General features: G+C 36.6%; 1 protein-coding gene across 1 annotated transcript; it reads left to right on the forward strand.

Moving 5' to 3' along the window:
- Nucleotides 1-16,315: 16,315 nt before the first annotated feature.
- On the forward strand, nucleotides 16,316-165,835 carry CCDC7 (coiled-coil domain containing 7). The gene is made up of 17 exons (XM_032593856.1): nucleotides 16,316-16,643; nucleotides 17,829-17,921; nucleotides 23,019-23,102; nucleotides 59,776-59,796; nucleotides 60,128-60,160; nucleotides 70,252-70,418; nucleotides 72,233-72,294; nucleotides 73,371-73,427; nucleotides 89,684-89,759; nucleotides 98,701-98,731; nucleotides 99,635-99,724; nucleotides 107,518-107,603; nucleotides 111,255-111,309; nucleotides 138,260-138,325; nucleotides 159,730-159,948; nucleotides 163,311-163,348; nucleotides 165,666-165,835. Exons 1-17 carry the CDS (start codon nucleotides 16,365-16,367, stop codon nucleotides 165,670-165,672), a joined length of 1,464 nt encoding a protein of 487 aa, XP_032449747.1. The 5' UTR covers nucleotides 16,316-16,364; the 3' UTR covers nucleotides 165,673-165,835.
- Nucleotides 165,836-288,358: the final 122,523 nt, after the last annotated feature.

The following is a 288,358-nucleotide window of genomic DNA, read 5'->3' on the forward strand; positions in this document are numbered from 1 at the left end:
TAAGGTGACATCTCATTATGTTAGTTTTCATTTTCACAATTACTAGAAAATTTGAACATATTTTCTTTAAAAAATTTTTTTTTAATTTTTTTTTTTTTTTCAACGTTTATTCATTTTTGGGACAGAGAGAGACAGAGCATGAACGGGGGAGGGGCAGAGAGAGAGGGAGACACAGAATCGGAAACAGGCTCCAGGCTCCGAGCCATCAGCCCAGAGCCTGACGCGGGGCTCGAACTCACGGACCGCGAGATCGTGACCTGGCTGAAGTCGGACGCTTAACCGACTGCGCCACCCAGGCGCCCCATCTTTAAAAAATTTTTTAAAAATGTTTATTTATTCTTGAGAAAGACAGCGTGCAAGTAGGGGAGGGGCAGAGAGAGAGGGAGACATAGGATCCAAAGCAGGCTCCAGGTTCTGAACTGTTAGCCACAGAGCCCAACGTGGGGCTCAAAGTCACAAATCGTGAGATTGAGACCTGAGCTGAAGTCAGACACTTAACCAACTGAGCCACCCAGGTGCCCTGAACATATTTTCTTATGCTTTTTTGCCTAAGTGAATTTCAAATTTTTGAATTTAGTTCAAAATGCATGAACTATATATTTAAAGTTCATTTTTCTATTGAGTTGTCTATTTATTTATTATTTTTTAAAATTTTAGGTAGGCTCCACACTCAGCATGGAGCCCAACACGGGGCTTAAACTCAAGTGAGATCAAGACCTGAGCTGAGATCAAGAGTTGGACACTTAGCTGACTGAGCCTCGCAGGTGCTCCTTTTAGAAGTGCCCAGGTGTCTTTTTAGAAGGTCTTTATATATTCTTTGTTAGTTACATATGTTGCAAATATGTCTTTTAAGTTTTGCTCATGATATCATGCAATAAATAGAAAATTTAAAATCATGTAATCAAATCTTTTCATTTTTTCCTTGCTGGGTTTTGAGCTTTGAGTGTAAGGCTATTCCTATCCCAAGCTTATAAAATTTTACATTACTTTTCTTTCTTTCTTTCTTTCTTTCTTTCTTTCTTTCTTTCTTTCTTTCTTTCTTTCTTTCTTTCTTTCTTTCTTTCTTTCTTTTTCTTTCTTCCTAGAAAGGGAAAGGGCTCAAGCATGAGTGGAGGAGGGGCAGAGAGAGAGGGAGACAGAGTCCCAAGCTGACAGCTCAGAGAGTGACACGGGGCTTGAACTCACAAACCATGAGATCATGACCTGACTCAAACCAAGAGTTGGACAGTTAACCAACTCTGCCACCCAGGTGCCCCTACATTTCTTTTCTTTCTAATACTTTGTAGCTACTTAGCATTTAATATTTTAATTGATTTAGAACTTGTTATATGGTATGAAGTTGGAACTTAATGTAAGTTATTTCCCAGACGGTAGATATATATCCAAACCATTTTACTGAATTGCATATTCTTTCACCAGTGATTCAAAATATCGTATTTTTACAACTAGAAATTTTTGTATCTATGGATCTATTTCTGGGCTTTATATTCAGTTTCCCTACTTATTTGTTAATGTTTTTCTTTTCCAAATTTGTCCATTTAAGTCACTATTTATTTTGCATACTTTGCATGATTTGATAAAGCATATCCCCCGTCACTGTTCTTTTTCTCTTCCATATATATATATTGTGGAATTAGTCCTCCAAATTTCATAAAAATGGTGTTGGAGTTTTTGCTTGGTATAACACTGAATTTAAGGATTGCTATCTGCAGAATAGACATATTGACAATATTGACTTAACCTCTGAATTTGTTTCATTGTCTATGAAATAGAAATAACTTCATGTGTTATTTTAAGGTATAATATGATATAATCCATGTGCAGTGCTTGAACCAGAGTCTGCTACATTAAAAGCACTCAACAAATGTTAGTCGTTTTAATTACCTTTATTATTATGAACATGGTCTGTCTCTCTTTTTATTCAGGTCTTTATCCCCCTTGATATTATTCTCCAAGGAGTTAGTCTTTTTTTTTTTTTGTATAGAATTTGCATATTAAAAAATGTTTATTTACTTATTTTGAGAGAGAGGGCAAGGGAGCAAGAAAGTTAATCCCAAGCAGGCTCCATGCTGTCAATGCAGAGCCTGACATAGGGCTCCATTTCAGGAACCAAACCATGAGATCATGACTTGAGCTGAAATCAAGTCAGACACTTAACCCACTGAGCCACCCAGGCGCCCATGAATTTGCACATTTTTAATGTTTGTTTCTAGATATTTTATGGTGTAGTTACTATTATGAATGAACTTTTTCTTTCCTGAATCATGTTTTCTTTATTGTTTGTTTAATTTTTATTCATATATATTAAATGCAATAAAATGCATAGATCATAAGCATTTAGTTCAAAAGTTTGACATATGAATGCATCCATATAAACATCATCAGGATTAAGATATAGAACATTTCTATTACCCCTAAAAGTTATCCTGTGCTTCTTTTCAGTCAATATGCCCCTTCCCACAAATATTGTTTTGATTTTTATCATGTCTTAGGTATCTATTGCTGCATAAATGATTATCCAAAACTTTGTGGCTTAAAATACTAAGCAATACTTATTACATTTTGTAAGTTTTGTGGGTCAGGAATTTGGGACTCCATTGTTTAGATGGTTTCACTAGAGCCTTTCTTGAGATTGTGTCACATGTCAGCAAGGCCCAGGATTGTAGTCATCTGAATGTTTGAATGGTGGCTTATTCACAGGGCCGGCAAGTTCTTCCTCACATGAACCTTATGCAAGTCTGCTTAAGTGTCCTTGTGCTATGGTGGCTGGCTTCCCAGAGTCAGCAATCCAAGTGAGGCTGAGGCAGAAACTGCAATGTATTTTATGACTTAACTCTGGAAGTCATGCACTGTCACTTCTACAATATTGTAGTGGTCATGTGGCCAGACATGATTCAGTGTAGGAAGGGACTACACAAGGATATGAAAACCAGGAGGCAAAGATCATTGACGGCATCTTGGAGGCTGACAAACATATATCACTATATATATTAGTTTTACTTTTTTGAAATTCATATAAATGGAATCATACAGTATATAGACTTTTGTATTTATCTTCTTTTGCTTATAATGTCTGTGAGATTTATTTATGACACTGTGTGTGGCAGTGGTTATTACTCATGTTACTGATTAGTATTCTATTATATGAGTATGACACAGTTTGGTTACTCGTAGTCTTTTTAATGGACATTTATATGGTTTAAATTTTGTACTATTATAATCAAATGTTCCATGTCCATGTATTTTTGTGTACATATGGGATGGAATTGCTTAGTCAGAGGGTAAGGTTATGGTTACCTTATAAGAAATGACCAAAATGTTTTTGAAAATTGAGTACCATTTCACACACTCATGAGAAATGTATGAGAATTCCAGTAGTTCTATATTCTTGGAACAGTTGGTATTCAGTGATATTTAGCCATTCTAGTGGCTATGTAGTGGTATCTCATTGTGCTTTTAATCTGCAGTATCTTAATGAAAAATAATGTCGCTCATCAATGAATAATTGATACTATGTATTCATTTGTGAAATGTCTGTTCAAATCCTTTTATTATTGGTATGTAAGGATAATTTAAAGCATTTTCCTTTTAATCAGCTTTATTGAAGTATATGATACATAAAATAAATTGAAGCCATTTTAAGTGCTCAGTTTGATGAGTTTTGACACAAGTGCATACCCCAATCAAGATATAGAACAAACACCCTGGAAAAAAGCCTGGCATCTTGTGACAAAATTAAACACACACCTACCATATGCCGCAGCAACTTCAGCCCCAAACATTCATTCATTGAATAATTTTAAGCAAAGCATCAGTATGTGGGTGATTATTTTTGTTTTTTTTATTTAAAAAATTACATATAGTAAAATTGACTTCTTTGGTGTACATTGCTGTGAATTTTAACACATGAATGGATGTAACCATTGTGAATATAGATACAGAATAGTTTCATAATGCTAAAACACTCCCTTATGCTACCCTTTTATAATCACACACTCCCCTACCTCTAACCCCTGGAAAATATCACTTAGCATAATGCCTTTCCAGATTCATCCAAATTGTTTTGTGTATCAATAGTTCCCTTCTATTTACTGCTGAACAGTATTACATTGTAATGACACATCATAGTTTGTTTATGTATTCATCTGTTGAAAGATAATTCATTTTAACTGTGAAAGAAGTCCAGTTTATCAATTTCTTTTTTTACAGTTAGTACTTGACTAAGTACTAAGTGCTATAGTTGTGTCTTGTCTAAGACCCATACCAAGGTCATGAATACATTCTCTCATGTTTTCTTTTAGATTTATGGTTTTTGTTTTTACATTTAGTTCTTTGTTGATTTGGGTCCTCCAGGAAGCAAGTGCTAAGATGAAGTTATAAATGAAAGAGATTTATTAGGGGTTACCACTGTAAAAGTTAAAGGGAAGAAGGAGCAGGAGTGGCAGAGGAAGCTTTCAGACAATGATGCTGAGCTGGTACCTGTGAAAGGAGAGGGAGAATGAAAGAGGATCAGAACATGGCATAGGTGAGAAAGTCTCGGAAAGCCCTGTTGGGATCTCAAGTACAGAGAATGCTCATGGAGGAGTCCCACAATGGCCAGAAATAGCAAATCTTTATATCGCTGTGTGCTTAGTCATCAGCTGGGGAATGCCCAAGAGGCAAGTGGACTTATCTCAAAGGCTGAGACAGAGCCTGATGGCATCTATAGCCAGAGGCTTTCAACAACCCATACTCTTTGCTTCAGGTTCTTTCTTGAAGGGAGATGTGATCATCACAGTGAGATCTTCATGGTTGTCACAATTCACGCTCTGCTTTGCATGTATTTCTTCTTACACGTTTCTCCTGTGGACCTCTCTTTCTGAGAATAAACTTAAAATAGGGAGGTCTATGGGCTGAACTACAGTCTCCACTGCTGCAGTTAATTTGGGGGCTGAAACTCACACTTATCATGTCCTTTCTCCACCATCCGTTCTAAATTTCCTTCTCTTCAGCTATTCCCTGTGTTGGTCATGACCCAACTTACTTACCAGCTTACCTGGTGGTGTGACCCAAACTCCTGACTGATCTGATCCCCAGGGCCCACACAGTTCTTAGGCTAGGTTTGCTGCATTTGCTCATTCACAGTTGTAACTGGGAAAGAGAGTATTAAGAGACACTCAGGTGGGTCACCTGAATTACACATGTATTCCTCCCTGCTACCACTGTGTAACATTAGTTCTAGTTTACCCTGTTGATCAGTATCATTTATGCCTGCCAAGTGGTCAGTCCTCTCCCAGCCTCCTGGTTCCTGGAAACAAGGATCCCAGGGTGTCTAGGTGGCAGCTGTGGCAGCTGTGGAAACTGTAGCTTGTAGTTCAATAGGAGACTTGCTGTTCCCTTTGGGGACCTAGATTTTTAAGTTTCCAAAGTCCAGAGTTGCAGGAAGAAAAGCACAGAGTTCTTTAGTGGTTATTGGGAATGATGCTAACTGGGATATCTCCTGCTTCCATCCCTATGCTTCCAGACCCATGTATTTCACTGGTTCTTCCAGGATGGAATGGGCACAAATTAATCAACTTGCCCCCAAATGACCCAGTGGCCTCCTCAAGGAATGGTGTCACACTAGGTTATTGGCCTCTGTTGCTGTCATGGTGAATATTCAGTAGCTTGATTGGCCTCGGTAAGAGGAACTTCATGGTTTTGGACTGATGTGTAGCCTCCATCTCTCCTACTGTGACCACTTTTTCATGTGCCCAATGTGCCAGGTTCAGTATGCCTGAAGACAGAGGTTGGCTAATATCAATTAGCTGAATGATTTTGTCCACTAAGTTGTTCAGTGCTTCTTCTGCAGTGGATGCCTTCTAAGTAGGCAGTTATATGTGATATGGAAAATTTCATGTGTCTGTCCACATGCCTCTACGTAGGATCTTGTCTCTGACCTGTCAGTCTATTTCCTTCTATGCCCTTGATCAGTAGGCCAAGCAGTTTTCCACCATCCATGAGTCCATATATATTCTTATGTTGAGCCACTTCTTCCCTGCAAAGTGGATAAACAGAGGCACTGCTCACAACTTCTCTCATTAGGAAAAATTTGCTTCAACACTGTCATTCAAGATCATCCCAAACAATGGCTATAGTGCAGCCACCATCTATTTTTGTCTTGCAAATCATATTTTTTGAATGTAACTGACTTCTGAATTGCTCTCTGCCGTATGGCTTTGATTACAATTTGATTGCTGTTTTCTTAATCTTGCTTCTCAGTATTGGAAGTAGCAGCAAATGGCCCCAGCTTCTTTACCTCCTATGCAAAACCTTGTCAAAATATTTGTTGTCTTTTTCACATTCTCATACCTGTTATTCAGGCATTTCATGGGATGGACAAATCCCACCCAACTGTTATTATAAACAAACAGGACAGATTGGACTGACTGCCATCGTACAGTCCCTCCAAAAACAAGGACTCTCAATTAGTTGAACAGGAGTAAGAAACCTAAGGTGTATCAGTGGCTGGGAGGCCATATTGGAACCACTGTCAACATGTGCACTTATGAGAGCAATAGGTGCCACTTGGGGGAGGGGAGCGTTGCTCAAAAATGGTCAATAAGACTTTACTCCCGGGGACACCAGGGACTCCTCTAGGACTATACTTTTTGTTTGAAATCCTCCAACTTTATTCTTTTTCAAAGTTGTTTTGCTTATTGCATGTCCTTTGCATTTTGAAAGGAATTTTAGTACCATTTCTTTGAAAAGACCTGTTGGTATTTTGATTGGGATTATATTGAATTTATAGGTCAAGTAGGGGAGAACTGACATCTTAACATTATTAAATCTTCTAATTCATGAGCCCAGTATATCGGCATTTATTTAGATATTTATTTTCTCTCAGCAAGTTTTTATAATTTTCAGTGTAGAGGTTTTGCACATTTTTTTCAGTAGTATGCATAAATATTTCATGTATTTGATGCCATGGTAAGTGGTGTTTATTGTATTTTACTTTCTCATTGTTTATCAAGAGCATACAGAAACACAATTGGTTTTTGTATTTTGGTCTTGTATCCTGCAACCATGTTATGCTTATTAGTTAATTTTTGAAGATTTCATCAGATTTTCTACATAGATCATTTTGTCTCTTTATCAAAATTTCATTTTTCTTCCTTTGCAGTTTGAATGCCTTCATTTCTTTTTCCTGGACTTTCACATTGGTTAGGACTTCCATTAAGTACATTGTTGAAAAGAAGTAATGAGAACAGACATCCTTGTCCTGTTCCTTATCATAGAGAGAAAGCGGTCAATCTTTACCATTAAGTATGATATTAGCTATAGGTTTTCACTGATGTGTTTTATAAGGCTGAGAAAATTTCTAATTCAAGTTTTCAGATTATGAAAAATCTGGAATGGATGTTGGATTTTTTTCAATTATTTTTTTCAGCCCCTCTTTAGATAATCATCTGTGTGCATATGTGTGTGTGTTTAGCCTGTAAATAGGATGAATTACATTGATTATCATGCTTTAAAAATTTTTTTAATATAATTTATTTTCAAATTGGCTTACATACAACATCCAGTGCTCGTCCCAACAAATGCCCTTCTCAATGCTTATTACCCACTTTCTCCTCTCCCCCACCTCTATCAACCCTCAAGTTTGTTCTCTGTATTTAAGAGTTTCCTATGGTTTGCCTCCCCCCCTCTCTGTAACTATGAAATTAAAAAAAATTTTTTTTAATGTTTATTTTTGAGAGAGATGGAGAGACAGAGTGCAAGCAAGGTAGGGGCAGAGAGGGAGACACAGAATCGGAAGCAGGCTCCAGGCTCCTCACTGTCAGCACAGAGTATGATGTGGGGCTTGAACTCATGAACTGTAAGACCATGACCTGAGCCAAAGTTGGACACTCAACCAACTGAACCACCCAGGTGCCCCTTTATAAAAACTTTTTTTAACATTTATTTATCTTTGAGAGAGAGAAAGAGAGAGAGAGAGAGAGAGAGAGAGAGAAAGAGAGGCAGAGAGAGAGGGAGACACAGAATCTGAAACAGGCTCCAGGCTCTGAGCTGTCAGCACAAAGCCTGACAGGGGCCTTGAACTCTGGAACAGCGAGATCATGACCTAGGGCGAAGATGGACGCTTAACCTACTGAGCCACCCAGGCGCCCTGCATTGATTCTCATATGTTATTGCAAACTTGCATCCCTGGAATAAACCCCAGCTGGTCATGACTACTATTTTTTTATATATTGTTTGGTTCAATTTGCTAAAATTTCATTGACAATTATTGCATATATGTTCATGTGGGATATTGACCTGTAGTTTTCTTTTCTTATAATGTTTTTGATGTCAGTGTTAGGGTAATGCTGCCTCACAAAATGAGTTGGGAAGTATTGCTGGATCCTCTGCAATTTTCTGGATCTCATTTGTATAAAATTTTTACTGCTTATTCTTTAATGTTTTATATTATTCACCAATGATGCCATCTGGGCTTAGGGTTCTTTTGGTGGAAAACTTTTCTTGATTTTTTAACTACAAATTCAATTTCTTTAGTATATATAATAGTACTCACGATATCAATTTCTTGAATAAGCTTTGGTCATTTCTTTCAGGAAATTTATCCATTTTGTCCAAGATTTTGAATTTATAGGCATAAAGTTGTTCATAAAGTCCCTTATTATCTTGTTGACATCTGTAGAGTTTATACTGATGAGTTTATATTTATTTTTTATTGATTTATTTCTGTTCTTAACCATTTCCTTTATTCTTCCTTTGTGTTTCATTTGCTCTTCTTTTTTTAGTGCCTTTCCTTTCTAATTTGAAGTCATTTGAGAACTTTCTTCTTTTCTATTACAGGTGTGTAGAAATTTACCTTTATGTGTTACTTTAGCAGCATCCTGCACATTTTGATATGATTTGTTTTTATTTTCATTCAGTTCAAAATAATTTCTATTTTGACTATTTCTTTGACACATGAATTACTATTTGGTTGATAATGTTGTTAGTGTTGAAAGCGGTATTCAAGTTTCTATATCCTAACTGATTTTCTGTCTACATATTTTATGGAGGGAGATATGATGAAATCTCTGACTTTAATTGTAGATTTTAATTGTAGGTTTGTCTATTCTTCTTGGAGTCCTATCAGCTTTTGTTTTGTATATTTTGATCCTCTTGTTAGTTTCATAAATGTTTAGGATTGTTATGTCTTCTTAATGAATGACTTATCATTATGTAATAACCCATTTTATCCCTGGTAATCATCTTTACTCAAAAATCCAGTTTTTCTGTAATTGATATAAAAACTACAGCTTTCTTTTGAGTAATGTTAGCATGGTACCTCTTTTTCCATCTATTGGGATACAATTTTCCATGGATCTCTTACATTTTTGCACTTTTGAAAAAAAGTTGTAACATTTACTTAACAAGCATTTATTGTATGCTGATATCTAGGAAAGGATAAAACACAAATATTTTCTGTCTTTTAAATGTGTATATCTCAATATATAGAAAGTTTATGTTACATATAAGCATATTAGTTTATATATATGAATAAATATATCACTGTATCACATAACTTCTATATAACTCTGAAAATTAGGAAATGAGTCAGTAGGAAATTCCACTTCTTTTTGTAAGAATTTAAATTGTCCCAGATCCTTGAAATGACCACATTATCAATTGAATATAAATTGAAATATTTTTAAGATTAGCAAATGAGTCTCCTTTGCATATGATGTAGGTGCTTTTTAAATTGTTGCTTTGGCTCTGGAGGGTAAGGGTGGTGAATGAGTCTAGGCACAAGCCCTTTAAGAGTGGATGTTCCATTATTAGAGCCACATGGTTCTCCTGGAAGTAAGCCTTGTTTTTCAAGGCCAGACATTCTGTGGCTTGTTTCTCTGGTGCAGATCCCAAGAGTTGGGGAGCCTTTGTCCTCAGGGACAAGCTCTTATGTTATGAGATCTCTCCTAATTGTGGGTCTGCTGGGATTTGGAGAGGTTTCTTGCAAGACTTGGTCTTTACCTCTCCTACCTGTCTCAATGTGGCCCTTTTCTCCTACGTTGCAGAAGTGCTGTTCACTTAGCTTCCAAAGTCCTTTGCAGAGGGAATTTTTCCATATGTAGCTGGAAATTTCTTGTGTTTGGGGGAGGAGGTGAGTTCAGGATCCTTCTATGTCTCAATTTGGAGCCCTCTTCCATTTTTGTACTTCTTGTTTCAGATTTTGTTCTGGGCTATGTTTCTAAAAATGTTTTTATTTATTTTTGAGAGAGAGAGAGAGAGAGAAAGAGTACAAGCAGGGGAGGGTCAGAAAAAGAGGGAGACACAGAATCTGAAGCAGGATCCAGGCTCTGAACTGTCAGCATAGAGCCCAATGTGGGGTTCGAACCCGTGAATTGCAAGATCATGACCTGAGCAGAAGTCAGACGCTTAACCAACTGAGCCACCCAGGTGCCCTAGAACTATTTATTTGAATATTCATATAGCAAACCAAACAAGCCATTATTAAAAAATTAAATTATATCAAGTTAGTATTTTTAAATATTAAAACATTGTACTTTGGGCAACAAAACTTTATTTGGAGAGTGTTTTAAATCAATAGTTTTCATTTTTTAAAAGAAAAAATTCATTTCTTGAAGTCAAACTATCAAAAAAACTCTACCTTGGAAAATTACATCTTTTGAAGTAGTATGCAAACTGATGGCAATGGACTGTTGTGTGGCATGATGCAACTTTCTAGTCCATTTTACTTTTTAATTATTTTTTAAGTTTATTTATTTATTTTGAGAGAGAGAGTACAAGCAGGGGATGGGCAGAGAAGAGGGGAGAAAGAGAGAGAGAGAGAGAGAGAGAGAGAGAGAGAGAGAGAGGACCCCAAGCAGGCTCGGTGCTAAGAGGATGGACCCTGAAGCAGGATTTGGTGTCTGGAGCTGTGAGGGCATGACTTGAGCAGAAATCAAGACTCAAAAGGCTTAAGGGGCTAAGCCACCCAGATGCCTCTCTGGTACATTTTATTTTTAAAATACGAAGCCGCTGCACAATTCCCTGGGAGCTTAAAGTCTGGTAAGGGACTCTACCAAACCCCGGATTGTAAAGAACTTTAGACAACTGCAGACTTTAAGGGCCTGGGGCTCAGGTTTTGCTGGTGATGAAGCCCAAGTTCTCAAAGCACCAAAGAGGCCCCTGTTTTATTTCTTTAGGCCAAATGACTAAAAGAATCTCACTTGTGCAGCGTCCTGGAGGGAAGTACACAGCCCAGGGAGCAAGAAACACAGAAAGCGCAGTCTGGACTGTATTACTTCGTAGGGCTCCACAGTTGCCGAAAATCCTCTAGCCTTCAGTTCCGGGAAAGACTCGGTTCAGGCTTTGGCTCCTAGAACGGCGGCGGATCGCGCGCGACGGGGGCGCGCGGCGCGGGTCTCTCGGGGCGGGGGCGCGCGGCGGGGGCGTCGGTGACGCGGCGTCAACCGCCCATCTCGCGGTTTAGCGCCGGGCCTGTCGTTGCCGCCGCCTCAGGGCGCAGAGGCCCGGCCTTTCCGCCCTAATGTCAGTTTGTAAAATAGCAAGGCTGGAGTCTGAAGGGTTTGCGGGCTTCCGCCTTGAAGGAAGTCTGGGAGGCTCGGCATTTCCAACTCTTTCACCTTAGAGCCCGCTTGGCCAAGGCAAAACCGCCCAGTAACCTGGCTTCCAGCGGCCTCAGCAGGTATTCTAGCCACTGGGAGGGGAGGCGCCTGCGGTCCTTCCCTCCGCGGAGTGTGAGGGTTTCTGTTGTGTTCTCTGGCAAAAGCGGCAGCTGTGCCTCTGTTGATGAGAAATCTAAGACGATAATCGTAGCTTCTCTGCCCTGTGTTGCCCCCTCCCCCCATTTCGTTGTGTACTGTATCATTAAAGCGTTTGAGATGAATCCTTGAAGGGAGACCAGAAAACGTTTTCTTTGTGGTAGAAGGTGACTGATAAACTTGGGCAAATTTGTGGTGATCTACTCCTCCTAGGATAGTTAGGATTAAATGAAGAAAATACGTAAAATCCCTAAATATTTCTTGTAAATACAAGCGTTTAGTCCATGTAACCTTTATTTTATTTTTTTAATGTTTGTTTATTTTTGAGACAGAGAGAGACAGAGCATGAACGGGGGAGGGTCAGAGAGAGAGGGAGACACAGAATCCGAAGCAGGCTTCAGGCTCTGAGCTGTCAGCACGGAGCCCCACGCGGGGCTCGAACTCACGGACTGTGAGATCATGACCTGAGCCGAAGTCGGACACTTAACCGACTGAGCCACCCAGGCGCCCCTTAACCTTTATTTTTATACGCGTGTGAACTTCATGGGTCCATTTATTAGGTTGTTTGGTTGCACCTGGTGCGCGGCCCGTCTTTTTCTCAATTGGTTTCCTGAAGTAGCGGGCGTCTCTGCCTTCCTGTCTGTCACCGCAGAAGTTTCCCTGGTCCTGCCTTAAGTGCACGGGAGCATTTATGCATTAAAACCTATATCCCCTTGTTTACTCAAGGATATCATTCCAGCAGTTTCCCTCCATACCAATCAATACATTTTGCTTTCTACTGGGTCATTTCCATCAGCATATGTATTAATTTCCTAGGGTTGCCTAAACAAGTACCACAAACTGGGTGGCTTAAAACAACAAACATTTATCCTCTATTTCTGGACGCTGAAGTCTGAAGAGTGTGGCAGTGCTGGTTCCTCCTGGAGGCTCTCGGGGAGGATTTGTTCCGTGTTTCCTCCCAGCTTCTGGTGGCCGCTGCCAGTTGGTGTCCCTTAGACTCCTTGCTCTCATCTTTGCCTCTGTCTTCACATGGTGGTCTCCCCATGCGCCTGTAGGTCTGAGTTTCTTCCAGGAAGCACACCATTGGGGTTGGGGCCCACTCCAATCCAGTTTGAATTCGTCTTGGTTCCATCTACAAAGATCTTATTAACAAATAAGGTCACATTCACAGGTTCTGGGGTTAGGACTTGAACATAATTTTTGGGGGGAGAGGGCATAATTCAACCTACAACAGCATACAAACATGTTACTTTTTTCTTAAAAAATCTTCCTTTTGTCCATATTTCAGGCATTCACCTCCGTCACTCTTAAAACTGTTGCTATCCTTTAGGTCACAAATGACCTACCTCCTTGTCGCTAAATCCAGTGGTTAATTCTTAGTCCTCATTTTACCTGCCCAGCATTTAACGCAGTTTATCATTTAGTCGTAAGTTTTTTTTTTTTTTTTTCACTTTATTTTCAATACATCCTCTCCTGGTTTTACCTTCTGGCTCATTGATCAATCATTCTTAAGTCTTTTTTGCTGGTCCTTTTCTCTCAGACCTGATGCTTTTGATGCATTGTCTTTGGCAATATAATTTCTTTGAAATTCTTTTGATGCTTTTCAATTTTGTAAATTAAATTTTAGTTTCTGTATCACTTATTACATTACCTTTATTTAAAATATTATGCCACTATTAATATTAGAAAAATATAAATGGATATATTTTCCAACAGGGGACTTTGGCTTATGTTCTACAATGTATATATTTATTATTGTCAACAGTTTCCAAAACCATTGCATTCTTCAAATGAATTTTGAGTGACATGACATCAAATAATCTTTCCCAATATTTATTTGACTATGATATAAAAATTATGTTTGACAACTGTTTTCAATTAACTATGTAGTGTTTCATTACAACAATAAAGCAGTTGTACAGTTTGAGAATGAAAAATTTTCAGTGTTGTCAGAAGATATTTTTGCTCTATCATTCACTACCAAGTTAAAAAAAAAGTCTTGATGAATTGTGCAAAATATTACGGATTTTTCATTTTTGAGTATTTTCTGTTTGTTTTTTCTCATACGTATTTGAGGCATTGTATTGCTGTTATATATATGTGTATATATATATATAATGTGATATATATATTTTTTAATTTTTTTTTGTAAGTAATCTAAACAGTAGATTCTTCTCCAGCTGTGTCATCTCTTGGTTAAAATCCTAATACATGTTCACATATAGAAATATTTGCATTTTGGAAATCCACAATTATATCAATAATTTTTATGTGCTTTCTGTGGTTTAACCTTAGGGATTGTGTCCGAAATAATTGAGAAATAATTAGCTTGTAAAAATGTTATTGTAACTGATTTCATTTATAATGTATCATATAATATTTATTTTTTGGTTTTTATTTTACTTCCTAAAATAGTCTATTATTTGGTGTTGATATTTTATTTTGCATAAATGTGCTAACAGGATGCCATTGACTTTTTCCATGCCAAATAAAAAAATATCTATTATTAGTCTATTAAAATTTATTAGATGACCCTCTCTATACTAGGTACTACTTCTCCAAAAAATTTAATCATGTTTATATATTGTCAACAAATGCAGGCCTATATTTTCCCAATTTTCATAGGATTAAGAATTTAAATTCTTTAAAATATATTAATTTTTAATACTTACTGATGATGTGTATTTTCCTTCATTCATGTTTGAGAATATGTGATAAATGCTGCTAATCTTTGCATCCATTTTTATTCTTCAGCTAGACTCTGCATCCAAAGAGCTTGCAATTTAGACAAAATATAGATTCCTTTAAGAAGAAATTTTATTTAAAACTTGGTGGCAATTGAATTCTTCCTCTTTTTTAGGTTATATGCTCTTTCCTTCTGAAAACTTTCAAATTTTTCTTTTTGAGGCTTTTATATTTATTTCATTAATTATGTTTTGTTGTTTATCTGTTTCCTTTTTGGTATTTTGTGAACACTTTTGATCTGTCTTTCCACTATCCTTAAGTCTGAGAAGTTTATCTTTATTATTTATTCAAATATTTCCTCCTGTCCATTTCATATTTTTTTTCCTCACTGGATCTTCTTTTATCTGGTTTTTGATATTTGTATAATTCTTCTATGTATCTCTTATTTTCTTTTTCATTTCTATCTCTTTATCATTTTCTGCTGCTTTCTGGCAGAATATCTCACTCTGATCTTCATTTGCCTAATTTATTCTTCAGCAGTATTATTCTGTGATCAGTTATGTTTATTACATTTTTCGTTTGTAGTATTTCTACTTCAGTCTTTAAAAAAATACTCATGTACCTGTTTTGTGTTGCTAATATTCTGTTTGTGTGTATTTGTATATTTTTGGTTTGTCTTTTTTTTTAAACTTTTTTTTAAAAGCATGTATATATGTATGTATATATGCATATATGTATGTATATATGCATATATGTATGTATTTATATAATTTCTACACCCAACACGGGGCCTGATCTTACAACCCCGAGATCAAGAGTCTCATGCTCTTCGGACTGAGCTAGCCAGGTGCCTCTGGACCTTTTCTTTTAGTTTTCTTTGTTTCTTCCTTTCTTTCTTTCTTTCTTTCTTTCTTTCTTTCTTTCTTTCTTTCTTTCTTTCTTTCTTTCTTTCTTTTCCTTTGCAAAGCTTGTATTTTTCAGGTGTCAAGTTATTTTTGCCTGTGAACTCATATGTCTTTGGGAGTGTCAGCTACTCTTGTCTAGGAATCTGTTATTATGAAATGATCAAAAAACAGGCCACAGTTTATGTCCCTCCCATCAAATTTAGGGAAATTTTTTTGTGTGTATTTGTTTCCTAGGGCTGCCATAACAAAATACCACAAACTAGGTTGCTTAAAACAATAGTAATTTATTCTCTTACAGTTCCAGAGTCTAAGAGTCTGAAATTAAAGTGTTTGCGGTGCAATGCTTCTTCTAAAGGTTCGAAAGAAGAATTTCCCTTGCTTTTTCCTAGCAAGGATGCTGGGAAAATTTAACGTTCCTTGGCTTGTAGCTGATTTACTCCAGTCTCTGTCTCTGTCATTACATGACCTTTTTCTCTATACATCTGTGTATCTTTGTCTTCATTTGGCTTTCTTATAATGATACCAGTCATTGGATTTAGGGCCCACTCTAATCTAGTATAACCTCATCTTAACTTGGTTACATCTACAAAAATGGTATTTTCAAATATGGTCATATTCACAGGTGCCAGGGGTTAGAACTTGAATATATTTTTTGGGGGGACCCAGCATGATTTTGGTGCTGCCTTGATATTACTCTGTTGTTACCCTGGGTCTAGGCTATTATTCCTATGCAAGTAATGATAGATATAAAACTCCCCATCCTAAATACTCATACATAAATCAGCCTTCAGTCACCTTTAAGGATTTCTCACAGGCTTTTTTTTCTTTTTCTTTTTTTTTAAATTTTTTTGTTGTTATTTGTTGTGAGGAATGGTTTCCTCTCCATTTTGTGATTTCTGCAGTGCTGGTTTTGGTATTCACCATCTTCACTGCAATTGGTAATCCTGCCCTAATTTTTAATCTGAAATCTTAATGTTTTATTTACAGGGAGGAATACAATTTTTTCACCTATAATTTGGAAGTGAAGTAAAATAACAAAATGAAGTCCGCAAAACATCTGTCAGCCTCTAGTAATAAATTGGCAAATGTTCCAGATTTAACTTACAAAAAAGGAATATTTACTTCACCGTTGTCACCTAAACCAAAGGAAAAACATAGTGCAAAATTAGTACATGATAAACTTGAACCAATGGTCTTAGGATCTCCACCAGCAGGGGAATCCATCGTAAGATATGCTTTGCCCATTGCATCGAGTAAGACAAAGGAGTTAATAGCAGAAGATGAATTGATCAGGAAAATTACCAAACATCTAAAGATGGTAAGACACTCGTTGGTCCCTGTGTTTAGGGTTTCTATGACCATCCCTAGGCTTAGAGATTTGCTAGGAAGGTGCACTAGACTCAAAATATAGACCTACTGATGGCTAAGATCTAGTACAGTGAAAAGATACAAAGCAAAATCAGCAAAAGGAAAAGGCTTATGGAGTGAAGTCTGGAGGAAACTAGGTCCAAGATTCCTCTTACTTTAAAGTCACACAGGATGTGCTTAATTACTCCAACAACAAATTATGGCAGCGCATGTGAAATGTCTTTTGGAGAAGCTCATTAGAGACTCAGTGCCCAGGGTTTTATTGGGGGTTGCTCATCTAGGTATTTTGCTTAGCATGTACCAAAATTCCACACTCCCTGAAGGAAAGCAGATGTTTAGCATAAACCACATTGTTTGTACAAACAGTTTAAGGACAATGAGCCACTGTTATCAGTGAATGATGGGAACACTCATGAAATCCAAGTTCTGAGGCAGCAGTCTAAGGCCAACCTTGAAAGCAGATCTTTCTAATGATAGTCCTTTCTGGCTCATTCCTGCTATGTTAACTCTTCTCAGCACTTTAGAAACTTTAGCTCTTAGTGTTGGGAAAAAAAAAAAATCTCCTTTTTTTCTGAGTTTCTCTTTGCACAGTGATCCAGAATTGAATTATGAATGTACCACATACCAAATGAGACCAATGAGGGAGGTAGCACAAATATAAAAAGAATATAGTTTTGTCAAATTTCCAAAATACAAGTTTGTTCAAAGTTTGAAGGGTTAGCTCAGAGAATTTCCTTAAAAAATTTATTGCTCTCTAGTTTACATTTCTATTTTGTCCGCTTCTTTTCAAAGAAGAAATTTGAGTCCCTCAGATTTTGAGGAAATACTTTGGTGATAAGTGGAGTTGATGCTTCAACTATTCATAGATCGCCTTTTACATGCCTATGAACACAGAAATGGGAGTCATAGGGACTTTCTTACAGAGTAGAGTTGAGGACTGTTTCTTATTATTTCTTCAGGGTGATATGAGATGGGATGTGAGATGGAAAGTTTAAGTTTATGGCACTGGTAGAAAGAAGTCTTATTGCTAAGAAGGTCCTGACATGTTTGATTAAGTGTTTTTTTACACTTAATAAATTTACACATAATTTACATAAAATTATTAAAATAAAAATTTGCTTTGATTTACTCATAGGTTGTTTCTACTTTGGAGGAAGCCTATGGATTTAGCATTGTAGATGGAGAAAAATCAGTTGTGAAGCCTGAACATGAAGAATTAACTTTATCTGTAAGTGTATATAATCCTAATGTAGAAACATTTAACACTGAAAAGGGTTAAGATTTTCTTTTGGAGTCCATTTATGTTCTCAGAATGAATTCCCATCCATGAAAATGACCTGGTTAGGGAACTTGAAAGTAGAGTATTGATTTTTCTATCCTCTGTTAACACTTATCTTAAAGTTTAATTAAGACCTATCTGTATTTTAAACGTATTTTTATTGCTAGTGCCTGTTCTGTTTAATTCTTAAACATTTGGTTACTTGTTGGTTTTAGATATATATTCTTTATCATGTTAAGAAAGTGTCCTTCTATTTGTATTTTGCTAAATAAAAAAAAACCCAAGAATTTATTGAATTTTAACAAATATCTGATATATATAAATTATGTAACTCTTAAGGTGATTAAGTATGTGGTTCTCCTTTAACCTACTGATGAGATGAATTATTTTACATGTTTCATAATATTCAACTGTACTTTAATACACTTGTAGAGTATTATTTTTCTATTTTATAATTATTTTTGTTAGTTAGGGATTGAGTTTGGCTCCATGTAATAAAACACCTATGTTGAGTCTTTCAATTCATGAACATTGTATGACTCTCCATTTGTTTTGGTCTTGTTTGATTTCTTTCATCACCATTTTGTAATTTTCATCATACAGATCCTGTACATGTTTGTTAGATTTTATGCATTAATATTTCATGTTTTTTGGAACACTTTTTAATGGCATTGTATTAAATTTTAGTTTCCACATTTTGTAAGTAGTAGATAGAAATAATGATTGATTTTTGTATGTTGATCTTGTATCTTAAACAACCTTGTTCAATGTATTTTTTCATTCTAGTTTTTCTATAGATTTTTTTGGATTTTCTACATGGACAATTATGTCATCTTCATATAGAGACAATTTTACTTCTTTCTATCCAGTCTGAATGCTTTTTATTTCCTTCTCTTGTGCTGGCTCTGGCTTCAAGTATTATATTTTCAACGTTTATTTATTTTTGGGACAGAGAGAGACAGAGCATGAACGGGGGAGGGGAAGAGAGAGAGGGAGACACAGAATCGGAAACAGGCTCCAGGCTCTGAGCCATCAGCCCAGAGCCTGACGCGGGGCTCGAACTCACGGACCGTGAGATCGTGACCTGGCTGAAGTCGGACGCTTAACCGACTGCGCCACCCAGGCGCCCCTCAAGTATTATATTTAATAATAGTGATGAGAGCAGATATCCTTGACTGATTATGACTGCTAATTTCAGACAAGAGTGGAAGTTCAGTTCCCTGGTTGGTCTCAACATCATCACTCTGGTGGGGGAATTGGATGGCTAATTTTCACTGCCACATTATTTTTTAGTCCTATCGACACATGGATAGTGGGTGCAGCTTATTCTTGGTGTTTGGCTCAAGTAGGATAGGCATTGTCAAAAAGGTTTTGGTTATGCTAGAGACCCCCCCTTTTCACATTCCTTTGGCTTTTCTTAGTTGTTGTGTGTTTTTTTTTTTTTTTTTTTAAGTCTGTGCTTACTGGAAGTTCCATGAGTCAGGCTTTTCCAGTGTCCCATCCATTTTATATGTAGGTAAAAAGAAAACCTAAAGAATTCATGTATTCCTCAAGTTTTGAGATCTCTGCCTTTCTCTTTCTTCCTTTCAGAATTTGCCTGTGTTAGTTTGTTGTATTGTCTATGGATTTTAACTGTAGGAGGGGTGATTAGAGGAATGGGCCTAGTCCATGATGACCAGAAGTGAAAGTTCAAAATTATTTTTTATGTATATTTATTCTATTTGCAGTCCATCAAACTGAGTTTGTGAGTTGATGTTTTTCATCAAATTTGGAAATTTTCATTCATTATTTCTTTACATATTTTACTGCCTCTCTGATCCTTTTTTATGAGACTCTAATTACACATATATTAGAATGCTTGTTACTGTGTAAGAAGTTACTCTCTGTTCATTCATTTCAATTTTTTCTCTTTCTTTGATTCAGTTTGGGAAATATATGTTATTCTATCTTCAAACTCACCGATCCTTTCTGTGGTGTCTGATCTGCTGTTAAACTCTATCCAATGAAATTTTTATTTCAAATATCATAGTTTTCACATTTAAGATTATCTTTTGGTTACTTTTTAGGGAGTTTTATATTTCTCCTGCTATTATCTATCTCTTTACCTGTCTACCAATATTTTTCTGCAAATTCTGTTATCAGTAACAGAGTTTTAAAAATCTTTGCTAATTTTCAGTATCTGGATCATCAGTGTATTTGCTTCTACTATTTTTCCTTTTGATTATGGATTGTATTTTCCTGGTTATTCATATGTTTTATAATTTTTTTTAGTTGGATCCCAAGCATTATATTTAGAAAAATATTGGAAACTGTGGTACAATGTTTTATTTTCTAGAGAATCCTTACTGTTTCCTTTCTGACATTTAGCATGAAAAGCTAATCATTCACATTCTTCTAAGAACTGATTTGAGCAGGAACCGATCCATATTTTAATTAAGTTGAGTTATTGTATGATTTGTCTAACCCATAATCGTACATATTGCTGCTTCCCCTCAGGGGTTGATTTATTTGATCTTGCAAGTATTTTAGCAGGGAAGAGTTTGAACTCTGATTTTAAATAGTTTTGGTTCACATTTTGGTTCATTCCTGGTAGAACTTCAAATACAATTACCACAAGAACATGCAGGATGAGATTCCTCTGGTTTTTAGTTCCTCCTTTTTATAGTTGTGTAATTGCCAAACTATAAAACATTTTGTTATCCCCAAAAGCTTCCTTGTATCCCACTTACAGTCAGTTCTTTCCTCCCACCCTGGCTCTAGACAAACACTGATCTGTCACTATACTTTTACCTTCTCTAGAATGTCATATAAATAAAATCATATAATATGTAGTCTATATATATATATATATATATATATATATATATATATATATATAGCCTTCCCCACTTCATCATGTATTTGAGATTCATCCATGTTGTTCTGTATACCAGTAGTTTGTTTCTTTGGTGTGAAGAGTATTCCATTGTATGACTATCCCACAGTTTGTAATCCATTCACCAGTTAATAAACATTTAGGTGGTTGGATGCAGTAACTATTTTGACTGTTATGAGTGAAGCTTCTGTGGACATTGTGTACAGGTCTTTGTGAGGATATATGTTTTTATTCATCGTGGATAGTTTCTTTGGAATAGGATTGGTGAGTTATAAATACGTGTTTAACTTTATGGGCGATTGCTCATAAACTGTTTCCCAACATGGCGGAATCATTGTATGTTACTACCAGCTCTCTATGAGAGTTCCGGTGGCTGCACATTCTTACCAGAATTGGTATTGTCAGTCTTTTTAATTCTGACCATTCCTAATGGGTACGTAGGCCTCCTTTTCTGCCATCTTTATGGCAAAATTGAGATGGGGAGGAGTTTGGTAGAAGAAAAATGTTTGGGTTCAGTGATTTGCCTTAGGAGCTTTTCTCATTCTAGTCTATCTGCCAGCTTAAATGGCTGTCAAAGGCTCAGCTGGTTTTTCTTCATACTCTGAATTCTGTTTGTCAATGGTAGGCCTGCTTTTTGACGTGGCTGACTTGGCACACTTGGCACAACTAGGCCAAGTGCTCTTCTTTCTCCACCATGCTCCCTTTAGGTATGGATATGGCTTTGGTTCTTTGCTCATCTGCAAAGTGTTCTGTGGAATTCAGTTCATCACGTTTTCCTTATGTCCTCTCCTTTTCAATATCCTCAAGGAAAAACATAATTAGTAGGTGACTAACAGTCTGTATTATACTGGTATTCTACGTGTTTTACAGCACTGTTGTCATAATTTTTGATGATTTTAATATCCATGTAGAAGATCTTTCCAAATAATGTGGCCTCTTAGTTCACTGAATGATCATTCACTCTAATGATCTTATCTTCTATGTCAGCCACTAACCAACAAGATGATATCCTTTAGTCTTTGTCATAACCAATAACTGTTACTTTTCCATAATTTAAGTTTCAATCATCTTAATTTCTGGTCACTACCTCTTATCTTTCCCACTTAGTCTGTCTAATATTCTGACTCCAAAAGTCCTTCGATTCCATTGGGAACTATAATCCATTGGTCCTATTACATTTTACTGTCCCAAATACTTCTTCTATTCTTACTTACCTAGCTTAAATTCCATGTTCCCTTATTATTATTGTTCCCACACATAGGTACTTAACTCTCTTGCCCTGTCATGCTTTATTGATTTTATTTTGTTAAACTGCAACCCTGATCAAATCAATCCCTATATTTGTGGCTTCTAAATCTGAATAGAAGATGGTTCTCAAGCATGTGTATAGTCTCATATTTATGATTAGTAACTCTAGTTCATTCATTTTCCTGCTCTCCTGAATGACTAATTCAGTTTTCCCACTCTTCTATATGGGTATAGATCTTTACCATGACAAAAAAAATATATGAGCGGATGAGTATGTTTTAAAATGTGACATTGAATAAGCATATTCCTCATGGAGAACACTCTATGAGAATCCTAACTGTTTATAAGCATCTAGATTTGTTTGTCATAGGTTGTCTCTGATTTACAAATCACCACTCTACTATAAAAGATTCAGTCATTGTGACTTTTTTTTAAAGTCATTGTAACATTTTAATCTGTCACTATTTTTTCCTCAAAGTCTTCATTTGCTTATTGAGGCTGAAATACTATAGCTCTTGATAAGCTCTTGATACTTATATTCAGAAGTTATAATTAGCGTTAATTTTCTAACACAAAGAGATATTTATAAGGTATATACAGAATTGCTACCTTTTTTTGGCTGCTCATAAATTTCAGGAGTCTAAATCTGGGATGCTTGATTTTCTACAACTATGTAGAGGAGAATGAGAAGAGATGCATAGTTGGGTATGTCATTCATGGGCCACTCCCCAGAATGTACTCTCTTCCACTTTCTGGGAGAATTTGCTAGTATAGCATTTGGAGCACAATTTCTTGTCTTATATGTTTGAAGGGACATAAATTATAGACAAAAATTATTTTTAAAAACAAATGTACTAAAATATAGATGGGTATGCATATGGGTTCTGAAATTAAAAGTAACTTTGTTTTATTCTTTTCAAAAGGTTGGGGATGATCTGAATTCATTCTTGATATGTTGTTCACAATTTGCAGCTCAGTTAGAAGAAGCAGCTAAGGAAGAACGTCATGTATGTATTCTGCGTAAATTATTGAATCTAAAAAATCATTTATTGTTTTAATTTAAATTATTGGTACTGTTAATAAATTTTATACTAATACATTTTATATTTATTAAAAATTGCTATTAAAATAATTATAGTGATAAAATATTTTAAAGCTATGTTGGTTGTTTGAATTTGGATGTAATATCATGTAGCAATATTAGTCTAGATACAATGCCTTAATGAGTTACAAAAGGCATTAGAAAGTATTATTTTTTTTTTATTCTTAACATAGGCATTTAGATCTGTGAATTTTCCTTTAAGTACAGCATTGATAGAGTCATTGGTATTTTCATATATACAGATGAAAATATAGTATTAATAGTATTTTTAGTTTAGTGTTTTTAATAAGGTAAATTATATTACAAAGGCAATATGTCATAATTAATGAAAATTTTAAAAAAGACATGCATGAAGAAAACAAAAATTTGTTGTGGCCTGTTTACATAAGGATTTTTATGCTGAGTTAGTTTTCTTCTATTCTTAGTTTATTGAGGTTTTTTTTTTTTTTTTTAACCATCAAGGAGTTGAATTTTATCAAAACCTTTTCTTGAATCTATTGAGATGATCATGTGGTTCTTGTCCTTCATTTGTTTATGTGGTGTATTACATTGTTTCATGTTATTACAAATAGTGAGCCAGGCTTATGTTCCAGACATAAATCCTACTTGGTTTTACCTTTTAATTTGCTTTTGAATTCTGTTTGCTAGTATTTTGTTTAAGATTTTTGCATCATTATTAATCAGGGATATTGGTCTGTAGTTTTCTTGTGTCTTTGTCTCGTTTTGATATCAGGATAATGCAGGCCTCATGGAATAGGTTTGGAGAATTCCTCCTTTTTGATTCTTTGGGAGAGTTTGAGAAGGGTTGGTGTTTTAAATGATAGAATGCCCCAGTGAAGCCGTCTCGTTCTGGATTTTTCCTTGTTGGGAGGTTTTTGATTACTGCTTCAGTTTCCTCACTAGTTATAGATCTGTTCAGATTTTTTAATTTTTTCATGGTTTGGCCTCAGTAGGTTATATGTTTCTAGGAATTTATCCATTTCTTCTAGGTTATCCAATATTTTGGCATATAATTGTGTATAGTAGTCTTTTATGATCTTTTGTCTTTGAGCAAAGTGGACATCATTGTAATATATCCTCTTTCATTTCTAATTTTAATTATTTGAATATTCTCTTTTTTTCATAATCTAGCTAAAGCTTGTTACTTTTGTTAATCTTTTTTTTTTATTTTTTAAGTTTATTTATTTTGAGAGAGAGGGAGAGAGACAGACAGACAATGTGAGCAGGGGAGGGGCAGAGAGAGAAACCCAAGCAGGCTCCACATTGTCAGGCAGAGGCTGATGTGCTTGAATTCACGAACTATGAGATCATGACCTAAGCTGAAATCAAGAATCAGAGGCTTAATTGACTGAGCCACCCAGGTGTCCCCTTGTTAATCTTTTTAAAAACAACTCTTGGTATCATTTTTGTTTCCTATCTCTATTTCATTTGTCTCTGCTCTAATATTTATTATTTCCTTTCTTTTGCAAACTCTGGCTTTAAACAAATTTTTTTTTGTTCCTTTAGATAAAAGATTATTGTTTGTGATCTTTTTATTTATTTAATTTATTTTTTGAATACTTATTTATTTTTGAGAGAGAGAAAGAGAGAGAGACAGAGAGAAGGGAATAGAGAATCCCAAGCAGTCTCAGCACTGTTAGTGCAAAGTCTGATGTAGGGCTTCACCTCAGGAACCATGAAATCATGACCTGAGTTGAAATAAAAAGTTGGATGCTTAACCAACTGAACAACCCAAGTGTCTCAGTTTGTGATCTTTTTAAATGTAAACACTTACCACCATAAACTTTTAGTACTGATTTTTCCCAAATCTCATAGTTTTGGTATTTTATGTTTTGTTTTCATTTATCTTCAGATATTTTCTAAATTCCATTATGATTTTTTCTTTGATCCATGGATTGTTCAAGAGCATGTTTAATTTTCACATATTTGTGGATTTTTTTGTTTTCTTTCTACTATTGATTTCTAATTTTATACCATTGTGTTTAAAAAGATGCTTTGTGTGATTTTGATCTTAAAATTTGTTAAAACTTGTTTTGTGTCCTTAACATGTAGTCTGTCTTGGAGAATGTTCCATGAGTGCTTGAGAAGAACATGTATTTTGCTGTCGTTAGGTGGAGTGTTCTGTATATGTTTGTTATGTATATCTATTTTACAGTATTGTTTAGTCCTTCATTTCTTAAAATTTTTTTTTATGTTTATTCATTTTTGAAAGACAGAGAGAGAGCACAAGCAGGGGTGGGGCGTAGAGAGAGAGGGACACAGAATCTGAAGCAGGCTTCAGGCTCTGAGGTATCAGCACAGAGCCTAACGCGGAGCTTGAACTCACGAACCACGAGATCATGACCTGAGCTGAAGTCAGATGCTCAACCAACTGAGCCACCCAGGCGCCTCTAGTCCTTCATTTCTTATTGATACTCTGTCTGATTGTTCTTGCCATAACTGAAAGTGGGGATATTGAAATGTCCTAATATTATTGTGTTGCTGTCTGTTTCTCCCTTTAGTTCTGTTAGTGTTTGCTTCACATATTTGGGTGCTTTAATATTAGGTGCATATATATTTATAATTGTTATATATTTCTAGTGAACTGGCCCTTTTATCATTATATATATCTTTATTTTTTCTTTATTTTTTGACAGTTTTGTCTTAATCTCTATTTTGTCTAAGAATGGGCACCCTTGCTCTCTTTAAGTTCCTGTTTCTATGGAATATCTTCTTCTGGCCTTTTACTTTGAGCCTGTGTGAGTTCTAAGATTTAAAGACAGCCTCTTAGGGGCAGCATATAGTACTTGTAGGAGATGCTTACTATTGCCATTTTGTTTATGCTTTCTGTTTGGTAGCTTTTGGTTCCTCTTTTTCTCTCTTGGTATCTTCTTTTGTGTTTTGTTGATTTTTTTGTAGTGATGTATTTTGATTCCCTTCTTGTTTCCCCTTGTTTATATTCTATAGTTATTTACTTTGTGGTTACCATTGCAATTATATAAAACTTATTAAAGTTACAACAATCTATTTTAAACAGATAACAACTTCAATTACATATAAAAACTCTACTATTTACATCCCTGCCTCTCCTACTTTATGTTATTCATGACATAAATTACCTCTTTTTACATTGTATGCCCATTAACTTAAGTTTATAATTAGTTTTCATCTTAAAAAATTCTGTACCAAATTTATAAGTGATTTATTTGCCTGCTTAAGAATACTACAGGATATTTGTTGATACGTTTATATTTGTAAGGGAATTTTATATTTTTGTATGGTTTTGTGTTGATGTTTATTGTTATTTCTCTTCAACTTTTAGGACTCCTTCAGGGTTTCTTATAAGGAAGGTCTAGTGGTAATGAATTCTTTTCAGCAGTTCTTTTTATCTGGGAAAGTCCTGATTTCTCCCTTATATTTGAAGAATAGTTTTGCAAGATATAGTATTTTTGTTTGGCAGTTTTCTTTCAGTGCTCCCTAATAGCCCATAATCTTAATGGTTAAAAATTTGCTGATGATCTGGTATAAACTTTCTTATATGTAATGTGTTCTATTTTTCTTGCTGTTGACAAGATTCTATCTCTGTGACTTTTGACAGTTTAGTATGATGTATCGCAGTGTAGATTTCTTTTGAAATTTTCCTAATTGGAGATCTTTTTTTTTTTTAATTTTTTTTTCAACGTTTTATTTATTTTTGGGACAGAGAGAGACAGAGCATGAACGGGGGAGGGGCAGACAGAGAGGGAGACACAGAATCGGAAACAGGCTCCAGGCTCTGAGCCATCAGCCCAGAGCCCGACGTGGGGCTCGAACTCACGGACCGCGAGATCGTGACCTGGCTGAAGTCGGACGCTTAACCGACTGCGCCACCCAGGCGCCCCTCCTAATTGGAGATCTTTAAGCTATTTGAATTTGTATGTCTATTTTCTTTTCAGATTTGGGAAATTTTTATCATTTCTTCAAGTAAGTTCCATGCCTGTTTCTTTTTTCTTCCTCCTTCAGTTCCCGTGATTCATATTTTGTACCATTCCATGGTATCCCATATGTCCTTTAGGCTGTCTTTATTTTTCTTGATTCTTTTCTTTTTTTTTCCTTTTCTGTCTTGATTATTTTGAAGATCTTGTCTTCTAGTTTTCTGATTCTTTCTTCTAATTGGTCAAGTCAGCTGTTGCATTCCTGTAATGGATTTTTCAATTCAATTATCATATTCTTTAGTTCCAGAATTTCTGTGTGGTTTTTCTTCATAGTTTTTATTTTTTTTCTTGATATTCTCATGTTTATGTATGGTTTTTCTCATTTCCTTTGGTTGTCTTGTGCTCTCTTTTAGCTCATTAAGTATCTTCATGATGACAGTTTTGAATTCTTCGTAATTCATACATTTCTGTTTCTTTAAAGTTAGTTTCTGGAGGGGCACCTAGGTGGCTCAGTTGGTTGAGCATCTCACTTTGGCTTAGGTCATGATCTCATGGTCTGTGGGTTTGGGCCCCATGTAGGGCTCTGTGCTGACAGCTCAGAACCTGGAGCCTGCTTTGGATTCTCTGTCTCCCTCTCTCTTTGCCCCTCCCCCATTTGTGCTCTTTCTGTCTCTCAAAAATAAATAAAATTTAAAAAAAAAGATTAGTTTGTGGAGATTTAATTTGTTTTTTTGAATGTGCCATGGTTCCCTCTTTCTATGTCTTGTTACTTTTTGTTGTTAGAATTTTGGCATCTCTTCCAGACTTTGTGGTCTGATTTCCTATAGGGAAGACTTTCTCCATTCAGCCTGCCTAGATACTTGAGGCTTCTTAGGCCCTTTTTGGGTAGGCATTCCCTCTGGGTTTATGTGTGTAATTTTTTGAGGCAGGTACTCCCAGTGGTGCTGTTATAAATTTCAGTAAGGAACTCCACCTAGTGTCTATTTTTGGTACTGCAATCTCTGGTGCTTCATGTACTCTGGTGAATGGTTGATGGTCTTAGTTCTCAGAGATTCTGGCACCCTATTGCTGTCAATACTTGGATAGAGGCAAGAGGGAAACTGGCCATTTGGGCAACCTCCTGGCTCCCAAATCAGAGTGTTGAATATGTGTTCTACTCCTTTCCATCCCCAAGGGGAAGACAAGAGTTGGGGATTTCTTCCCAATTGTGCTACAGTGTCAGGATAGGGAGAGGCTCTGGCAAGTTAATGTTGAGAGTATAAGTTTTTTTTTTTTTAAGTGGTGTTTGATGTTGATGTGGTTGGTCTTGTCTTTGCCTAAGGTACAGGAAACGTTAAAGTTTAACTGGTTTTTGGATTTCTCAGAGGCATTTGGTTTGTTTGATGTAAAATCCCTGTCTTTGTGGGGGAAGGAGGGTTTCAGGCTTCATATTCACTATCTTGCTGACAAAGTCTTATTTCTTTAATGAGGAATGGTATTAAAAATGCCCAGTGATTCTGGAGTGTCTTTGCTTTTATGCTGTTTCAGCAGACAGAACTAGGAAATGTATACAGGTATGCACACATACCATATACATAGTTCACGTGCTCATATTTCTACATAAAAATAAAGTGCACATGTACATACACACACACACACACACACACACACACACACACACATGAACAGACACATTTAGAAATCTCAAAATCTCAGAGACACCTTTAATTCTAGTCTCTCATCTCAGGGCTTGTTCTTGCCTTCCTCAATTTCATATGTATACTCCTTCTTTCCATAGTGAGAATCCTAACTCTTAACATCAACACATTTATTCTTTTGCTCAACCCTATAATACTTACAAGATTGTTTAAGGATTTCTTGTTATATCACTATAAAAACAAATCTACTAAAGAGATTTCATGATTTCTTTTATACTATCCCCCTACCTCATCCCTTGGCAGTACTCTTTCCCAAGACTGAGTATAAGGTGTATGTTAAATTCTGTATTCATAAGTTACTTGGATTAGTTCTTTTTTCTTTTTCCTTTACTAGTTTTACCTATTTGAAGGCAAAAACTCTAACTCAAAAATATATGTATATACCCTCATGTTCATGGCAGCATTATTTACAACAGCTAAGATATAGAAGCAACCCAATGTATATCAATAGATGAATAGATAAAGAAGATGTGGTATCTATATGCAATGGGAGATTACTCAGCCATAAAAAGAATGAGACCTTGCCATTTGTGACAACATGAATGGACTTTGAGTGTGTTATGCTAAGTGAAATAAGTTAGAGAAAGACAAATGCCATATGATTTCACTTATATGTGGAATCTAGAGAACAAAACAAATCAACAAACAAAGAAAAAACAGAAACAGCCATAAATATGGAGAACAAACAGGTGGCTGCTAGAGATGATGGGAGTAGACAAAAAGGAGTAAAGGGGAGTGGGAGTTTCCAGCTTTAAGTTATGTAATGAATAAGTCAGAGGGATGAAAGTTAAAGCATAGGAAATGGTACTGTAATCATGTTGTATGGTGACAGATGATAGCTACACTTGTGGTGAACATAGCATAATATATAAAGTTGTCAAATCACTATGTTGTATGTCTGAAACTAATGTAACATGTGTCAATTATACTTCAATAAAAACAGAAATACTATGAGATGTTTTTTTGGAGAGAGAAAAATAATCCAGAGGAAAGGTCTGAGTAACAAGTAGAGCAACCTACATGATAAATGTAGTAAATGTTGAATAAGTGTATATATGTATATGCATGTAATATAAATATATATTAATAATCAAATCTTAGATTTGATTAGAAATATGGTAGAATAGAAAATATGATAGAATAAAAATGCATGATAATTAGAAAATATGATAGAATAAAAATGCATGATAATTATCACGTACATCAGGAGAGAACTTAGACTTGGAATTAATTGCAATTGAAATATAATCTAAGGTCCTTGTTTGGGAGAATAGTAATGACTTTAATAAGTTAGGTATTCCTATTAAAATTTCTTTTTAAAAAATATATGTTATGTGTCGAATTTTTATCCTAGTAGAGGAAAATTGAATGACAAAAAAAATCCAAAAGATTCTAAAAAAAGAGAGAAAAAAATAATTAGAAAGTAGATAATGGAAATAAATCTAAATATGTCAGTAAATATACCAATTAAAGGAAAAAAATTTGGTTAAAAATGAATTTAAACTATATGTTTACTAGAAATGTATTAAAGCATAAAAATACAGAAGGGTTGGGGCACCTGGGTGGCTCAGTTGGTTAAGTGTCTGACTTCGGCTCAGGTCACGATCTTACAGTCTGTGAGTTCGAGCCCCATGTTGTGCTCTGTGCTGATAGCTCAGAGCCTGGAGCCTGCTTCAGATGCTGTGTCTCCCTCTCTCTCTGCTCCTTCCCCACTCATGCTCTGTCTCAAGAATAAATAAAAACATTTAAAAAAAATTTAAAAAAAATACAGAAGGGTTGAAAGTGAAGAATTAAAGAACAGAATACTTAGGGAAAGGTTTAACCAAGGATATGAGATATCTGTACACTAAGAACTATAAGATATTGATGAAAAAAATTGAAGAAAGAAATAAATGGGGATATATTTGGTGTTCATGGATTGGAAGAATAATATTGTTAAAATGTCCATGCTACTCCAAACAGCCTGCAGATTCGGTGCAACCCATATTAAGATTCCAATGATATTTTCTCACAGAAATAGAAAAAAAACCTAAAATTTGTAAGAAGTGACAAAAGACCCCAAACAGCCAAAGCAATCTTGAGAATAAGAACAAAGCTGGAGGCATCAGTCTTCTATTTCGAACTATATTACAAAGCTATAGTTATCAAAATGGCATGGCATTGGCATAAAAGCACGTAGATTGATGGGAAAGAATAGAGAGCCCAGAAATAAACCCATACATATATGGTCAATTAATATATGACACAGGAACCAGGAATATACAGTGGAGAAAGGATAGTCTCTTCAATAAATGGTTTTGGGAAAACTGGACCCTTGTCTTACACCATGCACAAAAATCAACTCAATATGGATTAAAGACTTGAATGTAAGACTTAAAACAATAAAGCTCCCAGATGAAAACTTGGGATAAGCTCCTTGAAGTCAGTCAGTCTTGGCAATGATTCTTTTGCATGTGATATCAAAAACAAAGGTAACAAAGCAAAAGTAAACAAATAAGACTGTATCAAACTGAAAATCTTCTGCACAGTGAAGGAAACCATCAACAAAATGAAAAGACAACCTAAAGAATGGGTGAAAATGTTTGTAAAGCACATATCTGATAAAGTGTTAATATCCAAAGTATATATAGAACTCCTATATATATTGGGGGGAAAACCCAAACAGTCCAATTAGAAAATGGGCAGGGGAACATTTTTTCCAAAGAAGACATTCAAATGGTCAATATGTACATGGAAAAGTGCTCAACATCACTAATCATTACGGTGTATGTGTGTATGTATATATATATGTGTATATATATATGTGTGTGTGTGTGTGTGTGTATTTTTTCCTGTTCTTTTTATTTCTCATTTCTTCTCTAGTCTGGTTATTCTGGTTGTTGGTTTGTTTAGGCAGACATATTTATTCTCTTTTGTGTCTCCTCCTTTATTTTCCTCTCTCTCTCTCTGGAGTAAGCCATATAGTTTCTCTGCCTGGTCAGTTTTCTTTTCTTTTTCCCTGCCCCTGTCATTTCTCTCTTTGTAAGGGATAAGGCTTCTTCCACCACCAGCTCCTCCTTTTTTTAGTTTTTTTTTTTTCCCAGGATTACTTCAATGAACAAATCAAAGCACACCTGATGGAAGGTCCAAACCACCACTATGAGTAAGGAGATAAAGCAACCAGAGTCAAAACAACAGAGAGCACATAACACACTCCAAAAACATCTCCTGAAGGGTCAGGGCCTAGACAGCATATGACCCCTTTTTAATATAGTTGCTCACAGGTGCAGGACACAAAACAAGCTATTAAAACACATAAGGGAGAAAAAATTAGCCAAAATGATGAAACAGAAGCATTATTCTCAAAAGAAATTCCAGGAAGAAATGACAGCTAAAGAATTTCTCAAAATAGATATAAACAATATATCTGATCAAGAATTTAGAATAATACTTATAAGATTAATCACTGGGCTTGAGAAAAGCATAGAAGACAGTAGAGAATCTATTGCTGCAGAGATCAAGGAACTAAAAAATAGTCATGACAAATTAAGAAATGTTGTAAATGAGGTGCAAAATAAACTAGATGCAGTGACAGGATAGAAGAGGCGAGGCAGAGGGGAGAATAAGTGAAATAGAAGATAAAATTATGGAAAATGATGAAGTTGAGAAAAAGAGAGATAAAAAAATACTGGACCATGGGGGGAGAATTAGAGAACTAAGTGATTCAATGAAATGTAATAATATCCATATCATAGGAGTTCCAGAAGAAGAAGAAGAAGAAGAGAGAGAGAAAGGGGCAGAAAGTTTACTTGAACAAATTATAGCTGAGAACTTCCCTAATCGGGAAGGAACAGACATCCAAATCCAGGAGGCACAGAGAACTCCCTTCAGATATAACAGGACTAGGTCTTCTCCATGGCATATCATAGTGAAACTGACAAAATACAAAGATAAAGAGAGAATTCTGAAAGCATGTAGGGACAAATGGGCCTTAACCTACAAGGGTAAATACATAAGGATAGTAGCAGACCTATCCACTGAAACTTCGCAGGCCAGAAGGGAGTAGCAGGAAATATTCAATGTGTTGAATAGGAAAAGTATGCACTCAAGAATCCTTTATCCAGCAAGGCTGTCATTCAGAATAGAAGGAGAGATAATGGCTTTCCCAGACAGACAATAATTGAAGGAGTTTATCATCACTAAACCAGCCCTGCAAGAGTTCCTAGGGAGGACTCAGTGAGTGGAATGTTGTAAAGACTACAAAGGACCAGAGACATCACCACAAGCATGCAACCTAGAGATAACACAGTGGCACTAAACCCATATCTTTCAGTAATAACACTGAATGTAAATGGATTAAATGCTCTAATCAAAAGACATAGGGTATCTATGTGGCTCAGTCAGTTAAGTGTTTACTTTGGTTCTGGTCATGATCTCATGGGTTCATGAGTTTGAGCCCCACGTTGGGCTCTGTTCTGACAGCTCAGAGCCTAGAGTCTGCTTCAGATTCTGTCTCCCACTCTCTCTGTCCCTCCCCTGTTCACACATCAACACTCTGTTTCTCAAGAATTAATAAAGATAAAAAAAATTAAAAAAACAGGGTATCAGAATGGATAAAAATCCAAGATCCATCTACATGCTGTCTACAAGAGACCGATTTTAGACCTGAGGACACCTTCAGATTGAAAGCAAGGGGATGGAGAATAATCTATCATGCTACTGGAAGTCAAAAGAAAGCTGGAGTAGCCATATTTATATCAGACAAACTAGATTTTAAACTAAAGGTTGTAACCAGAGATGAAGAAGGGCCTTATATCATAATTACGGGGTCTATCCATCAAAAAGAGTTAACAATTATAAATGTTTATGCACCCAATTTGGAGGAACCCAAGTATATAAATCAATCACAAACAATCTTATTGATAAGAATATGGTAATTGCAGTTGACTTTAATACTCCACTTAAAGCAATGGACAGATCATTTAGGCAGAAAATCAATGAAGAAACAATGGCCCTGAATGATACACTGGACCAGATGGACTTGACAATATATTTAGGACTTTTCACCCAAAAGCAGCAGAATACACATTCTTCTCGAGTGCACATGGAACATTCTCCAAGATAGATCACATACTGGGTCACAAAACAAACCTCAGTAAATACAACAGAATTGAGATCATACCATGCATATTTTCAGATACAGTGCTATGAAATTTGAAAACCAGAAGAAAAGTTTGGAAAACCTCCAAATGCATGGAGGTTAAAGAACATCCTACTAAAGAATGAATGTGTCAAACAGGCAATTAAAGAAGAAATCAAAAAATATATAGAAGCAGATGAAAATGAAAATACAACAGTCCAAACCCTTTGGGATGCAACAAAGGCAGTCCTAAGAGGAAAATACATTGCAATCCAGCCTATCTCAAGAAACAAGAAAAATCCCAAATACAAAATCTGGCAGCACACCTAAAGGAACTAGAAGCAGAGCAGCAAAGAAACCCCAATGCCAGCAGAAGAAGATAAATAATAAAGATCAGAGCAGAAATACACAATATAGAATCTAAAAAAACAGTAGAACAGATTGATGAATCCAAGAGCTGTTTTTTTTTGAAAAAATAAACAAAATTGATAACCCCCTAGCCAGCTTCTCAAAAAGAAAAGAGAGAGATCCCAAACAGATAAAATCATGAATGACAAAGGACAGATGACAACCAACAACACAGAAATACAAATAATTATTAGAATACTATGAAAGATTATATACCTATAAACTGGACAACCTGGAAGAAATGGACAAATTCCTAGACCCACACACACTACCGAAACTCAAACAGGAAGACAAAATTTGAACAGACCCTTAACCAGCAAAGAAATTGAATCAGTTATCAAAAATCTCCCGACAAATAAGAGCCCTGAGCCAGATGGCTTCCCGGAATTCTACCAGACATTTAAAGCAGAGTTAATACCTTTCCTTTTCAAGCTGTTCCAAAAAATAGAAATGGAAGGAAAGCTTCCAGACTCATTCTATGATTACCTTGATTCCCAAACCAGAGACTCCACTAAAAGAATTACAGGCCAATATCCCTGATGAACATGGATGCAAAAATTCTCAACAAGATACTAGCAAATCGTTTTCAACAGTATATTAAAAGAATTATTCACCACAATCAAATGGGATTCATTCCTGGGCTGCAGGGCTGGTTCAATATTTGCAAATCAATCAATGTGATACATCACATTAATAGAAGAAAGGATAAGAACCAAATGATCCTATCAATAGATGCAGAAAAAACATTTGACAAAATAAAACATCCTTTCTTTATAAAAACCCTCAAAAAGTTGGGATAGAAGGAACATACCTTAACATCATAAAATTCATGTATGAAAAGCCCACAGCTAACATCATCCTCAATGGGGAAAAACTGAGAGCTTTCTCCCAGAGATCAGGAACATGACAGGGATGTCCAGTCTCACCACTGTTGTTTAACATAGTGTTGGAAGTCCTAACCTCAGCAATCAGACAACAAATTGAAATAAAAGACATCCAAATTGGCAAAAAGAAGTCAAATTTTCACTTTTGGCAGATGACATGATGCTCTACATGGGGAACGCAAAAAACTCCATGAAAAATCTGCTAGGAGGCCCTCACCACACCAGGGACTATCCAAAATGACCAAGCGGAAGAATTCCCCTCAGAAGAATCTCCAGGAAATAACAACAGCTAATGAGCTGATCAAAAAGGATTTAAATAATATAACAGAAAGTGAATTTAGAATAATAGTCATAAAATTAATCGCTGGGCTGGAAAACAGCATACAGGACAGCAGAGAATCTCTTGCTACAGACATCAGGGGACTAAGGAACAGTCACGAGGAGCTGAAAAACGCTTTAAAGGAAATGGAAAACAAAATGCAAACCACCACGGCTCGGATGGAAGAGGCAGAGGAGAGAATAGGTGAACTAGAAGATAAAGTTATGGAAAAAGAGGAAGCTGAGAAAAAGAGAGATAAAAAAATCCAGGAGTATGAGGGGAAAATTAGAGAACTAAGTGATACACTAAAAAGAAATAATATACGCATAATTGGTATCCCAGAGGAGGAAGAGAGAGGGAAAGGTGCTGAAGGGGTACTTGAAGAAATAATAGCTGAGAACTTCCCTGAACTGGGGAAGGAAAAAGGCATTGAAATCCAAGAGGCACAGAGAACTCCCTTCAGACGTAACTTGAATCGATCTTCTGCACGACATATCATAGTGAAACTGGCAAAATACAAGGATAAAGAGAAAATTCTGAAAGCAGCAAGGGGTAAACGTGCCCTCACATATAAAGGGAGACCTATAAGACTCGTGACTGATCTCTCTTTTGAAACTTGGCAGGCCAGAAAGAATTGGCACGAGATTTTCAGGGTGCTAGACAGCAAAAATATGCAGCCGAGAATCCTTTATCCAGCAAGTCTGTCATTTAGAATAGAAGGAGAGATAAAGGTCTTCCCAAACAAACAAAAACTGAAGGAATTTGTCACCACTAAACCAGCCCTACAAGAGATCCTAAGGGGGACCCTGTGAGACAAAGTACCAGAGACATCACTACAAGCATAAAACATACAGACATCACAATGACTCTAAACCCGTATCTTTCTATAATAACACTGAATGTAAATGGATTAAATGCGCCAACCAAAAGACATAGGGTATCAGAATGGATAAAAAAACAAGACCCATCTATTTGCTGTCTACAAGAGACTCATTTTAGACCTGAGGACACCTTTAGATTCAGAGTGAGGGGATGGAGAACTATTTATCATGCTACTGGAAGCCAGAAGAAAGCTGGAGTAGCCATACTTATATCAGACAAACTAGACTTTAAATTAAAGGCTGTAACAAGAGATGAAGAAGGACATTATATAATAGTTACAGGGTCTATCCATCAGGAAGAGCTAACAATTATAAATGTCTATGCGCCGAATACCGGAGCCCCCAAATATATAAAACAATTACTCATAAACAGAAGCAACCTTATTGATAAGAATGTGGTAATTGCAGGGGACTTTAACACCCCACTTACAGAAATGGATAGATCATCTAGACACACGGTCAATAAAGAAACAAGGGCCCTGAATGAGACACTGGATCAGATGGACTTGACAGATATATTTAGAACTCTGCATCCCAAAGCAACAGAATATACTTTCTTCTCGAGTGCACATGGAACATTCTCCAAGATAGATCATATACTGGGTCACAAAACAGCCCTTCATAAGTTTACAAGAATTGAAATTATACCATGCATACTTTCAGACCACAATGCTATGAAGCTTGAAATCAACCACAGAAAAAAGTCTGGAAAACCTCCAAAAGCATGGAGGTTAAAGAACACCCTACTAACGAATGAGTGGGTCAACCAGGCAATTAGAGAAGAAATCAAAAAATATATGGAAACAAACGAAAATGAAAATACAACAATCCAAACGCTTTGGGACGCAGCGAAGGCAGTCCTGAGAGGAAAATACATTGCAATCCAGGCCTATCTCAAGAAACAAGAAAAATCCCAAATACAAAATCTAACAGCACACCTAAAGGAAATAGAAGCAGAACAGCAAAGGCAGCCTAAACCCAGCAGAAGAAGAGAAATAATAAAGATCAGAGCAGAAATAAACAATATAGAATCTAAAAAAACTGTAGAGCAGATCAACGAAACCAAGAGTTGGTTTTTTGAAAAAATAAACAAAATTGACAAACCTCTAGCCAGGCTTCTCAAAAAGAAAAGGGAGATGACCCAAATAGATAAAATCATGAATGAAAATGGAATGATTACAACCAATCCCTCAGAGATACAAACAATTATCAGGGAATACTATGAAAAATTATATGCCAACAAATTGGACAACCTGGAAGAAATGGACAAATTCCTAAACACCCACACTCTTCCAAAACTCAATCAGGAGGAAATAGAAAGCTTGAACAGACCCATAACCAGCGAAGAAATTGAATCGGTTATCAAAAATCTCCCAACAAATAAGAGTCCAGGACCAGATGGCTTCCCAGGGGAGTTCTACCAGACGTTTAAAGCAGAGATAATACCTATCCTTCTCAAGCTATTCCAAGAAATAGAAAGGGAAGGAAAACTTCCAGACTCATTCTATGAAGCCAGTATTACTTTGATTCCTAAACCAGACAGAGACCCAGTAAAAAAAGAGAACTACAGGCCAATATCCCTGATGAATATGGATGCAAAAATTCTCAATAAGATACTAGCAAATCGAATTCAACAGCATATAAAAAGAATTATTCACCATGATCAAGTGGGATTCATTCCTGGGATGCAGGGCTGGTTCAACATTCGCAAATCAATCAACGTGATACATCACATTAACAAAAAAAAAGAGAAGAACCATATGATCCTGTCAATCGATGCAGAAAAGGCCTTTGACAAAATCCAGCACCCTTTCTTAATAAAAACCCTTGAGAAAGTCGGGATAGAAGGAACATACTTAAAGATCATAAAAGCCATTTATGAAAAGCCCACAGCTAACATCATCCTCAACGGGGAAAAACTGAGAGCTTTTTCCCTGAGATCAGGAACACAACAGGGATGCCCACTCTCACCGTTGTTGTTTAACATAGTGCTGGAAGTTCTAGCATCAGCAATCAGACAACAAAAGGAAATCAAAGGCATCAAAATTGGCAAAGATGAAGTCAAGCTTTCGCTTTTTGCAGATGACATGATATTATACATGGAAAATCCGATAGACTCCACCAAAAGTCTGCTAGAACTGATACATGAATTCAGCAAAGTTGCAGGATACAAAATCAATGTACAGAAATCAGTTGCATTCTTATACACTAACAATGAAGCAACAGAAAGACAAATAAAGAAACTGATCCCATTTACAATTGCACCAAGAAGCATAAAATACCTAGGAATAAATCTAACCAAAGATGTAAAGGATCTGTATGCTGAAAACTATAGAAAGCTTATGAAGGCAATTGAAGAAGATTTAAAGAAATGGAAAGACATTCCCTGCTCATGGATTGGAAAAATAAATATTGTCAAAATGTCAATACTACCCAAAGCTATCTACACATTCAATGCAATCCCAATCAAAATTGCACCAGCATTCTTCTCGAAACTAGAACAAGCAATCCTAAAATTCATATGGAACCACAAAAGGCCCCGAATAGCCAAAGGAATTTTGAAGAAGAAGACCAAAGCAGGAGGCATCACAATCCCAGACTTCAGCCTCTACTACAAAGCTGTCATCATCAAGACAGCATGGTATTGGCACAAAAACAGACACACAGACCAATGGAATAGAATAGAAACCCCAGAACTAGACCCACAAACATATGGCCAACTCATCTTTGACAAAGCAGGAAAGAACATCCAATGGAAAAAAGACAGCCTCTTTAACAAATGGTGCTGGGAGAACTGGACAGCAACATGCAGAAGGTTGAAACTAGACCACTTTCTCACACCATTTACAAAAATAAACTCAAAATGGATAAAGGACCTAAATGTGAGACAGGAAACCATCAGAACCTTAGAGGAGAAAGCAGGAAAAGACCTCTCTGACCTCAGCCGTAGCAATCTCTTACTCGACACATCCCCAAAGGCAAGGGAATTAAAAGCAAAAGTAAATTACTGGGACCTTATGAAGATAAAAAGCTTCTGCACAGCAAAGGAAACAACCAACAAAACTAAAAGGCAACCAACGGAATGGGAAAAGATATTTGCAAATGACATATCGGACAAAGGGCTAGTATCTAAAATCTATAAAGAGCTCACCAAACCCCACACACGAAAAACAAATAACCCAGTGAAGAAATGGGCAGAAAACATGAATAGACACTTCTCTAAAGAAGACATCCAGATGGCCAACAGGCACATGAAAAGATGTTCAGCGTCGCTCCTTATCAGGGAAATACAAATCAAAACCACACTCAGGTATCACCTCACGCCAGTCAGAGTGGCCAAAATGAACAAATCAGGAGACTATAGATGCTGGAGAGGATGTGGAGAAACGGGAACCCTCTTGCACTGTTGGTGGGAATGCAAATTGGTGCAGCCGCTCTGGAAAGCAGTGTGGAGGTTCCTCAGAAAATTAAAAATAGACCTACCCTATGACCCAGCAATAGCACTGCTAGGAATCTACCCAAGGGATACAGGAGTACTGATGCATAGGGGCACTTGTACCCCAATGTTCATAGCAGCACTCTCAACAATAGCCAAATTATGGAAAGAGCCTAAATGTCCATCAACTGATGAATGGATAAAGAAATTGTGGTTTATATACACAATGGAATACTACGTGGCAATGAGAAAAAATGAAATATGGCCTTTTGTAGCAACGTGGATGGAACTGGAGAGTGTGATGCTAAGTGAAATAAGCCATACAGAGAAAGACAGATACCATATGGTTTCACTCTTATGTGGATCCTGAGAAACTTAACAGGAACCCATGGGGGAGGGGAAGGTAAAAAAAAAAAAAAAAAAGGACGTTAGAGTGGGAGAGAGCCAAAGCATAAGAGACTGTTAAAAACTGAGAACAAACTGAGGGTTGATGGGGGGTGGGAGGGAGGGGCGGGTGGATGATGGGTATTGAGGAGGGCACCTTTTGGGATGAGCACTGGGTGTTGTAGGGAAACCAATTTGTCAATAAACTTCATATAAAAAAAAAAAAAAAAAAAGAAAAATCTGCTAGGACTCATACATGAATTCAGCAAAGTTGCAAGATATAAAATCAATGTACAGAAATAGGTTGTATTTTTATACACCAATAATGAAGCAACTGAAAGAGAAATCAAGAAATCGATCCCATTTACAATTTCACCAAGAACCATAAAATACCTAGAAATAAACCTAACCAAAGAGGTAAAAGATCTGTATGCTGAAAACTGTAGAAAACCTATGAAAGAAATTGAAGAAGACACAAAGAAATGGAAAAACATTCCATGCTCATGGATTGGAAGAACAAATATTGCTAAAATGTCAATACTACCCAAAGCAATCTACACGTTCAATGCAATCCCTATCAAAATTGCACCAGCATTCTTCTCAAAGCCAGAACCAACAATCCTAAAATTTGTATGGAACCAGAAAAGACCCCAAAAAGCCAAAGTAATGTTGAAAAAGAAAAAGCGGGAGGCATCATAATCCCAGACTTTAGTCTGTACTACAAAGCTGTAAGCATCAAGACAGCATGGTATTAGCACAAAAACAGACACATAGACCAAAGGAATAGAATAGAGAATCCAGAAATGGACCCACAAATATATGACCAACTCATCTTTGACAAAGCAGGAAAGGGTATCCAATGGGAAAAAGACAGTTTCTCTAGCAAATGATGCTGGGAGGACTGGACAGCAACATGCAGAAGAATGAAACTAGACCACTTTCTTACACCATACACAAAAATAAACTAAAATGGATGAAAGACCTAAATGTGAGTCAGGAAATCATCCAAACCCTTGAGGAGAAAACAGGCAACAGCCTCTTTGACCTCAGCCACAGGAATTTCTTGCTTGACATGTCTCTAAAGGCAAGGGAAATAAAAGCAAAATGAGCTATTGGGACCTTATGAAGATAAAACCTTCTGCATTGTAAAGGAAACAATCAACAAAACTAAAAGGCAACCAACGGAATGGGAGAAGATATTTGCAAATGACACATCGAATAAAGGGTTAGTATCTATAATCTATAAAGAACTTACCAACCCAACACCTGAAAAACAAATAATCCAGTGAATATATGGGCAGAAGACATGAATAGACACTTTTCCAAAGAAGACATCCAGATGGCCAACAGACACATGAAAAGATGCTCAACATCATTCATCATCAGGGAAATACAAATCAAAATCACATTGAGATACAATCTCACACCGGTCAGAGTGGCTAAAATTAGCAACTCAGGAAACAACACATACTGGTGAGGATGTGGAGAAATGGGAACTCTCTTGCAATGTTGGTGGGAATACAAACTGGTGCAGCCGCTCTGGAAAATAGTGTGGAGGTTCCTCAAAAAAATTAAAAATAGAACTACCCTACAACCCAGCAATCCACTACTAGGAATTTATCCAGAGGATACAGGAGTGCTGATGCATAGGGGCACATGTACCCCAATGTTTAAAGCAGCATTTTCAACAATAGCCAAATTATGGAAACTGATGAATTGATAAAGAAGATGTGGTTTATATGTAAAATGAAATACTACTTTGCAATGAGAAATAATGAAATCCTGACACTTGCAGCAATGTGGATGGAACTGGAGGGTATTATGCTAAGTGAATTAAGCCAGTCAGACAAAGACAGATACCGTATATTTTCACTCATATGTAGAACTTGAGAAACTTAACAGAAGACCATGGGAAAAAGGGAAGGGGAAAAATAGTTTCAAACAGAGAGGAAGGCAAACCGTAAGAGACTCTTAAATACAGAGAACAAACCACATTGATGGAGGGGCAGGGGAGGGGAGAAAATGGGTGTTGGGCATTGAGGAGGGCACTTGTTGGGATGAGCACTGGGTGAATCCAATAATTTATTACGCCCTTTTGATGAATTGACCATTTGGTATTATGAAATAGTAGTTCATATGTCTGTGGTAATATTTCTCATCCTGTAGTCTGCTTTGTCTGATATTGATATAGCTACTCTAGTTTTCTTATGATTAGTGTTGTCATAGTATCTCTTCTACTTAACCTATTTATATCTTTCTATTTGAAATGTGTTTCATATAGACAAACCTTTTTTTTTTTTTTAATTTTCAGTCTGGTGATAACTGCCTTTAGTTGGAGTGTTTTGAATGTATGCATTTAGTATAATAATTAACAAGTTTGGGTATAAGATTGCCATTTTTGGGGGGATCTGTTCCCACATCTTGCCCTGACTTAATTTACTTGAATCATTTCTTAGTATATCATTTTGTCTCCACTACTGGTTTATTATCTATAATCTCATTTTATCAAACAAATTTTTAAATTAATATGTTAGAAATAAACAGTAGAAAGTTTGTCTTTTTTTTTTTTTTTTTTTTTTTTTTTTTTTTGCCAGGTAGTTTTGTGTAACGTGTAACATGAAAATTGCAATTACTATAATGGAATAAAAAATGTGATTTCTTTTTATATACTTAAATCTCACATTCTAAAATGTTAAATTTCTCTTTATGACATTCTAATTTTAAATAGTCCTTAAATACCAAGAATATACAAATATATCTCCCAACTTAAAAGAATAAAAAGGTATGTCTAAATTATTTTTAATTAGTTCAGATTCATTATACTTTAACAACCACAATGGAAAATAGTATGGAGTTTCCTCAAAAAGTTAGAAATACCATTTGATCCAATAATTCTTCTACAGAATATTTATTCTGTGTTTATTCAATATTCTACTAAAGAAAATGAAAATACTAAGTTGAAAATATATCTGCAACCGTATGTTTATTGCAGCATTATTTACAATCACCAAGGTATCAAAGCAGTCCCAAGTGTCCATCAATAGATGAATTGGTAAAGATGATGTAGTATGTACACAGTGGAATATTTCTTAGCCATAAAAAAGAGTGAGATCTTGCCATTTTTTGGCAATACAGATAGACCTAGAAGATACTGTGTTAAGTAAAATAAGTCATACAGAGAAAGACAAATGTCATATGATTTCACTATATGTGGAATCTGAAAAACCAAATAAAGAAACAGCAGAATCGGATCTATAAATACGGAGAACAAACTGATTGCCAGAGGGGAGGAGGTAGAGGATGGGCAAGATGGGTGAAAGGGAGTAGGAGATATAGGCTTCTAATTATGGAATCAATAAAATCATGGGAATTAAAGGTAGAACATAGGGAATATAATCAGTGGTATTGTAATAGTATTGCATGGTGATAGATGGTAGCTACATTTGTGTAGCGTAACTTACAGAGTTGTTGAATCACTATGTATACCTGATACTAATATAACATTGTGTGTCAAATATACTCAAATTAAAAAGAAAGTAACTATGTAATTAAATATAAAATACAAAAAATAACACATTTTTGGTTTTTGAATCCTCTTTTTTCATATAATATAAAAGACAAAAAACACAAATCATTTATAAATCTATGTTAATGAGCACACAATGTGTAAAAGCCTACTTCATGACAATAAAAGGGGAAGGTGAAGCTGTATAGGAACAGAGATGTATAATTTTAAATTTAAGTTAGCACTAATTCACACTATACAAGTTTATGATATTCATTGTAACCCTAAGGTAACTACTAATAAATAATTTTAAAATATACAAAAAAGGCAAATGAGAAAGGAACCAAAACAGTATATTACAAAAAAACTAAACAAAAGGAATTAATAGAGGAACTGAGTTTCTTAAAAAGTTTGATATATAGAAAAATAGCAAACCGACAGAAATAAATCCTTCTGAGTAGGTAGTTACATTAAATATAGATTAAATTCTGCATTCAAAAATCAGATTGGCATTTCTATTTTTAACTTGTTTCAGGAGTCTCTATACTGTTTTCCACAATAGTTTCGCCAACTTACAATACCACCAACAGTGCACAAGAGTTTTCTTTTCTTCATATCCTTTACAACATTAGTTATTTCTTTCTCTTTTTTATACTAGTCATTCTGACATCTGTGAAGTTATTGTTGTGGTTTTGATTTGCATTTCCCTGATGATTAGTGATATTGAGCATCTTTTCATGTGTCTATTGGCTATCTTTATGTCGTCTTTGGAAAAATGTCTATTCAGTCTGCCCATTTTTTAAATTGGATTGTGTTTTTCTCCTCCTCCTCTTCTTCCTCTACTTCCTCCTCCTCCTCCTTTACTTCCTACTCCTCCTTCTTTTTCTCCTCTTTCTCCTCCCCTCCTCCTCCCCCTTCACAGCTTCTCCTCCTCTTCCTTCTTCTTTTTGGTTTTGAGTTGTATAAATTCTTTGTATATTTTGGATATTAACCCCTTATCAGATATATCATTTGCAAATGTATTCTCCCATTCAGTAGATTCTCTGTTTGTTTTTAGATGGTTCATTTGCTGTGAAAAAGCTTTTTATTTGGTTGTGATCTTAATAGTTTATTTTTGCTTTCATTTCCCTTTCCTTAGCAGACCTAGCTAGAAAAATGTTGCTATCATTGGTGTCAAAAAAATAAAAAAAATTACTGTCTGCATTCTCTTCTAGGATTTTTATGGTTTCAGGTCTCACATTTAGGTCTTTAATTCATTTTATCTTATTTGCATGTATTATGTAATAAATTGATCCAGTTTCATTCATCCATTCATTTGTTTTAATTTACATCCAAGTTAGTTAGCATATAGTACAATAGTGACTTCAGGAATGGAATCCATTGATTCATCCCCTACATATAACACCTAGTGCTCATCCCAACAGGTGTCCTCCTTAATGCCCCTTCCCCATTTAGCCCATCCCCCTACACACAACCCATCCGGCAGCTCTCAGTTTGTTCTCTAAATTAAGAGCATCTTATGTTTTGTCTCCCTCCCTGCTTTTATATTATTTTTGCTTCCATTCCCTTATGTTCATCTGTTTTGTATCTTAAAAAAAAATTTTTTTTTTCAACGTTTATTTATTTTTGGGACAGAGAGAGACAGAGCATGAACGGGGGAGGAGCAGAGAGAGAGGGAGACACAGAATCGGAAACAGGCTCCAGGCTCTGAGCCATCAGCCCAGAGCCTGACGCGGGGCTCGAACTCCCAGACCGCGAGATCGTGACCTGGCTGAAGTCGGACGCTTAACCGACTGCGCCACCCAGGCGCCCGTTTTGTATCTTAAATTCCACATATGAGTGAAGTCATATGATATTTGTCTTTCTCTGACTAATTTTGCTTAGCATAATACACTCTAGCTTCATCCACATTGTTGCAAATGGCAAGATTTCATTCTTTTTGATTGCCAATAATACTGCCATTGTGTGTATGTGTGTGTGTGTCTAAATCTCTTTCATACATATATGTATGTATGTATACACACACACACATACACACCACACCTTCTTTATCCTTTATCCCTTCATCCGTCAATTGACATTTGGGCTCTTTCCATATACTTTGGCTATTGTCAATAGCTCTTCTATAAACACTGGGATCCATGTGCCCCTTTGAAACAACATACCTGTATCCTTTGGATAAATACCTAGTAGTGCAATTGCTGTGTTGTAGGGTAGTTCTATTTCTAGTTTTCTGAGGAACCTCCATACTGTTCTCCAGAGTGACTGCACCAGTTTGCATCCCCACCAGCAGTGAAAAAGGGTTCCTCTTTCTCTGCAACCTTGCCAACATCTGTTGTTGCCTGAGTTGTTAATGTTAGCCATTCTGACAGGTATGAGGTGGTATCTCATTGTGGTTTTGATTTGTATTTCCCTGATAATGAGTGACATTGAGAATTTTTTCATATGTCTGTTGGCCATCTGGATGTCTTCTTTGGAAAAGTGTCTATTCATGTCTTTTAGCTTTTTCTTCACTGGATTATTTGTTTTCTGGCTGTTAAGTTTGATAAGTTCTTTATAGATTTTGGATACTAACCCTTTATCTGATAAGTCTTTGCAAATATCTTCTCTCATTTCATCAGTTGCCTTTTAGTTTTTCTGATTGTTTCCTTCTCCATGCAGAAGATTTTTATTTTGATGAGGTCCCAATTATTCATTTTTGCTTTTGTTTCCCTTGCTTCTAGAGACATGTTGAGTAAGAAGTTGCTGTGGCTGAAGTCAAAGAAGTTTTTGCCTGCTTTATCCCCTAGGATTTTGATGGCTTCCTGACTTATGTTTAGGTCTTTCATCCATTTTGAGTTTATTTTTGTGTATGGTGTAAGAAAGTAGTCTAGGTTCAATCTTCTGCATGTAGCTGTCCAGTTTTCCCAACACCATTTGCTGGAGAGACTGTCTTTATTCCATTGGATATTCTTTCCTGCCTTATCACAAATTAGTTGGCCATACATTTGTGCGTCCATTTCTGGGTTCTCTATTCTATTCCTTTGGTCTATGTGTCTGTTTTTGTGCCAATATCATCCTGTCTTGATTCTTACAGCTTTGTAGTACAGACTAAAGTCTGGGATTGTGATGCCTTCCACTTTGGTTTTCTTTTTCAACATTACTTTGGCTTTTTGGGGTCTTTTTTAGTTTCATACAAATTTTAGCATTGTTCATTCTAGCTTTGAGAAGAATGCTGGTGCAATTTTGATAGGGATTGCATTGAACGTGTAGATTGCTTTGGGTAGTATTGACATTTTAGCAATATTTTAATGACAGCCTAGCTGGATACAGAATTCTTGGCTGTATATTTTTCCAGTTCAGCATGTTGAATATATCCTGCCACGCCTTTCTGGCCTGCCAAGTTTCTGTGGATGGGTCTGTTATGAACCTGGTCTGTCTTCCCTTATAGGTTAAGTACCTTTTTTCCATTGCTGCTTTCACAAATCTTTCCTTTTCTATGTATTTTGTGAATTTGATTATGATATGCCTTGTTTATGGTCAGTTTCTGTTGAAGCACAGGAGTTCTCTGTGCTTCTTGGTTTTGATGTCTGTGTCCTTCCCTAGGTTAGTTAGAAATGGTTTCCACTGTGATTTGCTCACATAGACCATGTACCCCTTTTTCTCTCTCTGTATCTTCTGGGACTCCTATGATTTGGATGTTATTCCTTTTTAATGAGTCACTGGGTTCTCTAATTCTTATGCCGTGCTGTTTTGCCTTAGTTTTCCTCTTTTTTTTCTGCTTCATTATTCTCCATAATTTCACCTTCTATATTGGTGATTCATGGCTCTGCTTCATCCATCCTTGCTGCAATGACATCCATTCAAGATTGCATCTCAGTTTTACCATTTTTAATTTCGTCCTGACTAGATTTTACCCCTTTTCCTCTGCAGAAAGGGATTCTATGCTTTTTCAACCCCAGCTAGTATTCTTATTATTGTGATTCTAAATTCTAGTTCAGACATCTTCCTTATATCTGTGTTGATTAAGTCCCTGGCTGTCCTTTCTTCCTGTTCTTTCTTTTGGGATGAATTCCTTCATTTGGTCATTTTTGGAGGAAGAAAAAGAATTAATAAAATAAAAAAATTAAAATTAAAAAATTAAAAACAACATAAAAAGTTAAATAAAGGAAGCTAGATCCTAGTGTGTTTTCATCTGGTTATTGAAAGAAGCTTGATAGAATAGAGGAAAAAGGGAAAGAAAGAAAAGTAAGGATATGCTTAAAAATTTTGAAAAAGTATATAATAAAATAGAATAAAATGAAATGAAGAAAGTAAAATAGAATAAAACATTTCCAAAAATAAAAAAATATAGTAAAAATTAAAAAAATTAAAAAAACAGAAAATAAAAATAAATTTTTTCTTTTTCTGTATCCAAGAATGAGAAAAGAAAAATAAATGAAACGAAAAAAAAAAAAAAAGAAAACAGAATAAAGAAGTAATGAATAGATGGAGCAGCAAACAGAATGAAATCCCAATAAAATTACATCCAGTTTCCCCTAGAAGTCTAACTATGAAGCACTTTATAGTTCGTACACTAAGCAGGCAGACAGACTTGTGCTCTAGGGTCTGAGCTTGGTTGGCACAGTTGGATGAGGCTTGGTGTAATGGCTCTGTTCTCCCACTATGTGGCTCTGCTTAGGTGACTGGGGTGTGGCATGCATGCATGGGAGAGGTTTAATTGATGTCACCCAGCTTCCTAGTCTCTGATGTCAGAACTCTGTGTTCTCAACAACCAGTCATCAAGTACCCCTCCTTTGTCTCCAGTTTCCATCCACTTCCTATTTCTACACTGTACATATCCAAACTGTCAGCCTGCCAGGTGGCACCTTCCTCATGAATTATATCTCATATGGGGCTGTGTTTCCATACCCCTCACTTCTGAGAGCCCTGCAGCATCCAATCTGACCCTCTAGGGGACGCCCTTGCTGGACAATGGCTGGCTGCCGGCTTGCCCCTGGGAACTTTTGTGTGGTCGTGCTTTTGCAGTGGTTCAGAGATTGTGGATGGTGCCTACTTGCCCCAGAAAAAGTTCCTGTGATTGCATGGCAGCAGAGGTTCAGAGATTATGGCAAACACAACACACAGCCAGTGCCAGGTTTCATCTGAAGCACCCTGGTGTCTTTGTTCCAATACCAGCAAACATGGCTGTTCTCTGGGGTCCGCTGGGACCTTTGCCTGTAGGGAGGCTCTGTGGCTTCTACCAAATTCCCTCCTGGCAGGGGAACCACTTCTTCCCATGTGGGCTGTAGACCCCTCGGACCTCACTGTCTGCTCCTGAGGATTCACCCTTCCCACCAGAGCTCCATCAGGTATTGAGCTGTGGAGTTTTTTCCAGACTCTGTGCTCCTCTGTTTATAGAGTGCTAATGGTATTGAAACTGTCTCCTTTTTCCTTTCTCCCTTTCTTGTTCGGTCACTTGTGGGTATTTCCACTCTTTCTCTTTCTCTGCAGCTACTTTTGGGGGAGTGCTTTTCCTGCACTCTCCCCCCTTTTCTGTTTCCTCTATCTGCAAAAACAGCTCCCTATCCTCTGTGGCTCTTCTCTCTCCCAGTTCACCTCTCTGCTGTGTACCTATTGAATTCTGTGGCTCAAGTTATGCAGATTGTTGTGTTAATCCTCAGATCAATTTTCTAGCTGTGCAAAATTTAGTTTCATTCTTTTGCATATAGCTCTCTAGTCTTCCTAGCACCAATTTATTGAAGAGAGTGTCTTTCCCTATTGTATATTCTTGCCTTCTTTGTTGTGGATTATTTGACCATATAAGCAGGGTTTATTTGTGGATTTTTTATTTTGTTCCATTGATCTCTGAGTCTGTTTTTGTGCCAGTATCATACTGTTTTCATTACTACAGCTCTGTAGTGTATCTTTTTTTTTTTCTTTTTTTTAGAGAGACAGAGAGAATGCAAGCAGTGAGAAGGGCATGGTGGGGGGGGGGGGGGGGGGGAAGAGAGAGAGAAAGAGAGAGAGAGAGAGAGAGAGAGAGAGAGAGAGAGAGAGAATCTCAAGCAGGTTCCATGCTCAGCATGGATTCTGATGGGGGACTCGATCCCACAACACTGAGATCATCACTGAGCAGAAATTAAGAGTTTGAGCAGAAATTAAGTTAGATGGTCAACCAACTGAGCTACCCAGCTGCCCCACTTTGTAGTGTATCATGAAATCTGGACTTCTGATACCTCCAGCTTTGTTTTTCTTTTTCAAGATTGCATTGGCTATTTGCACTCTGTGGTTCTATATAAATTTTGGGATTACTTATTCTAGTTTTGTGAAAATGCTAGTATGTTAGTATTTTGATAGGGATTGCATTGACTCTGCAGATTGCTTTGGGTAGTATGGACATTTTAAGAATATTAAATCTTTCAATCCATTAGCATGGAATATCTTTACATTTGTTTGTGTCATCTTCCATTTCTTTCATAAGTGTTTTATAGTTTTCATAGTACATGTCTTTCACCACCTTTGTTAAATTTATTCCTAGGTATTTAGTTTTTGTTTTGGTATAATTATAAGTTCTCTTAACTTCTCCTTCTGCTAATTTCTATAAGTTTATAGAAATGAAACAGATTTCTGAGTATTATTTTTATACACTACAATGTTACTGAATTAATTTCTTATTTCTAATAGTTCTAATAGTTTAGAGTTTTCTGTGTGTATTATTATGCCATATGGAAATAATGACAGTTTAACTTCTTCCTTACCAAAATGGATGCCTTGCATTTTTTTTTCTTGCCTGATTGCTATAGCTAACACTTCTTTCTATGTTGAATAATAGTGGTGAGAGTAGACATCCTGTTTTGTTCCTGACCTTAAGGGAAAAGCTCCAAATTTTTCCTCATTGAGTATGATGTTAGCCATTTAAAAAAATTTTAATATCTATTTATTTTGAGAGTGGGGAGGGACAGAGAGGAGAGAGAGAATCCCAAACAGGCTCCATGCCTGATGCGGGGCTCAATCTCACAAACTGTGAGGTCATGATCTGAGCCAAAATCAAGAGTTGGTTGCTTAACTGACTGAGCCACTCAGGTTCCCCGGCCCTGTTTTTTTTTCCCTTTTCTTTTTCCTTTTTTTTTTTTTTAACTATATGGCCTTTGTTATGTTGATGTATGTTTCTTCTAAACCCACTTTATTGAGAGTTTATTATCAATGGCTGTTGATTTTTGTCAGATGCTTTTCCTGCACCTATTGGGATGATCATATGGATTTTAATACTTCTCTTTTGTTGATATGAAATTTCACATTGATTTGCAAATATTGAACCATTCTTGCACCCCCAGAATAAATTCCTCTTGATCACAGTGAATGATCCTTTTAATGTATTGTTGAATGTGGTTTGCCTGTATTTTGCTGAGGATTTTTCCATCTATGTTCATCAGAGATATTGACCTATAGTTTTTTTATTTGTGGTGTCCTTGTCTGATTTTGATATTAGAATAATGTTGGCCTTATAAAGTGAATTTGGGAACTTTCCTCTTTTTTTCTATTTTTTGAAATAGTATGAGAATAAGTACTATTCTTTAAGTGCTTGGCAGAATTCACCTATGAATCTGTCTAGTCCTAGACTTTTATTTTTTTGGCAAGTTTTTGATTACTGATTCAATTTCATTACTAGTATACTAGTAATTGGCCTTCAGATTTTTCTATCTTCCTGATTCAATTTCTAAGAATTTATTTATTTCTTTTAGGTTGTCCAATTTGCTGATGTATAATTTTTCATCGTTTTCTCTTATATTGCATTGTATTTCTGTGGTGTAAGCTGTTTATTCTCTTTTGTTTCTGATTTTATTTGAGTTTTTCTTTTTTTTTTTTCCTTGATGAGTCTGGCTAAGGGCTTATCAATTTTGTTTATCTTTTTAACAAACCGGCTCTTGGTTTCATTCATTGATCTTTTCCTTTTTAAGAAGTCTTATGTTATTTATTTGTACTCTGATCTTATTATTTTCTTACTTTTAATCTCTTTGGGCTTTGTTTGTTCTTTTCCTAGCTCATTTTAATGTAAGGTTAGATTGCTTTTGAGCTTTTTCTTGTTTCTTGAGGTAGGCCTGTGTTGCTAACTATCTCCCTCTTAATACTGATTTTGCTGTGTCCCAAAGATTTTGGGCTATTGTGTTTTCATTTGTCTCCATATATTTCTACATTTTTCTTTGATTTCTTCATTGACTCATTGGTTGTTTAGTAGCCTGTTGTTTAGCCTTTACATGTTCGTGTTCTTTTCATTGTCTTATGATTGATTTCTAGTTTCATACCACTGTGGTTGAAAAAGATGCATGGTATGATTTCAGTATTTTAAAATTTATTCAGACTTGTTTTGTGTCATATGTTAATATGATGTCTTCTGGAGAATGTTCCATGTGCACTTGAGAAGAATATGTATTTTGTTATTTTGGATGGAATGTTCTTTATATATGTGTTATGTCCAACTAGTCTAATGTGTCATTCAGAGATTCTGTTTCCTTATTGATTTTCTACCTGAATGATCTATCCATTGATGTAAGGAGATGTTAAAGTCTCCTCCTATTAATGTATTATAACCAGTTTCTCCCTTTATGTCTGTCAATATTTGCTTTACATATTTAGGTGCTCTAATTTGGGTGCATTCATATTTATAATTGTTATATTCTCTTGTTTGATTGTTCTCTTTATTTTATTATTATGTAATGCCCTTTTTGTATTTTATTAGTCTTTGTTTAAAACTATTTTACCTGATGTAAATATTACTTCTTTTTTTGCTTCCATTTGTATGGTTAATATTTTTCCATCACTTCACTTTTAGTCTGCATGTGTCTTTGGGTCTGAGTTGAGTCTTTTATAGGCAACATGTAGATGGTTCTTATATATTTTTTAATCCATTATGCCACCCTATGTCTTTGGTTGAAGAATTAGGCCATTTATATTTATTTTATTTTATTTTATTTTATTTTATTTATTTATTTATTTTTCAATATATGAAATTTATTGTCAAATTGGTTTCCATACAACACCCAGTGCTCATCCCAAAAGGTGCCCTCCTCAATACCCATCACCCACCCTCCCCTCCCTCCCACCCCCCATCAACCCTCAGTTTGTTCTCAGTTTTTAAGAGTCTCTTATGCTTTGGCTCTCTCCCACTCTAACCTCTTTTTTTTTTTTTTCTTCCCCTCCCCCATGGGTTTCTGTTAAGTTTCTCAAGATCCACATAAGAGTGAAACCATATGGTATCTGTCTTTCTCTGTATGGCTTATTTCACTTAGCATCACACTCTCCAGTTCCATCCACATTGCTACAAAAGGCCATATTTCATTCTTTGTCATTGCCACGTAGTATTCCATTGTGTATATAAACCACAATTTCTTTATCCATTCATCAGTCGATGGACATTTAGGCTCTTTCCACAATTTGGCTATTGTTGAGAGTGCTGCTATAAACATTGGGGTACAAGTTAGGCCATTTATATTTAAAGTAATTATTGATAGGTATGTACTTATTGTCATTTAATTAATTAATTAATTAATTAATTAAATTTATTTAATTTTTAAAATTTATTTAATTTTTTTGTAGTTCTCTGCTTTGTTCTTTCTTCTCTTTCTTTCTTTGTGATTTATGAGTTTCTCTAGTGTTATATTTGGTTTCTTTCTCTTTTTTTTTCTGTATCTTTTATAGATTTTGGGTTTGTGGTTAGCATGAAGTTCATATATAACATCTTAAGTACATAACAGTCTGTATTAAGTGGCTAGTCATTTAAGTCAAACACATTCTAAAAAACTTCTTTTTGTTCTTTTTTACTCCCTCCTTTGCAGTTTATGTATATGATGTCATATTTTAAATTTTTTATCCATAATTTTCTTACACTTAATTATGGCATTATCTTTTCTTAAGTTCTCCTTCATTTTTGAAGTATAATCTTGCCAGGTATATAACACTTGGCATATAGTCTTCTTTTCTTAATTGCATTTAAAATATGCCATCACGCTACCTTCTGATGTCCATAGTTTCTGAGAAGAAAACAGTTGTTAATCTTATTAAAGATCTCTTGGTCATTTTACTTCATATAAATCCCTACTTACATGTCAAATTTGGGGAGATTTGTTCTTAGGGATTTCTGCTCTGGGAATTTATGATTCTCAGTATCACCTGTCTGTCTCTTCCATTTTTGGTGCTGTGATTTGCTCTGTGATTTGCTCAATTTTGTGATGGACATAAGATGAATTGTTGATTTTCAGTTCATTCAGCTTTTATTGTTAGGACAGAGTGATTGATCTGACTCCTTGCAATCTAGATTGGAAATCAGAAATTTTAACTATTTATTTGAGGGGTGCCTGGGTGGATCAGTTGGTTGAGTGTCCAACTCACCTCAGGTCATGATTGCAGGGTCATGTCAAGCTCCTCTGCCCCTCTCTCCTGCTTGTTCTCTCTCTCTCTCCCTCTAAAATAAACAAAACAATAAAAATAAAGTATCTTGAAGATCTGTATTCTTTGATATATTTCATCTCTCAAGTTTCTGTGCCTTTAGCTTGTGGTCAGGTAGTATATTTGACAAAGATTTTCTTACATGCCTTGAGCCACAAAAAATAAAAGGAGAAAAACATTTTTCCTGTTCCTTTAAGATTAGATCTGTGTTGGGACACTCCTTCAAAACTTAGCTAAGCTGTTTACAAATCTTGAGTTAGCCTTCATTTTTTGTTTGCGTTGAGCTAAAGATAAGCCGGAGGTGAAAGTTTAGTGTCACTCAGATATTTTGTGAGCATGAATCCTGGCCAGTGTAAGTATGTGGCTCACTAGATTCCTCTTATATATGGGATCTTTTCAAAATCCTTATTTTCCAAAGTTACTGTTGCTATAGCTTTTTCTTCTAGGCTTTTGACATGTATATTATTTGCCACAACTGCAATCTTTTTCTAGAGGGAGCAGTGGCTTGTTCATTTTCCTTTCAGTGTTTTTGAGTAATTCCCTCCACTCAGCTGTTTGTTTGTTTTTTGCCATGAGAGAGTTCTGAGCTAGACGAAACAAAGGCAAAAGCTGCAAGTCCTTCAGAGAACCCTCAGAAAGGTCAAAACAGACAAACACAGTTCCTTGGCAATAGATCTTTGTTTCCTCTAGAACCACATACCCAAATCAGAAATGGAGGTTGTCAACTTTATGACTACCATTGTACTAGGGGAGGGCAAGACTGTTGAAATGTCACAAAGTTCTCCTACAGTGTTTAAGTCACATTTTTATTTATTCAGCATTACTTGGTTCCTGTAAAGCCTTGACTATTTCAGAGTTCTGAAAACTTGGTCATGACAGTTTTTGCTCATGTTTTCATGTTTCCATGTAGGATAGGCCCTTTGAGTTCCCTATTCCACCATTTTTGCTGTCATCACTCTCTAAATACCCAAAATAGGTCTTATTTGATGCAAATTTACAACTGATTCTGGATTTTATATAGAAGTTCAATGGATCAAGAATAGACAAATGAGGTCTGAGGAAAAAGAACAAAATGAGACAATTTGCCCTAGCAGATATCAAAACTTGTTATAAAGCTATATTTATTATAATTGTGTACTTTTGGTGCAAGACTAGATAGACCAATGGAATTGAATAAAAACTCAGAAATAGATCCTTTCATATATGGAATATGTTACTAATGACCTCTAGTACAGTACATAATCCCCCCTTATCTGTGGATTTGTGGAGGATATGTTCTCAGATCCCCAGTGGGATGCCTACATGGATAGTACACACACACACACACACACACACATACACATACACATATACATACATCCACACATACATGCTGTGTGTTATGCTATACATGCATACCTATGATAAAGTTAAATTTATAAATTAGGAACAGTAAGAGAGTAACAACAACTATTAATAAATTAGGGCACATAACAATAACAATTATGTGAATGAGGTCTCTAAAAATATCTTATTATACTGTACTTAACCCTTTCTCTTATAATTGAGATAATAAAATATCTACTTAATGAGATGCAGCGAGGTGAATGATATAGGCATTATGACATACTGTAAGACTACTGTTGACTTTCTGATGATATGTCAGAAGCAGGGATATCTGCTTCTGGACAGTGGTTGACCAAAGGTAACTGAAACTGGAAAGTGAAACTTTGGGCAAGGAGAGGATTACTGTATAATAAATGGCTCTGGGATAACGAAAAGACAAAAGTTGATCCCTACTTTATAGTATATATAAAAAAACCATTTTGTGATGAATTAAAGACCTAAATGTAGAAGAAAAAACCAAAAATATTTAGAAACAATATTTAGAGACTGTCTTTATGACCTAGAGAAATGAATAATTACAAGATTAAATATGTCATAAAAGGAAAGTTGGATAAATCCAACTATATTAAAATTAAAACCTCTATTGTATAAAGATTCATAAAGAGATGTACAAGAGAAGGTTCAAATAGGGGAAAGTGCTTAGATAACATATAAGTGACAAGGGATTATCCAGAATATACAAATAACATTTATTTATAATAAGTATAAGATAAATCAATAGAAAATGCTCAAGGGAAATAAAAAGGCATTTCACACAGAGGGATATACAAAGAGCCTATAAATATATCAAAATATATTCTACCCTTTTAGAAAATTTTAGCAACTAGGGAATGTTGTTTTGGTATGTTAATGTCATAGGAAAAAATAAAATGTTTGTTGGCTTTTAAAGTTTTATAAAACCCTTCCATTGAGTGTACATTTTTTTCTAGTGCTTTCCTATATTGCTCTACCTTTTCCCAAATAGTCCTCTTGTTAATACTTATATTAATTTTTCTCCCCTTCATTTATACTTCAGTTTGACTTCTGCCCCCAAAGTCCCTTGAACTAGTCCTGTAATGATAGTAATGACTGCTTCCCTAACTCCATGGTGTTAAATTCATTGTTCATGACTCTTGACAACTCCGCAAATATAACTCTGTTGAACATTTTGTTCTTCTTGAAATGTTCTTCTCTTGGTTTCAGTGACACACTATGCCTATCTGAAAGTTAGTTACAGCTTATTATTTCACTTAAAAATATTGTGCCATCTTTTCATTAGGAAGCTTTTTATTACAGTGGCATTGAGAGCCAGCCCCATTAATAGTTTTTTGAGTAGGGTATTTACTCTGATGGCTAACAGACACATGAAAAGGTACTCACTATCAGTCATCATCAGAGAAATATGAATCAAAACTACGAGATACACCTATCAGAATGGCTAAAATTTAATAACACAGGAAACAACAGACGTTGGCAAAGATGCAGAGAAAGGAAAACCCTCCTACACTGTTGGTGGGAATGCAAACTGATGTAGCCACTCTGGAAACAGTATAGAGGTCCCTCAAAAAGTTAAACATAGAACTACCCCCAAGATCTAGTGATTGAACTACTAGGTATTCACCCAAAGACTATGAAAATACTAATTCAATGGGATACATGCACCCTGATATTTATGTTATAGCAGCAATATATCAATACTAGCCAAATTATGGAAAGAGCCCAAGTGTCCATTAACTGATGAATGGATAAAGAATTTGTGGTACACACACACACACACACACACACACACACACAATGGGATATTAGCCATCAAAAAAATGAAATCTTGCCATTGGCAATGACATGGATGGAGCTAGAGACTATTATGCTAAATGAAATGTCAGAGAAAGGCGAATGCCATATGATTTCAGTCATGTGGAATTTCAGAAACAAAACAGATGAACATAGGGGGGAGAAAGAGGCAAACCATAAAACAGAGTCAATTATAATTTTTTTAAGTTTATTAATTTTAAGAGAAAGAGAGAAAGAGTGAGAGTGAGCATGGGTAGAGAGAGAGGGAGAATGAGAATCCCAGGCAGGATCTATGCTGCCAGTGCAGAGCCTGACACTGGGCTCAGTCTCATGAGCTGTGTGATCATGACCTGAGCCAAAATCAAAGGTTGTTCTCTTTTTTTTTTTTTTTTCAACGTTTTTTTTTATTTATTTTTGGGACAGAGAGAGACAGAGCATGAACAGGGGAGGGGCAGAGAGAGAGGGAGACACAGAATCGGAAACAGGCTCCAGGCTCTGAGCCATCAGCCCAGAGCCTGACGCGGGGCTCGAACTCAGGGACCGCGAGATCGTGACCTGGCTGAAGTCGGACGCTTAACCGACTGCGCCACCCAGGCGCCCCAAAGGTTGTTCTCTTTAACCAACTGAGCCAACCAGGCATCCCAGACTCCTAACTATTGAGAGCAAACTGAGGGTTGCTGGAGAGGACGTGGGTGCGGTGATGATGGGTTAAATGGATGATGGGTATTAAGGAGGACACTTGTGATGAGCACTGAGTGTTACATGTAAGTGATGAATCACTAAATCTACTCCTGAAACTAATATTGCACTATATGTTAACTAACTGGAATTTAAATAAAAACTTGAAACAAACAAAAGAGTAAGGTATATACTGATTACCTTGCCTATAGTTTTTTCTTACATTTACTTTTCTAAGAATAAATTTTGTTGTTTGTTAGGTTAGAATGTGTGGTGAAATCGTTTGGGAGCCTTTGAATTTCTGAAAACAGTTTCATTTTGGCTTCACATTTAAATGATAAATAAAATTAGAATATAAGTTTAATATTTTTCCTGGGAACTTTATATACATTCCTCTACATTTTCATAGAATTTTCATTTTCTGTTTAGTGTTTGTGTAAAATTGATTTTCCTCACTTCTGGTCCGTTTTCATTCTCCACTTTTATCAGTAGTGTTCTAGGTTCAGCATTACTAGAACTGAAGATGTAGGTTTCCTCAGTAGTTGAGAAAGCCTTTGTTCTCTGGGCTTTTAGTGGTTTAAATAATTGTTGAACTCTGGCTATAATGAATGAGTGAATTGATATATGATGGTTTCCTATCATCTTCTGAGATAGGAAAGGAGGTTTTGAGAACCTTGGAATCTCTTGATAGTGGAAAGAATGAGTTTATTCCAAGGTAGTGTGCCTCAGTGAACATTAGTTTCTAAATCCTTATGCAACTAAAAATATTTCTCTTCAGACATGGATATTTATTTACTTTGGTATTTTTTGTTGAGGATCTCAGCCCTTTTTGCTTAGATTTTTGATTTCTTATTATTTAGCACAGTGATTCTCAAACTTTAGCATGCAATGGAATCAATTGGAGGGCCAGTTAAAACACAAATTGCTGGCCCTACTCCCAGAGTTTTTGATTCAGTTGGCTGGGATGCGGCCTAAGAATTTACATTACTAACAAATATGATTGTTTAGGTGATGCTGATGCTCTTGGTTTGGGGACTACACTTTTTGAACTATTGATTTAGTGTTAGTATGGCAAAAAAAATGTTTAGACTAGTCTGATTTTTCACTTAAGTAACTTTTTTTTCCTGTCCTAATGAATGTAGTAATTTTTTTTTAACAATGTAATTCAGAACTTTTATCTGGATGTGATAGAATGGGCTTTTGTGTGTGTTTCAAATATAATCATTTAAACATTATATTTTCTAAGTGGTAAATATTGGTATTTAGGATTGTGTGATTCATTTTGGATATTCAGTTTCTGTCACAGTTTCCCAAACCAGTTGTATGCATTTCCTATTAAAAATATCAAGTAGTAGTATAATATTTTGTATCTCAATTTTTAGGCCCTTCAGCAGAGCAAGTTTTACTGAAGACATAATGTTCTTATGATAATGCTTTTCATTATTATACTCTATGCTTTATGAAAAAAATACTCTATGCTTTATGAAAAAAATCTCTTCCAAGAGGAATCTTAATTTTATTCCTTATTTATATTAACTAATATATGAAATAAAAAATGTACATTATTTTTGGGTATCATACTATATATCTATAATGGTGGACAGTTTTCTAGAACTGAGTTGTCTATGCATGATGTACTAAAAACTATATCTGTAATTATAAAAATGTTATCTTGGATTGTAGATTTATAGTTTTATTTTAATAATTTGTATATTTTTCTTATTGAAAATTATAGAGAATTAAATAATTTATCATATCATAACATAGTGAATAATTTTATATTTAAATGTTTTAATTAAAACTTTATTTTCCAGATTTTGGAATCTCTTTTTAAGGTATGTTCAATATATTACAGTTTAAGCCTACTGAAATTATAATACAGAAATACACACTAATGAAGAAGAGGTTTCTATGAGGAAGTAAAAAGAACTCCCAAACTTGCAACTATATAAATTTTAAAATGTTACATTCCAGTTGTATGTTGCATTAGCCCCATTCTGAACCCTAGGATAAATGATGTTTGGTTCATGACTAATATTTGATAGATGAAGTACACACACACACACACACACACACACACACACACATACACACATACCTGTACCCACCCACATGTTTGAATAACTTGTCAATAAGTATTTCTTTCTTTCTTTCTTTTTTTTTAAGTGGTTTCAGCTACAGGTCAATCAGATGGAGGAGGTAAGTATAACATTTCTTTTTTTTTAAATTTTTTTTTTTTTTCAACGTTTATTTATTTTTGGGACAGAGAGAGACAGAGCATGAACGGGGGAGGGGCAGAGAGAGAGGGAGACACAGAATCGGAAACAGGCTCCAGGCTCTGAGCCATCAGCCCAGAGCCCGACGCGGGGCTCGAACTCACGGACCGCGAGATCGTGACCTGGTTGAAGTCGGACGCTTAACCGACTGCGCCACCCAGGCGCCCCTAACATTTCTTAATTGTGAATTAAATTGATATTTTGTCTCATTTGAAAATCAATTTGAAATTAGTTAAGATTTTTTGAATAACTATTGTTTATAATCTTTTGACTTAGGTAGAGAAGGAACTAAAGGTTAGAATAAAATGTTTCTCCTTGATTACACACTACATTCCTGCATGTATCTGAGATGCTCTGAGTTTGACACATTCTTTCTCTTAAAAATAAATAATGGAAATTTAATTATCATTCTTTCCTAATTTATGTAAAAAAGTAAGTGACAAGGAAAAACTTATATCAGCTTAAACCTTTCTCCTGTATTTAAAAAACATGTATGATATTATAATATGCTTACTTATAAAATTTTATATTGGTTTTATTTAAATTTAATGTTATTGTCATGATTTTTTTTATACTTTAGATTTTCAGATGTTTTATGACCATTTTGAAAACTATCAGTCTCTAACCTTAAGGGTTTTTAATTCCATTTTGGGAAAGACTTTATGCTGTTTTTTTTTTAAGTTTATTTATTTATTTTGAAAGAGAGAGAGGGAGCATGAGTGGAGGAGAGGAAGAGAGAGAGAGAGAGAGGAAGAGAGAGAATCCCAAGCAGGCTCCACACTGTCAGTGCAGAGCCAGACGTGGGGCTTCAACCCACGAACTGTCAGATCATGACTTGAGCTGAAGTTGGATGCTTAACCGATTGAGCCACTCAGGCACCCCCAGGCAACTCATTCTTGAACTAAAAATTTCTGACTTATCAATTATTGCTTTAAATACTATTCTGGCCATTCTTTGACTTCATCAAGACTACTGGTTCATTCATTCCTTTACCTTCCTGCAGTATTTTTTACTTATTTTTCTTTTTAGCTTAGACAGTAGGTACTTAATCACAGTGAATTTCTTAACTTCCTAATATTGTTTACCTCTTTCTCTTTTCATTGCATTTATCTAACAAAACTTAAACTTGAATAAATGCAAATATTTACTTTTTGGGCCTTTAGCTTAGTTGTAAAACAATGATGAAGAAAGTGACATGATTATTCAGACATAATTATTTTGAATATTGCCTGGCAATTCTATTGCATTTCTGAAATGAATTTCAATCCTTTTCAGCCATCATCTCAAACCTATATTCCCTCAGTCCCATTTTCATTTACACTCTCAACGAGTCACTTGAAATGCCTGATATATAAGCCACCGGTTAGAACTCCTAAATTACCAAACAGTTTATTTAAATCCATGCTCATTCACTCCTCCTTTCTTCTTATTAAACAAATATTGTTCCTCTTCTTACATAAGACTCATTCTTTTACTTGTTTTGGATCTTATCTTAAGAAATTGATTAATCATTCTCACGTATTAAACTTTTCCTAACCAATTGTGTTCTTCCTTTCAGGTTTTAAATATACTCATGTCTCTCTAATTTGATGCCACATTCCCTCCAATTACTGGCCTATTTCTTTTTTGCCCTTCATAACCAATCTTTAAAAAAATTGTATGCAAATTTACTCATAAGGGAAATAGTTATTACATTACTGTTGGGTGACTCAGTTGGTTAAGCATCTGACTTTGGCTCGGGTCATGATCTCATGGTTCATGGGTTTGAGCCCCACGTTGGGCTCTGTGCTGACAGCTCAGAGCCTGGAGCCTGCTTTGGGTTCTGTGTCTCCCTCTCTCTGCCCCTTCCCTGCTCACACTCTGTCTCTCTCTCTCTCTCTCTCTCTCAAGAATAAATAAACATTAAAAAAATTATTGTTTTTTTTAAAATAAAGGCAAAATCAAAGATTTATAAAAGAGAGGAGAGAAAAAGCCTTGAAGATAGTTGAGGAACAATAAAACTAGTTGAGTCTTTTATAAAAAAATTATTAGCTGATAAATTGGCATCTAGTGAAGAGGTTAATCTGGATGTTCTCTCCTTGAAAGAGCCAACTAGGGCTATCAAAAATAATTGGAATGGGGCGCCTGGGTGGCGCAGTCGGTTAAGCGTCCGACTTCAGCCAGGTCACGATCTCGCGGTCTGTGAGTTTGAGCCCCACGTCAGGCTCTGGGCTGATGGCTCAGAGCCTGGAGCCTGTTTCCGATTCTGTGTCTCCCTCTCTCTCTGCCCCTCCCCCGTTCATGCTCTGTCTCTCTCTGTCCCAAAAAAAAAAAAAAAAATAAACGTTGAAAAAAAAATTAAAAAACAAAACAAAAATAATTGGAGTTTTTGTGGATTTTCTATAAAAACTTAACAGTTTAGCTGAGGGCCATACTTTGAAACTTCAGAGCTCATTTTTTTGGCATCAATTTATTATATATACTCTTTTCTTCCAAAGCATTTCTCAGCCTACCCTGATTAGATTCTCTCTCCATAATAAAGAAAACATTCTGTTTGGTTCTACGAAACTTTTATATTGTCAAATTCAATAGGAATTTTCTTTACCTTAGCTATACTTGACATTGTCAATCATTTCGTCATTTTTAAAACACTATTTCTTTGACTTTTGTGAATTACGCTTTCTTGGCTACTGTTTTACCTCTTTAGCTGTTTCCTTTTTAGAACCACCTTTATTTTATAATCAATAAATATTTGAGCGCCTTGAGATTTCATTCTATATCCTCCTTTTTTTTTCTTTACTTTAAACTTACCCCGTAGGCAACCACAACCGGTTTTTCAATTTAAGTGTTACATTTATACTGGTAACTTAGAAATGTACACTTCTTGCTCAAAATCATCCTCTGAACTCCAGATGGGTATATAATTACCTACTAGACTATTTCACCTCACACCCAATGGATCAAAACCAAGAATTTTTTTACCCTTAAACTTACACTTCTTCCAGTGTTCCCTGTCTCAGTGAATGGTAGTAATATCTATCCAGTTGGGTAAAACAGAAGTGTGGCGATTAACCTTGACAACTTGATTTCTTAATATTCAATACATTCCTGAGTCCTTTTGATTTTATGTCCTAAATAGCTTTCATATATGTTGATCTTTCTCTGTATCTACTATTTACACTTTAGTGCCAGTTACCATCATTTCCAGTATTTCTGAAATCCTGGTGTATGCATTCATATTCACAAGGAGGAACCTTTAGTATAGAACTAAACTTCTGGTCTATAATTCCAAATTTTTCAGTTTTTAAATCCATAATTAATTATTATGAATAACTACTAAATTTGGTGTGTATTAGATACATTGCCAATGTGTTTGTATTATCTTATGACTTTTGATGAATGGTTTCTTAAATATGTTTGATGGATCATGTTTAAATATTACCAAGGATACCTGTTCCAAATGCCCATTTCAGAACTCCACATAAGAGTTCCTGAATTAAAGTTCTTTTTGTATGTGTATAGGTTAGCAATATGCCTTTTTAATAGGAATTCTTTAAAAAATTTTTTTATTCTTTCTTTATTTTTGAGAGAGAGACAGTGAGACAGAGTGCGAGTGGGGGAGGAACAGAGAGAGGGAGACACAGAATCCAAAGCGGGATCCAGGCTCTGAGCTGTCAGCACAGAGCCTGACATGGGGCTCGAACTCATAAACCACAAGATCATGACCTGAGCCAAAGTTGGATGTTCAACTGACTGAGCAACCCAGGTGCCCCTTAATAGGATTTCTTACAGGATTATTATGTATACTAGCATTTGAGAATCTTGGAATAATCTTGTTTTTATTGCTGACACATTTTATTGATAGTACATGCTGGTGAGGCTAATGCCTGCGGTCATGTTACATCAACAGAGATACATGTTGAAGCCTTCAGAATGTGTGGTGAGCTGCACTAGAGAAATGTAGGATTAGCACATAGGCTATGTGTTTCAGAGCTGTTCTGCTGGAACCTGTGCCAAGTAGGTGTCTTTGATGAAATCTTGTAGCTGATAATCTCATTGTCTATTCCATATTCCTTTAGTTCTGTGATATCATCTCTTCTCCCAGAAAGGACTCATGTTTAAATTGAATTCTTAACAGGAAATGCAATGTATCAGTTAGGGTCTAATCAAAAGATAAAAACTACACTGTAATTTGAATAGGGAAAGTTCAACATAAAGAATTACTAATATAGGAGAATCCCTACCAAGAGGTAAAGGCAACTCTAAAGAATATAGGGATAGAAGATATAAGGAACAGCCTCTATTGATAGGATGGAAGCAAAGTACTTAAAGAAGGAACAAATCTTAATACCCCCATCCTTACCCTGTCCCTAACCCAGGGCTAAGGTCCAGAACTTGTGAAGAAGGAGCAGCTGTCATCACTGAGTTTTCTGGGGTGCCATACTGGTGGAACCAGGACTTACTGGGAAGTTGGTCATAAGGGTGATACATTGGGAAGCCATCCTCTCTGGTACTGGGGAAAGCCATCTTCTGGAGAGGTGCTGTTCCTTTTGCTGTCTCCAAGGGTGGTATGCTGGAAAGATTCCTGAAGGGGTTTCTGCACTGGTAGATTTTGTAAGAAGTTCTAGGAGAAGCTACCTGAGGGAATGAGCCATGCCAGGGACCTTGTGAGGAAGACACCTATGGGGTGGTGCTATTGTAACTTTTTGGAGGTGAGCTCTACTAGGTATACTATGCAGTGCCCTAGGATTAAGCAGAGAGAGATGACAGAACTAGGAAGAAACCTGCTTCTTTTTGTAGTGTCTAGAACTCTCCATTGATAAAGGTTAACATGCTACCTGTCAGAAATGTTCCACTATTGTAAGCACAGCAATGAAGAATGGATTTTTAATTAAAAAATTTTTTTTAACGTTTATTTATTATTGAGAGACAGAGAGAGACAGAGCATGAGCAGGGGAGGGGCAGAGAGAGGAGGAGACACAGAATCCTAAACAGGCTCTAGGCTCTGAGCTGTTAGCACAGAGCCTGACGTGGGCCTCAAACCCACAAACCGCAAGATCATGATGACTTGAGCTGAAGTCAGATGCTTAACCAACTGAGCCACCCAGGTGCCCCGATTTTTAATTTTTTTTAAGTTTATTTATTTTGAGAAAGAGAGAGAGAGGGAGAGAATGAGAGAATGAGCAGGGGAGGGGCAGAGAGAGAGGGAGATAGAGAATCCCAAGCAGGCTCCACACCATCAGTGCAGAACCCGATGTGGGGCTCAAACCCATGAACTGCAAGATCATGACCTGAGCTGAAATCAAGAGCTAGTTATTTAACCGACTGAGCCACCCAGGCATCCCTAATTTTTTTTAATGTTTATTTGTTTTTGAGAGAGACAGAGTGTGAGTGGGGGAGGGGCAGAGAGAGAGGGAGACAGACTCCGAAGCAGGCTCCAGGCTCTAGGCTCTGAGCTGTCAGCACAGAGCTCAACATGGGGCTCAAACCCATGAACTGTGAGATCATGACCTGAGACAAAGTCGGACGCTTAAACTGACTGAGCCACCCAGGTGCCCCAAGAATGGATTTTTATTTTATTTTATTTTTTATTATTTTTTAGTACAATATATTTTATTATATTATTATGAAGCCCTTGTTTTACCAGCCTATTCAGTGGAGACAGCAAAACTGGACAGTCAAGCTTATGAAGATATGTAAGAATCCTCTTTTTAAAAAATGTTTATTTAAATTTTATGAATTCTTTATTTTTTCAATTTATTTTTTTAAAATTTATTTATATAAAGTGTTCTTATCTTATTTGGCCATTCTTTATATATAATTTATTGTCAAGTTAGCTAACACACAGTGTATACAGTGTGCTCCTGACCTCAGGGGGAGATTCCTGTAATTCATCACTTACATACAACACCCAGTGCTCATCCCAACAAGTGCCTTCCTCAATGCTCATCACCCATTTTTCTCACCCACCTGACCCCCCCACCCCCATCAAGCCTCAGTTTGTTTTCTGTATTTAAGAGTCTTATGGTTCCCCCCCCCCCATAACTATTTTTTTTTCTTTCCTTTCTCCCATGGTCTCCTATTAAGTTTCTCAGATTCCACATATGAGTGAAAACATGGCATCCATCTTTCTCCTGACTGACCTATTTCACTTAGCATAATACCCTCCAGTTCCATCCATGTTGTTGTGAATGGCAAGATTTCATTCTTCTTCATTGCTGAGTAGTAGTCCATTGTATATGTACACCACGTCTTCTTTTTCCATTCATCAGTTTATGGACGTTTGGGCTCTTTCCATAATATGCTATTGTTGATAGTCCTGTGGTAAACGTTGGGGTAGATGTGCCCCTGTGAATCAGCACTCCTCTATCCTTTGGATAAATTCCCAGTAGTGCAATTGCTGGGTCATAGGGTAGTTCTATTTTTAATTTTTTGAGTAATCTTCACACTGTTTTCCAGTTTGCATTCCCACCAACAGTGCAAGAGGGTTCCCGTTTCTCCACATTCTTGCCAACATGTGTTGTTTCCTGAGTTGTTAATTTTAGCCACTCTGACTGGTGTAGTTTTGATATATATTTCCCTGATTATTAGTGATGTTGGACATCTTTTCATGTGTCTGCTAGCCATCTGGAAGTCTTCTTCGGAAAGTGTCTATTCACGTCTTCTTCCCTGGAATAAGTTTCATCCTTCTTCACTGGATTATTTGTTTTTGGATGTTGAGTTTGGTAAATTCTTTAAAGGTTTTGGATACTAACCCTTTATCTGATGTGTCATTTGCAAATATCTTCTCCCATTCCACTGGTTGCCTTTTAGTTTTGTTGATTCTTTCCTTTGCTGTACAGAAGCTTTTTTTTTTTTTTTTATTGATGAGATACCAATAGTTCATTTTTGCCTTTATTTCCCTTGCCCTCAGAGACATGTCAAATAAGATGTTGCTGTGGCCGCGGTCAAAGAGGTTGTTGCCTGTTTTCTCCTCTAGGGGTTTTGATGATTACCTGTCTCACGTTTAGGTCTTTCATCCATTTGAATTTATTTTTGTGTATTGTGGAAGAGAATGTTCCAGTTTCATCCTTCTGCATGTTGCTGTCCAGTTCTCTCAGAATCTTGCTAAAGAGACTATCTTTTTTCCATTGGATACCCTTTCCTGCTTTGTCGAAGATTAGTTGGCCATACATTTGTGGGTCCAGTTCTGGGTTTTCTGTTGTATTCTATTGGTCTATGTGTCTGTTTTGTGCCAATACCATACTGTCTTGATGACTACAGCTTTGTAGTACAGGCTAAGGTCTGGGATTGTGATGCCTCCCCCTATGTTTTTTCTTTTTCAACATTACTTTGGCTTTTTAGGGTCTTTTCTGGTTGCATACAAATTTTAGGATTGTTCTAGCTCTGAGAAGAATGCTGGTGCTATTTTGATTGTGTATTGAATGTGTAAATTGCTCTGGGTAGTATGGACACTTTAACAATGTTTGTTCTTGCAATCCATGAGCAGGGAATATTTTTCCATTTCTTTGTGTCTTCAATTTCTTTCACAAGTGTTCCTTAATTTTCAGAGTACAGATCCTTTACTTCTTTGGTTAGGTTTATTCCCAGGTATTTTATGGTTCCTGGTGCAATTGTAAATAGATCAGTTTCTTTATTTCTCTTTCCAATGCTTCATTATTGGCGTATAGAAATGAGACCTATTTCTGTACATTGATTTTATATCCTGCAAGTTTGCTGAATTCACGTACCAGTTCTAGCAGCTTTTTGGTGGAGTCTTTTGGGTTTTCCATGTAAAGTATCATGTCATCTGCAAAAAGTGAAAGGTTGACTTCTTCTTTACCAATTTGGATGCCTTTTATTTCATTTTGTTGTCAGTTGTAGCTAGGACTTTCAACACTATGTTAAACAACATTGGTGAGGGGCGCCTGGGTGGCTCAGTCGGTTAAGTGTCTGACTTCAGCTCAGGTCATGATCTCATGGTTTGTGAGTTCAAGCCCTGAGTCAGGCTCTGTGCTGACAGCTCAGAGCCTGGAGCCTGCTTCAGATTCTGTGTCTCCTTCTCTCTCTGCCCCTCCCCAACTTGTGCTCTCTCTATGTCTCTCAAAAAATAAATAAATGTAAAAAAAAAAAAAAAAAACAACATTGGTGAGAGTGGACATCCCTGTCATTTTCCTGACCTCGGGGAGAAAGCTCTCAATTTTTCCCCATTGAGGATGATATTAGCTGTGGGCTTTTCATTTATGATGTTCAGGTATGTTCCTTCTATCCCAACCTTTTGGGGGTTTTTATAAAGAAAGGATGCTGTATTTTGTCAAATGTTTTTTCTGCATCTATTGACAGGATCATATCGTTCTTATCCTTTCTTCTATTAATGTGATGTATCACATTGATTGATTTGAAAATATTGAACCAGCCCTGTAGCCCTGGAATGAATCCCACTTGATCGTGGTGAATAATTCTTTTTAATATACTGTTGAATGCAATTTGCCAGTGTCTTCTTGAGAATTTTTACATCCATTTTCATCAGACATATTGGCCTGTAATTCTCCTTTTTTGTGGGGTCTCTGTCTGGTTTGGGAATCAAGGTAATGCTGGCTTCATAGAATGAATCCAGAAGCTTTCCTTCCGTTTCAATTTTTTGGAACAGCTTGAAAAGGATAGGTATTAACTCTGCTTTAAATGTCTGGTAGAATTCCCCTGGGAAGCCATCTGGCTCAGGACTCTTATTTATTGGGGATTTTTGATAACCGATTCAATTTCTTTGCTGGTTATGGGTCTGTTCAGATTTTCTTTCTTCCTGTTCGAGTTTTGGCAGTGTGCGGATGTCTAGGAGTTTGTCCATTTTCCGGGTTGTCCAGTTTGTTGGCATATAATTTTTCATAGTAAGAATGAATTTTTAGATGAGAGTTAATAAATTGATAACTGTGGGTGATTGCTACATCACTTTTTAGATCCATTTATGATGGTTTTAGATTCCATTTATGATTTGGCAATGTATCTTATATACCAAATTATGTCCTCTCTTTGGGATCGTGCCTTTCTCCATAGAGTTTCCATACATCTCTTCCAGTTGTCCTGTATCCCCCAGTTTCAGACTTCCAGAACATTGCCCAGTGTTTACTTCTTGCTGTTATATCCTAATTCCATTTCAAGTAGCCATTACTAAAATGTCTCTTTTAAATTCCCATTGCTAGAATTTCTCTTTGCTAGGTTTTAGGACTATGCCTTGACTACTACTACTTTTTTCTTTTTAGCTTTCCCTCACATCATAAGGGTCAGAGGTATATATGTGGGTGGATCTCTGCTATTCTGAATTTTTTTTTTTACCTCCATTGCTACTCTGATTGCTTATGTCTCCACATGTTAGCTGTTTGATATTTCTTTCATTTTTTTTATTTTTTATTTTTGTTTGTTTTGTTTTTTTGGATGGGGGGCATTCATCTTGATGAACTTTCTTTAAATAGACTTATTGTCTAGAATACCAGTTATGGTCTATCATCTTATTCTATGGATCCTACTGATTCTCCTGACTGCTCATTATTCTGTAGCTTGGTCTGTTCAAAAAGTCTTGAGACATCCAAATGGGTCTCGGTTTTCCACATACAGATGGAAGAATGCCAGTTTCATGGACTTATATATTAACTTCTGGGAGTTAGTAGTAGAAAGTATTGCTTTTGAGAGCAAATTACTGTATTTCCATATTTATCACAGGTGAGAGTATTCTTAAAAAGGATTTTGGGAAATCAATTATTTTAGAATTCTCTTGTAAATATTTTGAATTACCGTTAATTATTCTGCTACAATTGTTATTGAACTTGCTTAAAATTCTCCTATATTAAGGATTTGAGTTTTGACATGTAAAAGTCAATACTTAACTATAATTCTGTAGCTAGATAATTACTCTTAAATTATATTTATAAAATATTATTATTTCATTGTAGTTATAGATAAAATATAAAAATTATGTAACTTGTAAATAAAATGATGACATTTCTTTGAGATATAGTTGCAAAATGGGTATTTCCTAAGTAACTGGCTAATTTTATGTTTTAGATAAGTAAAGATCAAAATTTTTTAGAAACAGAGTTTCCAGCACCTGACAAAACAGTCACTTTAAGCCTTGCACAAGTAGTAAAGCAGGTGCAAAAACTAGAAGAACTGAAAAATCGTCTTAAACAAGAGTCTTTATACTCCTTGAAAGCCTTGTTGTCTAAACCCAAGTAAGTAAAATATAAGAGTTAATAGAATTCAAAACAATAAGAGTGGGTATAAAGTAGTAACACATGTAATGGTTCAGATATTGTGCTGTATGTAGTTTCTAAATCTTATCAAATAGTAATACTCAGCTTGCTCCTATTTGAAATTTTTGACAGTTTGAAGTGGCACCGGAAAATCAGTAGTCACTAGTCACATCTAGCTACTAAAATTGAAATTCAGTTCAATTTTATTAAAAAGTCAATTCTGCATTCATACTACCCATATTTCAAATGCTTAGTAGCCACATGTGGCTGTTGCTAGAAAGTTCTGTTGGAATGGCTGGCTTAAATATCTGGCTTTTAAAATATTCTCTCAGTTTGATTATGTAGCTTCTATAGTAAATAGGAAACTAAGATAAAGTTATTTATGAACAGCATCATTAAAAATTTCATAGGGACAGGGATATGTTCTAAAGAAAAATTCTCTACTTTCTAGTTGTGGAAAGCCTTTTTTTTTTGACAGATGGGAGAAAGATTCAAATGATTGATTACAATGATACTCCTATTATCTGACTTTTGATATTTGAGGTTTATCTGTCTTGAATTTAATAGATGACTAAATTATTATCATGAAATACCTTTTAGGACTTTTTTTCCCACCTCACATAGTTACTTTTTTTTGTGTGTGGTGAAAACACTTTAAGATTCACTCTTAGCAAATATGAAGTATACATTAATATTGTTAACTGTAAACAGCATGCTATACATTAGATGTCTGACATATTCAACTTTTGTTATTTTGTTATTTTATTTTTTGTTTTAATTCCAGTATAGTTAACATACATCATTATATTAGTTTCAGGTGTACAAAATAGTGATTTAGCAGTTCCATACTGGTGCTTATCATGACAGATGCACTCCTTAATCCCCATCACCTATTTTACCCATCCCTCCTCTCACTTCCCCTCTTACAACCATCAGTTTGTTCTCTATAATTAAAACTCTGCTTTTTAATTTGTCTTTCTAGCTTCCCCCCCCCTTTTTCCCATTTCTTTGTTTCTTTTTTTTAAAGTTTATTTTGAAAGAGAGTGTGAGTGGGGGAGGGGCAGAGAGGGAGAGAGGATCCCAAGGGGCTCCATGATGTCAGTGGGGAGCCTGATGTGGGGCTCAGTCTTACCAACTGGGAGATCATGAACTGAGCTGAAATCAAAAGTCAGACTCTTAACTGACTGAGTCACCCAGGGGTCCCTGTTTTGTTTCTTACCAACTGGGTGAGTGAAATCAGAGGGCACTGGGGTTGCTCTTGGCAAGAAGGCAGGGCAAACAGCCTGTGGACATACAGCGTGGAAACAGTGATCTGAAGAGCACTACTTTCTGAGATATGTACTCTAATATCCCAATTTTAATAGATGAAGAAACTAAAAGTCAGAGGCATTAAATAACTTACCCAAGGTCATATAATTAGTAAGTGGGAAAGACAAGTTTTGAGCCAAGCAGCTTGTCTCTAGAACTTGTGCTCTTAACAATTTCACCATTAAAAGAAATATCCTATTTTTATTCAATTTACTTTTGCTATTTTTATTAAGATTGTTGTTGATATACCTAATTATATTCATGGAATACATAGAATTTTTAGAATTACATAATGTGACTTTTATACTTATTTGCTTGGTACTAATTAATTTACCTTACTGTCTGTGAATAAAAGTTAAAAAATATGTTAAATTTTATTTTACAAACTGTATAATATCTAGAGCATATATTCTATTTATTAAGTGTAATTTAAACTCTTATTCTTTGATAATAAATACATGTTGTATTTATTGAAATTTAAACAGGCATAGTGAAAATTTACCAGGAGCATTACAAAGTTATGAAACCATACAGCAGATAATTGAAGGTGATAATATTTTATACATGTTTAGCATTATAAGTTTTTCTATATTACATTAACATTTGAGACTTAGTTTAAAAATTTATATCCATAAAATTATATAATAGTAAATTTAAAGATATATTCAATAGTGAGTTTGATATTTTCAATAAAAGTTATTATGTTTCAGATTCTGGGAGTTGTACAAAACGAATAAACCTTGGTTGTTACCACCATAAAATACACAATGCAGTAAGGACACAAGCACATTATGTATCATTTTAATATAGTGTAATACATGAGAATGCATGATAAAGGTTATGCGTAATTTTCAGTGAATCCACAGAGAGCCAGTTTGTTCAACCTGAGGGAGTTGGAAAGATTTTACGCAACTGTAAAGGACAAAGGATACTTTGTCCTTTACATAATAGGATCTAGTCAAATGAAGAAGGGAGATATCTGGTTTTTTACCAAGAAGACCTAGTATGAGCAAAGAGCATGAATAGGGAATTGCAAGTGGAATGGTATTAGAATTTGAAGCTAGAAGGTAGGGATAAGGTAAGAGAGAGCCTAGTCAGAGGGATCAGATGCTGTGCTAGGGAACTTTTTTTTCCTCGTATATACTAGGGAATCACTGAAGACTTTTTGTAAGAAAGTGACATTGTTGGATTTAATTGTAGACAGATTATTCTGGCCACATTGTAGAAGCTATATTTGGGGACTAGGTATAGGGAAGGGAAGTTATTGCTGTGTTTTAGATGTGTGATAAGTTCTTATATGAGAGCATAAATAAACAAGAATAGGGGTAGATTTGAGAAAATTTACTGGTAAAATTGGGAAAACTTGGTGATTAGATATGAAAGGAAGGGAGATTAAATCATGGTAACATTAATTAAAAGAATGTAAGAGGAACAAGTGTTGTTGAGAAAATGATGAGTTTATATTACTCAATTGTTATATACATTCATTCAGATATTACCATTTGGTGCCTGATTGGGAGGCTTTCCACGGTTGGGAGCTCTATTGGTTTTCTTAGAGTTTTCTTTAAACTCAATATGTATAATTGATATATTAAACATATGACAAATTTACTATTATTTCAGAATTCATAAAAACCCACCCAACTAAAGAATTTATAGATGTTTCTGCAACTGATCCACGTAAGTTTCCACTCATTTAAACATTATTGTGTTAACAATTTGTGTCAAGTGCATTAATTTCTATAGTTTTCTATAATTTAAAGTTATTATTAAAGTAATAACATAGAGTCCCTGGAGTTTGGAGCCATACAGTTGAACTGACTATCAAGCAAGTATTGAAATTCCTAATTAAGGCTACATGCTACAAAAAATAGACTCATTTTTGAGGACGGAGGATTTAAAAACAATTTTTTTTATGTTTATTTATTTTTGAGAGAAAGAGCATTAGCAGGGGAAGGGCAGAGAGAGGGAAACACAGAATCCAAAGCAGGTTCCAGGCTCTGAGCTGTCAGCACAGAGTCAGACACAGGGCTCAAACTCATGAACCTTGAGATCATGACCTGAACCGAAGTCAAGCACTTAACCGACTGAGCCACTCAGGCACCCCAAGGGATGGAGGAGTTTTGGTTGTGATTAGAGTATGCTGCTGAAATGTTTCAGGCGTGCCAAGCCTTTGAGATGGAACAGCAATAAACTTAAAAGGTCATTTGTAGATTTTGTTTCTGTGAATTATAGATCAACTCATATGCACTAATTCTTTGATAACAGCTGAGTACCAATTGGTTCATGAATATAAAGAGCTGCTAGAACTGCTCTGTTGAACTTCTGACTACTTATCAACAGAAAGGAGAAATTACCTTGCTTATGTCAAGATACTAGAAAGAATTTTGAAACAATGATGTAATATATGCTGTAGAGTACAATTTATATTATAAGCTAGAAAATAAAACTTGCGTAGAAAAGGTTGACAGGAATCCTGTTCTCTTTCCACTTCGGCTTTAAACCCTAGTGTTGCCATATTAAAACCAAAGGCTTTAATTCAACAGTGATTAATTCTACGGCTTGATTCTACAGTGCTCCCAAATTCTGTAGAGACCTTTGATCCAAAAGTCCTGACTGACTACATGAGTAGAAAGCTATCTAGAGCTTTGGAGTGGGTAGTGAAAGTTTCTTTTTACATCCAGGAAAACTCTCTGCACATCTCTAGGGCTGTCTTTCTGAATCTGTGCAGCTGTCTTCTCTCTAATACTGTGTCCTGTGAATTCTAGCTGCTTTGGGCTCCCAAAAATCTAAACTTTGTCTCTGAACCCCAGGAGAGCAGTAGACTCTGGGTCCCCCTTCCTTATGCTGTGGCCTGGAAACTTCAGGAAGTAAGATGGGGTTATCAAAGGGCTCTGTTCCTTTCTTTTCCTTCTGCTTGTTTTCCAATGTCTGAATATTGCTGTTTTACATATTTTCCCCCAAGATTTTAATTGGCTTAAGGTGAAAGAATAATTCTAGTCCCTGATGCTCCTTCATGGACAAAAACAGAAGTCTCTATGCCCACATATAGGCTGATTGGAACACATCCTCTAACCACAAAACCAAAAGAATTAAATATAATAGAAGTGTTACTGATTACTTAAAAATGTTCTCCTTTTGTCTGTCTCTGTCTCTTCATTCATTTATTTAATTGAGGTATAATTGACATACATTACATTAGCGTCAAGTGTGTGATATTTGTATAATTTGCAAGATGATCATCACAATAAATCTAGTTAGATTACAAGAATTTTTTGTTCTTGTGATGAGAACTTTCAAGATCTACTCTCTTAACAACTTTCAAATATGCAATACAATATTACTAACTATAGACACCATCTGTACATTATATCCCATAACTTACTTATTTCATAACTGGAAGTTTGTACCTTTTGACCTCTTTCACCCATTTTTCCCACCCCACCTCCACCCCCCATTCAACATACATATATGCATGTTCAACACACATATATGTTCTGTGTATCTATGAGCTATCTTTTTCCATGACAGCTGCCTCAGTCCCTGGGCTCCTTTAGTATAAATATGCTTTCTCTCAGTATTATTCAGTTTTACTTGTATATGCTCTCTTTTTCTGCTAAGTGTACCCTTTTCATATTCTCTGGCCAAACTTTATTCTCTTCCCATTCTCTAAATTTGATATCATGCTATGATACCAACAAGGCAAAAGTTATCTTTGTATTCCACTCTGTGTTTATACTATTTAACTTTGATATTGTTTCATTTCATAATTAATGAAATTTATTTCTTTACAGCAGTTTTAGGTTTATGGAAAACTTGAGCAGAAAGTAGAGTTCCCATATACCCATTCTCTGCTGCCTACTCTCTGCACAGTTTTATTAACATTTTTCATTAGTGTGCTACATTTGTTAAAATTGATGAACCAATACAATACAATATTAATACAATATTAATACAATATTATTAATTAAATTCCAAGCTTACGTTGGGTTCAATCTTTGTGCTATAGAGTTCTATAGGTTTTGACAAATGTATAATGTCATGTATCCACCATTACAATATCATACAGACAGGTTTCACTGCCTTGCATCACATGTTCTACCTATTTATTTCTCCTTCCATCTACCTGAGTCCTTGGCAATCATTAATCTTTTTGATGTCTCTGTAGTATTGCCCTTCCAAGTATGTCATATATTTGGACTCATACAGTCTTTCTTTTACTTAGCAGTATGCATTTAAATTTCCTTCTTAATGATTTTTGTGGTTTTATAGTTGATTTATTTTTATTAATGAATAATAATCCATTATATGGATGTACCATAGTTTGTTTAATCCATCTACTGAAGGACAACTTGGTTGCTTCTGAGTTTTTGCAATTAAAGAAAAGCTGCTAAAAGATTATTTTGTGTGTGTGTGTGTGTGTACATGTTTTTCAGCTCATTGGGGTGAATACCAAGGAGTGCAATTCCTGGGTCATATAGTAAATGTATGTTTAGTTTTTTAAGAAACTGCTAAACCATCTTGCAAAGGGACTGTATCATTTTGTATCCCCACCAGCAATGAGAATAAGAATTCCTATTGCCCTATATCTTTGTCAACATTTGGTGTTATCAGAATTTTGGATTTTAGCCATTCTAAAAGTTTTTAGTGGTGTCTCATTGCTCTAATTTGTAATATCTGATGTTGAGATTTTTTCATACTTTTTTTTGCCATCTTTGGTGAGGCATTTGTTCAGATCTTTTACTAATTTTAAAAATTTATTTATTATTTATTTATTAAAGTTTATTTATTTATTTTGAGAGCTACAGAGACAGTGTGACTAGTGGAGGGGCAGAGAGAGAGGGAGAGAGAGAGAATCCCAAGCAGGCTCCACACTATCAGTGCAGAGCCCAAAGCAGGGCTCAAACTCATGAAACTGCAAGATCATGACCAGAGCTCAAGTTGGACGCTGAACTGACTGAGCCACCCAGGCACCCCTAAAATTTATTTATTTAAATTCAAGTTAATTTCACTCTTATGTGGGTCCTGAGAAACTTAATAGAAGACCATGGGGGAGGGGAAGGGAAAAAAAGTTAGGGAGGGAGCCAAACCATAAGACTCTTTTTTAAAAAAAAAAAATTTTTTTAATGTTTATTTTATTATTTTTGAGACAGAGAGAGACAGAGCATGAATGGGGGAGGGGCAGAAAGAGAGGGAGACACAGAATCGGAAGCAGGCTCCAGGCTCCAGGCTCTGAGCCATCAGCCCAGAGCCCCAAGCAGGGCTCGAACTCACAGACCGCGAGATCGTGACCTGAGCCGAAGTCGGACACTTAACCAACTGAGCCACCCAGGCGCCCCAATAAGAGACTCTTAAAAAAAGAATAAACTGAGGGTTGATGGGGGGTGGGAGGGAGGGGAAAGTGGGTGATGGGCATTGAGGAGGGCACCTGCTGGGATGAGCACTGGGTGTTATATGGAAACCAATTTGATAATAAATTTCATATTAAAAAAAATAAATTCAAGTTAACATACAGTGTAGTGTTGGTTTCAGGAGTAGAACCCAGTGATTCATCACTTATGTATAACACCCAGTGCTCATACCAACAAGTGCCCTCCTTTATACCCATTACTTATTTAGCCTGTTCCCCACCCATCTCCTCTCCAAAAACCCTCAGTTTGTTCTCTGTATTTAAGAGTCTCCTATGGTTTGCCTCCCTCTGTTTTTATCTTGTTTTTCCTACCCTTTCCCTGTGTTCATCTGTTGTGTTAAATTCCAAATATGAAATCATAAAAATTGTCTTTCTCTGCCTGACTTATTTCACTTAGCATAATATACTCTAGTTCCGTCCTCACACCAGTCAGAGTGGCTAAAATAAAAAATGCAAGAAACAACAGGTGTTGGCAAGGATGTGGAGAAAGGAGAACCCTCTTGCACTGTTGGTGGGGATGCAAACTGGTGCAGCTGCTCTGGAAAACAGAGTAGAGGTTACTCAAAAAATTAAAAATAGAACTAACTACCTTATGACCCAGCAATTGCAGTACTAGGAATTTATCCAAAGGATACAGGAGTGCTGATTCATAGGGGCACATGCACCCCAATGTTTATAGCAGCTCTATCAACAATAGCCAAAGTATGGAAAGAGCCCAAATGTTTATCAACTGATGAATGGATTAAGAAGATGTGGTATATATACACAATGGAATACTACTCAGTGATGAAAAAGAATGAAATCTTGCCATTTTCAACAATGTGGATGGAACTGGTGGGTATTATGCTAAGGGAAATAAGTCAGAGAAAGATGGATATCATATGATTTCACTTATATGTGGAATTTAAGAAACTTAACAGATGAACATATTTGTATGGAACCACAAAAGAGCTTGAATAGCTAAAATAATCTTGAAAAAGAAAAGCAAAGCTGGAGGCGTCACAATTCTAGGCTTCAAGTTATATTAGAAAGCTATAGTGATCAAGACAGTATGGTACTGGCACAAAACTAGGTCAGTGGAACAGAATAGAAAACCCAGAAATGAGTCCACAACTATATGGTCAACTGATCTTCAACAAAGCAAGAAAGAATATCCAATGGAAAAAAAATTCTCTTCAACAAGTGGTGTTGGGAAAACTGGACAGCAACACACAAAGAATGAAACTGGACCACTTTCTCACAACATAAACAAAACCAAATTCAAAATTGAACGTTTGGTTTTTTAACTCAATATTTACATTACATGAAAATAGTTTATATCTCCATTTTTAGGTCTTGGTTTTTTGCAATGTTTTATAGTTTTTAGAGAAAAGTTCTTGTAGTGTTTCATGAAATTTATCTGTAGGAGCTTCATTTTTTGGATACTAGTGAAAATGAAATTAGAAAAATATTTTTCCAAGTTGGAAGACTTATTATATATCTGTAATAGTTAAGATAGGGAAAGAAAGACAAGTAAGCCAACTGAATAGCATTGAAGCCCCAAATCAGACATAATGCATTTAGGTATGTGATATGTAACAAAGGTGGCATTACAGATAAGTTGAGAAAACATGGGGTTTTCAATAAGTGGTATTATGATAATTGATATGTATATGGGGAAAATAAAGTTGGAGCACTCCCTCATAGCATATTTGAAAATTAACTCCATGTCATTAAACATCTACATATGAAAGGCAAAAGTTTACATATTTTATTGGATTATTTACAAGAATATCCTCATTACTGTGTGGTAAGAGAATGGCTTTTAATACTAGACATAAAAGTACCAATCATAAGGGATAAATTTGATAAAATTGACTATGTTAAAATTAAAAATTTCTGTTTGTCAAGAGATACCATCAGGAAAATTTGAAATAAATTGTAGTGGAAAAAGAGATTTTGATTACCTGAAACTGTTAAATGATTAGTATACAGAAGACATAAGAAATTGTTATAAATCCAGAAAAAATGACAATTATCTTTTGGATAATTAGGAATTTAACCAAATAATAAATCCAGATATCTAAGACCGAATAATCAAGGAATTGCAAACTAACCACAATGGGAAACTGTTTCATACCTCTCAAATTGTCAAAAATTAAAAAGTGTAACAATGTTAAGTGTTAACAAGGGTATATACCAACAGGAACTCTTCATATGCATAACTTTGAAAAATAGCTTTTCTTTAATTAAGTTGCAGATGTGCATACCCTTAGACTCTTTTTTCATAGCCTCATTGATATATAATTGCATATAACATTGTATAAGTTTAAGGTAATCAAAATGATTTGATACACATATATTGCAAAATTCTTACTGCAATATGGGTAGTTTATTTATCCTGTATCTCTTATAATTACCATTTTGTTGTTGGTGTTGTTTTGATGAGAACATTAAAACTCTACTCTCATTGCAGCTTCAAGTATACAATACAGTATTAACTACTGTCAGCATGTTGTATATTTGATTCTCAGAACTTATTCATATTATAACTGAAAGTGTGTACCCTTTGACCAACATCTCCCCATTTCCCCCATGCCACAGCTCCTGGAAACCACCATTCTATTCTGTTTCTTTTTCAATATTTTATATTCTACATGTAAGAGAGATCATATAGTATTTGTTTTTCTCTTTCTGAATTATTTCAGTTAGCATAATGTCCTCAGGGTCCATCTGTGTTGTCACAAAGGGCATAATTTCCTTTTTTATGGCTGAATAATCTTCCATTGAAGATGGAACACACACACACCCCTCACATTTTCTTCATTCATTCATCTGTCTATGGACTTCTAGATTGTTTCCATGTGTTGGCTATTGTAAATAATGCTGCAGTGGGTGTGGGAGAGCAGATGTCTCTTTGAGACAGTGATTTCATTTTATTTGGATATATACCTAGAAGTAGGATGGCTGGATCATACAGTAGTTCTATTTTTAATTTTTTGAGGGACTTCCATACTGTCTTCCATTGTGGCTATGCCAGTTCACATTCCCACCAACAGTACACCAGTGTTCCTTTTTCTGCACACCTCACCAACAACTGTTACCTCTTGTCTTTTAGATAATAGACATTCTGACAGGTGTGAGATGATATCTTACTGTTGTTTTGATTTACATTTCCCTGATGGTTAATGTTGTTGAGCACATTTTCAAGTACCTGTTACCATTTGTATGCCTTTGGAAAAATGTCCATCCAGGTATTCTGTCCATTTTTTATTGGATTAAAAAAACATATTTTGGATATGAACTTCTTGCCAGATACATGGTTTGCAAACATTTTTCCCTTTCTATAGCATGCCTTTTCATTTTGTTGATGTTTTCCTTTGCTGTGCAGGAACTTTTTAGGTTGATGTAGTCCCACTTTTTCTTGTTTATTTATTTCATGATATTTTTCTTTTTTTTTTTTTAAATTTTTTTTTTCAACGTTTATTTATTTTTGGGACAGAGAGAGACAGAGCATGAATGGGGGAGGGGCAGAGAGAGAGGGAGATACAGAATCGGAAACAGGCTCCAGGCTCTGAGCCATCAGCCCAGAGCCCGACGCGGGGCTCGAACTCACGGACCGTGAGATCGTGACCTGGCTGAAGTCGGACGCTTAACCGACTGCGCCACCCAGGCGCCCCAATTTCATGATATTTTTCAACTCCAAAATTTCTATTTTTTAAATGACTTATATGTTTGTTGACTGTCTCATTTTTCTCTTGTATTATTTTATCTATATCATGAAATTGCTTATATGTGTTCTCTTGTAGCTCTATGAGCATCTTCAGAAAAATTATTTTGAGTTCTTTGTTGGGCAAGTCCTATATCTTTATTTCTTTGGGGCCAGTTACTGGGGATTTACTATATTCCTTTGGTGGAGTCATGTTTTCCTGATTCTTTGTGGTTCCTGTATTCTTGCATAGTTGTCTACACATTTGAAGAAGCAGTTAGCTGTTTTAGACTTCATGGACTGAGTTCAGTAAGGAAAGATCTTCAACTGCAGGTGGGGGGATGCTGAAGAGTGTCATGACCCATGTCTAATGGTGTGGGGCAAATGAGGGGGCATGTGGCAGCACCAGGTCTCAAGTATTGTGATTTGCCAGCTCAAGCCATTTCAGCCCATGGCATCAACAATTTCATGGTCTTTGGCAAATATTACAGGGGTCTGCAGAGACTTCAGAGGCTCTTGAGGTCCTTAGCATTGTTTCTAGGGTCAACTTCAAGGGACCAGAGCAATCAGTGATTTGGCCAGAGCTGGTGGTATACACAATCTTGGCCAAGGGCCTCAGCAGGTGTGTGTGTAGCGGCAGTGGCCAGTTGTAAAAACACAGGTAGCGGTGGGGGCCAGGGAAGACATCCAGGGCTAAGCCAGTTGTGGGCACACAGATAGCTTGGGGAACCTGACTGTCTGTGTGCACTACTATGGCTTCTGGGTTTTTTATAGCCATACAGCAGTGGAGGCTGGTAATAGGCTAGGGGTGTGTGGATAAATAGTTGGAGGGTTTAGCTACAGGTGAATGCAGTGGTGCAGGACAGTGACAGAAGACAGAGCCTCCTCTACAGAGGCCTGCAAACAGCTGCGAAGATTTGGCTATTGGCAGTGCTCTTCTATGACTGCATAGTCTCCCTCTGGGCATGTGCATGGCAGTAGAGGCTGGTGATGGGTTGAGTTGGAAGCATGCGTATGTACGACTGGAGGGGCTAGCCCTGAATGAGCGTATGGTGGTGGATGTTGGCCATGGGGATCTAGGCTGGTATTTTGCACTCCCATAGCCACACAGTCTTAGGTTTGCTGCTTGTGTGGTTCTTGGGCTCCAGTGGTGGTGGTAGTAGGTATGTGTAGTGGGGACTGGGGGGAGACATTAGCCATTGCAAATACCTGTGGGACAAAATCCAGTGAAATTTGCAGGGTGTTCTCAGTGGCTGTGCTGGCCATTGGTTTCTTCAGTGATGAAAGCTGCTGTGGTCATCTGTGGAGCAGGTCACAGAACTACAGTCACTCACATCTGTGTGCTTATATTGGTAGGACCTGCTCTTTTTCCTTGTTCCTAGCTGTATTTATATGTCCCAGCTTTATCTGTCTCTGGGTGGGGTGAAACCTAAGCAGATCCTTTATGGAGTGGAGGAAATGCTAACCCAACTCTCTTTTTACATGCCAGGGGAATTCTTTCTATCTGGGAAGTCCCAGTTTGGTGCTAAGTAATGATGGCTTGGGGGATAGGATGATGTAGGCAAAAAAAGAAGCTTTTATTCCTCTCATTTTAAAGCAGTTAATTTTTCTCAAGTTTTTTTATTTCAGTGTGTGGCTAACGTTTTTTAAGTGGACTCTGGAACTCTCCCTGAGTTGTTTTCATTCATGGAAAACTTTTTAATGGTTGATCTTTGTGGAAGCATGGAAGCTGGGTCTCCTACTCTGCCATTTGATACATGTGAAAGAATTTTCATACCAAGATTTTTTTTTTTTTTGTAACAGCCCCCAAATTGAAGATCCTAAATATTTGTAGAGTAGAGTGGATAAACAAATTGTGGTTTATTTGTGGAGTGGAAAATCTTACCATAATGAAAAATTTTAAAATAGCTACTCAGAATACCATTAACTTTTGAAATGTGATATTGATTGAAAGAAGCAAGTCATAAACACAGGGAGTGCTTTCATTTGTTGTAAATTAAAATCTGGGAAAATATGTTGGTTAAGGATATTAAAAAATATAGAAAAGATATAAAGATGAGAAAAAAAACAGGATAGTAAGTTGAAGGAAAGGGTTGTGAATAGGGAGGGACACATAAAGAGCTTCTAGGATATTGGCAATCCCAGGTATCCAGTTGTTGATCTTGAGTGGTGGTTTGGTGGATGCTTGCTTTGTAATTATTCATTAAAATGTAAATATATTTTTATGTATGATTCAGTAAGCATGATTATAAAATATAAAATAATACTAGGGATTAATTTCTTTTTTTTAAATATGAAATTTATTGTCAAATTGATTTCCATACAACACCCAGTGCTCATCCCAACAGGTGCTCTCTTCAATACCCATCACCTACCCTCCCCCCCCCACCCCCCATCAACCCTCAGTTTGTTCTCAGTTTTTAAGAGTCTTTTATGCTTTGGCTCTCTCCCACTCTAACCTCTTTTTTTTTTTTTTTTTCCTTCCCCTCCCCCATGGGTTTCTGTTAAGTTTCTCAGGATCCACATAAGAGTGAAAACATACGGTATCTGTCTTTCTCTGTATGGCTTATTTCACTTAGCATCACACTCTCCAGTTCCATCCACGTTGCTACAAAAGGCCATATTTCATTCTTCTCATGGCCAAGCAGTACTCCATTGTGTATATAAACCACAATTTCTTTATCCATTCATAAGTTGATGGACATTTAGGTTCTTTCCATACTTTGTCTATTGCCAATAGTGCTGCTATAAACATTGGGGTGCATGTGCCCCTTACATCAGAATTTTTGTATCCTTTGGATAAATACATAGTAGTGCAATTGCTAGGTCATAGGGTAGATCTATTTTTAACTTTTTGAGGAAGCTCTATACTGTTTTCCACAGTGGCTGCACCAGTTTGCTTTCCCACCAGCACTATAGCATTCTATTTTATGGTTATGTATTAATTTATAATTCTCCCATAGATGTTAATATAGGTAATTCCTATATTTCTGTTTCTATAGGGAGTAAATCCTGTTAGCATATTTGTATAAACATAAACATGGAAACAACATGCATTTTTAGGACTGGCTAAATGAATTATGGTCCATTCATAGCAATGGCTTTTAAATAGAAAAACTTTTTAAAAAATAAATATTTTTTAAAACTTTAAAAAATAGAATAGCATTTAAAAAGAATAGCTTTACATGGGGCGCCTGGGTGGCGCAGTCGGTTAAGCGTCCGACTTCAGCCAGGTCACGATCTCACGGTCCGTGAGTTCGAGCCCCGCGTCAGGCTCTGGGCTGATGGCTCGGAGCCTGGAGCCTGTTTCCGATTCTGTGTCTCCCTCTCTCTCTGCCCCTCCCCCGTTCATGCTCTGTCTCTCTCTGTCCCAAAAATAAATAAACGTTGAAAAAAAAAATGAATAGCTTTACATAAACTCTTAGAGACATTTTCCTTGAGATTTAAGGGGATACAAGATAAAAGCATTTTAATTTATATTTTACCCCATTTTTATAATCCATCTATGTATATGAATCCTAGATGCTATCTCTTAGAACTCGTCCAAAGAGGAAAAAAACTATCCATTGATAAGTGATATTCATTAAATATTAATAATTTTTATCAATTCATTAATAAGATACAACAGCTTTTATAAAAGAGATAAAAGGAGTCCCCCTTCCTCCACAATATGCAGCTAAATCTCCTGTTACCATTTTAACTACCTTAAGCTTACCTCACAGGCCACCTTGTTAACCAGGGTACTCTTCTCAGGAAGAGGATCTTCACTGGAACATGTCAGTAAGACTTAGAAATGGAGGTGACTGGCTGGCTCAGTCAGTAGAGCATGCAACTCCTGATCTTGGGGTTGTGAGTCTAAGCCCCACATTGGGTGTAGAGATTATTATTAAAAATTAAAAAAAATCTAAAAAATAAAAGAAATGGGTTTCCTGATTTTTTTTTTTTGGTTTTCAAATTATTCATAATAAGAACTTGAAGAATAACAATTGGTTGATTACTCAAGCTATTCCACCTGGTAATGGAAACATACTATTACCATCCGTAGATTCTATGATACTGGGTAGAAATTCCTGGGTAGAAATTAGTAGAGTCACAGATGGGGGCCTGTCTTAGTTTGGACTGCTCTAACAAAATACCACAGATTGAGTGGCATAAACAACAGAAATTTATTTCTCACGATTCTGAAGGCTGAGAAGTCTGAGATCAGTGTTCCAGTATGGTTGAGTTCTGGTGAAAGCCTACTTCCTGGTTTGCAGATGGCTCTTTTCTTGCTGTATCCTCAAATGATGGAAAAGTAGAGAAAGTAAGCAGACTCTGTTGTCTCATATCTCATATGCCTACTGATTTAATTACCTCTCAGAGGCCCCACCTCCAAGTCTCATCATATTGGAGATTAGAGTTTGAACAGATGAATATTGGCCCATAGCAGGGCCTATTCTCCCTCTTGTGAAGTGTGATGGAAATAACAGTTTGTGTTCTTTATAATCCTTTACCATATCCAGGGCATAATTTTACATCACACCCTATGCTATTAGCAAATTAACCTTAAAAAGTCATATGGTAGGGGCACCTGGGTGGCTCAGTCGGTTGAGCTTCCAACTCTTGATTTTGGCTCAGGTCATGATCTCACAGTTCATGGGTTTCAGTCCCGTGTTGAGCTCTGTGCTGACAGTGTGGAGCCTGCTTGGGATTCTCTCTCCCTTTCTCTCTGCTCTTCCCCTGCTTGCACGCTGTCTGTCTCTCTCAAATAAATAAAGTTAAAAAAGGTGATATGGTATAATATTTTATGGAAACATTTTATGTTATTCTCCCTTGCCTATAAAATATTCTAAATTTGATTCTTCAAAAGTTAACTTCTTTCAGTATACCCTTTGAATATTTAAGGAGTATTGATCCTCCTAAAGCAGTTTCTGATTTACTTGTTTTCTTTGTATATTTGACTTAGTTGGTTCCCATGATATATGTTGCACATTTCTACTTTTCCTATCTTTACTTCTGATGTTTGCTTGTCTTCCTACTAATTAAGGTCTGTCCCTTCCTTAAGACTCAGCTGATCTCTATCCTTCTCCTTTCTCAAAAAACCAACTCTTGGTTTCATTGATCTGTTCTACAGTTTTTTTAGATTCTATATTGTTTATTTCTGCTCTGATCTTTATTATTTCTCTTCTTCTGCTGAGTTTAGGCTGCCTTTGCTGTTCTGCTTCTATTTCCTTTAGGTGTGCTGTTAGATTTTGTATTTGGGATTTTTCTTGTTTCTTGAGATAGGCTTGGATTGCAATGTATTTTCCTCTCAGGACTGCCTTCGCTGCGTCCCAAAGCGTTTGGATTGTTGTATTTTCATTTTCGTTTGTTTCCATATATTTTTTAATTTCTTCTCTAATTGCCTGGTTGACCCACTCATTCTTTAGTAGGGTGTTCTTTAACCTCCATGCTTTTGGAGGTTTTCCAGACTTTTTTCTGTGGTTGATTTCAAGCTTCATAGCATTGTGGTCTGAAAGTATGCATGGTATGATTTCAATTCTTGTAAACTTATGAAGGGCTGTTTTGTGACCCAGTATATGATCTGTCTTGGAGAATGTTCCATGTGCACTCGAGAAGAAAGTATATTCTGTTGCTTTGGGATGCAGAGTTCTAAATATATCTGTCAAGTCCATCTGATCCAATGTGTCATTCAGGGCCCTTGTTTCTTTATTGACCGTGTGTCTAGATGATCTATCCATTTCTGTAAGTGGGGTGTTAAAGTCCCCTGCAATTACCACATTCTTATCGATAAGGTTGCTTATGTTTATGAGTAATTGTTTTATATATTTGGCGGCTCCGGTATTCAGCGCATAGACATTTATAATTGTTAGCTCTTCCTGATGGATAGACCCTGTAACTATTATATAATGTCCTTCTTCATCTCTTGTTACAGCCTTTAATTTAAAGTCTAGTTTGTCTGATATAAGTATGGCTACTCCAGCTTTCTTTTGGCTTCCAGTAGCATGATAAATAGTTCTCCATCCCCTCACTCTCAATCTAAAGGTGTCCTCAGGTCTAAAATGAGTCTCTTGTAGACAGCAAATAGATGGGTCTTGTTTTTTTATCCATTCTGATACCCTGTGTCTTTTGGTTGGCGCATTTAATCCATTTACATTCAGTGTTATTATAGAAAGATACGGGTTTAGAGTCATTATGATGTCTGTATGTTTTATGCTTGTAGTGATGTCTCTGGTACTTTGTCTCACAGGGTCCCCCTTAGGATCTCTTGTAGGGCTGGTTTACTGGTGACAAATTCCTTCAGTTTTTGTTTGTTTGGGAAGACCTTTATCTCTCCTTCTATTCTAAATGACAGACTTGCTGGGTAAAGGATTCTCGGCTGCATATTTTTTCTGTCTAGCACACTGAAAATCTTGTGCCAATTCTTTCTGGCCTGCCAAGTTTCAAAAGAGAGATCAGTCACGAGTCTTATAGGTCTCCCTTTATATGTGAGGGCACGTTTACCCCTTGCTGCTCTCAGAATTTTCTCTTTATCCTTGTATTTTGCCAGTTTCACTATGATATGTTGTGCAGAAGATCGATTCAAGTTACGTCTGAAGGGAGTTCTCTGTGCCTCTTCGATTTCAATGCCTTTTTCCTTCCCCAGTTCAGGGAAGTTCTCAGCTATTATTTCTTCAAGTACCCCTTCAGCACCTTTCCCTCTCTCTTCCTCCTCTGGGATACCAATTATGCGTATATTATTTCTTTTTAGTGTATCACTTAGTTCTCTAATTTTCCCCTCATACTCCTGGATTTTTTTATCTCTCTTTTTCTCAGCTTCCTCTTTTTCCATAACTTTATCTTCTAGTTCACCTATTCTCTCCTCTGCCTCTTCAATCCGAGCCATGGTGGTTTCCATTTTGTTTTGCATTTTATTTAAAGCGTTTTTCAGCTCCTCGTGACTGTTCCTTAGTCCCTTGATCTCTGTAGCAAGAGATTCTCTGATGTCCTCTATACTGTTTTCAAGCCCAGCGATTAATTTTATGACTATTATTCTAAATTCACTTTCTGTTATATTATTTAAATCCTTTTTGATCAGCTCATTAGCTGTTATTTCCTGGAGATTCTTTTGAGGGGAATTCTTCCGTTTGGTCATTTTGGATAGTCCCTGGAGTGGTGAGGACCTGCAGGGCACTTCCCCTGTGCTGTGGTGTATAACTGGAGTTGGTGGGCGGGGCCGCAGTCCGACCTGATGTCTGCCCCCAGCCCACCACTGGGGCCACAGTCAGACTGGTGTGTGCCTTCTCTTCCCCTCTCCTAGGGGCGGGATTCACTGTGGGGTGGCGTGGCCCGTCTGGGCTACTTGCACACTGCCAGGCTTGTGATGCTGGGGATCTGGCGTATTAGCTGGGGTGGGTAGGCAAGGTGCACGGGGGCAGGAGGGGCAGGCTTAGCTCGCTTCTCCTTAGGTGATCCACTTCAGGAGGGGCCCTGTGGCCGTGGGAGGGAGTCAGATCCGCTGCCAGAGGTTTGGCTCCGCAGAAGCACAGAGTTGGGTGTTTGTGCAGAGCGAGCAATTTCCCTGGCAGGAACCGGTTCCCTTTGGGATTTTGGCTGGGGGATGGGCGGGGGAGATGGCGCTGGGGAGCGCCTTTGTTCCCCACCAAACTGAGCTCTGTGGTCCGGGGGCTCAGCAGCTCTCCCTCCCTTTGTCCTCCAGCCTTCCCGCTTTCCGAGCAGAGCTGTTAACTTATGACCTCCCAGACGCTAAGTCGCGCTTGCTGTCGGAACACAGTCAGTCCCCTCCGCTTTTGCAAGCCAGACTCAGGGACTCTGCTTGGCTGGCGAGCCGCCCCTCCACCCGGGCTCCCTCCCGCCAGTCCGTGGAGCGTGCACCGCCTCGCCGCCCTTCCTACCCTCTTCCATGAGCCTCTCGTCCGCGCTTGGCTCTGGCAACTCCGTTCTGCTAATCCTCTGGCGGTTTTCTGGGTTATTTAGGCAGGTGTAGGTGGAATCTAAGTGATCAGCAGGACGCGCGGTGAGCCCAGCGTCCTCCTACGCCGCCATCTTCCCTCATCCCTATCCTTCTCCTTTCTCTTCTCAGCTCCTAAACATTTATTATATTTCTCTATACCACTATTTTGATGTGTGGAATAGAAATAAATATAACTGATACTTAGGAACTGTGGAATGCTTCTATATTATTTAACATTATCCGTGTATATTTATGTTTGGTTTATCTAGCAGCAAACTTAATGAAGGGACTGTCCTCTCTCATATGCTTTTTGTCACAAGATTGAAGAATCTTGTATTATTACCCTGAGAGTTCATTGATTATATGGATTCTCATTATGCTGGTTTCTTTTTAAGTAGCATTTTAGTTAAACTTTTCAGTTATTTGATTCAGGTGGAAAACTTAACAGGCTTGTTAGGGTCTTCCCATAGACCTTATTGATTTAGCGGCATCATCCAAAGCAGTTTTTTCTTAGAATCTTAGAGTCCTCTTATATGCAATGTTATAAGGAGTTCACACACACATTGACCTCAATCCAATTTTGTCACTTAATAGATGCATAGTTTTGATCATAGCTTTAACCTCTCTGAGGCTCAATTTATTTATTTGAAAATGGTAAGAATACCTTCTTTTTTGGTTATTTTGAAGATTAAAAGAATGTAAAGTAGCAAAGTGACATATTGGGTATTTAATAAAATGGAACTATTTTTATCATAAGCATTTTGTTCTTTGGATACACTTGTGACTTTGCTGTGTCTTCATGTTTGTCTAGTTCTCACACATATAGCAGTGATTTATATCGGCGTAGAGGTATAAATTCAGCCATTTGTAATACCTTTGAATATTTTCCCTTTTTTTCACAATAGAAACTGCTTGTTCACTGACTAACCGATTGAATGTCATGTTGAAAATGTTTGAAAAACAGTCACATATGTTGGAGAGGTAAGCTTTTAAAATAACTCCTTTTCCTAATTATGAAAATGAGTATACATTTATTTAAAAAAATTGGAAACAAGATTGTTAAAAAAGTTTGGTGTTCTTATATAAACTTTTATGATATGTATAATTTAAAAATTTTTAATTATAATCATGTAGAATTTCAAATTGTATAGCCACAATAGAAAACAGTATGTCAGTTTCTAAAAAAAAAAAATAAAGTACAATTACCCTATGATCCAGTAATTTCATTTCTAGATATATGCCCTGCAAAATTGAAAGCAGGGTCTCAAAGATATTTATACACCCATGTTTACTGTAGCATTATTTACAATAGCAAAGGGTGGAAGCAACCCAAGTGTCCAACAGGTAAATAGATAAATAAAATGTGATATATACATACAATGGGATATTTTTTAGTCTTAAAAAGAAAGAAATTCTGACATATGGTACAACATGAATGAACCTTGAGGACATTATACTTAGTAAAATAACCCAGTCACAACAAGGCAAAGTTACATGATTTCACGTATATGAGGAACCAGAAATAGTCACTGTGGATTACCTATAGTTCTTTCAGGTGGCTAAGATTATATTAGTTACAAAATTGGTATGTTGAAAAAGCATGTCTTGTAGAATGAAATCACAAAGGAATTTTTATTTGGACACTTTGGGTTCATTTATATTTGCTAATTGGGGCTCATTTTCCTCCTGCTCCAGGACAAAAACTGAGGTAGGACCATGACTTTTTTGATCACTTTTAACTAATAATTAATTTAAATTTAATTTAGAAACACTGTACAAATTGGGAAATTAAAATTCTATGTCAAATATTACAGTCAACATTTTAATTTTTATTCAAAGTTAAGACTTTTCTCCCTTTCCCCTCACCCAGTATCCCAGCTGGTGCCTCCTGGGGGTTATGATTAGCTTTTCTTTTTCATTACCTCCTTTCTGACTAACTAATTACAGTTTCTGTTCTCCATGTGTTTGGGAAGGGAGGAAATAAAGGTAATGTATATAGGAAAAGTCTTACTTGACTGTCACTGCCTTATTTTGCCATAATTACAGATAACACACACCAAATTTTCTAAGCATTCTTCTTATAGTGCCTTTCACTAGGCTTGAGATCAGGGCAAGCATATTCTCTCAAGGGTTTGGATATGGCTCAAGACACCCAATAGCTACCTGAAGAGAAATACCCTTTCTAAATCTTCTTTCCTAACCCTTTTATATTGTCTATATCAGTGAAAGGTTTTAGTGTACTTTCTTGGCTGCCAACTTTTTTTAAGTGCAAATGGTCATCTGCCTCACCTATTACTATTACTGGGAGTTTAGGATCTCTGTAAATGCTTCCTTTAACAACTTGTTACAGTCACATCCTTGAAAATTCTGTTAAATATAGGGTGTGGCAAAAGTCTTAGCATAGTTTTAAACTTTAATAACTTCAGAACTATAATGATACAATTGTTCAAAAAACATTTTGAAATTTGATTATATATGTTTCTTTCACACTTATTTAAAAATTCTGAATAATAATTAAACTGTTTTTTCAGTTAAAGTTTTTTGTTTAGGTCAGCATTTTCCATATTCAGAGGGACTGCAACAAATTAATTTATTGTTCAAAGTTCACAAAACTAAGTATATTAAAGAAATGGAAATAATTAAACTTTCAAAGGTTTAAGTTTTTTGTAAGTCTGTAGCATTTATATTTCTGAGGTCATTAAAGCTAAAACTATACTAAAACTTTTAGAACATTCTCTGTTGAACTTCTACCATGTGACTGAGTGCTTGGGACAAAATCCCAACTCAGATTAGTCCGAGCAAAAGACTTACTGAACCTCACAACAGCACTATGGCTCAATCTCAGAAACAGTTATAAACCAGAACTTGAACACTTTGAAGATACTGTTTTTTCCTTTTTACATGAGCTTCATTTTCTTCTAGTGCATATCTCTTGTTTCTTTCTATTTTCTTTTTTGTTTATTTTTTGCCTATAGGTGGGAATCCATGATTGCTGGCAATTCCTAAGGTTTAGTCTTTCAGTCACTCTGAAAGATAGTATTTGGATTTTCCAAATCTAAAAGTCCTAGGTGAGAAAATCATTGGTGCAACTTGAAGACAGGTTCCTATTTCTGAACTGACCAATCAACTGTAGTTAAAGACTTATGGTCCTATGAGCTCTCTCAGAAATTAAATTGATTCAGAGGGGTATATTGATTCTGGTAGTTCCCAGAAAACGGAGGCGGGGGCTACTGAGGTGCTCAGTGATGAGCATGTTAATATAGGATAACATAGGAAAAAGGAGTGTATTTCATTATTGTGTGTGAATTATACACTAGCATGACAGGGCAATTATCCTGGTCTTTTGGGAAGCTAATAGACTTATTCTTCAGGGTCTGGTCACTTCACTATCTAGGTGTTGGTCTGTGGATATTGGGAAGGGGAAAAGCAAGCATAGACCAAGTGGACCTTGAAAAGTTCTTTCTTCAATTATGGGAAAAATTGGGATTCCAATTAGAGATTGGATAATAGGACGGTTTGTGAAGGGCATAATACCTCTTTGGTGAACAGAGTGCTGAGAGCTGGTGTCCAGTGTTGTGGATGTCAGCATTGGTGAGAACATTGCCCATCGCCAGGATCATGTGTGGTCCTGAAGGCAAATAGGCCCATTAAGAAATCCATCATGAGGTTTTCTTTCTAATGAGACATAGGGGTCAGAAGTAAGGGTAGTAGACTGTCTTGCTTTTCAAGCTGTAGCCCCGTACATGTATCACAGGTAATTGTAGTTATATCAAAGGAGGAGGAGTCATAGTGTCCAGGCAGGGCACTGGCAAGGTAAAAGTATCCATTTGGCCAAAACATAATGACAGCTTTTTTCTTCACACCTTCAAAAAACTGAATCTAATGTTGATTACAGCCCTAAATGTAAGAAAACAAAACCGTGCATATAGGGAAGACAGTTTACTCTATCAAAATTAAAAACATCTTATTCAAAAGGAATCAAAGTTAAAAGATAAGCAGTGAACTCTGAGAAAATATTTGTGCATGTACAATAGAGTGGAGTGATAATAGGAATATATAATTCTTAAAAAAGGCCAAAAACCCTAAAAAATAGGCAAAGCAGGGGCACCTGGGGTGGCTCAGTCGGTTAAGCCTTGGACTCTGGTTTCTGCTCATGGTTTCATGGGTTTGAGCCCCACATTGGACTCTGTGTTGATGGTGTGGAACTTGCTTGGGATTTTCTCTCTCTCCCTGTGTCTCTGCCCCTCCCCCACTCATCATGTCTCTCTCTTTCTCTCAAAATAAATAAACTTAAAAAAAATAGGCAAAGCTTATAGATAATTTAAGGAAGAAACAAAAAAAAAAAGTGGCCAATAAATGTTTTAGGGGATACTCAGTCCGACTTGTGATTAATGAAATACAAAGCAAAACAGCAGTGATGTATTTTTTTTGCCATTGGTTTAACAACAAGTGAACATTTTCCTATAACAAATCTTGATGGAGATGTAGTACAATGAATACTTTTAGAAAATCAGTACAATAGGAATTGCCCATTTTCCAGGACAGTTTAGCAAAATTTACTTAAAAAATAGAGTTTTAAATCTATCTTAGATAAAGGAATATGTTCAAGGAGACATATGTAAAAAGGAACTTATCATATGCTTGTGACAATAGCAAAAAAATAGAATTCCAATTTTTGTTAGTAGGAGTATGACCCAATAATCTATGATAAAAGGATTATATGAGAATACTATAAACAACTGTATGACAACAAATTAAATAACTTACATGATATGGGCAAATTTCTAGAAGGACACAAACTAAATTGATTCAAGAAGAACTTGAAAATCTGAATGGAACTTTAACAAGTGAAAAGAATTAATTAGTACTTAATTTAGTTTCCACCAAGAAATGCTCAAGCCAAAGGGCTTCAGTGGTGAATACTAGCAAATATTTAAAGAAGTAATACCATCCCTTCACAAGCTTTTCCAAAAAGTAGAAGAGGAGTTAACACTTAACTTATTTTGTGAGACAAGAATGTTATTATATTCTAATTACTAGAGTATTACTGTAACATCAAAATCAGACAATACTATCACAAGAAAATAAAACTAGACCAATATGTTGTGAATATGAATGCCAAAGTTCTCAGCAAAACACTAGCAAATTGAATCCAGTATTATATAAAATGGATTACACACCACAAGCAAGTAGAATTTATCCCAGGAATGTAAAGTTGGTTTTAAATGCAAATATCAATTAATGTAATACCCAATACTGATTGAATGAAGGAGAAAAAAGATCACATGATCAGCTTACTAGACAAAGTAAAAGCATTTGACAAAATCCAAGCATTTCATGATAGGAATACTTCACAAACTAGGAACAGAAGAGTGCTTCCTTAATCTGATCTAGGCTAACTACTACCAAAACCCATAGCTAACACTATACTTAATGGTGAAGGACTTAATAAATTCTAAGATCAGGAACAAGACAGGACATCTCACCACATCTATTCATTATAGTAGTACAGTTTCTATCCAGGGCAATTAGAGAAGACAAGGAGTGAAAGGTGTTCATATCGGGAAGGAAGAAGTAAAACTACTTTTTGTAGATGTCATGATCTTGTGTATAGAAAATCTTAAGGGATCTGCTAAAAACGATTTGAAAAAACAAATGAATTCATCTTTTGCATTACACCAGATTCATATATAAAAATCAATTGTATTTCTATATACTAACTGTTATGGGTTGAATTGCTCCCCCCGCCAAAATTATGTTGAAGCTCTAACTCCCAGCACCTCATATTGAATTAATTAATTAATTAACTAATTAATTTTTAAAGTTTATTTAGTTTTGAGAGAGAGACAGAGAGAGTTAGCAGGGGAGGGTCAGAGAGAGGGAGAGAGAGAATCCCAAGCAGGCTCCACACTATCAGCACAGAACCTGACGTGGAGCTGAAACTCACCAACTGTGAGATCATGACCTGAGCTGAAACCAAGAGTAGGACGCTCAACTGACTGAGCCACCAGGGTTACCCTGAACTTATTTTTAAATAGGGTCATTGTAGACATAATTAGTTAAGATGAGGTCATACTGGGGTAGGATGGGCCCCTAATCCAATATGACTGGTATCCTTGTAATAATTGGAGAAGACAGTATAGAAAGAGGGAAGAAGTTACGGAGGCAGAGATTGGATTTGTGCTACTACAATCCGGAGAATACCAGGCACTACTAGGAGCTGAAAGAGGCAAACAAGGATTCTCCTCTAGAGATTCTAGAAGGAGCATGGCCCTAAGAACTGAATTTTAGATTTGTAGTCTCCAGAACTGTGAGAGCATAAAATATTTGTAATTTTAAGTTACCCAGATTGTGATACTTTGTTACAGCAGCCCCAGGAATCTAATACACTAATGATGAACATTCCAAAAGTGAAATTAAAAAAAAATCCATTTAAAATACCACCAAAGATGGGGCGCCTGGGTGGCGCAGTCGGTTAAGCGTCCGACTTCAGCCAGGTCACAATCTCGCGGTCCGGGAGTTCGAGCCCCGCGTCAGGCTCTGGGCTGATGGCTCAGAGCCTGGAGCCTGTTTCCGATTCTGTGTCTCCCTCTCTGTCTGCCCCTCCCCCGTTCATGCTCTGTCTCTCTCTGTCCCAAAAATAAATAAACGTTGAAAAAAAAATTAAAAAAAAAATACCACCAAAGACAACAAGAATGAATTTAACAAAAGAAGTGTAAGACTTGTGCACTGAAAACTACAAAACATCATTGAAAGAACTTAAAGAAGACCTAGTTAAATGGATAAACATTCCATTTTCATGGACTGTTAGACTTAATAATCTTAAAATGGCAGTGTTCCCCAAACTGATCTAGAGATTCAATACAATCTCTTTCAAAATGCCAGCTTTCTTATTGCATGAACTGACAAGCTGATCCTAAAATTCATGTGGAAATACAAGGAATCCAGAAGAGCCAAAGAAATCTTAAGAAGAACAAAGTTGAAGGATTCACATTTAACTAATTTTAAAACTTAATACAGGGCTGTAGTAATCAAGACAATGTGGTACTGGCATAAAGTTATACCTACATACATCAATGGCATAAACTTGAATGTCCAGAAATAAACCCTTACATTTATGGTCAATTAATTTTTTAATAGTCTTTTAAAAATATTTTAATTTTAATTTTTTATTCAAGTATAATAAAAATACAGTGTTATATTAGTTTCAGGTGTACAATATAATGATTCAGTAATTCTATACATTACTTGGGGTACTCTTAATCCCCTTTATTTCAGCCATTTACCCACCCACCTCCTCTCTGGTAACCACCAGTTTATTCTCTATATTTAGGGGTTTGTTTCTTGGTTTGTTTCTTTCTCTTTTTTCCCTTTGTTTATTTATTTTGTTTCTTAAATTCCACATGAGTAAAATCATATGGTATCTGTCTTTGGCTTTCACTTAACACTGTACCTTCTAGATCCATGTTGTTGCAAATGGCAGGATTTCATTCTTTATATGGCTGAATAATCCACTGTATGTGTGTATATGTACATATACAAATGTCTTCTCTATCAATTTATCTATTGATAGAGACTTTGCTACTTTCATAGTTTGGCTATTGTAAATAATGCTGCAATAAATATAGGGGTGCATCTACTATTCAAATTAGTATTTGTGTATTCTTTGGTTAAATACCCAGTAGTGTAATTACTCGATTGTAAGATAGCTCTATTTTTAATTTTTTGAGGAATCTCCATACTGTTTTCCACAGTGGCTACATCAGCTTGCATTCCACCAAAAGTACACAAGGGTTTTTTTTTTTTTCTCTACATCCTCATCAGCACTTGTTATTTCTTGTGTTTTTGATTTTAGCCATTCTAACAGATGTGAGGTGATATCTAATCGTGGTTTTGATTTCCATTTCCCTGATGATTAGTGATGTTGAACATCTTTTCATGTGTCAGTTTTCTATGCTTATGTCTTTGGAAAAATGTCATTCATGTACTTTGCCCATTTTAAAATCAGATTATATATTTTTTGGTGTTGACTTGTATAAGTTCTTTATATATTTTGAATATTAATCCTTTATTGGATATATAATTTGTGAAAAGGATAGTCTTTTTAATAATTGGTACTTGGGCAACTGGATATCTATATGCAAAAGAGCCTTTTAGAAGAAACACAGGAATAAATCTTTGTGACGTTGAGTAATGTAATGGTTTTTTAAATAGGACACCAAAAGTACAACCAAAAAAAGAGAAGAAAATAGATAAGTTGACTTTCGTAAAATTAAAAACCTTTGTACTGCAAATGATACATTAAACATATGAAAAGACAACACCTAGAATGTGAAAACTATTCGCAAATCATATATTTGATAAGGAACTTGTATCCAGAGTATATAAAGAATTCTTATACCTGCATAATAAGAAGATAAATAACACAATTTAAAAATGGACAAATAATCTGAAAAGACATTTTCTGAAGCAAGGTATACTAATGGCCAATAAGCACATGAAGTGATGCTGAACATCATTAGCCTTTAGGGAATTTCAAATAAAAATTACAATGATATACCACTTCACATCGATTAGGATGGCTGTAATAAAAAAAGATGACAATAACAATTGTTGGCAAGGATTTAGAGAAATTGGGACCCTTATACGTTGCTGGTGGGAATTGAAGTGGTGTGTCGCTATGGAAACCAGTTTGTCAGTTCCTTAAAATGTTAAATACAATGTCAATATATGACCCAGCAATTCTGTTCCTAGGTTTATACCTGAGAGATGGAAAACATATGTACAAGCAAAAACTTGTACATGGATGTTCATAGTAGCATTATTCATAATAGCCCCAAAGTGGAAATAATCTAAATGCCTATATGGATTATGGATAAATCAAATGTGTACAATGGAATAATATTTGGCAATACCAAGGAACATAGTACTGATATATGCTACAACATGGATGAATCTTGAAAACAGTACAGTAAGTGTAATAAACGAGTTTCAAAGACCACATATAATTTTATTTGTATGAAATATCCAGAATAGGCAAATCTATAGATATAGGAAATTAGATTAGTGCCTGCCAGGTTTGGGGACAGTGTTGGGAAGAATAGGGAGTGACTGCTAATTGATACAGGGTTTCTTTTTGAGGTAATCAAAATGTTCTAAAATTAAATAGTGGTAATAGTTGCTCAACTTGGTGAATATATGAAAAACCATTGAGTTGTATACTTTAAATGAGTGAATTGTATGGTATGTTAATTATATCTTAAAGCTTTAAAAAATTTGGATTATAATAAGTAACTCATTTGTCCAAAATAAAAATCTATAGTTTACCCATACCTTGGAACAGTTTTTGGCAAACTTCAGCCCATGAGTCAAATCTAGCCAAGTCCTTTCATTTACCTATCATTTATGCCTGGTTTTGCAGAGTTGGGCAGTGGTGACAGTTCATCTGGCCTGTAAAGTCTAAAATATTTACTATCTGGCTCTTTATAGAAGAAGTTTGCTAAATCCTGCTATGGAATAAGAAGTGGTACTTAAAAGGAGTGAGATACATCTATGTTTACCAATCTAAATAGATCTCAGACATTGTGTGAAGTGAAAATAATAAGTTTAGGACAATATATACATTGCTGTAATTTACATGAAAAAGAAAAGACAGTCACCCAACCCACTAACAAAAATTATAGAATCAAATAGATATATGTAGTATTATATAAATGTATTGAACAGGTTCTGAAAAGATACACAGGAATCTAATAATATCTCTAGAGAGAGCACTGGATTTTTGGAATAATGGTCAAAGTGTATTCTAACATTATTTATATTATTTTAAATTTTTTCAAAGAAAATATATAAGTATGTTACATAAATAAAAATATGAATATAAATGATAATACATTACAGATATTTTTGGTTTGTTTTTCAGAGCTATGAATGATCAAGGTTTGTTAGAGGATGTAAGTATAGCACTCTCAGTTTGAAATTGCACTCTGCCTGTGAAAATATTAGTAGAGTCTAGAAATTGTCAGGATGCATAATCTTCAATAAAGGTTTAGTGCTTCCTCAGTTTATTCAAGAAATTTCTATGTATATGTGAGCTGGAAAGCTTTGTCTTTTTTTATTTTACTAGACCTTATTGTCACTCAAAAACACTTCACTTCTAAAATATTGAACTATAATACCCCATGTTCTTCTACATTTCCATTTATTGTTACTTCTAGCTCCTTTGCCTCTTTCAAGCCCCAATTGTAGTTCATTATGCAGATTAATATCAATGGTTCATTATTTCATGAGTTCATGGAGACTTTCTTACTTTAAAAATTAAGTGCCCAAATAGCTTCTCTGTGATGAAACATATGATTTTCTTTTTAAAAAATATTTATTTATTTTTGGGGCGCCTGGGTGGCGCAGTCGGTTAAGCGTCCGACTTCAGCCAGGTCACGATCTCGCAGTCTGTGAGTTCGAGCCCCGCGTCGGGCTCTGGGCTGATGGCTCAGAGCCTGGAGCCTGTTTCCGATTCTGTGTCTCCCTCTCTCTCTGCCCCTCCCCCGTTCATGCTCTGTCTCTCTCTGTCCCAAAAATAAATAAACGTTGAAAAAAAAATTAAAAAAAAATAATAAAATAAAAAATATTTATTTATTTTTGAGGGGGGGGGGAGAGAGAGAGAGTCATTGTCATTTGGAGAGAGAGAGACAGTCCAAAGCAGGCTCTGCATTGTCAGCACAGAGTCCAACATGGGGCTCGAACTCAGGAACAGTGAGATCATGACCTGAGCTGAAGTCTGGCACTCAACCTACTGAGCCACCCAGGTGCCCCTGTATGATTTTCATTATTACTAAAATTATATTCTTTATTTTTAGAAATACAAAGAAATGCAAAGTAATTTCCAAGTGTTATTAGAGGAGAAATTGGTGCTGGAAAATGAACTACAAAAGTTGAAGACTACAGAGGTTAGTTCAATTTTAGTGTCTGAAAATGGAAGAATACCTAAAAAGCCTTATTATTGTAGGACAGACATCAAAGATATATTTAAATGTTTTATAACACATTTTTAATATTAATTATAGATAATAGCTATGCTGCGAAAGTAAAATAAAGTAAAATAATGCTATTTTCTAAATTACCATATTAGCTATTAAAACCAGATACTATGAAAAACAGACATAAAATTTAAACATTCCACAAGACATTTCTAGGCCAAATATTTATTTATTAAAATATCAACAAATTAGATTTTTCAAATATATTTTATTTTTTAAGGGTTTTAAAAATTCTAGTTATTTAACATAAAGTATATTAGTTAAGCTGTACAATTTAGTGATTTAACCCTTTCATGCAACACCTGGTGCTGATCACAAGTGCGCTCAGTCCTCATCACCTATTTAACTTATCCTGTACGCACCTCCACTTTGGTAACCATCAATTTGTTCTTTATAGTTAAGAGTCTGTTTCTTAGTTTTCCTCTCTCTGTTTTAACCCATGATCCTTTGTTTTGTTTCTTAAGTTCCACATATGAGTGAAATCCTATGGTATTTTTCTTTCTCTGACTTATTTTGCTTAGCATAATACTGTCTTGTTGCAAATGGCAAGAATTCATTCTTTTTTTTTTTTTTTCAACGTTTATTTATTTTTGGGACAGAGAGAGAAGCATGAACGGGGGAGGGGCAGAGAGAGAGGGAGACACAGAATCGGAAACAGGCTCCAGGCTCTGAGCCATCAGCCCAGAGCCTGACGCGGGGCTCTAACTCACGCACCGCGAGATCGTGACCTGGCTGAAGTCGGACGCTTAACGACTGCATCACCCAGGCGCCCCAATTCATTCTTTTTTAATGGCTGAGTAATATTGCACTGTATATATCTATATCTAGATCTAGATCTAGATCTAGATCTAGATATACATATACATATACATATGCTATATATAGATATGGGGTGTGTGTGTATATATATGTATATATATGTGTATGCATATGTATATGTATATGTATGTATATATATATATGCACACACACACACACACACACACACACACACACCCCATATCTTCCTTATTCATTCATCAGTCAGTGGACATTTGGGCTCTTTCCATAATTTGGCTCTTGGTTGATGATAGAGGTGCATGTATCCCTTTGAATTCCTATTTTCGTATTCTCTGGATAAATATCTAGTAGTGTAAATAGTGGATCATAGGGTAGTTTTATTTTTAACTTTTGAGGAACCTCCATGCTGTTTTCCAGAGTGGCTGCACCAGTTTGCATTCCCACCAACAATGCAAGAGGGTTCTTTCTCTGCATCCTCACCAACACCTGTTGTTTCTTATGTTGTTAATTTTAGCCATTCTGACAGATATGAGGTGGTACCTCATTGTAATTTTGCTTTGTATTTCCCTGATGATAAGGGATGTTGAGCATCTTTTCATGTGTCTGTTGGCCATCTGGATGTCTTCTTTGGAAAATGTCTATGTCTTCTGCCCATTTTTTAACTGGATTATTTATTTTGGCTATTGAGTTTTATAAGTTCTTTATACATTTTGGCTACTAAGCCTTTATCAGGTATGTCATTTGCAAATATTTTGTTCCATTATGTAAATTGCCTTTTAGTTTTGTTGATTGTCTCCATCACTGTGCAGAAGCTTTTTATCTTGATGAAGGCCCAGTAGTTTATTTTTGTTTTTGTTTCTGTTGTCTCAGGTGATGTGTGTACTAAGACCTTGCTACGGGTGAGGTCAAGGAGGTTCCTGCTTGTGTCTCCTCCAAGACTTTGTTTCCTTTCTCATATTTAGATCTTTCATCCGTTTTGAATTTTTGTGTATAGTGTAAGAAAGTGATCCAGTTTCATTCTTCTGCATGTCACTGTCCAGTTTTCCCAACACCATTTGTTTTCTCCTCTAGGATTTTAATGGTTTCCTGTCTCACATTTAGGTCTTTCATCCATTTTCAATTTATTTTTGTGTATGGTGTAAGAAAGTGGTCCATTCTTCCAGCACCATTTGCTGAAGAGACTATCTTTTTTCCCATTGATTATTCTTTTCTGCTTTGTCAAAGATTAGTTGACCATACAGTTGTGGGTCCATTGTGGGTTTTCTATTCTGTTCCATTGATCTATGTGTCTGTTTTTGTGCCAGTACCATAACGTCTTGATGATTACAGCTTTGTAGTACAGCTTTAAGTCTGGAATTGTGATGCCTCCCACTTTGCTTTTTCTTTCTTTTCTTTTCTTTTTTTTTCTCTTTGCAACATTACTTTGGATGGTTGGGGTCTTTTGTGGTTCCATACAAGTTTTAGAATTGTTTGTTTTAGCACTGTGAAAAATGTTGTTGGTACTTTGATAGGGATTGCATTAAATGTGTAGATTGCTTTGGATAGTATGGACATTTTAATAATGTTTGTTCTTCCAGTGCATGAGCATGGAATATTTTTTCATTTCTTTGTGTCTTCAGTTTCTTTCACAAGTGTTCCTTAATTTTCAGAGTACAGATCTTTTGCTTCTTTGCTTAGGTTTATTAATGGGTATCTTATGGGTTTTGGTGCAATTGTAAATGGGATCAATTTCTCGATTTCTGTTTCTGTTGCTTCATTACTGGTGTACAGAAATGCAACCGATTTCTGTACATTGATTTTGTATCCTGCAACTTTGCTGAATTCATGTATTAGTTCTAGCAATTTTTTGGTGGAGTCTTTCAGGTTTTCTGCATAGAGTATCATGTCATCTGCTAAGAGTGGAAGTTTGACTTCTTCCTAGCCAATTCGGATGCCTTTTCTTCTTTATGAAAATGAGGCGAGGACATCCAGTACTATGTTGAACAGTGTTGAGAGTGGACATCCCTGTCATGTTACTGAACTTAGGGGGAAATCTCTCAGTTTTTCCCCATTGAGATGATATTAGTGGTGGGTCTTTCATATATGGCCTTTATGATGTTGAAGTATGTTCCTTCTATCCCTACTTTCTTGAGGGCTTTTATCAAGAATAGATTCTTTATTTTGTCAAATGCTTTTTCTGCATCTATTGAGAAGATTATATGGTTCTTATCCTTTCTCTTATTAATGTGATGTATCATGTTGATTGATTTACAAATATTGAACCAACCCTGCAGCCCTGGAATAAATCCCACTTAATCATGGTGAATGATGCTTTGTATGTGCTGTTGTATTTGATTTACTAGTATCTTTTTGAGAATTTTTGCATCTGTGTTCAGCAGGGATATTGGCCTGTAATTCTCCTTTTCAGTGGGGTCTTTGCATGGTTTTGGAATGAAGGTAGTGCCTGCCTAATATAATGAGTTTGGAAGTTTGCCTTCCGTTTCTATTTTTTGGAACAGTTTGAGAAAAATAGGTATTAACTCTTTAACTGTTTGATAGAATTCCCCTGGGAAGCCATCTGGCCCTGGACTCTTGTTCATTGGGAGATTTTTGATTACTAATTCAATTTCTTTGCTTGTTATGGGTCTTTTCAAATTTTATATTTCTTCCTGTTTCAGTTTTGGTAGTTTATATGTTTCTAGGAATTTTATCCATTTTCTTCCAGATTGCCTAATTTGTTGGCATATAATTTTTCATAATCTCTTTTAATTGTTTGTACTTCTGTGGTGTTTGGTCATGATGTCTCTTTCTTTTGAGGTTTTATTTATTTGGGTCCTTTCTCCACCCCTCCCTCTCTCTCTCTCTTGCTTTTTAATAAGTCTGCCTAGAGATTTATTGATTTTGTTAATTCTTTCAAAGAACTAGCTCCTAGTTTTGTTGATCTGTTCTAATGTTTTTTTTTTAATTTCTATTTCATTTATTTCTGCTCTAATCTTTATTATTTACCTTTTTCTGTTTGTTTTAGGCTTTATTTGCTGCTCTTTTTCCAGCTCCTTTAGGTGTAAGGTTAGATTGTGTATTTGAGACTTTTCTTGCTTTTTGGGTAAGAGCTGTATTGCTATATTCTCCCCTGTTAATGACCACCTTTGCTGCATCCCAGAGGTTTTGGACTGTTGTGTTTTCATTTCCATTGCTTCCATGCATTTTTTAATTTCTTCTTTAATGTTTTATTTTTTTATTTAAGAGAGAGATAGATAGGGAGGTAGTGAGAGAGCTGGAGCAGGGGAGGGGCAGAGAGAGATGGGGCAGAATATCTGAAGTGGGCTCTGTGCTGACTGACAGCAGAGAGCCTGATGTAGGGCTCAAACTCATGAACCATAAGATCATGTCCTGAGCTGAAGTTGGGTGCTTAACTGACTGACCCTCCTGGCACCCCTATTTCTTCTTTAATTTCCTGGTTAGCCCATTCATTCTTTAGTAGAATGTTCTTCAACCTCCATGTGTTTGTGGTCTTTCCAAAATTTTTCCTGTGGTTGATATCAAGTTTCATAGCATTGTGCAGTCTGAAGATACCCATGGTAGGATCTCAATATTTTCTACTGGTTGAGGGCTGATATGTGACCCAGTATGTGATCAATTCTGGAGAATGTTCTGTGTACACTTTAAAAGAATTTGTATTCTTCTGCTTTAGGATGAAATACTCTGAATATATCTTTTAAGTCTATCTTGTCCAGTATGCCATTCAAAGCCATTGTTTCCTTGTTGGTATTCTGCTTACATGATCTGTCTATGGTTGTAAGTGTGTTGTTAAAGTCCCCTACTATTCTTGTATTATTATCAATGAGTTTCTTTAAGTGTTTTTTTACTAATAATTTGGCTGATTTCAAGTTGGGAGCATAAATATTTAAAATTGGTATATCTTTTTGTTGGATAGACTCCTTTATTATATTGTAGTGCCCTTCTTCATCTCTTATTACAGTCTTTGGTTTAAAATTGAGTTTGATATAAGTATGGCTACTCCACCTTTCTTTTGAAATCCATTAGCAAGAAAAATCGTTCTCTGTACCCTCACTTTCAATCTGGAAATGTCTTTGGTTCTAAAATGAGTCTCTTGTAAGCAGCATATTGATAGGTATTATTTTTGTATCCATTCTTATACCTTATGTCTTTGATTGGAGCATTTAGTCCATTTGCATTCAGTCATTATTGGTAGGTATGAATTTAGTGCCATTGTATTACCTGTAAAGTCAGTGTTCCTATAGATTGTCTCTGTTCCTTTCTAGTCTCTGTTGCTTTTGGTCTCTCTTTCCTACTCAAAGAGTCCCTTTTAACATTTCATGTAGAGCTGGTTTAGCGTTCACAAAACTCCTTTAGTTTTTGCTTGTCTTGGAAAATCTTTATCTCTCCTTTTATTCTGAATGACAGCCTTGCTGTATAAAGTATGAATGTTTCAGAGTTTTATGCTATTTTAATTGCTATCTTTTAAAAAATATTTTTAAACTGTCATTAGAGAAGTGTAATAAATTTTGTTTACTTAATTTTGTATCCAAAGTATATGTGACTAATAATAGCCTAAATTTTCTTGCTTTCCAATTGTAATACTATTTCTTGCCTGGCTAAACTGGCAAAGACCTCTAGAATGATATTGAATAGACATGATGAGAGTAGGTATTTTTCATTTGTTCCTGATTTTAAAAGGAAATATTCTTGTTTCTATGGTCATTCAGCTTGCTCTTTCTTTCTCTTTCAATATTGTTTATCAGGTTAAAATACTTTTCTTCTTTTCATAATTTGCTAAATATTTTTTTCATGCTCCATAAAATTCTTTCAGCCTCTGCCTACTTCCCAATTCTGAAACCACTTCTACATTTTTAGTTATATGTTACAATAGCACCACACTTCCAGGTAACAAAATCTTTATTACTTTTTAATTTGCTGCTCAATTGCTTGCTTTATAGTTAAGGGTTTACAGTCTTGTTTTAAAACTTAAGAACCTTTAAGACTGTACTTAAGAACCTTAAGATAATGTGCTTTGTCATTTTCCAGCCTGAGTACCACTATTTTCATACATTTTACTACCTATGGTATAAGCTGCACAACACATTGTTATTAGTTTAGCTGTAAACTATTACCTTTTAAAGAGATTTAAATAATAAGGAAAACAGTCTTTATATTTATTTACTCACTTAATTATCATTTATGTTGGTCTTTAATTTGTATATTTCCTTATTTCTGTCTAGTGTCATTTTTCTTGTGCATAAAGGATTCTTCATAATTTTTGTTATTGTTGTTCAGGTCTGCAGCTGATTCATTCTTTCAACTTTTTGATTTCTGAAAAAACTTTTTTCTTTTGTATTCAGTTTTAAAACATATTTTCTCTGGACAAAGAATTTTAGGTTGGCTGGTTCTTTTCTTCTAGTACTTTAAAGAGTTTCTTTTTTATCTTCTGGCTTGCATTGTTTCTGAAAAGTCTGCTGTCTACTTTATTTTATATATAATCTACTTTCCTCCTCTGCTTTTAAGATTTTATCCTCATCATTGCTTATAATTTTATTATCATAAGTCTTAGAACTAGTTTTCCTTATATTTTTTGTGGGTTTGTGAGCATACAGTTTTGTCAAATTTGAAAGTAAAATTTGTCCATTGTTTCTTCAAATATTTATTTTCTTTGCTCACTTCTTCTCTCCATTATGTACTGAAATTACAAGTATATTTGTCAACTTGAAGTTTTCTCACAACTAACTGATGATCTGTTCATTACTTTTAGTCTTTTTTCCTTTCATTTTTAAAGTATTTTTGATGGCCAATGTATATTAGATTTTTCTGTATAAGAAATACATCCCAAAACTCATATTTAAACTAGAAAGTTACCTGGAGACCTTAAGAATTCCATTGCAATTCATTATTATACTGTTTTTTTCATATTTTATGAGGATTATTACACTTTGTGTTTAACTTGTGAGAACTTTGCCACTATAGTGAAGTTGTATCTTTTGGGAGTTGTTGTATAAAACAGGAAATAAACACCTAATGCCTTAATAGGTCTCTATTATTAAGCTCATCTACAAATTTCAGTAATCTAATTGTTAATTTTTTTCTCAACTTTCTTGTATAAAATAATCTAGTACTATGTAGTCATTCAATAATACTTTAAAATATGTGGTTAGTTCTGCTGTAATATTTGTTTTGAAATGCAAATTTGTTCTAACACAAACAATTTGAACATAATATGAATTTTACATGTGTTTATGCACAAATTCATCTGCTAAAAGTACTAGGTAAAAGGAGAAAGCAGACTCTGCACACTGTATTCGTTCACCATGTTTGTAGTGTACCACACCAGTCCACATCTGTCACTACAACTTTTTATGTGATTTCAGATAATCCTTCTTCCCAAACTACACGATAACAATTTGCAACCTATTCGATGATCACTTCCACAAACACACCTCATGTCTTTCTCAAAATAAAGAACTATATTTCTCATACTATGTGTTTCTCAAATCATCTAACTTTGTAAAATGGAACTGTTTTTACTAGGTTTATATTTTTAAAAAATGTATCATTGACAATGTTTGTTGCATGCTGGGCACCTTACCTCATTTCTCTCATATATCCTGCAGTTTTTAGTGCATGAGTTTTCATAGATGATTTTCAGGAAAATATGTATATATTAGAGAAGACCTGGCTGTAATTTGTCAGGGGAATTTACTTCTTTTGATATGTATTAACTTATATACAACTTACATTCAGTAGAGTACCATAACAAGCATTCTGATTGTATCCTTAATTTTGTTGTGCTTCTTTTTAGATAATTTTTCTTGAAACATAGTATAGTGATTCTCAAAGTAAAATGGAAATCTTAGTAATGCATATTATCTTTTACTTCCCTCTAATTATTGTCTCATTAACTGTTTGTTTCTGGCTTATATAAAATTACACAGAAAGCAAAGTCTACATATGATCGAACAAAGAAAACTATAAAAATGGAGAAGAAAAAAGACAAAAGAAAATCTGAGGATACAGAAGAGTAAGATATAAAGCTACATGTTTATATTTTTTCCTTGTTAATTTACATTTTCATTTTATACAAACAATTTGAGGTCATATAAACATAACTTTTAACAGGTTTCTAAAAAATGTAACACTACATAGTACCATAGTTTTATAAGCAGACCAGGATATGATGGAGGAAGAGGGCTGGGAAAGGAAGGACAAAGAATTAAAGGTAGGTTAGGAGAATGAACCAAATAGTCAGGAATAAGTAAACAGAATTAAATCTGTAAATCATTTTAGGGACAGAGGATTTACATTATTTCCTTGATGGTTTAGCTAGTGATTTGTGATTTGTATATTAACTCCTCAGTCTGGACTATTCTTTTTTTTTTTTTTTTTTTTGATTATACTTATTTTGTGAAAGGAATGATCTATTTTTTATGCATGTGGATTATTGTAAAGTGGCCTTTTTAAGTGAATATCTCTTTAGTAATATAAATTTTTTTTTTGCATTTTGCATTTGCTTTAGTCAAACCCTAATACGGGGTTCCTGGGTGGCTCAGTTGGTTAAGTGTCCCACTTCCGCTCAGGTCATGATCTCGCGGTTCATGAGTTTGAGCCCTGCATCGAATTCTGTGTTGACAACTGAGAGCCTGGAGCCTGCTTCATATTTGGTGTCTCCCTCTCTCTCTGCCCCTCCCTCACTCATGCTCTGTCTCTCTTTCTCTCTCAAAAATAAATAAACATTTAAAAACCCCTAATATAGATACATAATTTTAAAAAGAAACTGTGAATTCAATCTTTATAGAGTTCTATAAATTCTGAAAAGAAATTCATTGGATAAGTAGCCTTGACCTTGGTCTCAGAGAGGAAAAGATGACTACTTTCTTTCTTTTTTTTCTTTTGCTCATTTGTTTTGTTTCTTTAATTCCACATATGAGTAAAATCATATGGTATTTGTCTTTCTCTGAATGGCTTAGTTCACTTAGCATAATACTAAGCTCCACCCACATTGTTGCAAATGGCAAGATTTCATTCCTTTTTTTTTTAATTTATTCAACATAGATTTATTGAGAGCTTGTTTTGTGGAAGCACTGCTGTAGGTGCTGGGATATATTAGTTACCAAAATATCAGTTTTTTCATCTTCTTAAACAATAGAACATTGCCATGATTTTAATGACTAACTTCTGGATAAAGGAGGACCCATATCAAAAAGGAAAAATCCCCTCTTGATGCTCTGAGATCCGGTTTAAATTCCCAAAAGGCAGGGTGCCTGGGTGGCTCAGTCGGTTAGGCAATCAACTTCAGCTCGAGTCATGGTCTCAAACTACTTTGTGAATTTGAGCCCCGCTGTCAGCACAGAGCCTGCTTTGGATCCTTTGTCTCCCTCTCTCTCTCATCCCCTCCCCTGCTCACACTCTCTCTCTCTCTCTCAAAAGTAAATAAACATTAAAAAAAATAATTTCCCAAAGGCAATTGTCAAGTTGCAGTTATGGTCCAGGCTAGCCAGCCCCTAAAGCTAACTTCTCGTGGAAAATCAACATGTTGAGTCTATTTAGAAAAAGTGTGGGAACAAAGATATAGCATTTCCAATCCTCTGACTCATGAATACAAAATTATAACCTCTTTGTTTCTATTTGTAACCTCCAAAAAATCTAATCTAGCTAATTCCATAGAATTAGACATTACAAGATTTGAAATGGATATGTTTCAAGATTTTCCTGGTTGTTTCTAATTTACATCCCATCAATTTAAGATTTCCCCAGCCCTACCTCCATCCTTCCTTGATTGCATCTAAATGTACAGGTACTTGTCTAATATCATGGCATTGAAAACAGGTGTCATGTTATAGATTGAGCTCTCTCCCTGCTGTATTCCTCTGAGATGTTTGATCCTCTAGTTTTCTGGTTATCTCCTGGTGCCACTATCAGTTTTTTTTTGAACCTAATACTTAATATTATTTTTTTAAACTTTACATCCAAATTAGTTAGCATATAGTGCAATAATTATTTCAGGAGTAGATTCTTTAATGCCCCTTACCTTAATGCCCAACGCTCCTCCCACACCCCCTCTAGTATCCTTCTGTTTGTTCTGCATATTTATAAGTCTCTTATGCTTTGCCCCCCTCCCTGTTTTTATATTATTTTTGTTTCCCTTCCCTTATGTTCATCTGTTTTGTCTCTTAAAGTCCTCATATGAGTGAAGTCGTATGATTTTTGTCCTTCTCTGACTAACTTCACTTAGCATAATATCCTCCAGTTCCATCCACATAGTTGCAAATGGCAAGATTTCATTCTTTTTGGTTGCCGAGTAATACTCCATTATATACACACACACACACACACACACACACACACACACACACACACACCACATCTTCTTTATCCATTCATCCATCGATGGACATTTGGCCTCTTTCCATACTTTGGCTATTGTTGATAGTGATGCTATAATCATTGGGGTGCATGTGTCCCTTCTATAACAGCATACCAGTATCCCCTGGATAAATACCTAGTAGTGCAATTGCTGGGTTGTAGGGTAGTTCTATTTTCAATTTTTTGAGGAACCTCCATGTCATTTTCTAGAGTGGCTGCACCAGCTTGTATTCCCAAAGATTTCATTCTTTTTAATGGCTGGGTATTATTCCAGTGTGTGTGTATGTGTGTATGTGGTGGTGGTGGGGTATCACATCATCTTTATCCACTCATCAGTTGATGGACACTCAGGCTGTTTCTATAATTTAGCTATTGTAGATAATCCATGTATCCCTTTGGATTAGTATTTTTGTACTCTCGTTGTAAATACCTAGTAATGCCATCGCTAGATCATAGGGTAGTTCTATTTTTAACTTTTTGAGGGACCATTATACTGTTTTCCAGAATGGCTGTACCAGTTTGCATTCCCATCAACAGTGCAAGAGGGTTCCCCTTTCTCCACATCCTTGCCAACATGTGTTGTTTCTTGTGTTGTTGGCAAAGCAAGAAACAGACTCTTAACTATCGAGAACAAACTGGTGGTTACCAGAGGGGAGGTGGGTGGGGGGATGGGTTAAATAAGCGATGGGATTAAGGAGTACACTTGTGATGAGCACTGGGTGTTATATGGAAGTATTGAATCACTGTATTGTACATCTGAAACTAATATAACTCTATGTTAACTTACTGGACTTTATGTATTAAAAAAATTTTATTGTTAATTTATATGTGAGAGAGAGAGACAGAATGTAAGCAGGGGAGGGGGAGGGAGAGAGGGAAACATAGAACCCAAAGCAAGCTCCAGGGTCTGAGCTGTCAGGAGAGTCCCATGAGGGGCTCGGACCCACTAACCGTGAGATCCTGTTGACCTGAAGTCAGCTGCTTAACCGACTGAGCCACCCAGGTGCCCCAACTAACTGGACTTTAAATAAAAACTTAAGAAAAGATGACCAGAGGGGAAAAAAATGACCAGTGTACTTTGACAATCCTTGCCTCATCTCCCTTGCATATTTTAATCATACCAGTGAGAAGTTAGCTTGAGAAATGTTATTCAATTATTTATCACTTATATGGATTTGATGTCTCTTAAAAATATGATTGTTTTGAGAAATTTTATTTCTTTAAAAATGGTTTAAGTACTAATAAGAAAGCAAAGTAGTCATGCAATTTAAAATATTATGATAAATTTAAAAACCTTTTTTAATAACAGGAAGAAGTTTCTAGTAAAAGAGCTTAAAGTAAAAGAAGATTTGCTTCAAGTTCAGGTAACACACATACTCTATGCATCTAAATTTAATTAATAGTCACTCTGATAATTATATATGTAGATAACATTAGTATGTATGTGAACATGGGGATATATGTGTTTGTGTGTACATTTGTGTGTATGTTTGTATTAACGTTATTTCTAAGATATTTCTTGTTGGTTGACTTTCTAAGTAAGTTTTTTTCAGAAAATAAAATGGTAAATCCAGGCATGTTTACTGTCAAGTCAAGGTTATGAAAATTACCATGGTTTATTCAATTATAGACAATATCATGGAGGAAAGAAGGTCATCTTGAGAGTCATAACAGTGATTTACTAGTTCTGTGACAATGGAAGTTCATTTAACCTACTTGAGCTTTATATTTTTGATTACTAAAATGGGTAAAACGGTATCTATTTATCTTAAAAAGGTATATGAGGTATAAGAATCAAATAAGAAAAAGCTCTTCAGTAATTGTGACTTATAGAGTCCACTCTTTTTTATGTGATCGAATGAAAGGTAAGTAACCTTTATTTCATCTTGGCTTTGGAATACTTTTTTTTTTTGCTACAAGTTCACTTTTTTTTTATTTTTTGTAATAACCATCAGAGGATCACACCAGTCATTTTAGTGAGTGGCTGGAGTTGTGTCCCACAAGTGTATGTGAATAGTTCAAGAATCAAGTAACATAAATTTGGGAAGAAAATGAGAGGGCCACTTGAGATGTTGAATATAAAATGTTCAACTTTATGGTATTTGTTTTCTATTCCTGCATAACAAGTTACCATAAATTTTTCAGTTATTAAAATAACTTGTATTATCTCACAGTTTGAATGGGTTAGGAGGCTGAGCAGGCTTAGCTGTGTCTTATGCTCAAGGTCTCACTAAACTGCAATCAAGGTAATGGCTAGGGTCTATTCTATTCTGTAAGTTGAGTTACTCTTCCAAGCTCAACTGGATGTGGCAAACTTCATTTCCTTCCTAGGACTGAGGCACTCAGCCATGACACCTTTCCATAGGCAGTTTACATCACAGCAGCTTGCTTTTTCCTCAAGGCCGGTTTCTCTATTTTGCTGACAGTCTTATATAATGTAACATGATCATGAGAATGATATCTTGTCATGTTAGCTATATAATGCAGTCTAATAAAAGGAGTGGTATCTCATCACTTTGCTATATTCTATTGGCTAGAAACAAGTCACAGGTCCCACCCATAGTCAAAAGGAGTGGATTATTCAGAGCATAACCACAAGGATGGAGATCATGCTGGCCATATTAGAATTCTGCCTACCATACTTAACATTTTATTTTATACGGAACAGTATATTTAACAGTATATTTATTTGTGTATTTAAAATTATTATAATCCCATTATATAGTTAATATTTGAAGTTTTTAAGTTAGTGTTTTAGTTCATTTGGGTTTAGTTCATTTGGACTGCTTTAACAAAATATCAGGGAATGGGTAGTTTATAAAAAACAGAAATTTGTTTCTCAGTTCTTGGGTCTGGAAGTTCAAGATCAGGGTGTCAACATGGTGGGGTGAGGGCTCTCTTCTGGGTTGCAGACTTCATGTTCTTTCTCATATGACAGGAAAGGCAAAGGCATTCTCTCAGTCCTCCTTTGTATGGACATTAATCTCATTCATGAGGGCCCCCATCCTAATACCAGCACATTGGGCATTAGGATTTCAACATGTGAATTTGCAGGTTGGGGGAGGAGGGAAGCGGGACACAAAAATTCAGACCATACTAGGCTTCTATAACAAAGAATGGGTGACGTAAATAACAAACATTTATTTCACACAGTTCTGGAGGCTGGGAAGTCTAAGATCAAAGCAACAACAGACTTGTCTGGTGAGAGCCCAATTCCTGGTTCATAGAAGGCCATTTTCTTGCTGTGTCTTCACATGGCAGAAAGGGCAAGGGAGGTGTCTGGAGCCTCTTTTATAAGGCCACTAAACCATTCATGAGGGTATTACCTTCATGCCCTAATCACTTCCCAAAGGCCCTACTTCCAAATGCCATCACATTGGAGATTAGGTTATAACACATGAATTTTGCGGGGGGACACAAACATGTAGTCTGTAGCAGCTAATGTCATTTAAAATTATTCTTTTCTGAATTTAAGGTCAAAATTTTCTATGTAAGTGTATTTTTTTTTCTGGATAAGGTCTATGGATTTAATGAGAATTTTAAAGGAATTTATCTTCTTTCTCCAAAATGCCTTTCTGTACTCTCACTGATCTAGGCCATTTTACAGAGATCAACAGAAGCTAAAAAGTGACTACCTTGGGGTTAGAGAATAAATTAGTAGTGAAATCTGAACTGCAAATATGGCTCTCTGAACCCTACTTGGCATTTGCAGTTAGTGAAAATAAATTTGGTTTTGCTTCCTCAGGCAGCATGGATAATAGAATCAGTTGGTATTATTATCCATCTGTTCAAGTAATTATAATGCTTTTAAAGTGTTTTACAAGTCATATAAAACTTTTAGTTTTTAAGTGAGCTAGCTTTTTGTTGTTTGTTGTGTACCTTTTAGAGGATCATTATTCCAATAATTATTCTAACGTATTTCAAGGACATAGATAAAATAATCCATTTGGACCTAAGGTTGCCCTTACTTTGTACAAATTATGCCTTAAACAAGGGAGTGGGTTAAGGTACAAGTGGGTGTTGAAATCTAATCCATGGTTTGCCAAGTGCATACCCTTGAATAGTTGCATTTGCCTGAACAAAGGGTCCTTTTTCATCAAAGACATCATATAGACTAGCAGTCAGTAGCCAGAGTTGTACTTAAAAAAAAATCATGTTTAGATGAAGTGATAAAAATATTTTGTTATTCTGTTAACGTGATTTTCATTTTATTTGTTAGAAAAATAGATTGTATTTACTCTAGGCAACTATCTACTAAGTGGGCAATTGGCAGGTTAATCATATGGATGAGGACAAACATATTTTTTAGAAAATAGAAATATTTTACATATTTGAATGTTTTGTGAGTCAAATCACATACAGCATATTTTGTTATGCTTAGCAGTAATTATTACAGTAGTCCTCCCTTATCCAGAGGGATACATTCCAAGACTGTCAGGGGATGCCTGAAACCATGGATGATACCAAATCCTGTATATCCTATATTTTTTCTTGTACATGCATACATATCTATGATAAAGCTTAATTTATAACTTAGGTGAAGTAAGGGATTAACAACAATTACTAATAATAAAAGAAAACAATTATAACAATTACTGCAGTAAAAGTTATATGAATGTGATTTCTCTCAAAATCTTATTGTACTGTACTCATCCTTTTTGTGATGGGATGATAAAATGCACACATGATGAAATAAAGTGAGGTGAAATTACATAGGCATTGTGACGTAGTAGGCTACTATTGATCTTGTGACTATAGTCAAGAGTATGGTTGACCATAGGTAACTGAGACTGCAGAAAGCAAAACTGTGGATAAGGGGAGACTACTGTATTCAATTTTTAGAAAAGGAAACTCCGAGATATTAAATAACTTGACCAGATTTGCAGAGTTCTAAGATGCACTCTGGTTGGACTGGATAGCCCAGTGATCCTGTCAGTGGGGCTAAAAAGTGTAAATTCAAGTGTGATCTCCCATTTACTGTTTCTTTTCAAGGATCATCAACTCTTAAAATTTATAGAAACTTCACTTAGTTTTTTCTATGTATAGTGTCATGAATTCTTTCTGTTAAAATTACATACTTTTAAGTATTAAGGATATTAAGTCCTTAATATAAATATAAACAGTAATTATAATTACATTCCATCTGTACTTGAATAAATTGAATAAATTTCTTGCACATATCATAATATAATGTAATGTAGGAGGAACAGACTTGACAAAAAATATTGAATTTTTTTTAAATCTAAGGCTTCTAATTTTTTCTTAAAAAATTGACATATAATTGACATATAACATTAATTTCAAAGCTGAAATTTTTAACACATAGTTGAGACATAATGTCCCTATTCCAACATAATGTACTATAAAATGGGAATTATGATATAGTAATTGAGAATATGGGGTTAGAAAACAGGAAGGATCTCTATAGAATGTGTAGAGACAAAGGTTTGAGGGAACAAAGACTATTCAGAGAAATTCCAGTTCTTGAGTATGATAGGATTTTGGGATTGAGGAGAAGAGTAGTAGGATGCCTGATAGAGGCCATTTATAGATGGCATAATAATTAATAATTTGTATTTTGAATAAGAAATGGGGACTTATTGAAGAATATTAAGAATGATCCATTTGGTATTTTTAATTTTTTTTTAATAATTTTTTTAACGTTTATTTACTATTGAGATACAGAGAGACACAGAGCATGAGCAGGGGAGGGGTAGAGAGAAGCAGAGACACAAAATCCGAAGCAGGCTCCAGGTTCTGAGCTGTCAGCACAGAGCCAGACGTGGGGCTTGAACTCACAAACTGCAAGATCATGACCTGAGCCGAAGTCGGTCGCCTAACCAACTGAGCCACCCAGGCGCCCCCCCCTTTAGTATTTTTAATTAAGATTACTCTTCCAGTTTTATGAAAGATGAGTTTTGGGATAGAGATTGGATTTTGCAGTCAGGAAGAATAATTAGAGAATTTGGGAGTAATTTAACTCAGTGATAAACTAGTTAATTATGCTATATGAATTTATTAAGATGGAGTTGTAAATGATATTGTAATGTAAATTTCAGTGTTGCCAAATGGAAAGATTTAAACTTATGAAAATATTGATCCTTTCAAATTAATATAACAAAGGTAACAATGCATTTCTAATCAGAATTTAAAAAGGACTTTTTTTTTTAATAAGGGAGACATAATTGGAAGATTATATAGAACCTAACTACAAAATCATCTAGGAGCCTTTTTAAACAAAAATGGTACTTCTTTGACCACTTTTCCAATTCCTTTTTAGATTATTGGTGTGTGTGTTTGGGTAGTTTATATTTTAATATAGATTCATCCATTTTTAATGGTTTTTAAATTGCTTATAATTTTACATTATGCTTAGTGTTCTTTTTATGTTTTTTTTGCATCTCTGTTTCTACATCTTTTCCCATTTATTTTTCGTTTATAAAAGTATCTCTTTTTGTTTCTTTTCCTTTCAATCAGATTTGCTAGGAGATTGTATATTATAAGTGCTTTCAACTAACTGATTTTGTGTTCCATTTAACTGTTTTACTATTTTATTTCTTGTTGCTGTTAATGTTTTCTATTTAATTACTTTAATCTTCATCTTTGTTAATTTATTTGATCTTTTTTCTTTATTTTTAATTCATTTTCAAATCTGCATTAGTTGTTATATGTAATTTATTTATTTTTGCACTCATTTTATGACAATAAACACTATTCAAGCTATACATTTTTCACTGAATATTGAATTCTATAGGTGTTCTAAGTTTCCTTTGTTTCAAAAAGTGTAGTTTACTTTTTTATTGTTGGTTTGCCTTTTTATAAAATTAACAGCAGACAATAAGACATACAAATTCTCTACTTTCTGGATGTTTTAAAGGTTTTTTTTGTGGTCAAATGCATATTTTTGCTTCATTTTTCTATTATTCTATAGCAAGCTACACCAACATTTAGAGGCTTAATACATCAATAATTATTTCTAATTGATTTTGGGGTTGGCTGGGCCCAGTGGGATGATTCCTATGCTTCATGTTTTATCAGCTGTGTTACTCATGTGGCTTCATTCAGCTGTGCACTGTTCAAGATGGCTTCCTCAGAAGTCTGGTGGTTGGTGCAATGACTAAGGGCTGAATTTTTCTCTCTCATGTCATTACTCATCATTTAGTAGTAAAACCCAAGCATCCTTACATGACAGCTGGAATCTAATAGGTCAAAAGTAGTAGCTGCAAGTCCTCTTATGACCTGGGCTCAGAAACCTGAGAACATAATTCCCATTACATTTTATTGGTTAGGGGCCAGCCAAGACTTAAAGGGAGGGAAATCTTATCATCTGTACCAGGTCTAGATGTGGGTTCTTGGCACAGCTGTTCTTGATCTGGAAATCTGTTATCTAAAAAGTTGAGTTATCCAGGGGCGCCTGGGTGGCGCAGTCGGTTAAGCGTCCGACTTCAGCCAGGTCACGATCTCGCGGTCCGGGAGTTCGAGCCCCGCGTCAGGCTCTGGGCTGATGGCTCAGAGCCTGGAGCCTGTTTCCGATTCTGTGTCTCCCTCTCTCTCTGCCCCTCCCCCGTTCATGCTCTGTCTCTCTCTGTCCCAAAAATAAATAAACTTTGAAAAAAAAAATTAAAAAAAAATAAAAAGTTGAGTTATCTGTACCCCACTCCTCCCAACACATGCTTAACACATACTACTGAGAAAAGGATAGGATAATTGCAATAGAAACTATTATTCAAATAGGGGGGAAACAGAAAGCACATAGTTGAGAAATCTGCTATGAAATCCAAGCAGACACACGTCACCAGTTCTCCTGACTTTCAGGGTAGGGTATGTACTTTGATTGAAGTCTAGTTTTGCTCCCCGGGAATGATTCCCTAATCCAAAAATAAAGTAGTCCTTATTTTGCAGTGTGGCATGTAGATTTTCCTCTCTGAATCATCATTCCTTTTCCATAAGAAATGGCTCATGTTTGTAGCTGAATAGCTCACTCAGCATGCTTCCTTCTCATAGCTTATTGGGGACCTAGAGATCTCTTTTCATTTTGAAATGTCTGTCATTTTAAGTGTAATATGATGATGTTTCTCTTAAAACTTTGTTTTCTTTGTATGTTACTGTGATTCCTTCTTTTACCCCAAAGCTACATCCATAATAAACGTTTTACTTAAAGTATGCCAGCCTTCTGCAGGACAATACCTTTAATTATTAAAGCACTTTTGTCTTACTAGGATCCACAAAGAATATTTAAGTTTTTCTGAGGTCTTAACAGGGAGCCTTATAGTCACACCCTTGATTTGACTTTGATTCTGAAACTACATTTTACTGTCAGTACTATGGCTTTGATCTTTGCCCTAGTGATTTCTTACTTTGAGAATTTCTTTTGTGGGCAGTCCCAGATTCTCTATATGTTTTCTGATTTCTGCTTTAAAATTGAACAGTTCTTCCTTTAGTTTATTTCTCTTGCAATAAATTTATTGCATATCAGCAGTATAAGCCAAATAGTGTTTTAAGTATTCTGGCTGGAAATTTCCTTAGCCAGATCCACAAGTTTATTGGGTATGGTTTTAACCCTGAAAGTTACTCTAAGCCTGAATTTTGTTTATTGTTCTATAACTATATAACAGAGTCTCTCCCCTATTTTTCAGCTTCCAATATCAATTTTCCAGATTGGCAAGAGCAAAACCCATAAGGCTTGTTAGAGACTGGAATTGAAAGCTTTTGTAGTTTTTCCATCACATTCTGTAAGGAATTCATAAGGCTAGCCAATATTCACAAGGCATAGAGTAGGAGAAATTGTTGGTAGCCAATTATGGAAATAATCAAACACAGTATCAAATTTTTGTAAATGTTCTAATGACATAAAATAATGCATATTTTCTATTGCAAAGTATGCTTGTGAACTTTTCTTAAATGACAAAAGTACTCCAAAACTTAGTGATTTAAAACAATAGTTATTCAGGGAGGAGTAAAGATGGTGGGGAAGTAGGGGGACCAGGATTTCCCTCATCCCTCAAATACAGCTGTATGGAGGACAGATCACTTGGAACATCCAGGAAATCAATCTGTAGCGTGGCAGAAGGATCTCCACAGGTGGAGGGAGACAGTTTGGCAGGATTGAGGTATGAGGTACGTGCATATGAATTGGGGGAGATAAAATGGCATAGGCATGGAGGGGAAGGAACCTCTTCTGTGGAGAGACAAAAGGGAGAGAAAATGAGAGGGCTTTACTATCTTGTTAACACAAGAGGAAAACCTCTCTGGACCATGGACTCAGGAATGAGAAAAATGGAGAGTGCCAGTTTCTATTTTGCAAACAGCCTTAGGAGCTAAAACTTGAAGGTACGAAAGTGTGTGACTTTCTCTGGACCAGAGCTGGCTGTGTGGGCGCACCTGAGAGGGAAGGAGCCAGCTCCAGGGTGCTGTAGCGATCTCAGGGGCACACTGGGAGAGAACAGTCCCCTTTCTCAAGTACTGTGGGAAGAGTATTTATTGCCTCCCCAAGGATGAAAGGCCCTTTATCAGCAGGGCTGAGGGGCACATGGTCCCATGTGGTGCAGGGTCCTTTAAGACATCAGAATTCCAGCCAAGCACCTAGAGGGCATCGGAGACTGGAGCAGGGCAAGCCAACTGCCCATGCTATTCTGTGAGGGCTGCCTGAACAGTGTGGTATGAGATACCTGGTCTGGGGAGGAGAAATTGGGTGTTGCCATTTTTCTACCGAATACCACCACAGTGGAGCTTCAGGGAGCAGCACAGCAGTCCCCAGTAAAGGAAGGACCCACTAACACAAACCCCCCCTCCTCTGTGACTGGCAACTGCTTATCAACTGGGGGAAGACTGAGCCAACAGAGCCAGCCTCTCCTCCAGACTAATACACCCACTGGTCTCAGGCACCAACAAACAACTGGCTTTTGTTTCTATCTTCTATTTGTTTGTTCTTCCCTTTTCTTTTTATTTATACCCTCTTCTTTTTTTCTTTTGGAATCAGGCTCATAGTTTCTGATTTTTTTTTTGATCAATTCTTATAACTTCTTTTTATTTTACTTTCTCTCTGGATTAAGTCTTATAGTTCTTTTGACCCTCTGCTTTTTTTTTCTTTTTCTCTTTCATTTTTCTCTTTATATGGGATAAGGCTTCCCCACCTTTTCCTTTTTTTCCATGGTTACTTGAGTGAACAAATCAAAGCACACCTGGTTGAAAGTCCAAACACTCCATCACTACAAGCAAGGATGAGCTTTACAGAGGATTGACTAGTGGAATAGAGCAGTCAAAGCACAACAGAGTGCATGCACCACACTCCAAAAATACTTCCTGAAGTGCCAGTCCTGGGCAGTGTATGACCCCTTTTTAATATAGTAGTACTTGCAGGTGCAGGACACATAACAAGCTACTAAAACATATAAAAGACAGAAACAGCCAAAATGATGAAAGAACTCTCCTCAAAAGAAAATTCAGGAAGAAATGATAGCCAGATAATTTCTCACAACAGATATAAACAATATATCTGAACAAGAACTTAGAATCACAGTCATAAGAGTAATAGCTTGAAAAAGCATAGAAAACAACAGAGAATCTATTGTTGCTGAGGTCAAAAACCTAAGAAATAGTCACAATGAATTAAGAAATGTTGTAAATGAGATGCAAAATAAACTAGATACAGTGAGAGTGAGGATGGAAGAAGCAGAGGGAAGAATAGGTGAAATAGATGATAAAATTATGGAAAACGATGAAGCTAAAAAAAAGGGGGGGTGAAATTTAATTACTAGACCACAAAGGGAGAATTAGCTAAATGATTCCATGAAATGAAACAATATCCATTTCATAGAAGTTCCAGAAGAAGAAGAAGAGAGAGAAAGGGGCAGAAGGTTTATTTGAACAAATTATAGCTGAGAACTTCCCTAATCTGGGGGAGGAAACAGGCACCCAGGGCCAAGAGGCACAGAGAACTCCCTTCAAAATCAACAAAAACAGGTCAACACCATGACATATAGTGAAACTGGCAAAATACAAAGATAAAGAGAGAATGCTGAAAGCAGCTAGGGACAAATGGGCCTTAACCTACAAGGGTAGACACATAAGGGTAGTAGCAGACCTATCCACTGAAACTTGGCAGGCCAAAAGGGAGTGGCAGGAAATATTCAATGTGCTTAATAGGAAAAATAAGCAGCCAAGAATCCTTTATCCAGCAAGCCTGTCATTCAGAATAGAAGGGAGACAGAAAGCTTTCCCAAAGAAAAACTAAAGGAGTTCATGACCACTAAACTAGTCCTGCAGGAGATCTGAAGGGGGATTCTGTGAGTGGAAAGTAGCAGACTGAAAAGGACCAGAGCTATCACAAAACCTACAGATAACACAATGGCACTAAATCCATATCTTTCAGTAATCACTCTGAATGTAAATGGACTAAATGTCCCAATCAAAAGACATAGGGTATCAGAATGGATTGAAAAAATAAGATCCATCTATATGCTGCCTACAAGAGACTCATTTTAGACCTGAGGACCCCTGCAGATTGAAAGTGAGGGGATGGAGAACCATCATGCTACTGGAATTCAAAACAAAGCTGGAATAGCCATACTTCTATCAGACAAATTAGATTTTAAAACAAAGGCTGTAACAAGAGATGAAGAAGGGCATTATATCATAATTAAGGGGTGTATACATCAAGAAGAGCTAACAATTGTGGAAATTGTTCCCCAATGTGGAAATCCCCAAATATATAAATCAATCACAAACATATATAAATGTATAGATAATACTGGGATTGTAGGGGTTTTAATACTCCACTTACAACAATGGACAGATCATATAGGCAGAAAATCAATGCAATCCCAATCAAAATCACACCAACATTCTTCACGGACCTGGAACAAATAATCTTAAATTGTATATGGAACCACAAAAGACCCTGAATATCCAAAGTAATGTTGAAAAAGAAAATCAATCCTGGAGAAATCACAATCCCAGACTTTTACTTGTATTACAAAGCTGTAACCATCAAGACAGTATGCTCCTGGCACAAAAACAGACACACAGATCAAGGGAAGAGAACACAGAACCCAGGAATGAACCCACAGATATATGGCCAACTAATCTTTGACAAATCAGGAAACAGTATCCAATGGAAAAAAGACAGTCTCTTCAGCAAACAGTGCTGGGAGAAATGGACCACTTTCTTACACCATACACAAAAATGATTTCAAAATGGATGAAAGACCTAAATGTGAGACAGGAAACCATCAAAATCCGCGAGGAGAAAATAGGCAGCAATCTCTTTGACCTTGGCCAAGCAGCATCTTACTTGACATGTCTCTGAAAACAAGGGAAATAAAAGCAAAAATGAACTATTGGGACCTCACCAAGATAAAAAGGTTCTTCAGAGCAAAGGAAACAATCAACAAAACTAAAAGGCAACTGATGGAATGGGAGACGATATTTGCAAATGACATATTGAATAAAGTTTTAGTATCAAAAATCTAAAGAATTTACCCAACTCAGCACTTAAAAAACAAATAATCTACTGAAGAAATGGGAAGAAGACATGAATAGACACTTTTCCAAAGAAGACATCCAGATGGCTAACAGACATGTGAAGAGGTGCTCAGCATCACTCATCTTCAGGGAAATACAAATCAAAACCACAATGAGATACCACCTCATAATAGAGTGGCTAAACTTAACAACTCAGGAAACAACAGATGTTGGTGAGGATCTCTTTTGCACTGCTGGTGGGAATGCAAACTACTGCAGCCACTCTGGAAAACAATGTGGAGGTCCCTTAAAAAAATTAGAATTACCCTGTGACCCATCAATTACACTACTAGGAATTTATCCAAGGGATACAGGAATGCTGATTCATAGGGACACATATACCCCAATGTTTATCACAGTGCTAAATCAACAATAGCCAAATTATGGAAAGAGCCTAAATGTCCATCCACTGATGAATGGGTTAAGAAGATGTGGTATATATATTTTTAAATTATTTTATTTTAATTAATTCAGAGAATGGGTATAAGTGAGCAAGGGACAGAGAGACAGAGAGAGAGAGAGAGAGAGAGAGAGAGAGAGAGAGAGAGAGAATCCAGGAGGGGCAGAAGGAATGAGAGAAAGAGAGGCAGGAATCACTGGAAGCGGGGCTTGAGCTCACCCTATGCAGTGCTCAAGCTCACCCGATGTGGGACTCAAACTCATGAACGGTGAGATCATGACCTGAGCCAAAGTCAGATGCTTAATGACTGAGCCACCCAGATGCCCATTTACCTTATGACCCAGGAATAGCACTACTAGGAATTTATCCAAAGGATACAGGAGTGCCAATTCATAGTGGCACATGTACCCCGATGTTTAAAAGCACTATCAACAATAGCCAAATTATGGAAAGAGCCCAAATGTACATCAACTGAAGAATATATGTAATACACACACACACACACACACACACACACACACACACACACACACACACTGGAATACTACTCAGTGATGAAAAAGAATGCAATCTTACCATTTGCACCAACATGGATGGAACTGGAGGGTACTATGGTAAGTGAAATAAGTCCATCAGAGAAACACATATATAACATGATTTCACTCAAATGTGGAATTTGAGAAACTCAACAGATGAACGTAGGGGAAGGGAAGGAAAAATAAGATAAAAGCAGCAAGGGGAGCAAACCATAAGAGACTCTAAACAGAGAACAAACTGAGGGTTGATGGGGGTGGAGAAAACGGGTGATGGGCATTGAGGAGGACACTTGTTGAGATGAACACTGGATTCTACTGTTGAAGCCAAGACTACACTGTATGTTAACTAACTCGAGAATAAAAGAAATACAGTAGATAGTCATTATTTCTCAGAGTGACTGGTTAAGTGTTCTCTGGGAAGGCTTGGCTTGGGTTGGATGGTTTTAGCTTTATCCACATGTATGCAGTTCCAGGTGGGACATCTGTGACAGATGGGACCTCTTCCTAGTCTCATATCCTCTAAAAGGCTAGCCCTGGGTGGTTTACAGAAGTTATTAATTTTAATTCTAATATAGTTATCACACAGTGTTATATTAGTTTTAGGTGTACAATATAGTGACTGAACAATTCTATACATAACTTAATGCTTATCATGGTAAGTGTACTCTTTAAACCCCATCACCTATTTTACACATCACCTCACCCAACTCCACCTATAGTTCTCTGTAGTTGAGTCTGTTTCTTGATTTGCCTCTCTTGTCTTTCTTTTCACATTTATTCATTTGGGTTTTTTTTCTTACACTCTACGCATAAGTGAAATCATATGGTATTTGTCATTCTCTGACTGACTTACTATGCTTAGCATTATACTCTCTAGAACCGTCCATGTTGTTACAAATGGCAAGATTCTGTTCTTTTTTTATGGCTGAATAATATACCATCATATATATATCCACATCTTCTAAATCCATTCACCTATTGATGGACATTTGAGCTGCTTCAATAATGTGGCTATTGTAAATGATGCTGAAATACACATAGAGGTGCATGTATCTCTTTGAATTAGTGTTTTTGTAGTTTTTGGTAAATACCTAGTAGTGGGATTATTGGATCATAAGATAGTTCTAATTTTAACTTTTTGAAGAACCTCCATGCTTTTTTCCACAAGGGCTGCACCAGTTTGCATTCCCACCAAAAGTACACCAGGGTTTCTTTTTCTCCCCATCCTTGACAGCACCTGTTGTTTCTTGTGTTATTGATTTTAGTCATTTTGACAGGTGTGAGGTGATACCTCAATGTAGCTTTAATTTGCATTTCCCTCGTGATGAGTGGTGTTGAGCATCTTTTCATGTATCTGGTGGCCATCTGGATATCTTCTTTGGAGAAATATCTGTTCATATCTTTTCTCCATTTTTAAATTGGATTATTTGGTTTTTGGGTGTTGAGTTGTATCAGGTCTTTATTTATGTTGGATACCAACGCTTTATCAGATATGTTATTTGCAAATGTCTTCTCCCATTCCATAGGTTGCATTTTACTTTTGTTGATTGTTTCCTTCACTGTGAAGAGGATTTTTATTTTGATGAAGTCCCAATAGTTTATTTTTGCTTTTGTTTCCCTTGCCTTGGGAGACACATCTAGAAACACATTGCTATCACCAATGTCAGAGAAATTAAACCCTGTGCTCTCTTCTGGGATTTTTATGGTCTTGTCTCATACTTAGGTGTTTAATCCATTGTGAGTTTATTTTTGTGTATGCTATGAGAAAGTGGTCCAATTTCATTCTTTTTTATGTTGCTGTCTAGTTTTTCACCCTATTTTTTGGAGAAAATGTGTCTTTCTTTGCATATTGTTTCCTCCTTTGTCAAGGTTTAATTGACCGTTATAATTGTGTTTCTGTGTCTTCTGTTCCATTGATCTATTTGTTTTTGTGTCAGTACCATACTGTGTTGATTACTGTGGCTTTGTAATGGAACATGAAGTCTGAAATTGTGATACCTCCAGCTTTGCCTTTTCAATTTCAATATTTCTTTGGCTATTTTAGGTCTTTTGTGGTTCCATACAAATTTTAGGATTGTTATAGTTTTGTGAAAAATACTGTTAGTATTTTGATAGGGATTGCATTAAATGTGTAGGTTGCTTTATGTACTATAGACATTAAACAATATTTGTTCCTCCAAACCTTGAGTGTGCTATGTCTTCCCATTTCTTTGTGTCATTGTCAATTTCTTTCATAAATGTTTTATACTTTTCAGAGTACAGGTCTTTCACCTCTTTGGTTTAGTTTATTCCTAGGTATCTTTTGATTTTGATACAATTATAAATGGGATTATTTTCTGAAATTCTCTTTCTGCTACTGCATTATTAGTGTATAGAAATTAAACAGATTTTTGTATATTTAGTATTCCATGACTTTACTAAATCAATCAGTTCTGGTAGTTTTTTGTGGAGTCTTTCAGATTTTCTATGTATAGCATCATGTCATCTGCAAATAGTGAAAGTTTTACTTCTTCCTTACAAATTTGGATGCCCTTTATTTCTTTTTGTTGTCTGATTGCTGTGGCTAGGACTTCCAGTATTATATTGAATAAAAGTGATGTGAGTGGACATCCTGGTGTTGTTTCTGACTTTAGGGGAAAAGCTCTCAGTTATTCACCATTATGATGTTTGCTGTGGATTTTTCATATAAGGCCTTTATTAACTTGAGGTATGTTCCTGCTAAACTACTTGGTTTAGGGCTTTTATCATGAATGGATGTTATACTTTATCAAATGCTTTTTTTGCATTTATTGAAATGATTATATGGTTTTTATCCTTTCTCTTATTGATGTTATATAGCATGTGAATATTGAACCAACCTTGCATCACAGTAATAAATCCCACTTGATTGTGGTGAGTGATGTTTTTAATGTATTGTTGGATTTGGTTTGCTAGTGTTTTGTTGAGGATTTTTGCATTTGTGTTCATCAGAGATACTAGGATGATAGTTCTCTTTTTTGTGATAATGCTGGCCTTATGAATTTGGAAGTTTTTCTGTGTCTTTTATTTGTTGAGAAAAATATGTATTAACTCTTCTTTAGATGTTTTGTAGAATTCACCTGTGAAGCCCTCTGGTCCTGGACTTCTCTTTGTTGGGATTTTTTTGATTAGTGATTCAATTTCTTTGCTGGTAATCAGTCTGTTCAAATTTTCTCTTTCTTCTTGATTCAGTTTTGGTAGGTTATATGTTTCTAGGAATTTATCCATTTCTTCCATGTTGTCCAATTTGTTGGAATATAATTTTTCATAACATTACCTTATATTTTTTGTATTAATGTGGTACTGATTGTTGTTTCTTCTCTTTCAATTGTGATTTAGAGTTTTATTAGAGTACCCCCTCTTTTTTTATGAGTCTGTCTACAGGTTTACCAATTTTGTCCCTCTCTTCAAAGAGCCAGCTCCTGGTTTCATTGATTTGTTCTCTTATTTTTTAGATTCTATATCATTTATTTCTGCTCTAATCTTTATTATTTTCTTCCTTCTGCTGTTTTGGGGTTTTGTTTGTTCTTCTTTTTTAACTCCTTTAGGCGTAAGGTTAGGTTCTTTGAGATTTTTCTTCCTTTTTGAGGTAGGTATATTTTGCTATAAACTTTTCTGTTAGAACTACCTTTGCTGGATCCCAAAATTTTGTACTATTATATTTTCATTTGTCTCCATGTAATTTTAATGTTTTCTTTGATTTCATGGCTGACCCATTAATTGTTTAGTAGCATGTTATTTAACCTCCATATATTAGTGGTCTTTCCATATTTTTCTTGTGGTTGATTTCTAGTTTCATAGCATTGTGGTCAGAAAAGTTGCATGGTATGACCATGATATCTTGGAATTTCTTGGATTTGTTTGTGGCCTAATACGTGATCAACTATGGAGAATGTTCCATGTTTACTTGAAAAGAATGTGTATTCTACTGTTATATGATGGAGTGTTCTGGATATATCTGTCAGGTCCATCTGGTCCAACATGTCATTCAAAGCCATTGTTTCCCTTGTGGATTTTATGTTTGGATGATCTGTTCATAAATGTAAGTGGGATGTTAAAGCCCTCTTCTATTATTATATTACTACTGATTAGTTCCTTTATTTTTGTTATTAACTTTTGCATATTTCAGTGCTTCCATGTTAAGTGCATAAATATTTACAACATTGGACAATATATACAAAATTGTTGTATCTTCTGTTGGATTGTCCACTTTTATTATTTATATAGTATTATTCTTTATCTCTTGTTAAACTGTTTTTTGAAGTCTATTTTGTCTGACATAAATATTGCTACTTAAGCTTTCTTTTTACATCCATTTGCATGATGTTTCTCCATTCCTTCACTTTCAATCTACTGGTGTCTTTAGGTCTGAAATTACTGTCTTGTAGGAAGCATATGAATGAATCTTGGTTTTTTAGTTCTCTCTGTCTCTGTGTCATTTGATTCAAGCATTTAGTCCATTTACGCTCAACCATTTTGTTACATGTTTTGTGGTTGTTTCTGCAGGTTTTCTCTGATTCTTTTATCCCTTGCTGTTTTTAATCATTTGCTGTCTTTCTTTAGTGATGTACTTGGATTCCATTCTTTTTATTCCTTGCATATTTATTACTCATTTTTGGTTTGTGATTACTATTACGTTTGTGTATAACATCTTCTGCAGGTAACAGTCTGTATTATGTTGATGGTCACTTAAATTGGAACCCATTCTTTACTCTTCCACCCCCATTTAAGGTGTGTAATGTCATATTTTAAATTATTTTGTGAATCCCTTGAACAAATATATCCCTTGAACAGATATATACTTATTTTTACTTCTTTTGTGTTTTTCACTATTCATATTCTTACTTACGGTCTTTCCTTTCCACTCTAAGAGTCCCCTTTAATATTTCTTAGAGCTGTTCTAGTGGGCATGAACTCCTTTAGTTTTTATTTGTCTGAGAAACTCACCTTCTATTCTGAATCATAGCCTTACTGAATAGGGTATTATTGGCTGTGGATTTCTCCCTTTTAGCACTTTTAATATATCACGCTACTCCTTTCTGTCCTGTGAAGTTTCTGCTGAAAAACCTACTGATAGCCTTCCAGGGTTTCCCTTGCATGTAACTGTCTTCTTTTTTCTTGCTGCTTAAAAATTTTTTTTTCTTTGTCACAACAGTTTGATTAGCATGTGTCTTGGTGTGGACCTCCTTGGGTTGATTTTGTTGAGGCATCTCTGTCCCTTCTGGATCTAGATATCTGTTTCCTTCCCCAGATTAGGGAAGTTTTCAGCTATAATTTCTTCAAACAAATTTTCTGCCCCCTTTTGTCTCTCTTTCTTCTGGGATCCCTATACTGCAAATATTATGCTTGATGAAGTCATTGAGTTTCTTTTTTTTTTTTTTTTTTTTTTTTCTTTTTTTATGAAATTTATTGACAAATTGGTTTCCATACAACACCCAGTGCTCATCCCAAAAGGTGCCCTCCTCAATACCCATCACCCACCCTCCCCTCCCTCCCACCGCCCATCAACCCTCAGTTTGTTCTCAGTTTTTAACAGTCTCTTATGCTTTGGCTCTCTCCCACTCTTACCTCTTTTTTTTTTTTCCTTCCCCTCCCCCATGGGTTCCTGTTAAGTTTCTCAGGATCCACATAAGAGTGAAACCATGTGGTATCTGTCTTTCTCTGTATGGCTTATTTCACTTAGCATCACACTCTCCAGTTCCATCCACGTTGCTACAAAAGGCCATATTTCATTTTTTCTCATTGCCACGTAGTATTCCATTGTGTATATAAACCACAATTTCTTTAACCATTCAAGTTGATGGACATTTAGGTTCTTTCCATAATTTGGCTATTGTTGAGAGTGCTGCTATAAACATTGGGGTACAAGTGCCCTATGCATCAGTACTCCTGTATCCCTTGGATAAATTCCTAGCAGTGCTATTGCTGGGTCATAGGGTAGGTCTATTTTTAATTTTCTGAGGAACCTCCACACTGCTTTCCAGAGCGGCTGCACCAATTTGCATTCGCACCAACAGTGCAAGAGGGTTCCCGTTTCTCCACATCCTCTCCAGCATCTATAGTCTCCTGATTTGTTCATTTTGGCCACTCTGACTGGCATGAGGTGTTATCTGAGTGTGGTTTTGATTTGTATTTCCCTGATAAGGAGCGACGTTGAACATCTTTTCATGTGCCTGTTGGCCATCCGGATGTCTTCTTTAGAGAAGGGTCTATTCATGTTTTCTGCCCATTTCTTCACTGGGTTATTTGTTTTTCGGGTGTGGAGTTTGGTGAGCTCTTTATAGATTTTGGATACTAGCCCTTTGTCCGATATGTCATTTGCAAATATCTTTTCCCATTCCGTTAGTTGCCTTTTAGTTTTGTTGGTTGTTTGCTGTGCAGAAGCTTTTTACCTTCATGAGGTCCCAGTAATTCACTTTTGCTTTTAATTCCCTTGCCTTTGGGGATGTGTCGAGTAAGAGATTGCTACGGCTGAGGTCAGAGAGGTCTTTTCCTGCTTTCTCCTCTAGGGTTTTGATGGTTTCCTGTCTCACATTCAGGTCCTTTATCCATTTTGAGTTTGTTTTTGTGAATGGTGTCAGAAAGTGATCTAGTTTCAACCTTCTGCATGTTGCTGTCCAGTTCTCCCAGCACCATTTGTTAAAGAGACTGTGTTTTTTCCATTGGATGTTCTTTCCTGCTTTGTCAAAGATGAGTTGGCCATACGTTTGTGGGTCTAGTTCTGGGGTTTCTATTCTATTCCATTGGTGTATGTGTCTGTTTTTTGTGCCAATACCATGCTGTCTTGATGATGATAGCTTTGTAGTAGAGGCTAAAGTCTGGGATTGTGATGCCTCCTGCTTTGGTCTTCTTCAAAATTACTTTGGCTATTCGGGGCCTTTTGTGGTTCCATATGAATTTTAGGATTGCTTGTTCTAGTTTCGAGAAGAATTATGGTGCAATTTTGATTGGGATTGCACTGAATGTGTAGATAGCTTTGGGTAGTATTGACATTTTGACAATATTTATTCTTCCAATCCATGAGCAGGGAATGTCTTTCCATTTCTTTATATCTTCTTCAATTACCTTCATAAGCTTTCTATAGTTTTCAGCATACAGATCTTTTACATCTTTGGTTAGATTTATTCCTAGGTATTTTATGCTTCTTGGTGCAATTGTGAATGGGATCAGTTTCTTTATTTGTCTTTCTGTTGCTTCATTGTTAGTGTATAAGAATGCAACTGATTTCTGTACATTGATTTTGTATCCTGCAACTTTGCTGAATTCATGTATCAGTTCTAGCAGACTTTTGGTGGAGTCTATCGCATTTTCCATGTATAATATCATGTCATCTGCAAAAAGCGAAAGCTTGACTTCATCTTTGTCAATTTTGCTACCTTGATTTCCTTTTGTTGTCTGATTGCTGATGCTAGCACTTCCAGCACTATGTTAAACAACAGCGGTGAGAGTGGGCATCCCTGTCGTGTTCCTGATCTCAGGGAAAAAGCTCTCAGTTTTTCCCCGTTGAGGATGATGTTAGCTGTGGGCTTTTCATAAATGGCTTTCATGATGTGTAAGTATGTTCCTTCTATCCCGAATTTCTCAAGGGTTTTTTTAAGAAAGGGTGCTGGATTTTTTCAAAGGCCTTTTCTGCATCGATTGACAGGATCATATGGTTCTTCTCTTTTTTTTTTATTAATGTGATGTATCATGTTGATTGATTTGCGAATGTTGAACCAGCCCTGCATCCCAGGAATGAATCCCACTTGATCATGGTGAATAATTCTGTTTATATGCCGTTGAATTCGATTTGCTAGTATCTTATTGAGAATTTTTGCATCCATATTCATCAGGGATATTGGCCTGTCGTTCTCTTTGTTTACTGGGTCTCTGTCTGGTTTAGGAATCAAAGTAATACTGGCTTCATAGAATGAGTCTGGAAGTTTTCCTTCCCTTTCCATTTCTTGGAATAGCTTGAGAAGGATAGGTATTATCTCTGCTTTAAACGTCTGGTAGAACTCCTCTGGGAAGCCATCTGGTCCTGGACTCTTATGTGTTGGGAGATTTTTGATAACCGATTCAATTACTTCGCTGGTTATGGGTCTGTTCAAGCTTTCTCTTTCCTCCTGATTGAGTTTTGGAAGAGTGTGAGTGTTTAGGAATTTGTCCATTTCTTCCAGGTTGTCCAATTTGTTGGCATATAATTTTTCATAGTATTCCCTGATAATTGTATCTCTGAGGGATTGGTTGTAATAATTCCATTTTCATTCATGATTTTATCTATTTGGGTAATCTCCCTTTTCTTTTTGAGAAGCCTGGCTACAGGTTTGTCAATTTTGTTTATTTTTTCAAAAAACCTACTCTTGGTTTTGTTGATCTGCTCTACAGTTTTTTTAGATTCTATATTGTTTATTTCTGCTCTGATCTTAATTATTTCTCTTCTTCTGCTGGGTTTAGGCTGCCTTTGCTGTTCTGCTTCTATTTCCTTTAGGTGTGCTGTTAGATTTTGTATTTGGGATTTTTCTTGATTCTTGAGATAGGCCTGGATTGCAATGTATTTTCCTCTCAGGACTGCCTTCGCTGCGTCCCAAAGCGTTTGGATTGTTGTATTTTCATTTTCGTTTGTTTCCATATATTTTTTAATTTCTTCTCTAATTGCCTGGTTGACCCACTCATTCGTTAGTAGGGTATTCTTTAACCTCCATGCTTTTGGAGGTTTTCCGGACTTTTTCCTGTGGTTGATTTCAAGCTTCATAGCATTGTGGTCTGAAAGTATGCATGGTATGATTTCAATTCTTGTAAACTTATGAAGGGCTGTTTTGTGACCCAGTATATGATCTGTCTTGGAGAATGTTCCATGTGCACTCGAGAAGAAAGTATATTCTGTTGCTTTGGGATGCAGAGTTCTAAATATATCTGTCAAGTCCATCTGATCCAATGTGTCATTCAGGGCCCTTGTTTCTTTATTGACCGTGTGTCTAGATGATCTATCCATTTCTGTAAGTGGAGTGTTAAAGTCCCCTGCAATTACCACATTCTTATCAATAAGGTTGCTTATGTTTATGAGTAATTGTTTTATATATTTGGGGGCCCCGGTATTCGGCGCATAGACATTTATAATTGTTAGCTCTTCCTGATGGATAGACCCTGTAATTATTATATAATGTCCTTCTTTATCTCTTGTTACAGCCTTTAATTTAAAGTCTAGTTTGTCTGATATAAGTATGGCTACTCCAGCTTTCTTTTGGCTTCCAGTAGCATGATAAATAGTTCTCCATCCCCTCACTCTCAATCTAAAGGTGTCCTCAGGTCTAAAATGAGTCTCTTGTAGACAGCAAATAGATGGGTCTTGTTTTTTTATCCATTCTGATACCCTATGTTTTTTGGTTGGCGCATTTAATCCATTACATCCAGTGTTATTATAGAAAGATACGGGTTTAGAGTCATTATGATGTCTGTATGTTTTATGCTTGTAGTGATGTCTCTGGTACTTTGTCTCACAGGGTCCCCCTTAGGATCTCTTGTAGGGCTGGTTTAGTGGTGACAAATTCCTTCAGTTTTTGTTTGTTTGGGAAGACCTTTATCTCTCCTTGTATTCTAAATGACAGACTTGCTGGATAAAGGATTCTCGGCTGCATATTTTTTCTGTCTAGCACACTGAAAATCTCGTGCCAATCCTTTCTGGCCTGCCAAGTTTCAAAAGAGAGATCAGTCACGAGTCTTATAGGTCTCCCTTTATATGTGAGGGCACGTTTACCCCTTGCTGCTTTCAGAATTTTCTCTTTATCCTTGTATTTTGCCAGTTTCACTATGATATGTTGTGCAGAAGATCGATTCAAGTTACGTCTGAAGGGAGTTCTCTGTGCCTCTTCGATTTCAATGCCTTTTTCCTTCCCCAGTTCAGGGAAGTTCTCAGCTATAATTTCTTCAAGTACCCCTTCAGCACCTTTCCCTCTCTCTTCCTCCTCTGGGATACCAATTATGCGTATATTATTTCTTTTTAGTGTATCACTTAGTTCTCTAATTTTCCCCTCATACTCCTGGATTTTTTTAATCTCTGTTTTTCTCAGCTTCCTCTTTTTCCATAACTTTTTCTTCTAGTTCACCTCTTCTCTCCTCTGCCTCTTCAATCCGAGCTGTCGTCGTTTCCATTTTGTTTTGCATTTCGTTTAAAGCGATTTTCAGCTCCTCGTGACTGTTCCTTAGTCCCTTGATCTCTTTAGCAAGAGATTCTCTGCTGTCCTCTATACGGTTTTCAAGCCCAGCGATTAATTTAATGACTATTATTCTAAATTCACTTTCTGTTATATTATTTAAATCCTTTTTGATCAGTTCATTAGCTGTTGTTATTTCCTGGAGATTCTTTTGAGGGGAATTCTTCCGTTTGGTCATTTTGGATAGTCCCTGGAGTGGTGAGGACCTGCAGGGCACTTCCCCTGTGCTGTGGTGTATAACTGGAGTTGGTGGGCGGGGCCGCAGTCCGACCTGATGTCTGCCCCCAGCCCACCACTGGGGCCACAGTCAGACTGGTGTGTGCCTTCTTTTCCCCTCTCCTAGGGGCGGGATTCCCTGTGGGGTGGCGTGGCCCATCTGGGCTACTTGCACACTGCCAGGCTTGTGATGCTGGGGATCTGGCGTATTAGCTGGGGTGGGTAGGCAAGGTGCACGGGGCAGGAGGGGCAGGCTTAGCTCGCTTCTCCTTAGGTGATCCACTTCAGGAGGGGCCCTGTGGCAGCGGGAGGGAGTCAGATCCGCTGCCGGAGGTTTGGCTCTGCAGAAGCACAGAGTTGGGTGTTTGCACGGAGCGAGCAAGTTCTCTGGCAGGAACCGGTTCCCTTTGGGATTTTGGCTGGGGGATGGGCGGGGGAGATGGCGCTGGTGAGCGCCTTTGTTCCCCACCAAACTGAGCTCTGTGGTCCGGGGGCTCAGCAGCTCTCCCTCCCTTTGTCCTCCAGCCTTCCTGCTTTCCGAGCAGAGCTGTTAACTTATGACCTCCCAGATGCTAAGTCGCACTTGCTGTTGGAACACAGTGCTTCAGGCCCCTACGCTTTTGCCAGCCAGACTCGGGGGCTCTGCTTGGCCAGCGAGCCGCCCCTCCACCCCGGCTCCCTCCCGCCAGTCCGTGGAGCGTGCACCGCCTCGCCGCCCTTCCTACCCTCTTCCGTGGGCCTCTCGTATGCTCTTGGCTCCGGAGACTCCATTCTGCTAATCCTCTGGTGGTTTTCTGGGTTATGTAGGTGGAATTTAAGTGATCAGCAGGACGCGCGGTGAGCCCAGCGTCCTCCTACGCCACCATCTTCCCCTCAGGATCCCTATTTTCAATTTTAATTAGTGTGTTCTTGGGTCTCTGCTTGGTTCTTTTTTTATCTCTTTGTTAAGGGTCTTACTGATGTCTTCCACTCTTCTTCTCAAGTCCAGTGGGTATCCTTATAATCATTATTTTTAATTCTCTATCAGGCATAATCGTTACATCTTTTTTACTTAGGTCTCTTGCTGTAATTTTGACCTTTTCTTTCATTTGGGACATATTCTTCTGTCTCCTCATTTTGCCTACCTCTGTGTGTCTGTTTCTGTGTTTTAGGAAACTCAGCTACAACTCTTCCTCTTGAAAGTAGTGGGTGCGACACTGTTTTAACAAGGCTGTCTCTGTCACCTTCCACAAGGGGTTTGCAGCCCCTTCTGAGACTGTGCCAGCCAAGGCTGCTCAGGAGCTACCATTTTAATGAGGTGCATTCATCCTCTGTGCGAGGTTGGGAGATGCAATTGACAAGGTTTGCACCAGTTTTCTGGGGAGGGGACCTGTAGTTTTAGGACTGAGGTAGACTCAGCTGGAGGGGGCAAAGCATGGTATAGGGAGGTTAGGTGGTGAATGCCAGTGCCTGGCTGGTTCCTGCAGGTGGCTGTGTGACTATACTGTGGGAGAGGGAGGGAAATATCACCTGCCAGCTCCTTTTTTTCCTGGAGAAGTCCATCAGTGAACTCTGAGATTACTAACTCTCCCTCCTACATGCTCCAGGTATTTTTGCAACTGCTGCTTCTAAGCTGTATATCTTCCCAGATGTTTCACTGTGTCTTTAAGACTGGGGACTCAGCTTCCTAATGCATGCCCTCCAGACTCTGCCAGAGTGGAACTACTGATTTTTGAAAGTTCTAGGGTTTAAGTCCTGATGGTTGTAAGAACTCATGAAATCCAGCCCCCCTGATTTTCATATTTAAAAAAAAATTATTTATTGATTTTGAGAGAGATAGCACCAGCTGGAGAGGGGCAGAGAGAGAGGGGAACAGAGGATCTGAAGTGGCTCTGTGCTGACAGCAGAGAACCGTATGCAGGGCTTGAACTCATGCACTGTGAGATCATGACCTGAGCTGAAGTCCGACACTCAAACCACTGAGCCATCTGGGTGCCCCAGGCTCGTCTGATTTTCAAGGCCAAATGCTACGGGAATTCAGCTTCCCCATTCAGGCTGTCTGTGTTGACAGTCTGTTTCTCACCACTCTATGCACCCACAGATCCTTCCCTCCCATGGGTGGTCTGCTGTCCATTTAGGTCCTTACAGCATCTCTGCCCTTTCTACCCTCTTTGATGTACTAGCCTTTTGTCTACATTAAGTTGTGGATTTTTGCTTCTAGTCTTTGGGTCTTTGTCTGGGTTATTTGCACTGGTGTGTTATCTAGTTGTATCTGTGGGATGAGGTGAGTTTAGGGTCTTCCTACTCTGTCATCTTCCCAGGAAGCCCAACAGAGTCTTTTCTCTTGACATTTTAAGTTAAAAACATGTTTAAAAAAATAATTGCATCCATCAGAGCTCTCTGAGTTCTAATTTTTTTTTTGTAGTTATTTTCTGTCTGTCCCTTTAGAGCTGCCTTAATGGAGATGCCTCCTTGGATTGTTCAGCTTGGTCTCCCTCTCTGAAGTTGCTTAATCCCATTAGATGGCTTATTATATTTCTATGCCTGTTTATGAATGTGAGTTTTTTCAACACATAAATCATATGTAGAGAGCTCTTGAGCAGTAGCTAGAAGAGTTGTTTTGTCTTCATTATTACTGTTTCTATTTTTATAGATACTGTGTCCTCTCAGATTTCAATGAGAATAAAAATGTAGATTTAAAACATTTTTTAGTTTCTAAAAATAATTTTTTCAGAAGAGAAACATTTGTTCTCTATTTTAAAGATGGTTTTCTGTTTTCATTTGGAGATCATATTTTTCTGATGAGAGACAGTCATTCAAATAATCATTTCTCTGTGTGTAATTTGGCATTGTCTTTGTCTACTTTTAAGATTTTTCTCATTTTACTTGGTTTTCAGCATTTCACTCTGATGAAAATTTGGGAAAATTTCAGGTATTATTTCATTACTTTTTCTATCACTTTCTCTCTTTTCCTTATGGGAATAAAATTACATGTTAGATTTTTTATAGTATCCCTTATGTTCCTCAGTCCCTCTTCATTTTAAAAATCTTTGTTCTCTTTGTCTTTAGATAGGTATTTTCTACTGATGTATCTTCAAATGGCCTGACTTTCCCCACTGTCTTATCCTATTTGCTCCTACCTAGGCTCATCAATTACATTTTTTAAAAATTCAGGTGCTGTATTTTTCTCTACTTTAATTTACATTGGATATTTTTATAGTTTGTATTAACCTACCAAGATTTTTATTATTTCATTCATTATGAACATATTTTCTCTTACTTTGGGTTTTGTAATAATAGTTGATTTAAAATTCTTCTACACTAACTTTAAAGTAGAATCTGTCTTGGGATCACTCTCTGTAGATTATTTTTATCTTTTGAGTAAGTCTCATTTTGCTGTTTCTTCAAATGTCAAGTAATTATAAATTATTGAATATTGGGAATATCATCTTTAAGCTCTGGATTCTACTATATTCTTCTAGTACGGTTAGTCCTACTTTTGTCTTGTTTTAATATATAAATAATGTTTTTGGATGCAAAACGAAAATTCTGTGTTTAGGAGGAGCTCAAATTGCATTCAGTTCTTTTAGCTTTTGATAGGCTTCTTAGAGTCTTCCCTATGCATATGTGGTTTGGGCTTGAGTGAGATTTGGGCAGGGTTTATACAGAGTTTGGGGCTCCTTATCTCAATCAAGCTCTCTCCTTTGTATGACTTGCCCTAAGTTTTGCAGTGATTTCCTTCCTCTGGTTTATAAGGTCTAAAAAATTGTTTTCTATCAGCTATTAGGTGCCCTGTCTGGCTCATGTAGCACTTGACTTCAGATTACAAGCCAGGAAATAAGAATTTTACCTAGGACTCTTTTCTTCTTCCAAGTGTTACCTTCTCTCAAGAATCTACTTATTTTTGGTTTCTCTTCAGTGTTGATATTTGCTTTTTTTTTGAGTTTGTAGTTTTTATGTGTGGCAGGGTCTGTTCACTAGCAACTTTCTCTGCTGTACCAGAAGCAGAACAGGAGATCTTAGATATGGTTCCTCAAACTGTCTCCCATCTCATGGAGAATTCTTGATACATTTCATGTGTAACAGAGTCCATTCATTCACACAAACTCAGAACTGTATTTATTTTCTGTTAAGAGTAGAGTTGCTTTTTTTCATAAAATTTGAATGTTTATATTTAAATATATCAGGTCTAGAGAAGCAGAGATATGAAATATTTAGCTTATTGTAGTTATAATTTACCAGATTCAAGGTCATTTTTCCTATACAAAATCAATAGGAAGCTACAGCTGCAGAAATTATCCACCATTATGCCACAGAAATATGTGAATAAATGTGTATGCTCAAATCATCATCTTGGCTATCTGTGGATTATAGATGATAATTGTAACAATTAATTTATAGAAACAGAGCTACTAAAATGAATATATTTTTCCTTTATATTATATCACAGAAAGTAGCATTTGCTCTGGAAGTTGAGAACAAAGTCCTTCAGGAACAATTGAAACAGGCTTTACAGGTAAATGATATAGGTTCTTTTAAAATTGTTAACAAATGAAGGAAATATCTGTAAACAACTTCTAAATGAATGATTTTGACCTTGAAAATGAATAGGTTTATGTGTTGTACTTTTTTGCCAGATTAAAGTATATTCATTTTATGTACTAGGATATATTAATAAAATTTAATACTCATTCTTATTAAAAATGGTAAACTAGATAGAAAGAAAAGTAAACTTGCTTAATCAAATAAATCTATTTCAAGCTGAGACACTGTTATATGTGAAATCCTGCAGGCATTCCAACTAAACTCAATTAAACTAGGATGCTGGTTTTTTACCACTCTTTGAAATTTGTGTTAAATGATCAAAGAAAGGAAAAAGCTACAAACATTTTCATAAGTGGATAGACAAAAGTATAATTATTTGTATATTAATTTTCCTTTGGAAAAATCAAGATAATACACAAATTTATTAATGATATAATTCAAAAAGCTGGCTGAGGACAAAATAGATATAAAAAAGCAATAGAAGAAGGCTGGGAAAATGGTGGAATAGGAGGACTGTAAGCATACTTCACTCCAGATACAGCTAGATAACACTTATATCAGCATAAATAATCCAGAAAACAGTGTGAAGCCTGGTAGAATAAACTCCATGAGTAAAGGTAGAACAGAGGCCACATCGAAGAGGGTAAGAGTGAGGACATGTCCCCAGAAGGGAGGGATGCAATGGATGAAGAGAAGGAAGAGAAACAGATTGTCACACTGGGGAGCCCACATGGGAAAGATGAATTTTTATAACATTTGGTTTTGAAAACAAGAGGCTCCAAATTTCATGAGTTCTTACAAGTAGCAGGACTTATGGCCTAGAAATTTAAAAATTAGCGGGCTGGCTCTGGGAGAACCCAGAGGGCATTAGGAAGCTGAGTCCTGCCCTTAAAGAGACAGCACAACAAATAACCTGTAGAAAGAAGCACAGTTTGAAAAATGCCTGGAGTATATGGGAAGGAGAGTTATTTACCCTCCAGCATAAACACAGAACCACCTGCTGGAACCAGTATGGTGCCAACATTCACTATCTAACTTGCTTACACCAAGCCTCAACCCCTCACCCTTCACCAGACTCAACCTTCGTCATCACATTTACCTCAGTCCTGGTGCTGTGGGTCCCTTTCCCCAGAAGACCCATGCAACCATCACCAACACCTTGTCTCTTGGCCTGCTCGTTTTGTGGGGCATTGGTCCTGGCAGTGGTGGCAGGTCTGTGGAAGCCCAAGGTGTAACCTTGTTAAAATTGTGCACCCACCCATACAGCAATGGTCCTGGCAATGCTGGCAGGTCTTATTTCACAAGCAGACTGCTGTGCATCTTGTAAAATGTGCTCCTCCATGGCCAGGGACCAAACACTGCCAACAGCAGGCAAAGGGAACCTCTGCAGATAACTGGAGTGAAGGAAAAAGTGGCTAGGACACAACAGGAGGGTATATACAACACACATAGGAGATACCCCCTGAGAACCAGTTTCATGGGACAGGGGACACTACATTGGGGCACTACAGGACCTCTTCTTCATGAGGCCACTTTTCAGAGCAGGAGATGTAGCTGACTTTCCTAAAATACAGAAGCAGACACACAGAGTTAGGTGAAATGAGGAGACAGAGGAATATATCCCAAATGAAAGAATAGGACAAAAATCATAGCAGGAGACCTAAGTGAGACAGATATAAGTGTTATGCCTGATAGAGAACTTAAAGTAATGATTATAATGATACTCATTCGACTTGAGAAAAGAGTAGAAGACATGAGTGAGACTCTTAAGAAAGAGATAAAAAAGAACCAAGCAGAGACCCAAGAGCATGCTAATTGAAATTAAAAATGTACATGGCAGGGTGCCTGAGTGGCTCAGTCAGTTAAGTGGCTGACTTTGGCCCAGGTCATGATCTCACGGTTTGTGGATTTGAGCCTCATGTTGGGCTCTGTGCTGATAGCTCAGAGCCTGGAGCCTGCTTTGGATTCTGTGTCTCCCTTCTCTCTGTCCTTCCCTTGCTCTCTCCCTCCTTCTCTCTCTCTCTCTCTCAAAAATAAATAAACATGACAAAAAAAAAAAAAGAAAAAAAACTCATGATGGACAAAATAGCAGACTAGAGGAAGCAGAGGAACAAATTAATGACCTGGACGAGTCACGGAGTAATGGAAAGCAATCAAGCTGAGCAAGTTAAGAGAAAAAGAAATTATGCAAAATGAAAATAGAGTTAAGGAATTCAGTGACTTGATCAAGCATAATATTTTCAGTATGGGATCCAAGAAGAAGGAGAGACAAAAGGGGGCAGAAAATTTATTTGAAAAAATAATAGCTGAAAACTTCCCTAATCTGAGGAAGGAAATAGATATCTAGATTCTCCTGGATCTGGATTGAACACATGGTAATCAAAATGGCCAAAAGTAGTGATACAGAAAAATTTTTTTAAAGCAGCAAGAGAGGAGACAGGGAGATCGTGGCAGAATAGGAGGACCCTAGACTCACTTTGTCTCAAAAATGTAGCTAGATAACTATGGAATCACTCTTTTTTTTTTTTTTTTTTTTTTTTAAATTTTTTTTCAACGTTTATTTATTTTTGGGACAGAGAGAGACAGAGCATGAATGGGGGAGGGGCAGAGAGAGAGGGAGACACAGAACCGGAAACAGGCTCCAGGCTCTGAGCCATCAGCCCAGAGCCCGACGCGGGGCTCGAACTCGCGGACCGGACCGCGAGATCGTGACCTGGCTGAAGTCGGACGCCCAACCGACTGCGCCACCCAGGCGCCCCTATGGAATCACTCTTAAATGCCCCAGAAATTGACCTGAAGACTGACAGAACAAACTCCACATCTAAAGATAGAAGCTACATCAAAGATAATAGAAAGTACAAAGATGTGGTTTAGGGGAGAAACAGATCCTGACTGTAGTAGAAGGGAAGTAGCTGTGGTCATGAAGAAGGGTGAGGGAGAGAAGGATATGCAAGGAAATGCACAGAAGAATGTCTCCCCAAAGCCCAGTGGCTTGGAAAACAAGAGGGGCTGAATTTAATGAATTCTTACAATGAGCAGAGCTTAAAGCCTGGAGTTTTAAAAGTTAGCAGGCTTAGCTGGGATAGAGCCCAGAGGGCAGTGTACTGTTCCTGGAGAGAAGGCAGACAAACAAATTGGAGACATACAGTGTGGAACCAGTGATCTAAAGAGCACCTGGGGTACACAGTGGAGAGATTATTGCTCTTCTTAGAGCAATAATGAGAGGAAGCATTCATAGAGACACCTCTCTGTGGGACAAAGGAGCTGGCCATCATTTCTCTGACCTACCCCTTAGCATAAACACAGAGCTACCTGTGGGAAGTAGTGCAGTGTGGACACTAGAAATCTAAATTTGCTTACCTTAAGCCCCATTCCCCTGTATTCCAGTGCAACTGCCCTTCCCAGTCACACTTACCTCAGTCCCATTACAGTTGGCCCCTCTCCCAGAAGACCAGCACAAATTCCTGCCCACATCACGTCTCTCAACCAAAGAGGTTTCTCAGTTCCAGTGAGGTGGAGACAGTTCTCATTTCACAAGGAAACCAGAGCACACTTAATTAAAACTCACCACATTCAGGTCAAGGATCAAACACTGCCTGTAGCAAGCAAGGAGAGCCTCTGTAGATGACTTGCCTGAAGGATAGAGCAGCCAGAACAGAAAAGCAGAGTGCGTGCAGCACACACCAGAGACCCTCCCTGAAGCACGAGGCCCTGGACACTACATGACCTCTTCTTCATAAAGCCAATACTTTCAAGAGCTGGAGACATAAGTGGCTTTTCTAGCACACAGAAGAAGGTAGAGACTTAGACCAAATGCAAAGATGGAGGAATTTATCCCAAACAAAAGAAGATAAGTCCATGGTTAGAGATCTAAGTGAAACAGATATAAGTAACATGCCTGATGGAGAATTTAAAGCAACAATGATAAGGATACTCACTGGGCTTGAGAAAAGAATGGAAGACATCAATCAGTGAGATCCTTACCACAGAAATAAGACATTTGAAGTATCAATCAGAGGTGAAAAGTACAATAATTAGAAAGATTAGAAAGATACTTGATGCAATGAACAGCAGGCTGAAAGAAGCAGAAGAATGAATTAATGACCTAGAAGACAAAATAATAGAAAGCTATGAAGCTGAACAAAAGAGTGAAAGAATTATACAAAGTGATAATAGACTTAGGGAACTTACTGACTCCATCAAAGGTAATAATATTCATATTATAGGAGTCCCAGAAGAAGAGAGAGGAAGGGGGGCATTGCTAAATCTTCCCTAATCTAGGGAAGGAAACAGACATCCAGATCCAGGAGGCATAGGGAACTCCCATCAGAATCAACAAAAGCAGGCTTACCCCAAGACATATTGTAATTAAATTTGCAAAATATAGTGATAAAGAAAAATATCTTAAAAGCAATGAGAAAAAAGAAGTCATTAACCAACAAAGGAAAACCAACTAGGCTAATAGATTTTTCAACAGAAACTTGGCAGACCAGAAGGGAGTGGCATGATATATTCAAAGTGCTAAAGGGTAAAATATGCAGCCAAGAATACTCTATCTAGCAAGGCTATAATTCAGAATAGAAGGAGAAATAGAGTTTTCCAGACAAGTAAAAACTAAAGGAGTGTGTGACCACTAAACCAGCTCTGCAAGAAGTATTAAAGGGGAGTTGTTGAGTGGAAAGGAGGGACCACAAGTGATAGTATAAAGACAGAAAACATAAAAAGAGTAAAAATGAATATTTCTATAAGAAATCAGTCAAGTAATTCACAGAAAAAGAATCTAAAATATAACACATATACCTGAAATGTGGGGAGGAAAGGAGAAAAGAATGGGTTCAAAATTAAACATCAACTTAATATAGACTGCTATTTGCAGGAGAGGTTATATACAAACCTAAAGGTTACCACATATCAAAAAACACTAATAAACATGCAAAGAATAAAGAAAAGAAATCCAAATATATCACTAAAGAAAATCAGGAAACCATGAAAGAAAGACAAGAAAGAATCAGAGAAAAGTCTTCAGAATAATAGTAGGGAACTTTAACACCCTACTTACATCAATGAATAGATCATATAAACAGAAAATCAACAAGGAAACAAGTTTTATATGAAAAACCCACACTTTATATCCTAAATAGGGAAAAACTGAGAGCTTTTCCTCTATGGTCAGGACAAGACAAGGATGTCCACTCTCACCACTTTTATTCAACATAGTAGTGGAAGTCCTAGCCACAGCAATCAGAGGACAAAAAGAAATAAAAGGCATCCAAAATTTCAAGGAAAAAGTAAAACTTTCACTGTTTGCAGATGACATAATATTGAAAACCTGGAAGATTCCACCAAAAAAAAAAAAAAAACCCTGCTAGAACTGAAAAATGAATTCAGTAAAGTCACAGTATACAAAATTGATGTACAAAAATCTGTTGCATTTCTATACACCAATAATGAAGCAGCAGAAAAAACTATTAAGAAAATAATCCCATTTAGAATTGTGCCAAAAATAATAAAATACCTAGGAATAAACCTAACCGAAGAAGGGAAACACTTGTACAGTGAAAAGTATAAAACATTGATGAAAGAAATTGATGATGACACAAAGACATGGAAAGACATTCCGTGCTCATGTATTGGAAGAACAAATATTTTTAAAATTTCTGTACTACCCAAAGCAATCTACAGATTTAATGCAATCTCTTTTAAAATACCGATAGCATTTTCACAGGTACAGCAAACATATTTGTAGGGAACCATAATAGACCCTGAATAGCCAAAGAAATCTTGAAGAGCAAAACAAAACTGGAGGTATCACAGTTCCTGACTTCAAGTTATATTTTAGAGTTGTAGTAATCAAAACAGTATGGTATTGGCACAAAAATAGACACCTAGATCAATGGCACAGAATACAAAACCCAGAAGTAAACCCACAATTATATTGTCAATTAAACTTTGAAAAAGGAGGAGAGAATATGCAATGGGGAAAACTTTCTTCAACAAATAGTGCTGAGAAAACTGGACAGCTGCGTGCAAAAAAATGAAACTGAACTATTTTCTCATAGCATACACAAAAGTAAATTCAAAATGAATTAAAGATTTAAATGTGAGACCTGACATCATAAAAATCCTAGAAGAGAGTGCAAAGGCAATAATTTCTCTGACATCTGCCATGGCAACATGTTTCTAGATAGGTCTCCTGTGGCAAGGGAAACATAAGCAAAAATAGTCTATTGGGACTACATCAGAATAAGAAGCATTTACACATTGAAGAAACAACCAACAAAACTAAGAGGCTGCCTATGAATGGGAGAAGATATTTGCAAATGACATATCTGATAAAGGGTTAGTATGAAAGATATATAAAGAACTGACACAACTCAGCACTCAAAAAACACATTATCCAATTAAAAAATGGGCAGAATATATGAACAGACATTTCTCAAAAGAAGACTTCCAGATTGCTAACAGATGCATGAAAATATACTCAACATCACTCATCATCAGGGAAGTGCAAATCAAAACCACAGTGAGATATTACCTCATCCCTGTCAGATTGGTTAAAATCAAATCCTCAAGACACATCAAGTGTCAGTGAAGATGTGTAGAAAAAGGAACCCTAGGACACTGTAGCTGGGAATACAAACTGGTGCAGCCACTGTGGAAGACAGTATGGTGGTTCCTCAAAATATTAAAAATAGAACTACTTTATGATCTAGTACACTGGGTATTTTACCCAAAGAATACAAAACACTAAGTTAAAAGAAAAACAATTCAAAGGGATATATGCACCTCTATGTTTACTGCAGCATTATTTACAATAGCCAAACTATGAAAGCACCTCAAATGTCTATTGATAGATTAATGCATAAAGATGTTAAATATAACACACATATGTGTGTATATATAATGCAATATTACTCAACCATAAAAAAGAATGAAATCTTGTCATTTGCAACAGCATGGATAGAGCTAGAGTATGATGCTAAGTAAAATAAGAGAAAGACAGTTACCATATGATTTCACTTATACGTGGAATTTAAGAGACAAAACAAAGCAAAAAAAAGAGGGAGACAAACCAAAAAACAGGCTCTTAAGTATAGAGAACAAACGGATGGTTACCAGAAGGAGGTAGGTGGAAGGATGGGTGAAATAGTTGGAGGGGATCAAGAGTACACTAATCTGGATGAGCACTGAGTTATGTGTGGAACTGCTGAATCACCATTTTATATGCCTGAAACTATTATAATACTGTACATTAACTACACTGGAATTAAAATCTAAAGAAAGCAAAAGAAAAAAATAGATTTTTATTTTTATCCAAAATAACCATTTAGAAACTATAATGGAGATAATTCTATTTATAATATTATAGTAGCATATTTAACAAAAAATAAAGTTTTATATGAAGAAAAATATACTTTACTGAGAGATATAGATGAACAGTGAAGAAATAGAAATTTATATTTGGTTTCGAAGGTTCAATATTATAAATATTTCAATGTTCCATTTTTTCCAAAGTGATATATATATTTAAAGCAATTTATTTCTAGGTATAAGTGGAATTATTTTTGAGCTTAACAGAATTATTATAGGATATATTGAGAAATGAAACTGGTGATTATACAAAAGAATAATAAGAATTTAGTTATTCAAAACTCAATATGTAATGTAACACTATAATAACTAAGTCAATGTGGTACTGGATTTGGTACTGAATGAAAAATCCAGAAACAGATTCAAATGAATGTAATAATTTATTATTTTATAGTTTTAGTTATTTAAAGTTTTTCTAAGTTAGACAGAGAGGCAGAGGGGCAGAGGGAGAGAGAGAGAGAGAGAGAGAGAGAGAGAGAGAGAGAGAGAGACAGAATCCGAAGCAGGCTACATGCTTAGTGGGGAGTCAGTCCAATGCAGGGCTGGATCCCACGACTCCAGGATCATGACCTGAGTTTAAGTCAAGTCACAGACTCAACTGACTGAGCCACCAGGTGCCCTTGAAAATTTTTTTTTATAGCTCTGACTTGAGACTCAGAGGGGAAGATGGTGGTGTGGGAAGACGCTGGTCTCACCTCGTCCTGCTCATTGCTTAGATTCCACCCACATCTGCCTAAATAACCCAGAAAACTGCCAGAAGACTAGTAGAACGGACTCTCCAGAGCCAAGCATAGACAAGAGGGACATGGAAGAGGGAAGGAAGGGTGGAGAGGCGGTGTGTGCTACACAGACTGGTGGGAGGGAGCCGGGGGTGGAGGGGCAGCCCACCTGGAAAGGCAGAGCCCCCAAAGTCTGGCTTGCAAAGGCAGAAGGGCCTGACTCTGTGAGTTCTGACAGCCAGCGGGACTTAACATCTGGAATATTAAAAGTCAACAGCTCTGCTCTCAGAGAGCGGGGATGGCAAGAGGACACCAGGTAGGTATCCCAGAAGACAGAGCTCAGCTTGGCGGGGAAGCAAAGGTGCTGGAAAGTGCCATTTCCCTCTCCCATTCCCCAGCTGAATTTCCAAAGGGAACCAGTTCCCATCACCGAACTTGCTGGCACCATGCAAATGCCCAACACTGTGCTTCTGGGGATCCATCCCTCCAACATTCTGCCTCCCTCCTGGTGCTGCAGGGCCCCTCCCACAGGGGACCACAGACCACAAAGTGAGCTAAGCCTACCCTTCCCGCCCCTGTGCACCTTATAGATCCACCTTGGTTAATACCACCAGATCCCATCAAAGCAGCACCACAAGCCTGGCAGTGTACAAGTAGCCCAGACAGGGGCTACACCACTCCACAGTGAGTCCTGTTCCTGGGAGAAAGGAAGATAAGGTACACACCAGTCTGACTGGCCCCAGCAGTGGGCTAGGGGCAGACATCGGGTCTGACTGCAGCCCTGCCCACCAACACGAGTTATTCCGGACAGCACAGGGGAAGTGCCCTGCAGTTTGGAGCCACCCCAGGGACTACACAAAATGATGAAATGGAAGAGCTCTCCTCAAAAGAAACTCCAAGAAGTAGTGACAGCTAACGAATTGATCAAAAACAATTTAAGCAATATAATGGAACAAGAATTTAGAATATTCATAACATTCATCGCTGGGTTTGAAAAAAGCATAGAGGTCAGCAGAGAATCTATTGTTACAGAGATCAATGGACTAAGAAATAGTCATGAGGAGCTAAAAAATGCTATAAATGAGGTGCAAAATAAAATGGAGGTGGCCATAGCACGGATTGAACAGGCAGAGGAGAGAATAGGTGAATTAGAAGATAAAATTATGGAAAAAGAGGAAGCTGAGAAAGAAATAAATCCAAGAGTATGAGGGGAGAATTAGAGAACTAAGTGATGCAATCAAACAGGAAAATATCCGTGTCATAGGAATTCCAGAAGAAGAAGAGAGAGAGAAAGGGGCTGAAGGTGTACTTGAATAAATCATAGCTGAGAACTTCCTTGATCTGGGAAAGGAAAAAGGCATTGAAATCCAAGAGGCACAGAGAACTCCCTTCAGACATAACTTGAATCGATCTTCTGCATGACAGATCATAGTGAAACTGGCAAAATACAAGAATAAAGAGAAAATACTGAAAGAAGCTAGGGATAAACAGGCTCTAACTTACAAAGGTAGACACATAAGAGTAGTGGCAGACCGATCTACTGAAACTTGACAGGTCAGAAAGGAATGGCAGATTATCTTCAATGTGATGAACAGAAAAAATATGCAGCTGAGAATCCTTTATCCAGCAAGTCTGTCATTCAGAATAGAAGGAGAGATAAAGGTCTTCAAACAAAAACTGAAGGAATTCATCACCACTAAACCAGCCCTACGAGAGATCCTAAGGGGGACTCTGAGTGGAATGTTGCAAGGACCACAAAGTACCAGAGACATCACTACAAGCATGAAACCTACAGATTACACAGAAACCCAAAACCCATATCGTTCAATAATACCACTGAATGTAAATGGACTAAATGCTCTAATCAAAAGACATAGGGTATCAGAATGGATAAAAAACAAGACTCATCAATTTGCTATCTACAAGAGACTCATTTCAGACCTGAGGACACCTTCAGATTGAAAGTGAGGGGATGGAGAACTATCTATCATGCTACTGGAAGTCAAAAGAAAGCTGGAGTAGCCATACTTATATCAGACAAACTAGACTTTAAATTAAAGGCTGTAACAAGAGATGAAAAAGGTATTATATAATAATTACTGGGACTATCCATTAGGAAGAGCTAACAATTATCAATGTCTATGCGCCGAATACAGAAGCACCCAAATATATAAAACAATCACAAACATACGCAACCTTATTGATAAGAATGTGGTAATTGCAGGGGACTTTAATACAACACTTACAACAATGGATAGATCATCTGGACACAGGATCAATAAAGAAACATGGGTCCTGAATGATACACTGGATCAGATGGACTTGACAGATATATTTAGAACTCTGCATCCCAAAGCAACAGAATATACTTTCTTCTTGAGTGCACATGGAACATTATCCAAGATAGATCACATACTGGGTCACAAAACAGCCCTTGATAAGCATAAAAGAATTGCGATCATACCATGCACACTTCAGACCACAATGCTATGAAGCTTGAAATCAACCACAGGAAAAAGTCTGGAAAACCACCAAAAGTTGGAGGTTAAAGAACACCCTACTAAAGAATGAATGGGTCAACCAGGCAATTAGAGAAGAAATTTAAAAATATATGGAAACAAATGAAAATGAAAATACAACAATCCAAATGCTTTGGGATGCAGCGAAGGCAGTCCTGAGAGGAAAATACATTGCAATCCAGGTCTATCTCAAGAAACAAGAAAAATCCCAAATACAAAATCTAACAGAACACCTAAAGGAAATAGAAGCAGAACAGCAAAGTCACCCCAAACCCAGAAGAAGAAGAGAAATAATAATGATCAGGGCAGAAATAAATAATATAGAATCTAAAAAAACAGTAGAGCAGATCAATGAAACCAAGAGTTGGTTTTTTGAAAAAATAAACAAAGTTGAAGTCTAGCCAGATTTCTCAAAAAGAAAAGGGAGAGGACCCAAATAGATGAAATCACAAATGAAAATGGAATTATTACAACCAATCCCTCAGAAATACAAGCAATTATCAGGGAATACTATGAAAAATTATATGCCAGCAAACTGGACAACCTGGAAGAAATGGAGAAATTCCTATGCACCCATACACTTCCAAAACTCAAACAGGAAGAAATAGAAAACTTGAACAGACCCATAACTAGCGAAGAATTTGAATCAGTCATCAAAAATCTCCCAAAAAATAGGAGTCCAGGACCAGATGGCTTCCCAGGGGAGTTCTACCACACATTTAAAGCAGAGATAATACCTATCCTTCCCAAGATGTTCCAAAAAATAGAAAGGGAAGAAAAACTTCCAGACTCATTGTATGAAGCCAGTATTACTTTGATTCTTAAACCAGACAGAGACCTGGCAAAAAAAAAAGAGAACTACAGGCCAATATCTCTGATGAATATGGACGCAAAAATTCTCAACAAGATACTAGCAAATCGTATTCAACAGCATATAAAAAGAATTATTCACCATGATCAAGTAGGATTTATTCCTGAGCTCCAGGCCTGGTTCAACATTTGCAAATCAATCAATGTGAAACATCACATAGAAAAGAAAGGAGAAAAGAAAAGAAAAGAAAAGAAAAGAAAAGAAAAGAAAAGAAAAGAAAAGAAAAGAAAAGAAAAGAAAGAAAAGAAAAAACCCATATGATCCTGTCAATCGATGCAGAAAAAGCATTTGAGAAAATTCAGGATTCTTTGTTAATAAAAAACCCTTGAAAAGTCGGGATAGAAGGAACATACTTAAACATCATAAAATCTATTTATGAAAATCCCACAGCTAATATCATCCTCAATGGGGAAAAACTGAGAGCTTTCCCCCTGAGATCAGGAACACTACAGGGATATCCACTCTCACCACTGTTGTTTAATATAGTGTTGGAAGTCCTAGCATCAGCAATCAGACAACGAAAGGAAATCAAAGGCATCAAGATTGGCAAAGATGAAGTTAAGCTTTCACTTTTTGCAGATGACATGATATTATACATGGAAAACCTGACAGTCTGGTAGAACTGATACATGAATTCAGCAAAGTTGCAGGATACAAAATCAATGTACAGAAATCAGTTGCATTCTTATACACTAATAACAAAGCAACAGAAAGACAAATAAACCGATCCCATTCATAATTGCACCAAGAAGCATAAAATACCTAGGAATAAACCTAACCAAATGTAAAAGATCTGCATGCTGAAAACTATAGAAAACTTATGAAGGAAATTGAAGAAGATACAAAGAAATGGAAAAACATTCCGTGCTCATGGATTGGAAGAATAAATATTGTTAAAATATCAATACTACCCAAAGCAATCTACACATTCGATGCAATCCCAATCAAAATTGCAACAGCATTCTTCTTGAAGCTAGAACAAGCAATCCTAAAATTTGTATGGAACCACAAAAGACCCCGAATAGCCAACGTAATATTGAAGAAGACCAAAGCGGGAAACATCACAATCCCAGACTTTAGCCTCTAGTACAAAGCTGTAAGCATCTAGACAGCATGGTATAGGCACAAAAACAGACACGTAGACCAATGGAATAGAATAGAGACTCCAGAATTGGACCCACAAAATTATGGCCAATTAATCTTTGACAAAGCAGGAAAGAATATCCAATGGAAAAAAGACAGTCTTTAACAAATGTTGCTGGGAGAACTGGACAACAACATGCAGAAGAATGAAATTAGACCACTTTCTTACACCATTCACAAAAACAAACTCAAAATGGTTAAAGGACCTGAGTGTGAGACAGGAAACCATCAATACCCTAGAGGAGAAAGCAGGAAAGAAAACCTCTCTGACCTCAGCTGCATCAATTCCTTACTTGACACATCCCCAAAGGCAGGGGAATTAAAAGCAAAAATGAACTATTGGGACCTCATGAAGATAAAAAGCTTCTGCACTGCAAAGGAAACAATAAACAAAACTAATAGGCAACCAACGGAATGGGAAAAGATACTTGCAAATGACATATCAGACAAAGGGCTAGTATCCAAAATCTATAAAGAACTCACCAAACTCCACACCTGAAAAACAAATAATCCAGTGAAGAAATGGGCATAAAACATGAATAGACACTTCTCTAAGGAGACATCCGGATGGCCAACAGGCACATGAAAAGATGTTCAACGTCACTCCTCATCAGGGAAATACAAATCAAAACCACACTGAGGTACCACCTCCCACCAGTCAGAGTGGCTAAAGTGAACAAATCAGGAGACTATAGATGCTGCCGAGGATGTGGAGAAACGGGAACCCTCTTGCACTGTTGGTGGGAATGCAAACTGGTGCAGCCGCTCTGGAAAGCAGTGTGGAGGTTCCTCAGAAAATTAAAAATAGACCTACCCTATGACCCAGCAATAGCACTGCTAGGAATTTACCCAAGGGATACAGGACTGCTGATGTATAGGGGCACATATACCCCAATGTTTTTAGCAGCACTTTCAACAATAGCCAAATTATGGAAAGAGCCCAAATGTCCATCAACTGACGAATGGATAAAGAAATTGTGGTTTATATACACAATGGAGTACTACGTGGCAATGAGAAAGAATGAAATCTGGCCTTTTGTAGCAATGTGGATGGAACTGGAGAGTGTTATGCTAAGTGAAATAAGTCATACAGAGAAAGACAGATAGCATATGTTTTCACTCTTACGTGGATCCTAAGAAACTTAACAGAAGACCATGGGGGAGGGGAAGGAAAAAAAATGTTAGGGGGAGAGCCAAAGCATAAGAGACTGTTAAAAACTGAGAACAAACTGAGGGTTGATGGGAGGTGGAAGTGGGGGAGGGTCGGTGATGGGCATTGAGGAGGGCACCTGTTGGGATGAGCATTGGGTGTTTATGGAAACCAATTTGACAATAAATTTCATATTAAAAAAATAAATAAAAAGAAAATTTTTTATAGAAAGATAAAATAGTCACAAAAAGTAAACCACTCTGAAAAAATAATTTTCATGTATTCATGAGATACACCAAAATAAATTGTAGATTGATTTAAGAATCAAAATTAATAAATGATGTATGAAGATCTTAGAAGAAATACTGGGTAGCAGTTATATGGTCTTGGCTAGAGTAAGGTTTTCTAAGCATTATGTTACTAACAAAGGAATATGTTAGTGTATTTGGCTACTATAAATTTAAAACTTTTATATGGTAAAAAATCATGAGATATAAAGAGAAATGCAATTCTTTAGAAAATGTTTTATATGAATATCTTTTACAAATATATGAAAATTATGAGTAGCCCTTCCCCTACATAGACAAAGGACACAATTAGGCAGGTGGTAATTTAGAAACACAGAAGGGTAGTAAATGCATATGAATATATTCAACCTCACTAGTTATCAAATAAATGAAAATTAAAATAATAGTGGGTAGAATTTTTTATCTACCATTTCGGTAAAAATCTTAGGAACAGAAATGTCTAGTATTTGTGGATGTATGTTGAAATGAGTAATCTTTTATGTTACTCTGTTATTAAATTAATACTTTTCTGTAAGAAAATACACAGCAAAAGTTTGAGGATGACATAGGCCTTTCATTGAATCATTGCACTTATAAAAATTGATCATAAAGAAGAAAAGAGTGTAAAGTGATTTTGTTTAAGTAAGTATAATATAAAAAATTTTGAGAGCAAAAATTTACCACTGTGTCCACTCATAAAAAATATTGCTAAATAAAAATATACTATTAAATGTACTTTTATTAGCTATTCTAATTTAGATGTTTATTTATTGTCATTGAAACATATCTATAACATTATTTAATAGAAAACATATTGTATATGTATAGTAGAATCCAGTATAGATAAAAATTTTAAAAATACATATATGTATTAGTTATATTTAGAAACAATGAAAAAGGATATATCAAATGTTGACAGTGAGTTTTCTGTTTATGGTGAGATTATTTGTGAACTTTATTTTTGTTGATCTAAGTAACTAAAAAATTATTAAAAGTGGCTTTTTTTTCAAAATATGAAATTTGTTGTCAAATTGGTTTCCATACAACACCCAGTGCTCATCCCAAAAGGTGCCCTCCTCAATACCCATCACCCACCCTCCTCTCCCTCCCACCCCCATCAACCCTCAGTTTGTTCTCAGTTTTTAAGAGTCTCTGATGCTTTGGCTCTCTCCCACTCTAACCTCTTTTTTTTTTTCCTTCCCCTCCTCCATGGGTTTCTGCTAAGTTTCTCAGGATCCACATAAGAGTGAAACCATATGGTATCTGTCTTTCTCTGTATGGCTTATTTCACTTAGCATCACAGTCTCCAGTTCCATCCACATTGCTACAAAGGGCCATATTTTGCTCTTTCTCATTGCCATATAGTACTCCATTGTGTATATAAACCACAATATCTTTATCCATTCATCAGTTGATGGACATATAGGCTCTTTCCATAATTTGGCTAATGTTGAGAGTGCTGCTATAAACATTGGGGTACAATTGCCCCTATGCATCAGTACTCCTGTATCCCTTGGGTAAATTCCTAGCAGTGCTATTGCTGGGTCATAGGGTAGGTCTATTTTTAATTTGCTGAGGAACCTCCACACTGCTTTCCAGAGTGGCTGCACCAATTTGCATTCCCACCAACAGTGCAAGAGGGTTCCCGTTTCTTCACATCCTCTCCAGCATCTATAGTCTCCTGATTTGTTCATTTTGGCCACTCTGACTGGCGTGACGTGATATCTGAGTGTGGTTATTTATTTGTATTTCCCTGATAAGGAGCGACGTTGAGCATCTTTTCATGTGCCTGTTGGCCATCCGGATGTCTTCTTTAGAGAAGGGTCTATTCATGTTTTCTGCCCATTTCTTCACTGGGTTATTTGTTTTTTGGGTGTGGAGTTTGGTGAGCTCTTTATAGATTTTTGGATACTAGCCCTTTGTCTGATATGTCATTTGCAAATATCTTTTCCCATTCCATTGGTTGCCTTTTAGTTTTGTTGGTTGTTTCCTTTGCTGTGCAGAAGCTTTTTATCTTCATAAGTTCCCAGTAATTCACTTTTGCTTTTAATTCCCTTGCTTTTGGGGATGTGTCGAGTAAGAGATTGCTATGGCTGAGGTCAGAGAGGTCTTTTCCTGCTTTCTCCTCTAGGGTTTTGATGGTTTCCTCTCTCACATTCAGGTCCTTTATCCATTTTGAGTTTATTTCTGTGAATGGTGTGAGAAAGTAGTCTAGTTTCAACCTTCTGCATGTTGTTGTCCAGTTCTCCCAGCACCATTTGTTAAAGAGACTGTGTTTTTTCCATTGGATGTTCTTTCCTGCTTTGTCAAAGATGAGTTGGCCATACGTTTGTGGGTCTAGTTCTGGGGTTTCTATTCTATTCCATTGGTCTATGTGTCTGTTTTTTGTGCCAATACCATGCTGTCTTGATGATGACAGCTTTGTAGTAGAGGCTAAAGTCTGGGATTGTGATGCCTCCTGCTTTGGTCTTCTTCAAAATTACTTTGGCTATTCGGGGCCTTTTGTGGTTCCATATGAATTTTAGAATTGCTTGTTCTAGTTTCGAGAAGAATTATGGTGCAATTTTGATTGGGATTGCACTGAATGTGTAGATAGCTTTGGGTAGTATTGACATTTTGACAATATTTATTCTTCCAATCCATGAGCAGGGAATGTCTTTCCATTTCTTTATATCTTCTTCAATTACCTTCATAAGCTTTCTATAGTTTTCAGCATACAGATCTTTTACATCTTTGGTTAGATTTATTCCTAGGTATTTTATGCTTCTTGGTGCAATTGTGAATGGGATCAGTTTCTTTATTTGTCTTTCTGTTGCTTCATTGTTAGTGTATAAGAATGCAACTGATTTCTGTACATTGATTTTGTATCCTGCAACTTTGCTGAATTCATGTATCAGTTCTAGCAGACTTTTGGTGGAGTCTATCGCATTTTCCATGTATAATATATGTCATCTGCAAAAAGCGAAAGCTTGACTTCATCCTTGTCAATTTGGATGCCTTTGATTTCCTTTTGTTGTCTGATTGCTGATGCTAGCACTTCAAACACTATGTTAAACAACAGCAGTGAGAGTGGGCATCCCTGTCGTGTTCCTGATCTCAGGGAAAAAGCTCTCAGTTTTTCCCCGTTGAGGATGATGTTAGCTGTGGGCTTTTCATAAATGGCTTTCATGATGTGTAAGTATGTTCCTTCTATCCCGACTTTCTCAAGGGTTTTTTTAAGAAAGGGTGCTGGATTTTTTCAAAGGCCTTTTCTGCATCGATTGACAGGATCATATGGTTCTTCTCTTTTTTTTTGTTAATGTGATGTATCACATTGATTGATTTGCGAATGTTGAACCAGCCCTGCATCCCAGGAATGAATCCCACTTGATCATGGTGAATAATTCTTTTTATATGCTGTTGAATTCGATTTGCTAGTATCTTATTGAGAATTTTTGCATCCATATTCATCAGGGATATTGGCCTGTAGTTCTCTTTGTTTACTGGGTCTCTGTCTGGTTTAGGAATCAAAGTAATACTGGCTTCATAGAATGAGTCTGGAAGTTTTCCTTCCCTTTCTATTTCTTGGAATAGCTTGAGAAGGATAGGTATTATCTCTGCTTTAAACATCTGGTAGAACTCCCCTGGGAAGCCATCTGGTCCTGGACTCTTATTTGTTGGGAGATTTTTGATAACCGATTCAATTTCTTCACTGGTTATGGGTCTGTTCAAGTTTTCTATTTCCTCCTGATTGAGTTTTGGAAGCGTGTGAGTGTTTAGGAATTTGTCCATTTCTTCCAGGTTGTCCAATTTGTTGGCATATAATTTTTCATAGTATTCCCTGATAATTGTTTGTATCTCTGAGGGATTGGTTGTAATAATTCCATTTTCATTCATGATTTTATCTATTTGGGTCATCTCCCTTTTCTTTTTGAGAAGCCTGGCTAGAGGTTTGTCATTTTTGTTTATTTTTTCAAAAAACCGACTCTTGGTTTCGTTGATCTGCTCTACAGTTTTTTTAGATTCTATATTGTTTATTTCTGCTCTGATCTTTATTATGTCTCTTCTTCTGCTGGGTTTAGGCTGCCTTTGCTGTTCTGCTTCTATTTCCTTTAGGTGTTCTGTTAGATTTTGTATTTGGGATTTTTCTTGATTCTTGAGATAGGCCTGGATTGCAATGTATTTTCCTCTCAGGACTGCCTTCGCTGCGTCCCAAAGTGTTTGGATTGTTGTATTTTCATTTTCGTTTGTTTCTATATATTTTTTAAATTTCTTCTCTATTTGCCTGGTTGACCCACTCATTCTTTAGTAGGGTGTTCTTTAACCTCCATGCTTTTGGAGGTTTTCCAGACTTTTTCCTGTGGTTGATTTCAAGCTTCATAGCATTGTGGTCTGAAAGTATGCATGGTATGATTTCAATTCTTTTATACTTATGAAGGTCTGTTTTGTGACCCAGTATATGATCTATCTTGGAGAATGTTCCATGTGCACTCGAGAAGAAAGTATATTCTGTTGCTTTGGGATGCAGAGTTCTAAATATATCTGTCAAGTCCATCTGATCCAATGTGTCATTCAGGGCCCTTGTTTCTTTATTGACCATGTATCTAGATGATCTATCCATTTCTGTAAGTGGAGTGTTAAAGTCCCCTGCAATTACCACATTCTTATCAATAAGGTTGCGTATGTTTATGAGTAATTGTTTTATATATTTGGGAGGTCCGGTATTCGGTGCATAGACATTTATAATTGTTAGCTCTTCCTGGTGGATAGACCCTGTAATTATTATATAATGTCCTTCTTCATCTCTTGTTACAGCGTTTAATTTAAAGTCTAGTTTGTCTGATATAGGTATGGCTACTCCAGCTTTCTTTTGGCTTCCAGTAGCATGATAAATAGTTCTCCATCCCCTCACTCTCAATCTAAAGGTGTCCTCAGATCTGAAATGAGTCTCTTGTAGACAGCAAATATATGGGTCTTGTTTTTTTATCCATTCTGATACCCTATGTCTTTTGGTTGGTGCATTTAATCCATTTACATTCAGTGTTATTATAAAAAGATACGGGTTTAGAGTCATTGTGATGTCTGTATGATTTATGCTTGTAGTGATGTCTCTGGTACTTTGTCTCACAGGATCTCTTGTAGGGCTGGTTTAGTGGTGACAAATTCCTTCAGTTTTTGTTTGTTTGGGAAGACCTTTATCTCTCCTTCTATTCTAAATGACAGACTTGCTGGATAAAGGTTTCTCGGCTGCATATTTTTTCTGTTCAGCACATTAAAGATCTCGTGCCAATCCTTTCTGGCCTGCCAAGTTTCAAAAGAGAGATCAGTCACGAGTCTTATAGGTCTCCCTTTATATGTTAGGGCACGTTTATCCCTTGCTGCTTTCAGAATTTTCTCTTTATCCTTGTATTTTGCCAGTTTCAGTATGATATGTTGTGCAGAAGATCGATTCAAGTTACGTCTGAAGGGAGTTCTCTGTGCCTCTTGGATTTCAATGCCTTTTTCCTTCCCCAGTTCAGGGACGTTCTCAGCTATAATTTCTTCAAGTACCCCTTCAGCACCTTTCCCTCTCTCTTCCTCCCCTGGGATACCAATTATGCATATATTATTTCTTTTTAGTGTATCACTTAGTTCTCTAATTTTCCCCTCATACTCCTGGATTTTTTTATCTCTCTTTCTCTCAGCTTCCTCTTTTTCCATAACTTTTTCTTCTAGTTCACCTCTTCTCTCCTCTGCCTCTCCAATCAGAGCTGTCGTCATTTCCATTTTGTTTTGCATTTCGTTTAAAGCGATTTTCAGCTCCTCGTGACTGTTCCTTAGTCCCTTGATCTCTGTAGCAAGAGATTCTCTGCTGTCCTCTATACGGTTTTCAAGCCCAGCGATTAATTTAATGACTATTATTCTAAATTCACTTTCTGTTATATTATTTAAATCCTTTTTGATCAGTTCATTAGCTGTTGTTATTTCCTGGAGATTCTTCTGAGGGGAATTCTTCCGTTTGGTCATTTTGGATAGTCCCTGGAGTGGTGAGGACCTGCAGAGCACTCCCCCTGTGCTGTGGTGTATAACTGGAGTTGGTGGGCGGAGCCGCAGTCCGACCTGATGTCTGCCCCCAGCCCACCGCTGGGGCCACAGTCAGACTGGTGTGTGCCTTCTCTTCCCCTCTCCTAGGGGCGGGATCCACTGTGGGGTGGCGTGGCCCGTCTGGGCTACTTGCACACTGCCAGGCTTGTGATGCTGGGGATCTGGCGTATTAGCTGGGGTGGGTAGGCAAGGTGCACGGGGGCAGGAGGGGCAGGCTTAGCTCGCTTCTCCTTAGGTGATCCACTTCAGGAGGGGTCCTGTGGCAGCCAGAGGGAGTCAGACCCCCTGCCGGAGGGGTGGCTCCGCAGAAGCACAGTGTTGGGTATTTGCAGGGAGCAAGCAAGTTCCCTGGCGGGAACTGGTTCCCTTTGGGATTTTGGCTGGGGGATGGGCGAGGGAGATGGCGCTGGTGAACACCTTTGTTCCCCTCCAAACTGAGCTCTGTCGTCCTGGAACTCAGCAACTCTCCCTCCCTTTGTCCTCCAGCCTTCCCGCTTTTGGAGCAGAGCTGTTAACTTATGACCTCCCAGATGCTAAGTCGCTCTTGCTGTGGGAACACACTCCGTCAGTCCCCTCTGCTTTTGCAAGCCAGTCTGGGGCTCTGCTTGGCTGGCAGGCTGCCCCTCCACCCTGGCCCCTCCCGCCAGTCCATGCAGCACGCACCGCCTCTCTGCCCTCCTACCCTCTTCCGTGAGCCTCTCGTCTGCGCTTGGCTCCGGAGACTGGTTCTGCTAGTCTTCTGGTGGTTTTCTGGGTTAGTTAGGCAGGTGTAGGTGGAATCTAAGTGATCAGCAGGACACACGGTGAGCCCAGCGTCCTCCTACGCCGCCATCTTCCCTGGTCAAAAGTGGCATTTTTAAAGAAAATTATATTCTAGAAAAAAATATTTTCCACATTTTCTTTTATTTGATGTTATAGATATTAATTATCCTGGTTACAGTCTATCACATTTTATAATATATACCTTTTATTCTTTATTATGCCTCTATAATAATTAGAGTTTTAAAAAAATAATAGGTATTTAAAAAAAATAATAGTCCTCAAAGTGGAAGATGTTTTCACAGTTTTTAATTTTAATTATGGATTAAACTGTGGATTATAGCCATGGTTTAATTTAGCTTCCTCCAACTTAGTACAAATAAAGTTGAAAAATAATGTGGACGTGAATATAGTGAGATTATTGAAAATTGTAATATTGTCAGAAAAATGTCACAAATAAATACTTGATAAATGGTTACTTTTTTACAAACAGGAAGCTGAAAGCGCTAAGCATCAACTTGACTGTTTCCTAAATCAAGAGAAAGAATTACTTAATAGTGAAGAGAAGACCAAGACAACAATGGAAATGGGTATTAGCAAAAGAAAAGTTGAAGATTCAAAACATATACCATTGGAAAAAGAGACAAGGGAAGCATTAGTTACAGCTTCAGGTAGACAAAAGACAAATGCAAAAATCCAAGAACATTCACAGGTAAGGAATTTACCAAAATAGAGGAAACAGTACAAGAAAGAAAAATGGTAATATGTGCTGTAAGGAGTTTGTCTTTTATATTTTTGTTTACTCCATTTGTATATGTTTTTTTTTTTTAAAAAAGCTGTGCCCTGTTTTTTTTGTTTGTTTTGGCTTGGACTTTTTGCCTTTTACATTTGGTTATTACAATTCATTATGTCGAATACAAATTTATAAATTAGATATGTATTAGTTTTGGATGATCATTTAATAAACACCTGTGATTTGAGAGCCAGAAAAAAATAGGAGTTCATAGACTAAAGAGAATTTTCTATAAGTTAATAAAACTAAATATAAATGCAAAACTATGGGGAAAAAGCTCTCTTCACATTTATCTTTTTACTGAAGTACAGTTGACACACAATGTATTAGTTTCATGTATACAACATAATGATTTGTTAAGTAGATGTGTTATGCTTTGCTCACTGCAAGTACAGCTATTATCTATGGAGAAAAAACTCTTGAAGAATTTATTTTTGTTTCTGCTGTGTAGTGGATTCATAGTAGATCAATAGATTTATCAATATAATACATTCAGAATAGATTCATGCCTTAGAAGAGTAAAACAGTCTACACAGAAGCAACTTTATTGGTAAATAATGGGAAGAGTTCAAGAAAAGAAAGCAAAGTTGTAGAGAAGACAATTTTGCTTGTCCTTGTTGTGGCAGTATAGCTATTGTCAGGTCTCTCATTTCTTTAATAGTATTTCATATTCTTTAGTGTTCTTCCTTGTTGTTTTCAAAATGAGAGTTTATGTGTATGTGTGCCAGAATCTCCCAGCTTATCACTCTGTGCCACTAGTGACAGAAACTTAAAATCTAAAAGGAGTGAAAGAAAAATATTTAGACCTCCTACTACTGAACATTAGATTACATACATAAAAGGCCTATCATATTTACATCTTAATGACATATATCAGAAGTAGTTCCTCTTTGTTTTCATACCTATTTTTAAAGCTGCTTATTGTAGTAGTAGTCTTTTTTAAAGCAGAGGTTAGGGTAAGACCTATTATCATTTCTATGTTTCAGGATATAAACATATTTTTCTTTTTAAAAAAATTTTTTTGTTGTTTATTTATTTTTGAGACAGAGAGAGACAGCATGAACGGGGGAGGGGCAGAGAGAGAGGGAGACACAGAATCCGAAGCAGGCTCCAGGCTCTGAGCCATCAGTCCAGAGCCCGATGCGGGGCTCGAACTCACGGACCGCGAGATCGTGACCTGAGCTGAAGTCGGATGCTTAACTGACTGAGCCACCCAGGCGCCCCAAAACATATTTTTCTATAAAACTCTTAGTTAATGGAGGATGATAATAATGTATAAGAATGTTAGCATAAAAATGGGATAATGTTTATGAAATGCTTTTGTATATCATGAAGGACTATGTGAATGTTAGCCTTTATTATCATTTATTTCTGTCTAGTTATCTACATAGGCCATATGAAAACCCACGGTGGTCTATTACTTAGTATATAGGCCAACTCTTGTCACATATAGGCAATGACTCACATACAATAGAAACTTATTTCCTCATGTAAATACTTCTGGGAAGTTCAGGTGTGTTTGTGTTAGGGAGTCCTGCTCTATAGGTTGATTCAGGTATCCTGGTATATGGAGGTTTTGACATCTTACATTGGCTTGCTGGGCCATATTGGGCATAGACATCTAGCTACTAGAAAAGAAGATGAAAGACCAGACATGAGTCATTTTCACCGACCAGGCCAGAATGGGGTACACATCATTTTCTCTCATAATTAGTTTACCACATTTAATTGCAGGAGGGACTTAGAAATGTAGACTAGTAATGTGCCTTAAGAAAAGAAAATTAGGGGGCGCCTGGGTGGCGCAGTCGGTTAAGCGTCCGACTTCAGCCAGGTCACGATCTCGCGGTCCGTGAGTTCGAGCCCCGCGTCAGGCTCTGGGCTGATGGCTCAGAGCCTGGAGCCTGTTTCCGATTCTGTGTCTCCCTCTCTCTCTGCCCCTCCCCCGTTCATGCTCTGTCTCTCTCTGTCCCAAAAATAAATAAACGTTAAAAAAAAAAAATAAAAAAAAAAAAAAAAAAAAAAGAAAAGAAAATTAGTTTGTTGAACACCAGAAGTCTTTGCCACAGGTGGGTAAGGATAAAGCTAGCTAATCTCTGTATGAAAGAAACTGAGTTAAGTAAAATTCAGGCCTGGGATAAAATCTAGTATCCCCATTATGCTCCAGGAAAACATGTTCTCTTCCCAAGAGGTAATCTATTAACAAAATCACACTCTTGAGGTCCTAGATTCCTACATTTTTGATCAAACATCTCGATAAGCATATTTTGAGCATGGATTCTCTTTTTTTTTTGTCTTAGACTTCATTTTTTTTTCAATATATGAAATTTATTGTCAAATTGGTTTCCATACAACACCCAGTGCTCATCCCAAAAGGTGCCCTCCTCAATACCCATCACCCACCCACCCCTCCCTCCCACCCCCCATCAACCCTCAGATTGTTCTCAGTTTTTGAGTCTCTTATGCTTTGGCTCTCTCACACTCTAACCTCTTTTTTTTTTTTCTCCTTCCCCTCCCCCATGGGTTTCTGCTAAGTTTCTCAGGATCCACATAAGAGTGAAAACATATGGTATCTGTCTTTCTCTGTATGGCTTATTTCACTTAGCATAATACTCTCCAGTTCCATCCACATTTGAGCATGGATTCTCAATATACTTTTACAAGTTATTTACTTTTTGAAAGTTTATTCGTTTATTTTGGTGGGGGGTGGGGAGTAGGACAGAGAAAGAGAGGAAGAGAGAGCAGGCTCTGTACTGTCATCACAGAGCCCAGTGCAGGGCTCCATCTCAGGAATGAACTGTGAGATCATGACTTGAGCCAAAACTGAGAGTTGGTTGCTTAACCAACTGAGCCATCCTGGTACCCCTACAAATTTTTTAAATTATAAAAGAGCACTATCATATTAGTATACTATGTGTTAGTATCACCATGTTAGTATACTATTGGCATTTGAAGTATAAATATTTCAAAAGAATATTAAAAAGATTGAACAATTATGTGATGGATATATTTAATTATGTAATGGATATGTTTAAATAGTTTTTATTTACTATAAATATAAAGCCCTCTTTGCTTTCATTTAGAAGTGTAATTTTGGTAGTAGTTCATCTTCTAAAATATTTCTTCCAATGCCAACTATGGTAATTTCTTATCTTTTTTGACACCTTAATCTTACAAATTGTCGTATTTTAAAACCTGCTTTGATTGATATTTTTCTGAATAATTTAATGTAAACATTTGATGTGCATATTTAGTGTATTTAAATTTAGTATTCTTTATTACAGATCTCAATTTTCACAAATGGAAGCCCAGCTGACAAAAGGTAAAACATTTAAAAATATTCTTTAATCTTTGTCAGTTTATGTGCCTAAATGACAAAATAGCCATTCTAAATTCAGTATCATAAAACTCATTGATTTATATCTTTGCTTACAATATTTTACTCTTTGAAACTAATGTCTAAACTTTAGATGTTGTCAAAGATTGACAATTTTGGATACTGTGAAAATACAAATTTTTAAGTGAAAAATGTACACTAAGGACCAGATCTGATGTACAAAGCCTTTTTCCCTCGTGCCCCCTGCCCCAACAACAATTAAATTTTCATATAGAAACTGAACATGACCCTTTTTAAAAAAATGATTTTTGTGTAAAAACATTTTTTTTTATCTTGGGAAAAACACTTATGAGTGGGATTACTTACCTCATTCAGAATCGTGACCTCTGTACATGAAACAACTCACTTAAAAATTTGTTTTGCATTTCATTTTTGCTTAATCATTCATTTTTGCATGCACATAAATAATTGAGTTGGTTGATGTATCCAATTAATCTTACAGTTTTCACTAGTGAGTGAGTCTGTTTGATTAATATGTTATGATTCACAGACCTATTCACAAACCAGTCAAGAAACAGAAATCCTGAACCACATAGATTAGGGAAACAGCAAATTCTGTCAATAAGTTAGGTAGCTATTCAATGAGAATAAACTATGTCAATATTTCTTTTCAGTCATTGACTTGAATTATTAATTTTGACCTTGGCTGCCATACAGAAAAGAGGAAAGTATTATCTAGTAGTGTGCGTTTCTCTGCTTCATTACTATTTTTAATGTTTCTAGATTACAGACCCAGATGAATTAGCAAGAATTAGGTAATAAATTTAATGATTAATGGCCAGAAGTTTTTAAAAGGTCCAGTTTAATGTCTGAAGTGACTAAATTTTAAAAGTGTTTTTTTGATATCTCAGGAGAAGATTAGACATTTATTTGTTGCTTTATAAACTTATGGGTAGAGTTCTTGTCATTTATTACTTCACATTATGATTATATATGGTCAGTATTATGACTATGTGATAAGGTATAATAAAAATTATTAATAATTGTCTTCAACTTTAATTGGAACTTAACCAGCTTATGAACTGTAGGAATAGAAACAAATGAAGCATGATACTCTTATATTCATGTTAAGATTATCATAGAGTATGGCATACTACTGTAGTTTTTCTGTGGACACATGGTGAAGTATAGGATTTGAAAATGTTGGAAAGCTAATAATTTGTCACCCTGAAGAACATGAAGTGATAACTTTTCATATAAGTTTTTTTTTAATATTGAATGTTTAGTTGCTGTTGCTGAATTTGATAGACTATACATTTGGTGAATCTCAGAATGTAGAAATATTGGCTTAAATGAAATTATTTTAAATAGAATTTCTACTTTCTATGAAGGCATAGTAAAGGCAGTCTCAGATACTGTGTATGAGCTTTTGGAAAAATCTTGAAGAAGGGTTATGATAGTGTTACTTTGAGTTACTACTCTGGCCAGCCCAGACTTATTGGCCAATAAGTCACAATTAAGAGTAATATGAAGTGGAAGAATGAAAGAAGGGTTGTATGGGGAATAGTGGACTGAGGATGATAGGGAATATAGGACATTAAGAACAGAAAAAGGTCATAGAATGAATATCAAAAAATTCCTCTTAAATGACTTTTTCCCCTATTAATGTTAATTCATACAGTATTCCCTAACTTCAGGAGGAAGATTATTTCCATTAAATTTAGTTCAAACAGGAAAATGTGGACTGAGTGTCCATGCTGTGCAAAGCACTGAGCTAGGTATTATGTATATATATAATACAAAGATGACAACTGTATCATCTTTGCCCTCAATGCATTAATATTCTAGTAAGACAGACAAGACATGTACATAAATAAGTACATTATAATGCAGAAGATGCCTTCAATAAAAAGTTACCAAGAGATGCACCAAAAAGAAGGAAAAGTTGTTTCTGGCTGTATTGAGAGTAACAGCATTTAATTTAAGAAAGTTAGCTGGGTTAGATTTTAACAGGGAAATATGAAGAAAAGGTGTTATGCGTGGACTGAACAGTTGAAGCAAAGACAAGGGTGTTTAGAATCTATACAGTGTGCCAGGGAAAGACCAGTAATTTTTTTTATTAAGTTTAAACTGAGTAGAAAATGGGAGATAGGACATGAAATAGGTTGCTTTAGCTTGATAGGTTTTGTAGTATTTCCCTTAACAGCTGTAGGTTGAATATTGCTAAATATAATAAAAATTCAAACTGTTAAGCCCATGACATAATATTATTCATCAAACTTCATTTTGGGTTACTTCTTAGATCCTAATAGAATTTCTGAAATTCTTTGGAAAAGTCTCCCAAACCTTCAGAGAGTGGATGGGAGCGAAGCAAGGAGATCCCACCTGAACAGACATATGGTATTGATTACAATAAAGTACATTTTTTTTTTTTTTGCGCTTTACAGCATTGAGTGTTTATTTTGGTTTAGGGAATGAGTTAATGGCAAATATTTAATCAACACAATAGATGTTAGTAATTATGTTTCATATCATATGTGGTGTTAGCTTTTTTTTTTTTTTAATTTTTTTTTCAACGTTTATTTATTTTTGGGACAGAGAGAGACAGAGCATGAACGGGGGAGGGGCAGAGAGAGAGGGAGACACAGAATCGGAAACAGACTCCAGGCTCTGAGCCATCAGCCCAGAGCCTGACGCGGGGCTCAAACTCACGGACCGGAGATCGTGACCTGGCTGAAGTCGGACGCTTAACTGACTGCGCCACCCAGGCGCCCAGGTGTTAGCTTTTCTTAAATGTTTAATGGCATTGAAATTTACACTTTTTGGATATGAAAATGTTAACTATTTCTTGGTGTTTTATTTTTAAGAGTTACACATCCAACTTTTTTCTAAATGTTTTTTTTACAACTTTCTTCCCCAATACTAATTAAATTTATTATTAAACACAAAAACACAAGGGGGAGCTGGGTATTAATATGTGTCCATTTTTTCCTTCATAGATTAGATGAGTAGCTATTAAATTTACTCATTTATTTATTCACTAAACTTAATCATTCAACAAATATTTTTGTCACCTTCATATGTCAGGTACTCTTTTGAACATTGGATTTTACTGATAAATAACACAAATAAGCTCTCTTCTCTTGTGATGTTTACATTATAGTGGGAAAGAGAGGCAATAAACAAGTGGAAATACATGAACAAGATAACTTTAAAGAATAACAAATGAAGATAATAAAACTCCCTTTCTGATAGAGTCACAGGGGAGGATAATTTAGATTGGGTGATCAAGGAAGGTATTATGTATCAAGAAAAGAGATTATCTAATTAAGAAATAAATATTTTGCCCCTTTCCAATTTTTACCAGACTAAACTAAAAATAGAGACTTACCTTTTTAAAAACTCTAAAGGAGACTTTATAATTTCCTCAGTTAATGGTTGTGCAAGAAACATATTACTAGTGGCCCCAATTGTAGGTGTAAGGTAGATTTTATAGAGGAAATCTTACAAATGAAGAAATAGTGAGGGGTACAATATCTCCTAAACTATCATTATTCCGTGGAAAAGCACATTGAATTCTCCATAGAAGTGCTCCTCAGAGGGATTTCCTCCTCACATAACACTACAAAACTATAGAGGATTTGGGAGGGGATAGAGAACATCTAGTCAATCATGTTATAGTGCTTAGGGCTGCTTAAGGCAATGGTCTTGTTAGAAAAAGGTAACTCCTGGAGGAGTAAGCATTTGTATATTAACATAACTGCTATCAGTGAGAGTTGTTTTTCCATTCACCAGTCCTGGTGAGCCAGTTCTGCCAAACAACCAAAAGGGAGAATGGAGAGAGCCGCCAGGGCCATCCCCTAACAAAGATTTGTCTTTCCTCTGTCCGCTTTTTGGTCTTAGGGTCTTACTAATACGTCTTTTCATTAGGTCTGGCTGACACTGGGTTCTTACTGGCTGACACATGATTTCCACAGTATTGCTTGGGAGAAAGATGCCAGTAAGGTCCACAGTGGGTTAGGTTTGGGTGCAAAACCAGCATGGATGTATAAACACATACATGCACACATGTGTACACACATACACACACACACAAACACACAGAGTCATTATAAGCTTTACTTCCTGAATGGTCAAAAATGGCCCTTTTGGAATATCTATATAATATCTGCAGTAAGAGAGAAATTATTCCTTATCTCCCTTGATATCCCCTCTCCAACCATTTCCCAAGGTCAGGTATGTTCACACCTGACAAACTGAGATCTGTTATTCCTTCCTAGAGATGAGGTTGTCATTGTTATGCAATGATAAATTCAGCAGGGACCCCAAAGTTACTATTTTCCCTCAGAAGTCACCTGCAGGGTTAAAAGAGGATGCTTGCAGAAGAATATGATGCAAACAAAATGTCCATCTTTTTTTTTTTTCAACGTTTATTTTATTTTTTGGGGGACAGAGAGAGACAGAGCATGAACGGGGGAGGGGCAGAGAGAGAGGGAGACACAGAATCGGAAACAGGCTCCAGGCTCCGAGCCATCAGCCCAGAGCCTGATGCGGGGCTTGAACTCACGGACCGTGAGATCGTGAGCTGGCTGAAGTCGGACGCTTAACCGACTGCGCCACCCAGGCGCCCCAAAATGTCCATCTTTTAAATGAGCAGTGTGCTTTGTCCATTCCACTGAGATCATAGCAGGGAGTGAAAAAAAGAAGGGGAATATATTATTTATCTTGAAACAATATTTTCTTTCACTCTTTATTTCCAAAGTGCAGTGGAGTTCAACCATTGCAGAGAGGCCCTTACAGGGTATAGCAGCCTGTAACTTGTAAACAACAAGGGGAAGCTGGATTGACAAGTGCTACAGAGGTTGTTTTTAAAGAAAGTGACTTAGATGGCAAATAGAATGGGGTTGATGGGCAACAGTGGCTTCTCTGTCTTCTAGATAAATTCCCTGTTAAACATCTTATTCCTTCATGGCAGTATAGATTTGAAGATGGCCCTAAGTCCATAGTACACATGATGGTCATACATTCTTGATTGGCTTTTTCATTTCAGATATTTTCCTTTAGATTTAGTTCCTTCTCGTGGGCAATGTACACATAAAAAATAAGGATTGGGTTTGTTACTTAAGTTGTTCTACCTATTTCCTTGTGTAGGGAATGTCTCAGGGAAAATGTAGGGAAAGTATGTGTATTTAATAGTTTTGTCCTGGGTGGCCTAATGACCTGACCCATGCAACTAGGCCATTAGCAATGAAAGTATAATTCAATCTAAGAGTGTACTCTGTGGCTATGAACGATGCCTGAAATTCACCTAGTTTTGAAGAATGTACAATTCCATGGGATTTTAACAACTTACCATTATTGTGGTGGACAAATGCAGCACTTCATTAGATTTTAGGATCTTTGAGAGAGGCTGTTGGATCAGTGAATCATTTTCTTGTCTGGTGGCAAGTCTTGTAAGCAGAGGTCTAAGTCAGTGATTTGGTTAAAACAGCAGGGGAGTATCTCCGTGTCTAGTGAGTGTGTGGACATATTTTGTTAATTTCGCCAAGGTCTTAAGGACTAGGATTGGCCCTTGATTGAATGTGCTAAGTCAGTTGCCTCTTTAATAGAATTTTCCCAGACTTGTACCACCTTATGAGATTTTAGAGAAGATCCATCATGGAATAGGAATGTTTGGTTGAAAAGTGAGAAAATGTGCCACATTAAGGCCCAGTAATAGGCCAAAGGCACGTGATATTTAGCAGTGGGAAGAAGTAATTGAGTTTAGAGACCCAGGAGCTGGCAAATAATTTGAAGTATTGTTGCCAAAAGCTCCAGTCAGTAAAAGTTAGCTTACATGTCATGTATCTGTAATCCCATGAGTCTGAAGAATATGGCAGATATAAAGTTAAAACTTGTTTTTGTGATGCCTGAAACTCTTCCATAACTTCTTAATGTGGGAGCTTCCATTTAAAATTAGTTACTGTGATACAGATACTTTGAAGAGTTACTATGTGTAGAATGTGATGTAATCAGTACCTAAAGAAGAAAGTCCTTTGTGGCTGGGGGCTTCAGGGCCAATAAATTTGTCTTCTTGGTACTGTCCAAATACTGATCCCCTCCCCAAAATTCATTTGAATGACAGGACCTGGATTGTGTTTTCATTTAAAATTATCTTTAATCAGATATGCCTAGAAAACAAGCAGTACTTCTTTAGTGTTGGGCCACTGTCCTCTATGTAATAGAATGTCTTGAAATTGCTACCAGTTAGCATTGTGCTAGTTTTATTCCACCTATTAAAAATGTATGTCAGGAATTCAAATATTCCCAAGAAGGAATAGTAAAGGTATGTTGCATGTTTTGCTACAACATGTATCTGTAGTGGTGGCAATGTATTCAGTAGCTGGTGTAATGACAAAGACTTGAGTAGGGGGTACAGTTGTTTTTTTCATTGTTGAAGCTTCAATAGTCAACTATAGTGCCCAATGTTTTTTTAACCAGACATACTCGCATTCCATAGCATCCCTGCATGCATCAAATTTTGTTTTGAGAGTAATTTATGCTTACTTTTTTTTATATGGAATATTATTGAATGGTAGGTTTGCACAATTCATCCCAAGTTTAGGTACTTGACCAATAGGGTAGTTATCCAAACAGCATGGCTGTGTATCTATTCTGTGTTTAGTATTTCAGAACTTCCATGTCAGTTATATAATCTAAGAGAAGCAGCAAAATTTTTTGTAATATACAGTACAAAAATAGTAGCCCTGTGTGTCAGGGGTTCCTAAGACCATTCCCATCAGGGGCAGAACTCATAGGACTCAATCTAGAGTCATTATCATGGCTATAATTTGTTATAGCAAAAGGTTGCAAAGCAAAATCAGTAAAGGAAAAAGTTTCATGAGAGAAAATCTGGAATAAACCAGGTGCAAACTTCCAAGAGGCCTCTTCCAGCAGAGTCACACAGGATGCTCCTAATTCTTTTAGCAATGAATTATGACAATACATATGAAATGTCAAGCTCATTAGAGACTCGGTGCCCAGGGTTTTTATTGTAGCACCCTCCACCTGCCAGTTACTAAAATTCCAGGCTATCAGAGGGAAAGCAGGTATTCTCATGAATCACAATATTTGTACAAACAGGTCTGACACAGTGAGCCACTCTTATCAGTTCTTGGAATTGTAGGAACCCTCACCAAATCCAAGTTCCTAAATGCTGGCCAAGACTCAACCTTGAAATCAGGTAATTCTAAGTAGTCTTAATCCTGCTGGGCTCACTCTTTTTTTTGTGCAGTACACCCCTGTGGCCAACACATTTTTACAGTAAAATTGTTATCAGTGAGTTCCCATCCTCTAGGGTGAGACTAACCTGTATTATTAGTCTCAGTTATAACCTTTAGGAGTCCTGGCCTCTGTTAGTAAAACAAATCCCATCTTAGAATGCCAAGTGGCATTTTCTTTTTTTTTTTTTTTACTTTTTTTCTTACGTTTATTTATTTTTGAGACATAGAGAGAGCATGAACGGGGGAGGGTCAGAGAGAGAGGGAGACACAGAATCTGAAACAGGCTCCAGGCTCTAAGCTGTCAGCACAGAGCCCGATGCGGGGCTTGAACTCACGGAGTGTGAGATCATGACCTAAGCCGAAGTCGGTCGCCCAACCGACGGAGCCACCCAGGCACCCCCCAAGTGGCATTTTCTATATTGATCTTTTCTTCACCTTACCTATAGCACTAATTCAGGAACTGTCCAACTCTGGCCAGTAAGTTGAAGCTGACAGAAAGAAAGAAGGCTTTCTAGGACTGAGACTTTATCATGACAGTCAGGGCACTGTCACATACATTCTTGTCACATACATACATTCTTGTCACATACAAGAAATATAAAATCCCAGACACATGGTACCTCTGGAAACAAAGACTTGATAATTGCTAGAGCACCCCAAATGCACTTACATTAGTTTAGGCAGTAGAGGTGAACAGGGCCCCCAGGTGGCCTCCCACCTTAGGATTGATTTAGTTGAGTCCTTCTGTTTTAAAAGGACTGCTCAAAAGCAGTCAGTTCCAAACACTCTTTCTTGTGAATGACACCAGTTAATCTACCTAGAAGGTGTAGATGACACTTGAAGCTGTTCTGCATGGGAAGTGCAGAATTTGGGCCACCCCCTGCTATCTCATAATCAGCACTGTCAAGTGTGATCTTAGGTCTCAGCAGTCAGTTTGAATTCAGAGTGCTCTCAGCACCGTGGAAAGGTAGCACAGGGCATTTTCCTTCAGAAAGAGGGGAAAACTTCTGGAATAGTTCTGAAAAACAAAGGTTATTAGTACCCTCCCCCTCTCTAGTACCTCCTAAGGTGCTGGGGTTTTGTTTTTTGTCAGGTGTTACAAAAATCAGTGTTTTCATTTAGTAATCAAAACTTCACATTTTTTCCCAAATCATGTTCTCCTTTCATCCATATTTTTTGATAAGGAGAGTTGTATTCAAGAAGGACAAAAGCATTTTTTCAGAAAAGCATTTTTATGTGTGCTAACCAGAAAGATACAACATGTTTGGAAATTAGGGCAAATTCTGAATTTTCAAAAATTTCAAAATGGATTTGCCATAACCTCCCATCTCTGATGTTCTGATCACTTATCCAGTGAGCAGCCTAGAAAAAACAATTAATCCCTCGGTGTTAACAACTGTTTTAATAAAGTCAAACCAACTTACTAAGGTGTGTGTACCACAGGTGAGGAGACAGGTGAGAGAAGTGGAGTCAGAGTATCAGTCCATTGTTGCAAACTGCAACTAATCTAGCAAGTCAAACACAATAATCAACATTGATAGAGGGAGGTGACAGTTTGATCTATTAAGAGCATGCAGTGGCCACAGTCCTTTGAGATGTACCTCTCCCAACTTGCAACTTTCAGCAGGGAAAGTGAGGGAGGCAGTTAGTCTCTGTACACAGAGTAGATAAGCAGCTGAATTTAAGATGGTTTCATCAGAGAACAAGCTCTTTTCTGTGGATATTTGTATGTGATCCAGACGGTCCAGTCTACATACATGATGTTTTGAGAGTTTAGGAACTCAAAAGACAGGTGTCCTAAATCTGTAAGTGTCCCAGAGTCTGATTAAGCCCATGTCTGCTTTTCATTCTTTAGAACAACCCATGCTGAGGCTGGAACAGCCTATAGCAGACAGTATCTATCAGGTTTCAGGTCCAGGCAATCAGGATCTTCAAATTAGCTTTTTTTCTTTAATTAATTTTTATTTTTATTAGTAGCAAAGCTGAGATGCTATAGAGACAGAGAGCCCTATTACAAGTCCAAATGGCAATCAAGGCATTACCAAACCTTCCTTGTCAGTCTTACAACCCAAACTGACTCACTCAAAAATATGCACATCAGGTCAGAAAATTATCATGCTTTAAGAGTCAAATGTCTGATTTTACAAGACCCTATTGGCAACCAGAAGCTTCCATTTAAAACTCCAAAAGTGTATTTTCATTTAGGGATTGCCTCTCTTGCCCCTGTTGCCTTTCCTTTTCCAGAGCTTTCAATTGGCAAAAATCATGAATTATGGAATATTAACCTATTTTAAATATCTAAAGAATTTAAATTCCAAGCTACCCTTGGCAACAGAATTTCATTAGTACATTTTCTTTGCAGATTTCGCTTATCAGGATGATTCTTCTAGCATTTATGAAATTAAAAAATATAGCATTTCACATCAATTTTTATCATATACCAATGCAGTAGTTACAAAATACAAAGCCATTAAAATATTCTCCTTTTCGGGGGCATCTGGGTGGCTCATTTGGTTAAGCATCTGACTCTTGATTTCAGCTCAGGTCATGATCTCACATGATCTCAGGTCATGAGTCCGAGTCCCCACCCCCACCCCCACCCCCCCATCAGGCTCTGCCCTGACAGCACGAAGTCTGCTTGGGATTCTCTGTCCCCCTCCATCTCTCTCTCTGCCCTTCCCCCACTCTCTCTCACTCTCTCAAAAATAAATACATAAACATTTAAAAATATTGTCCTTTTTACTCATTTCAAATGTATAGTAGCAATACATTTAGCATTTACAGGGCTAACATTAGAGATCTAAGCTGGAATGCAAGGGGAAGGGCGTAATGCTACAGCACTAACAGGGTTGGGTTGAAGAAAAGACTAGAGACCCCCACCCCCACCCCAACCCTATCCCCCACCTCCACTTTTTTCCCCTTTGGTCTTTTTAAAGCTTTGCTTCAGCACTAGGAGCTGATTTAAACTTTTTCTCTTCCATCTGAAGGAAAAAGTGACTACAAACTGGTTTTTACAGCCCTTGGCATATCCAAAGCCCACCTTTGGGTATGTTTAGGCCCTTTATCCTCCCACTTGGTGGAGACAACAAACACCAAAGACTTCACCCAGGCTGCATCTTTTCCCTTAATTTCACCAGAAAAGTAGCCAGGGGGTCCAGCAAGCCAATTCTCCTGGAGTTGAATGTATTATTTTCAAATTCTACAGGTAAACTTTTACCTCTCAGCTGCTACTTCATACCATAGATGACTTCATAGCCACCTAAAATTAATCATATTCCATCCCAACCTTTCATAATTTCTTTTCCCAAGCAATGCTTTCTTCGTATTTTAGTGCATCTGCAGGCCATTCTAGTGAATACCACTCCTAATACCAACTGTGTTGGGGGTCTACAAGACCATCCCTAGGTACAGTGATTTACTAGGGGGACTTACATGGCTCAGCAGATAGTCATTATCATGATATTATAGCAAAAGGATACAAAGCAAAATCATCAAAGGCGAAAAGTATATGGGGCTTTTAAATGCAGACAACAAACTGAGGATGGAAGGGAATGGGGTTGGGAAGGGGAGTGGGGAAAGTGGGTGATGGGCATTGAGGAGGGTACTTGTTGGGATGAGCAGTGGATGTTTTATGTAAGTGATGAATCACGAAGCCAAGAGCACACTGTATACACTGTATGTTAGCTAACTTGACAATAAATTATCTATATATATTTTAATATATTATTTATATATAACATATAAATATATTTATATATAAAGTATAATATTTGAATATTATATTTAAATATATACAAATATGTATGTATAAAAGGTATATGGGGCAAAGTTTGGAAGATACCAGGTATAAGCATCCAAAAGTCCTTTCTTAGTGGAGTCACATAGGACATGCTTAATTACTCCAGCAACAAATTGTGACACATGAAATGTTGTCTACCAGGTAAGCTCATTAGAGACTCAGTACCCAGGGTTTTTTTACTGGTAGCTTGCCATATAGATACCCTGTGCCTACAATATACTAGAAATACATACTCCCAGAAGGAAAGCAGGTGTTCAGGATAAAGCACATTGTTTTGTACAGTTTTGGCACAGTGAACCACTGTTATCAGTACTGGGAATAGTGGGAACCCCGGCAACTTCCTAGATGCCAGCCATGAGCCAATCTTATAAATAGGCCTATTTAAGGATAAAAGTCTCAGCCCTGCTATGTTAATTCCTTTCTACACAACATGTAAGATTCAGTATATAGCCAGTTTAGGAATGCTTGAGTCTCACTCTCTGGAGAGCCAGAAAGGTCAGGGCACCATCTCAGTTTGTCCTATATATGTTAACTGTTCATTCCAAATTTTGTATCAGCCCGATAGTTTTTCTCCCTTCAGTTTCAAGAGAGGCCAACAACAAAGTAGCTTATCCATCCAATTTTTGTAAGTCCCTTTCAGGCTTTAGTATTGGCCTGTTAACTTTCAGTATTGGCTTTGCTGACCTAGCCTCTTTGATTTTACCTTAGTAAATAAGGTGCTGTAGCCACCTACTTCTAAGTTTATTGCTCCAGATTTTTCTTTTATAGCAAATTGTCTCCAGGATTTCTAAGAAGTCTTCCCCCATTTCTAGGCCTCAGTGGTCTATGGACTATGTGGCTGTCCTACCTACTTCGAGGTTATGGTGTGCCATATCTCTGTGGCTATGTGGGCTCTAGCCATTCTAGTTTGGCAAAGTAATTTTCCTCTCTGAGGCTTTAGTGACTATATATAATATGGCCACTGAGATATTGGCCATTCTAACTCAACAGTTTGATATAAGGCTTCCAGTGAGTTTATTTCCCACCTCAGTGGTGGCCCAATCAAACTATTTCTGTTTTCAAAAGCTATAATATCCAGATAAATCATATACATCTTAGTACACAATGTATGTTTTTACAATATAATAGTATTTATCAGGAAAAAAAAAACTTTACAAGCAGAGTAGAAGCAGAATACATGCAATATTCCAAACTCATTTTTCACAAGGAATGTTTGGGCTAGAGATAACTTGACAGATAAGAGTACTCTAGGGAAAGGATCCTATTCACATTCTAGTTTATATATTTATAGAGAAGTTGGGAGGGGTGCAGAGAAAAATAGATGATTCTGTAACTATGAAACTCCCTGAGGAAGGGAAAGTAGACGTGTCAATAAAAGAGCATCTGGAGGGAGTTCACCGTCCAACATTATAGTTATCAGTGAAAGATTTTGAGAATCTCTGCCAAGTTACCAACTAGGGAAAGGGAAATATCTACCAGGGCCATGCAAAAGAAAATTGTTTATCGTCCTTATTAGCCAACCATTTGTTTTTTCTAGTGTTAGAATAGTTTCCTTTTTTTGTTTCATATAATTTCCTTATTTTATAGTTTAAGTCCTATTTTTAATTATTTCAGTATTAACAATAGTTGTTATTTGTAGCTAGTCAACATTTTCAGTGTAAGGTATATTTACACATTTACAAACTATTTCTAAGTAGTCCACCAGCCTTATTTTCTCCAGGTGAAATAATTCTAGTATTTTAACATTTAATTTTTCCAGGTTTTTAGTTATTTGTTTTTACTGAATCTTTTCTAATTTTTGAGTTCCTTTCTAGTTCCTTCTAGCTGAAACTAATTACAATGAAGAATTTGACCAATGATAATTATAATTTTTTATAAAAATTTGATAATTTTTGAATGTTAATTTTATGTTTGCTATATTGAAATTTTCCTATAAAGTTAATTTTTAGAATCATTTAAGATTGTACTACATACTTTGAATCCTAGATCTTTTGTTTTCCTTGTATGTAGGAATGCATTCCACATCTTCTGTTATTGCAGATAAAAATATCAAATGCATCCTCCTCTATATTTCCATTGATAATTAAAAGTTCAGTGTACATATCAATACTTACAAGAGAATTTTTTTTTCCTAAGGAGGAGGGAAATGCCTTGGGGATTGTGTTGACAGTTTAGAAAATGGATGGAGTCAATAAGGAAAGCTGAAAAAAAGGACTTGGAACAGAAACAGACAAAATATCTTACTTGGGCAGTAATTCAATGGAAATCTTTAATTTTGCCTGGATGACAATGTGTTAAAAGGGTGTCTATGATGATATGCATAACAGATTATGATTTTATACATCTATTTGCTTGGTAAGAAAAGGATGCAATGCTCAGATCTTCAGAATTAACAGATGCTTTAGCAAGCAAGAGGAGATTTGTTCCTTTTTTTTAAATGTTTATTTATTTTGAGAGAGAGAAAGAGAGAGGGAAAGCAGGGAAGGGGCAAAGAGAGAGAGAGACAGAATTTGAAGCAGGCTCCCTGCTGTCAGTGGAGAGCCGGATGTGGGGCTCAATCTCACGAATCGTGAGATCGTGACCTAAGCCAAAATCAAGAGTCAGACGTTCAACTGACTGAGCCACCCAGGTGCCCCAAGAGATTTATTCTTTATATTACTTCAGTAATGTTGAAGACTGTAATGCAGAATACTGTCAACCTGCTTACATCATATCTGTTGAAATACATGCTCATACATATACTATTATATTGTAGTGTTTTATAATGGAGTGATAATAACTAGAAAGAATCTTAATTAAAAGTGGACAACAAATTATGCAAATTTAGCAAGACATAACATATATTTTTTTGATAATTTACCAAAGAACAGGGATAGGGCAAATCATTATTATATTCTGTGTGAATATAGGCTGCCTTCCATAGACTATCCTCTTCCTCCTTCTCCTCTTCTTTTCCCCTCCTCCTCTTTTCCCCCCCTCCTCCTCCTCCTCTTCTTCCCTTTCCTCTTCTTTTCTTTTATAATCCAAACAAACATCAGGGCTTGAAGGTATGCCTGTCTCCATTTCTTTTCTTTTTTTTTTTTTTTTTTTCATGAATCTGTCCAGTTTTATTATTGCTTTTTGTTGAGCTCCTTACTTTGCCATCCCAACAAAACAAGGAATATATGTCTTCCTGCTCATTTTGAAGGATAAAAAGGATGAATTATTATCAAATGGCTATTTCAATTGAGTGGAGGCGATTTAATTGAATCATTTGTCATAATAGTTAAGAGTGCGTATAACAACTGATTTCTATATTCTCTACTTCTACATATGAATCTATAAAATCTTATTGCCACTTCACACATTTCTGACCTTTAACATGTTATACCCAAAGGATATTTTTATCAACAAGAATAATTTGTAGGCTTTTATAAAAATGCACCCTGTTTTCCAGAGTTTCTAAGGTTTTGTTTGTTTTTGATTTTTGCTATGCTGTTACAGATTTGAGAAAGAATATGAAATTATGTAGTTGGCTCTAAAATATGCAAGGTTTTAAAAAAATTTTTGCCAAATTGTCCTACCTTGATCCATAAATAGCTGAAAATATGAAATAATAACACTAATATAAAACTAAAAGAGATCCTACTGTATTCACAGCCTAACAAACAACTTCTAGTAAGCCTGTCCAAGAAAAGCTTATAAGAACTAATTAGGAGGTTTTAGCCTGGAAAATGGTCCATTATTTCTAGAACAATTTGTTCACTGCTCAACAGGAAATAATGAGTGGGCTCTTATGTTAAAAATAATACAACTGTATAGAACTAGGTTATTTCTATGTGGAAATATACTGAAGCAATATCTGAAGGGCCTAAATAAGTCTACTCTTCTAATTCCTACTTCCAGATTGATTTACAAGTTTCCTTCATACCATTCTTATCGGACCATTTTCCTGTCTCCATTTCTTAGAGCTATCTGTTTGGCTGATGTGAGCTTGAACACAGTACTGCTTACATACCTTAATAGTATTTTTCATTCTTGTTTCCCCTCAGTAGAATTATTATGGTGTTATTCAATAGTTCTTTATGGTTTTGGGAGCCAGTATAAGTGGGGAATGCTTGTGTGTGGAAGTATGGTTATAAATAAACTTTGTATTATATTCTTTGTATTGTATTTAAGGCCTTGTTCTCGAGATTGCCACACTTTGTCTCTATTGTTATAATAGGATCATTTATCTGTGTAGAATCAAGTGACTAATGATATCCCCTAATAAACATTTCAAAATCTTTAAAAATATTTTGCTTTCTGCTTATAGCTGTGTGGTAATATTAGTGACAGGAGTTGTGATTTGTGTATAGCTTCAGTATGTCTGTAAAACATCAATTTATATCATGTACTTGAACAATTGTTATGCTTCAGTGGCCTAATGACAACAGTCCTATAGGACATATCTTCAAAAATAGTTTCCAGAAGAGTGTTAGACTATTTTCTTTTTTTTTTTTTTTAAATTTTTTTTTTTCAACGTTTATTTATTTTTGGGACAGAGAGAGACAGAGCATGAACGGGGGAGGGGCAGAGAGAGAGGGAGACACAGAATCGGAAACAGGCTCCAGGCTCTGAGCCATCAGCCCAGAGCCCGACGCGGGGCTCGAACTCACGGACCGCGAGATCGTGACCTGAGCTGAAGTCGGACGCTTAACCGACTGCGCCACCCAGGCGCCCCTTTTTTTTTTTTTTTAATTTTTTTTTTTTTTGTTAGACTATTTTCTAACCAGTCATTTAAAATGCAATACCTAATAAAAGTATTAAATCATGTTTGAGTTTGAGATATCATCCTTAATTTAGGACAGGCAGCTACCTATTCTCTTTACTTCAATATTGGAATTCATTTTATAACACACTCACAAAAAAAAAATTAAAAAAAAAGAACACAAAAATCTGTCAGATTATATTTCTTTAAAAAAAATTTTTTTAATGTTTATTTTTGAGACAGAGAGAGACAGCATGAATGGGGGAGGGTCAGAGAGAGAGAGGGAGACACAGAATCCAAAGCAGGCTCCAGGCTCTGAGCTGTCATCGCAGAGCCCGATGCGGAGCTCGAACTCACGGACCATGAGATCATGACCTGAGCCGAAGTCAGATGCTTAACTGACTGAGCCACCCAGGCGCCCCTATTATATTTCTTTTTAATCATTAATTATCTTACCATTTTGGTCTCAGAACTGTCCTCCATACCTGTCTTTTTTATAATCCAAACTCTGGTGTTTGAAATTCATCCTAAGTGAACAGATTAAGATGGGCAGCAATAGTTAACATTGTAAAGTTTTGCATCTGTGTGACTAAAATTTAAATTATTTTTAGACATTGCAATGCATCTTAGGCAAATCATATTAACTGGAGTAATAGCTGTATAAAATGAAGAGCCATCAAACTCTGTTGTATTTGGTAGGGATAGAAAAGCTATGTTAAATTCTATAGAACACAGGTAGTTTGACCACTGAAATTATCATCTAACCTGGAAAGCTAGGGCAGGCATAAACTGAGACTGTACAGGCAAACGATGGCATATGGTTGCCCTAGTTCTGGAATCTTAATAAGCTGATCCTGCCAAATGGTGAAGAATAAATGATTATTACCTGGAAGAAAACTAACTCAGAGCTTGGAATTGACTCTTGTGGAAGACAGTGATCTTTTAATATTAAAACTGCTATAGAGAAATTTTTATTTTTATTTTCATTCTGAAATGAAATTGTGGAAAAACAACTTTGAAATAAATGTACTTAAGGGCATCCTCCAAAATGTCTTGTGCTCAACTTTGACCAAATATTTTTTGTTCTGTGGCCTGTTATGACCTCGAATAGCTCTTATGTTAAGTATTTTAAGTGTAACTTTTGTTTTAAATCCCAGAAAATATATTACCTTCAACTAGCTATCTAGCAGCAACTTCATATTTGCATTACCATTAATTAATTATTAGGATTGCTTATTTAATATTCATATAGATTATGAAAATGATTCTTCAATTACAAATAAAAAATGTTCTTCACATTATCTAATACCAGATGTTTTGTAATTCTAAAGCTCAGAGAAGAAAAGAGCTAGCTCTGCTATTTCAGATCTTTCACAGATCCTAAATTCTCAAGATGGGTCAGACTTTGTAAGGAGTTCAAATGAAGTTTCAGCTGATAAAGACCTATCCCATATACCTCCATTAAAGACCCATGATAAATCATTAACAAGATTACTATCAAAGAGATAGAAGATTTACTGTCTGTCAGTACATCACTTCAAGGGAAGGAAACAGTGACAGAATCATTCATTTAACCCCCTGTGACTAAAAGGAAGCCGATGGGTAGTGACATCTCAAAGGTAAGATGATTTGAAAGGTACAATGATTTGAAAGCTGTTTACTTTGAATTGCTAGACTCCTTTAATATTTTAAGTAAATGTTAATTAAAACTCATTAATATGTTCTTATTTAAAGGGAATAAAAAGTATGCCTTTTTAACCCAATCTGTTTTATATTTAGGATGTTTAATATTTGAGAATCATAGTAATATTTTAACAAAAAATTCTAAGGTGTGTCGATAAAAAAGTTGTGGCTTAGAGTTAAAATGATAAAAGATATACAATTCCTAACTGAGACAGGGAAATTTTCATTTCAGGTTCATCTAGAAAAAATATTTTAAACAATAAGGTAATTGTGAAAGCATAGTTGTTTTGAAATGATTTTATATACCTTAAACAAGCCCTAGAACATTATTAGACTTGCTTTTGTTAAAACAGTATTTGATTAGGAAAATCTTAGAGCAAAAATCCTGGGTAGAAATGATAAAAAGGGTTATTTATATATATTCAATATGAATTTATTTACAGTATATTTTTATCATAGAAATTATTAGAGTAGCCTTAAAAATAATTTCATAAGCCAGTTGAGTTAGTCTAGAGATTGAATCAGACTAAAATATAAAACTAAACTAGAATGATGATCATTATTAACATGATTTATTTGGAATTATTTATGAGGAGAATCACAATATAGTTTGGGTTCCCTCCACACACATGTTCTCAAATGCCTTTCAGATCCATTAATGTTCTTCTGTTTTTTATGTTTACATTCAGGATATAAAAGTAAAACATTGCTGCAATAACATTGTAGATATGAGTAAAAATTGTTGCTCTGGAAGATGGTAATCAGAATTCCAAGATATATAATTTGAAATCACTTATTATAACTTTTATTATTAAGGTTGCTGTTGTAGAAGAGAAATTATAAAGTAAGACTGAAAAACAAACTTACCAAGAAATGAGAATTTCAAGGTAAAAAGATTTTCTGTTTTGTGAGTTTTTTATTGTGTTTCCCATGACATAATTATAAATAAATGGAGGGACATTTTTAAATATAGAACATTATTAAATATAGAAATAACTCCTTGGAGAGTCATCACATAATACATAAATAAATTGACCAATCTGTAAAAATTAATTTGGTGAGTTAACATTATATTACCCAAAGAGTTTATTTCAACTAAGATCTATGTAAAAGAGAAGTGATAGCTTTGCCTCAACCAAATAACAGTATTTGGCATTATGAATTTTTAACATAAAATATCAGGTCAAAAATTCATCAAGGGATAGCAGAGAAAAAGATGATTTGTGGTATAAATAATTAATATTTTAGCCAGATTCTTTAGGTGTTTTATATAATATATTTTATATATTTTAAAACAATGATAAATTTGTTATTCCTAACCAACATATATAACTTTAATAATTGACCCATATCTTACTGGATTAGCTTGAACTTTCAAAACAAAATTAAATGGTTGTGATGTGGCAGGCAGGAGAGTTACTCTTCTATTGTGCTTTGATATGAGAGTATCTCTACTGTTTCACCTATGTTACAAGGTTATCTGAGATAAATATTCTCATGATCATGATGTTTTCTTTTTTCAATAATAAAATAAAAAAATTTTATTACAAATTTTAACCAGCAGTTGGCCTGAGTTTAATCAATCTGCTAAATTTTTTTATTGTGGTAAAATATACATAACATAAAATTTGCCATTTTAATTATCTTTAAGTGTACAATTCAGTGGCATTAATGACATTTGTGATGTTGTGCAACCATTGCTACATCGATTTCCACAACTTTTCATCACCACAAAAAGAAACTCACTAAGCAATAACTCCCATTCCTGCCTCTGTTGAGCCCCAGGTAGCCTCTAATTTACTTTCTATCTGTATGAACATGCCTATTATATTTCATATAAGTGGAATCATATAATATTTGTCCTTTTGTGTCTGGCCTATTTCACTTAGCATAATGTTTTCAAACTTCATATTGTAGCATGTATCAGAACTTTATTCCTTTTTTATGGCTGAATAATATTTCATTGCATGGATATATCACCTTTTGTTTATCCATGTACCTGCTGATAAACATTGGGTTGCTTCCATCTTTTGGCTATTGTGAATAATGCTTCAATGAACATGGTGTACAGTAGCTGTTTAAGTCTCTGTTTTCAATTATTTTTGGTAGGAGTGTAATATCTGGATCATATGATAATTCTAATTTTAGCTTTTTGAGAAACTGTGTATTGATTTTACATCCTGTAGCTTTTACTAAACCCATTGCTCATATTCCACAGGTTTTAGTCTTGGGGATTTTCAATAGACAGTTGACCCTTGAATAATGCAGAGGTGGGGTGCTAATCCCCTGTGCAGTCAAAAATATGTGTATAACTTTTATCTTCCCCCAAACTTAACTATTAATAGCCTACTGTTGACCAGAACCTTACCAATAATACGTAACAATTAACACATATTTTATATGTCATATGTATTAGGTACTGTATTCTTACAATAAAGTGAGCTAGAGAAAAAATGTTAAAATCATAAAAGATAAACTACATTTACAGTACTGTACTGCATTTCTCAAAAAGAATCTGCATATAAGTGGACCCATGCAGTTCAAACCCATGTTGTTCAAGAATCAACTGTGCAAAATCTTATCATCTGCATATAACAAAATTTTTAATTCTTTTTTTCCTATTTAGATACCTGTTATTTCTTTGTCTTGCCTGATTGTTCCAGCTAGAACTTCTAGTACTGTATTGAATAGGAGTGGTGGCAATGGGTACACTTGTCTTGTGCCTGATCTTAGAGGAAAAGCTTTACATTTTTCTTCACTGAGTATAATATTAGCTATGTGTTTGTCATATATGGCCTTTCTTCTGTTGACTTACATACCTTATACACCTAAGCTGTTGAGGGTTTTTATCATGAAGGTTATATTTTGCCAAATGCTTTTTCTACATCTATTAAAGTGATAATATGATTTTTATTTTTCATTCTATTAAATGAATTGTGATATATCACAATTATTGATTTATGTATGATGAAATATCCCTGTATCCCGAGGTTAAATTGCACTTGGTTATAGTGTATGATCCTGTAGTTTTCTTTTCTTGTATTGTCCATATCTGGCATTTGGAATCAGGTAATACTGGACTCATGCAATGAGTTTGGAAGTGTTCCTTCCTCCTCAAATTTTGGGAAGAGTGTGAGAATGATTGGCGTTAGTTTTTCTTTGAATGTTTTGTAGAATTCACCAGTTAAACAATCCTGTTGTGGAGTTTTCTATGCTGAGAGGGTTTTGATTACATGGTAATATCCTTACTTGTTATTGGTCTTTCAGACTTTCTGTATCTTCCTGCTTCAGTCCTGGTAGGTTGTATAATTCTAGGAACTTATTCATTTTGTCCTGATTATCTAATTTCTTGGCTTATATTTGTTCATAGTAGCCTCTTAGGATCCTATGAATTTCTGTCCTGTCAGTTGTAATTTCTCCTCTTTCATTCTGGTTTTATTTATCACTTTTTTTTCTTAGTCTTGCTAAACCTTTGTCAATTTTGTTTATCTTTTGGAAAAAAAACCTACTCTTGTTGATCTTTTCTATCATTTTTCTGGGCTCCATTTAATCTCTTTTCATTCTTGTCTTTATTATTTCCTTACTTCAGCTATGTTTGGGCTTAATTTGTTCTTCTTTTCTAGTTCTTTGAGGTGTAAAATTAGATCATTTATTTGCTATCTTTCTAATTTATTAAACCGTTGGCCCTTGAACAACACAGGTTTGAACTACATGGGTCCACTTATATTCAGATTTTTCTTTCAAGAAATCCAATACAGTGCCATAAGTGCATTTTCCTTATGATTTTAAAAAAGTTTTTATTTAAATTCCAATTAGTTAACATGCAGTGTAGTATTAGTTTCAGGTGATATATATAGTGATTCAACATTTCCATATAGCATCCAGTGCTTATCACAGCAAGTGCTCTCCTTAATCCCTATTTCACTCACCTGCCCACCCCCCACTTTCTGGTTACTATCAGTTTGTTCTTTATAGTTACAAATCTGTTTCTTGGTTTTCCTCTCGCTCTTTTCCCCCTTGCTTGTTTATTTTCTTTCTTAAATTCCACATGCGAATGAAATCATGATATTTGTCTTTTTCTGACTGACTTATGTTGCTTAGCATAATACTGTCTTGGGGCACCTGGGTGACTCAGTTGGTTAAGTGTCTGACTTCAGGTCAGGTCATGATTTCATGGCTTGTGAGTTTGAGCCCCATGTCAGGCCCTGTGCTGACATTTCAGAGCCTGGAGCCTCCTTCAGATTCTGTGTCTCCCTCTCTCTCTCTGCCCCTCTCCTGCTTGCAGTCTCTTTCTCTCTCTCTCCTCCTCATCTCCCTCTCTCTCTCAAATATAAATATTTTTTTAAAAATACTAGCTCCATCCATGTCATCACAAATAGCAAGATCTCATTCTTTTTTATGGCTAAGTAATATTCCATTGTATGTTGCTTCATTTTCTTTATCTACTCATCAGTTAATGGACGCTTGGGCTGTTTCCATAGTTTGGCTATTGTAGAAAATGCTGCTATCTGTTAAATCCATTGTTTCCTTTTGATTTTATGTTTATATCATCTGTCCATTGATGTAAGTGGAGGCTTAAAATCCCCTACTATTATTGTATTATTATTGATTTGTTCTTTTATATTTGTTATTGTTTTATATATTTTAGTGCCTCCATGTTGGAAACATAAGTATTTACAATTGTTATGTCTTCTTGTCAGATTGTCCCCTTTATGATTACATAGTGTCCTTCTTTCTCTCTTGTTACAGACTTTGTTTTAAATCCTATTTGGTCTGATACAAATATTGCAACTCCAGCTTTCTTTTGACATCCTTTGCATGATAGATTTTTTACCCATCCCTTCACTTTCAATCTGCAAGTATCTTTAGGTCTAAAATGAGTCTCTTGTAGGCAGTGTATAGATGGGTCTTGTTTTCATTTTTATTTTTTATTTATTTTTTATCCATTCTGTCACTGGGGGTCTTTGATTGGGACATTTAGTCCATTTACATTCAACCTCATTATTGATAGATTTGTATTTATTGCCATTTTGTTGCTTATTTTGTGGTTGTTTATATAGTTTTTCTCTGATCCTTTCTTCTCTTTCTCTCTTTCATGGTTTGTTGGTTTACTTTAGTGATATACTTAGATTCCTTTGTCTTTATTCTTTGCATATCTATTAGTGTTTTCTTTTAATTTAAAATATGCAGTATATTAAAGAATCCTGGTTGACCAATTCGTTCTTTAGTAGATGTCCTTTAACCTCCATGCTGTTGGAGGTTTTCCAGACTTTTCCTGTGGTTGATTTCAAGTTTCATAGCATTGTGGTCTAAAAGTGTGCATGGATGATCTCAATTCTTTTATATTTATTCAGGGCTGTTTTGCTACCCAGTGTGTGATCTATCTTGAAGAATGTTCCATGTGCACTCAAGAAGAAAGTATATTCTGCTGCTTTGGGGTGCAGAGTTCTAAATATATCTGTCAGGTCCATCTGGTCCAGTGTATTGTTCAGGGCCATTGTTTCTTTACTGATTCTCTGTCTAGATCATCTATCCATTGTTGTAAGTGGAGTATTAAAGTCCCCTACAATTACCACATTCTTATCAATAAGGTTGCTTATGTTTGCGATTAATTGTTTTATATATTTGGGGGCTTTCATATTCAGTCCATAGACATTGATAATTGTTAGCTCTTCCTGATGAATAGACCCTGTAATTATTATATAATGCCCTTATTCATCTCTTGCTACAGCCTTTAATTTAAAGTCTAGTTTGTCTGATATAAGTATGGCTAGTCCAAGCTCTCTTTTGATTTCTAGTAGCATGATAGATAGTTCTCCATCGCCTCACTTTCAATCTGAAGGTATCCTCAGGTCTGAACTGAAATGAGTCTCTCCTAGACAGCAAATAGACAGATCTTGTTTTTTTTTTTATCCATTCTGATACCTTATGTCTTTTGATTGGAGCATTTAGTCCATTTTCATTCAGTGTTATTGAAAGATATGGGTTTAGCATCATTGTGTTATCTGTAGGTTTCATGCCTGTAGTGATGTCTCTGGTACTTTGTGGTCCTTGCAACATTACACTCAGAATCCCCGTTAGGATCTCTTGTAGGGCTGGTTTAGTGTTGGTGAATTCATTCAGTTTTTTTTTTTTTGAAAAGCCTTTATCTCTCCTTCTATTTTGAATGACAGGCTTGCTGGATAAAGGATTCTTGGCTGCATATTTTTTCTGTTCATCACATTGAAGATTTCCTGCCATTCCTTTCTGACCTGCCAAGTTTCAGTAGATAGGTCTGCTACAACCCTTATGCTTCTACCTTTGTATGTTAAGTCTGGTTTATCCCTAGCTACTTTCAGAATTCTGTCTCTATCCTTGTTTTTTTGATGTTTATTTATTTTTGAGAGAGAGAGAGAGCATGAGTAGGGGAGGAGCAGAGAGAGAGGGAGACACAGAATCTGAAGCAGGATCCAGGCTCTGAGCTCTCAGAACAGAGCTCGATGTAGGGCTTGAACTCACAAACTGCGAGATTGACCTGAGCTGAAGTCGAACACTTAGCCAACTGAGCCACCCAGGCACCCCTCTTTATCCTTGTATTTTGCCAGTTTCACTATGATATGTCGTGCAGAAGATTGATTCAAGTTACGTCTGAAGAGAGTTCTCTGTGCCTCTTGGATTTCAATGCCTGTTTCCTTCCCCATATTGGGGAAGTTCTCAGCTATGGTTTGTTCAAGTACACCTTCAGCCCCTCTTTGTCTTCTTCTGGAATTCCTATGATATGGATATTGTTTCGTTTGATTGCATCACTTAGTTCTCTAATTCTCCCCTCTTGATCCTGGATTTTTTTTTACTCTCTCTTTCTCTTAGCTTCCTCTTTTTCATAATTTTATCTTCTAATTCAACTATTCTCCCTCCACCTCTTCAATCCACAATGTGGCCACCTCCATTTTATTTTGCACCTCATTTATAGCATTTTTTAATTCATCATGACTATTTGTTGGTTCCTTGATCTCTGCAGTAATAGATTCTCTGCTGTCTTCTATGCATTTTTCAAGCCCAGAGATTAATCTTATGTCTAGTATTCTAAATTCTTGTTCAGTTATATTGCTTATATCTGTTTTGATCAATTCTTTAGCTGTCACTTCTTCCTGCAATTTATTTTGAGGAGAATTCTTCCATTTCATGATTTTGGCTAGTTTTCTGTCCCTTATGATTTTTAAAAGCTTGTTCTGTACTCTGCATCTGCGAGCAATGCTATAAAGGGGGAAGGGGGGGTCATACACTGTCCAGGGCCTGGCCCTTCAGGAAGTGATTTTTAGAGAGTGTTACTTGCTCTCTGTTGTTGTGACTTTGGTTATTTTATCTTGTAGTGATGTTTTGGACCCTCCATGAGGTGTGTTTGGTTTGTTCCTTGAAGTAGCCCTGGAAAGAAAAACAAACAGACAAAAAGGAAACAAAGATATGCAAACACACTGAGAAATAAAACAAACAGACAACACACACACACACACACACACACACACACACACTCCAAAAGCAAAAAACCAGAAACACCAGCTACAAGTAAAGAACAAGGTGGAGGCAGTACTGATAGAAAAACACTGTTACTATGCTTGATGTAGTCACTGAGTTTCCTCAGTCTATTTTTACTTTGCATAATTCTTTTTTCTTTCATTTGTTCAGCTTGATTACTTTCCATTACTTTGTCCCCTATTTCATTCATTCCTTCTTCTGCTTCTTCCAGTCTGCTTTTTACTCCATCAAATGTATTCTGAATTTCATTTATTGTATTCTGCATCCCTGATTGGTTCTTTTTCATCTCTGTGTTAGGGGTCTCACTGATATCCTCCACTCTTTTATCAAGTTCAGTGATTATAAGATCATTATTTTAAATTTTCTATGAGGCATGTGACTTATATCTGTTTTGCATAGGTCTCTTGCTGTGGTTTTGTTCTGTTCTTTCATTTGTGATCTATTCCTCTCTCTCTCTCCTCATTTTGCCTCTCTGTGTCTGTTTCTGTGTCTTAGGAAAGTCAGCTATGTCTTGTTATTGAAAGTAGTGAATAGAACATATATTTTTAACTAGATGGTGCAGGTTCCCTTCCACATGTTAGAGACTGGGCCAGCAGGGGCCACTCCACAACATGGGCATGGGTGGGACAGCAGTGCCGTAAGGTGGGCACCCCAGTCCTTCTCCAAAGGGTATATAAGCTGCTGTGGAGACTGGGGCTAACTAGGGCTGCTCTGCAAAGAGTGCACAAATGAGTTACAGTGCTACAAGCTGTGTTCCTGTGTCGTCCTCTATAGGGGATGTGCATAGCTGCAGTGGAGACTGGTCTAGTGAGGGTAGCTCCACTAAGCATGCAGGAGGGGGTGTGTGCAGTTTTAAAAGGGTGTGTGCATCCTCTGTGGGAGGTCAGGAAATGGAGTGTTGGCACGATTTGTGTAGGTCTTCTGGGAGAGGGTATCTGCAGCCCCAGGATTGAGGCAGGCCTGGTTGGAGGGGTGGGGCTTGGTGTAAACTAGTTAGGTACTGAATGCCCATTGTGCTGGTTTCCACAGGTGGCTATGTGTTTATGCTGGGGGTGGGAGATGGGGGAACTGACACCTGCCAGCTCCTTTGTTCCTGGATAGTCCCTCAGCAAACTTTGAGATCAGTAACTAATTCTCCTGTAAGCTCATGCACCTTCCAAACTACTGATGCCAAGCTGTATCTCCATGGGCTATTTGCTGTACTATCTGTTTAAAGATGGGAACTCAGCTTCCTCTTGCATTCCAGGCTCTCCCAGAGCTCAGCCTGATGATTTTTAAAATTCCAGGCTTTTAAGTCTCACTAGTTGTAGTAGTTCATGACATTCAGCCCCTCTGATTTTCAAAGTCAAATGTTATGTGGATTCCTCTTCCCCTTGTAGTCTCCTCAGTGGGATAGTTTCTTTCTCACCCCTTTCCACACCCACAGTTCCCTCACTCCAGCAGTCAGACACCCTGGGTTTAGATTCCCACCTTGTCCTCACCCTTCCTACCCATTTGGTGTGGCTTCTTCTGAACATTTAGTTGTGGAGTTTGGCCAGTCTTTGGGTAGTTTTCTGGGTAGTTTGTACTGATGTGAGTGCTACCTAGTTGTATCCATGGGATAAAGTAAGTTTGGGGTCCTCCTTTTCTGCCACTTCCCTGGAATTTTAATCTCTTATATAAGTCTTAATATGGGTATTTATTGCTATCAACATTCTTTTTAGAACTACTTTAGAATTTGATTTGTTGTGTTTATATTTTCATTTGTTTAAAGATGTTATTTTTCCCTTTTGGTTTCTTCTTTGATGCATGGTTTTTGAGAAGTCTGTGATTGAATTTCCTCTTATACATGAATTTTCCAATTTTCCTTCTCATTGATTTCTAGTATCACACCATTGTTGTTGGAAAAGATACATGGTGTGATTTCAATTTCCTTAAATCTGCTAAGACTATTTGTATGACATATCATATGATCCACCTTGCAGAATGTTCTGTGTGTGCTTGAGAAGAATGTGTATTTTTCTGCTTTTGGATGAAATGTTTTATATATGTCTATTAGATCCATTTGTTTCAAAATACAATTGAATTTCAACATTTCTTAAATGATTTTCTATCTGGATGATTTCTCCATTGTTGAAAGTATTATAGTCCCCTATCATTATGTTGTCAATTTCTTCCCTTTGTACTTAGTATTTGCTTAATATATTAAATGCTCTGATTTTGTGTGTGTATATATTTATGATTGTTTTATATTCTTGCTGAATTGTCCCCTGAATCTTTATATAATGGCCTCTTTGTCTCTTGTTACCATTATGGCATAAAGTCTATTTTTTTTTTTTCTGTTGTGAGTATAGCTACCCATGCTCTCTTATAGTTTCCACCTGATGGAATATTTTTTCCATCTTTTCCCTTAGAGCCTATGTATGTTTTTAAAGATGAAGTGATTCTCTTCTAGGCAGCAGTGTTGGGTCTTGTTTTATTATTTCTCCAGCAACTCCTTGCCTTTTGATTGTATAATTTAATTTATTAACACTTAGAGTAATTATTCATAAGTAAGGACTTAGTAATTTCATTATAATTTTTTCTGGTTGTTTTGTCTTTCCTTTTTTCTTTTCTTTGATTTACTTTGTGAATTTGTTATATCTGTAGAGGCATGCTTTGATTCCCTTCTCTTCAGTTTTTGTGAATATACCATTGGTTTTTGTATTAGAACACCAGGAAGCTTACATAAAATATCTTATAGGTATAACAGTCTATTTTAGGCTGATAACAACTTTAATTGCATACAAAGACTACCCTTTTGCCTCCTTTTATATTTTTATTTATATTTTTTAAATTTTTTTTAACGTTTATTTATTTTTGAGACAGAGAGACAGAGCATGAACAGGGGAGGGTCAGAGAGAGGGAGACAGAATCTGAAACGGGCTCCAGGCTCTGAGCTGTCAGCACAGAACCCGACGCGGGGCTCGAACCCACGGACTGTGAGATCATGACCTGAGCCGAAGTCAGACGCTTAACCGACTAAGCCACCCAGGTGCCCCTCCTTTTATATTTTTAATGTCACAATTTATTCTTTTTGTATTGTGTACTCTTTAGCAACTTATAGTAGCTATAGTTATTTTTCTTTTATCTTTTAACCTTTTTACTATAATTAAATATTACATTACATATTACAGTATTAGAGTATTCTGAATTTGATAATATATATATTTACTTTAGTCACTTATATTTATTTTTTAAGTTTTTATATGAATTCCAGTTAACATACAGTGTAATTTTATTTTATTTATTTTTTTTTTATTTTTTTTTTTTAAGATTTTTTTTTCAACGTTTATTTATTTTTGGGACAGAGAGAGACAGAGCATGAATGGGGGAGGGGCAGAGAGAGAGGGAGACACAGAATCGGAAACAGGCTCCAGGCTCTGAGCCATCAGCCCAGAGCCCGACGCGGGGCTCGAACTCACGGACCGCGAGATCGTGACCTGGCTGAAGTCGGACGCTTAACCGACTGCGCCACCCAGGCGCCCCCATACAGTGTAATTTTAATTGCAGGTGTACAACATAGTCATTCAACTATGTTCCATATGTTCATATGTTTTCATGTTACTGATTAAAATGTTTTTATCAGCTTGAGGAACTCATTTCAGCATTTCCTGAAAGGCAGGTCTAGAGGTAATGAATTCTCTCAGCTATTTTTTGTCTGGGAAAGTATTTATCCTTCATTTCTGAAGGATATTTACCAAATAGAGTATTCTTGGTTTGCTTTTTTCTATTTCTTTTAGCACTTTGAATTTATTTCACTCTCTCCTGGCCTGTTTCCAAGAGAAATTTAACTGATAGCCTCATGGGAGTACCCTTGTAGGTCACAATCTTCTTTTCTCTTGCTGCTTTTAATATTCTTCTTCTTTGATTTTTGACACTTTTATTATAATTTTTGTCAGAGAGAATCTCTTTAAGTTATTTTGTTTGTTGTCCTGTGATTTTCATGAACTTGGATGTCCACATTTCCACTCAGATTAGGGAGGTCCTCCACCATTGTTTCTTTAAATAAACTTTCTGCTTCCTATGCCCTTTTTAATCCTCTGGATCCACAGTTTGCCTATTGGTTCTTTTGATGGAGTCTTCTAGATCATTAGATTTTTTTCACTCCATTTCATTCTTTTTGTTGTTGTTGTTGCTCTCTGACTGGTTAATTTCAAAGTTCCTGTCTTTTAATACATGGATTTTTTTTGTTTGTGTGTTTGGTCTATTCTGATCTTGATGCTCTCTATAGCATGTCTCATTTCATTCATTGAATTTTTCAGCTTCAGAATTTTTTTAAATTTCTATCTCTTGTTACATTTGTCATTTGAGTATTGTTTCATGATTTTGTTAATTGTCTTTTGTGTCTTCTTTTAAGTCATTGATTTTCCTTAAAACAACTATTTTGATTTCTTTATCAGATAGATTATAGATCTTGAAGTCTTTAGGTTCAGTTAAGGGATGATTATTGTGATACTTCGGTACTGTCTTGTTTCCTTGAATTTTCATGTCCCTTGGAGTTTTGCATTGCTGTACTTGCATAAGAAGTAGCTGCCCCTTCATCCAATTTTACTAACTACTTTCAGTGGACAAATAACTTTTGTCAGCCCTGCTAGAGATTTGAGGCTTTCTCAGACCTTGAATGGGTACACATGCTTCATGCTTCTTGCTCCCTCTTGTGGCATAATTCTTAAGCTTGTATGTCTTTCACCCCTACAGCACAGCAGGCCAACAACTTTCTCTTGTTTTTTCAATGGTGGCGTCACCCCCAATTTTGTGTTTTCTTTCTGACCTACAGACCCTAGTCTGCTTTTTGCCATTGTATCCTATACAACCACTAAGCTTGCTTTCATGGCTGCCTTTGGGTTCATACATAGGGAATCCAGCTATAGAGTGGGAGAAGGTATTGGTGAGGTACACAGGTCACCAGCAGTGCTCATGGGCCACAGTTGAGGCTTTCCAGAAGCTCATGTGTGGATTATCAGGTGGAATTTATGATGAACCAGTGGGGATTGAATCTCTTTTATGTGCTCTGAGAATTCTTTCTGCCACTCTTGTGATCTCTTCCTTCTCTTCATGAAGCTCCTTCTTCAGTACTGTGGATGCTGCGAGAGAGAACTTATTCTCTTTGGCAGTGTCCCACACACCTGAGATACCCAAGTGTTTCACCCTCACCCTCTGGTAACTACATTATCTTTTCTTCTATTCCCTTCTCTGTTTCTATGAGTTTGACTTTTTTTTTTTAAATTTTTGAGACAGAGACAGACAGAGCATGGGCAGGGAGGGGCAGAGAGAGAGGGAGACACAGAATCTGATACAGGCTCTAGGCTCTGAGTGGTCAGGACAGAGCCCAAGGTGGGGCTTGAACTCGTCAACTATGAGATCATTACTTGAATCGAAGTCAAACGCTCAACCAACTGAGCCACCCAGGCACCCCTATGAGTTTGATTTTTTTTAAAAGGTCTACATGTAAGTGAAACCATACAGTATTTATCTGTCTGGCTTATTTCACTTATGACTCCAAATAATCCAAGTTGTCACAAGTGACAAGGTATCCTTCTTTCCAATGACTGAATACATCTGCTTTATCCACTGATAGACACTTGAGATTGTTTCCATATCTTGGCTATTGTGACTATGCTGGAGTGAATATGGGTGTGAAAATGTCTTTTTGAGATACTAATTTCTATTCCTTTGGATATATGCCCAGAAGTAGGAATGCTAGGCCATATGGTAGTTCTATTTTTAATTTTTTGAGGAACTTGCATACTATTCTCCATAATGGATATAACAGTTTATATTCCTACCAGTGGTGTAAAAGTGTTCTGTTTTTCCACATTTTTGCCAACACTTATATCCTTATCCTTTTGATAATATGCGTTCTCAAGGTGATATTTCATTGTGATTTGATTTGTATTTCTCTGATGATGTTGAGTACCTTTTCTTGTACCTGTTTGTTATTTGTATGTCTTTTTTTTTTGAAAAATGTTTATTTCTGTTATTTTACCTTTTAAAAATTGTATTATTTATTATTTTGTTGTTGAATTGCATGACTTTTTTTATATTTGGATATTAATATCTTCTGTGATAAGTGGTGTGTGGAAATACTTTCACCCATGCTGTTGCCTTTTCATTTTGTGGACTTTCTTAACTGTGCAGAAGCTTTTTATTTAGGGCAGTCCCACTTGTTTATTTTTTATAATTTTGACTTCTGGTGTAAAATCAAAAACAAAATATAAGTAAATCCAATGTCAAGTAGATAACCTCCTACATTTTCTCCTGAGTTTTGCAGTTTGAGTTATTGATATCCAAACCTTTAATCTATTTTGAATTCAATGTTTATGGTGTAAGATAGGGGCCTGGCTTCATGCTTAAATTTGTGGCTATTTAATATTTATTAAACATCACTTATTGAAGGCTGTCCTTTGTATGTCCATTGTATATTCTTGGCTACTTTGTTAAAAATTAATTGATAATATTGCATGGGTTTATTTCTTGGCTCTCTGTTCTGTTCCATTCATCAGTGTGTCACTTCAATACCAATATAATACTGTTTGGACTAGTGTAGTCTGTAGTTTGATTCAAGAAGTGTGATGTCTCCAGCTCTATTCTTCTTTCTCAAGATTTCTATGGCTAGTCTAGCTCTTTTGTGGTTCCATACAAATACTAGGATTGTTACTTATATTTCTGTGAAAAACACCATTGGAATTTTGATAGGGATGCATTGACTGAGGATCACTTTGGGCACAATAGACATTTTAAAAATATTGATTTTTCTCAATAAACAATCATTGAATATTTTAATAATGTTTTGTGTTCTTCAATTTCTTTCATCAAAGTTTAGTAGTTTCAGTGTACAGATTTTGCCCTCCTTTGTTAAATTTATTCTTAAGTATTTTATTCTTTTTGATGCTACTGGAAATGGCAGTGATATTTATACTTCTTCAGATAGTTCATTTTATTGCATAGAAATGCTGGTATTTTTGTATATTGAGTTTGTATCCTCAAATTTTACTGAATTTTTATATTAGTTCTAACAGTTTGTTGTTGGAGTCTTTAGGATTTTCTTTTATTTAAAAATTTTTTAACATTTATTCAGTTTTGAGAGACAGAGGGAGACAGAGCATGAGCAGGAGAGAGGCAGAGAGAGAGGGAGATACAGAATCTGAAGCAGGATCCACGCTCTAAGCTGTCAGCACAGTGCCTAACATGGAGTTCGAATTCACCACTGGTGAGATCATGACCTGAGCTGAAGTTGGCTGCTTAACCGACTGAGCCACCCAGGTGCCCCTAGGATTTTCTGTACATAAGATCATATCATCTTCAAACAGTAACAATTTTTCTTCTTTTCCAATGTATATGCCTCTTATTTATTTTTTCTTGCCTAATTGCTATGGCAATAATTTCCAATACTAAGTTGAATAAAAGTAGAAAATATGTGCATCCTTTTCTTGTTCTTGATCTTAGAGGAAAATCTTTGAGCTCTCTTTGGCAAATATGCTGTTAGCATTGGACTTGTCATTTATAGTTTTTATTATGTTGGTATATATTCCCTGTATGGTCATTTTGTTGGCAAGTTTTTACCATGAAAGGACATTGAATTTTGTCAGATGTTTTTATGCATCCACTGATAGGATCATATGGTTTTTATCTTTCATTTTGTTAATGTATATCACATTTATTGATTTGCATATGTTAAACATCCTAGGACTAAATCCCCCTTGGTGATGGTGTATGACCTTTTAATGTAATGTTGACTTTGGTGAACATATTTTTGAATATTTCCACACCTAGGTTCATCAGAGATGTTGGCATGTAATGTTCTTTTCTTGTGGTGTCCTTTTCTGGTTTTTGTATCAGAGTAATGTTGGCATTGTAAAAATGAGTTTGGAAGTATTCCTTTCTCTTCATTGTTTTAAAAGAGTTTGAAAAGGATTACTATAAATTCTTTTCAAAATATTTGGTAGAACTTGCCAGTGAAGCCATATGGTATTGGACTTTTCTTTTTTTGGCAGTTTTTTGATTGCTAATTCATCTCCTTACTAGTAATTCATCTCATCATATTTTCTATTTCTTCATGATTCATTCTTGGAAAGTTGTATGTTTATAGGAATTTATCCATTTCTTCTGGGTTTTCCAATTTATTGGTGTATAACTGTTCATAGAAGTCTGTTACTATCTTTTTTATAATTTGTGTTTTGTAATGTGTTCCCTGTTATTTGTCTTACTTGTTCTACTCCTCAATGCATGGCTGAATGGTAAAAACTAACAAACAAAACCCCAGTATATGCTTCCTATGAAAGATTTGTTTCAGCTTTCAGAAAACAGATGGCTTGAAAGAGAAGCAATGGAAAAAGATATTCCATAGAAATATGAACCAAAACAGAGAAGAAGTGGCTATATTTACATTAAACAAAATAGGCCTAAGCCAAAGAATGTGACAAGAGGCAAAGAAGGTCATTATATAATAAAAAGGGGTCATTTCATCAAGATGACATAACATTTTCAAATATTTATGCACCTAACATAAGAGCAACTAAATATATAAACCAAATACCAACTGATCAGAAAGTAGAAATAGAGACACACTACAAATAAGGAACTACCTAGAATGAATCATAAAAAAAAATCTGAATGAATCAACAACGAGTAAGACTGAAGTAATCATAAAGCCTGAAACTAAGAAAAATGTTGGAACAGAGGGCTTCACTATTACACATTTAAAGAAAAATTAACCAAATCCACTTTAAAATCATTTTAAAAATTGAAAAGTAGTTAACACTTCCAAGTTCATTTTAGGAGGCCAGCATTACCTGGACATCAGAGATAGACAAAAACACTGCAAGCAAAGAAATGTACAGACCTGAATCCCTGATAGATATAGATGTAAAGTTTCTCAAGAAAATATTAGCAAAACACATTCAACAGCACAGTAAAAGGATCATTCATTATGATCCAGTGGGTTTTTCTGCCTAAGATGCAAAGATTAATCAACAATGTGATACACCACATTAATAGAATGAAAAAAATCATGTGATCATCTCAGTAGATTTAAAAAAATCACTTGGCAAAATGCAACATTCTTTCATGATAAAAAGCACTCAAGGAGTTGAGTATAGAAGGAATGTTCCTCAGTGTAATAAAAGCTATATATGACAAGCTCACAGCTAATGTCATACCCAATGGGGAAAAGTTAAAAGCTTTCTTCTAAGATCAAGAATAAGATGCAGATGCCCACTCTCACCATTTCTATTGAACATAGTGATGGAAGTTATAACCATACCAATTTGTAAGAAAAAGAAATCAAAGGCATCCGTTTTGGAAAGCAAGAAGTAAAATTATCTGTTTGCAAATTATATGATCTTACATATAGAAAATCCCTAAAGACTCCACCAAGAAACTGTTAGAACTCATAAATGACTTTGGTAATGTTATAGAATACAAAATCAATATATAGAAGAGTGGTATTTTTATACAGCAACAATGAAATGAATTATCTGAAAGAGAAATTAAGAAAGAAATGTCATTTATCATAGCATTAAAAATACTTAGGAATAACATTGACAAGGAGATGAAAGACCTATACACTAAAAACTGTAAGACAGTGGTGAAAGAGAATGAGCAAGACACAAACATGTTGCACGATATCCCATGTTCTTGTACCTGAAGAATTAATATTATGAAAATATTCATACTACCCAAAGTGATCTACAGATTCAAATCAATTCCAATTAATATTCCACTGACATTTTCCATATAAATAGAAACAATTTTTCTAAAATTTATATATAATCACCAAAGACCCCCCCCAAGCTGAGAGCATCACACTACCATATTTCAAGCTTTATTATAAATCTATATTAATAAAACCAGCATGGTACTGGTATGAAATCAGGCACATAGATCAGTTGAATACAATAGAGAGCCCAGACATAAACCCATGTGAAAATGGCCAACTAATTTTTGACAAGGGTGCCAAGAACTCACAATGGGGGAAAGTATAGTCTCTTTAATAAATGATGTTGATACAACTGAATATCCATATTGCAAATGCATGAAACCAGACCCTATCTTACATTATTCACAAAAATTAACTTGAAATGGATCGAAGGCTTAAACATAAGACCTTACCATAGAACTTATAGAAGAAAACTAAGGGAAAAGAACCTTGATATTGGCTTTCGTAATGATTTCTTGGATGAGATATCAAAAGAACAGGCAACAAAAATCTAAAATAAACAAGCAGGACTACATTAAAAGTTTGGTGCACAGTAAAATAATCAATCGATTGAAAAGACAGCTTACAGCATGGGGGAAGATATTCACAAACCATACATCTGATAAAGGGCCAATATTCAAAATTATGAAGAACTCATATAACTCAATAGTTAAAAAAAAATAAATTAAAAACGGGCAATGAATTTGAATAGGTATTTCTCAAAGAGATGTACAAATGTCCAATAAGGGTATGAAAAGGTACTTAACATCACTAATCATCAGGGAAATGCAAATGAAAAACCATGATGAGATGTCACCTCATACCTGTTAGGATGGTTATGGTAAAAAAGAAAAGAGATAGGGGCGCCTGGGTGGCACAGTCAGTTGGGCATCTAACCTCGGCTTAGGTCATGATCTCACAGTTTGTGAGTTTGAGCCCCACATCAGGCTCTGTGCTGACAGCTAGAGCCTGGAGCCTGCTTCAGATTCTCTCTCTCTCTCTCTCTCTCTCTCTTTCTCTGCCCCTCCCCTGCTCACTCACTGGTGTGCACTCTCTTTCTCAGAAATAAATAAACATTAAAAAAATTAAAAAAAATAGAAAAGAGATAACAAATGTTGGCAAGGATGTGAAGACAAGGGAACCCTTATATACCACTGGTGAGAATATCAAATAGTACAGCCATTATGGAAAACAGTATGGAAGCTCCTCAAAAAATTAAAAATTAAATTTTTATGATATGATCCAGCAATCCCCCTCCTGGTTATATATCTGAAGAAATTAAATCAGTACTTCACACCCAAGAAGTTGTACATTCATGTCCATTGCAGCATTAATCAGAATATCCAAGATATGGAAACAACGTAAATATTCTTCCATGGATGAGCGGATAAAGAGAATGTGATAAAGATAAATACAATGAAATATCATTCTTCCACAGAAAAGAAATCCTTCCATTTATGACTACATGGATGAATCTGGAGATCATTGTGCTAAGTGAAGTAAACCAGAAAGAGAAAAAACACTGTATAATATCACTTTTATGTGGAATATAAAAAACAAATACAAAAATCTCAACTTCACAGAAACAGAATTGTGGTTACAATGGGCTTGGGGAAGAGAGAAATAGGTTGATATAGGTCAAAAGGCCCAATATTTCAGTTAGAAGAAGAATATGTTCTGAGGATCTGATGTACAAAATGGGGACTATAGTCAGTAATATGGCATTATATACTTGAAGTTGTTAAGAGTAGATCTTAAGCATTCTCATCAAACCAACAAAAAGCAAAAACCCAGAATTGCCATTAGTATGTATATGATATGATCGAAATATTAATTATCTTGATCTTGGTAATCATTCTTCAATATATATGTATATTGAATGATCACATTGTACATGTTAAGTGCATACAATTAGATTGTTTAAAAATGGTTGAGAAAAAAGAAGTCTTATATTGTATATACCAGGAAGAGAATTTTCCATGTATGATTTAGACTGAGAGGCCTACAGCCACTGTTATTACTACTTTTAGCAGTGCAAATTAAATAAAATATTGTGTAACTTTCAAAATTATAAACATGGTTTGCAGAATATTGGTGTCCTAATATTTGAAGTAATAACAAATCACAGAAAAACTTGAGCTGTGTTGAAGCATGACAATGGGAGTTTTGTGAATTACTGAATCTAATCCCATCTACATCCTATTGTGGACTGTTGCTATGATTAGGAGCCATACTTAATAAGTACATACCTATCAATAATTGCTATAAATGTAAATTAACTGAATTTCTCAAATAAAAGACATAGGGTTAATGAATAGAGGAAAAAAGAGACACATTTGTATACTGCCTACAAGAGACTCTTCTCAGAAGTAAAAACACACACATACAGAAAATGAAGAGATGGAAAAACAAAGATGCTGTAACTGTACCTATAACAGACAAAAAAAGATTTTAAAACAAAGGCTGTAATAAAAGACAAAGAGAGGACATACATAATAATAAAAGGGCCAATCCAGCAAGAAGGCATAACATTTATAAATATATATGCGTTTAATACAGAAACATCAAAATATATAGAGCAAATATAAATAGACCTAAAGGGACAAATTGACAGCAATATAATAGTAGGGAACACCCCACTATGTCAATGAATAGATTATCCAGACAGAAAATCAGTAAGGATCAAGATAAGGATGTCCATTCTCCCTACTTTTATTCAACATAGTATTGGAAGTCTTAGCCATAGCAACTAAGCAAGAAAAATAAATAAAAATCATCCCAATTAGGAAGAAGTAACTGTCACTATTTGTAGGTGACATACTGCATATAGAAAATCCTAAAGACTCCACCAAAAAAACTATTAGAACTAACAAATGAATTCATTAAAGTTGCAAGATACAAAATTAATATACAGGAATCTGTTGTGTTTCTCTGTACTTATAACGAAATATCAGGAAGACTAATCAAGAAATGATATAGGGGTGCCTGGGTGGCTCAGTCTGTTAAATGTCCAACTTTGGCTCAGGTCATGAGCTTGTGGTTCATAAGTTCAAGCCCCACGTCAGACTCTGGTGCTGAAAGCTTAGAGCCTGGAGCCTTCTTCAAATTCTGTGTCTCCCTCTCTCTCTGCCCCTCCCTTGCTCAAGCTCTGTTTCTTTCTCTCTCAGAATTAAAAATAAACATTAAAAAAATGAAAAAGAAAACAATATTATGTACAATTGCATCAGAAAAAATAACATACCTAGGAATAAATTTAACCAATAGATAAAAGATTTCTACACTGAAATCTGTAAGAAGTGGAGGAAAGAAATTGAAGAAACAAATAACTGGGTAGATATTCTGTGCTCATGAATTGTAAGAACCAATATTGTTAAAATGTCCATACTGCCCAAAGAATTCTACAGATTCAGTGCAATACCTATCAAAATTCAATGTCATTTTCCACAGAACTAGAACAAATAATTCTAAATTTTTCAAGGAAACAAAAATGACCCTTAATGGCCAAAACAATCTTGAGCAAGAACAAAGCCAGAGGCATTATGCTTTCTAATTTTAAAATATACTGCAAAGTCTTTCGTTGAGCTGAGACATCCATCTTTCTGACATAGGTGCTCCTAGTTTTCTGGCCTTCTGACTCAGACTGAGATTTATACCACTGGCCTTCTAATTCTCAAGCCTTCAGACTCAAACTGAATTACAACCCTGTATTTCTTGGTTTCCTAGTTTGCAGATGGCAGATGATGGGACTTCCCAGCCTCCATAATTACAAAGATGGCAGAGTAGGAGGACCCTGACCTCACCTTGTACCACATTTACAATTACATATCATCCACATCCAAGTTAGTAAAACCAGGGAGTGATCCAAAGGCTATCAGAACAAACTTCACAACTAAATATAGGGAAGAAACTGCATCTGAAAGGTTAGGAAATTCAAAAAAGCAGGGAGAGGTTGCCTGCAGGAGAGAGGGAGCTGCACATGCAGAGAGGGCAGGGAAATGGGCCCTGACACCAGGGAGCACACATGGGGAAGTCTATTCTTCCAGCCCCAGAGGGGCTGAACTTTTGTTGTAAAACAAGTGGGACTTGGAGTCTGAAGCTTTAAAAGCTGACTCAGCATTGGGAGATGGGAGGGAAAGTGACAGCTGTGTCAGTGTCTTTGAAGAGACAAGCAGCCTGCACACAGAGAGGTTACATAAAAACAGCACTTTACACAACATCAGGGGGCAAACAGGAGACAGATCTGTTCATACAGATTTTGGAGTGTGTTGGGGGACTTCACTGAAAATGAGGGTGCTGTCAGGCACCATTTTTCTTCCCACCCCTCAGCATAAACACAGAGCCACCTGTAGTATTTGGGACTGCACAGATATTTTTTGCCTTCACCCAGGACTCAGGGCAAATCTTGTTAAATCTGTGTGTGCACCCAGACCACTTCCAGGTGCACAGCTGCTGCAATGTGACTGGCCCAGCTGCTACATCAGATGCAGCATGCTCCCAGCCATCATCATATGCTGGCCCAACCCACTTCAAGCCATCATTACACACCACAACCAGCCTTGCATTCCTGGAAGCCCTGGCACACATCCCCCAACCACCATAGCACTTTGGGGGATCTGGCATAGGACTAGTGGCCCAACACAAAATTTGCTAACACTTCTGCCCTGCTCTTAAGTTCCTTGGTGGGCATGCTCCTCAGAGCTGGCTTGCCTGGATTCCCACTAAGAACATAGAGAGCAAGCACAGCCCACAACAGGCAGAGGATCAGTGCAGAGGACTGCATCAAAAACAACAGTGACTCAGAAATAATGACAGGGAAAAATCCACACACATAGGACTGTCTCCTGAAGTGTCAGTTTCTGGTGAACTGGGGACACTGCACTGGAGGGCATTACAGGACCTCCTATTCATAAAGTCATTACTTTCAAGAGAAGAAGACACAGCTGACTTACCACACAGAAACAGACCCATAGATGTAGACAAAATGAAGAGACAGGGAAATTTATCCCAAGTTAAAGAACAGGACAAAGCCACAGTTAGAGTTCTAAGTGAAACAAATATAAGTAACATGGCTAATAGAGAATATAAAACAATGATCACAATGATACTCCCTAGACTTAAGAAAAGAATGGAAGACATGAGTGAGACCCTTAACACAGAGATAAGGAATAACATAGTAGAGATAAAGGCCTCAATACATGAAATGAGGAACACATTTGATGGAATGAACAAGATGATAGAAGAAGAAGAGAAATGAATTAGTGACCAAGAAGATAGAGAAATGGAAAGTATTCAACTTGAACAGAAGAGAGAAAAGACAATTACACAAATGAGAACAAACTTAGGAAACTCAGTGACTCCCTAAAACATAATAACATTTGCAATATAGGAGTCCCAGAAGAAGAGAGAAAAGGGAGCAGAAAATTTATTTGAAGAAATATTAGCTAAAAACTTCCCTAATCTGGGAAAGGAAACAGATATCCAGATCCAAGAGGCACAAAGAACTCATAAACAAAAGCATACATACACCATGACATATTATAATTACGTTTGCAAAATACAGAGATAAAGAAAAAAATCTTAAAAGCAACAAGACAAAAGAAGTCAGTAACTTACAAGGGAAAACACATAAGGATAGCAGGAGATTTTTCAATAGAATCTTGGCAAGTCAGAAGGGAGACAGAAGGCATGATATACTCAAGAAGCCACATGGAAAATATCTGCAGCCACAAATACTATTCCCAGCAAGGCTATCACTCAGAATAGAAGGAAAGACAAAGAGTTTCTCAGACAAGCAAAAGCTAAAGGAGCTCATGACCACTAAACCAGCCCTGCAAGAAATATTAAAGGGGACTCTGGAAAGAAGAGATCAAAAGGGACAGTATAAAGTTGGGAAACAAAAAAGCAGTAAAAATGAATATTTCTATAAAAATAAGTCAAAGAACTCACACCAAAAAGGGTATAAAATATAATAATACATACCTAAAATGTGGGGAGGAGAGGAGAAAATAATGAGTTCAAACTTAAACAGCCATCAATTTAATATAGACTGTTATATGCAAAAAAGGTTATATACAAACCTAATGGTAACCATATATAAAAAAACTAAACATGCAAAGAAAAAAGAAATCTAAATATATCCCTAAAGAAAATCAGCACAACATGAAGGTGAGAAAGACAAGAAAGCATCCGGGAAAATCTTCAGAAAAAAAAATCACAAACAGGTAATAAAATGACAATAAATGCATGTCTATCAATAATTACTCTGAATGTAAACAGACTAAATGCTCCAATAAAAAGACATAGGGTGTCATAATGGATAAAAAAAAGAGACTCGTTTATATGCTACCTAAAGAGACCAATATTAGACCTAAAGACACCTGCAGATTGAAAGTGAGGGGATGGGGAAACATCTACCATGCAAATGAATGTTAAAAGAAAGCTAGAGTAGGAATACTTATATTGGACAAACTAGACTTTATTTTTTTATGAAAAATTTTAAATGTCTATTTATTTTTGAGAGAGAGAGAGAGAGAGAGAGAGAGGAGAGACCGAGCATGAGCAGGGGTAGGGCAAAGAGAGAGTGAGACAGAATCTGAAGGAGGCTCCAGTCTCTCAGCTGCCAGCCCAGAGCCTGATGCAAGGCTTGAACCCACCAACCATGAGATTGTGACATGAAGTGAAGTTGGACAAACTACACTTTAAAACAAAGACTGTAACAAGAGAGAAGACAGATACTAGATTATCATAAAAGGGACAATCCAACAACCCAAGTACACAAAACAGCTAATAACAAACATAAAGGAACATATTGATAATAACACAATAATAGTAGGGGACTTTAACACCCCAGTTACATCAATGGACAGATCATCTAAACAGAAAATAAAAAAGGAATCATTGGCTTTGTAAATTTTTTATTAATTTTTTTTTACATTTATTTATTTTTGAGAAACAGAGTGAGACAAAGCGTGAGCTGGAGAGGGGCAGAGAGAGAAGGAGACACAGAATCTGAAGCAGGCTCTAGGTTCTAAGCAATCGGTCAGCATAGGGCCTGATGCAGGGCACGAACCCATGAACTGCGAGGTCATGACCTGAGCTGAAGTCGGACGCTCAACAGACTGAGCCACCCAGGCACTCCGAAACATTGGCTTTGAATGACACACTTGAACAGATGGATTTAACAGATGTATTCAGAACATTCCACCCTAAAACATCAGAATTCTTTTCAATTGCACATGGAATATTCTCCATAATAGTTCACATATTAGCCCACAAAACAAATCTCAATAAATTCAAGAAAATCAAAATCCTACCATGTGTATGTTCTGAGTATAAGGCTATGAAAATAGAAGTCAACTGTAAGAAAAAAATCTGGAAAGACCACAAATACGTGGAGACTAAATAATATGCTACTGAGCCATAAATGGGTGAACCATCAAAACAAGGAATAAAAATTACATGGAATCAAGTGAAAATGAAAAAAAAAAACAGTCTAAATAAAACATTTGGGATACAGCAAAAGAGGTTCTAGGAAGGAAGTATATCACAATACAGGCCTACATCAGGAAGAAAGAAAAATCTTAACCTAATATTACACCTAAAGGAGCTAGAAAAAGAACAACGAATGGAGCCTAAAGCCGGCAGAAAGAAGGAAATAAAGATTTGAGCAGAAATAAATGAAATAGAACTAAAAACAAACAAACAAACAAACAAACAAACAAACAAACACCGTAGAACAGATCAATGAAACCAGCAGTTGGTTCTTTGAATAAATCAACAATATTGATAAAACTCTAGTGAAACTTAACAAGGTAAAAGAGAAAGGATTCAGTAAGTAAAATCACAAATGACAGAAAAAGATATAATAATCAACACCACAGAAATACAAATGATCATAAGCAAATATAAAAAAAACTATATGTCAAAAAATTGGACAACCTAGAAGAAATGGATAAATTCCTAAAAACATAAACTATCAAAACTGAAACACACACAAAATAGGAAACTTGAACGGATCAATAACCAGCCAAGAAATTGAATCAATAATAAAAAACTCACAACAAACAGAAGTCCAGAAACAGCTGGCTTCATAGGCAAATTCTACCAAATATTTAAAGAAGAGTTAATACCTATTCTCAAACTATTCCAAAATATAGAAGAGGAAGGAAAACTTCCAAATTCGTTTTATGAGGACAACATTACTCTGATACCTAAACCAGATAATGACACCATTGAAAAAGAGAGCTACAGGCAAATATCCCTGATGAACACAGATGCAAAAATTCTCAACAAAATACTAGCAAACAGAATTCAAAAATACATTTAAAAATCAGCATGATCAAGTGGGTTATATTCTTGGGTTACAAGTGTGGTTCAATATTTGTGGATCAATCAGCATGATGCATTGGTGTCAATAAGAGAGAAGATAAGAACAATGTGATCATTTCATTAGATGCAGAAAAAGTATTTAACAAAGTACAGTAGGCATTCATGATAAAAACCCTCAAAAAGGTAGGTTTAGAGGGAACATACTTACAAATAATAAAGACTATATATGAAAAACACACAGCTAACATTATACCCAATGGGGAAAAACTGAGATCTTTTCCCCTAAGGTTAAGCACAAGACAAGGATGTCCACTCTAAACACTTTATTCAACACAGTACTGGAAGTCCTAGCCACAGCAATCAGACAACAAAAAGAAATGAAAGGCATCTAGATCAATAAGGAGGAAGTAAAACTTTCACTGTTTGCAGATGACATGACACTATATAGAGAAAACTTGAAAGACTCCACCAATAAAATTGCTAGAACTGAGACACGGATTAAGTAAAGCCACAGGATACAAAATCACTGAATTTTTATACACCAATAATTAAACAACAGAAAGAGAAATTAAGAAAGCAATCCTATTTATAATTGCATCAAAATATAATAAGATAATTAGGAATAAACCTAACCGAAGAGGTGAAAGATGTGTATTCTGAATACTATAAAACACTGGTGAAAGAAACTGAAGTTGATACCAAGAAATGGAAAGACATTTCATGCTCGTGGATTGGAAGAACGAATATTGTTAAAAAGTCTATACTGCCCCAAAACATATGCATTTAATGCAATATCTATCCAAATACCTATAGCATTTTTCTCACAGAACTAAAACAAACAATCCTAAAATTTGTATGGAACCACAAAAGACCCCAAATAGCCAAAGCAATCTTGAAAAAGAAAAGGAAAGCTAGAGGCATAGCAATTTTAGACTTCAAATTAAATTACAAAGCTGTAGTGATCAAAAAAATGTGGTACTGGGACAAAAACAGATACATAGATCAATGGAACAGTATAGAAAACCCAGAAGTGAACCCACACCTGTATGGTCAGTTAATCTTTGACAAAGCAAGAAAGAATATCCAATGGGAAAAAAAAAGACAGTTTTTTCAAAAAATTGTATTGTGAAAACTGGACAGTAAAATGCAAAGATTTAAACTGGACCACTTTTGTACAGCATACACAAAAATAAATTCAAAATGGATTAAAGACCTAAATGTGAGACCTAAAACCATCAAATCCTAGAGGAGAACGTAGGCAGTAATCTGTTTCACATTGGCTATAGTAACTTCTTACTGGACACATCTCCTGAGGCAAGGGAAACAAAAGCAAAAATAAACTATTGGTACTATATCAAAATAAAAAGCCTATGCACAGTGAGGGAATCAATTAACAAAACTAAAAGACAAAACCTATGGCATGGGATAAGGTATTTGCAAATGGCACATTTGATAAAGGATTAGTATCTAAAATATATAAAGAACTTATACAATTCAACACCCAAGAAACAAATAATCCAATTAAAAAATGGGCAAAAGACATGAACATACATTTATCCAAAGAAGAGATCCAGATGGGTAACAGACACATGAAAAGATGCTAATCATCACTTATCAGGGAAATGAAAATCAAAAGTATAAGGTATCACCTCACCCCTGCCAGAATGACTAAAATGAACAAAAGAAACAACAGGTGTTGGTGAGGATGTGGAGAAAAAGGACAATTGTGCACTGTTGGTGGGAATACAAACTGGTGCAGCCACTCTGGAAAACAAAAGTTAAAAATAGAAAATGTAGAAAGTTGGGGCACTTGGGTGGCTCAGTTAGTTGAGTGTCCAACTCTTGATTTCAGGTCAGGTCATGATGTCACGGTTTGTGAGTTTGAACCTCAGGCTGTAGGCTGACAATGTGGAGCCTGCTTGGGATTCTTTCTCTCTCCCTTTCTCTCTGGCCCTCCCCTGCTCAGGTGTGCTCCATCTCTTTCTCTCGGTCTCTCTCTGTCTCTTTCTCTCAAAATAAATAAATAAAAGTTCAAAACAAAGAAAGTTAAAAGTAGAACTGTCTTCAAAAGTTAAAAATATAGTAATCTACAACCCAGCAATTGCAGTATTGAGTATTTAACCAAAGAATACAAGAACATTAATTCAAAGGGGTACATGCACCCCTATATTTATAGTAGCATTATTTACAGTAGTCCAGATAGGAATCAGCAACATATCCATCAATTGATGAATGGATAAGTGGTGTGTGTGTGTGTGTGTGTGTGTGTGTGTGTGTGTATCTATATCTATATGTCTAATCTCAGAGGGGAGGTGGGAGGGAGGATGAGTTAAATAGGTGACGGGGATGAAGGGGTGAACTTGTCATGTGAGCACACGTTGACGTATGGAAGTGTTGAATCACTATGTTGTACACCTGAAGCTAATATAACACTATAGGTTATGTAACTAGAATTAAAATAGAAACTTAAAATAAACCTATACCACAAATCTTAAGTAATCAAAAAAGTGCAGTATTTGCACAAAAATAGGCACATAGATTAATGGGACAGAATAGAAAGCCCAGAAATAAATCCACGTATATAAGTGATTAATGGATTTTCAATAAAAGAAACAAGAATACGTAGTGAGAAAAGGACAATTTCTTCAATAAGTTGTGTTGGGAAAACTGGACCACTATCTTATACCATATACCAAAATTAACTAAAAATGGGTTTGAGACTTGAATTTAAAACATAAAACCATAAACTCTTAGAATAAAAAATGGGTGATAAACTCCTTGATAAAAGTCTAAGTGATGTTTCTTTGAATCTGACTGCAAAGGCATTGGAAGCAAATGCAAAAATAAATGGGACTACATCAAACTAGGAAGTTTCTGCACAGTGAAGGAAGCTGACAACAAGTGACTGAATGGCATAAGATTTGCAAATCATATATGTAATAAGGGATTAATATCTAAAATATATGAAGATACTTAAAATTCAATAGGAATAACAAAGCTAAGGAATCTGATTAACAGATGAACAGAGTATCTGAATAGACATTTTATTTTAAGGAAGACCCATATGGCCAACAGGTACATGAAAAGATGTTCTATATCACTAATCATCAGGAAAATGTAAATCAGTACCATAACGAGATATCACCTTACACCTGTTGAAATGGCTCTTATCAAAAAGAAAAGAAATAAGTTTTGGTGAGGATGTGAAGAAAGGGAACTCTCATGCACTGTTGGTGGGAATGTAAATTGGAGAAGCCACTATTGAAAACAGCATGGAGTTTTCTCAAAAAATTAAAAATAGAGCTACTATATGATCCATTAATTCCACTATAGGCATACTTCATTTTATTGTGCTTTACTGTGCCTCACAAATACTTTATGTTCTACAAATTGTAGGTTTGTGACAACCCTGCGTCAAGCAAATCTATCAGCACCATTTTTCCAACAGCATTTGTTCACTTCCTGTCTCTGTGTCACATAGTGTTAATTCCCACAGTATTTCAAACTTTTTCATTATTCATATATTTGTTATGAGGATCTGTGATTAGTGATCTTAGATTTTAGCATTCTAATTGTTTGGAGTGACACAAACTGCGGTCATATAAATGGTGAACTTAATGTTTTTTTGTGTTCTGAATTCCCCACCAACCAGCAATTCCCCCATCTCTCTCCCTCTCTTTGGGCCTCCTTATGGCCTGAGACATAACAGTGCTGAAATTAGGCCAATTAATAATCATAAAACGGACTCTTAAGTGTTCAAAGAAAGGAAGAGTAGCACATTTCTCACTTTAAATCAAAAGCTGGAAATGATTAAGCTTACTGAGGAAAGTATGATCAAAGCTGAGATAGATAAAAACTTAGGCCTCTTTAGCCAAACAGCCAAGTTCTGAATACAAATATAAAGTTCTTGAAGGAAATTAAAAGTACTACTTCAGTGTATAGCCATACTAAAAAAGTGAAACAGCCTTATTGCTGTTAGTGGTCTGAATAGAAGATCAAACCAGCTACGCTATTCACTTAAACCAAAGCATAATCCAGAGCAAAGTCCTAAGACTCTTCAATTCTCTGAAAGCTGAGAGAGGTAAGGAAGCTGCAGAAGAAAATTCTGAAGGTAGCAGAAGTTGACTTATGAAATTTAAGGGAAAGAAACCATCTCCATAACATAAAAGCACAGGGTGAAGCAGCAAGTGCTAATAGAGGAACTGTAGCGATTTATCCAGATCTAGCTAAGATAATTAATTAGGGTGGCTACACTAAATGACAGATTTTCAATTAGACAAAACAGCCTTTTATTGGAAGATGTCACTTAGGACTTTAGTAGCTAAAGGAGAAGTCAGTGCTGGGGTTTGAAGCTTCAAACAACAAGCTGATTTTCTTGCTAGGGGTGAATGCAGATGGTGACTTTAAGTTGAATCCAATGCTTATTTACCATTCTGAAAATCCTCTGCCTGCACTTTATGCTGTAAATGGAACAACAAAGTCTGTATGACAGCACATCTTTTTACAATATGATGTATATATATATTTTTTTGAATTTATTTTTGGGACAGAGAGAGACAGAGCATGAACAGGGGAGGTGCAGAGAGAGAGGGAGACACAGAATCTGAAACAGGCTCCAGGCTCCGAGCCATCAGCCCAGAGCCTGACGCGGGGCTCGAACTCACGGACCGTGAGATCGTGACCTGGCTGAAGTCGGACGCTTAACCGACTGCGCCATCCAGGCGCCCAATGATGTATATTTTAAAGCCCACTGTTGCCAGGAAAAAAAGTTCCTTTCAAAATATAAAACCAAATAAAATATTACGCTCATTGACAATGCACCTCATCACCCAAAAGCTCTGGTGGAGATATACAAAGATTAATGTTTTCACACCTGCTAACACATCCATTCTGCAGCCTGTAGATCAAGGAGTAATTTCCACCTTTAAGAATTATTACATAAGAAGTACATTTTGTAAGGCTAACACTGACATAGATTGTGATTCTTCTATGGATCTGGGCAAAGTAAATTGAGTCTCTTATGGAAAGGACTCACCATTCTAGATGTCAGTAAGAACATTTGTGATTCATAAGTCAAAATAACAACGTAAACAGAAGTTTGGAAGAGGTTGAGTTCAATTCTCAGGTGTAGGTCTTAAAAGTTGGAGTGCCAGTTGTGTAGTTAAAACCCTTTGGAGTGCCTGAATGGTTCAGTCGGTTAAGTGTTTGATTTTTGATTTTGGTTCAGGTCATGATCTCATGGTTCATGATTATCAAGACCCTTCCTTGTTGGGCTTTATGCTAACAGAATGGAGCCTGCTTGGGATTCTCTTTCTCCCTCTCTCTCTGCCCCTCCCCTGCATGATCATGCTCGCTCGCTCTCAAAATAAACATTAAAAAAATTCCCTAAAAAACCTTTGATCTTCAGGGAGAAGCTTGGGTTTGGAACTCCCTCCAGATTGTGAGTCACCATGCTCAGGATGGGGTTTACAATCAGATTGTGTATCAGCCTTTCTACCCACTTTGATGTGCATATTTTCCTCATTACCTGATGTGTGTGAGTTGCTCAGCTAGCTCTTGGATTTTTTTTTTCCAGAGGAAATTGTTTTATATATATAGCTGTAGAAAGGAAGAAAGGAGTACATGATACTCTTACATTGACATCTCGAGCTGGAACCGTCTATTATTTGATTGCTGCTATTTCTGTCTTCAGTTCTGTCAGTGTTTGCCTTATTTTATTTTATTTTGTTTTATTAATTAATTTTATTTTTTTTAGTTTAGAGAGAGAGAGAGCACAATCAGGAGAGAGGGACAGAGGGAGAGAGAGAGCAAGAAACTCAAGCAGGCTCCATGCTCAACATGCAGCCCAATGTGAGGCTTGATCCCACAACCCTGGGATTATGACCTGAGCTTAAATCAGGAGCCAGGCACCCATATCACTGTTTGCTTGAATATTTACGTGCTCTGACGTTGGCTGCATATAAATTATTGTTGAATCATCATGGTGAATTGACCCTTTTATTTTTGTCCTTCGTTATCTCTTGTGATGGTTTTTGAATTAAAGTGTGCTTTGTCTGATATAAGTGTAGCCACCCTGCTCTCTTTTGGTTCCCATCTGCATGAAATACATTTTTTTCATCTTTTAAAATTCAGTATATGTATGGGCTTAAATCTAAGCCTCTTGTAGGCCGAATATAGTGGAATTATTTTTTTGTCCATTCATTCTATGTATTTTGATTAAGGTGTTTGATCCAGTTACTTTTATTTTATTTTATTTTATTTTATTTTATTTTATTTTATTTTATTTTATTTAATTTTATTTTAATTTTATTTTAAATCCAGGGTAGTTAACATATAGTGTAATAATGATTTCAGGAGTAGAATTTAGTGATTCATCACTTATGTATAACACCCAGTACTCATCCCAATGATTGCTTTCCTTAATGCCCATCACCCATTTAGCCCACCCCCCACCCACCCAACATTCCACCAGCAACCCTCTTCTATGTACTTAAGAGTCTCTTATGGTTTGTTTCCCTCTCTATTTTTATCTTATTTTTCCTTCTCTTCCCCTATGTTCATCTGTTTTGTTTCTTGAATTCCACATATGAGTGAAGTCATATGATATTTGTCCTTCTCTGATTGACTTATTTCACTTAGCATAATACACTCTAGTTCCATCCACATTGTTGCAAATGGCAAGATTTCATTCCTTTTGACTTCCAAGTAATATTCCATTGTATTTATATACCACATCTTCTTTATCCATTCATCAGTCGATGGACATTTGGGCTCTTTCCATACCTTGGCTATTGCCAACAGTGGTGCTATAAACATTGGGGTGCATGTGCCCCTTCGAGATTAATCTTTTTTAATTGCCAATACTTAGTGAAGTGCCTGACATTGAGAAACCAAACAGAATATAAATGAAGTACAGTTATGATTCACTAGGAATCTTCCATCCTATCAGGCATAGCTCAAGAGTTGTGTTACAAGAACACCTCCATACTCTTTTCCAGAGTGACTGCACCAGTTTGTTTTCCCATCAAGCATAAGAGAGTTCCTGTTTCTCCTCATTCTCTCCAACACCTATAGTTCCCTACTTGTTAAGTTAAGCCATTCTGACAGGTGTGAGGTGGTATCTCATCATAGTTTTGATTTGCATTTTCCTGATGATGAGTGATGTTGAGCATCTGTTCATGTGTCTGTTAGGTGTCTATATGTCTCTTTTGGGAAAATGTCTATTCATGTTTTCTTCCCATTTTTTAACTGGATTATTTGTTTTTTGGGTTTTGAGTTTTATAAGTTCTTTTAGATTTTGGATACCAACTCTGTATCTGATATGTCTTTTGCAAATAACTTCTCCCATTCCATAGGCTGCCTTTTAATTTTGTTAATTGTTTCCTTCACTGTCCTGAAGCTTCATGAAATCCCAATAGTCCGTGTTTGCCTTTGTTTCCCTTGCCTCCAGAGACATGTCTGCTAAGAAGATGCTTTGACAGAAATCAAAGAGGTTGCTGCCTTTTCTATCTAAGATTTTAATGGTTTCCTGTCTCATATTTAGGTCTTTCACCCACTTGGAATTTATTTTTGTGTACTGTATAAGAAAATGGTCCAGTTTCCTTCTTTTGAATGTTGCTGTCCAATTTTCCCAACACTATTCATTGAAGAGACTGTCTTTTTTTCCACTGGATATTCTTTCCTGCTTTGTCAAAGATCAATTGAACATATAGTTGTGGGTCCATTTCTGGGTTTTCTGTTCTCTCCCATTGATCTATGTATCTGTTTTTGTGCCAGTACCATACTGTCTTGATGACTACAGCTTTGTAATATAGCTTGAGGTCTGGAATTGTGATGCCTCCAGCTGTGCTTTTCTTTCTCGGGATTGATTTAGCTATTTGGATTCCGTTGTGGTTCCATACAAATTTTAGGATTGTTTGTTCTAGCTCTGTGAAAAATGTTGTTGGTATTTTAATAGGGATTGCATTAAATGTGTAGATTGCTTTGGGTAGTATAGACATTTTAACAATGTTCTGATTCATGGCCATGGAATGTTTTTCCATTTCTTTGTGTCCTCCTCAATTTCTTTCTTTGGTGTTCTATAGTTTTCAGAGTACAGAGTTTTGATTAGATCTACCCCTATGTATCTTATTGTATTTGGTGCAATTGCAAATGGGATTGATTCCTTAATTCCTTTTTGGGTGTTTCGTTATTGGTGTATAGAAATGCAACAGATTTCTGTACATTGATATTATATCTTGAGACTTTGCTGAATTCATGTATTGTAGCAATTCTTTGGTGGAGCCTTTTGGGTTTCCTACATAGAGTATCACGTCATCTGCAAATAGTGAGTGTTTGACTTCTTCCTTGCTAGTTTGGATACCTTTTATTTTATTATTATTTATTTATTTGTTTGTTTATATTTTTATTTTTATTTTTTGGTGTCTGATTACTAAGGCTAAGGCTTCCAGTATTATGTTAAATAGTAATGGTTACAGTGGACATCCCTGTCTTATTCCTGACCATAGAGTAAAGCTCTCAGAATTTCTCCATTGGGGATATTAGCTGTGGGTCTTTTGTATATGGCCTTTAAGATGTTGAGGTCTGTTCCATCTATCCCTACTTTGTTAAAGGTTTTGTTTTTTTATCAAAAATAGATGCCCTATGTCATCAAATGATTTTTCTGCATCTATTGAGAGGATCATATGGGTCTTATCCTTTCTTTTATTAAGTGGTGTATCACACTGATTGATCTGTGAATATTGAACCAACCCTACAGCCCAGGAATAAGTCCCTCTTGATCATGGTTAATAATTCTTTTAATGTACTGTTAGATTCAATTTTCTAGTACCATGGTGAGAATTTTTGCATCCATGTTCTTTAGGGATATTGGCTTGTAATTCCCCTTTTTAGTGGGGTCTTTGTCTGGTTTTGGAATCAAGGTAATGCTCGCCTTATAGAAGGAGTTTGGAAGTTTTCCTTCCATTTCTATTTTTTGGAGCAATTTAAGAATAGGTAAAATTATTCTTAAATGTCAGGTAGAATTCCCCTGGGAAGCCATCTCGCCCTGGGCTTTATTTGTTGGGAGGGTTTTGATTACTAACTCAATTTCTTTGCTAGCTATGGATCTGTTCAACTTTTCTATTTCTTCCTGTTTCAGGTTTGGTGGTTTGTATGTTTCTAGGAATTTTTCCATTTCTTCCAGATTCCCCAGTTTGTTGGCATATATTTTTTTCATATATTTTCTTATGATTGTTTGTATTTCTGTGATGTTGGCTATGATCTCTTCTCTTTCCTTCATGAATTTATTCATTTCTATCTTTTTTTTTCTTTTTGATAAGTCTTGTTAGGAAGTTATCAGTTTTATTGTTTCATAGAACCAGCTCTTAGTTTCATGGATTTGTTCTACTGGCTTTTTGTTCCTATATCATTTATTTCTGCTCTGGTCTTTATTATTTCCCTTCTCTTGCTGTCTTTAGGCTTTATTTGCTTTTCCTTTTATAGCTCCTTTAGGTTTAAGTGTATGAGACTTTTCTTGCTTATTGAGATAAGCCAGTATTGCAAAATACTTCCCTCTTAGGATGGCCTTTACTTCATCCCAAAAGTTTTGACTGTCGTGTTTTCATTTTCATTTTCTTCCATGTATATTTTTCTTCTTTAATTTCCTTATTTAGTAGCAGTAGTAGTAGTAGTAGTAGTAGTAGTAGTAGTAGTAGTATGTTCTTTAACCCTCATGTATTTTTGGTGTTTTCAAATTTTTCTTGTGGTTGACTTAAAGTTTCTTAGCATTGTGGTCTGAAAATATGCATGGTATAATCCATATTTTGTTGTACTTGTTGAGGGCTTATTTGTGACCCAGTATTAGATCTGTTTTGGAGAATGTTCTTTGTGCACTTGAAATGTGTTCTGCTACTTTAGGATAAAATGTTCTGAATTATCTGTTAAGTCCATTCAAAGCCATTCAAAGTCATTCAAAGTCATTATTTCCTTGTTGATTTTCTGCTATGACCTATCCATTATTATAAGTGGGGTGTTCCAAGTCCCCTACTATTATTGTATTAATGAGCTCCTTCATATTTTTTGTTAATTGATTTATGTATATAGGGTCTTCTAAGCTGGGGGCATAAATATTTATAATTGTTAGATCCTCTTGATGGATAGACCCCTTAATAATGATGTGATGCCCTTCTTCATCTCTTATTACCATCTTTAGTTTAAAATCTAGTTTGTCTGATTTAAGTATGGTTATTCTGGCTCTCTTGTTGTCCATTTTTATGAAGGATGGTTCTCCATATCTTCACTTTCAATATGCAGGTGTCTTTAGGTTAAAATGAGTCTCTTGTAGGCAGCGTACAGATAGGTCTTGTTTTTTTTTTTTTATCCATTAGGATACCCTATGTCTTTTGATTAGATCATTTAGCCCATTTACATTCAGAGTTGTTATTGGTAGATATAAATTTAGTGCCATCGTGTTACCTGTAAAGTTGGTGTTTCATGTGACGTTTCTCTGTTCCTTTGTAGTCTTTGTTGCTTTTGGCCTTTTTTCCCACTCAAAGAGTCCCTTTTAATATTTCTTCAGGGCTGGTTTGGTAGTAACAAACTCCTTTAGTTTTTGTTTGTCTGGGAAACTCTTTATTTCTCCTTTTATTCTGAATGACAGCCCTGGTGGATAAAGAATTCTTGGCTACTTATTTTTCCCATTCAGCATGTTAAATATATCAATGCCACTCCCTTCTGGCCTGCCAAGTTTCTGTGGACAGATCTGCTACAAGCCTGATCTGTCTTCCCAAGTATATTAAGGAGTTTTTTCCCTTGCTGCTTTCAGGAATCTTACCTTATCTATTTATTTTTTGTGAAATTGACCATGATATGTCCTACTACAGCAAGCTTTCGTTGAATTTAATGGGAGTTCTCTGTCCTTCTCGGATTTCAGTGTCTGTTTCCTTCCCCCAATTAGGGAAGTTTTCAGCTATAATTTGCTGAAATAAACCTTCTACCCCCTTTTCTCACTCTTCATCTTCTGGTATTCCTATGATATGAATGTTATTACTCTTTATGGAGTCACTGATTTCCCTTAAGTATATATTTGTGATCGAACACCTTTCTTTCCCTCTTTTCAGCTTCATTATTTTCCATAATTTTATCTTTTATATCACTGATTCACTCTGCTGCTTTGTTCATTCTTGTTGTCATGGCATCCATTCAAGTTTGCATTTCAGTTATAGCCTTTTTAATTTAGCCTAACTAGTTTTTAGTTCTTTAATCTCTGCATCAAGGGAGTCTCTAGTGTTTTCTATTCTTTTCTTAAGCCCAGCTAATACCCTTATAATTGTTTCAAATTCTGGTTCAGACATTTTACTTATATCTGTATTGATTAAATCCCTGTCTTTTACTTCTTCCTGTTCTTTCTTTTGGGGTGAATTCCTCCATCTTGTCATTTTGTCTTGATCACTGTTTTGTGTGTGTGTGTTTGTTTGTGTGTGTGTGTGGGGGGGTGATTGTTAGTAAATCCTGTTATATTCCTGTTCCTGAGAGTAATGGCTACATTATGAAGAGGTCCAAAAGAAGGAAGGAAGGAAGGAAGGAAGGAAGGAAGGAAGGAAGGAAGGAAGGAAGAAAGAAAGAAGAAAGAAAGAAAGAAGAAAGAAAGAAAGAAAGAAAGAAAGAAAGAAAGAATTTCCAATTTATTCAGGAGCTAAAGCTCTGCAGCACTCTATGGTCATTAGATTTGGTGCATGTAACAGGTTTGTCCTGGTCTTCTGGCAGAGGGGTGTGCTGTACTGATTCTCACATTCTAAGTAATTATTGATAGTTATGTATTTATTGCCATTTTATTACATGTTTTATAAATGTTTGTCTCTAATAAATGTCTCTAATCCTTTCTTGTCTTTGTGACTTTTGGTCTCTCCTTTCCACACAAAATGTCCCCTTTGATATTTCTTGAAGGGCTGGTTTTGGGTCATTGAACTTCTTTAGTTTTTCTTTGTCTGGGAAACTTTATCTCTCCTTTTATTCTGAATGATAGCCTTGCTGGATAAAGTATTCTTGGTTGCAGATTTTTCCCCCTCAGCATGTTGAATATATCATGCCACTCCCTTCTGGCTTGCCATGTTTCTCTTGAGGGATCTGCAGCTAGCCTAATGGGTGTTCCCTTGTAAGTAAGGACTTCTTTTGTCCTTTTTGCTGATTTTAAGATTTTTTTCTTTATTGCTATATTTTGTAAATTTAATTATAATATGTCCTGGTATTGGCCTGCCTTTTTCAATTTTGATGGTACTTCTCTATGCCTCCTGGATCTGGATGTCTGTTTCCTTCCCCAGATTAGGGAAGTTTTCAACTATTATTTCCTCAAATAAATTTTCTGCCCCCTTTTCTCTTCTTTTGGGACTCCTGTAATGAATGTTACTATGTTTGATGGAGTCACTGAGTTCCCTAAGTCTATTCTTGGATCCCATAATTCTTTTTACTCTCTTTTGTTCAGCTTCATTATTTTCCAGTATTTTATCTTATAATGTTACTAATTTGTTCCTGTACTTCTTCCAACCTGCTATTCATTGCCTCAAGCCTGTTTCCAATCTCATTCATTGCTTTCTTTAACTCGATTGTTTCTTTTTTAACTCTTTTATCTCTGTGGTAAGGGTCTAACTGATGTCTTCTATTTATTTTCTTAAGTCCAGTGAGCATCCTTATGCTTGTTGCTTTAAATTATCCATCTGGCTTGTTATTTTTTCTGTTTTGCTTAGATTCTGGCCATGGTCTTATTCTTTCATATGGGATAAATTCCTCTGTATTTCTATTGTGTCTAAGTATCTGCCTTCCTCTGTGTGTTAGAAAAGTCAGTCATGTCTCCTATCCCTAAAAGTAATGGCCTTATGAAGAAGAAGTAATATAGTGTCCAGGGCCTAGCACTTCAAGAGTGTCTCTGGTGTGTGCTGCATGCTCTCTGCCCATCATAGAGGCAAGATTTGGCTGCCCTATCCTTTAGTCCAGTCATCTGCAGAGGCTCTTCTTTCCTGCTATGGTCTGCTTTTGGTCTCTGGCCTGAATGTGGTGTTTTAACTAAGTGTGCTCTGGTGTGCTTGTGAAATGGGGTTGATACCACTTCCATGAGAACTCAGATCCTGCAGAACTCTCTGGTTGGGAGATGTGATATGGGCAGAGTTTTGTGCTAGTTTTGTGGTGGAGGGGCCCACTGCATTGGGATTGAAGCAGGCTTGACTGAGAGTGGCAGTCTTGCTAGAGTGAAGGGAGGTGAGGGACTTTGTGTAAGCATATTAGGCAATGAATACTTGCACTGTGCTGCTCCCTACAGGTGGTTCTCTGTTTATACTGAATGGTGGGGAAGGACATGGCACCAACCTCCTTCTTTGCTCTCAGAGAGACATATCTGTGAATGCTGCCTCTCAGGATGCACTCTGAGAAGAGGGAATAATCTCCCCTGTATGCCCCAGACACACAGATTACTGTTTTCAGGATATCTGCCCCCAAGTTGTTTGCCTGCCTTCTCACCAGGAACCGGGCAGTGTCCTCTGGGCTCTATCCAGCCAAGCCTGCTGACCTTTAAATTGTTAGGCTTTAAGCCCCTCTGGTTGCAAGAACTCATGAAATTCTACCCCTCTCATTTTCCAGGACAGTGGCTTCAGGTAAATGTTCTTGTTCATTCCCCTGTGTGCTCCTGTCTCTCTCCTCTCTCTGTCACCCTTCTCCACAACCATGGCTCCCTCCCCTCCACAGCACTGTTGATCCATTTCTCTCCTAAACCATGTCTCTGCACTTCCTACTTTCTTCGATGTGGCCTCTTCTCTCCATTTTGTTGTGGTGTTTGTACATTTTCAGGTTGATTTCTGGGGTATTTAGAAGTAGTTGATATTTATCCAGTTGGGTTTGTGGGTTTGAGATGAGTTTAGGATCCTTTTGTTGCCATCTTTCTCCTCTTCTCCAATTACCTTTATGCGTTTGTGGTGTGTGTGTGTGTGTGTGTGTGTGTGTGTATGTGTGTGTGTGTATTTGGAAAAATATCTGTTCAGCTCCTTTGCCTATTTGTTAACATGGATTATTTGTCTTTTTTTAATGAGCAGATGTCTTCATTTTGATGTAGAACTACTTATTATAGTATAATACTATACTATGGTATAGTATTGTTTGAAATCAGGAAATGTAATGCTTATAAATATTTTCTTTTTTCTCAAGATTGCTTTGGCTATGTGGGGGCATTCTAGGGTTCCAATCAAATTCTAGGGCAGTTTTTCTTTTTTCTGTGAAAAATGCTGCTGGAATTTTGATTAGGTTTACATTGAATCTGTAGATTTCTTTGTTTGATAATGAACATTTTCATCATATTAAGTCTTCCAATCCAAGAACTAAGGATAGCTTTCCACTTTTGTCTTCTTAAATTTATTTCATCATTTTTTTTCTAGATTCCACAAATGGGTCAGATCATATGGGATTTGTCTTTCTGAGTCTGACTAGTTTACAATCAGAAGTTAAAAGGAGCATAAAGACCTTGGATGTTCTAATTTATTTGTGAGGTTGAATATGAAGCTGTTTATTATTGCACCAAATAAGAGACATTAAAATACACTTCGAGACAGACACCAAATCCACAAGCTACTATAAAGAACATACTGTAAAGAAGTGTAATACTAAAGTAATTTCTAACTCACAAACCACGGATCATGACCTGATCCAAAGTCAGACACTTAACTGACTGAGCCACCCAGGCGCCCCTGTCTTGAAGTGTGTTTTAATGTCAGTTTATTTGATCTGATAATAAATAGCCACATTTTCAACCTCAGAAGTACAGGAATATCTGGGATCTTATGCTCCTTTTAACTTCTCATAGCAAACTAGCCAGTCAGTACTTTGCTAAACTCTTTTAATTTTTGAATCTTTTAATTTGTTTTAAATATTTATTTACTTTTGAGAGAGAGAGAGAGTTGAGTGGGAGAGGGGCAGAGAGACAGAGACACAGAATCTGAAGCAGGCTCCAGGCTCTGAGCTGTCAGCACAGAGCCCAATGCGGGGCTCAAACCCACGATCCGTGAGTTCATGACCTGAGCCAAAGTTGGACACTCAACTGACTGAGCCACCCAGGCACCCTGAATCTTTTAATTTTTAATTGTGACAAAACATGTAGCATGTAATTGACCATTTAACCACGTGTGCAGTTACTAACATATGTGGACAGTTAGTTTTTAAGTATGTACAACTTGCTGTGTAACAGATTTCTAGAACTTTCTTATCTTTCAAAACTGAAATTCTAAATCCATTAAACAATAATTGCCCATTGCTCCTCTCCACAGCTGACAGTAACCACCATTTAATTTTTGTTTCTGTGAATTTGACTATGTTAGATACCTCATATGAGTGGAATCATACAGAGTTTATCTTTCTGTGACTATATTATTTCACTTAGTATAATGTCCTCAAGGTTCATCAGTGTTGTAGTGATATTATTTCCTTTATTTTTAATTCAGAGTAATATTTCATTGTATGTATATGCCACATATCATTTATCCATCCATTGATGGACATTTGGTTTGCTTCCAACCTTTGTGAATCATGCTGCAATGAATATGGGTTTGCAAATATCTCTATGAGACACTGCTTTCAGTTCTTTTGGATCTACACACAGAAGTAGGATTGCTGTATATATGGGAGTTTTTTTAATATTTTGAACAATGTCCATACTGTTTTCTAGCAGTTTTACATTTCCACTCTTTTACATTTCCCACAACAGTGTGTTAGGGTTCCAATTTTTCCACATCCTCATCAGCACTTATTTTTTATTATGTTTTTGAATAGTAGTCATTCTAATGGGTATGGTGTGATATCTCATTGTGATATTGATTTGAATTTCTCTAATGATTACTGATGTTGAGCATCTTTCCATTTACTTGTTGTTCACCTCTCTATAATTTTTAGAGAAAGGCAAATAATTAAATGATAACAGTTATGGAAGAGTTATTAAATAATATTAACAGTTATTAAATAATAACAGTTATGGAAGTATCTCCTATTTTTTCCTGACTTTAATGAGAATGATTCTACTGCTTTATATTAAGTGTAATATTTACCTTAGGAAGACTTTTTCAAGTTTCTTTTTTATTCCTTATTCACTAAGATTGAAAAAATCAAATTCTCTTTTAGGATTCAGATTCTTATCTGATTTTTCTCTTTAATTAATTACTAATATAGTGAACTAATATGGAGCTATTTATGCATCAGTACTAAATTTTATTTGAACATGATGCATCCTTAAATACTACTTAATTTTATTGTATTTATTTTAGATTTTTGCACTTATATTAATGTAATATCATTAGTGCTGTTCTCCAAGTATTTATGTCTCTCCACCTTCTGAATGTTTGGAATTGAACTTCACTGACTTTTTATTGTGGCTAAAAACCACACATGAGATGCATCCTGTTAACAAATTCTTAAGGGTTTAGTACTGTATTGTTAACTACAAGCAAAACGTTGTACAATAGATCTCGAGAACATTTTTATGTTGTAAACTTGAAATTTTATATCTAATGAACAGAGACTTACCTTTTTCCTCAACCTCAGTCATGGCAACCAACAATCTACTTTCTGCTTCTATGACCTTGACTACTTTAGATACGTCATATAAGTGGAATCATGGAGTATTTGTCCTTCTGTGACTGGCTTATTTCACTTTGCCTGATGCTCTCAAGATTCATCCACACTGTTGCAAATGATAGAATGTCTTACTTTTGAAAGACAAAATAACATTCAATTTTGTGTGTGTGTATTGTATTTTCTTTATCCATTCACTGTTGATGGGCATTAATGTTGCTTTTACATCTTGGTTATTGTTCATAATGCTGCAGTGACAATGGACTGTAAATATCTTTTTCATATCCTGAGTTGAATTCTGTTGGATAAATAACCAGGAGTGGGATTGCCAGATTGTGTGGTAGTTTTATTTTTAATTTTTTGAGGAACATTCATATTGTTTTCCATAATGGCCTTACCATTTTTCATTCTCACTGACAGTGAACAATGTTCCATTTTTTTCCTCCACATTTTCACCAACACTTGTCATTCTTTTTTAATAATAACCAACTTAAAAAGTGTAAGGTGACATCTCATTGTGGTTTGATTTGTATTTCTCTGATGTATTTCCCTGATTTCAGGAGTAGATTCCTTAATTCCCCTTACCCATTTAGCCCATCTTCCCTCCAACAACCCCTCCAATAACCCTAAGTTTGTTCTCCATATTTATGAGTCTCTTCTGTTTTGTCCCCCTCCCTGTTTTTATATATTTTTGTTTCCCTTCCCTTATGTTCATCTGTTTTGTCTCTTAAAGTCCTCATATGAGTGAAGTCATATGATTTTTGTCTTTCTCTGACTAGTTTCACTTAGCATAATACCCTCCAGTTCCATCCATGTAGTTGCAAATGGCAAGATTTCATTCTTTTTGATTGCTGTGTAATACTCCATTGTATACATATACCACATCTTCTTTATCCATTTATCCATCGATGGACATTTGGGCTCTTTCCATACTTTGGCTATTGTTGATAGTGCAGCGATAAACCTGGGGGTGCATGTGTCCCTTCAAAACAGCATACCTGTATCCCTTAGATAAATGCCTAGTAGTGCAATTGCTGGGTCATAGGGTAGTTCTATTTTTAGTTTTTTGAGGAACCTCAATATTATTTTCCGGAGTGGCTGCACCAGCTTGCATTCCCACCAATAAGGCAAAAGAGATCCTCTTTCTCCGCATCTCGCCAACATCTGTTGTTGTCTGAGTTGTTAATGTTAGCCATTCTGACAGGTGTGAGGTGGTATCTCATTGTGGTTTTGATTTGTATTTTCCTGATGATGAGTGATGTAGAGCATTTTTTCATGTGTTGGTTGGCATCTGGATATCTTATTGGAGAAGTGTCTATTCATATCTCTTGCCTATTTCTTCACTGATTACTTGTTTTTGGGGTGCTGAGTTTGGTAAGTTCTTTATAGATTTTGGATACTAACCCTTTATCTGATATGTCATTTGCAAATATCTTCTCCCATTCTGTTGGTTGCCTTTTAATTTTGTTGATTGTTTCCTTCACTGTTCAGAAGCTTTTTATTTTTATGAGGTCCCAGTAGTTCATTTTTGCTTTTGTTTCCCTTGCCTCCAGAGATGTGTTGAGTAAGAAGTTGCTGTGGCCAAGATCAAAGAGGTTTTTGCCTGCTTTCTCCTCAAGGATTTTGATGGCTTCCTGTCTTACATTGAGGTCTTTCATCCATTTTGAGTTTATTTTTGTGTGTGGTGTACGAAAGTGGTCCAGGTTCATTTTTCTGCATGTCACTATCCAGTTTTCCCAGCACCACTTGCTGAAGAGACTGTCTTTATTCCTTTGGGTATTCTTTCCTGCTTTGTCAATGATTAGTTGGCCATACGTTTGTGGGTCCATTTCTGGGTTCTCTATTCTGTTCCATTGATGTGCTCTTGTGGCAGTACCATACTGTCTTGATGATCACAACTTTGTAGTATAGCTTTAAGTCTGGGATTGTGATGCCTCCTACTTTGGTTTTCTTTTTCAAGATTGCTTTGGCTATCAGGGTCTTTTCTGGTTCCATACAAATTTTAGGATTGTTTGTTCTAGCTCTGTGAAGAATGCTGGTGTTACTTTGATAGGGATTGCATTGAATATGTAGATTGCTTTGGGTAGTATCGACATTTTAACAATATTTGTTTTTCCTATCCAGGAGCATGGAATCTTTTTCCATTTTTTTGTGTCTTCTTCAATTTCTTTCATAAGCTTTCTATAGTTTTCAGTGTATAGATTTTTCACCTCTTTGGTTAGATTTATTCCTAGGTATTTTATGTTTTTTTGTGCAACTGTAAATGGGATCTATTCCTTGATTTCTCTTTCTGTCACTTCATTGTTGGTGTATAGAAATGCAGCAGATTTCTGTGTGTTGATTTTATATCCTGTGACCTTGCTGAATTCATGAATCAGTTCTAGCAGTTTTTTGATGGAATGTTTTGGGTTTTCCATATAGAATATCATATCATCTGTGAAGAGTGAAAGTTGACCTCCTCCTGGCCAATTTGGATGCCTTTTATTTCTTTGTGTTGTCTGATTGCAGAGGCTAAGACTTCTAATACTATGTTGAATAATAGTGGTGAGAGTGGACATCCCTGTCTTGTTCCTGACCATAGGGGGAAAGCTCTCATGTTTTCCCCATTGAGGATGATATTAGCATGGGGTCGTTCATATATGGCTCTTACGATCTCGAGGTATGATCCTTCTCTCCCTACTTTCTTGAGGGTTTTTATCAAAAAAGGATGCTGTCTTTTGTCAAGTGCTTTCTCTGCATCTATTGAGAGAATCATATGGTTCTTGTCCTTTCTTTTATTGATGTGATGATCTTGTTAATTTTTTTGTGATATTGAACCAGCCCTGCATCCCAGTTATAAATCCCACTTGGTCGTGGTGAATAATTTTTTTAATGTATTGTTGGATCCAGTTGGCTAATATCTTGTTGAGGATTTTTGCATTCATGTTCATCAGGGAAATTGGCCTATAGTTCTCCTTTTTAGTGGGGTCTCTGTCTGGTTTTGGAATCAAGGTAATGTTGGCTTCATAAAAAGAGTTTGGAAGTTTTCCTTCAATTTCTATTTTTTGGAACAGTTTCAAGAGAATAGTTGTTTTCTCTTCCTTAAATGTTTGGTAGAATTCCCCTGGAAAGCCATCTGGCCTTGGACTCTTGTTTTTTGGCAGATTTTTGGTTACTAATTTGATTTCCTTACTGCTTATGGGTTTGTTCAAATTTTCTATTTCTTCCTGTTTCAGTTTTGGTAGTCTATATGTTTCTAGGAATTTGTCCATTTCTTCCAGATTGCCCATTTTATTGGCATATAATTGCTCATAATATTATTATTGTTTTTATTTCTGTTGTGTTGGTTATGATCTCTCCTCTTTCATTCTTGATTTTATTTATTTGGGTCCTTTCCTTTTTCTTCTTGATCAAACTGGCTAGTGGTTTATCAATTTTGTTAATTCTTTCAAAGAACCAGCTTATGGTTTAATTGATCTGTTCTACTGTTTTTTTTTGGTTTCGATAGTATTAATTTCTGCTCTGATCTTTATTATTTCCTGTCTTCTGCTGGCTTTGGGTTTTATTTGTTGTTCTTTTTCATTCTCCTTAAGGTGTAAGGTTAGGTTGTGTATCTGAGATCTTTCTTCCTTCTTTAGGAAGGCCTGGATTGCTATATACTTTCCTCTTATGACCACCTTTGCTGCATCCCAGAGGTTTTGGGTTGTGGTGTTATCATTTTCATTGACTTCCATATACTTTTTAATTTCCTCTTTAACTAATTGGTTAGCCCATTTATTCTTTAGTAGGATGTTATTCAGTCTCCAAGTATTTGTTACCTTTCCAAATTTTTTCTTGTGGTTGATTTTGAGTTTCATAGCGTTGTGGTCTGAAAATATGCACAGTATGATCTCGATCTTTTTGTACTTACTTAGGGCTGATTTGTGTCCCAGTATATGGTCTATTCTGGAGAACGTTCCATGTGCATTGGAGAAGAATGTATATTTGCTGCTTTAGGATGAAATGTTCTGAATATATCTGTTACATCCATCTGGTCCAGTGTGTCATTCAAAGCCATTGTTTCCTTGTTGAGTTTTTGATTAGATGATCTGTCCATTGCTGTGAGTGGGGTGTTGAAGTCTCCTACTATTATGGTATTACTATTGATGAGTTTCTTTGTGTTTAATGGATTTATATATTTGGGTGCTATTACATTAGGTGCATAAATGTTTACAATTGTTAGGTCTTCTTGGTCCATAGACACCTTGATTGTGATATAATGCCCTCTGCATCCCTTGATACAGTCTTTATTTTAAAGTCTAGATTGTCTGATATGAGTATGGCTACTCCGGCTTTCTTTTGTTGACCATTAGCATGATAGATGGTTCTCCATCCCCTTATTTTCAATCTGAAGGTGTCTTTAGGTCTAAAGTGGGTCTCTTGTAAACAGCATATACATGGATCTTGTTTTCTTATCCATTCTCTTACCCTATGCCTTGATTGGAGAACTGAGTCCATTGACGTTTAGAGTGAGTACTGAAAGATATGAATTTATTGCCATCATGATGCTTGTAGAGTTGGAGATTCTGGTGGTGTTCTCTGGTCCTTTCTAATCTTTGTTGCTTTTGGTATTTATTCATATATATATATATATATAAATTTCTTGCAGTCGTCACAAAGTCCTTTAATTTTTGTTTGTCTGGGAAACTTTTTTTCTCTCCTTCTATTTTGAATGACAGCCTTGCTAGATAAAGAATTCTTGGCTGCATATTTTTCTGATTCAGCACACTGAATATATCCCACCACTCCTTTCTGGCCTGCCAAGTTTCTGTGGATAGGTCTGCTACAAACCTGATCTGTCTCCCCTTGTATGTTAGGGACTTTTTTCCCCTTGCTGCTTTCATGATTCTCTCCTTGCCTGAGTATTTTGTGAATTTGACTATGATATGCCTTGTTGATGGTCAGTTTTTGTTTAATCTAATGGGCGTCCTCTGTGCTTCCTGGATTTTGATGTCTGTGTCTTTCCCCAGGTTAGGAAAGTTTTCCTCTATGATTTGCTCAAATAACCCTTCTACCCCTATTTCTCTGTCTTCCTCTTCTTGGACCCCTATTATTCTGATGTTGTTCCTTTTAACGAGTCACTGATTTCTCTAATTCTTAAATCATGCTCTTTTGCCTTAATCTCCCTCTTTTTTTCTGCTATATTTATTCTCTATAAGTTTGTCCTCTATATCACTGATTCTCTGTTCTGCCTCGTCCATCCTTGCCACTGCTGCATCCATCCATGATTGCACTCAGTTATAGCATTTTCAATTTCATTCTGGATATTTTTTACTTATTTTATCTCTGCATAAAGGGATTATAATCTATTTTCGACTCCAGTTAGTATTCTTATTATTGTGATTCTAAATTCTGGTTCAGACATTTTGCTTGTATCTGTGTTGGTTAAATCCCTGGCTGTTGTTTCTTCGTGCTCTTTCTTTTGTGGTGAATTCCTTCATTTTGTCATTTTGAAGGGAGAAAAGGAATTAATGAAGTAGTAAAATTAAAATTAAAAATTAAGAATAAGAAATATTGAAATTAAAAATTAAAACCACACACACAATTAAAACCACACACCAACACCCAATTTCTGGGTGTTGAAAGTGGTGACGATTAGAGAAAAAAAGGGGCGGGGAAGGAGATCGTTTGAGAATTTGAAAAAATGAATACACTGAAGTAGAGTAAAATGAGATGATGGAGGTAAAATAGAATTTGAAAAAATGTACACAAAAGTAAAGAATATACTAGAAAAAAATTAAAGAAAAATATTTTTAATAAAAATTAAAAATAAATATGAATTTTTTCATTCTCTGTAAGAAAAATTAAAAAATGAAAAAGAGAAATAGATAAAAAAAGAAAAAATCGTTTGAAAATTTGAAAAAGTGAATACACTGTAGTAGACTAAAATAAAATGATGGAAGTAAAATAGAATTTGAAAAAACTTACACAAAAGTAAAAAGTATAGTAATAAAAATTAAAGATTTTTTTTCAATATATGAAATTTATTGTCAAATTGGTTTCCATACAACACCCAGTGCTCATCCCAAAAGGTGCCATCCTCAATACCCATCACCCACCCTCCCCTCCCTCCCACCCCCCCATCAACCCTCAGTTTGTTCTCAGTTTTTAACAGTCTCTTATGCTTTGGCTCTCTCCCACTCTAACCTCTTTTTTTTTTTCCTTCCCCTCCCCCATGGGTTCCTGTTAAGTTTCTCAAGATCCACATAAGAGTGAAACCATATGGTATCTGTCTTTCTCTGTATGGCTTATTTCACTTAGCATCACACTTTCCATTTCCATCCGCGTTGCTACAAAGGGCCATATTTCATTCTTTGTCATTGCCACGTAGTATTCCATTGTGTGTATAAACCACAATTTCTTTATCCATTCATCAGTTGATGGATATTTAGGCTCTTTCCACAATTTGGCTATTGTTGAGAGTGCTGCTATAAACATTGGGGTACAAGTGCCCCTATGCATCAGTACTCCTATATCCCTTGGGTAAATTCCTAGCAGTGCTATTGGTGGGTCATAGGGTAGGTCTATTTTTAATTTTTTGAGGAACCTCCACACTGCTTTCCAGAGCGGCTGCACCAATTTGCATTCGCACCAACAGTGCAAGAGGGTTCCCGTTTCTCCACATCCTCTCCAGCATCTATAGTCTCCTGATGTGTTCATTTTGGCCACTCTGACTGGCGTGACGTGATATCTGAGTGTGGTTTTGATTTGTATTTCCCTGATAAGGAGCGACATTGAACATCTTTTCATGTGCCTGTTGGCCATCCGGATGTCTTCTTTAGAGAAGGGTCTATTCATGTTTTCTGCCCATTTCTTCACTGGGTTATTTGTTTTTCGGGTGTGGAGTTTGGTGAGCTCTTTATAGATTTTGGATACTAGCCCTTTGTCCGATATGTCATTTGCAAATATCTTTTCCCATTCCGTTGGTTGCCTTTTAGTTTTGTTGGTTGTTTCCTTTGCTGTGCAGAAGCTTTTTATCTTCATAAGGTCCCAGTAATTCACTTTTGCTTTTAATTCCCTTGCTTTTGGGGATGTGTCGAGTAAGAGATTGCTATGGCTGAGGTCAGAGAGGTCTTTTCCTGCTTTCTCCTCTAGGGTTTTGATGGTTTCCTGTCTCACATTCAGGTCCTTTATCCATTTTGAATTTATTTTTGTGAATGGTGTGAGAAAGTGGTCTAGTTTCAACCTTCTGCATGTTGCTGTCCAGTTCTCCCAGCACCATTTGTTAAAAAGACTGTCTTTTTTCCATTGGATGTTCTTTCCTGCTTTGTCAAAGGTTAGTTGGCCATACGTTTGTGGGTCTAGTTCTGAGGTTTCTATTCTATTCCATTGGTCTATGTGTCTGTTTTTGTGCCAATACCATGCTGTCTTGATGATGACAGCTTTGTAGTAGAGGCTAAAGTCTGGGATTGTGATGCCTCCTGCTTTGGTCTTCTTCTTCAAAATTACTTTGGCTATTCGGGGCCTTTTGTGGTTCCATATGAATTTTAGGATTGCTTGTTCTAGTTTCGAGAAGAATGCTGGTGCAATTTTGATTGGGATTGCATTGAATGTGTAGATAGCTTTGGGTAGTATTGACATTTTGACAATATTTATTCTTCCAATCCATGAGCAGGGAATGTCTTTCCATTTCCTTATATCTTCTTCAACTACCTTCATAAGCTTTCTATAGTTTTCAGCATACAGATCTTTTACATCTTTGGTTAGATTTATTCCTAGGTATTTTATGCTTCTTGGTGCAGTTGTGAATGGGATCAGTTTCTTTATTTGTCTTTCTGTTGCTTCATTGTTAGTGTATAAGAATGCAACTGATTTCTGTACACTGATTTTGTATCCTGCAACTTTGCTGAATTCAAGTATCAGTTCTAGCAGACTTTTGGTGGAGTCTATCGGATTTTCCATGTATAATATCATGTCATTGGGGCGCCTGGGTGGCGCAGTCGGTTAAGCCTCCGACTTCAGCCAGGTCACGATCTCGCGGTCCGGGAGTTCGAGCCCCGCGTCAGGCTCCGGGCTGATGGCTCGGAGCCTGGAGCCTGTTTCCGATTCTGTGTCTCCCTCTCACTCTGCCCCTCCCCCGTTCATGCTCTGTCTCTCTCTGTCCCAAAAATAAATAAACATTGAAAAAAAAAATATCATGTCATCTGCAAAAAGCGAAAACTTGACTTCATCTTTGCCAATTTTGATGCCTTTGATTTCCTTTTGTTGTCTGATTGCTGATGCTAGCACTTCCAGCACTATGTTAAACAACAGCGGTGAGAGTGGGCATCCCTGTCGTGTTCCTGATCTCAGGGAAAAAGCTCTCAGTTTTTCCCCATTGAGGATGATGTTAGCTGTGGGCTCTTCATAAATGGCTTTCATGATGTGTAAGTATGTTCCTTCTATCCCGACTTTCTCAAGGGTTTTTATTAAGAAACGGTGCTGGATTTTTTCAAAGGCCTTTTCTGCATCGATTGACAGGATCATATGGTTCTTCTCTTTTTTTTTGTTAATGTGATGTATCACGTTGATTGATTTGTGAATGTTGAACCAGCCCTGCATCCCAGGAATGAATCCCACTTGATCATGGTGAATAATTCTGTTTATAGGCTGTTGAATTCTATTTGCTAGTAACTTATTGAGAATTTTTGCATCCATATTCATCAGGGATATTGGCCTGTAGTTCTCTTTGTTTACTGGGTCTCTGTCTGGTTTAGGAATCAAAGTAATACTGGCTTCATAGAATGAGTCTGGAAGTTTTCCTTCCCTTTCTATGTTTTGGAATATCTTGAGAAGGATAGGTATTATCTCTGCTTTAAACGTCTGGTAGAACTCCCCTGGGAAGCCATCTGGTCCTGGACTCTTATTTGTTGGGAGATTTTTGATAACCGATTCAATTACTTCGCTGGTTATGGGTCTGTTCAAGCTTTCTCTTTCCTCCTGATTGAGTTTTGGAAGAGTGTGGGTGTTTAGGAATTTGTCCATTTCTTCCAGGTTGTCCAATTTGTTGGCATATAATTTTTCATAGTATTCCCTGATAATTGTTTGTATCTCTGAGGGATTGGTTGTAATAATTCCATTTTCATTCATGATTTTATCTATTTGGGTCATCTCCCTTTTCTTTTTGAGAAGCCTGGCTAGAGGTTTGTCAATTTTGTTTATTTTTTCAAAAAACCAACTCTTGGTTTCGTTGATCTGCTCTACAGCTTTTTTAGATTCTATATTGTTTATTTCTGCTCTGATCCTTATTATTTCTCTTCTTCTGCTGGGTTTAGGCTGCCTTTGCTGTTTTGCTTCTAGTTCCTTTAGGTGTGCTGTTAGATTTTGTATTTGGGATTTTTCTTGTTTCTTGAGATAGGCCTGGATTGCGATGTATTTTTCTCTCAGGACTGCCTTTGCTGCATCCCAAAGCGTCTGGATTGTTGTATTTTCATTTTTGTTTGTTTCCATATATTTTTTAATTTCTTCTCTAATTGCCTGGTTGACCCACTCATTCTTTAGTAAGGTGTTCTTTAACCTCCATGCTTTTGGAGGTTTTCCAGACTTTTTCCTGTGGTTGATTTCAAGCTTCATAGCATTGTGGTCTGAAAGTATGCATGGTATAATTTCAATTCTTGCATACTTATGAAGGTCTGTTTTGTGACCCAGTATATGATCTATCTTGGAGAATGTTCCATGTGCACTTGAGAAGAAAGTATATTCTGTTGCTTTGGGGTGCAGAGTTCTAAATATATCTGTCAAGTCCATCTGATCCAATGTCTCATTCAGGGCCCTTGTTTCTTTATTGACCGTGTGTCTAGATGATCTATCCATTTCTGTAAGTGGAGTGTTAAAGTCCCCTGCAATTACCACATTCTTATCAATAAGGTTGCTTATGTTTATGAGTAATTGTTTTATATATTTGGGGGCTCCGGTATTCGGCGCATAGACATTTATAATTGTTAGCTCTTCCTGGTGGATAGACCCTGTAACTATTATATAATGTCCTTCTTCATCTCTTGTTACGGCCTTTAATTTAAAGTCTAGTTTGTCTGATATAAGTATGGCTACTCCAGCTTTCTTTTGGCTTCCAGTAGCATGATAAATAGTTCTCCATCCCCTCACTCTCAATCTGAAGGTGTCCTCAGATCTAAAATGAGTCTCTTGTAGACAGCAAATAGATGGGTCTTGTTTTTTATCCATTCTGATACCCTATGTCCTTTGGTTGGCGCATTTAATCCATTTACATTCAGTGTTATTATAGAAAGATAAGGGTTTAGAGTCATTGTGATGTCTGCATATTTTATGCTTGTAGTGATGTCTCTGGTAGTTTGTCTCACAGAATCCCCCTTAGGATCTCTTGTAGGGCTGGATTAGTGGTGACAAATTCCTTCAGTTTTTGTTTGTTTGGGAAGACCTTTATCTCTCCTTCTATTCTAAATGACAGACTTGCTGGGTAAAGGATTCTCGGCTGCATATTTTTTCTGTCTACCACACTGAAAATCTCGTGCCAATCCTTTCTGGCCTGCCAAGTTTCAAAAGAGAGATCAGTCACGAGTCTTATAGGTCTCCCTTTATACGTGAAGGCACGTTTACCCCTTGCTGCTTTCAGAATTTTCTCTTTATCCTTGTATTTTGCCAGTTTCACTATGATATGTCATGTAGAAAATTGATTCAAGTTACGTCTGAAGGGAGTTCTCTGTGCCTCTTGGATTTCAATGCCTTTTTCCTTCCCCAGTTCAGGGAAGTTCTCAGCTATAATTTCTTCAAGTACCCCTTCAGCACCTTTCCCTCTCTCTTCCTCCTCTGGGATACCAATTATGCGTATATTATTTCTTTTTAGTGTATCACTTAGTTCTCTAATTTTCCCCTCATACTCCTGGATTTTTTTATCTCTCTTTTTCTCAGCTTCCTCTTTTTCCATAACTTTATCTTCTAGTTCACCTATTCTCTCCTCTGAAGATATTTTTAATAAAAGTTGAAAGTAAAAATGATTTTTTCTCTTTCTGTATTCAAGAAAAAGAAAAGAATTGTAAAAGAGAAAAAGGAAAAAGAAAAAAAAAGTTGAATAGAAAATTGAATAGATGAACCTGCTAACAGATTGAAGTAGGACTGAAATTGCTTCGTTTTCCCCTCAAAGTCAGTCTATGTAGCTCTTTATAGTCCATGAATTAAGTCAGCTGTGAGACTTTTGTTTTGAAGAGCAAAGCTGGCCCAGTTGGGTGAGGCTCAGTGTAAGAGTCTGCTCTCCACTAGGTGGTGCTGCTAGCCTACTGGGGTGTATGTTGTGGGGGCTCATAGGTGCATATGCACATGCGTGGGAGCAGTGAAAATGACGCCACCTAGCTACCCAGTCTATTTTCCTAGATCAGCAGTCATGCACCCATCCTCTGTCTTCAGCTCTCATCCACTCCCCACTTTTTCACTCTCCCTGACCACGCCCCAGGCAGCACCTCTCTCCCCAGCCTTGTATCAGATGTGGCTGTTTTCCCCAGCCCTCTACTTCCAAAAGACCGCAGCTTTGACCCGTTCTGACCCTCTGCAGGAGGGTCTCACCAAGCAATGACCAAATGAGCAATGGCCAAATATCGGCTGCACCCAGGTATGCCTACTGGACCCTGCTGCTGCCGGTGCCCTGAGACTGCGACTGGGTGCCAGCCCATCCCAGAGAATGTTCGTGAGACAGTGTAGCAGCAGCATCTCAGGGAATATGGAAAATCACAACACACATCTGGCACCAGGCTTCACCCATAGTGACCTTGCCCCAGCACCAGTGAATGTGGCCACCTTCCAGGGTCTTCTGGGACCAGCTGGCTTCAACAGTCTGTACCAAATGTCCTTCCAGCAGTGAAACTGCTTTTCCCCATGTGGCCCGAGAACCTCCCAGACCCCACTCTGTTCCTGGGGATTCTCCCTTCCCACCAGAGCACCACCAGGTATCGAGCTGCGGAATTGCAGCCTTTGCACTCCCCTTGTTTATAGTCTTAATGGAATTTAAACCCTCTCCTTTTTCCTTTCTCCCTTTTTAGTTTAGTCCCTGTGGCTGTTTCTTTTTTTAAATTTTTTTTTTTTACGTTTATTTATTTTTTGAGACAGAGAGAGACAGAGCACGAACGGGGAGGGTCAGAGAGAAGGAGACACAGAATCTGAAACAGGCTCCAGGCTCTGAGCTGTCAACACAGAGCCCTAAGCTGGGCTCGAACTCACGGACCGCGCGATCATGACCTGAGCCGAAGTCGGCAGCCCAACCGACTGAGCCACCCAGGCGCCCCTCCCTGTGGCTGTTTCTAATTTTCCACTTTCTCTCCAGCTGCTTTTGTGGAGGGATGATTTTACTGTAATCTCCGCCCCTTCCCAGTCTCCATCCTCTCTCTGCCTGCAAAAGTGGTTCCCTACCTTTTGGGGCTTCTTGCTCCCCAAGTTCAGCTCTCCGTGCCATGTACCTGCTGAATTCTGTGGTTCAGGTTGTGCAGATTGTTGTATTAATCCTCCAATCAGTTTTCTAGGTGTGTAGGATGATTCAGTGTTGGTCTGGTTGTATTTTATGGATGGGAGACACGCAGAAAGCTTCCATGCTGTTCCACCATCTTGGCTCCTCTAAAAATATATTTTAGATATTAACTACTTATCAGATATGTGGTTTGCAAATATTTTTTCCAATTCTTTAGGTTGCCCTTTCACTATGTTGTTTTCATTGCTGTGCAATAGTTTTTTTTTTCCATGCAATTTCATTTGTCTATTTTTGCTTTGTTGCTTGTGCTTTTGGCATCCTATCCATTAAATCATTGCCCAGATCAATGTCAAGAAACTTTTTCTTTGTTTCTTCTAGTATTTTTATGATTTGTGGTCTTGCATTTAAATATTTAATCCTTTTCAAATGATTTTTGTATATAGTGTCAAATAGGGCCCAATTTCATTCTTCTGCATGTAGGTATCCATTTCCAACAGCATTTATTGAAGAGATTGATCTTTTCCCCATTGTGTGTTCCTGGTACCCTTGTCAAAGATCAGTTTGCCATACATGTGTAGATTATTTTTGGGCTCTCTGTTCTATTTCTTTTGCCTATATATCTGTTTTTATGCCAGTACCATACTGTTTTATGACTTTAGTTTCAAAATAATATATTTTGAAATCACGAGGAAGGTGTCTCTAGCTTTGTTCTTCATGTTCAAAATTGCTTTGGTTATTTGGGTCTTTCGTGGTTTCATGTGAATCTTAGGATCATTTTTCTACTTCTGTAAAGGGTGCCATTTGGTTTTGGGAAGAATTTCCTTTGAGACTGTAAATCATTTTGGGTAGTATGGATATTTTTATAATAGTAATTCTTCCACGAACATCAAATATCTTTCCATTTATCTTTGTCTTTGAAATTTTTCTTTGTCAATATCTTGTAGTTTTCAGTGACTTTATTCTTTTTGTTGTTTTGTGAGTTGGAATATTTTTTAAATTTCCTTTTCAGGGTTGTGTGTAGAAATGCCATTGATTTTTGATGCTGATTTTATATCCTGCAAATTACTGAGTTCTTTATTTCTAACAGTTTTTTTTTGTTGAATCTGTAGCGTTTTCTACATATATGATTATGTCATCTGCCAACATTACTTTCTGTTCAGTTTGGATGCTTTTGATTTCTTTTATCTGTCTAATTATCTAAGGGCTATGTGGCAATACTGAGTCTAAGGGGACTTGTAGTGGTGCTGGTCTGAATTTTGCACAGTGGTATGGGTTCTGATGGGATTTACAGCATTGGCTCTGGCTATTGGGGAGCACGGCATCTTGGGCTTTATGTAATTCTGTCAGCTGGGGTCTTCATCAGCACAGGGTGCTGATGAGGGGGTCGATGGTGTCGGCAAGTGTTGTTGGGGTCCTATGTGGTGAATGCTGCTAGGGTTGTTCTTGCCTTTTTCCCAGTTGTGGGGGACAGGCAAAAAAATAGCTGAGGGTATTCCTATGGACTCTGAGCTATGTCAGCCTGGGGATAGGGTGATGAAAGTAAAATGCTTTCTATACTTTTCTAAGTGGCCATCTTTGTTTTTTGTCATCCACTGGGCTGCTGCAACTTCTTAATTGCCCTCTAGAATTCTCCCAGTGCTAATTTTTGTCACAGATAGCTGTTAAATTATTGTTTTTGTGGGGCACAAGGACTAGGACCTCCTGTTCCACTCTCTCACTGATATCACTTCCCCATTTTTCAGCCTTAAATGTTCTTTTCTTCTCAATTGTACATAGTTAGATTTGTATTCTCAGTATAGCTTTTAGTTAAATGTCAGAATTGGAAGTACTGTTATACAATAAGCTATGTGGGGTATAAAGTAATTTTGCTAATTTTCTTATTGTAAGTTTATTTAGCACATAAATACCAAGGTTTGAGTGGGGAAGAATAATGAAATTTGTATCTAGATTATGGGTATTGTTTCACTTTATGGAATCACTAAGTTCCTTAAGTTTCCCCTTGTAATCTAGTAGTTTCCTTTCCCTCTTCTTTTCAGCTTCATTATTTTTGTGTAATTTTATCTTCTGTATCACCTGTTCTCTCCTCTGCTTCCTCAATCTTTGTTGTGACTGTATCCAGCCAGTTTTTCATCTCAGTTATAACAATTTTTATTTCAGCCTGACTAGGTTTTAGGTCTTTGATCTCTGCAGCAGAGTTTCTCTGGTGTCTTATATGATTTTTACAGGACCAGCTATTAGTCTTATGACTGTTGCTCTAAATTCTGTTCAGATATATTGCTTATATCTGTTTTGAGCAAGTCCCTGCCTATGCTTTCTACTTGATACTTCTTTTGGGGAGAAATCCTCTGTCTTGTCATTTTGGCTAAGTTTCTGTCTTAGCTTATATTCTTTGAATGTTGAAGAGAAATGTTTTAAAATAGCAATATAAAATGTACTCACTTACCTCATTGTTTACAAATGAAACATAAACATTGAAAAATAATCTGGTGTTGTTATGTTCACTTAAAAGAATTTGAAATATCAGTACATAAAGCAAAATTATCTTTTTAATCCAACATTCTATTATTAAATTTCAATCTGCACTTTGGCATACATTTGAATCAAAGTCTATTATAATATACACCTTTAAAATTTTGTTCATAAACTGTGCTTCTTCCTATATAATTAATATAAAACAAATAGAGTACTTTTAATAAGATGAATGTAATTTTTGTCACTGCACATGTAATGAATATTATTACAGCTTGTATTTAAATCTCAAATGTGTGATATTCAATGTTGATCCAGAATGACCTTAAATTTAAATAAACTTTTATAATTTATATATTATTGTGGCAGTATAAAAATATAATCCCCAATTCTTTGACACTTCTAATCAAGAGGGTGGTCTATGTACCTTCCTGTTGGACTGGCTGGCTTGTCAATGCTTCCATGAGTAGAATAAGTTGTAAGTGATGCTCTATGGCTTTTGCCTGGCTCTTTTGGAATGCTCAGTCTCAAGAAGCCCAAACCATCAACTGTCCCAGCTAAGGCAGACATGTGAGTGATGAAACCTCTAGTTCACATGGAAGTAAAATCATATGGTTTTTGTCCTTCTCAGTTTGGCTTATTTGATGTAACATAATACCCTCTAGGTCCACCCAGGTTATTGCAACCTATAAATAGAGAACAAAGTGATGGTTACCAGAGGGGAGAAGGGTAGGAGGATGGGCAAAATGAGTGAAGAAGAGTGGGAGATACAGGCTTCCAGTTATGGAATGAATAAGCCATGGAAATAAAATGCATGGAATAGGAAATATAGTCAATGATACTGTAATAGCATTGTTTGGTGACAGATAATAGCTATACCTGTGGAGAGCATAACCTAATATATAGAGAAGTTGAATTACTACATTGTACACCAGAAACTAATGTAACATTTTATGTAAACTATACTTAAATAATAAAATAATCAATTCATCATAAATGTAAGGTTTATTTCTGAACTCTATATTTTATTTATCTGTATGCCTGTGCTTATTATTAATATTACATTATCTTTATGATTGTAGTAAGTTTTTAAAGCAGAAAATGGGAGTTCTCTAACTTTTTTCTTCTTAAGACTTTTTTAAGGGTATTATAGGTTCCTTACATTTCCATATGGATTTTAGTACTACCTTATCAATTTATATAAAATAGGCATCTGAGGTTTTTATAGGGATTAAACTGAATCTGTAGATCATTTGTAGTATATTGTGATTTTAACAATATTAAGTCTAAAACTCCACTACCAGGGGATGGCTTTCCAATTTGTTGTACCTTGTTTAATTACTTTCAGTGATGTTTTATACTTCCAGTGTACAAGTCTTAGTTTTAGATATTAGTTTACATTTTAATTTTAATTCCACTTCTGTTAACGTACAGTGTTATATTAGTTTTCAAGTATGCAATATAGTGACTCAACAATTCCAGACATCACCCAGTGCTCATCACAACAGGTGGACTCCTTAATCCCCATCACCTATTTAACCCATCCCTCCACCCTCTCCCTTCTGATAACCATCAGTTTTCTATAATTAAGAGTCTGTTTCTTGGTTTCTCTCTCTGTTTTTCTCCCTTTTCACATACAGTTGATGACTAAAGATATGTACACACACACACACACACACACACACACACACACACACTGGAATATTATTCAGCCATAAAAAGAATGAAATCTTGCCATTTGCAATGACATGGAAGGAGCTAAAGAGTATAATGTTAAGCAAAATAAGTTAGCCAGAGAAAGACCAATACCATATGACTTCATCCATATGTGGAATATAAGAAACAAAGCAAATGAGTGTGCAAGTCTTAACTTATTTTGTTTAAATTAATTCTTGAATATTTTATTTTTATACCATTATAAATGGAATTTCTTAATTTCATTTTATCATTGTTCATTGCTAGTATATTAGAATACAATTGAATTTTGTGTATTGATCTTGTAACCTAAAACTTTTGCTGAATTCATTTATTCTAATAGGTTTTGGGTTGTGTGTGTGTGTATGGATATTTTATGTACACATGCAAGAAGAGATAGTTTTATTTATTTATTTCTAATATTGATTTTTATTTCTTTTTCTTGCCCAAATTGCCCTAGCCAGAAACCCCATCACATATTGTCTTTTATTCTAATAATATGGCTCAGTACATTGAGTGACTCATTTTTGCTTATGAAACCAACCAAGCATTTCAGGGATCATTGAATTTCTTTTCTTTTCCCCCTCTATTTTTTTTATTTCTGCTCTAGTCTCTATTATTTGCTTTCTTCTACTTGCTTTGCATTTAGTTTGTTCACTAATTATGGTCTCTCTTTTTCAAAGTAGTTGTTGGAAACTATAAATTTTCCTCTAAGCATCATTTTAACTGCATCCAATAAATTTTAGCATGGTATGTCTTTGTTTTTTTTGTATCTCAGAGTATTCTCTAGTTTTTCTTGTGATGTCTTCTTTGGATCATTGGTCATTTAGGAGTGTGTTTAAATTTAACTCATTGTGAATTTCTTTGATCTCCTTCTGTTATTGATTTCTAATGTCCATTTCATAGGAGTTAGAGGACGTACTTTGTATGATGCCAATCCTATTAAGTTTATTGAGGCTTGATTTATGGTATAGCATATTGTTTATCTTGGATAACATTCTAAATGCATTTGAGAAGAACATGAATTCAGCTTTTGTTGGGTAGAGTATGCTATAGATATCTGCAAGCTTTTACAGAGGTCTAGTTAGTTCACAGTGTTGTTCAATTACTGTATTTCTTTTTTGATCTAGTGCTTAGTGCTTTATTATTCAAATTGGAGTATTGAAGTGTTTATTGTTATTGAAATATCTATCTGTAATTGTCCGTCTATGGTTGGGCATGAAATATAATGCACAGAATTTTGGCCTGAAACTGGACTCCTGAATATATACACATACACCTAGGCACATATTCATACACATATATACTTTTACATCCACACATGCATATACACATAAATAGACTTCTTTGGAAACCATAAGTCCTCATGGACGTCTTTAATTACAATCGATTCCCTCAAGTTTTATTCTTTACTTCCTTTGTTTTGTATGTGTAATTTTTCTTTTACCGTTTGAACTTGATTGAATTATATCAATACTTACATTCATTTGATATATCCTTAATGCTTTACATTTGTTTGATAAACTGCTTAGCACATAGCGTTAGTAACAAGTATACTAAAAGATTTCATGATTTCATTTGCATCTTACTCTCTTCACTAAGACTGAGGATATATGCACGGTTGTATTCTTAGGTTACTTAGATTAATTCTTTATTTTTTACTTCAGAAATATCATTTGTTTATTTTTAGTTTTATTTTCTTTTCCTTATCATGTTCATTTAATTTTGGGGGGTAATATATACTTCTTAAAGTATAAATAGCAAAAAGAATACTTACAGAAGTTTCATTTCTCCTGTATCTCTTCTCTTTGCATGCCCAGGCCACCATCCACTCCCTTGAAGGTAACTGAATATATAGTTTACTGAATAAACTTTCTTGTTTTTCATTTTGTAAAAGCGTTTCTTTATTTCTCTCTACCTTTTTTTTTTTTTTTTTGTAATTTCCCCTCTGTTCTCACTCAATAGGGAGCATACTGAAGATCCTTTTTCTCATCCCGCTCCCCCCCCCTTAACATTATGTCCTGGAAATAATGAAACAGCTTAAAACACAGCTTCATTAAAGCTGTTATTACAATTTTTATTTCAGATCTAGCATTTTGATAATTTACTTACAACTTTATAAAAATGAGAGAAAATGCTACTGTTCATTTGTTTTAAACTGGAAATTTAGATATTTTACAATCATTTTTCCATTTAGTAGACTAAATGCATTTCTTTATATAGCTCATGATAAAGACCAGATGAAAATATTATGCTTGGGAATGGTGCAGTGTCAAACACCCCCATACAAATGTTGAAACAAAGAACTTCTAGACTTAATAGACACAATGGAAAATATAATTACAGATATCTTTAAATTATTTTAAGTTAAACACTTAAAAAGATCATTTTTATTTGCTTTAAGGCTAGTATTTGTTACAGCATATACTTTACAGATATTTTACACTTTGATATGTGTGAATACCCTAAGATAACTAGGCAACTGTAGTAAAAGCTTTGATACCTTTTGCTTGGTATTTGTGCTGGTCAATGATTACTATGTAACAAGACTGTTATTTAAATAAATAAAGTTTATTGCTATAGTTTTGCATTCCTCTTCCCTTTCCACAAATGAGAAGAAATTTTGCTGATTAGTTGGCATATCCAGAATTTTTATAATAGATCTGTTTGTTAATTTTTTTTAACATTTCTTATAACTCAGCAAAACGATATATTATCTATTGCAAATCAATTGCCTGAAGACATGGCTTTAATTTTAAAAAGACTATCTCAAGTGTCATAAACCTACCAGAAATGAAAGCTCTGATAGTAATTAATTTAAAACATTGTAATTATTTTCAAATAAATTCAAAAGGTTTTTTTCCCCCATAGTTCATGAATATATCTACAATTATTTTACTCATATTCTCAGGTCTTTATTAGTAATTTCTATTTATTCCATAATTACTGAGTCACATGTGTTAAATTTCCCTGTACGATTATGGATTTCTCTATTTCTTATGTTGTATCAGGTTTTGCTTCATAAATTCTAACATTTTATTAATATATATATAAATTTAAAAGTTATAATATCCCTAGAGGACAGACCCCTTTGTTTTAATGAAGGGACTGATTTTATAATTTTTATGGTTTCGGTTTTCCTGTTTGCCTTAAAAGCTACCATGTTTGGGGCGCCTGGGTGGCGCAGTCGGTTAAGCGTCCGACTTCAGCCAGGTCACGATCTCGCGGTCCGTGAGTTCGAGCCCCGCGTCGGGCTCTGGGCTGATGGCTCGGAGCCTGGAGCCTGTTTCCGATTCTGTGTCTCCCTCTCTCTCTGCCCCTCCCCCGTTCATGCTCTGTCTCTCTCTGTCCCAAAAATAAATAAAAAACGTTGAAAAAAAAATTAAAAAAAAAAAAAAAAAAGCTACCATGTCTGCTATTAATGTAGTTCCCATCATCTTCTGGTTGGTATATGCATGATAGATTATTTTTCTATTTTTTTGTTTTAACTTTCCTGTATCTTTATTTTTCTTTATCTCTTGTATGAAACTTATTGTTGTATATTTTTTAAATTCATTCTGATATCTATGTATTTTCATTAGCACTCATAATCACACTCGATCCAATTTTGATATTTTGAGATTAAATTATTTCATTTTCTTTGTGCTTCCTATTTTCCTGCATGATAAGTTTCTTTTTTTTTTTTTAAGATTTATGTATTTTTGGGAGAACACAATTGGGGGGGGCAGAAAGAGGGGGACAGATGATCCAAAGTAGGCTCTGCACTGACGGGCTGACAGCAGAGAGCCTGTTGTGGGGCTTGAACTCATGAACCGCAGGATCATGACCTGAGCCGAAGTCAGATGCTCAACAAACTGAGCTACCCAGGTGCCCATGCCTGATAGGTTTCTTTTACTCTGTTTTGCTCTATATTTTTATAATATTATTGTATTTTTCCTTAGATATATCTGATATCCAGTATTTTAACTTTATTCTAAAGTATGTATTTGCCAAGAAAACTAGAAAATATTTTAAGTTATTAATATTAATATTAAATGAAAATTATTAAAGTTATTGATATCTGAGTATCTGAAAAGTGACAGGACTGATTCTGCTTGCATAGTGAAAGATCTAGTCAGATAGGTTTATACTTCAATAGTGTCTTTCAATAGTTTATTACACAGAGTGTGATTTGCTTATACCATTATCTCATTTGTTGCAAATGAGACAAAATATTGTTGGGTAATTAACATATATTACAAATCTAGTCCTCACATCAGAGATCTGTTTTTTTTTAACGTTTATTTATTTTTGAGACAGAGACAGAGCATGAACAGGGGAGGGTCAGAGAGAGAGGGAGACACAGAATCTGAAACAGGCTCCAGGCTCTGAGCTGTCAGCACAGAGCCCAAGGCAGTGCTCAAACTCATGGACCACAAGATCATGACCTGAGCCGAAGTCGGATGCTTAACCGACTGAGCCACCCAGGCGCCCCCACAGATCTGGTTTTCTATTTAGTGCATTTAAAAATCTTTCTTCTTATTTTTTTAATGTTTATTTATTTTTAAGAGAGAGATACAGAGGGAAGGAGGATGGGCGGGAGGGGCAGAGAAAGAGGGAGACACAGAATCTGAAGTAGGCTCCAGGCTCTGAGCTTTCAGCACAGAGCCTGACATGGGGCTCTAACTCACCAACCTCCTGGTTCAGCTCATGACCTAAGCTGAAGTTGGATGTTTAACCAACTGAACCACCCAGGCGCCCCCCAAATTTTTTCTTTTTGTAGCCAGAGGATTGATGAAATATCAGTTAATATTTCACTTAACACTTAGAGCTGCTAGAAAGGCTCAGTAGTAAATATAATTATTAATATTATAAAATTATTTTTAATTAATTTAATTAGTTTTTAATTAAGTGGAATTTTGTTCATCACTGTATATCACTACAACCTTACATACACTCCACAAGTGCATACACATGTGTATCAAGTGCACATTCCCCTTCCTGGAGTACTTTTGGAAAAGGATACATTGCCTGCCCAAGGACAAAAGACCCTTTAGGCACTAGTGAGAGGTATTTCATCAGCAGGGGATAGAAGTGCACCTAGAGGGAATATAACATTGTTGCTACTTTTAGCAGTGCTGCACAATAGATTATGTGCACTGTGTAGGCATGGGACTGTTTTACTGGGACAAAGGACTTCAGACACAGTGTGGAAAGGCTTTACTCTAGAGGAGGGGGTCAAGTTAGCACCGTGTCACGTCCTTTAAGACTTTATGTTTTGAATCTAAGTGGAGAGTTGTGGCACAGGGCTAGCTGACTGCCCTCACTACTCTGTGAGGGCTGCTTGAACAGCAGGGGATGTGAAATCCCCTGTCTGGGGATGAGAGATTGGGGTTGTGACATTTTTCCCCCAACACCAATATGGTGGGACTTCAGAGAACAGCACAGCAGCCCTCAGTGGAGGCAGGGCCCACTTACACCAAACCTGTCCCCCTGTGCCTGGCTATTACTTATTTACTGGGGCAAGACTGACTCTGAGCTAATGCCATGGATCTCTCCTCCAGAGGACCAGCAGTGGAAGGACCTTGTGTGCACTAACTGTACTGAAAATCAAATGCTTCAAAATGACACCTGCATTTCTGGTGGAAATAGGTCCAGGCTTATGGACAAACAAATGAAAGCACACCTAGTTAAAAGTCCAAACACTCCTGACTGCAAGCAAGGAACTTTTCTGCACCAGAAACACTTTCTGAAGTGCCAGATCCTGGGTGGTGTATAACCCCTTTTTAATATAGCATTATTCTCAGTGCAGAGAAACTGACAAGCTTTTAAAACACACAAAAGACAGAAACTTAGCCAAAATGACAAGACAGAGGATTTCTCCCCAAAAGAAGGATCAAGTAGAAAGCATAGGCAGGGACTTGCTCAAAACAGATATAAGCAATATATCTGAACAGAATTTAGAGCAACAGTCATAAGACTAATAGCTGGTCCTGTAAAAATCATATAAGACACCAGAGAAACTCTGCTGCAGAGATCAAAGACCTAAAACCTAGTCAGGCTGAAATAAAAATTGTTATAACTGAGATGAAAAACTGGCTGGATACAGTCACAACAAAGATTGAGGAAGCAGAGGAGAGAACAGGTGATACAGAAGATAAAATTACACAAAAATAATGAAGCTGAAAAGAAGAGGGAAAGGAAACTACTAGATTACAAGGGGAAACTTAAGGAACTTAGTGATTCCATAAAATGAAACAATACCCATATCATAGGAATGCCAGAAGAGTGGTAAAAAAAACAACTTACAAACTTACAGAAGGTTTATTTGAACAAATTATAGCTGAGAACTTAGCTAATCTGGGGAAAGAAACAGGCATTCAAGTCCAAGAAGCACAGAGATTACCCTCAAAATCAACAAAACAGGTAAAAATCATGACCTATCATAGTGAAACTTGCAAAATACAAAGGTAAAAAGAGAATTCTGAAAGCAGCTAGGGGACAAAGGTCATTAATCTACAAGGGTAGACACATAAGGTTAGCAGCAATGTCCACTGAAACTTGTCAGGCCAGAAGAGAGTGGCAGGAAATATTCAAAGTGCTGAATGGAAAAAATACGCAGCCAAGAATTCTTTATCCAGCAAGGCATTCAGAATAGAAGAAGAGATAAATAGTTTACCAGACAAACAAAAACACACAAAAAGGGGTTCGTGATCACTAAACCAGCCCTGAAATGTTAAGGAGTACTCTCTGAGTAGAGAAAAACTAGGAAGACCGAAGCAACAAAGACTACAAAGGACCAGAGAACATCACCAGAATCACCAACTCTACAAGTAACACAATGGCACTAAATTCATATCTTCAGTAATCACTCTGAATGTAAATGGACTAAATGCTCCAATCGAAAGGCACAGTGTGTCAGAATGGATAACAAACAAGATTCTGCTTGTCTACATGTTACATACAAGACTCATTTTAGACCTAAAGACACCTAAAAATTGCAAGTGAGGGGATGGAGAACCATCTATCATGTTAATGGATGTGAAAAGAAAATCAGAGTAGCCATATTGTATCAGGCAAACTGATTTTAAAACAAAGACCATAACAAGAGATGAAGAAAGGCATTATATCATAATTAAGGGACCTATCCTTTAAGATCTAACAGTTGTAAATATTTATGTCCCCAACTTGGAGCACCTAAACATATAAATCAATTAAAACAAACATCAAGGGGTGCCTGGGTGGCGCAGTCGGTTAAGCGTCCGACTTCAGCCAGGTCACGATCTCGCAGTCCGTGAGTTCGAGCCCCGCGTCAGGCTCTGGGCTGATGGCTCAGAGCCTGGAGCCTGTTTCCGATTCTGTGTCTCCCGCTCTCTCTGCCCCTCCCCCGTTCATGCTCTGTCTCTCTCTGTCCCAAAAATAAATAAACGTTGAAAAAAAAAATTTAAAACAAACATCAAGAAACTCATTGATAATAATAAAATAACAGTAAGGGACTTTAATGCCCCATTTACAACAATGGACAGATCATGTAAGCAGAAAATCAACAGGGAAACAATGGCTTTGAATGACACACTGGACTACATGGACTTAACAGATATATTCAGAACATTTCACCTTAACAGTGGAACACATTTTCCTCGAGTGCGCAAAGAACATTCTCCAGAATAGACACATACTTGGTCACAAATCAGTCCTCAACACTTACAAGAAGATTGAGATCATAGCATGTATATTTTCATATCACAATGCTCTGAAACTTGAAGTCAACCACAAGAAAAAATTTGGAAAGGCAAAAAATTTATGAAGATTAAAGAACATCCTACTAAAGAATGAATGAGTTAACCAGAAAATTAAAGAAGAAATAAAAAAAGATACATAGAAACAAATGAAAATGAAAACATGACATTCCAAACCCTTTGGAATGAAGCAAATGCAGTCCTAAGAAGGAAGTATATTGCAGTTCAGGCCTATCTCAAGAAGCAAGATAGGTCCCAAATATGCAATCTAACCTTATACCTAAATAAGCTAGAAAAGGAACAGCAAATAAGTTCTAAAGTAGACAAAAGAAAGGAAATTAAAAATACCAGAGTTGGGGCGCCTGGGTGGCGCAGTCGGTTAAGCGTCCGACTTCAGCCAGGTCACTATCTTGCGGTCCGTGAGTTCAAGCCCCGCGTCAGGCTCTGGGCTGATGGCTCAGAGCCTGGAGCCTGTTTCCGATTCTGTGTCTCTCTCTCTCTCTGCCCCTCCCCCATTCATGCTCTGTCTCTCTCTGTCCCAAAAAATAAATAAACGTTGAAAAAAAAATTAAAAAAAAAATACCAGAGCAGAAATAAATGATATAGAAACAAAAAAAGCAGTAGAACAGATCACCAAAACTAAGAGCTGGTTCTTTGAAAGTATTAACAAAATTGATAACCGCCTAGCCAGACTTATCAGAAAAGGGAAAGTACCCAAATAGATAAAATCATAAGTGAAAGAGAAGTCAAAACCAACACTACAGAAATACAAACAATTGTAAGAAAATACTGTGAGAATTTATATGCGAACAAATTGGGCAATCTGGAAGAAATGGTCAAATTCCTGGAAACATACAAATGACAAACACTGGAACATGAATAAATAGAAAATTTGAACAGATGCAAACCAGCAAAGAAATTGAATCAGTAATCAAAAATCTCCCAGCAAACAAGAGTACTGGGACAGATGGCTTCCCAGGGGAATTCTACTAGACATTTAAAGAAGAGTTAATACCTATTTTTGTCAAACTGTTCCAAAAAATAGAAATGAAAGGAAAGCTTCCAAACTCATCCTATAAAGCCAGCATTACTATGAATCCAAAACCAGGCAAAGGCCCACTAAAGAGGAGAATTACAGGCTAATATGCCTGATGAATCTGGATGCAAAAATTCTCAACAAGATACTAGCAAATCAAATTAAATAGCACATTAAAGGAATTCTTCACCTGGGGTACAGGGCTGGTACAATATTTGCAAATCAATCATTATGATACAGCACATTAATAAAAGAAAGGATTAGAACCCTATGATCCTTTCAATAGATGCAGAAAAAGCATTGGACAAAATACAAAACCTTTTCTTGGTAAAATCCCTCAAAGAGTAGGGATAGAAGAAATATATGAAACCTCAACATCATAGAGGCCATATATGAAAGACCCACAGCTAATATCATCCTCAGTGAGGAAAAACTGAGAGCTTTCCCCATAAGGTCAAGAACACGACAGGGATGTCCACTCTCACCACTATTGATCAGCTTACTACTGGAAGTCCTAGCCTCAACAATCAGAAAACAAAAAGAAATAAAATGCATATAAATTGGTAGGAAGAAGTCTGCAAGGAGTCTTTCACTCTATGCAGAAGACATGATACTCTATGTGGAAAACCCAAAAACCTCCACAAAAAAAACTTCTAGAACTGATACACGAATTCACCAAAATTGCAAGATACAAAATCAATGTACAGAAATCAGTTGCATTTCTATACACCAATAATGAAGCAACAGAAAGAGAAATCAAGGAATTGAACCCATTTACAATTTCACCAAAAACCATAAGACACCTAGGATGAAACTTAATCAAAGAGGTAAAAGATCAGTATGCTGAAAATTTTACAAAGGTTATGAAAGAAATTGAAGAAGATATAAAGAAATAGAAAAACATTCCATACTCATGGATTGGAAGAGCCAATATAGTTAAAATGTCTATACTACCCAAACCAATTGACACATTCAATGCAATCCCTTATAAAAATAACACCAGTATTTTTCACAGAGCTAGAACAAAAAATTTTAAAATTTGTATGAAACCACAAAAGAGCCTGAATAGCCAAAGTAATGTTCAAAAAAGAAAACCAGGGGGCATCTGGGTGACTCAATCAGTCGAGCATCTGACTTCAGTTCAGGTCCTGATCTCACAGTTTGGCCCTATGTGAGGCTCTGTGCTGATGGCTCGGAACCTAGAATCTTTTTCAGATTTTGTGTCTCACTCTTTCTCTGCCCTTTCCCCACTTGTGCTCTCTCATTCTCTCTCTCTCTGAAAAATAAATAAACATTAAAAAAAAAAAGAAAGAAAGAAAAGCTGGAGGCATCACAATTCCAGGCTTCAAACTGTATTACAAAGCTGTAGTTACCAAGAAAGTATGGTACTGGCACAAAAACAGACACATAGATCAATGGAACAGAATAGAAAACTCAGAAATGGACCCACTAATGTATGGCCAACTAATCATTGACAAAGCAGGAGAGAGTATCCAATGGAAAAAAAAATGTCTCTTCAGCGAATGGCATTGGGAAAACTGGAAAGCAGCATGCAGGAGAATGAACCTGGACCACTTTCTTACACTATCCACAAAAATAAATTCAAAATGGATGAAAGACCTAAAGGTAAAACAGGAAACCATCAATATTCTAGAGGAGAAGACAGGCAGCAGTCTCTTTGACCTCAGCCACAGCAACTTCTTACTAGACATGTCTCTGGAGGCAAGGGAAACAAAAGCAAAAATGAACTATTGGGGACTCATCAAGATAAAAAGCTTCTCCTCAATGAAGGAAACAATCAACAAAACTAGAAGGCAACAGATGGAATGGGAGAAGATATTTCCAAATGACATATCAGATAAAGGATTAGTATCCAAAATCTGTAAGACCTTATCAAACTCAATAACCAAAAACTAAATAATCCAGTGAAGAAATGGGCAGGAGACATGAATAGACACTTTTCCAAAGAAGACATCCAGATACACGAAAAGGTGCTTAACATCACTCATCATCAGGGAAATAGAAATCAAAACCACAATGAGATATCACATCACACCCATCAGAATGGCTAAAATTAACAACTCAGGAAACAACAGATGTTGACGAGGCTGCAGAGAAAGGGGAACACTCTTGCACTGGTGGTGGGATTGCAAACTGGCGCAGCTGCTCTGGAAAACAGTATGGAGATTCTGCAAAAAATTAAAAATAGAGCCTACCTTACATCCCAGCAATTGCACTACTAAGTGTTTATCCAGAGGATACCAAAACGCTGATTCAGTGGGGCACATGCATCCCATTTTTAATGGCAGTGATATCAACAATACCCAAATTATGGAAAGAACCCAAATGTCCATTGACTGACGACTGGATGAAGAATATGTGGTATACATCTATAATGGAATATTACTCAGCCATAAAAAAGAATGAAATCTTGCCATTTTCAACCACATGGATAGAACTAGAGTTTATAATGCTAAGCAAAGTAAGTCAATCAGAGAAAGACAAATCCTATATGATTTCACTTGTGTTGAATTTAAAAAGCACGATAGATGAACATAAGAGAAGGGAAGGAAAAATAAGGTAAAAACAGAGATGCAGGCAAACCATAAGTGACTCTTAAATACAGAGATGAAACTGGGGTGCTGAACAGGAGTTGTATGGGAGGATAGGCTAAATGGGTGAAGGGCATTAAGGAGGGTGGGAGGGCACTTGTTGGGATGAACACTGGGTATTATATGTAAGTTATGAATCACTAAATTCTATACCTGAAACCAATACAACACTATATGTTAACTAACTTGAGTTTAAATAAAAATAAATAAATAAATAAATAAATAAATAAATAAATAAATAAATAAGATATTAAGCCCAGGTTAAAAAAAAATAAAACTTATAGTTCTGAAAGTGTTGATGGTGATGATTTATTTGACCAGTATTCTCATTAATTTTAAAAAGTAGATTTTTGGCTTTCATCAATGTGTCATTGAATTTAGTTTTTTTTTTTTTGAGTGTTGCTTTGGATGACCTGAATATTATCATCATTTTAAAATTTCTAGTTACCTTTTAAATATTTTCCTGTGTATGTTTTTAAATCTCCAGTCATTTTGCTTAAGCAATGAGTCATTTCTCTTAAGCAATATGTAGTTTGATTTTACTTTTGAAACCAATATGAAATTTCCTCCCATGTTTGTATTTAAATTTCAGCTAGTTAACATACAGTGCAATATGAGTTTCAGGTGTAGAATTTAGTGATTCATCACTTACATATAGCACCCAGTTTTCATCACAAGTGCCCTTCTTAAATATTTTTGTTCACTTGTCTATGAACAGGGTATTTAAGCTATTTGTTTATTAAAATAAATAGGGTTGATATATATTATTTCTGCTTTCTGTTCAAGAATTCCTTGTAGTTATATGGATAATGCTTACTTGTTTTGATTTTTCCTTCCTTCCAGAGATTATAAACATACATTTTTTTAAAGTTTCTTTATTTGAGAAAGAGAGAGAGAGCCAGAGAGAGAGAGAGAGAGGGAGAGAATCCCAAGCAGGCTCCATGCTGTCGGTGCAGAGCCTGACATGGGGCTTGATCCCACTTACCTTGAGATCATGACCTGAGCCGAAATCAAGAGTCACTTAATCCACTGAGCCACCCAGGCACCCCCAAAGATACAAATTTTTAAATAAAAATATTTTTGTTTAATTTTAATAGTAATATTTGTTCACATAATAGAGTCAAACAATACAAAAATGTATAAGAAAAATGAGACTTTCTTCTCTTTACTTCCCCCCACTCATATCAAAGTGATTACCCATGTTGATAATTGAATGTGTATCCTATCATAAAGTGGGTTTTTTTTTTGCATACAAACTCCATTCAATCACAGAGCTTTTTTCCCCAATCAAAAAATGGGACTCTTTTTTCTTCTGCTTAACAAAATATTGTGCCCTTCATTTCATTACAACATATAGATCATGGTTTTCAATGGACATTTATTTATCAACTTCATTTTTTTAAGTATAGATAGGTTTTACTTCTTCCTTACTACAAACAATGATTAATATACGTTCCTTGTGAATATTTAATTGTTTTTTGGTCTTAGTGGTATTGTAGGATTTTGTAAGATTGTTAGGTCTTAATGTATATACATTAAAAAGTGACAGAAATCGCCAAGTTGTCCTCTGAAAGGTTTTATCAATTTATTTTCCCCTCAAATGTGTATTTTTTAAAGTTTATTTATTTATTTTGAGAGAGAGGGAGAGATAATCCCAAGCAGGCTCCACACTATCAGCACACATCCCAATGCAGGGCTAGATCTCAGGGATCATGAAATCATGACCTGAGCCAAAGTCAAGAGTGGGACACTTAACTGACTGAGCTACCCAGGTGACCCTCCCCTCTAGTATGTATTAATTATCCCTTTTCTATCCCTGTTCTCCACACTGAATAATATAAACCTTTAATATTTCTGTCAAATTTGAGCCAAATTTAATTTTGTTGCTTTACTTATCCTTGAAAAACATGAATGAGTTCTATATATTTAAGAAATATTGGGTACAACTTTGTGTCAGGTACTGAGTGTGAACTTAACACTGTACAGTTACTGATTATATATACATATTTTTGTGGGTCATATTTGTTCATGTCCTTGAACATTTATGTATACTAACTTTTATTTTTTAATTATTTGTTGTAGATATTGACCTTTGTGCTTTCTGTATATGTTATAAATAATTTTTCCCAGTTTATTATTTAAATTTTTATTTTTATGGTGTCTTTGAAGAATGTGTATTAATTTTTCTTTTTGTCTTCTTGGTTTCATGATAGACTTAGAAGTGCTATCTCAAACTCAAGATTTTATATATATAAACATATGTATACAAATTATAATTATCCTAAAATTTGTTGTTGCCCTAAGAGCTTTTTTCTTTATAGAATTTTTTTTTAAACTTTATTTACATTCCTTGTGTGTGTGTGTGTGTGTGTATGTGTTGTATCAGTTATTGTTAGTTTTGGTTACATTTAACAGGAAATATTCTTGTAATACTGGCTTTAACAATTTGGAAATTTCTTTCCCACATAAACAATTCTAAAACTATGTAGTCAAAGGTTTGGTAGTTTCACAGTAAATAAGGAGCCAAGCTATATTTTGTTACTTTTTCTACCTTATCATCTGCCTTATATCTGCATTCTAACAAGGTAGAGAAAAGTGACTTAAAAAGAATACTGTGGGTTTTTTTTTAATGAGAGTTCTTGAATTTCCTACATACACTTCCAACTACATTTCATTTTCTAAATTAAAAATTAGTCATGTGGATATTTTTGGGTAAAGGAGGCTGAGAAATATGTTAATTTAGCTGGCTGTCATATACTCAAGCTAAAAATCAGGACTTTGTTACTAAAGGAGAGAGTAGTAATGGATTATGCATGTATTCTCATATAGTGTAAGATGAAGATTTATTATTAACTTCTTCTGTATAGTTAGCCGACTATTTTAATACCCTTTATTGAATACTTTCTTAACTGACACAAAAGGAAACTGATTTAATAGATCTGTAGATTTATTTCATGATTCACTATTCAGTTACATTGACCTACTTGTTTATTCTTGTCCTGGTTCAAAAAGGACAAATTTGAGACTTCTGGTAAATTTGGTGTCAGTAGAATACCTTGATCTTAATTTTACCTAGGTTTCTATTGTTTCTTGACCGTTGTGCATTTACTCTTTTGAATAAACTTAAATTAGCTTAAGTGCCACCAAACAATGTATTGCGATTTTAACTACTTTTATTGATTTATCATTCTAGTTTATATTTAAAAAATCTTTGCCTTGACTTTTGTAATTTTAGTTCTAATTGCTTGTTTTTAAAACACTATTGTGATTTGAAGGTAATATTTTCTATCATATTTTCTAAATGGATATTACAGATCTGAAGAATATTGACATTTGACCACTTGTCTGATCCTGCTACTGTACTGAACTCTATCAATTCTAATATTTGATTATCTTCAAAAATTTAGACGGAAAATCTTATCAATTGTAAATAATTATCATTAGTCTCCTTATATTATTTCCTCATTTTCTTTGGTCATTTTGCATCAGTTAAGATCTCTTGGATAATGTTAAATAAATAGTTAGTGGGGAGGAACTATTATTTGTTTTCAACTTCAGTGGGAATACTTATAATGTTTCATATTGATTTTAATATTTGCCCAATGCAAATTTCCTTTTATTCATTACTCATTAAGAATGGAAAAATATTTTCTTTGCAGATCAACTGAGATTTTCATAAGACTTTTATAATCAATTAATATATTGTTCTAAATATCAAGTCATCCCTGAAACTCAAATAAACAATTTAACTTTACACCTAAAGGAGCTATAAAAGAAACAAACAAAACCCAAAACAAGTAGAAGAAAGAAATGTGAGTATCAGAGCAAAAATAGGTGACATAGAGACTAAAAGAATTAGAAAAATATCAATAAAACTAAGAGCTGGCTCTTTGAAAAGATTAAAAAAGTTGATAAACCCTTAGCCAGACTCATTAAGAAAAAAAAGAGAAAAGGCCCAAGTAAATAAAATCAGAACTGAGACAGGAAATTAACAACTGGTATCGCAGAAATATAAAGAATTGCAAGAGATTATTATGAAAACTTATATACCAACAAATTTTACAGCATAGAAGAAATGGATAAATTCCTAGAAATATACAGTCTTCCAAAACTGAATCAGGAAAAAATAGAAAATCTGAACAGACTGATTACAAGTAATGAAATTGAATTCATAATAAAAAAAATTCCAAAAAATTAAAGTCCAAGACCAGATAGATGGATTGACAGGTGAATTCTACAAATATTTAAAGGAGAGTTAATACATATTCTCAAACTATTCCAGAAAATAAAACAGGAAAGAAAGCTTCCAAATATATTCTACAACACTAGCATTATAATGGTACCAAAGCCTAAGACCATAAAAAAAAAAAAATAGGCCAATATCTCTCATGAACATAGATGCAAAAATTGTCAGCAAAATATTAGCAAACCACATACAATAACACATTAAAAAGCTCATTCACCACAACCAAATGGGATTTATTCTGGGATACAAAGATGGTTCAGTATTTGCAAACCAAATGAAAGATAAAAATTATATGATCATCTCAGATGCAGAAAAAAATGGACAGAATTTAACCTGCTTTCATGATAAAAGCTCTGAACAAAGGGAGTTTAGAGGGAACACTGGTTAGCATAACAAAGGCCATATATGAAAAAAAGCTAATATCATAATGGTGAGAAGCAGAGCTTTTCTGCTAAGATCAGGAATAAGACAAGGATGTCCACTCCAGCTTTTATGCAGCATGGTACTGGAAATAGCCACAGCAATCAGATAAGGAAAGGAAATGCAAAACATCCCTATTGGTAAAGAAGAATTTAAACTTTCACTATTTGCAGATGACATAGTATACATAGAAAACTCTAAAGCCTCCACCAAAATCTACTAGAACTGATTTATGAATTCAGTAAAGTTGCAAGATACAAAATTAATACTTAGAAACTGGCAGCATTTCTATACACCAATAACAAAGTAGTAGAATGAATAATTAAGAAAACACAACTTACAATTGCACCAAAAATAATAAAATATCTAAAAGTAAACTTAACCAAAGAGGTGAAAGACCTGTACTCAAACACCCAAGACAAAAACAAAAAACCAAAAAACCAAAAACAAACAAACAGAAACCCACATTGGTGAAAGATATTGAAGAGGACATGAACAAACAGATATTTCATGTTTATGGGTTGGAAATTTTAATATCATTAAAATGCCATATAGGCCAAAATGGGGAGACAGGAAGATGGTGGTGGAGTAGGAGGACCCGAGGCTTACCTTGTTCCATTACTACAACTAGATGACTATCAACTCATCCTAAAAACCCAAGAAACTGTCCTGAAGATTGACAGAATAAACACCACAACTAAAGAGAAAGAAGGGGCCACATTAAAGAAAGTAGAAAATGCGAAGATATGGTTTAGAGGAGAAACAGATCCTGGCTGCTGTGAAGGGGAGGGATCCATGGTTGCAGAAAAGGGTGAGAGAGAGAGCACACTGGAGAATGCACGAGGGGAGTATTTCCCCATAGCCATTGGCTTTGATAATGAGAGGGGCTGAATTTTGTTGAATTCTTGAAACCAGTAGGGCTTAAAGCCTGGAGTTGTTAAGGTCAGCAGGTTTAGCAGAAATAGAGCCTGGAGGGCACTGTGCTGCTCCTGGAGAGAAGGTAGGCAAACTGCAGGGCATACAGCTTGGAAACCCTGGTCTAAGAGTGCCTGGGGCACACAGAGAGAGGATTGTTTTCTCAGAGCATGTTTCTAAAAGGCAGGTCACAGAGACATCTCTCTGGCAACAAAGGAGCTGGCCTGCACCACTTCCCTCCCCCACCCCTCTGCATAAATACAGAGGCACCTGTGGGAAGCAGTATAGTAAACGCACTGGCTGCCTAACTTGCTTACACCAAGCCTCTCCCCTGCACTCTGGTGGAGCTCCTCAGTCATGCTTACCTCAATCTCAGTGTGGCAGGCCTCTCCTCCACAAGACCAGCACAAACACCTGCCCACACCATGTCTCCTGACCAGAGAATTTTACAGGGCTTCAGTGCCAGTGGAGGTAGTGACGGGTCTCATTTCACAAGAAGACCAGAACACATCTAGTTGAAACTCACCACATTCAGGCCAGGGACCAAAAACTGCCCATTAGCAAGCAAGGAGAACCTCTGAAGAAGGCTTGCCTGAAGGATAGAGCAGTCAAAACAGAACAGCAGAGTGCATGCAGCACATGCCAGAGGGCAGTGTGGAGCTCTACTCCCCAGTACTGGGGTGCACAGAGTGGGAGTTTGAATCTCAGCCAAGCGCCAGGGCATGGGAGTTGGCAGAGCGGGACAAACTGCCTCATTTGCACCCATGGCACAGGGAGGATAGCTCGAACAGAGTGGTTTGGGATACCTGGTCTGAGGAGGAGGGACTGGGGTGTCACCATTTTTTTCCCCATCACCAACAAAGTGGGACTTCAGCAAAGGGATAGCAAGGGCCCACAGTAGAGGCAGGACCCGCCTGCACCAAACCATACCCCTCCCCACCTGGTAATGGCTTATCTACTGGAGTGGGATTGATGATGATGAACCAGCCAGCCCCTCCTCCAGACCAGTGCTGTTGCATTGACTGGTTTAATTCTTGGACAATTCTTATTAGATATAGTCTTCCTTTTCTCCTTATCTCTTCCCACCTCTAGTCAGGTTACTCTGGTTGTTGTTTTGTTTAAGCAGACATATTTAATCCATTCTCTTGATACATGTTCCATACCTCCTTCTTTATTCTCCTTTCTCTCTCTGTGGATTAAGCCTTATAGTTTCTCTGTCTGGATAACTTTATATTCTTTTATTTTTCCCAGCCTCTTTCTTTATTTTCCTTTCTCTCTCTCTCTGGATTAAGCCATATAGTTTCTCTGGTCAATTTTTATCCTTTTTTTCCTCCTGCCCCCCCATCTCTCTTTGTATGGGATAAGGCCGCTTTCATCAACACCGCCTCCACCCTGTTGTTTACTTGTAGCTGCTGTTTCTGGTTGTGTGAGTGAGTGTGTGTGTGTGTGTGTGTGTGTGTGTGTGTGTGTGTGTGTTTATTTTCTGTTTGTTTTTGTTTGTTTGTTTGTTTTCCTTTCCAGGGCTACTTCAATGAACAAATCAAAAGACACCTGGTGGAGGGTCTGAAACATCACTACCAGTAAGGAGATAAAAAAAAATCACAGTCACAACAACAGAGAGCAAGTAACTCTCTAAAAAGCACCTCCTGAAGGGCCAGGCCCTGGACAATGTATGACCCTTCTTTAATACAGTAGTGCTCACAGGTGCAGGACACATAACGAGCTTTTAAAACACATAAGGGACAGAAAACTAGCAAAAATGATGATACAGAAGATTCTCCTCAAAAGAAATTCCTGGAAGAAATGACAGCTAAAGAATTGCTCCAAACAGATATAAAAAATATAACTGAATGATAATTTAGAATAATACTCATAAGATTAATTGCTGGGCTTAAAAAAGGCATAGAAGATAGCAAAGAATCTATTGCTGCAGAGATCAAGGAATTAAAAATAGTCAGGATGAATTTAAAAATGCTGTAAATGAGGTGCAAAATAAACTAGAGGTGGTGACAGCCAGAATTGAAGTGGTAGAGGGGAGAATAGGTGAAATAGAATATAAAAGTATGGGAAAAGATGAAGCTGAGAAAAAGATAAAAAAATTCTGGACCATGAAGGGAGAATTAGAGAACTAAGTGTCTCAATGAATCAGAACAATATCCGTATCACAAGAGTTCCAGAAGAAGAAGAGAGAAAGGGGTCGAAGGTGTGCTTGAAAAAATCATAGCTGAGAACCTCCCCAATCTGGGGAAGGAAACAAACAGACATTGAAATCTAGGAGGCATGGAGAACTCCCTTCAGACTTAAATCAATCTTCTGCATGACATATCATAGTGAAACTGGCAAAATACAAGGATAAAGAGAGAATTCTGAAAACAGCCAGGGATAAATGGGACTAAACCTACAAGGGTAGACACATAAGTTTAGTAGCACTCTATCTACTGACACTTGGCAGGCCAGAAAGGAGTGGCAGAAAAATTTCAATGTGCTGAATAAGAAAAATAAACAGCCAAGAATCCTTTATTCAACAAACCTCTCATTCAGAATAGAAGGAGAGATAAAGGCTTTCCCAGAAAAACAAACAAAAAACTGAAGGAATTCATCACCACTAAACAAGCCCTACAAGAGATTCAAAGGGGGACTCTGTGAGTATTGTGAAGACCACAAAGGACCAGAGACATCAGTACAAGCATGAAACCTACAGATAACACAGAGACTCTAAATCCATATCTTTCAATAATAACACTGAATGTAAACAGACTAAGTGCTCCAATCAAAAGACATAGGGGATCAGGATGGATAAAAAGACCAGACCCATCTATTTGCTGTCTACAAGAGACCCATTTTAGATCTGAGGACACTTTCAGATTGAAAGTGAGGGGAAGGAGAAACATCTATCATGCTATTGAGAGTCAAAAGAAAGCTGGAGAGGCCATACTTATATCAGACAAACTAGATTTTAAACTAAAGACTATAACAAGAGATTAAGAAGAGCATTATATAATAATTACGGGTTCTATCCAACAAGAAGAGCTAACAATTATAAAGGTTTATGCACTGAATTTAGAAGCACCCAAATATATAAAACAATCACAAACGTAAGCAACCTTATTGGTAAGCATGTGATAATTGCGGGGGACTTTAATACTCCACTTATAGCAATCATCTAGACAGAAAATCAATAAATAAACAATGGCCCTGAATGATACACCAGACCAGATGGACTTGACGGGTATATTTAGAACTTTTCATGCAAAAGCAGCAGAATATATATTCTTCTTGAGTGCACATGGAACATTCTCCTAGATAGATCACATACTGGTTCACAAAATAGCCCTCAGTGAATACAAAAGATTTGAGATCATACCATGCACACTTTCACACCTCAATGCTATGAAACTTAAAAATCAACAAGTAAAAGTTTGGAAAACCTCCAAATGCATGGAGTTTAAAAAACATCTAAAGAATGATTTGGTCAACAGGCAATTAAAGGGAAAATTAAAAAATATATGGAAACAAATGATGAAAACACAACAATCCAACTTTTTGGGAGGCAGCAAAGGCAGTCCTAAGAGGAAAATACATTGCAATCCAGGCCTATCTCAAGAAACAAGAAAAATTCCATATACAAAATCTAACAGCACACCTAAAGGAAATAGAAGCAGAACAACAAACACACCCCAAAACCAGCAGAAGTAAAGAAAGAATAAAGATCAGAGCAGAAATAAACAATATAGGATCCAAAAAAACCCACAGTAGAACAGATCAATGAAACTAAGAGTTGGTTTTTTGAAAAATTAAAATTGATAACCCCCTAGCCTGACTTCTCAAAAAGAAAAGAGGACCCAAATAGATAAAATAATGAATGAAAGTGGATTTATCACAACAAATCCCTCAGAAATACAAGCAATTATCAGACAATATTATGAAAAATTATATGCCAACAAACAGGACAACCTGGAAGAAATGCACAAATTCCTAGACACCCACACACTACCGAAACTCAAACAGGAAGAAATAGAAAATTTGAACACACCCATAATTAGTGAAGAAATTGAATCAGTTATCAAAAATCTCCCTACAAACAAGAGTCATAGACTAGATGGTATCCCTGGGGAATTCTACCAGACATTTAAAGCAGAGTTAATACCTATTCTTCTCAAGCTGTTCCAAAAAATAGAAATGGAAGGAAAGTTTCTGGACTCATTCTATGAAGGCAGCATTACCTTGATTACTAAACCAACCCCACAAAAAAGGAGAACTACAGGCCAATATCTCTGATAAACATAGATGAAAAAATTCTCTACAGGATACTAGCAAATCAAATTCAACAGCATATAAAAAGAATTATTCACCATGATCAAGTGGGATTCATTACTGGGCTGCAGGGCTGGTTCAGTATTCACAAATGAATCAATGTGATACATCACATTAATAAAGGATGAGCAGCATATGACCCTATCAATAGATGCAGAAAAAGCATTTGACAAAATACAACATCATTTCTTAATAAAAACCCTCAAGAAAGTCAGGACAGAAGGAACATACTTAAACATCGTAAAGCCATATATCAAAATCCCCAAGCTAATATTATCCTCAGTGGGGAAAACTGTGAGCTTTCCCCCTGAGATAGGGACATGACAGAGATGTTCACTCTCACCACTGTTGTTTAACATGTGTTGGAATTCCTACCCTCAGCAATAAGACAAGAAAATAAAATCAAAGGCAGCAAAATTGGCAAAGAAGTCAACCTTTCACTCTTCGCAGATGACACGATACTCTACGTGGAAAACCTGAACAACTCCACCAAAAGACTCCTAGAACTGATACATGAATTCAGCAGAGTCACAGGGTACAAAATCAATATACAGAAATAGGTTGCATTTTTATACACCAATAATGAAGCAACAGAAAGAGAAATAAAGAATCTTATCCCATTTACAATTGCACCAAGAACCATAAAATACCTAGAAATAAACCTAACCAAAGATGTAAAAGACATGTCTGCTGAAAACTATAGAAAGTTTATGAAGGAAATTAAAGAAGACACAAAGAAATGGAAAAACGTTTCATAGTCATGGATTGGATGAATAAATATTGTTAAAATTTCAATATCACCCAAAGCAATCTACACAGTCCATGCAATACCAATCAAAATTGCACTAGCATTCTTCTCAAAGCTAGAACAAACAATCCTAAAATTTGTATAGAACCACAAACGACCCCAAATATCCAAAGTAATATTGAAGAAGAAAACTAAAGTGGGAGGCAACACAATCCTAGACTTCAGCCTCTATAATAAAACTGTAATCATCAAGACAGAATGGTATTGGCACAAAAACAGACACATAGATCAATGGAATAGAGTAGAGAATGTAGAATTGGACCCACAAATGTATGACCAGCTAATCTTTGACAAAGCAGGAAAGAGCATCCAATGGAAAAAAGACAGTCTTTTTAGCAAATGGTGCTGGGAGAACTGGGCAGCAACATGCAGAAGAATGAACCTAGACCACTTTCTTACAGCATACACAAAAATAAACTCAAAATAGATTAAAGACCTGGGGCGCCTGGGTGGCTCAGTCGGTTGGGCGTCCGACTTCGGTTCAGGTCATGATCTCACAGTCCGTGGGTTTGAGCCCCACGTCGGGCTCTGTGCTGACAGCTCAGAGCCTGGAGCCTGTTTCGGATTCTGTGTCTCCCTCTCTCTCTGACCCTCCCCCGTTCATGCTCTGTCTCTCTCTGTCTCAAAAATAAATAAATGTTAAAAAAAATAAAAAATAGATTAAAGACCTAAATGTTAGATAGGAAACCATCAAAACCCAAGAGGAGAAATCAGGCAACACCCTCTTTGACCTCAGCCACAGCAATTTCTTGCTTGATATGTCTCCAAAGGCAAAGGAATTAAAGGCACAAGTGAGCTATTGGTACCTCATTAAGATAAAAGGCTTCTGCAAGGCAAAGGAAACAATCAACAAAACTGAAAGGCAACCAATGGAATGGGACAAGATATTTGCAAATGACATATGTCAGATAAAGGGTTAGTGTCCAAAATCTATTAAGAACTTACCAAAATCAACACTCAAAAAACAAATAATCCAGTGAAGAAATGGGTAGAAGACATGAATAGACACTTTTCCAAAGAAGACACCCAGATGCCAACAGACACATGAAAAGATGCTCGATGTCACTCACAATCAGGGAAATAAAAATCAAAGCCACACTGAGATATCACCTCCCACCAGTCAGAGTGGCTAAAATGAACAACTCAGGAAACTACAGATGCTGATAAGGATGTGGAGAAACTGGTGATGGGAATGCAAACTGGTGCAGCCACTCTGGAAAACAGTGTGGATGTTCCTAAAAAAATTAAAAATAGAGCTACCCTAAGACCCAGTAATAACACTGCTAAGAATTTATCCAAAGGATACAGAAGTGCTGATGCATAGGGGCACGTGTACCCCAATGTTTATAGCAGTGCTTTCAACAATAGCCAAATTATGCAAAGAGCATAAATGTCCATCAACACATGAATGGATAAAGAAGATGTGGTTTATATATTCAATGGAATACCACTTGGCAATGAGAAAGAATGAAATCCTGTCATTTGCAGCAAAGTGGATAGAACTGGAAGGTATTATGCTGAGTGAAATAAGTCAGTCAGAGAAGGAAAACATATATGTTTTCACTCAGAAACTGAATGAAACTGAACAGAGGTTTCAGTTCAGAATAAAACTGAACAGAAGACCATGGGGAAAAGGAAGGGGAAAAATAGATATAAACAGAGATGGAGGGAGGCCAACCACCAGAGACTCTTAAATACAGAGAACAAACTAAAGGTGGATGGGGGTGGGAGAGAAGGAAAGTGGGTGATGGGGATTGAGGAGGGCAATTGTTGGGATGAGCACTGGGTGTTGTATGTAAGCCAATTCGACAATAAATTATATTCATAAAAAACAATATCAGAAAGAGGCTTGATGCAATGAACTGGAGGCTGGAAGAAGAAGAGTAATGAATTAGTGACAACAGAAGATAAAATGTTAGAAAATAAGGAAGCTGAACAAAAGGGAGAAAGAATTATGGAACCAAGAATTGACATAGACAACTCAGTAACTCCACTGAACCTAATAACATTTCTTTATAGGAGTACTAGAAGAAGAAGAAGAGAGAAAAGGGGATAGAAAATTTATTTGAGAAAAGAGCCGCTGAAAACTTCCCTTATCTGGGGAAGGAGACAAACATCCTGATCCAGGAGGCCCAGAGAACTCTGATCAAAATCAACAAAAACACACCAACACCAAGACATATTGTAATTACATTTGCAAAAGACAGAGATAGAGACAACACAAATCAGTAACTTACAATGAAAACCCTTAAGAACAGCAGTAGATAGATTTTTCAACAGAAACTTGACAAGCTAGAAGGGAGTGGTATGATATATTCAAAGTGCTGACTGAGAAAAATCTGCAGAAAGAATACTCTATCTAGCAAGGCTATCATTAAGAATAGAAGGAGAGGTAAAGAATTTCCTAGACAAACAAAAGTTAAAGGAATCAATCACCACTTAACAAGCTGTACAGGAAATGTTAAAAGGGACTCTTTGAGTGGAAAGGAAAGGCCATAAATAGGAATAAGAAAAGTAGAATTACAAAAGCATTAAAATTAAGTATATGTATAATTATTAGTGAAAGGATTCTGGAAATAAAGTAATGTAAGTTACGACACCCTAAACCTAATATATGTGGGGGGGGGGATAAAGAATGGGTTCAAACTTAATTGTTATCATCAACTTAATATAGACTGTCTTGTTCTTTCATTTGGGATAAATTTATCTGTTTCCTCATTTTGTCTGCCTCTCTGTGCCTGTTTATGTGTTAAGATAGTCAACTGTATCTCCTGCTTTTGAAAGTAATGACTTTATGACGAAGTGGCCCTGGAGTGCCCGGCAGTGCAATGTCTCCCCTTCATCAGAACCTGGCACTTAGGATAGTATCCTATGTGTGTTGCTTATGCCCTGCTGTTGTGTCTGAGTCACTTTTCCTTTTAGTGCAATTGTCTCTCTGACTCTGCCTGTTTTGGGCTGTGCTTTCTTTCTGTGATGTTAGGGGAACCCCAAGCAGGCCAGCTCTGAGGGGATGTGCCTGCCAGGGAACTTGGAATGGAGTGGTGGTATTAGCAAAATCTGTGCTGGGTCACTAGTCCTTTGCCGGATCTCCTAAAGTTTTCCTGCATTTGGGGGCTGTGTACTGGGGCTGCCAGAGGCTTGAGGATGGGTATGATGTGCAACAATGGCTGGATGTGCCTGGGTCTGGCATGTATCAGTAGCTGGGGCACAGGGCTGGGCATGGTGTGGTGGCTGGGCCTGGCCTGGCAGCTGGGCATGGCACACAGCAGCAGCTGTGACCTGGCAGTTAGGCATGGTGCATGATGCTAGTGGTGCAGCTAAGTGAGGCACATAATGGTAGCTATAGGCAAAGGGCTATGTGTAGTGTACATGCAAGGTACTCTGCAGGGCTAGCAGGCTTTGGAGTGGGCTAGTTCTCAGGAGAACTCATGGGCATAGCACACCACTAGTAGATTCAGTAGCAGGTGTCTGTGCAGCCCTGCTTCTCTAAGATGGCTGTGTTTTCATACTGGGGGTTGGGTACTGGGGTAGGAAAATGGTGCCTTCTAACTCCCTCATTTTTGGAGAAGTCCCCCAACATACTCTGAAATCAGTACGAGGAGACCTATCTCTCACTTGCTCCCCACCATGCACCTGCATTGTGTAAACTGCTGTTTTTATGTTGCCTCTCCATGGAGATTTCTGTCTCTTTCAGTGTTGTGACTGAGCCATCGCTCACCCTCCCCACTTGCCCAATGCTGATACAGCCAGCTTTGAAAGCTCTAGGCTTGATGTATGACTGGTTTTTCACAGAATTCATCCCCTCTGGTTTAAAAAAATTTTTTTAAATGTTTATTTAGTTGAGAGGGAGAGAGAGACAGAGACAGTGTGTGAGTCAGGGAGGGGCAGACAGAGAGGGAGACCCAGCCAAAGCAGGCTCCAGGCTCTGAACTGTTAGCACAGAGCCCAATGAAGGTCTTGAACTCGCCAACTGTGAGATAATGACCTGAGCTGAATGGATGCTTAACTGACTGAGCCACACAAGTGTCCCAGCCCCTCTGGTTTTTATTTTTCTATTTTTTATTTTTTTAATGTTTATTTATTTATGTATTTATTTTTATTTTAATGCTTATATATATATATTTTCAATATATGAAATTTATTGTCAAATTGATTTCCATACAACACCCAGTGCTCATCCCAGAAGGTGCCCTCCTCAATACCCATCACCCACCCTCCCCTCCCTCCCACCCCCCATCAACCCTCAGTTTGTTCTCAGTTTTTAACAGTCTCTTATGCTTTGGCTCTCTCCCACTCTAACCTCTTTTTTTATCCTTCCCCTCCCCCATGGGTTCCTGTTAAGTTTCTCAGGATCCACATAAGAGTGAAACCATATGATATCTGTCTTTCTCTGTATGGCTTATTTCACTTAGCATCACACTCTCCAGTTCCATCCACATTGCTACAAAGGGCCATATTTCATTCTTTCTCATTGCCACGTAGTATTCCATTGTGTGTATAAACCACAATTTCTTTATCCATTCATCAGTTGATGGACATTTAGGCTCTTTCCATAATTTGGCTATTGTTGAGAGTGCTGCTATAAACATTGGGGTACAAGTGCCCCTATGCAACAGTACTCCTGTATCCCCTGGGTAAATTCATAACAGTGCTATTGCTGGGTCATAGGGTAGGTCTATTTTTAATTTTCTGAGGAACCTCCACACTGTTTTCCAGAGTGGCTGCACCAATTTGCATTCGCACCAACAGTGCAAGAGGGTTCCCGTTTCTCCACATCCTCTCCAGCATCTATAGTCTCCTGATTTGTTCATTTTGGCCACTCTGACTGGAGTGAGGTGATATCTGAGTGTGGTTTTGATTTGTATTTCCCTGATGAGGAGCGACGTTGAGCATCTTTTCATGTGCCTGTTGGCCACCCAGATATCTTCTTTAGAGAAGTGTCTATTCATGTTTTCTGCCCATTTCTTCACTGGGTTATTTGTTTTTCGGGTGTGGAGTTTGGTGAGCTTTCTATAGATTTTGGATACTAGCCCTTTGTCCGATATGTCATTTGCAAATATCTTGTCCCATTCCGTTGGTTGCCTTTTAGTTTTGTTGGTTGTTTCCTTTGCTGTGCAGAAGCTTTTTATCTTCATAAGGTCCCAGTAGTTCATTTTTGCTTTTAATTCCCTTGCCTTTGGGGATGTGTCAAGTAAGAAATTGCTACGGCTGAGGTCAGAGAGGTCTTTTCCTGCTTTCTCCTCTAGGGTTTTGATGGTTTCCTGTCTCACATTCAGGTCCTTTATCCATTTTGAGTTTATTTTTGTGAATGGTGTGAGAAAGTGGTCTATTTCAATCTTCTGCATGTTGCTGTCTAGTTCTCCCAGCACCATTTGTTAAAGAGACTCCCTTTTTTCCTCTGGATGTTCTTTCCTGCTTTGTCAAAGGTTAGTTGGCCATACGTTTGTGGGTCTAGTTCTGGGGTTTCTATTCTATTCCATTGGTCTATGTGTCTGTTTTTGTGCCAATACCATGCTGTCTTGATGGTTACAGCTTTGTAGTAGAGGCTAAAGTCTGGGATTGTGATGCCTCCTGCTTTGGTCTTCTTCTTCAAAATTACTTTGGCTATTCGGAGCCTTTTGTGGTTCCATATGAATTTTAGGATTGCTTGTTCTAGTTTCGAGAAGAATGCTGGTGAAATTTTGATTGGGATTGCATTGAATGTGTAGATAGCTTTGGGTAGTATTGACATTTTGACAATATTTATTCTTCCAACCCATGAGCACAGAATGTTTTTCCATTTCTTTATATCTTCTTCAGTTTCCTTAATAAGCTTTCTATAGTTTTCAGCATACAGATCCTTTACATCTTTGGTTAGATTTATCCCTAGGTATTTTATGCTTCTTGGTGCAATTGTGAATGGGATCAGTTTCTTTATTTGTCTTTCTGTTGCTTCATTGTTAGTGTATAAGAATGCAACTGATTTCTGGACATTGATTTTGTATCCTGCAACTTTGCTGAATTCATGTATCAGTTCTAGCAGACTTTTGGTGGAGTCTATCGCATTTTCCATGTATAATATCACATCATCTGCAAAAAGTGAAAGGTTTACTTCTTATTTTCCAATTTTGCTGCCTTTGATTTTCTTTTGTTGTCTGATTGCTGATGCTAGAACTTCCAGCACTATGTTAAACGACAGTGGTGAGAGTGGGCATCCCTGTTGTGTTCCTGATCTCAGGGAAAAAGCTCTCAGTTTTTCCCCATTGAGGATGATGTTAGCTGTGGGCTTTTCATAAATGGCTTTTATGATGTTTAAGTATGTTCCTTCTATCCTGACTTTCTCAAGGGTTTTTATTAAGAAAGTTGCTGAATTTTGTCAAATGCCTTTTCTGCATTTATTGACAGGATCATATGGTTCTTATCTTTTCTTTTATTAATGTGATGTATCACGTTGATTGATTTGCAAATGTTGAACCAGCCCTGCATCCCAGGAATGAATCCCACTTGATCATGGTGAATAATTCTGTTTATAGGCTGTTGAATTCTATTTGCTAGTATCTTATTGAGATTTTTTGCATCCATATTCATCAGGGATATTGGCCTGTAGTTCTCTTTGTTTACTGGGTCTCTGTCTGGCTTAAGAATCAAAGTAATACTGGCTTCATAGAATGAGTCTGGAAGTTTTCCTTCCCTTTCTATGTTTTGGAATATCTTGAGAAGGATAGGTATTATCTCTGCTTTAAACATCTGGTAGAACTCCCCTGGGAAGCCATCTGGTCCTGGACTCTTATTTGTTGGGAGATTTTTGATGACTGATTCAATTTCTTCGTTGGTTATGGGTCAGTTCAAGCTTTCTCTTTCCTTCTGATTGAGTTTTGGAAGCCGTGGGTGTTTAGGAATTTGTCCATTTCTTCCAGGTTGTCCAGTTTGTTGGCATATGATTTTTCATAGTATTCCCTGATAATTGCTTGTATCTCTGAGGGATTGGTTGTAATAATTCCATTTTCATTCATGATTTTATCTATTTGGGTCATCTCCCCTTTCTTTTTGAGAAGCCTGGCTAGAGGTTTATCTATTTTATTTATTTTTTCAAAAAACCAACTCTTGGTTTCGTTGACCTGCTCTATGGTTTTTTTAGATTCTATATCGTTTATTTCTGCTCTGATATTTATTATTTCTCTTCCTCTTCTGGGTTTAGGGTGTTTGTGCTGTTATGCTTCTATTTCCTTTAGGTGTTCTGTTAGATTTTGTATTTGGGATTTTTCTTGTTTCTTGAGATAGGCCTGGATTGCAATGTATTTTCCTCTCAGGACTGCCTTCGCTGCATCCCAAAGCATTTGGATTGTTGTATTTTCATTTTCGTTTGTTTCCATATATTTTTTAATTTCTTCTCTAATTGCCTGGTTGACCCACTCATTCTTTAGTAGGGTGTTCTTTAACCTCCATGCTTTTGGAGGTTTTCCAGACTTTTTCTTGTGGTTGATTTCAAGCTTCATAGCATTGTGGTCTGAAAGTATGCATGGTATAATTTCAAATCTTGTATACTTATGAAGGGCTGTTTTGTGAACCAGTATGTGATCAATCTTGGAGAATGTTCCATGTGCACTTGAGAAGAAAGTATATTCTGTTGCTTTGGGATGCAGAGTTCTAAATATATCTGTCAAGTCCATCTGATCCAATGTATCATTCAGGGCCCTTGTTTCTTTATTGACTGTGTCTCTAGATGATCTATCCATTTCTGTAAGGGGAGTGTTAAAGTCCCCTGCAATTACCACATTCTTATCAATAAGGTTGCTTATGTTTGTGAATAATTGTTTTATATATTTGGGGGCTCTGGTATTCGGTGCATAGACATTTATAATTGTTAGCTCTTCCTGATGGATAGACCCTGTAATTATTATATAATGCCTTTCTTCATCTCTTGTTACAACATTTAATTTAAAGTCTAGTTTGTCTGATATGAGTATGGCTACTCCAGCTTTCTTTTGACTTCCAGTAGCATGCTAAATAGTTCTCCATCCCCTAACTCTGAATCTAAAGGTGTCCTCAGGTTTAAAATGAGTCTTTTGTAGACAGCAAATAGATGGGTCTTGTTTTTTTTATCCATTCTGATACCCTATGTCTTTCGATTGGAGCATTTAGTCCATTTACATTCAGTGTTATTATAGAAAGATATGGGTTTAGAGTCATTGTGATGTCTGTAGGTTTTATGCTTATAGCGATGTCTCTGGTACTTTGTCTCACAGGATCCCCCTTAGGATCTCTTGTAGGGCTGGTTTAGTGGTGACGAATTCCTTCAGTTTTTGTTTGGGAAGACCTTTATCTCTCCCTCTATTCTAAATGACAGACTTGTTGGATAAAGGATTCTCAGATGCATATTTTTTCTGTTCATCGCATTGAAGAAATCCTGCCATTCCTTTCTGGCCTGCCAAGTTTCAGTAGAGAGATCGGTCACGAGTCTTATAGGTCTCCCTTTATATGTTAGAGCACGTTTATCTCTAGCTGCTTTCAGAATTTTCTCTTTATCCTTGTATTTTGCCAGTTTTACTATGATATGTCTTGCAGAAGATCGATTCAAGTTACGTCTGAAGGGAGTTCTCTGTGCCTCTTGGATTTCAATGCCTTTTCCTTCCCCAGATCAGGAAGTTCTCAGCTATTATTTCTTCAAGTACACCTTCAGCACCTTTCCCTCTCTCTTCCTCCTCTGGAATACCAATTATGGGTAGATTATTTCTCTTTAGTGCATCACTTAGTTCTCTAATTTTCCCCTCATACTCCTGGATTTTTTTAATCTCTCTTTTTCTCAGCTTCCTCTTTTCCCATAATTTTATCTTCTAGTTCACCTATTCTCTCCTCTGCCTCTTCAATCCGAGCCGTGGTTTTCTCCATTTTATTTTGCAGCTCATTAATAGCATTTTTCAGCTCCTAGTGACTGTTCCTTAGTCCCTTGATCTCTGTAGCAATAGATTCTCTGCTGTCCTTTATACGGTTTTCAAGCCCAGCTATTAATTTTATGGCTATTATTCTAAATTCACTTTCTGTTATATTGTTTAAATCGTTTTTTATCAGTTCGTTAGCTGTCGTTATTTTCTGGACTTTTTTTTTTTTGAGGGGAATTCTCCTGTTTTGTCATTTTGGATAGTCCCTGGAGTGGTGCGGAACTGCGGGGCACTTCCCCTGTGCTGTCTTGAATAACTTGCGTTGGTGGGCGGGGCCACAGTCAGACCTGATGTCTGCCCCCAGCCCACAGCTGTGGCCACAGTCAGACTGGTGTGTGCCTTCTCTTTCCCTCTCCTAGGGGTGGGATTTACTGTGGGGTGGGGAGGCCCATCTGGGCTACTTGCACAGTGCCAAGCTTGTGGTGCTGGGGATCTGGCGTATTAGCTGGGGTGGATCAGCAAGGTGCATAGGTGTGGGATGGGCAGGCTCAGTTCGCTTTTCCTTGGGAGTTCCTCTTCAGGAGGGGCCCTGAGGCACTGTGAGGGAGTCAGACCCACTGAAGGGAATGATCCGCAGAAGCATAGCGTTTGGTGTTTGCACGGTGTAAGCAAGTTCCCTTGCAGGAACTGGTTCCCTTTGGGATTTTGGCTGGGGGATGGGTGAGGGAGATGGCAACCAGGAGCACCTTTGTTCCCCGCCAAGCTGTGCTCTGTCGTCCGGGGCTCAACAACTCTCCCTCCCATTGTCCTCCAGCCGTCCTGCTCTCTGAGCAGAGCTGTTAGCTTATAACCTTCCAGATGTTAAGTCCCGCTTGCTGTCCGAACACACTGTGTCTGGCCCCTCAGCGATTGCAAGCCAGACTTGGGGGCTCTGCTTGCCCAGCGGGCCGCCCCTCCGCCTCGGCTCCCTCCTGTCAGTCTGTGTAGCACACTGCCTCTCTGCCCCTCCTACCCTCTTCTGTGGACCTCTCGTCTATGCTTGGCTCTGGAGAATCCATTCTGCTAGTCTCTGGCAGTTTTCTGGGTTATTTAGGCAGGTGTGGGTGGAATCTTAGTGAGCCGCAGGACTCGGTAAGCTCAGCGTCCTCCTACACCGCCATCTTCCCACTCTTCCACCCCTGTGGTTTTTAAAGTCAAACTTTAAGGGCATTAGTCTTCCCCATGTGAGCTCCCTGGTGCAAGGGCCTGATTTATCTTCAGCGACTCTTATTATCCATATGTTTGTCTGTTTTTAATATCTGTTACTTTTTCTCACATTCATTTTATCTTTCTTCATTATTTAAAAAATGACTAAAAAGGTTCAATTTGTAAATAATTTTAAATTTAAAAAGAGGTTTAAAAACAGTACAAAGAACACCTATATATTCTTCATGTAGAATCATCTATTGTTAACATTTTTCTTGTTTGCTTTTTTGTCTTTATCTTTTGCTCTCTTTTATAAGGCATATGTTGGACTATTTCTGAACTATTTAAGAGTAAGTTGGGTATGTCATAGCCCTTTAAACATATATTTCCTACATTTAAGTATGTTGTCTTTGTAGTGACAATACAGTTCATACCTTCAGTAAACTTAAGATCAGTATACTAGTTTTCTCCTAATCTACCATTCACAATCCAATATTTGTCATTTAACCCAATATTATTCTTTATAACATTTTCCCCTTTCATGCAGAATCCAGTTTAGTATTAGGTATTTCATGTAGTTGTTATGTTTCTATCCTTCTTTAAACTAGGATATTTCCTTAGGTCTTCTTTGTCTTTTATGACATTATATTCTTTGAAGAATAATGTATCTTTAAAGAAAGTTTCCTCGTTTTGGATATTTCTGATGTTCTTAGGGTATCACATCCAGAGCTACACTGTGTACATCTATCATTAATTTGTGATTTTAATAATGATAAATGGGTCAAACTGTTTTCCTCCATCTTACTATTTTCTCCTTAGCAGATAATGAGTAATCTGTAGGAAGATACATTCAGATCATGCAAATATCCTCTTCTCTATCAGAATTTCCTAGATTTAAGATGTATTCATAATACATTGCTGAACTAGTCTCTAGTTTGAAGGTTCCAAAACGATTATTTCCCAACTCTAATACCATATCCATGTTTATCCAATTGGTACCTGACATTCTTGAAAGTAAGGGCTTATCCTCACTCATATTTTTTTCCCCTTTTTAAAAATTATTAGAATGAGATCATGGATTCTCATTCTTCTAATGGTTTCATAGCTTATACTATTCTTTTTTAGCTCTAAAATTGTTATGGCATTGGCTAGTGGGATTTTATTTAAGTTAAGTACTATAAACTTATTACACTAGACATTGAGAAATTCCTTGATATTTAGTATGACAAGATGTACCATGCCAATCTTGAACATTTCCTGCACATAGGTAGAATCAGCCATTTTTCCTAGTAGACTTGTTTTTTTTTTTTTTAATGGGAAATGTTACTAGAAACCAACATTTGAAAACTAATGGTGTCCACTGGTGCTGGGGTGTATGTATGTATGTGTGTGTGTGTGTTTGTGCATATCTGTATTTCTATCTATACATTTATGGTATGTAATTATATGTGTGTATGAATATGTATACATATGTATGAACATGTATATGTAGGTATATGTGTGTATAAATATAGCATCAATGTATTTACTCATTTGCTCAATTTTAGAAGACCCTAAAATTGTTTTAGAATTGTGTAGCTGATACCAATAGAAAAACAAACCAAACCAAAGATTTTATAATTTTATTTCTCTTACCCAAGACTGAGGATATATTACTATATAATGAGTACCTAAATTAGTCCCTTTTTCCCCTTCTTGAGTTGGCTCATTAAAAAAAAATTTTTTTTTAAGTTTATTTATTTTGAGAGAGAGAGAGAGAGAAAGGGGAGGGGCAGAGAAAGTGGGACAGAGGGAGAATCCCAGGTAGGCTCCACACCATCCGTGCACAGCATTGGGCTCCAATCCATGAACTGCAAGATCATGACCTGAGCAAAAGTTGGATGCTTAACCAACTGAACCATGCAGGCACGCCAAGTTGACTAATTTCTTTTTTAGTTTTTTTTTAACGTTTATTTTTGAGACAGAGAGAGCATGAATGGAGGAGGGTTAGAGAGAGAGGGAGACACAGAATCTGAAACAGGCTCCAGGCTCTGAGATGTCAGCACAGAGCCCGACGCTGGGCTCAAAATCAGTGAGATCATGACCTGAGCCGAAGTCGGACGTTTAACCAACTGAGCCATCCAGGCACCCCAAAGTTGACTAATTTCTTAAGTTGCCTTCATTTTTAGTACCCTATTCTTATTTTTGTTAATACAATTTGTTTTAGGAATATATAGAAATATTAGCCTACTTCCAATAATGAAAATATTTAAGAAGGAGAGATTTTTTTCCTGAAGCCACACCCTTGCATCCCCCAATTTATCCCTTCTGTTTTAAGTAAGTTGTTTTCTGGTTTATCATTCTTGTGTTTCATTTTGTAAAAGTAAGTGTCTCTATATTTTTCCCCTTGTTTCCTCTTCTTTCTCACATGGATAGGTAAAAAACTAGATATCTACTTTTTTTTACTTTATTTTTCATTTAACATTCTCTCCAAGAAATTTTCCTGTCATATTCTAGAGAAATTTTCTATTCATTATACAGTTGTATGTACAGCTGTTTGTATCATATTATATATCATTGTTTATGTCATACCATAGTTTATAGTATATACCTTCAGTTATTCAAACAGTAATCTATGCTTGAACACTTAGGTGGTTTTGAATATTATGCAGTTACAAGTGAAGCTATAAGTAACCTGTGCATATGTGTTTTATTGTTTGGTATCTCTTTATCTTAGGCTAAGTTTATATTAACTTAAGAAACTGGAACTGATGTGTTTAATTTCTATAAATGTTTATGAAATAATAAGAGTATAAAAATACTCATCAAAACTTTTCTCACCATTTTCATATCATATCTTGCATTATGGTATTTTTGGCCTTATCAAAATGAGGGAAAATTCTGCTGTACACTTGTATAAATTTGAAGTTTAGGTACTTCATAATGGATCTGATGGTTTTTTTTCTATTTAATGGCCTAAATGCATTTCTTTTGTAGGTTATGATGAATTACCAAATGAAGAGCTTGTGCTTGAGCATCAAGATTTAGTGCCAAAAACCCAAATGCAAGTAGAGAAACAAAAAACTCCTGGAAGAAAAGATTCACTAGTAAGTATTAAAAAAAACCCTGCATATTAATTTAAATTAAACTCATCAGAGGGTTTTTTTCCATTGGTTCATGAAAATATAGGTCAGCATGTGTTTTGTAGAAATGTTACATGTTGATATAAAGTGTGAATTCCCTGGAGTGCCTGGGTGGCTCAGTCAGTTAAGCATCTGACTCTTGATTTCAGCTCAGTTTTGTGGGATTGAGCCCCATGTCAGGCCCCATGCTGTCAGTGCAGAGCCTGCTTGGAATTTTCTCTCTCCCTCTTTCTCTGCCTCTCCCCTGCTCATATACTTGCACATGTTCTCTCTCTCTCAAAATGAATGAATGAATGAATTAATTAATTAATCAATTAATTAATTAAAAAGTGTGAATACCCTAAGATAATTAGAGATCAAAAACAAGATTATTGGTTGGAATTTCTGATTAAGACTATTTCACAGCAATGCATCATGTACTCAGTACCCACCAAGGGCAATAGTAGGCCAATAATTGCCTCACAAAGGGTATGTACCTTTCAGCCAAATCTGGGAGATTACCGGTCCAAAAGGTCAATGGGTTCTTCAGACCTGTGTCAGTGTCTTTTTGCAATAGGTTTCAGTGGGTGTACAGATATATTATTGAGATCAGTAACTCAGAATCCAAATGGGGATCAGAGAAGTTCAAGGAAAAGCAGCTTGAGTGGCCTATTGGAGGTACTCTATAACATCTTGTTGGCTGGGTCTCCATCAAAGGTAACAGCCCTTCTGCTAGCCCCATAAATATGTGTTATGAAACCTCTTTGGGTAGAAAGTATCAGTAGTCAAAGTAGTCCCACCAATATTCAAACTCTTGTTATAATTTGGGGAAGAGAAGGCCAAAAGATTCACAAACATCTTCTTTGGAATAAGATGTCTTATCTCATACAGATCCTTCCCTGGAATTTCACTTGGATACTAGGTCCTTGTACCTTTTTTATATTAATGACCCAGCCATATTGCCCCATATGGATCAGCACGATATGCAGTCCTTGATGGATAGTGTCCTTGTTTGCGCCCACCAGAAGGATGTCATCAATATAGTGAACGGCTAGTATTCCCTCTGCAAATGGGACTTTTTTCAGATCCTGCCCTATACATTGGTGACAGACAGATGGGGAATTTAAGGAGACTTGTGGAAGGACACTAGTGGCATATTTCAACCAATTTTACAAGGGTAAATTGATCCTGGTCATTAGCATGAAGAGGGATGTTATAAAAGGAGTTCAAGATGTTGGTTGCTGTATACCAAGTTCCTTCATCTTCAGTAATAGCTTCTATGACTGTGCCAGTGTCAGCACCACAATGTCAGTGGTACAAATGCTTTGTAGAGCCTTAATCAGTCTCTAGGCACCCAAAAGTTTTGTGCACAGGCTAGATGAGGCAATTTAATTGAGAAACAGTCTACAAAATTTGTTTGCCTCCTTAAACTCAGTAACAAGGGCAGTTATTTTTTTTTATACCCAGGCTGTCAGTATTGTTTTTGGTAGATATTAAAATTTTTTTTAATGTTTATTTTTTGAGAGACAGAGAGAGAGAGACAGAGAGAGACAGAGAGAGAGAGACAGAGCATGAGTGGGGGAGGAGAAGAGAGAGAGGGAGACACAGAATCCAAAGCAGGCTCCAGGCTCTGAGCTGTCAGCGCAGAGCCTGATGCGGGGCTTGAACCCACAAACTGTGAGATCATGACCTGAGCCAAAGTCAGATGCTTAATCAAGCAAGCCACCCAGGTGCCCTGTTTTTGGTAGATATTGGCACTAGGTTCTGGTAGTTCTGTGGCTCAGGATCTTCCATAAGCTCCATTAAAATGCCCTAACTGCAGAAAATTCTGTCAGTACCTGGGAGTGAATATGAGTGGTGGATCACATAGATAATGTATCTATGTATACCAATAATACATTCATTAGTAGAGGCAATAATAATGGAATCCACCATAGTCTGGCCTAGAAAAGGTTTTTAGTGTTGGGTGGCTCCAAACCAGGGAGCATTATTTATTTCTTTCTCATGTTGATACCAGGGTTTGTGGGGATCATGGTTACCAGTATAGCAATATTCAAAAGACCCAAGAAATGGAATTGTCATCCTGCCCCACCTGTCTATTGAACTTTGTCCTTGGAATAGGTTTTTATATCTCTATTGGGAATATAGACGCTTTGATATAACTCCTAGTTTTATTTATTTTTGAAAGGTGAGATCAGGGTGAATGTATATGGGGTTCTCTTATTCATTTCAAGATTCACTGTAGTGATAGTAGAGGAAATAACACTTGTATTCATAGTGGCATTATGTAGACACTAATGAGTTTACATGTTATATCCTTCATGGTCCATAATCTTACCATGAGTACCTTGGTAGAGAGACAATCAATCTATTCCTTTGAGACTCCACTGTATGGTAATCAGACCCAATGATCTTAAGCAAGGACATTGCCTATATCATCCAGTAGACGGTGCATTATTACCATTTTTACATCACTCTTTGTCTTGGCAACAGCCAAATTTTGCATTTTCAAAGTGTGTCAATTAAGATCTGAGTGTCACAACTGATTGACACACATTATGAGTAGGTTTGTGCTCCATGACCAATAGTATTGAAGGAAGCGAATCTAGAAACATGAAACTAGTCAACAATCTGATCATATATTCTTCTCACTCTTTTATGTACCTAAGAGGCTACCTGGCTTTCTGGAAGACAGTTATCCATGTTTTTCATTATGGTAACTCATTACTTGTGGACCCAAACAAGTAATAAGTCTATTACTACTACCCAGATGATGATGGAGATGATTTCAGTTTTTTGCATCATTTTATATTTCTTTCCATTTTTTTCCTTATCCCTAGGCAAAGTGGCTACTGTCAGCGCACTCTGAAATAGGTGGTCTGTAAGGAGTAATGCACCTCACAGGATGCCTTTATCACTTATTATATTTAATAAGATTGCCTCCTTCATTATGCAGGCAAACTACTTAAGTCTGTAAGATCTCGTCAGATCACTGAACAAAGTTATTCCAAAGACCTTTACATTCTTTTTCAGTAAAGGTGTGAGTCTTAAAAACTTGCTGTGATTTGTGCTATCAGTGTTAGGACAGAGTTCACAATAGCCATAGAGTACAACTCAGCTTGCAGGGTCTGATGACTTTTGGTCTTATAATCATTAGCTACGGAATTGCTTTTCTAGCTTTTTTAAAGTCTCTCTGTTAGATCTCTAATTTAACTCACCAGGGTAACTTAGCCAGAAGTTTGGAGGCTAAAGTGAAAGACAAATGTTCCCCTCAAACTGAAAGTATTATTTAGCAATCCGTTAGAACTTTCTGAGAGTGTTCTGTGGCATCTACCAGCACTTTCTGAAACTCATTGGTATGCCTGGCAACGTGCTTGATTGGATCCTCAGATGTTTCAATGATCTATTTGCAAGGTCCAAGAGTGACCCATGTCTTTCTTAACACTCCCAAAAGTGCTTTGCCAATTTTGCTTTTTCAGAAAGGCATTATGTTTCATTGACCACTTTGCTCAGTTGTGCGAATTTGTGAGAGAGAGCTGCCAGTTGTCAGGTTGGTCAATTAAGATAACAATCCACTTACTGTGATAGTATAAGCAAGAGTCTAAACAGAAAAGAGCTGAAACTCTACCAACCTTTCATATTTCCCACAGAACAGTACTGGGTAAGGGTCAGGTATCTCATCATAGACAGGAGTGGAGAAAGGAAACATTTCTCTGCATCCCCTGATGCAGAAAGGTCCCTGATGTCTTAAGGACCATGGGCCCAGGGAAAGTTAGAAGGATCAGAGTTTGGAGTAAGTAAGTATGTTATACTGAGTCAGAGAAAAGTGTCCCCCAGGTCTACCTGCTAAGGTAGTCTGGGTATAGACACATGAACAGTACAGTGTCTCAGCTAAGGATTAGTCCTCTATAAGGAGGCTCTGAATGGAGGTGCCTGGGTAAGAATGCAAATCTCTCATGTGTAAGATCATGGTCAGCCAGAAGTGGAGGTAAGTGTTAGCTTTAGTCATTGACTGCAACTACCTCTAGTGCCTTCAGTGCACTTGCTGTGCATCCAATGAGTGCGAGGTAGGAAACTTTACCCCATAATGACTTCCAGGTAAAGTCTTTGTAATTGCCTATGATAAAGGCTGAAAGATCACATATAGGATTTTGACCTGGAATTGGAACACTGGCATATACACACACACGTGTGTGTATTCATAAACAAAGAGACCTATATACAAACACAAATGACCACATATGCATATACATATACATACATAGACATATTTAGAAATCACGAGTTCTTACAGACATTTTCAATTCCAGTTACTTCATTCAGGACTTATTATTGCCTTCCTCCATTTCATATATGTAGTCACAGTGTGAATTCTAACTTTGAGCAACATGAACACATTTATACTTTTGCTTTGTCCTATAATACTTCTAAAATTGTTTCACAGCTGCTTACCTGATAGCACTAGAAAGAGGCAAAACTACTAAAAATTTTGTGGATGTTTACATACCCCACTCTCTTGCCTAAGACTGAAGGTGTATGTCAAATACTGGTGATTGATTACTTGGGTACGTCCTTGTTTTTTCCATCATTAGGTTCATTAAGTTTGCTTTCAATTTTAGTTTTATTTCTCATCTTTAAAAGTTATTTTTTGGAATATGTAAAAATGAACTTTCAAAAGTGATAAATATGGAAAAAGAGATATATAAAGTATTTTCCTTTCCTTACATTACTCAGTCCTCATCCTTCTCTTATAGGTATCCAATTAAATTGTTTTCTAGTTTGTTCTTTAATATTTCATTAAAAAAACCCTGTCTTCCCCTTCTCTTTATTTCTATGTTACCTTCTTTCTTTTACAAAAGGTAGCATGCTAGGTATTCTCTATTTCACAGTTTTTTTCCACCTAACATTAGCTTCTAGAAATCCTCCCAATTCATTTTGTAGAGATCTTTTGCATTCCTTTTATAGCAGTCAGTTAGGCATCTGACTCTTGATTTTGGCTTAGGTCATGATCTCACAGTTCATGAGATCAAGCCCTGCATTGGACTTCACAGTGACAGCATGGAGCCTGCTTGGAATTCTCTCTCCCTCTCTCTCTGCTCCTCCCCTGCATGCGCTCTCTCTCTCTCTCTCTCTCTCTCTCTCTCAAAATGAATAAAATAAATTTTAGAAAACAAACCTAAAAAAGAGAATACTATGAGAAATTATATGCCAACAAACTAGGCAATCTGGGAGAAATGAGCAAATTCCTAGAAACTCACAAACAACCAAAACTGAAACAGGAAGACATAGAAAATTTGAACAGGCTCATAGCCAGCAAAGAAATTGAGTCAGTAATCAAAAATATCCCAATAAACAAGATTCCTGGACCAGGTGGCTTCCCAGGGGAATTCTACCAGACATTTAAAGCAGAGTTAATACATATTCTTCTCAAATTGTTCCAAAAATAGAAACAGAAGGAAAGCTTCCAGATTCCTTCTATTTAGGCCAGCATTACCTTGATCCCAAAACCAGACAAAGATCCCACTAAAAAGGAAAATTACAGGCCAATATCCCTGATGAGCATGAATGCACAAATTCTCAACAAGATACTAGCAAATCAAATACAACATTATATTAAAAGAATTATTTACCATGATCAAGTGGGATTTATTCCTGGGCTATAGGACTGGTTAAATATACCCAAATCAATCAATGTGATACACCTCATTAGTAAAAGAAAAGATAAGAACCATATGATTCTGTCAATAGATGCAGGTAAAGCGTTTGACAAAAAGCAGCATCCATTCTTGATAAAAACTCTCAACAAAGTAGGGATAGATGGAAGATACCTCAACAACATAAAGGTCATATACAAAAGACCCACAGCTAACATCATCCTCATTGGGAAAAATGTGAGAGCCTTTCCCCTATGGTCAGGAACAAGACAAGGATGCCCACTCTTACCATTACTATTTAACATAGTACTCAGCCTCAGCAATCAGACAACAAAAAGAAATAAAAGGTATACAAATCAGCAAGGAAGAAGTCAAACTTTTCACTGTTTTCAGATGACCAAACACTGTATGTAGAAAACCCAAAAGACTCCACCAAAAAATTGCTAGAACTAATACACGAATTCAGGAGAGTCACAGGATATAAAATTAACATGCAGAATGCATTTACTATATACCAATAGTGAAGCAGCATAACAAGGAATAAATCCCATTTACAATTGCACCAAAAACGATGAGATACTTAGGAATAAACCTAACTAAAGAGGTAAAGGATCTGAAAACTATAGAAGACTTATGAAAGAAAGTGAAGAGGAAAAACATTCCATGGTCATGGACTGAATGAACAAATACTGTTAAAATGTCTATACTACCCAAAGCAATTAGCACATTTAACACAGTTTCTATCAAATACCACTAGCATTCTTCACAGAGCTAGGGCAATCCTAAAATTTGTATGGAACCACAAAAGACCCCAAATAGTCAAAGCAATCCTGCTAGAAACAAAACTGGAGGCATTATGATTCCAGACTTCAGGCTATATTACAAAACTGTAGTCATCAAGATAGTATAGTATTGGCAAAAAAATACACATAGATCAATGAAACAGAATATAAAACCCAGAAATGGACCCACAACTATATGGCCAACTAACATTTAACAAAGGAGGAAAGAATATCCAATGGAAAAAAGACAGTCTCATTCAGCAAATGGGGTTGGGAAAATTGGACTGCGACATGCAGAAGGATAAAACTGGACTACTTTCTTCACTGTGCACAAAAATAAATTCAAAATGGATTAAAGACCTAAATGTGAGACAGAAAACCATCAAAATCCTACCGAAGAACACAGGCAGCAATCTCTGACTTTGGCCAAAGCAACTTTTTACTAGACATGTCACCGAAGGCAAGTTGAACTACCTATAATTAATTGAGATTCCAGAAACCCCAAATCTCATGCATGGGTCATTTGGTGAAACTTTGTCTTCCTGAAGCACACAATGAGGGCAGGTATTTTTTTCCCTCAGGAATTTGTTTTTGAGCGACAAAAGCATCAGGGGCTGGTAGGTGAGTTAGGCACACAGCCTTCAACATATCCCACTAAAGTAGCCTTAACTGAAACAGTTCCTTTCAAGGAAAGCAGAGGTTCACATAGACAATACATTTGTACATTGCATTTATACAATGCATTTATACATATAATGTAGTGGGCACCATAACAGTGGAGGTCTGTGGTGGCCCACTGGTCCTACCCATAGTCAAATCAGGATAGGAGTCCTGGTGACAGTGGCTTCATACTCTAAGCCAGAAAGGATTATATATTTTCCCTTCATTCTGGTGTCATAGGTTGTGTATATCAGAAACACCTTTGTGCCAGTATCCAAAAGGTCACCCCCAGTGCAGTTCTTCTCCATGTCTCCATTGAACTCTGACTTTGGTATAGGGCCTTCTTTCCCTGGTGAGGACATAGAGCCTTTGGCCTGATACATAGTTTTGTTTATGTTTAAAAACTGAAAGTTCTGGTTTAAGGTTTGCAGGATTTTTCATTCATATCAAGATTTACTGGGGAAGGCAAAGGAAATAGCACTTAATATTAATCATAGAGCTATCACCCTGAAGACTTTAGGGGCTTCATTTTGCACCCTCAAAGGCATACTATGGTCCTGAGCTCCTTGGAAGACATCCCATCTACTTCTCAACTAAGAAAACATTGTTAAATAGCAAGATCCAAAGATCACTCCAGGAAGACCATTGTTTGGGGTGTCTAGGAGTATGTATATGATTACCCTTTTTATGTCACTCTCTCTGATGGTCTATATCTAGTATTTTGTCAGTAGTTTTTTACATGCCCCCAGATTTGTTAGTTATGATCCAAATTGTGTATAGACAAATTGACCTGAACTTATAGGGAGGTTTAATTGAGCTTGATAATCAGCAACAGTTGCATGAATGAACCTATAAGTCTGAGTCTAGTTAATAATCTTATCATGGGCTTTTCTCATTCTCTCTTTGTAGAACCAAGGTGACACCAATATGGTTTGTGGGACTGCTAAAGCACTCTGCAAGAGTGGTTCAAACATATTTTAGTCACAGGGAGCTCATTACAGGTGGGTCAAATCTTTTGGAACCTAAATAGTACCCATTTGAGAGTAGAGAGGGTCTTTGGTGTTTGCCTCTCATTTATTCCCTTTCTTCTACTTCCTTGGGCAAAGTGGTCCCTGTCAGGGTATTCTGAAGGTGGGATGCTATAGTTAGGTACTCCAAAAGGTACTTTCCCTTACTTCCTTTAATAAGATTTACCTCCTTCATTGTGAAGGCAAGCTACTCAGCCTCTAAAGTCTCTTCAGACACCTGGGAAAAGCAGTACTGAAGGGTTCTGTATTCTTTTTCATTAAAAAACTAGTCTCTATAACTAGCTGCATCATGGGTATTCGTTGGTGCCAGGGACTTGCTTAGAGCATCTACAACTCTGCTCACAGACTCTCTGATGACTTTTAATCTCATTAGTGGATAATCATAAGTTATAGCCCCAAAATTGCTTCCCTAGCTTTCTCAGAGCCACCTCTGTTGAATCTCTAATTTGACTACTACATGGCATCTTGGCCATATAGACAGGGGCTAAAGAGAAGGACAGTTGGTACCCCTCAGAACTGAAATGCTTACAGAAAGTATTTGCTGACCTTTTGTTTGGAAGATGGCGGCGTAGGAGGATGCTGGGCTCACCGCGCGTCCTGCTGATCACTTAGATTCCACCTACACCTGCCTAAATAACCTAGAACACCACCAGAAGACTAGCAGAACCGAGTCTCCGGAGCCAAGCGCAGACGAGAGGCCCACGGAAGAGGGTAGGAAGGGCGGAGAGGTGGTGCACACTACACAGACTGGCGGGAGGGAGCCGGGGAGGAGGGGCAGCCTGCCGGCCAAGCAGAACCCCCGCTTCTGGCTTGCAAAAGCGGAGGGGCGAGACGGAGTGTGTTCCGACAGCAAGCGGGACTTAACATCTGGGAGGTTATAAGTTAACAGCTCTGCTCGGAAAGTGGGAAGGCTGCAGGACAAAGGGAGGGAGAGTTGCTGAGCCCCCCGACGACAGAGCTCAGTTTGTTGGGGAACAAAGGCGCTCTCCAGCACCATCTCCCTCGCCCATCCCCCAGCCAAAATCCCAAAGGGAACCAGTTCCTACCAGGGAATTGCTTGCTCCGGGCAAACACCCAACACTGTGCTTCTGTGGAGCCACCCCTCCAACAGCCGGTCTGACTCCTTCCCATGGCCACAGGGCCCCTCCTGAAGTGGATCACCTAAGGAGAAGCGAGCTAAGACTGCCCCCCCGCCACCGTGCACCTTGCCTACCCACCCCAGCTAATACACCAGATCCCCAGCATCACAAGCCTGGCAGTGTGCAAGTAGCCCAGACGGGCCACACCACCCCACAGTGAATCCCGCCCCTAGGAGAGGGGAAGAGAAGGCACACACCAGTCTGACTGTGGCCCCAGCGGTGGGCTGGGGGCAGACATCAGGTCAGACTGCGGCCCCGCCCACCAACTCCAGTTATACACCACAGCACAGGGGAAGTGCCCTGCAGGTCCTCACCACACCAGGGACTATCCAAAATGACCAAGCGGAAGAATTCCCCTCAGAAGAATCTCCAGGAAATAACAACAGCTAATGAGCTGATCAAAAAGGATTTAAATAATATAACAGAAAGTGAATTTAGAATAATAGTCATAAAATTAATCGCTGGGCTTGAAAACAGTATAGAGGACAGCAGAGAATCTCTTGCTACAGAGATCAAGGGACTATGGAACAGTCACGAGGAGCTGAAAAACGCTTTAAATGAAATGCAAAACAAAATGGAAACCACCACGGCTCGGATTGAAGAGGCAGAGGAGAGAATAGGTGAACTAGAAGATAAAGTTATGGAAAAAGAGGAAGCTGAGAAAAAGAGAGATAAAAAAATCCAGGAGTATGAGGGGAAAATTAGAGAACTAAGTGATACACTAAAAAGAAATAATATACGCATAATTGGTATCCCAGAAGAGGAAGAGAGAGGGAAAGGTGCTGAAGGGGTACTTGAAGAAATAATAGCTGAGAACTTCCCTGAACTGGGGAAGGAAAAAGGCATTGAAATCGAAGAGGCACAGAGAACTCCCTTCAGACGTAACTTGAATCGATCTTCTGCAAGACATATCATAGTGAAACTGGCAAAATACAAGGATAAAGAGAAAATTCTGAGAGCAGCAAGGGGTAAACGTGCCCTCACATATAAAGGGAGACCTATAAGACTCGTGACTGATCTCTCTTTTGAAACTTGGCAGGCCAGAAAGAATTGGCACGAGATTTTCAGTGTGCTAGAGAGAAAAAATATGCAGCTGAGTATCCTTTATCCAGCAAGTCTGTCATTTAGAATAGAAGGAGAGATAAAGGTCTTCCCAAACAAACAAAAACTGAAGGAATTTGTCACCACTAAACCAGCCCTACAAGAGATCCTAAGGGGGACCCTGTGAGACAAAGTACCAGAGACATCACTACAAGCATAAAACATGCAGACATCACAATGACTCTAAACCCGTATCTTTCTATAATAACACTGAATGTAAAAGTGTTACATAGGGTATGTAACCAAAAGACATAGGGTATCAGAATGGATAAAAAAACAAGACCCATCTATTTGCTGTCTACAAGAGACTCATTTTAGACCTGAGGACACCTTTAGATTCAGAGTGAGGGGATGGAGAACTATTTATCATGCTACTGGAAGCCAAAAGAAAGCTGGAGTAGCCATACTTATATCAGACAAACTAGACTTTAAATTAAAGGCTGTAACAAGAGATGAAGAAGGACATTATATAATAGTTACAGGGTCTATCCATCAGGAAGAGCTAACAATTATAAATGTCTATGCGCCGAATACCGGAGCCCCCAAATATATAAAACAATTACTCATAAACATAAGCAGCCTTATCGATAAGAATGTGGTAATTGCTGGGGACTTTAACACCCCACTTACAGAAATGGATAGATCATCTAGACACATGGTCAATAAAGAAACAAGGGCCCTGAATGAGACATTGGATCAGATGGACTTGACAGATATATTTAGAACTCTACATCCCAAAGCAACAGAATATACCTTCTTCTCGAGTGCACATGGAACATTCTCCAAGATAGATCATATACTGGGTCACAAAACAGCCCTTCATAAGTTTACAAGAATTGAAATTATACCATGCATACTTTCAGACCACAATGCTATGAAGCTTGAAATCAACCACAGGAAAAAGTCTGGAAAACCTCCAAAAGCATGGAGGTTAAAGAACACCCTACTAACGAATGAGTGGGTCAACCAGGCAATTAGAGAAGAAATTAAAAAATATATGGAAACAAACGAAAAGGAAAATACAACAATCCAAACACTTTGGGACGCAGCGAAGGCAGTCCTGAGAGGAAAATACATTGCAATCCAGGCCTATCTCAAGAAACAAGAAAAATCCCAAATACAAAATCTAACAGCACACCTAAAGGAAATAGAAGCAGAACAGCAAAGACACCCCAAACCCAGCAGAAGAAGAGAAATAATAAAGATCCAAGCAGAAATAAACAATATAGAATCTAAAAAAACTGTAGAGCAGATCAACGAAACCAAGAATTGGTTTTTTGAAAAAATAAACAAAATTGACAAACCTCTAGCCAGGCTTCTCAAAAAGAAAAGGGAGATGACCCAAATAGATAAAATCATGAATGAAAATGGAATTATTACAACCAATCCCTCAGAGATACAAACAATTATCAGGGAATACTATGAAAAATTATATGCCAACAAATTGGACAACCTGGAAGAAATGGACAAATTCCTGAACACCCACACTCTTCCAAAACTCAATCAGGAGGAAATAGAAAGCTTGAACAGACCCATAACCAGCGAAGAAATTGAATCGGTTATCAAAAATCTCCCAACAAATAAGAGTCCAGGACCAGATGGCTTCCCAGGGGAGTTCTACCAGACATTTAAAGCAGAGATAATACCTATCCTTCTCAAGCTATTCCAAGAAATGGAAAGGGAAGGAAAACTTCCAGACTCATTCTATGAAGCCAGTATTACTTTGATTCCCAAACCAGACACAGACCCAGTAAAAAAAGAGAACTACAGGCCAATATCCCTGATGAATATGGATGCAAAAATTCTCAATAAGATACTAGCAAATCGAATTCAACAGCATATAAAAAGAATTATTCACCATGATCAAGTGGGATTCATTCCTGGGATGCAGGGCTGGTTCAACATTCGCAAATCCATCAACGTGATACATCACATTAACAAAAAAAAAGAGAAGAACCATATGATCCTGTCAATCGATGCAGAAAAGGCCTTTGACAAAATCCAGCACCCTTTCTTAATAAAAACCCTTGAGAAAGTCGGGATAGAAGGAACATACTTACACATCATGAAAGCCATTTATGAAAAGCCCGCAGCTAACATCATCCTCAATGGGGAAAAACTGAGAGCTTTTTCCCTGAGATCAGGAACACGACAGGGATGCCCACTCTCACCGCTGTTGTTTAACATAGTGCTGGAAGTGCTAGCATCAGCAATCAGACAACAAAAGGAAATCAAAGGCATCCAAATTGACAAAGATGAAGTCAAGCTTTCGCTTTTTGCAGATGACATGATATTATACATGGAAAATGCGATAGACTCCACCAAAAGTCTGCTAGAACTGATACATGAATTCAGCAAAGTTGCAGGATACAAAATCAATGTACAGAAATCAGTTGCATTCTTATACACTACCAATGAAGCAACAGAAAGACAAATAAAGAAACTGATCCCATTCACAATTGCACCAAGAAGCATAAAATACCTAGGAATAAATCTAACCAAAGATGTAAAAGATCTGTATGCTGAAAACTATAGAAAGCTTATGAAGGTAATTGAAGAAGATTTAAAGAAATGGAAAGACATTCCCTGCTCATGGATTGGAAAAATAAATATTGTCAAAATGTCAATACTACCCAAAGCTATCCACACATTCAATGCAATCCCAATCAAAATTGCACCAGCATTCTTCTCGAAACTAGAACAAGCAATCCTAAAATTCATATGGAACCACAAAAGGCCCCGAATAGCCAAAGGAATTTTGAAGAAGAAGACCAGAGCAGGAGGCATCACAATCCCAGACTTTAGCCTCTACTACAAAGCTGTCATCATCAAGACAGCATGGTATTGGCACAAAAACAGACACATAGACCAATGGAATAGAATAGAAACCCCAGAACTAGACCCACAAACGTATGGCCAACTCATCTTTGACAAAGCAGGAAAGAACATCCAATGGAAAAAAGACAGCCTCTTTAACAAATGGTGCTGGGAGAACCGGACAGCAACATGTAGAAGGTTGAAACTAGACCACTTTCTCACACCATTTACAAAAATAAACTCAAAATGGATAAAGGACCTAAATGTGAGACAGGCAACCAACAAAACCTTAGAGGAGAAAGCAGGAAAAGACCTCTCTGACCTCAGCCGTAGTAATCTCTTACTCGACACATCCCCAAAGGCAAGGGAATTAAAAGCAAAAGTGAATTACTGGGACCTTA

The sequence above is a fragment of the Lynx canadensis genome, chromosome B4 (assembly GCF_007474595.2).
Source record: "Lynx canadensis isolate LIC74 chromosome B4, mLynCan4.pri.v2, whole genome shotgun sequence".
Classification (NCBI taxonomy): Eukaryota; Metazoa; Chordata; class Mammalia; order Carnivora; family Felidae; genus Lynx; species Lynx canadensis.

Excerpts from the sequence above, each read along its gene's own strand:
- CCDC7 (XM_032593856.1), top strand. The coding sequence starts at position 16,365 with ATGAAGTCCGCAAAACATCTGTCAGCCTCTAGTAATAAATTGGCAAAT. Across the intron at positions 17,922-23,018 it reads ATGAAGAATTAACTTTATCT|GTTGGGGATGATCTGAATTC; the intron begins GTAAGTGTATAT and ends TCTTTTCAAAAG. Across the intron at positions 70,419-72,232 it reads GCCTTGTTGTCTAAACCCAA|GCATAGTGAAAATTTACCAG; the intron begins GTAAGTAAAATA and ends AAATTTAAACAG.